The sequence below is a fragment of the Phalacrocorax carbo genome, chromosome 6, assembly GCF_963921805.1.
Source record: "Phalacrocorax carbo chromosome 6, bPhaCar2.1, whole genome shotgun sequence".
NCBI classification, from domain to species: Eukaryota; Metazoa; Chordata; class Aves; order Suliformes; family Phalacrocoracidae; genus Phalacrocorax; species Phalacrocorax carbo.
This window is the reverse complement of record NC_087518.1, coordinates 16,982,361-17,185,516: the sequence shown is the minus strand read 5'-3', so window position 1 is coordinate 17,185,516 and position 203,156 is coordinate 16,982,361. Positions and strand designations below refer to the sequence as shown.

Genomic DNA, 203,156 nt, shown 5'->3' with positions numbered 1-203,156 from the left:
ATGGAGCACCAGTGCTCAGCCCGCACCCTTTGCAGCTTCTCAGACAACTCCTCAGGTCCCTGTTTCTTTTCAAGGAATGGGACCAAGCACAGTACCTGAGAGGAGCAAGCAGTCTTCCCCATGTCCTGCTCCTCCTTCAAGAGAGACATGCTAGAAGGGCCCAGACATAATTCCCATCCTCCTTTTCTTCTGCCTGTATAAAAGCAACCTTCACACCTCTCTCTTTACACCAAGCTTTCTCCAGCCTCTTCAACCCTCTTAGCAAAGTTTGCTCTCTGCTGGTACACCCCACAACCCACTCACCCAAGCCACCTTCAGATGCATCATTAAGAAGTAGTGGAGTTTGCTGCCATCTCTCCGGCTGTGGTTCCACATCTGTTTCCCATACATCCCAACCCCCTTTGTCAGGGCTGTTTGCAGAGGCAGTTCCAGGCACTGCTTTTCACTGATGTGAAGCCAAAGAGCTCGTTTATGAACAGCAGTTTGAAATACCGTTTTACTTGCCTTTCTCCAGCAGCTTCCTAGGGAGGATCTTGAGGCTTTCTGTAAACTGGTATTAGTTAAACCTCAGAGGCACTCCTTGTATTTGGTGTTACAGCTTTGTTGCAGCTGGAAGAAAATATTTCAGCTTGGTTATGTGTCTTGCCAGGAGCTGTACAGTGAATCACTGGCAATAAGAGGAACAGAACTCAGAAGCCCTTTAACTACCAGATCTGGCCATCAGACACTTCTCTTTCCTCCAGCCTTGGAGTTATTTAACTCATTACACTTTTAATACTTAACACATATGCTTTCCCATTACAAGAGCAAACACTAAAATTTGGGTCTCATTTAACAGCTTTATGCCTTCACTCTGAAACAGTATGTCAAGAAAAGCTGAGGCAGAAGGATGTCAAATGTGCTCTCTGGCAGGCTCCCCAGTTGTCCTCACCTGCTCAGCATGGCTCAGCCGCATTGCACTCCCATCGCTGGCCTCCTGAAGCACAGGGTTAGTGTCACTGGTAGGGTTAGGGTGCCAGGAGTAGGAGGTTCTCTGGAAATTGTCCTCAAAGGCTACACAGGACAGCACAGGTTTACCCCTGTGCATAACGCTTCCACTTTCTCATCACCCACCATTGGCACCATAAACTTTTAATACTTGATACTATGGAGCTTCTTGTACTGATCGATTCATTTTCTAAAATATTATTAATTTGTTGAAAAGAAACTGTTGTTGATGAGAAAACCTTGACTGGAGACTAGGAAGGGCTCACACATGCAAACACACACGTCCTGGCATCCTGCAAGAGCCACATGTGTGAAAGGCACACAGTGTGAGGAGCCCAGTGGCACTTCAGCTCTTCACCTTTTGGTGCCTCTGCTAACGCAGAAGAGGAGATACACTGAAGGATTAACTATCGATCCATTGTTTTGCCCTCAGATTTAAATTAATTTCCCACTGGATTCTTCCATGTTTCTATCTCGTGACAGGAATTCAAAATTCACAGTGTTACAGAGTAAGAAAAGGTGTTTATGTCTTTTCAGACAAACAGAAAAATGTTTAGAAATATGCAAATTAGTCTTGTAGTTAACGGTCTATTTAGGCCACAAATGCTAAATAGCAAACTATTTTCCTCCTGGATCTATTAGCAAAAATGGTCTTGTAATTAAATGCAAAATTTTTAAGTTATGGAACGAACTTTTCAGACATACACATAACCTCCCCTACCTCCTGCCTTCTGAACCAGAAGGGTTGAGTTTAGATTCTCATCTTGTGTTTGGATCGCAACCCTGAACCATACAAACCTGGATGGGATAGGATCCACTTGCTAAATCAAAACTTAAGCCACAGAACAGAGTGCAGTGACAAGCAAAACAGTAATGCCTGCAAGGTGTCCTGAGCAGCAAAGACTTACAGAGGCAAGACAAGGAGGAATTCCCAGTTTGGAGACCAGTCCTTTCTAGTCTGATGCATGGTATCCTATGATTTCTCAATAAATTTACTACGTGCTACCTTTAAGATAACCAGGCTCCTTGCTCCTGTAAATAGCTTTTCCAAACTCCTCCTTTGGAGAGATGGGGGTCAGTAGAAGTTTCCCAAATTACTTTTATTTAGAATTAGCGTGTACCTCTCTTCTCTTGTGTGTATAATGACTTCAGTCTCTGGTGAGTTTTATTACTTTAGGGGGAAAACATCTCATTACAGCTTTCATTTTGCTGGGATAAATAAATGTTTTGAATCTCTGTTCTTACAAATCACTCTCCATTCCCCTTTTCTACACCTATTCCATTTTGACTTAATATTTTAGAATAGGAATACATAGAATTAAATTACTCTGACTATTTTGCCAGGCCCTTTGTCTTAGCCTTAGCCCTGACTTCTGCCATGGGGAATTTCTATGGATACTACAAGCAAACTTTCACAAAGTTATGGAAGAAAAACTTTTGTAGGTTGTAGCCTATGAGCTCTTCCTTTTGCTGTCGAAGCACTGAACAGCAGAATAGAATTCTGCACCTCTGATTATCAGCTATTTAGTGAGATACTAAGGTAGCTTTTATTTAACAAATTGTGATGGAGCTTTCATTTCTTCCTTTCAAATGTCAGATCCCCTCTGGTAGCTACTGTGAATGATAAGCAGTCATCCAGACTCCCCTCCCCAGGGCCAGCAATTGCATTTGTATATCACTTTGATTTTCTGTGAATAAAAGATCACTTATGAGTCTGGAGGGATGCATTATTCTTCTTTCAACTCCCCTAACAATAATTTTAAACTGTTTATAGCTCAGTTGTTTGGAACTAGGATGTGCAACTTTGACTCATGACCAAACAGGTCTGGTCAAATTCCTCCTGTGATGCTGGGCAGGGGCCAGTGCTCAGAAGGGATCTCTTCTCTGCAGCCATGTTCTCTTCTCCTCAAATCAGTAGCAATGCTTCTCACAGAGGTTTGTGTTCAATCCAGAGGGGAGTATCTCCCTCTACCTGCACTGTGAATATTTGTACCTCCTACTGCAGTGTATCACACACACATGAAGAATGGGGCTATACACATCTTTTCCTGGTGAAAAATGTATTTTATAGGGACATTTGCATTGAAACATTAATTTCTCCTTCTGTGGCATGCCTTCAATTTTCATTGTCTTAGCGGCTACTGTGTACTTCCCTCTTCATCCTGATGACGATCTTATATTATCTTTGAGCTACAGAAGAATACACATCTACAAACCAGGCTTTTCTTTTTTTAACCTCCTCTCTTGTATGTGAAGTCTAGATTAAATTTAGATTTTTTTTCTTGCTGAAAACATGAGATGTTTTACCCAGAGTGTTCTTCCATTTTCCATCCAGACAGAAACAAGAAGGAAAGCACGAACACACTATGCTCCCTCTCTCCGGGTTTACAAACTGCTTGCAAAAAGTGCTTGGTTTAATGCGGTCTTGTCAACAAGCTTATTTTCTACAGCACGTGACACTTTAGACTGTCATCCAGGATTTTTAATGAGGGATCCCCTAACAGGCTTCAGGGATTTCAACAGGATTTTAAGAGCCTTACACAACTGCACACTAACCAGAGAAGAGCTGACGTTCCATGAAGCAAAGCAGCCTAGCGGTAATGACACCAACATAGCTTTCATGTCAGTGGTTCTCCTTTAGTTTTACTAAAGAGTGACTGCAGAAAGAACAACAAACATTAACATTTGTCCCAACCTTAACTGCTAGCTTCAAAAACAGAAAATGAATTTCTTGTAGCCATCTTTTACTCCTGTTTTTAATGCACACATATAAATAGTGCTTTTAAAAACCCCTCCAGCAGCTGCGTAAATAATTACGTTACAATGACAACTCCAAATTTAAAGTTGAAAGGCATTTTTGTTTTACGATTTTCATCTCCTTCCTGGCAAAAAACTGTCTTCAAAAACCGCTTCATGAGCCTCCAACTAAGGAACCTCTGCAGGGACCTGCTGTAAATCTGAGGAGGGAGCTCTTCCCAAAGGACTTTCAGAAGCCCTGATTATTTATACTTTCATATTTCCCTTTCTTTTCTGACTACCTCATGTTGTAGTGGACACACCATTCATAATAAAAGCTATTAAACACAGGTGATTTCTGACATTATTCCACCTAAGCATGACCCCCCTTCCGTCCTCTAAGTGTCACTGCCTACCAGTGCACTATCATTCACCACAAGTACACTTCTCCCTGGTAACTGAGTTGCAGAAGTGGTGGAAACATTTCCCACTGTGCTCAAAACCTCCAAATTTTAAGCTCAGTCTGGTTCCTCTCAACTTATAACTAGGTCAGGCCAGGCCATCTGCAAGCAAAGCAGGGTGCACCGCTCCCATTGCAGTGATGGCTTTGGTTCAAACTGGACCATGTTTAAGCCCACCACTGAAACTCTGCTAGACAAGCATGTTTACGAGTGCCTCCACAGGAGAGCTTGCCTCAGCTGACCTCATCTGTTCAGGCGGCCTGAACTGGCTTCTGTGGCTGCTCTCCTCCTTCTTCAAGCTGACTAGACAGCTTGAACTGCTACCACTGACATAGGCTTAACTTTGCAGTAACAGAGCAAAGAAGTGCAAATCCTATCCTCAGGGATGCCAAGTATGCCATAGCGAGAAGGGAAACCATTTAAAGGGAGGTCCAGGAATATTTTTAATCCTATAGTTTATTCAGCTATAATGCCCAATGTGATCTGCATTTGAATTTTAAGTGCAGAACCCCACCACCAGCATGGGGGAGACAGAAGAGAGTGTCACAACAAAGCATTACAATGTTCTTGTCTTTTTATTGCACTTTTTATTTCAGCTGAGGAAGAGAGGATAACGTGAGAAACCCATGCACAGAACCAGAACAGCAATGACCACTAGAAATTTCATTGTCCTCCTCTGCACAGTACAGCTTCACCCTCCTTACTCCCTTGGCTTGGTCAGGCTCAATCTCAGTGCCTTCAATCCCAGTGGGTAAAAGCACACACACACAATTTCTCTGGCTTGCTCTTAAGCAACAGCTTTTTGATGGGGACTCTGAGCCCCTCCAGACACAGATGATGTTGGTCCCAACTCCGCTTTAGGTAACACATTGTCAGTGGGTTGAGGGAGGTTACCCTTCCTTCCCCTTGACTCAGCACTGGTGAGGCCACACCTGGAGTGCTGGGTCTAGTTCTGGGCTCCCCAATACAAGAGAGACATGGACATACTGGAGAGAGTCCAGTGAAGGGCTGCTAAGGTCATTAAGGGGCTGGAGCATCTCTCCTATGAGGAGAGGCTGAGAGAGCTGGAACTGTTCAGACTGGAGAAAGCTAAGAGAGATCATACCGATGTATATAAATATGTGAAGGGAGGGTGCAAAGAGGACGGAGACAGGTTCTTTTCAGTGGTATCCAGTGATGGGACAAGGAGCACTGGGCATAAACTGAAACACAGGAGGTTCCCTCTGAACATCAAGAAACACTTTTACTGTGATGGTGACCAAGCATGGGCACAGGTTGCCCAGGGAGGTTGTGGAGTCTTCATCCTTGAGGATATTCAAAAGCTATCTGGACACAGTCCTGGAAAATTAGCTCTGGGTGACCCTGCTGGAGCGGGGATGTTGGACCAGATGACCTCCAGAGGTCCTTCCCACCTTGACCAGTCTGTAATTCTGAACTGGAGACCTCCATGCAAGATACCTGCACCCTTCAGGGATAAGACCAGTAACAACAGCAAGACTTGAACAAGCTACTTCCCATCTAGCTGCATGAGCTGGGACTGGCATCAACTCAATGAGCTTTAAGTAGACCATGTATGTGGGTTATGGTGCAGCTGCATTGGTTCCAGTTCAGTCACAAAGGCCCCTCCAGGCCAAAGTTGTCTGTCAGCACCTATTCCTATTTGAGGCTAAGGTAAACCATGCCTCAGTTTCATCTCTGCCTTTCCAGGAATCTAAGCAACTAACTCAGGCACAGATATCTAAGGGAAATTGAGATAATTCCACCCATTTTGGTGACTGCTGGAAAAAAATCTACCTAGGGTGCAAATCACATCAGCTCAGAATTGCTGAGCTTTGTTGCAGTCACCATAGACAAAGCTAGAAAAGGGTGAGGACCAAGATGCAGCCCAGAGGAAGGAGCAAGGACCAATGGTAGACAAATGTGTCACAGGTTGTCACAATTGTTTTGTGACACTTGAGTGCAAAAAAGCCTGAGCATAAGGGACCAATTGAGGAGAAAGCTTGTAAAGCAGTAAAGCACATTTTCTGCTTTTTTGACCAGGCTACTTTTCAGAAACTGCTGCTCTCATTTGTGTAGTCAGATATTGAGGTGAATCTCCAAATAACAAAATGGTATTTTGGCTAAACATTGCATATTTTGTCTTGACTTTTGCAAGTCAATCAATTTCCCAAGATTTTAGAAGTTTATGAGGCAGTTCTGAGATTTAACTGGTCCTTGCTGCCATTTAGGGGTCAGTCTAGCCCTCTGAAGTTTTGAGAGCAGGAGGGTCTTTAGCCCTGGGATATGGCCTTACTAAGCATACTGAAATGATTGAGGTACACAGCGATAGCAGTTAACTCAGAGCCATTTGTCACACACGACAATCCAGTTTGCTCCCCCTTGCCCCGAGCACATCCCCTATGTTTTTCTCTGTTTACTCCAGTACCAGCAACAGTCCTATTTTCATGAAGAAATGCAACACTGTACAGAGGCTGGGGAGGATCAGTGACACACATCCCACAGGGAGTTGTGCCAAAACTCAGAAGCCTAAAAGCAATCCTTTTTCCCATTTAAATATGAGAGGGGAAGTCTTATGCCTCTGCAGTATTTGCTCCTGCACCTTTTGCCTCTTGTCCAAAAAAAACCAAAGGAGAACATAAAAGGAGTGCATTAAATCCATCACTGGGAAAAGATATTTTTTCCAGATAGATGCAGCCCCTTCCTAAGTTACTGAAGCTAAAATATTCTTAAAAAAAAAAACAAAACCTCAGCATGAAATGGGGAGATTAAGTCCCAAATTTACTCCTTGATTTTTCTTAGGGAGGTTTTTGTGCAGCTCTGTGTTAGTCTGAGCTGAGTTGTCTGGAACAAGGGGTCCTCTTGGCCCAATTTTAAACTTTTCTCAAACTGGAGAGCCTAGAAAGACTCTTTGTATGATCCCCATGTTTTGATATGAACAATTTTAGATTAAAACTTCCAGAAACTGCCATTCTGAATTGCAAAAGCTTTGAATTCACAAGTGTTTCAGCGTGTCAGTGACAGTTCTCTGGCAAATTTGAGTGTTATTTTCCTGGAATAAGTGATCAAGTGAGCTGATGTGAGTCAGTCACTGCTGTACAAGACACACAAGATTTACCAGCTCAGAACCATTAGCACTAAGCTGGTACTGGTGCATGGACTGAGGTGGAGGAAAGGCTGCTGATTTCTAGCACCAGTACCTTGGGGAAAGATGAACAGGATTTGGAGGACTGACTGGAGCTGAAAAGAGACTCTGCTTCATATAGCATTTGGTGTTACCTCCTTGTTTAGCCTTAGCCGAGTAACAATCCATCTTTCCTGGGCACAAAGCAACACACCAAAATTAGGACCACAACAAAGGCAGTGTGTGCTCCTAAATCATCAGTTCAGGGTCTCACTACAATTTAAAATGAAGTCATCTGACATAAGGATTACCTCCACAGCTACAGAAAAAAAGCACAATATCCTGGGTCGGAAGACAGGCTGCCTTGACTTTCAATCTTTGTCACCTAACTGCTGTCAGAAGACAAGCATGGTGGAAAACAGTCCACAAACATGTAACATGGCCACCACTTTTTCTTACTTCGTTTTTCCAATGGCTAATGAATGAATGGATATGACTTGCAAGAATTGGGTCTGAGCCATATTTCTGAAGGCAGAAAGACTGCATAAAGACAGCTCTAGTATGAAGTAGAAAAAGACCTTTGTGGCAAATTGAATTTAGCAACGTCATCAGGAGCTTCTGACTCAGAGCCCCATTCTGCCCAGCTGTGCACTCAAACCACCACCACCCCACATACCTGCCAAACCAGCACGATTCAGCCCACTTGGAGCTCTGCCACGAGCAGCTAGACAGAAGAGGACTGATGCAGCCATAAAGCAACATCTAATGAAGAAATTCTTTCTATTTCAAGGTTGTAATTAAGCCATACTTTGTCACACTGCTACTGGCTGAGGCAGGAAGACTACTGATGAGTTGTACCAGGAGAAACAGCAGATGAGATCAGCTTGTTATTCCACTTCAGACCAGTCCACAGTGGCTTGAGTCAACCTCAGACCAGTTTAATATAGCTTTTTCCTTGCCTGTTTCTGCTGCCTGACAGGCGTCCCAGATAAAAAGGCTGCTTGCATTGCTTGGATACAGGAGGGGGCTCTGTCTCTAGTCGTTAGGAGGAAGGTGCTGCACAGGCTGCAGTTTTCCAGGCACTTTGGTGCAATTGGGGGAACATTGCTACAGAAACAAAAAGTGGAAGACTCCCCTCCAAGCATTCTACCTTCAGCTTCTCAGGCCTGCTGCTGCCACTGTCCCTACAGACTAGTTATTATGGTTTTCATTGTACAGGGACACAAAATACCTCATACATGCGCTTAAAGCAAAAGATGTAAGCACTTTCAGGTTAGCATCCACCTCCTGCAAGTCAGGCTCAACATCTTCCCTCGGTGGGCCACGCAGACAACTTAACCAGCTCCCAGGCGGGCATCTCTGCTTGCTGAGCCGTTCAATGGTGAGCTGACAGCTCCCTCCTCTGTCAAAAAGCACTAAAAGCAGCCTACAGATCTGTCCTAGTGTCACTTGGAGCAGGGGACTTGAATAACAGGATATTAGGAATTTTCTCTCATTTTTTTGCATGTTAGATATGGGGAGTCTTGGAGGACTATTTCCTGGTGGTACAGGACCCCCTCAGTCAAATGCACTGAGTGTTTCTAAAGCTTCAGTTCTCATCCTGCCCTGCTACAGCTGATTTTGGTGACCCTTACAGCCAGCAGCACAGCATAGCCAAGATTTCCTTCCCCTTCCAGCTGTACAAGCAGATGGCAGGTGTCCTGTTCCAGTCCTTCTGCAATTTGGCTTCTCCAGAGTGTAGCAGCAGGCAGGGAGCAGAGCAGAGGCACTGTCCTGCTCAGGCAAGACTAGTAGGTCTCTGGCAGGTCTGTCTTTGCTGCTCAGCTACAGCATTTTTCATGCTGAGGGGGTATCTGTTAGCCCTTCCCTTCTGCATGTAAGAAAAATAGTGGATTTACTGAGCATTTAATGGCAGGCTGAAATCACATGTGAAAATTTAGTCCTGGTAGGATGTCATACCTGATGCATTCCCTTTGCTGACAAGCCAGCCTGGGATACAAGCAGAGCTTAGCACACACTGTATATTTGTGCCTCGTGCGGCCTTTAAACCTAAGGGCTTTTTTGCTGGTTCTTGAAGTACATCAAAACTGGGGGATGGGGGAGCACTTAACAGAAAAACAGGTTTTGAAAATGTAACATGGTGGGGAAATTTATTTCAGGATCAAGTTGCATCAATACATTCTTCAATTTACTCCCTAAAACTAAGAAGGAAGACTGGTTTTATTTCACTTTCTCACAGTATAATTCACTACAGCTCTTCCAAATATTTCTAAATTCAGAAAACAGGAAAAAACAAGATTATCTTAAACTGCACAAAAAGTGTTCATATTTAAATGCCTTACTGTACAATTGAAATATTCTGTTCTCTTTCTGCTCTACATTCTAATGTTTTACAAAGCATTAAAATTTCTGTATTGTTTAGTAGGATCCAGCAATAACTCTACATCTCTGAATTTTGTCTGTTCTGCTCCATTTAAAAACTCAAAATTCTGGATAAATTTGGTCTTTGAGCATAAACTGAACTTCACTGGTCTTTCTTGCTGCCTGCTAGTCAAACTGTAGATTCTTCTGATAGGGTTTTTAATTAAGTCTCTCCGCATATACCACAAGATAAACTTACTCACTTTCATTGCATTTTCTTGCCATAGCAGCTACTGTGCACTTAAAGCAAGCAGAATGCCATGTACAAGTTTAAAGCAGAGGTGCTATGTTGGTGTGAAAGAAGATTAATTGTGAACTGAAATTCAAAGCAGCTTTCAACTGAGGTACAAATTAAAAGAATTGTGCAGAAAAACATTACTTGCAACAAAAAGAAAATGATTGTGAAATACAGGAAAGGTTTTCAGCACTGCATGAGGAGCTGCTTGTGCCCTGCTTGTGGGAGAGAGGAAGGTGGGTCACACTAGGATTAAGGGATAAGCTTGTGAAAGTCACTGCTGTCCAGGGCTGTCAAGCCCAAGAGCCAGCCAGGGTCTCTAAGAGGTACAGATTTCTGGATACGCATTCCTGGGTAGGGATGTGGGACAAACTTTCAGTTCAGGTAATAAACGACCTTCACGTGAGGGACCAGGAGGATCCCATACTTTGACAGGGAATACAGAACACAAAGGATTCTGGTCACTTCACTGTAGGATTTTAAAGAGTGCTTGCTGCATCTGGGGAGGCAGGGAATAAGCTTTAAGACCCAAGTTGTTCTTGGAAGGCTTGTGTTCCTCTGAATCACAATGGTTTCTGTACCAGGGTTTGTCTCGGTGGGAATAAAGAGCTGCTTTCTCCTCCAGCAGTCCTGCAACAGAGCTCACCACTCCCTGGCCTGGGAAGCCTGACCAATGCCACCTAGGAGGTGCCTATGCCACAAGCAAACCTGTGCCAGTGTCATATGCTTCAACTGCATTGATCTGGGGCTTGTAGGCTTCATTCCTCCAACTGTGGCTAAGAGCCTGTGTTTGACTAGCAGCCAGCAAATTTTCAGTTTCTGCTCCCCCTCTGCAGATCAGAGGCTTTGGATTTCCATCTCCCTGAGGAAGGGTAGTTCCCTATTCTATGAAAATCCTGTCCAGAGCACTGGAGTTCTCCCCCTCATTAGGGCTATCCTGACAGCAATACTGATCAACACAGCACCCATGAGTCCACCTGCAAGCTGACACCTGTGGAGAGACACAAGCGAGTTAACTGTTACAGAAACAGGGAAGGAGAATGCTAAAGGATGGGCTTGTGAGGAGGCCACTTCCTTTAGGACTGCAGACAGGTGACTTGGCCTTCAGACTTCTTTACCTGTAAGACAGATCAAAACCTAACTTCATTGAGGCCTGCACCTGGCCTAAATGCTGTGTAGACTCAGGAGAGGAAGAATAATGTCCTAAATGGAAGAAATAGATCTCTTTTTGGTTTGGATTCTGCTGCTTTCACATTTTTTCTATACTGGCACCACTGGGAGAGTTCCCATTTGCTTAATTAGGCCACATATGAGGAACCCAGAAGGACAATTGACATGTTTGGAGTGGCTTGACCTGCTAATTTTCATCCTTTGAGTCTCAGCAGCCTGGGTTCAGACAAAAGTTCTTGACTTTAAGAGGAGATAGATATCCAAATCAGCTTGGAAAGGTAAGTTCTTGGGGATTATTTTTTTTTTAAACCCACATTCCCACCACCATGCAAATAATTTTTACTGGGGTAGATGGATGCTTCACACCGCTCAGCTTACAGTTCTAATGCAAAGATAATACTGACATACCATCATATTATGTTGGTAAGCATGTATGGAAACTGGGAATGGTATCTAGAAAAAAATACACAAAAGCAAGTTATGATACAAATAACTAACAGAAAACATTTGAGCCAGGTAAGTTATGGAAGGACTTTTCCTAAATAATGTCATGCTGTGGTATTAAAAGTAAGGTCTCATAGTTTCCTGGCACAGAAACTACATTTACTCTTCAATCAAGTGTATAGCCTGACTAAAAATATAACCCATGTTACATTCCCTAAGGAAGAAAAAAAAAAACCTTATCAGCTACTGCTTCCTATTATTTCCTCTCAGTTTTTGTTGTTGTTTTTTCTGATAGCTGTAAATACACTTGAAAGACTGCCTGACTTAAGTGGAATTGATTGCAAAGGGTATCTCTGCAATAGGAATACCTGCAAAAGATATTCTGGGATGTTTCAGCTCTTCCTGGCTATCAGTTAAGAAACCTTTTTTCCCTGTATGGACTCTTGGCAAAAATAAATTGGGGAGAAAAAGACATTTATGACCAAAGTAATTGTTTCAGAATACACTAACTCATAAAAGAAGTCTCCACATGTCATATGAGAAGAGCTGTACTTCTCTACTACCTTCTCATCCTTGAAGTGGACACCTACAGGGTCCTGGCTATAACATGACAGTCAGGATGAAGACTTTGCTTCAAACCATGACACACAAAAGATAAAGCTAGGAGAACATGGCAAGTTAGCACTACGGACACCTTCAAAAGGTGTGGTTTACAGACAGAGTTAGGCTGAGGATCCTCATAGCTGGTAGTAGAGCTTGTGGGCTACCATACTTATTAAAATCAAAGCTCTTAATCCATTAAAAGCTATCTATTTACCAAATTAGAAAAAAGCTGCTCCTGAGGCACTTTGATTAACTTGATGCCCACTTGAACAATGCTCACCTAAGAACAGAACCTGGGGCCATAGACACATCCAAATCCAAACAGCTTTCTTCCTTGGGCAAGGAGACACTGCTCTAGGAAAAGGAGCACACACATACTGTGATCAAAACACCTAACCACATTTTGTAAACAAAGGCCAAACTTCCCAACGGACCATGAAAAAAAGTAGTAGGCCACAAAGATCTCTATCAGACAGTAAGAAAAAAAAAAAAGGTTATGAAAAGAACCTATGGCCTAGGAATAACTGATTTGTGGATAGGACCCCACCAAGCTGGTGTCCAAACCACATAGGTAATTTCACTACTGACTTCGGACAAATGAACTTGTGTCTCAGTGTTCCTATAATGTCAAAGGTGGAGGCACACCCATCACCCCACAGGACAAACTATCACAGGGCCTCACAACCATGCACGCTGTCAACTATCCATCAACAATCAGTACCAAGCTGTATGCATTAAAACCATTTATCATTTTGGATCAAATGTTTGCTTGATTAAATCAGCTTTTTCGAAATGCTTTGCAGAGCAAGCTAGACCCAGAGACATGCTTACTGACAGGGGTTAAGCAGCTCCTTCCTCTACTGTCACCAGAGAGTAGTCCATAAAAAGGTCAGTCTAAAGTTAGCTAGCAATGCAACCGCTGTCAAAGGAGGGAATGAGGATGGGAAGAGGCACCTATTAACAGGATCACATACCAGGATTGGCACCGCACCCAGTTTCCCTTAGGGGAACCCAGATTAAATAGGCTATCCCCAAATACCAGCTAAAAGCTATGTACCTGTTGCACAAGGGAACCTCAAGAGATGCACAGAGGCTGACTGTCATAACCCACTCTGTACACACAAACTCCCCTTTTCAGGGAATCAATGCCTGAGTCCCCTGAAGGCCTGCTCCACCTGTTAAACCTTCTCAGGTGGGCAAGGAGAGGAACAAGACAACAGATGCAGTATCCTTCCTCCAGGACACAAAGGAGGCACTGCATCAACCATGGGGGCTCTGCATCCCAAGATGAGGGCCATCCTTTCCATCAGGCATACTGGAGGCATACTCAGAGGATCCTGGTAGTGAGACATGACAGAGTCCAACACTTCTAGCTCTCTCCTGCACTGCCTGCCAGCTCCTTATCTTCCCCCAGCCCCAACAGTTCTGCTCAGGTTTTGTTTATAGCAGAGCTTACCTGCCTGGAAAAAAAAAAAAACCAACCCAGCGAACCGACTCCCAGCCCAAACAGGCTCATCTGAAAGGCCTGAAGGGAAACGGGGCACCCTGATGCAACAACTCCCCATCACAGCCACCTTTCCCCAAGCCCAGCGAGACCCGGGTACCCTGGGGCCGTATGGGGAGCCCTACCCAGCAGCGAGGCTTCCAACACCGGTGCCTGCCCCGGAGAGGAAGCACTGCCTGGGCCAAAGCCAGCCCCACAGCTCACCCGGCTGGAAGACGAGGAGAGGCGGGCGCACGGACGCCTTTTCCCCCACTACTGCTCCGCCAGGCGGCGAGGAAAGCCCTCGACCCTCAGCGGGGCAGGCGCTCCCAGTGGCGGGGCACAACCACCCCCACACCGCCCATATGCAACAGCCCAACCCACGCGGCGTAAATAGCACTCGGGCTTTTATAGCGCCCCTTCCCGGCAGCCCCCGCGCCCAGCCACGCCGATTGGCTGCGGGGCGCGCGGGCGCGCGCGGGCGCGGGCGCGCGGGGTGGGCGGGGCTGGGTGGAGGGAGCGCAGCGCCGCGTCGCGCCGGGCCGGTGAGCGCGCACGCCCCCGCCCCGCCCGTTTCCGTTCGCCGCTGCTCGAGCTTGGGCCTGTGGAGCAGGAAGCGGCGGGAGCCAGACCCAGCGCAGGCCGCAGGTACCGGGGGGGCTCCCCGCTGCCGGGGGGGGGGGAGGAGGGCGACTCGCCGGCTTCCCCCCCCCCTTACCCCGCTTTACGGCGCCAACACCGCCGGGTGGGGCCCGCCCGCCCCCGCCGGGAGCCTGCGGGCGGGGGCGACCGGGCCCGGGCGAGCCTCTTGTCGCCGCGTCCAGGTGGCATCGCGGGTACAAAAGGGGAGGGGGCGTGTGGTGGCCTGCCCCCCCCCCCCCGAGAGCCCCCAAGTTTCCGGGGCCGGTAACGGGGCCTTTTCCGGGCGGCGAGTGCGGGGGAGGGGCGGGCTGGGGCGCGGCCCCGGGGGCTGCCCCACTGGAGCCGCCCGTCCCCCGGCGCTTGGGCCGCGGCGGGGACCCCGCTCCCGCCAGCTCCGTCGTGGGCGGCGCGGGAGCGGCTCAGCGGGGTGTGACACGAGTGGGCACCGGGCTGTGGGGGTGACCCGGGTGACTGGCAGCTTGTTGTGGTGACGTCACCTGGGCGCGCGGGAGGCGCCGGAGCGTGGAGCCGGGCGGCGGGGGGTGAGCCGCGCCGCGCCCCCCCCCCCCCCCCCCCACGCGTGGGCCCGGGCCGGCTCCCCGGGGTGAGCCGGGCCAGGGGCGTCAGCCCCCGTGGAAACGCTTCCCGGTGTGCGTTAGCGTTTGCACTTTTAGCTGGGGGAGAAATCGCCTCTCGGAGCGCAGCTGCAAACTTCTAATTTGGGTTTTTGTTGCCGTGGCCGAGGCCGGTGCAGCCTCCGCAGGCCAGGGGCGGGCGGGCGAGCGCGTAGCAAAGAGTTCGAGTTTGGTTTAAAACGCGCTCTTAGTGCGATCGGCTTTGTGTGGCCCAATAGCCTTACCTTAGACTGAAAACTATGCGCTACCTAAACCTTCTTTGCCAGGAAACCCATTCCTTCAGGGCTGAGAGGAGCTTCAGTTGTCTTTGGGTCTACAAAAAAAAAAAAAACCAAACAAAAACCCACCTTATATTAGGGGTTTACAGAGTTAAAGTTATTACAGAGACTCAGGGCAGTGTATTGTGCCCAGTCAAATGATGCCTTAACTACTCGATGTCCCTTTAAGTCCATCTCTGAGAGGTGTCTGGAAGGGTGGTTTGTTTGTTTTTAGTTGCTGCCTCATATCCAGCTTTTGTTTCTCTCCCAGTATAGTTCACCTGTTTGCTGCAGCGAACCTTTCATGAGCAGTGGTTCCCACCCGCTCTTTCTGTCTGTGGTGCAGGATTTGGAAAAAACTAAGTCCTAGGACCTACCTAGGGAATGTTAGGTTTGTTGTTGCTTTTGGTTTTTTTTCTCCCAGAGTATAGCCTAGGTAACAATTCTGCTGTCTGTGTCATTTTAAAATAGTGCACTTCTAAAAGCAAACTTTTATAACCCTCCTTCTATCTCAGAAATCTCAGAAATTAGTTTTGCTTGTCCTAAATGTTGTTTTGTGACTCAACATATTAGACTTTCCCATGGCTTCGTTTTGGGATTTTTCTTCTCCTTTTTTTTTTTTTTTTTAGTAGGGAAATATGAAGTTTCTCCCTTCCTGAAAAGATTGTTTGTGAAAATATTTACTTTCTGTTGAAGGCTTTTCTAATGCAACTGTGTGCCCTCCTCCTCCTGCCCCATTCTGGCCTTACCCAGGTCTCTAGCCACACAGCACTAGCATTTCTGTTTCAAAGATGCAGACTAATTCTGGCTCTGATTTGGACCAACATTGCATGTTTATAAAAAGAAAAATTGCCATTAGCCTTATTTCATTTTAATTAGTTCACTGGAATGCTTAACAGCGTATTCAGCATAATGCTTGACATTAATTTTAATGGGATATTTATATCATTTAACACTATAATATGTGCTTGGATTTTTTTAATCATTTCTTGAGACATAAATGCACCTTCACACAAGGGGCAAAAGAAATTCAGTCAGAGAGCTAAGCTGAGCAGCTCTTGCGTTATCCCTCCTAGTTCACCAAACTCACGCTCTGGCCGAGTGCCACAGCAATTGAGCGCCAGAGGCAGGGAGTTCTCTAAGCCAGGAATTGACAGTAAAAACATCCTAAATGATCTTAACTGCCACCAGGATGTAGGACTAGTGATGACTCTTCAGATAAGCAAATTCCAAATAAAACTGACTTGATAGTTTGGAGGGGATTAGAAGTACCATAATCTTTCTTAATTTGTTTAATGGTAACTCTTGTTTTTCCTACTTCTTAGGCTTTGTCTGTATTTTCTCAATGTATTTACATTGCCCTGAACCCTGTTGGCTTGTCTTTACACTGTTCCTGTGGTCCACTCAGCCCTAGGAATTTCTGGCCTTGACTGCTACCTTCTCAGTAGCCTATTGTATCTCCTCATTTGGTCTCTCTGTAGTGTTTTATTCCCTGCTGCTGTGGTATCATTAAGTTCTTTCCAAGTCTCCACTCAGACACTGTCTTTTACTTTTTATACTGACTCTAATCTGGCTCATGTGTTATTCCACATCCATTTAAACCGCTCTTTTGTCTTATGACTTGTCTTCAAATGCAGTTCAGCTCAAGTGGAGGAAAAGTTTAATCAGTGAGTTTGAGGAAGTTAGCATGTTGATAAAGGCTAGCCAGCATGCCCTTTAAATCTTAAATTGATCCGTGATGAGTCTGTCCTAGTAAACAAGTAAGGGTGAAACCCCATAATACAGAAGTGTTATAATAGAGTGCTGTGCAAAATAAATGCACCTAATGGCAGCTTACCTTCTTTCCCAGGGTACAGCTGACAATGCAAATGCACACCCCTGAATGCACTGTGAAAATCTTCTGCTCCTTGCGTTCTGGTGTGATTCCTCGCCTGTGACACTGGACACTATAAATAGCTAGGTAGCTAAGTAGAAAATAGTAGTTGCTTATTACTCTTGGGATTGTCTCAAAAATAAGCACAAATAACCCCAAAGACTGTCTCCAGTACACCAGTTAAGTTAGCGTTGCTTTAAGCCATTTTGCACCGCTGTTAGGTGGCCGTGTGATTTCTGGCCCTGATATGATCTCTCTCCTCACCTCATTCTGAACTGTGAAAAAAAGCTACCAAAAGCATAATTGGAGTCAGTAGAACAGCTCTGGTGTGTCCACCCTCTCTTCTGTCCTTTTTCTATCACCGTGTTTTCACCTGAGAAGGGCATTTGAGACAGTAAAAGGACTAGGATATCCTTAGACCACCTTTTGAGATGTTTGCCATCCACTGTTGCATACACACAACTAACAGCCAGTCCCTCCTAAGTGAATCATCTAATTAAACTAATTGGAACAAGGTTCACTGTCTTTCTCTGACCAGCCTTTGTGACCAAGGTCCCTAGTAGAAGGAACAGATAGTCACTAGTATACAGAGTAAAATGAGGCATTACACCCACAATGAATAGGAGGTACTTCTTTCCTCAAGCTGTGGCAGTTTTGGGTTTCTTGTTTGCTTTTTTTATTGTTTTTAATAAGAAATAGGGTTGAGTTCAGTCTCTTTGCTCAGTTAATTAGAGTGCTTTGCAACAGTAAATAGTTCTGTCTCACCTGATTATGTACTGACTGATGGAACTGTCACATTTGGAGCAGATCTGTCCTGTGGATGTGTACAAAGTGATTCCTCCTCCTCATCTTCGCAGTTTTAAGGAAGGTTGTCTTTGCATGTGTCAGTGGTTTGAAAGAACTAGCAGCTCTCCAAGTACCAGTTATCTCTGTTTGCATTCTTTGTTAATGTTTAATTTTTATTCTGTTTTGCGCCTGGAGGCTCTTGGTTCTTCACCTTCTAGCTGCTCTGTTGAAATTGCGTGAGATGAGAAGGCCGTCTTACGGTAGGATCTTGACGGGGTACTGACAAAGTGAATTGGCTCATTTTTGAACCTCAGTCTGAAAGCTGTTTGGAAAGGCTGGGCTCCATGTAAACCACAGCAGAACTAGGCTTCTGCACTTGAAAATGTTGTTGGGAAGATTTTAAATTATACTGTGGAATGTTGACAAATGAGAATAAGCATGCAGTTTGGATAAAGAAAGTATTAAAAATAAGAATATAGCCTTCAGAAAGTTCAAGTCATGAAGTTAACCTGAAAAGTAATAAGAATGTGAACTCTGGCAAGTAAAATGAAAAATACAAGGACCTGCCAGAAAGTCTGTGAGCAACATCATACCAATAGCAAAAAAAAAAATTTATTTTCCAAGTACATCGGTAGTGAGAAAGTTGCTGGAGTCTGGAGGGCCAATAGATGATGATGAAGTGAAAGAAATACTGTGGAGGACTCCAAAGAGGTTCCTATGCCAGAAGTTCGCTTTTTGGGGAACAGGATGCATTGGAAGATCTGTCTCTGCTTGAAGTGTCAGCAAGTAAGTTTTTAGCGCAAAATGGTATAGTCACAAAATGTCAAGACCAGATGGTGCTTGTCCAGAGGTTCCAAAGGAAACTCAGAGGTGAAATGACCAAATTATTAATTATGCTATGTAACTTCTCACTTAATACCTTGAGACAGAGAAGTAAAGATGGCTTTCAAGGTAGGAGTTCTTAAATATAGGTCAGCAGGATATCACAGAGTTCAATGCCTTTTTGAAAAATAAACAGATGGACTAACAACTTATGGTTGGAGAAAGTCAACATGGCTTTTGCAAAGGAAACAGTGCTGCTTAAATCTACTGGAGTTTTTGAATTACTTGACAAGCACAGAGAAGGGAAGCTTGGGACAAGAATATAATAGGGATCTGTGCTGCACCTGTACTGTTCAGCATGCTCATAAATGATCTGGTGAGAAAGGTGTTGAGTAGTAAGGGAAGAAAAGACAAGAGCTGACTAGCAAGAATGGCAGCTCAGCCTTCTGACACTGAATTACAGGCAGTAAAATGTCAAATGATATTTGTTCCCCAGATAAATAAAAAGTTGGAGGGTGGGGGGGAAATCTTGGTTTGTTTATGCGCTGATGGGGAGAAAGTTAATTATTGGCACTTAGGAGGAAGAGCTTGTCATAATTCTCTGAAAATGCGAGTTTAATGTTCCACAGTGATCATCTGAGCACGTGTGAGGGGCTTTGGGGAAAGAAATAAATAAGAAAACAGAGGATAGCATCGTGGCTCTCAGTTCTTAGCACACTGATTACTGTGGTTTTGTGTGAAGAAAGATGGACTTTGAGATGCAGTGCAACTGGAAAAGCAAAGAAAAAGCTGAGAAGAATGATCAGGCATAAGGAATGGATTCCATACAAGTGATGCTTAGAAAGATTTAAACCCTTCAGCTTGACAAAGACCTGACTAAGGATATTCTGGTCTGGATCAAAACTGATGGTGCCTTTCCCACAGTCTCTACTGAGACTGCAGAATGCAGCTCCACAAAGTGCTTTAAATGACAACTGCTTATGTGGCTTCAGAATCAAACAGATGAAATCACAGAAGAAAATGCTAGCAAATGGGCTGTTGGGCACAAAGGTTAAAAAAACCTTAAGAGTACACCCAAGCTGGAAAGTGAGAAAATACACTTGCAGAGGTATCAATGTGTTTGTTCCTTCTTTTACTCTTACTCCTGTGAGGTACCTGCGTGTGTCAGGTAGGGTGCTGGACTTGATGGATGTTTGATCTGAACCAGTGCAATCTCAACAGATGTCTTACGGTGGGAGAAGGAGGAACACAGGTGAGAGTGTCAGCTATAGGTACAAAAAGATGGTTGTCTGGAAGAGTTGGTATTAGTTTCTCTTGTCCATATGTGCTTCTGTTGCCAGCATCAGGGCAGCGCTGGGTGCATAGAGACAGTGATCTCACCCAAGCAGAACCTGCTTTGTTCAGCATGTGGGTACCCCGCATCATCTTTGACATGCTGGAGGTGCTTGGGCAGAGAGGATACCGAGGAAAAAGTCACAAATGCAAAGGATTTTGCAGGTTGTGCATGAATGGAGATCCACAGATCTACTATAATTACATCAATATTAGCTCTAATCTCATTCTGCACGAAGTAATCTTGGGACTCAGTATTGCATAACAGAAGTGCTCTTGTAAGTCATCGTGCCTACAGATAACGAAGATGTAGTCAGTAGGGGCAAAGTAACAAGAATGTTAGGTGAGGGTGGAAGGAGAGCAATGGCAGCCTCAGGTCCTGAGGACAGAATGCTGCTTTCTGCCTCCATAGTCCCAGCTTTGCCTTCAGACTTAGAAAGGGACTTACTGTGGTAGAGCAAGACGGGAGAAATGCTGAAATTAGTCGTCTTTCCTGGGTTCTGAAATGATGTTAATTTACTAACTATATAGAAACAGGTTGGTGAACAGCATAGGGGTGAACTCTGCAGATAGTAAGGAACAAAGAAAACTTGTAGTAGACCAGGAGGACCTTGGCTAAGCTTGGTGTTTGCAAAACAGGATGCATCATGACAATGTCAAGATGGAGAGTTTTGCTTGCATGTATTGCTGGTTTAGTTTCTAAAAATTTTGGCTTAAACAGGCTTAAAAAAGATGTTTCAGGAACCTTCTTTTGTGATATTTTTCCCTAATCAAGTGTTGAAAGCGAATTAAATAACCTGACTTGGAAAGGAAATGAAGGCATCTGTTTTGTTTGCACTTAAAAAACAGTGCAAGAAGGCCCTACAGATGAAATAGGAGAAAAGTAGAAACTGAAAGTAGAAAATACAGAACAGAAGCTCAAAAGCATGAAAAGTAACAGGGAGAAAAAGGGAGCTCAAAAAGAAACCTATGACTAAGAACTTATAGATGTAAAAAGTTGAAATGTGGTAGAAACAACGAAGCCTCGCGATACGCCCTGCTGGGAGGCCTGCCTGCCTTTGCTTTGGACCTGGATCATCCCATGTGCCCTTGTCCTTGTTTTAAAGACTGAACACTCAGGCCCCAGCTATTCTCACTGCTGCTTAGGATCTTAGGGGAGTGTCTGTAGTAGTTTTCTTTCTTGGTTGCCTCTCTTCCAGACTGTCCTTTTTCCAGTTCTGCCATAGTTGTTTTTCATATGGACGCTGTTCTATAGTTTAATCATCCATGTTGCCCTGCTCTGAGTCATTTCCAGTTCCTTTGTAGCCTTTTGACATAGGAAGGATCACAGCTGCACACAGAGTCAAAAGATGCAGGCATACTTGTGGATTCTCGCATCAGCTTAATGATTTCTGTTTTGTTCATTTTTTCCTAGTTCATAATACTGGAATTTAAAAACTTTTTTTAGTTCTTCAGAGTGTTGAGATTGTATTTTAAAGGAATTAACTATACAACCCTAAAATATTGCCCTTGAGTAGCAGTGATCAACTCCCAGTCCATCATCTCGTATAGGAAGTTGGGTCTGGTTTTTACCTTGTGTATCACTTCACATTTATCTGTTTCAAATTTTATTCTTAGGCACAGACTCTGTTAAGGTTCTGAAATTCATCACAGTAAGCCCTTGCCTTTATTACCTGAACGTCTTGGCATCATCAGTAAATTTTGTTGTACTGCTATTTTCCCTTGCTTTTCCAGGTCACTAAGGAATGTTGAGCTGTGCAGGTTCCAGTGGTGGTCCTCTGTGGCAGCTGAGCATTTCTTTGTCTGGTTTCCTATCTTTTACCAGTTATTTATCTGTACACAGGGAACTTCCCTGTAGTCAGGTATTTTGATTATCTCTTTAAATAAAGCAAAAAAAAAAAAGTTTAATAATGTTATTGCACACCTAATCTGACCAGACTTGGTAACTGACACCTCTGTTTTGATACATGTCTCAGCTCTGAAGATCTCTGGCCTGAGGATGGAGGGGGTTTATATGATTTCCCCCCCCCCCCCGCCCCAGAAAGCTCTTTATGTACTGCAGCAGTTTGAGTTGGAAAGAATGCTAATATGCAGTAATAATACAGAAATGTAGGACAACCTTAATGATTATAATCCCATCAGACTAAGACATCAATCCCAGGTACAATAATGGAATAAGTAACACAGCATTCAGGAAATAATTAAGGCAATGTCACTCAACCTGGACTGGGGGATATAGAAACAATTAGTGTTAATTGTTTCAGTTTAGTTCTTAAGTACAGGTGTTCGTCTTAGCCTTCGTTTAGCACTTGGCAGTAATTGCATGTCGTTTTCAGTGAGAAACTAAGCCAGTACAAAATCAATATGGTTCATATTACATTTAGTAGAAAGAGGACAGCTTTAAAAGGCAAGTGGAGACTCAAGTGAATCTGTGTCTAGTGAGAACATGAAGGAGTTAGCTCTTGGGCTGTATTTCTTACCAATCCCCAGGAAGAAACAAAATACCAGTATGAAGAAATTTACAGAGGCCAAATAAATGAGGAAGTGACAAATAAAATGTCATCACTAATGCAGAAAATGTAACTGCTGGAGCAAGAAGCATGATAGCGGATTCTCTTTTATCACCTATTTTAAAGTCAAGATAGTCCATACTTGAGTTAATGCAAGGAGTGTACCAGGGAATGACCAAACTGCAGCTTGTTTGCACTTGAAATGCAGCTCAGGGTGTGGTTCTCTGATAGGCTGTGAGTGGATATAGCAGCATCCCTTCTCAGAACAGGGGTGTCCCTCTGGGCTTCAGCTCCTGGGGCCTGTGTTGCAGCAGCCCTGGTGCCTTTGGGGCTGTGGTGGACGATGTGGGATGGGAAGGTACGCAGTGCTGTGCTGCTGGGTTTCCAAGGGCCCTCCTGGCTGAAGCGCTTCCCAGTGACACCTCTACCACTTTGTTACGCCTTATGCTAGGAGCAGCTAGCTGATAGATCAGCCAGTCGCTACTGTCAAAGGTGTAAAGGTATTTTAAAAAGAGAAAAAACCCACAACAACAAAAGAACTACAACCCACAAAAAAAAACCACCTCTGTGCTACAATGCTTCAGTCTGGAAGGTCTGTTACATGAGCAGCAGGAACAGTGTGAGTGAAGTAAACTCTTTGCTCTCTTTCCATTTAGGAGTTAGGAGGCAGTAAAAGAAACTAATAGGGACAATCTTGAATTTGAAGGAAGTGGCTTTACACACAATGTGTAGTTAAGCTGTGGGAGCTCCCTCTAACAGGATGTGAGTGCTGGAAGTTTCCATGGGTTCAAAGGGAATCTGGACAAGCTCATGGAAGCAAAATCTCTTTGAGGTTACCAAATTCATGGGAACCACATCTGACCCCAGAAGCTCCTGAACTGAAATGGTTGGAGGCTGGAGAGCATGGAGGAGGAAGCTGCTTTTTCATTTTTCCTCATCTGCTTTTCTGTAGGAATCCACTCCTAAGCTGGTCCTGAATGCCAGGTGCTGAGGTGGAGAGACTGAAGTCCTAAGCCAATGTACCCATTTTTATACGTGCGTAGAGCTCTTGTGAAGGATGGTCTGTGAGTCTCTAGATGTAAGAAATATAAGTTCAGCTGCAGGGACAAGTTGGTCTGGTCAGTGTCTGTGCTGGAGCTGCTTGCAGGGCACAGTGCTGGGTCACACAGGGTGTTTTGACAAAAGATAGTTTGTGTGTTTCTGGGAGCGTTTGATTATGCTGAGGCATCGTCCCTGTAAAGCACTGGTGGGTGGACTGTACAGGAGGGAGGGCAAAGCAAAATGTTTTCTCTTTACTCTGGTGGTTAGAAATCAAGAAAATTTATGAGAATCAAAAGCAGTTTTCTTCTCTGAGAGTCAGGGTATGTTGTCATGCAAGATTTGTCCTGAAGAGGAAAGCAAGGGCAAAGGCTGTAACTTGATAGGATGAATCCAGCTTTGAGACTTCACATGATATCTCAGATTGGATGTACTATGTCCACATGACACACAACATGGATCTCGTACTGACTGCCGATTCAGGTGTCCTCAAAAACTTTGTGCTGGCAGGCTTTGTGCTGGGTGAATTATCTCCTGCCCCATTGCAGCCATTGCAGAGGCAGCATAAACAACACACTCTGTGTTTAACTGAAAAGCATTGTATGCCCATGCCTATTAAATGCCAATTTTGTACTTTTGGATAACTCTTAATGACTGTATAAAATTCAGCAGTCATTGAGGGTTCACTGGGGCTGGCGCTGAACCAATGTTATTAAGATCTAATGCAGTTAAGCTGACTCTCCTCCCAGTTCTGGTGATGTGGTACAAAGAGGCTTGAGCTAGTTATTTGTGGAGTTAGCTGAGATCTGGTGAGGTTTATTAGCTGGGGTTGTAGCACAGCTATACTGCTCCCAATTTAACGCTGGCTCTGGAAGTATGCAGCTATGTTTGCAAAGCACTTTTCTCAATCTAGTAAAACTTGCCAGACTTGAGCATGGTTAACACACGGTCTGAATAAACTGCTAGCAGAAAGCTGAACACTCTGCTTACCCTGTCTGAGGACCTTCTTGAAGGACCTATGTCCAGTATTTTAATTCTGTTGGATATTACACTGACCTTCTGTGTAATTTTTTTCAATTGTACTTCAATCTTAAAATAGAAAATCTCTGTTTCACTGTGGATTATATTTAATATACAACTTCAGTAGCTTGCCCTGTGCTTTGCCAGCTTGGGGATTTTTTTCAAGCCTTAAATTTCATATGTAGCCAAAAAAAACCAACCACAAAACAAAACCAAACCAGCAGATATCTTTTTCTTACCAACTGCTCCCACATAGCTCTGTAGTTGGAAATAGGTCTGTTTTGCAGTACTGTCAAACTGCTTTATGTGCTGGATGCAGTAAGGAATATAAATAGTTGTTTCCCAAAGGCCTTGTTAGCAGTGCTTTAAATAATGTGGCTTATCAGTTTATGAATGCAAGTGTCCACAGGCAAATTTGCACAGAATTAAGTAAATTTCAATTATTGATATAAGCTGTGTTGACTGTGTCCTTTATAGTGGTGACTGCATTAATTTTTTTAGTGTTTGTATTCCAATGGCTTGTAACTGAACTGTATTTCTACCCCAGTAGTACTTGATCTCAAGTTGTACATGGTACCAAATAAGCTTGAATTGCTCCAAGTGTGGAGTTTGTCTGGCTTTACTTTCAGTGCAGCTGTACAGATGAGTTCTATTCTAGATGTCTTCAGAGATAAAGACAAATAAGTGGTCACCTGCAGCATGTTTTGGTATATGTAGTTCTTCCAGGATCTTTTAGGAATCCAGTAGGAGAAGCGTGTGTTGTATTTAACTCCTTTACGTGATTTAATCACCTTTTTCTTTTTTCTTTTTTTTCTGACTCTTATTGCAGTCCCAAGGCTGTTTGCTATCCATTTTGCAACTTCTGTAAGAAGTGAATTGGGGTCATAGTTTCCTTTACCTCACAACTACTGCTATTTAAGAGCGTAGCCCATCCTGTATGGGTTATGTGGGGGAAAAAAAGCATGATAGAACCCATAGGGTTATGTATGCTCAAATGAGCTGATTTAAGGTAGCATGAATAGCATTTCAGCAGCAAACTACAATGTTTCTGACATTTGTTTATACATATTTTCACTGATGAAAAGCGCAGTGGAGAAAAAAGATTACAAAATGTATAGTTGCTGACATTTTCCATTGGGACTTCAACAGAGGAGAAGATTGAGACGCTTGCCTCCTGTTGGCAGTTAAACAGCTGGGAGATGTGGGAATCCTGCATTCTGCTCCAGAGGAGGGTGGATATGAGCAGTTACATCCTTCTGACATACTCCTCCTGGCCCGTTTGCCTGACCCCTCCCCATTCTCTGCTCATGGTCTTCAGACCGTTTCCCCCACCCAAATCCTCTGTATTCAGTCTCGGTTTCTTCACTGTATACAGCTGCCCTAAAATCAGACCTGTTTCCTTTTGGGCTCATCTGCTTTCTGCTCCAAACTGTTTCAGTAGTTCTCAGTTTTGATGCCAGATCTTGCTAAACAGCCAGAAGAAAACTGTGGGAAAAGCCTGCTCATCCATGTCGTCTCCACTGCAGTCTTTGGGGAAACTCATTCCTCCTCCCCCTCAAACCTGAACAAAAGTAAGTATATTTTAAGAGCAAATTCAGGGCCTGGCACAGAGGCAGTTCTCCCCTGTGGTAGGTAGAGGGCAGGGCTTGACTGGTTGGGATGGGGGAGATTGGAGTAGGGCTTCATGTTTTTGTCCCTCATCCTTGCTCTTGTTCCTCCTTCTGGCCCAGGGCAGGGCTGACTGAACTGGGCAGGGGGAAATGAAGCGAGAAGAGTGCCAGGCTGTAATTCGCTCAATAGCAAACTGTTTAAGTGCTGAGTATGGAGGAGTTGGCAGCAAAGCAGTCTTTACAAGACTTCAAAACCATCACTTTCCAACATTTTGGTTTTAAGGACTTCAGCAAGGTTAGGTGGGAAAGAATTTAAAGGATATTTCCCCCTCAGCATCAGAATGGTCCTGCTGAACTGTTTCTGCTGAGTTCTTGCTAACACATGCAGTAATCCAGATATTTTTTTACAAAACTGTGCATTATGCAAGGAATCTTCCCATATGGCACAGGGGCAATATGAAGTTGGTAGTAGTTGATTGGTAACTGAAATTAACTCTAGTTGGGATACCTATGTGATGGTAAAGGGCTGTTTCTTCTACCTTATTACTTTCTCCAGAATGAGATCCAGAGTGAGACAGGCAAACCTGGTGTGTTTGTTACTGGCTTATCCAACTTCACAACGTCAACAGCGTGTCTAGAATCCTCACTCATGCTGTGTGACCTTGGAATTTGCAGGAGAGGAGGCACTGGAAATGTTGTTCCTTGGAAAACTAAATAGCGTGCTGAAGAGAAGCAGCAAATTCCACTGCAGTAAACAATACTTAGAGGGGGGAGTACATTTAAAACATGGGAAAAATATTTTCCCCATTTCTCATTCTTCTGGAGTATTTGCTAGGTTCTCTTTAACAAGCAGGGCTTTATGCTGCAGGAGTCTTGGAGCGTCACTGTGCTTAGAAATAGCAGCCTCATGTAACAAAGATATTAGTGTGGCAACTCTCAGCAAACAGGAGCTCCTTGTGTTGTAACCTCCTGTGATGTTAGTGGGATTGAGTAAATGTTGTCTAAAGCTCTTGTAATACCTGTGAAAGGCACTGGCCTAGGTTGAGGAAATGTTATAATTGAATCTCTTCCATTCAGATGAGTCACCTGAGTCATGTTGTGAGAGTTTTCACTTTGAATCTAGCAGACTAGCTGGTTTTAAAAATCCTATAAATGTGAAGGTGGGAGGAGCGGTTCATTTAAGAGTAGGAAAAACTGCAGATCTGTCTCTTGCTGCAGAAGATGGCACAGATTCCCCTAGAAGATCACTGCAGCCATTCTGTTATACTAATTGGGATAGAATATTTCTTGCTCAGTGTTCTGTGTGCATCATCAATGATGCTGTTCCAGCAGCTTTCTTGATTTATTGGCCTCTCCCTGCCCTATGCATTGCATAACAGGATGCATGTGTAGTACTTGTGTTCAGTTACAGTGATGTTGTGGTAGCCTGGGTTTGGCCTATTTGTAATATCCTCTTAGGTAGTTCATATAGGTTTTTCTACCTCTAAATGTAGACACATAGTCACTGGTGACAGGCTGCAAATGCTACCTTGTATGTAACACAAGTACCATATGTCTTAAATGAAACTTTTTAGGCTATTAAAGTGCTTTTTGATTCGTGTCAAAACATATTGCTGGCCAAATTTGTTGTATTTCCAGGCTTTAGAATACTTGATTAAGAAAAGCAGAGCATGTCAAAATGCAGCAGAAGGACCTGACTGCTGTGAATGCTGTTAAGCGTTATCCTTGCGATAGCCAATACTAAGATGTAGCTCCATTCTAAGCAAACAGGTTTTTTTCTCTATTGTACGACGGAGATGTTGCCAAACCTGAAAAATCCCTTATAGCTACCCACTGGATAGGAATGTATTTATTTTAACTAAAAACAATTAGCTAAAATATGTTGATCTGTACACTGAATCCTCTAAATTAGGAGGTTGTTATTGTAAAGATGCTTAATGCATGGATTACGGGATGCTGAAAGATAAGGTGGTTGAGGCTTTTTGTAAGCATCTTGGCAGGAGGCCACAGAAGTTGGTGGTGAGGGAATTTTCATTACCTAGATGTTTGATGTACTAGAGCGAAGGAACTATTCAGCAGGTTTGAGATGTCCTGGTGGCTGTCTGGCATATAAAAGATTGAGCAGGGAAGAGTCTCATGGGGTGGATCCTAAGCAGTGGGAAGGATGTGGTTGAGCATAGAAGGTCATCAGGGGCATATTGATTGACAGAGTGGTCTTCCACCTTGGGTCCAAATAATGTCAACAGGTCTCAGGAAAGATTCAGGCAGGGAGAGTTTCATGATAGACTTTTCTCAGGAGAGAGATATTGAGATCAAATAAAACCCCTGAAATAATTTTTTAATATATTTTATATATTTATATATTATATTTTCTATATTTTATATAAAATTTTTAAGCTTTTTTTTTTTTAGGGAAAGGTTTATAGAAAGCACTACATTAAATTATGTTGGGTATTTTTGGTTTTGTTGGTTTTTGTAAGGAACTGAAGTTTTCTTTTAGACCTTAGGCATAAGTATGTAGAAGGCCAAAGCATAAAATGAGATTCAACTGGCAAGAAACACTTAAAAAATCTAGAGTGATGGAAGCATTTAGAGGAAGATAAAGGAAGAGTTGATCTGATAGTCCACAGAAAAAGACGGTTATCAGTAGGTGATGCCAAAAAGGTCACCTACCCTAGGTGCTATTGCAGGTAACACAAGTGATTGAGGGCCAGAGCCCTAGCTGCTAGCACAGAAGGCATAAAGAAGGAGGGAGGATACTGAGGAAGGACAGGTTATCCCATTCCATCATCCACCTACTTTGTCTCCAGTGTGGTTTCATCAATGACCTAGATAATTATCTGGGAGTCATGATTGTTAAACTTGCATCTGAGAAAGGGTATGATTAAGCTGGAGGACGGAACTAGAACTTGGAGTTAGAATAAAACATCAGTCAGGTGAAGGATAAATAAAAGCATGGTAGTAGAACACTCAGCTGTGTGAATAGAGAGGAACTTGCTATGTAGCAGGCCTAATGAAAAAGATCTGGGAGTTATCATGAATTAAAAGCTTAATTTATCAGAATTGTTGTCTTCTGGGAAGACAGAAAAAAAAAAAAAAAAGATACACACTTCCAGTATGGTGTTTAAGCAGCAGTATATCCTGGAAGATCAAGAAAATAATCCTTCAGCTCTAGTAAACCCCTAGGTAAAATACTGGATTCAGCTTTTGGGCTCTCTGGTTTGGTAAGTTTGTGCCAATTGGACTGTGCCCAGAAGGGAGCAACAGGAAAGTCTAAGAAATATGATTTACAGAGAGGGCTTGAATAAACTGGAATTGTTTTGCCTGAAGAGAAGACTAAATGAAGGCATGTGTTCTCAGCTGCACTAGGGAAATAATCTATTCTCCTATGCCCATAACAAATAGGATAAGTGGGCTTACATCAAAGAAGGTTGAGGATACACATTGGGGGAAATTTTCTCATAGTAAATGTTGTGGAGCACAGGATAGATGGCTTCAAAGGTTTTGTAGGACTCAGTATTACAGTATTTAGGGGCAGATTAGACAAAGCTGACAGTAGGTAGAACTTGTAAGTAGTTGATCTTGACTTGGTACAGAGGAGAGATGATTTCCAGTTCTGTAAAAAACAGGTATTACCATTGCTAGAAAGTATTCAAAACCATCTAAAACCACGGAAAGAAAATCTTTTTAAAGCTTGGATCATTTTAAACCTTTCACAAATATAAAAATAACCCCAAATCCCTAAGTTAAATAACTTGAATGTGTGTACTTATATATTCACAAGGTGAAAGAAGCCCATTTTAAAGATAGATTTGGATTGCTTGAGCAGTTTTGTCTGACAAAGCTGTGCTCTACAAGTCGTTAAGCCCTTGCTGCTTGATGGGCTGAAATGGTCCTTTTCTGTTTGCACCTGGAGCAGAAGTACAGGATCTCTAATATCCACTGCTGCTTCACCACCTAATAGTACTAAAGGTTGCTTTTAGAGGGTTAGTTTTATCTTTTTACTTAATTTTGTATGGCAAGAGAAGAGGTGGAAAGGAGAAAACACTTTTGCTATGTCTTTTAATTCTCTTCTGTACTTCTTTGAGCCTCTCTCCCCTCACCAGCAGCCCTAGTCATCCTCATAGAGCTTTGTACTGGGATTGTCATGGGAAAAGTTAACTTAAAGGTGCTCCCTCAGTGGTATTTTGGTCATGCAATGGTAGGTGTTATGATGGTGCTGTTTTTTGCTCTGTTTCCAGGAAGCTTCATAGGATGACTAAGTGGCTTCCCCTGGAGTGCCTTCATTTTATGGAGAAGAAAGTAGTAATGGGTCTATCCTCATTTCAGTCCCTTGTAGCCAGGTCCCTCCCTAAATCTCTGGCTTGTTCCTGCAATGGTCACAAATAAATGCCTAGGGAAAAGAAAGAAGACAGCAGACACATGTAAAGTCCTTCCCAAAGTACTCTCAGCCTGAGAGTACTTTGGGGATTTTCTAAGGCAGATACATTTTCTGCATTCTTTAACTCACACAGGAAGCTTCTTCCACATACTTACCTGGTGTTCTTTAGGCACATATAAATTTCATGTGTCCACAACATCGTCTTGTTGGAGTTCCCCAGGCCCATTGCCTTCTGGTGGGCTTGAACACTTTTCTACTATCTGTGTATCACCTCCCTCACGTTTGTTTGTGGGAAGTGGTGATGAGCAATCAATCCCTATCCATAGTATTTGGGCTACTTGTGACTGTGTAGAAATTTGCCAGATCCAGCACAATCATCTCCTTCAGTCCCACCCCAACTCTAGGCTTTCACTAAACCCGATCAAGCTTTCATAATGTCTTTCAGGCCAAAGTTGCATGTGATCAATCCACGGATTTGTACAGTGGTTGTATCATTGTTGTGTTCCCTTCCTAGCCGTTTCTGCTATTTCATTTTGTTCTTTTTGACTGCTACCAAGCTCATGTTTCAAGGAGCTTGATACTTGACCCAAGATCTTGCTCATGTAGTGTAACCATCAGCTTAGAGCCCCATTTGAAGTTCAGAAAAATTTTCTCCTAGTATGCATTATTAGATATATATTTACAGTGAACTGTCTGGAATAACTTCACATGATTAACAAACTGTCAGCTCACTGTTCACACTGGTTTCTGCGTTGCCAGTATCAATACATTGAACAGCAAAGACCTGTGTGGAGCACCACAGGGCTGTCTCCCTCTGCGTACCCACTTCACTTAATGTAAGCTGATAGCAGGCAAAATAACTTGATAACAGTGATGTCCAGGAAAGCTGGATGGAGGAAAGGGGAGTGGGATGTGTACTTCCAAAATCCTTTGCAGTGTGGTGATTTTAATTTGAAGAACAGGCTGGTTACCTTAAGATCCTTCTGTTGGTGCTCTAATGTGGCCTCAGTCCAGCTGACTTCCACACGGCTTCTGGCACTTTGTAGTTAACACGGATCAGTGTGATAATAAAACACTACTGCCCTCGAATTGAAGCACTGCTTATTCAATCACCTAAAAGACACTTCTCAGCAGGCGCTCTAGGGCAGTGCTGCTTGCTCACGCGCTATCTCTGGACATTCCTATCTCAACCTCTAGAATAAGTAAAGAAATGCGAAACCAGGCTGGTCTCCTCTCCTTTCTACTATTTTTGCATCCAGTGGCTCACTAGCATGTTGACAAGTCCTGGGGAATGCTTTTCTCAAAATGATAGGAATTTGAACTCATGTGATTCCAAATACTTGTCTGTGTCTCTAGCAGACATTTAGGCCTAATTTAAAAGTTCTTATTAATTGGAAACTTAGTGCTTGTTAATTATTAGCATCTTGGTTAAAAGCTGCAGCAGAAGAATTAATAAGTGGTTGTTTTGTTTTCAGCTATGGCAGCCATTCGAAAAAAGCTGGTTATAGTGGGTGATGGTGCCTGTGGAAAGACCTGCCTGCTGATTGTATTTAGCAAAGACCAGTTCCCTGAAGTGTATGTTCCCACCGTCTTTGAAAATTATGTAGCAGATATTGAAGTGGATGGAAAGCAGGTATGTGTACACTTCTGTAACAGTCAAAGTGAACTTGCATTTATTCAGAATAGCATGGAGATCTATACGTTTCTTTAATAAGTGATTAGTACACGCGCTTAGTGCTTATGTTGTAAATGTATTTTTAAATACTAAGCATGTCCCCGTGGAAAAAATATTGGCCTTGCTAGAACCTGCTTATACCTAATGTCTGTTTAACAAGCTATTTTTGAATGTTATACTAATGGAGATTCTAAAAAACATACGGTTATTCAAAGTAAAACGTTGCAGTTGGTGGGAAGGAATGGAGCGATTCAAAGATGTGCCTACATGCCAAGGACACTGGGCTTCTAGACTTTGGAATTGCATAATGGAGCCCCTGTTTTGACAAGGACCTTGTGTTGTGATTAAAACAGTCTAGTTCCTGGAGAGAATCTTTTTTCATGCTCACTCCTGACAATGTGCAGGATCCTCTTCAGAAGAGATGACTGACAAGCTTCAAAGGGATTTGATTTTTGTAGTGTACATCAGCATCATCTGTCTTACTTGTCTGAAGGAACACACTTGTTAGCAGCCAAGCATATCCACAGCTCACTAAACTTCATTTTTAGTTTGTACTTCAGTAAATTAGTAATTAAAATATTCCATTTTAGTTTTAAATATTTTGAAAATCAGTTTTTAATCTGTGTGACCTCAGAGTTCTTTTGTTTGCCAAACAAGCAAACATGCCAGACACCTGCTCCAAGAGGCATTTTTCAGAAGGCTGCTGTCTGAGTGCCGGATAGGTTGCCTTCTGCATTTATGTCATGCACAGTAACGACACAGAGCTGACCTCAGTGCCAAGGGTCCTCACATCAAGCATGATTTTGATGCTGACAGTGCTGAGCTTCCGTGTCACATCCCTTGCAGCGGCATGTGCCTTTGCTCCGGGTTCAGGTACAGCCAGAACATCTTTCAGTCAATTCTAGTTCAGATGCAGTGACAGATTGATTGAAACTGCTCAGTTTTGATCCTGATTTGAGCAAGAACTTTTTGAGCTATATTTGGGATTTATTTTAAGTTTGATTTCCTGCTGTTACAGGCATGGATTATTTGTGGATTTAGTCATGATAGTTCATGCTACTTGAGTCTAAAAAGAGCTTTTCTCTCCCATAATATGAGTGGGTAAAAAAAATTATTCCTTTAGACTAGTATTAGGACATGTTTTCCCCCCCAGGTGTCAGTTTCTGCAGTTTCTATATTGTACCTTAGACTCTAAGGACTACCGTTTAAAATATGTATGATATCAATTTCTCTCTTATCACCTAGTCAAACTTCCTCATTCCCTCTGCCTGAATCTCTGCATCTCTACATTGCTTGAAGAGAGAGTTGTGCCCTATCAGCTGCATGCAGTCAGTATCTAAATAAAAATTGCATGAACAGTTTGAGCAGTGCATTTTCTGTTATGGAAATGTCAGCTGAATTTTTTGTAACTAGATGAGCACTTTGTCTTCTGAAAACTTTTGTAATAAAGTTTGTAGGAGATCCGTGCTTAGGACTGTTCTGTTTGACGGCTGCTTACACCTGTCTTCCTAGAAAAGCACTACCAGAAATGTTCAGAAGCCATGTGAAGATAAAACAGCGATGCGTTTTTTTAGGTAGAGCAAAGGAGCTGATTTCAGTGTCATGTGAGGAAGCCCTCAACAGACAAGTCTCCAAAAAAATATGAACATTTGCCACAAAATTCACATTTGCAAATGCAGAGGTGGCTCTGAGAGGAGTATTTCTGACTGAAATACAGAAGAATTTTTTTTGCATGTGCATGTAACTGTATTTGTATCTTCACAATTTAACCAGACAGTTGTATTGCATGTTCCATCTCACATCTGGGTTCCAGTTCTGCCCATCTATCTTTGTCTGAACTGATGTGGACTGTAATTTTTGAATGTAAGAGTGTAAATAAGAAGAAACCCACTCTGTTGCCAAGGCAGATGCATCAGAGAATCTCAAGCAAGACTACACCTTAAGACTTTGGTTCTAGATTTTAAATTTCCTAATTTAAACATTGGCTATTCCTTCTACAGTTTTAAACAATCCTTGGGGATGTTCTCCCCTAGCTCCACCATAAGTGGAAATGCTGAGAATATCAGCTACTTTACTCAGTTCTTAGTAACAAGAAGCTTTAAGCATCAGTCAGCTTTATTTCAAAACAAATTACAAGCGTAAATTTCTGATGCGATGGAGTTTTAATGAATGCGTGCACAAGTACAATCTTGACATTTCTTCATCACTACAGGTTCTAGCTGTAAATGAATTGAAAATGTGAATAATCCTAAAAGCATATACTTGGTCCACTTTCACTGCAAACTGATATTTCTGGAATGCTTATCAGATAGATTCCCAGCCCTTTGGAGCCAATTCCCTTCAATTATTCTGTCTTGCTTTTCTGCTGGTAGCTTTTATGTCTTTTCAGAGAATTGACACTGGTCATGGATATATCGAAAAGTATCATAAGATGCAATAAATCAAATTTTGGAGTTATGGAACATGAAATTTTTAATAGTTCTCCTGTCAAAGTGGTTTGTCTTGTAGTCTCGTCCTTTTGAGTGGTGTTAATGGAAATATTTTTCCATCTGTCTTGGGTTACTAGCTTCTGAATCAAAACTTCCTTGGTGACCTGGATAATTGCCTTGATCTTTCTTCTGCAGGTTGAGTTGGCTTTGTGGGATACAGCAGGACAAGAAGACTATGATCGACTTAGACCGCTTTCTTATCCAGATACTGATGTTATACTTATGTGTTTTTCAATTGATAGTCCTGATAGTTTAGGTAAGTAGATTGCTAACTGAATCAAAACTATGTCTCTGTGTTGCTGTATTCCCCTTGGAAATTGTGCTGTAAAATACATTTTCATGTGCTGTTATGACTGAGGGAATTCCTAGTTTCAAAATTCATACTGGTTTAAATTTATAGTTTTCAGACATTAAGACGTTAAAGATACGTGTATTCTTGAACAATGCTGAGTGGCATTTTGTAAGCTTAAGCAGCATGCTGTGTTTACCCAGGACTCTGCTGCATAATTTGAGCAACGCTTAGCAGGGAGGCAGCTCCCTGTCCTAGATCAGCACCCCCAACCCAGCAACATTGTCTGGTGGGCCAGGGCAGTGTGCTGGTGTGCTCGTCCCTTGGGAGGTGCCGCCTTGGTGGCCCCAAGCAAGCAGGAAGACTGTAGCTGCACTCTGGTTTTTATTTCTCCTTGAAAATCGCAGGTTCTTATACACTCAAGACCACACTATATCCAGGAAAATAGAGTAACTTTCTTTCTATGTAAATGGGAAAGCTAGTTTTCACTAGCTTTTTCACCCCTTCCACCGCCCTCACCCCCTCCTTTTATTCAAGAGAGATCAGTTTGACACACTCTGAGTTATTAATCCCAAATAGCCTGGGATTTTTTGCTTTCTACTTGGTGGGTAAAAACATGAGCTAGAACGACACTGGAGGGCGGCTTGCACTGAAAGGGGGTGGCTCACTGGTGGAAATGATCAGAGGCTGGAGATTTATACTCTCCTAGCCTGCTTTCCAGTGACTGACATCTACTTGTGATGGAGAAAAGAGCTGCCTGATTTATTATTTCTGAGCCCCAAAAACATACGTTTCAAAAATCTGTGTATTAGATGAGCACCTCTTCTATGTGGTGCCCACACAGAAAATGAACTGGCTGAAATCTTCACTGATTGATTTATAAATATGATGCGTAGATATCAATGTTTTTGATCTTACAGAGATGCTTTTGGAGAGGGTAAGGAGCAGGAGATAGAGATACTCTTATTTCTGAAACTCAACATCTCTAGAACTTTGATTTCTGTCCCTTTAAAATGGTAATTACTGCATCCATCCAGTGTAGTCTCCTAAACAAATACATTGTGGTTGCATTTTCTTAAACAAGCCAATTCCTGTTAAAATTCCCTCATCTACTTCTCACCAGTGGGATTTGTTCACTAGTGGCTGTTTGTGAGGTTTCCTATTGCAATGCAGATAACATTGAGGTAGATCTTTAGGCACGTTGATTCTGTGAGTGCGTGACCAGCTGTACTCTGACAAGGACCTTCTGTACAGTGACCAATTGATACTTGCTTATAACTGGACAACATAATGTCCATGCATTGGGCAGCTCCTAGCCAAGAAGAGTGAGAGATCCCTCTGCTTTGTCTGTTAATGACAGATGTCAAATTATTTTAACCAGTGCTCATAAATGGGATACCAGGTATCTCTTAAAAGCATTAAACCACTGAATCATGTGGAGCTTTCTGCTGCCAGGGTGATCACAATCACTGCAAACTGTCCTTAGGCTTTTTTACTACACCTCTGATCTATCTTAAGGATGAACATGGCCTCCCAGAGTTGTGTTTTAGGAAAAACAAGAATGAGACAAAAAGGATCCAGGAAGCACAGAAATGCAGTTAATGGAAGGATTAGTCCTGAATGGAGCTGCCACAATGGTTGAAAAATACCATTCGTGTCACAGTTCACAGGTTTGAGTAAATGAGCAAACAAAATATTCCTTAAGATCATAGCATCATAAAATGGTTTAGGTTGGAAGGGACCTTTAGAGGTCATCTAGTCCAACCCCTCTACAGTGAGCAGGGACATCTTTAACTAGATCAGGTTGCTCAGAGCCCCATCCAACCTGACCTTAGATGTTTCTAGGGATGGAGCATCTACCACCTCTCTGGGCAACCTGTTCCAGTGTTTCACCACCCTCACAGTAAAAAATTTTACAGAGGCATTACAGTCTGACTGGGGTAATGCTTGATAGCTGCTCAGTCTCATTTCTTGCCTTGCCTCCAAAGGGGAGCAGCCATTGAACAGACAGTTGAGTGTGAAAGTGTCTTTTCAGAAAACTCAATGCCAGCTTGATATCTGGGAAATCCTAATCTTTCTTCATCACTTCCACCTGATCCTGGGTTCAGAGACATCTTTGTTTTGGAGAGAGACAAAGACAATGAATTTGAGGTTTAGTTGGCAGTGGTACTGTGCTCATACCTGGTGTGGCTGTGAACAGCTACGTACAAGATTTGAGCTGTGCTCACTTCTGCTGCGCATGCTGCTCCCCTGGCAGCTGTAGAGCTAACTGACCCCACCTTCCTAGAAGCAAGATGGGTTACTGAACGCTGGAGGCAGGGGGAAAGGGTCTGATCTTGGCCATTTTTTCCTTACTCTCCTCCCTTCCAGCTCACCAGTGTCAGGGCGCCTACGTCCCTGGGAGCAGTGAGCTGCCAGATGGCTCTTCAGGTCTGCAGCATCTAGAGGCTGGCACCCCCTGAGCACTCCAGGTGCAGCTACAGAATTGCTGTTTTGGTCATAGTGCAGAAACTGGCTTCAAAATGCTTGTCTGAGTTGTTCTTCCAAGCAAGGAAACAATGCCATTATAGTTAATGTCTCTTCAAAAGCTGAATGTAATTTTGTGAAGATTAAAAGGGGTTATATAGCCTGCAGGTACATACACTGGTGAATCTCAGATGTCTGAAAGCTTCTGAAAGCAAAGCTGAATGTTTTGGGCTGTACAATACTTCCTGCTGTATAGAATTTACCAAGGTTTTGCTTTCAGAAGCCAAGTCTTTCACTTGTAGCTCCATATTAAAAAAAAAAAAAAAAGTAATGTAGGGAAGTTATGTTAGGAGGAAAAAGTTTCTTGTATATGAGCACAAATTCATTTGCTGCAGACAGGGAGAAATGGCAAGCCTGCAAATAACTTACACAAAGTCTTTGTTTCTGTGCATCTGTAATTAGTGCATAGAACAATATTTCTGCTGCAGTTAATGGGGGAGTTCGGAATGGTCGTCTGATGTTGCTTTTTAAAAGGAAGAAGTGATGTAAAAACTTATGCTTCAGGGTTGCACCCATCTTTAGGTAAATAAAAAGTTTCTCTTGAAGCAAAATATTCCATAACCCTCTACTTCAGAATTCTGCATGCTGTTCTTTGAAGTACTTTATGCTAACCCTTATTAAGTAGCTACTGAGAGATGTAGGAGGGCCAAGACTTTAGGTGTCCTTCGGCTTTAAAATTGCCATAGACAGGCTTGTCTTTTTTGGTAATATCAGAACAGGTCTATTTGTTTCCCAAATTAAGAGTAGAAAAAAGGGCATCAGTGTGGATTAGCAGGCTAAAACCGCTCAGGCAGCAGGTAAAAGATTTAAAATAAAAAGCTTCCCAGAAGTGGGTTTTAGTACAGCCATACTACTTTTTTTTTTTCCTCGCATCTCTCCCAGAAAACATCCCAGAGAAGTGGACCCCAGAGGTGAAGCATTTCTGCCCCAACGTGCCTATCATCTTGGTAGGAAACAAGAAGGACCTGAGGAATGATGAGCACACAAGACGAGAGCTGGCCAAAATGAAGCAGGCAGGTTCCTTTCTGATAGTCTTAGAGTAAATGAACAAAGTGTGTAGTGGTTGTACCAGAGCATTCAACGGGCATCTGCAGCTTGCTGACAGCTTCCTACGGGCTGCATAATGAACGCTTATCCATGACAGAAACCAGAAAGTATATGTTGCCTTGAATTAGGTGTTTCTTTTTTCATATTTGGAGATTTAATTTTTTTAGAAAAAGGCGTTCTCAACAATGAAAATGGCTATATTGGGTTACTAACAGTCAGCTGCTCTCCATGCTGGAGAGCTGGATCCCTGAGGCAGAAAGGAATTAATTGGGAGACATTGACACGTCAAGTGCATGCACTCTCAAGTTGTTCTTTATTTTGTATGTTCAGGAAGTGCCTATCACTAGGTTTCATTTCCAGATCATGTCTGAAACCCTGAGTTTGGGTGTGGGACTGCAGATATTCTGTTCTGTCCTGGAATTTTTGCTCCTGTTGCATAATATTTATTTTTATACGAAGACTGAGGCGTTAAATTTGGGACTTGTTCAAAGGGCTTTTGTTACAATTGTGGCAAGGAGTTGTGTAAACGTTTCCTCTGAAATAAGCAAGCTTTTGCTTAAGTTTCAAAGGGATTTGCAGCCTTCAAGGTCAGAGGTGTCAGAAAACTGATTGTGTCTTCAAGTGTTGGTGCTGTATGGAAACGTACACCCTGTGTAATCCAGACTGAGGTGCATGCTGCACCTTGAGAAAATAAGAAAATTTTATTTTAAATCTGCCTTTATTTGAAGGATGGCTGTCGGGAGCAGTTAATTATTAATTAACCAATTAATTATGTGCATTTAATACAGAAATTTCTTTGCCTTTGTTGGGAAGCTGGGTAGGAAAGGGAAGATGGACGCGCATTGGTGTGGCCTTGGATTGTTCTCACCTGTTGCTTCTGTGCTGTTACAGGAGCCTGTCAAACCTGAAGAAGGAAGGGATATGGCAAATCGCATTGGTGCATTTGGGTATATGGAGTGTTCGGCAAAGACCAAAGACGGTGTGAGGGAGGTTTTTGAAATGGCCACTAGAGCTGCTTTGCAAGCCCGGCGTGGCAAGAAAAAGTCTGGGTGCCTTCTCTTATAAAGTGTGGCCAGAGGAAGATGGCCAAAGCAGCACCCTGCACTTGAGTAATTTTGAAGTGCTGTTTATTAATCTTAGTATATGATTACTGGCCTTTTTCATTATCTATAATTTACTTAAAGATTTAAAAATTGAGTCATCTTGCTACCAGTATTTAGAAGCCAACCATGATTTTTATAACAATCTGCATCAAATTCATCTGTGCACCCAAGGTTAACCTCAACATTCCTCTAATAAACCTTTTCTGCACTCACAGGATATGCCAGGCGCTAATTGAAGACAATTCTCTATATATCTTCTTTCTTCTCTCTAGAAAGAGAAAAAGCTGTCAACACGGAGGATTGCTCTGTAACTACTTTATAACTAACGTCCTATTCTAACTGAGTACAACAGTTACATGGCTGTATGTGGAATCAAGTGTGGCTTCAGTGCTATCACATTTAAGAAGATCTGATTTTCATGGCTCAGTGCTGTAAAATGTTACTTTGAAAATGTGATCACTCTGAAATGACCAAGTCCCATTCAGCTAAGGAAAAGTGAGGGTTCTGTGGTTTCATGTTAGTTACCTTTTAGTTACTGTGTAATTAGTGCCAGTTTAAATGTATGTTACCAAAAATAAATCTATTTACCCCAGCTTAGATGTAGTATTTTTTGTATAATTGGATTTCCTAATACTGTTACTTGTAACCTCTGCATTAAGGTGTACTGGGTTTTTTTAAGAAACTGTATTTGACAATAAAGTCCGATGGAAAGCAGCTGATCCTCTTCCCCTGTTCATTTGTAAGACTCTGACCCATTTGGATGATTTGAGTGGTCTGCACACCCAGGAGGAGTTTTTTCCATGACGTGCTGTAGGGATGAGAAAAGACAGCCTGCTCACACTCAAAGCTTCTGAACTGTTCAGTTGCCTTAAGTTCATTGCTGGACCCAGTTTCAAAACAAACAAAAAAAAAAACCACCACCCAAACAAAACAACTTTCTGTGTAAGTTTGGTTACCATGTAGTGATCAGACTCCTAACCTGTGAACTTCTTGCTGTTCTGCAGCCAACTAAACTCTTTCTGTATTTTCATTTTTCCAACAAGTAATAGAATAAAGGCAGTTTTCTAAGCTCCCTGTATCCTGGTGTCTGTATTCCTCACTGGGTTTTTTGGCCGAGCGTCTGACAGCCTGAACCAGAAATGCCATTTTTTATATAGCTGTGATAGGCTTTGCTGAGAAGTTGCAAGTGCTATAATACTTACTTCTGTTTCCCAGCAAGTGACACCCATCTGCTGCTTGCAGCAGTTTCTGAACACTGCAGCAGAGCAGAGGTGGAATCCCTCACCCTACCTGGCCCCTGTGGTGAGTGGCAAAGCTTCCCAGGAGCTTCTTTTGATACTCAAACCAGATGAGAGTACGCTGGTCGAGGTGAATTTGTCTGTCTTGATCAGGGAATAGACGAGCAGGAGGGGAGCATAGGAAGAAGGGAGGAGAAGATGGCAGCATTGCTGTAGAAGCATGCGATGGTCCCGCAGCATGCTACTCTCTGCTGTCGTATACCCAATGCGCTGTGCTGGTGTGAGAAGTTGCCTGTGGCAATGCTTGCCGTGCCGTTTACGTGGGGGGTGTCTTCAAGCACTGTAACAAGGGATGGGCTCAAGCTGTGGGCCATTGTGCTGCACCCACGCTGGAGAGCAGGTTGTGCTTCTCCTGGGTGAGAAGAGCAACGTGCATCCCTGTGTTTGCACTGGTATTTACAGCAGCTGCTGTGGAGCCAAGAGGCTCTGCCACAGGGCTGGGCAGGAGGGAGGGAGTCCAGTTGCTGATGACAATCCATGTCAGTGAGCACCTAGCTGCACCCAAGTTATGTCCTACAAAATGCCAATGTCACTTTTTATTTTTCTGTTTTGGACAATGTTCCTGATTCCTTTTCCTGCAAAAAAAGGAAAAATGGACCTGGCCTGAGGCCATGGGAGTGCCCTATACCTCTGGTCCTTGTCTTCCTTCTGCAGCCACAGGCACCCCAGCATGAAGTGTCTGGCCAGCCCAGGCCACGGCCCCACCCTCCCCTCTCCTCCTTCCTCTCCTGGCTGCCTGCTGTCCACCCGCACAGGGTGACAGGGTTGAACAAAGCAGGAAGTTCCCAGCTGTGAGGCTGCCTGTGAGGATTTCATTCTCTGCCATGTTAATAAGCTTGCTCATTACTCTGTAGTTCCCTTTTGGGGGGGCTTTTGTTGTTGGGTGGATTGAGGGGGGTGGTTGCAGTGGAGAAAAACGGGTTTTTCAGTCTTGCAGAGATGCTGGGTTGCAGTTCTCTCTGGCCACAGTCACAGAGCAGCTCTTCTACCACAGGGGTTTTGAGTAAGGTCATGTTCTTCAGACCCAGCTTGTGGGTTGTCTATCTACTGATGCACTTCCACCCAGAAGTGATCGTTATCCCACTTTTAATCTCAGCTCTTGTTAACTAACCTACAGCACCACCTCCCCACCTCCTCTGGCTTGTCCACCCGCTGGCATTAGGTTTCCAGGCCTGGCCTGCCTTTCTCCAAATTCAGACACATTGGTAAGTCAGTGTCTCCCATTTATGACCAGAAGCTCCAGCTCCCTCTCCTTGTTTGTTGCACCACTGGTGTCAGAGTGGAAGCCTACTTAAGAGCACTTAGTTATGAAATTATCAGTCCTTCTCAGCCTTCCTCCTTTCAAGGGCCTGCAGCTTGGGCCCTTTGTGTTCCAGTTGTATCTGTCACCTCTGGAGGACACCTGTGTTCTGGATGAAACTGAGGACACAGCCAGACCAGACCTGAGAAAAGAGATCTCAGCACTCATGGAGAGTGATCCAGCCAGGCAAGGAGCTGTGAAAGGGGCAGGTGAAAAGCTAGGAGCAGAGTGCCAGCCACCTGGCCGGGGGAGGGAGCCTGGTACAAGCAGCAGGCGAAAAGGTGTGTTTTGAGACCTTTGCGATTACTGACCACTGTTGCTGTTAAACAGCAAATCGTCTGACCTCATAGGATAACCGTCCCTTGTCACACATCTGAAAAGGTGTCCCTTGAGCCCATCTTGTCCCTTGGGAGTTCCTGGCACTCCTCTGGATCCAAGTTGAGCTGGCTCTGCAGAACGCATCCAGGCACAAGGCACAGCTCCAAGCCAACAAGGAAGTTGAACTCACGCGGTTTCCTTAAAACTCGCTCATCAAGGAAGGGAAAGCCCTAACCCGCTCTTGCCTGAAAAGGGCAGGGCCCCAGAAGTAAACTCCCAACTTCAGATGAAATCCCCAGGTCCAGCCAGAGGATTGAAGGTGCCAGCCTGAGCAAGCATCTAAAGCAGCAGCAGGGAGATGCCTTTGTGGCACTGCTCTAGAGGTCACCCCTGAAGAGAAATACCTCTTCTTCAAAGCACTGTGGCTCGCTGTGCCCAAAAGGTGCGTGAGGAGTCTGCATGGACTGTAACCATCAATTTACTCAAGAGCAAACATGGGTCACATGCCTCATCCTGTCAATCATTTCCCGGCTGCTCTGATCTCAGGACATTTGTTGTGGCTCCTGCTACCAGTGCCACAGCACACTGCAAAAACGGCAAGATAATCAGGCAAGTCCCCAAAACTCACCGCAGCCAGGAACCATTCCAGTTCCCTGTTGGGGGGGCAGGTGCCAAAGCAAAACCCCTGGATCCTGTGGCCACCTGGGAAGCTGGACCAGAGGTGCAGCATTATAGGGTGGCTGGCTAGTGACAGCTGGCGTTTGTGATGAGTCCCCAATACCACGCATGAGTGAGAACAGACTGCAGTAGAGAGGGCCCTGAGCACATCCCCCTGCGTCCTGGGGCCCCTGCTGCCTTGGCTGGGGGCCAGGGCTGATAAGCAGCTGTCTGACCTTGGGGTTGCTGCAAACCGAGCTCACTTGGCACAAACGCTGGCAGGAGCCTCACCAGGGGCTCCCTGCTTCCCTGTGGGAGCTGTGCTGAAGCTGAGGCCCTTGCTCTTGGTCTCTGCCAAGGTGTGCTGCCCTACCGTCCCTGTTGGTGCCACCTGTGGACATCACCTCAAGGCCTGACCCTGGACCTGCCTCCTCACAGCATGCTCTGGAGGAGGAGGATGTTTTAGCACAAAGACCCGTGGAGGAGCAGCTGGGCCACGCTGTCTGGCATGGGTACAGGCAGCAAGCAGCATAGTTCACTTAGGGCTGCCTTGAATCCATGAGAAAAAGAGCAGTCACTACTGCGTGATTTAAAACTACTTAAAAAGAGACCAAAGCAGTAAGGCAAGAAATGGAAAAGCCAGGGATGGGGAAAAGCAACCACTGAAGTAACTGGAGGCTTTGCCAACCTCAAAGAGGTGGAAAAATTATAAAAGGAGACTAAAGAAGGGAGTTTGTGACCCCTCCTGGACCACAGCATTTTGGGTTCACAGTACCTCTTGTTTCTCCTCCTGGGGCACAAACTGGAGGCAGCATTTCTCCTGCAAAAGCTGCTCTCATTGGCAGCAGTGTCCTAGAAGGAAGCCGCAGCCCCTGGTGCCACAGCCCTGGTGCCATCTCCCTTCTCAGGGGGCCTTGTTATCACAGAGGTTTTAGCTCCAGGGACCACTTTGTGTTTTGCTGATTTTCCACATGATTTCTGAGAGTTGGTGACACTTCCCCGTGTCTTAACCGTGGATGCACGCACCGCCCGAGTCTAAGCTATTAACTGATGAGAAAACCGCTAAGCTTTGCTGTGAAGACGGTAAAAAGTCAGGGAGGCAGCTGAGCACGGCAGTGCCCGTGCCGTTGCCCCACGCCGCCCCTACAGCCCCTCCCTGCCCCCGGGGGAGGCTCCGCGTCCCGCCGAGCCCCGCACGGGAGGGATGGGGGTGCCGGGAGGGCTCCGCCGCCCCTGGGGAAGCAGGGGGCAGAGGTGAGGGAGCGGCGGGGAAGTGAAAGCGGCGGGAGGAGAGGAGGGGCGGGGCGGGGCGGCGGGGCCCGCCCGGCATTGCTGAACATGGCGGCGGCGGGAGCGGCGGGGCTGGCGGGGATGTCGGCGCGGCCCCTGGGCGCGGCGGAGCCGCTGTCGCTGGGTTCGCTGCGGGGGAAGGTGCTGCTGGTGGTCAACGTGGCGTCGCTCTGAGGCACAACCACCCGCGACTTCCAGCAGCTCAACGAGCTGCAGCGGCGCTACGGCCCCCGGGGGCTGCGGGTCCTTGGCTTCCCCTGCAATCAGTTCGGGCACCAGGTAGGGCGGGCGGCGGGCCAGGGCCGAGCCCAGCCGAGCCGCGTCGGGGGGCCCGGGGCGGGGAGCGGGGACGAGCCGCCGGTGCCGGCTGGGCTCTCACGGGCTTTGCTCGGGGCGGTCGTGTTTTTCTTTCCCCAGGAAAATGCCACAAACGAGGAGATCCTGCTTTCGCTGGAGCACGTTCGTCCTGGCAACGGGTACAAGCCCGATTTCATCATGTTCGAGAAGTGCGAGGTGAACGGGAAGAACGCGCACCCCCTTTTCACCTTCCTGAAAGAGGCGCTGCCTTTCCCGCACGACGACCCCTCCTCGCTCATGACCAACCCACAGTACATCATCTGGTCCCCCGTCTGCCGCAACGACATCTCCTGGAACTTTGAGAAGTTCCTCATTGACCCCGACGGTGTGCCCTTCAAACGCTACAGCCGGCATTTTGAAACCATCAGGATCCAGGATGATATTGAATTGCTTCTGCAGAAGATTCCCAAGAATGTTCTCGAATAAAGCAGAGTGCCGCAGTGTTCACTGCCCAGCCCCCTCACTTCCTGCCCTGCTTGCTGTGCTCCTGCTTGTTTTTCTTGCAGGGTGCTGCTGCTCTGGCAGAAATCCCAATGTCTCATGCAGGTTTTACTTATGATGGTGCATCTTCCAAATTCCTGAAGTGTACTTGATGTTCAAAAGTTGCATGTGAATGTTTGGGAGACTATGCTGGGGAAAGCAGCCGTGAGCCTCAGTAGCTTACTGTGATTCTCTGAATAAAAAAAAAAAAAGTGTGCTTTCTTTAAAACTGTGGCTTGATAAATCTGGGTGAGCTGGGTGAAACATGGCAGGCATGTTACTCATTCAGCAGTTCATGTGGGTGCTTGCAGCAGCTGACTCAAACCACTTGAGCATGATGGTGCAGCCAAGCTGAAATCTGAATGCAAACCTAGGGCAGCATGATGGGCAAACAGTGTTTGCCAGCTCTGCAAACTGTGAATCAGTGCTGCGTCCTACCCCGTGTGTAGCGAGCTGGGCAGAGCGGGAGGACAGCACAGAAATACCTTGCCAAACTGCTTACTGGACCTCACTTGAGGCTCGCCTGCAGAGGAAAGACATGGTGGCACACAGCCAGGGTGTGATTTTACACTGGCTGACAAACTCTCAGCTTGGCTAACAGCAAAAGGATGTGACAAGCTAATAAGTGTTCTGGCAGGTAGATGAGCGATGCTGCAGCCTGTGCTGCTGCGGCTGTGCTGGCAGAGGGCTTGGGGAAGAAAAGTCTGTGGGCCAAGGCTCATCTTGTTTTCTGGCCTCTGTCAGCATATGCCCAGGGGAGACCTAGAACAGGAGCAGCACCCACCGTCACTCCCCTTGTCCCAGAGCTGCTGCCCTCTCACTGGCTCAGCTGTCTCCTGGCACTGTCCCATTTTGCATCAGTGGTAGCCCAACATGGATCTCTAAATACTCGCTCAGTCCTATGTGAAGCCCTTTTCACCTTCATGCATCCCCAATGCCTTGCAAGCCACACAAAGAACCAGTTCTGCCATGTTCCCAGTGCAGAGTACCAGCTTATTCAACTGCTTCTCCCACAGAAACTGTGCCTCGCCTCAGTGTCCTTGTCACCCTTTGGGCACAGGAATCACATATGACAAAGTGTGGGTGTGCCAGGGTTCATGCAATATTGTCTTCTTTTTACTCCTACCCTAACACTTTTTTGACTCCTGCTAACCAGAGATTTGAGGGGTTTGGGTTTTTCTTCCTGTTGGTAGCTTCTCGCCTCACCAACTAGCTGATTGCTTTGTTACTCAAGGACCCTTCTGGGCTGACTCTTGAGACGCTGGGGCAAAACCTGCAGCCGGCTCCACCCTGCTTGCTGCTACCCCTGAGTCATCAAGCTTTGAACTCAGCTTGCACAATCCTCACTGGGCTAATTCTTAACTTCCAACACAGCTTTGTGGGAAAAACAGGATGTTTTCAGTAGCTATTTCAGCTTTGGAGGAGAAGCTGCTTGATCTGGGGAATTATTTTTTCAGTTACATCTACTTCCCTCATTAAGGCAGGATGTTGAAATATGTGGAGAGTACAGGGGATCACAGGCAGCAGGAACTCGTTGCATTCAAATGTCTTTCTCAATACGAGCTGTGGCCCTTCCTCAATCCTGACCCACCACAATTGAGCCATTTGAGTAGGACCTCCTTTGCTTTGCCTGTTCCTTATCAGCCTGTGGCCCCTGCTGAGCCCCACAGCTGTGGGGGAGCAGACCTCAACACTTGCTGCTGTTCCAGCGGCAGCCCTGCCAAAAAGGGTCTCTCGCTGAGCCTGTCTGTCAGAAAGGCATGTTACACCGTGCTTATTCAGTGCTAATGGCCAAGGGATTTATTTACCTTCCGGCTGCTGGGGCTGTGCTAACAGAAAAACAAAACAGCAGCTCCAGAACAGATAGAGCCATGCCAGCAGAAGTACAGTGACACGATTCCAGGATGAAAATTAGCCATGCCAGCAGGAAAACGAATGATCCCAGTGTAAGCACACCAGCAGGAACTCTGCAGCATAGATAAAAGCCTGCCAGCCTTGTTATTCACTGTCTCGTTTCAGCATTCTCCAGAGTAGGTGACTCCTGGGGTAAAACAGGCTGCGGTGGCAAGGGCAGCCTGCAGGCTGGAAACCTTGGAACACCCGCAAAAGAGCACAGCTCCCACACAGGCTCTTGCACCTAAATGTTATTTGGTGGTGTGACTGGAGGGGAAGAAGACGTTGCACTACTGGTAGCAGCTCTATGCTGAAGGTAGACCTCAGAATCACAGGTGATTCCTCAGGGGTTATAAAGTAGCCCAGTTCTATTTCTGTAATTCCAGAGAGAAACAGACTGACTCAATAGGAAACCTTAAAATAAATACTACTACTTTAGCACAGTTAGATGCTTCTCATGTCTGTCACATCTACACACCTACACTCTACTTTTTTCTACTTCTAGTTTTATTCCAAACATCTAATCCCTCTGTTAGCATCCACCCTGCTTGTCCATTCTTCTATGTATCAGACTCCCATTTATCCCCTGCTTTCTAGAGAATGTTTGCCTCCCTCCCTTAGCTGCTTATAGTTGCCATCAACTTCTTATATCTTTAAACAAGTTCAGATATTTGAAGCTGTCAGGAGTGTTAACTAGCTGCAAGGAAAGTTATCCTTCCTGCCCTATCTCCCTCTCCTGGGTTGCCTGGTGTTCTGCCCACCAAACCCTAGCACATCTCCTGAAATCATGGCTGATGAGATGTGGCATTTGTAAGTGACTACTCAAGAGAAACACCATCAAGAGGAGCCCAAGACCTTTCTTACTCAGCCTGTTAAATGTTCTTTCAGCTATTTAAAATCCCTTTCTCCTCCTGCTGAGCTTTGTTGTACCTGCTAACTTTGAAGATAGCTTTCAGTCACCAGTTTTGATCATTGCCATTGTAAGACAGGTAGGAAACACTTGCCTCCAACCGGGGGGGCACTTGAAAAGGCTTTGCTCCTGTCAGTGCCACTCTTGCAGTAAGCAGCCATCAGGTTCAGCCGGAGACAAGGGCAGGAAGCCGAATGGCTGAAAGGAAAGCACTTGAAGAGACAGGAGAACACAGACACCCCTCTCTATGGCAGAACTGTAATAATGTCATTTCCTAGTGCTGAATCAGAAAGCTTTGAATGAGACTGTTTTAATTGTTTACTGCACTTTCTATCCGGAGTAGGTAATTCATTAGCAGAGTGAGGTCAGCCACATAAGCATTATCTCAGAATAGCTGACTCATTTTAAAAACACACCCAGTCTTGCCATAACAGGGTATATTAGCTTCTTGAAGCCCAAAGGGGCCCTGCCCTTTGAGAGAAACAGGACTACATAACAGGACACAACACTTGCTGGAAGGAGAAAATGATAATCTTTTTCAGCAATAACTGGATGGACTTGCTCTGCTTTCAAAAAAAATAACATGCATTTTACCCAGGAATGCTGCTGCATTCCCAGGCTTGGTGGGCAAGAGGTAGAGTCCCCCTGCCCACCATGCCCTGGACACTGGCGACCAGAAGCGTGAGATAAATGGATTTCTTTGGTGCACCAGTCTAATGCAGGGTTTTAAGTCTCTGAATCTTTCCCAATTTTCCCACTTCTCAAGCACAGGCTCCCTCAACAGCACAGGATGTGCTACTTGGGAGATAAATGCCCAGGTCGCTTCTTGAAAGGTTTTTTCCAGAGACACTTTCAGACTCCTGAGCACTCCCCAGCTAATTACTCAGGCCCTTTTATTTCTGTAGTGGTGAGGAGTCTCGTCCCCAGCCATTGCCCCGACCAGAGGGCTCCATGGTGTCAGTTATGGCAGGAAATGGAGAATGTAACACCCAAACCATGCAGCCCACACCGAGCATTTCCACTTTGGGAGCAGCTACCCAGGGGGACCCTCGCGGCAGCGAAGCCACCTCGGGGACGAGGCCCTCTCCCGCCTCCCCCCCAGCCGCGCGTTCCCGCACTCCCTCACACCCCCATCGCCAGGGGACGCGACCTCAAGATAACTACGGCCGCCAATGGCGCCCGGCCCGACCCCGCCCACGGTCCCGCCCACCCGTCAGCGGGCGCGCGGGCTGGGCGGGGCTGGCCCAGGAGGCCCACCCAGCGCGCATGCGTACGGGAGTAGACATCCGACGGCGGCGGGGCTCACTCACCGACATGGCGGCGGCCGGCAGCGACGGGATGCGGCCGGACACGGCGGTGCAGCGGACCGAGCTGAAGCTGCTGCTGGACACGGCCCTGAGGCCCGGGGAGTCCTGGTGAGCGCGGCGGCCGGCCCTCTCCTCCCTCCCCTTCCCTTTCCCTTTCGGGCGGCGGGGCCTGTGGTAGCGGGCCGGGCCGGGCCGCGCCGCGCCGCCGCTGAGGGGGCCCCGCCTTGCAGGTACCTGGTGGGCATGCGCTGGTTCAGGCAGTGGAAGAAGTACGTGGGTTTCGACAGCTGGGACATGCTCGGCGAGGGTGATCCCGGCCTCTTCCCCGGGCCCATCAACAACTCGAGTCTCTTCAGCGGTGAGTGCTGGCCGGCCGCGCTGGGGGGCGGGGACCCGGTGTTCGGGCCGCAGCCCGGGCTGTGGTGAGTAACCGCCCTGTGCCGTCGTCTCGTCGTGCGGCGTTTGCTTTTGAAGCCCTATGTTGCGGGAGGATGCAAGAAGCCGTCCTGACCCTGTAAGCGAGGAGGCTGGCATGGGGTCTCCCCACCCGTGGGAGCGTTGGTATTTCTTCGGGTCGTGGTAGTATGTGTGTGGTTCTTGAGAAGAAAGGGTTCTGCTTGATGCCGTGCTTTCTTACATCTGTCTCCCTTTTAGATCCAGAAACTCAGAGTTTAAAAGAATACCTCATTGATGAGCTAGATTATGTATTGGTTCCCACCGAAGCCTGGAAAAAACTAGTAGCATGGTATGGCTGCATAGATGGACGGCAGCTTATTGAGAGAAAAGTAAGTATGGGTGAACCAAGTTCTCTTCAGCCAGCTTCTGTTATCTGACCTCTGCCAAACTTAGATTGTCTTTATTTTGCTAGACGTGCGTTAAAAAAGGATCCTCAGCAGCTCTATGGAGATAATAACATGAGGTCTTTTTGCCTTGTTGTGTGAAAGAATGACCTTCCAATGTTACAGTTAAAATGCCTGAATTTTCACTGATTCTCAGTTGATGGGTTAAATGGGGTGAGAACCATGGACCTTGTTCTGGTTAACTTTTTACGTTATGATTGTTTGGACCGGTGCAGTGCTTTTATGTTGCATGGAATAGTTTGTGCTTTGTCAAAAAAAAAAAAAAATGCAAGTTGTTAGTCAAGCTTATCAATCTTCTGGGACAGAGTGAGGCATTAGAATAAATTGTCATCTTAGTAGCGATAGCTTAGGGGCTTCCATTGGAGCTTAAGGTGGGTCTTGTTTTCTCTTACAAAATTCTGTGATTCTGAAGTCATGAGAAGAGAACTATTAATGGTTTTTCTTCTGTAAGTCTTATTTTTGTTGGGCAAATGCAGTCATGAATGCATTCAGAGTATGTAATCTGTTCTGGAAGCTGAAATTCCCAAGTTGCTGTCTTGGAAATCTATGAGACATTTGTTTATGAGCAAAAGGGGTTTTGTTTTTATTTTTGTCTTAGGCTTTTGCACTGACTAAATTGAGCAGTGCCAGTCTGTGGGGTTCATAAAGACTAATTACTACACCAAGTGAGTAGCATAGATATGGTGCACAGAATTAATATTGTTTAAGTAGCATTATGTTACAGTAATGGTTGCTTCAAGGTATGCAGGACCCAGGAAAGTGTGGCACTGGAATGGTAAAAGGAAGTAAGATCCCTCTCTTGCAGGCCCACTCATGTTGATCAGTGGTGCTGGAACATTGTCATCCATCGTGGGCTAGAAATTATATGTAATGAGAAATTCTGACACCTTCAGAAAGTGTAAATATTCCCAGCTTCACTCTGCTGACTAGACAGAACTGCTGTGCAAATCAGAAGTGGGGGAAGTGGAAAAGAATTACAGTATATAATGGAGATGTGGTTTTAGTTAAACCCATGATTTCTTGACAAATAGAAAATTGATATGCAGAAGAAAAACTAGAACTATTACTGATCAGTGCCCCTCTGAGTAAGGAAGCATTTGTTCATGAACTGGCTAACTGGTTTCACAAAGCTGGGCATGTTATTTGATGCTGCCTTTTCGGAAAAATTTGGAAGTTGGACAAGAAGCATGGAAGCTCTTGGGGAAGCACTTGGGTGAGAGGCTTAACTGTATGAGCCGCCTTTTCATGGGTTATTGGATGCCACAGTTGAACACTGTATCTAGTGAGGGCTAGAGCTCAGAGCTACTGCTGTTTTATGGGCAGAAGATGCTGAGTTACTGTGATTCGGTTATAAGTACATTTTTAAAGTTTTGAATTGCTATGAGAGTTTCAGTCTCTGTTTAACGTTAACCTGGTAACTGAAGTGGATTTCTAAACTAAAAAAATGTTAAAATATAGCAGAATAGTAGGTTTGTGGGACGTTACAGCCTCATATGAAAAATATAAAGTGAAATGGGAGTGGGACATGCAAGCTGCAGCACTGCACCTGAGCAGAATGTGGTCAGCATCTGGTTACAGTATTCTCTAGATAGCACTGGAAGTAAAGCACTTAAACTTGTGGTCCTTGAATGCTTTAATCCTTCTCCTAAAGCTGGATCAACTGTAATTTGTACATAAAAATATCCATAAACGTAAGATTTGGCAAGTAGTTTTCAGGCCTCTGTAATTTTACAAGCTGGTACTTCTTCTATCCCTATGTGCCTGATGATCAGAGACAAGTACAGGAGGGTTAGGTTAGACTTATTTCTGGATCAGGTTTCTTTTGACAATATCAAACTGTATTTTTGGGCAGTCTTCTGTAGAGTCCCACTGCAAAATGTATTAATGTGCAAAGCATAGAACAGTGTACTTCATCAGTCGTTGAATATGTGTTTTGCTCGGACTGCTGTCCAGTGGGATGACCTGAGTTCTGCTTTGGCAGAGAGCAAGCTACCTGATCAGACACTCTTTAAAAGATATCTGCAGGTGATTAGAGACTCTTCTTGCCATTCATCCGTCCTAACAGACATGGTGATCTGGTCAGAAACTTCTTGGAAAGAGTTCTTCCATTTCTGAATATGGTTCTTATTTAACTTGTTTCTGACTAGAATCCCAGGGAACAGGCAGTCCCGTTCAGTGAAATTCCTTCTGAAAAAAGAGATGGAGAACTTGTGAACTGGTTCCTCTGCATTCTTTAAAAAAAAAAACAAACTCAGGAAGTCTAATTTGCCTGTCAAGAAGCTGTTTAAACAGGGAGTTTTACTTTCTTTCTGTTGTAACAGCAAAATACTGAAGATCTTTCAAAATGTATTTATTTACCTTTAAAGCACCTTGCATACCTAATACAACCACATGAAAACTCACAAGAGGAAAGCATAATTTAGCCAAATTCTCACAATAAGTCTTTGTCTTAATTCTTTGTTTCTTTCCAAAGCTGGGTAAAGTTTTTTCTGTAAAATGATACAGATGTAGATTATAGCAAGTCTGGTGTCACACAAATATAATAGAATATTTTAATTGTAAGGGAACTACAACAATCAGCTAGTCCAACTGACTGACCACTTCAGGTCAGGTTGATCAAAAGTTAAAGCAAATTAAGAGCCTTGTCAAATGCCTCTTACAACACTGTTACTCTTAAAAATTATACCTGGTGGTTCAGTGAAATATGATAAATACGATACCAATTTCATAGGCTTTATAGCTGCAAATAACTGTAGAGTGGGGTGTTTGGTGTGTTGCCCTGAAACACCACCACCCCACCCCCGTTAAATCACAGTTGTCTCATAACTGGCCTCTGAAATGTGCTTTTTCATTTTGGCCTAATGTGTGTTATCATCTGTAGGTGAAAAGTGGTGTCTAGTCTTACAGAATACCTTTCTAAAAATCTGCTCAGAGTTAGTGGGATGGGTAGATTTACCTACTGGAGTATTCTCTCAAATGCAAACTTGATTGGCAAATGACTCTGAAATAAAGCAATGTCATCAAAAGGAATTCTGACATATTTGTTTTTGCAAGGAGAGTAATGAGGCAGATTCTGTTTACCATGCATAAAATAATTAATTTATAAAAGTTATTAATTTATAAAATTAATGCTTTGTCCTGTTTTCTTCCAATAGAAAGGATTTTGCTCCAGTGTTCCTGGCTTGTTTGGTGTGTGTGTGCTTGTTGTTGGTTTTTTTATGTAAACCTTAGCCAAAGACTAGAAGCAAAAGATAATTTTTTTCTAGAATGCTTTGTGTGATCAAATATTTTTTTTGTGGTTAATTAGCTGCAATATCAGTTCATCTGTGATGATGGAACTTTGGAACTTTGGAACTTTGGACCTTTGCACTGTGGAAGGAAAGCACTAGGATTTCCTGTGTTTAAAACCAAAACAAAAACCCCAAAACAAGGTGACAAATGTTGTGACTGAATCAGGACTTGAGAGCAAGTCAGTGTTCAGTTGATGACTTGCAAGTCAAGTCTCCTAAAGACTTAAAATATTTAGGCAAGTGTACCTTAGAGAGTAACTTTGTGCTATTTTATCACATCTGCCTTCTGTTTGCAGGTAGTGGAATATGGTCTGTTTGTGAAGTACTGTAAGGTTGAAGTTTATCTTCTTGAGCTGAAGCTGTGTGAAAGCAGCAATCCTGACCATGTAATTAGCTGCCACTTTAGCAGAGCAGATACTGTTGGTAAGTAGTTCTGACACATGAAACTGCTCTGGTGCTACCTCAAGAGATATTTTCTGCCCTCCAGAACAAGAATGTTGATAAACTGGAGCAAATCTAGGGGATATCAACAGGACAGTCGGGGTTGGAGTGTGTGATGTGTGAGAAGGCTGAGGGAGCTGTGTTTAGCCTGGAGAAGAGAGGGCTTTGGGGGTACCTCCTAGCACCAGTGAGGAGGTAACTGAGAATGTGCAGTCAGGCTGTTTGCTGAGTCACAAAGCAAAAAAACAACAGACAATAGTCATAAATTGAAACAGGACAGTTTCCAGCTGAACATAATGAAAACGTTTTCCCTGTTAGGACAGTTAGCTATTTGAACAGGGCCCAGAGGGGCGGGGGAATCTCCTTCCTTGCAAGTTTTGAACACCTGACAGGGTAAGCCCCAAGCAGCCTCATCTGAATTCAGTGTTGACCCAGTTTTGAGTGGTTTGACTAGGAACCTCCCGAGTTTCTTCCAGCCACAGTGATTCTGTGTGCAACACAGGGCATTGTGGTTAAGAGCTTTCATGACCATGTTGCTTACTAACTCATGTCCTCAAGAAACATCCAGGTCACTCAAGTAAAGCAGTTCTCTCTGGTTCTCTTACAATTCCTCCTTCCTAGTATGTGAATATTTTAGACATCTTCTTAATGGCTCTTCCTACACTTCTGTTCTTCCTGAAATCTGGCCCATTTATCTTTCTCTCTCTCTGTATCATCACTATGTTTTCCCATGTGAAAATGCTGAATGTCAGCTGTCGTATGTGTCCATAAAGATGTGGGGTTTTTTCCAGTTTGCTAATGTATGGCCTGACAATAGCAACTGAACACACTTCCTTTTTGAACCTGTGTTTTCAAATGATGGTTGTTTCACAGAAATTGGCCTTTGGGCAGAAACTTCTCAGTGTGTTCTGAACATTATTGGTTTGAGGGCTTGACAGACAAGTACATGACTGGAAACAGAAGTTTTTCATGCTTTCAGACTAAATATTAGACAAGCTATATGAATAATTATAAATTCCATGATACATTTTCTACTTAAAGGATATTGAAGGATCAATGATGTACCTCCTTGCTGAATGCCTGATCTGTCAGTTTTGGGTTGGGTTTTTTTTTTCAAAAGCACTTGTTTTAGGAATTATGGTGGTTTTTTCCTCCTGAACAGCTACCGTCGAGAAGGAAATGAGAAAACTATTTAATATCCCAGCTGAGAAAGAAACTAGGTTATGGAACAGGTATATGAGTAACGCTTATGAGCAGCTCAGCGAGCTCGATACCACCGTGCAAGATGTAGGGCTCTACCAGGGTCAGGTAAGGGGCATAAGTTGTTTTTGTTGTTTTTTCTTCTTCTAGATTCTCATGTACTGATTTCTCTGATATATATTTTTTTTTCCCTTGCTTCAGTGTACTTTGAGCAAACATTGAAAATGTGATTTGTTAATGATTTTGCAAAATGTGTAGCAGACTTGCAGTTACCTTTCTTTATTACCTGAACTCTCTTTCAGGTTGTCCTAATAGAAGTGAAAAATGAAGATGGCTCATGGCCTGGACAGCATTTCGTGCCAAAGTAAGCAAGCATGTTCTAAAGGTTTCTTCTGGTTTAACCAGCTTGTTTGCTAGGCTTTAGTGACCACATGTTCTCTGTGGAAGTGTAGCTATTGGGCTATTGGGGATTTCTTTGTTTTAGGTATTTTGAAGGAAAGGAAATCTTGAATATAAATCTTGAATATAAATATTCTTCAGTGGTTTTGCTGATGGCTTCTTTTCTTAGCAACAGTCTTCTGTTTTGAGGCCCATTTCAAATAGGCTGCGTAAGGATTAAAAAGCTTAGGTTTCTATAGTGCTTAGGAGAAGAAAGTGCTATTTACGTTGAGCTACTCTATTTGAAAAGCTACCTCTGCAGACTGTACAGTGTGTGTGAATCTGTCTTCTACCACAGCAGAACAAAAATGATCTTGGAGTATATTTCCAAAGCTGGCAGTCATGAATGCTCAGAGTTCTGGTGGTTCCCCCTTAAAAAGAGTATAGAAATAGCTGAACAACCCCCCTGCTGCCAAAGGTGCTTATAGAAGCCTGTAAATATTGACACAGATAGTCTCTTGCTACTATCTAATTTAGAGTAGATATGAGTAAGAGGGGGACTTGATTAAATATTGTATGTGTAGAGTGAATGGTGTAGAATGGAAGTTGCTTGCAATGATAAGGAACTGCTTATATGAATTCATACTACAGAAAGCAAAATTCTCTGATTTCACTAGTCTGGCCTACTTGCTTGCCTGTGGGTCGGCCATCAGACTTGATACTGTTAAAGACAATGTTTTTTGTTAATATGGTTAACTTACAGAACTTGCTGCCAAGTGATCTCATTTGAGATCAAGGTATTACTAGTGTTGAACTTGAAGAATGGATCGAATAGGTCAGTGAAACCTGTTTTAAAACAATTCCCTACTTCTGAGATTCAATACTGGGTAAACGGATCAGGAGAATGTCCACAGGATTACAATTAACTTCCTGAAAGAGTACCATGTGAAAGGCATCAAAACATTCATACCATGTACGTAATTGAGTACTGGTTGTCAGTTAGTGTTAGAGAGGCAGCTGTGCAAGACCAGATCATAACTTTTTGTTTCCATGTGAAGCAAAGCTAAAAAGCCACCCTGTAGCATTCCTAGGCCTCAGTCTTTTTCTTTTTTCAGCAGCTAGTCTGGTATGTAGAGACTTCTAGTTAACCTCTAGTGATAATTCAGTGAAAATGGCTATCAGTGTGCAGATTAGTATTTTCTAATGACATAGAAATATTTGCTTATTATAATGTAAAACTTGTGAAATTGTTTGACTTGATGTTGATAATGGTGGCTGAAAGGATTGTATTAAGTCATACATGTAGGATTATCTGTTCCTTTGTACTTTGTCTTGCCTATTTCGTTGCCCTTATCTCCATTAGCTAAGAAACTAAGCATGTGTATCCCACATAATGTCTTCCTTATACAGTTGGGTGCATTGGTTCAGCAAGTTCTGCTCTCTGGCTCTTGTGCCATTACTTAGTCTTGTAGGTTAAATGCATAATAACGGTTTCTTCAAAAACACTGTTTGGGAAGACAGGGGGGGAAAGAAGCAGCTGGACTGCCTCTCCTCTTCCGGAGTGACATTGGTGTCTGCTGATCAGCACACAAACTGCTGATCAAATGATGGGGACCTTTTTAAGTGGCCAGGGCAAAGGCCTGCCACTCAGGAAAGCAGAGTATACTTTAACATCTTTGGGTTATAATGAGCCCTGCTGGACTAACATTATGCCTTCCTACACCAAAGGTGGCTCTGTTGTGTAAGACAGGTTGGATAGAAAGATTGGACTTTGAACTTCTCTCTGTGTTTGACATGGAAGGAGGAAAAAGTTTTCTTTCACAGATGATAACAAAAGATGATGATGAGCAGTATTTTCCTGTTACATTCAGTGATATTTTTCTATGCCTTTTTGTCTTTAAGCTGCTAATAATATACAGGAGTTGCCTTGATAAACCCAAAACTGCATGAGTTGTACTGTTGAAAATATGAGGAAGGCTGTACTGGATCTGGACCAGGTCTGTCCAGTAACCTGTCTCTTTGTGGGCAGTAGCAGATGCATGTAGGAGTAAAAAGTTCCCTCCCTGTAAGCAGAAGGCATAATTAGCAATGTATCTGTTGTGGTATACTGCTGTCTTCTGGTAGCCCACATTTCAGACTCTTCCCAAGATGGCTGAGTCGCTGATGGTCTGATGGGACTTTTTGTCTACTTTTTGGTCCTTCTGTTGCATGTCATCATTCCCTGTCAAATATGAATGGGCTGGTGGCATCTAGAGTGGATCATTTGTATATGTTAAGTTTTTTCTGCTGCTCTTTCAAGGGTTATTTCACAAAGGTTTTTAACCTATTTTTAAGTGATTTATATTTTAAAAAGTAGTATCAAAGTGTGTGTTTTCTTTTGGTTACCTAATATATCCTCAGTAAGGTAAATTCAACTTCTCTTACTTGATTCGTTGGTGTTGTTCCATATTAATGCATTTATAATTGCTCTGTGCTTTTCTTCCACATCACTCATAATCAGTTCTGAAGTTTACTTGGCTTTCTTCCCTTTTTTAGCATATCTTCATATAAATGCATAAATACTTAATACTCTAAATTAATTTGATGTTTGAATATTCTCCAGCTATTTTTCATGTTTTATTGAGAATCCTTACTTTTTTCAAGGCATTCGTTTCTTAAGAGTAGTTTCATATTTCATTTACTCTTGAATACAGTCTAAATTACACTTCCCTATGAAGTTGAAATCTAACAAAGCACAGCGCAAAGATTTCTTACAAACATGAGGTTGAGTCTTTTATGTAAGTTAATCTTGGAGCAGCAAAGGATTTCCCCCCCACCCCCCGTGGAGAGCAGGAATTCAATAAATAAATTCTATAAAAAGCTTTGTTAATTACAAAATTAGCTGCTTTTTTAAACCATGTTCTCTCATTTGAGATGCCAGATATCTCAGCAGACAAACCTCAAGGGAAAGCGTATTCTGTGACTTAGAGTGTGTTCTGAGTTGATCTTTTAAAACTTATTTGTTTTCTTTTGTTCTGGAAACATTAGATGTCTGTACTGCAATGAAATGTTGCCAGCATTTTAACTGTTTCTGTGAGCTGGTGGGAGACTCACTAACCTGGACTGTAGGGTTCAAATCTTGTTACTGGACTGGGACATGGTTTGTCTTTCCATGGGTATGTGTGCACTTATACACATTGCATTACATTAATATTATTTGTTTAAGACTCCAGACTAGCCAGTATAGTACAAACTCATGGGACTGTTTATAGATATAAAATCTGTTGATGATGGTGAGCAAATGAACCAGACAGAACTGGTGAGGGTGGAAGGAGAAGAGAGGAGGAGTAGCTGGAGAGATGGTGCAAAGTTCTCAACCCAGAAGAGTATATGAGTGTCTTATCCTATGCACTGATGAAGTGTTCAGTATAAGTTACACTGTGTTAATATTACAGAAAGTAATTCTGTAGTAAAGGAAGTTCTTGCCTGTAGGACACAATTCATGCTGTTTAGAAGCCAAAGCCAATACCAGAAGCGAGTTGGAAGCTGCATTAACAGCACGGCACCCTGAAAACTTGTTCTGCTCTTTTGTGAGGCTAAGCAAGTATGTAATGTTGATAGGCTGTTATGCTTTCTAAATAAACGTACATTTTGAAGTTCTGAAGAATCAGGAGTCCTTCTGGCTGCATGTAGTGTAAGCAGGAAGTCCAAATGCTCTGTGCTGAAGTGTGGTTTGGAAGAGAGTTGAGTAATTCCAAGTTTTAGTCCTATCTTAGGCAAACATTTTGCTCCAATACTCTGTTTCTCAGCTGGAGAAAATACTGTTTAGCCAAGACCTTGGGTAGCTTTATACTTGGAGATCTTTCTTTGGGCCGCATCACCTTATGCGAAAGCTTATGAGAAAGTTTGACTGTAGTGAGTTTTGAGGGCATAAACCAAACGAGATTTAGAGCATTCTGATGTCAGTAGAGGAATGGTGAGCATCTGCATTGATGCCTGTGTACCAGAAGAGGCCTTGGAAAGCTGGGAGTTTGTGTCACTGACTACTCGCAGAATACATGTGTGCAAAGTGACTGTGCGTGGGTTCCCTGTCATAAGGATTTTTTCCCACCATTTGCTGCTTGTCAGACACACTAGGTCCCTCCGGGGTGTTGTGGTTTAGCCGCAGCCAGCGCAACTAAGTACCACACAGCAGCTCGCTCACTCCCCCCTGGTGGGATGGGGGAGAGAATCAGAAGGGTAAAAGTGAGAAAACTCGTGGGTTGAGGTAAAGAAAGTTTAATAGGTAAAGCAAAACAGTAACAGTAGTAGTAATAATAACAATAGTAATATAATGAAAATGAAAAACAAAAGCTGTGTGCAAGCAAAGCAACACAAGGAATTCATTTACTCCTTCTCATGGGCAGGCAGGTATTCAGCCATCCCCAGGAAAGCAGGACTCCATCGTGTCTAACGGTTACTTGGGAAGACAAACACCATCACTCCAAATGTCCCCCCTTTTGTTCTTCCTCCAGCTTTGTATGCTGAGCATGATGTCATGTGGTATGGGCTATCCCTTTGGTCAGTTTGGATCAGCTGCTTTGGCTTTGCCCTCTCCCCTCCTGGCTTCTTGTGCAGAGCATGGGAAGCTGAAAGTCTTTGACTAGTATAGGCACTGGTTAGGGACACTTAGCTGCTACTTAATGATGAGTACTGTGTACAGTTCTGGTCCCTGCTGTACAAAAAGGATGTGGACAGGCTGGAAGGGGTCCAGAGAAGGGCCACCAAGATGATCAAAGGATTTGGAAGCCTGCCATATGAGGATAGGCTGGGAGAACTGGGTTTGTTCAGCCTTGAGAAAAGGAGGCTCAGAGGGGATCTCATCATTGTGTACCAGTACTTAAGGGGTAGTTAAAAAGAAGATGGAGACTCCCTTTTTACAAGGAGTCACATGCAGAGGACAAGGGGGATGGACACAAATTGCTCTTGGGGAGATTCCGATTGGATACCAGAGGGAAATTTTTCACACTGAGGACAGTCAACCATTGGAATAATCTCCCCAGGGAAGTGGTTGACTTGGCCACATTGGACGCCTTCAAGAGTCATCTGGACAGGGTGCTGGGCCACCTTGTTTAGACTCTGCTCTTCCCTGTAAGGTTGGACTAGGTGATCCCTGAGGTCCCTTCCAACCTGTGATTCTGTGACTAAAACATCAATGTGCCAACAGCACTATTCTCATACCAAATCTAAAACACAGCACTATACCAGCTACAGTGAAGAAAATTAACTCTATCCCATCCAAAATGTTTGGCAGCCTTCTGCGTATTTCCCTAGCCAGTTACTGGGGAAGTATTTCCCCAGGGTCAGTTTGCGCGGCAGTTCACGTAGGCAGGGCGTGCAGGCGGGGCACAGTCCCCTTCCTGGCTCTTTAAGCTCTAACAAGTAACTTGGCTAGTGGTCATTATCCCACCCCCACCCCGGAGAGGTTGTAGCTACAGTCTCCACTCGTCTGAGGACCACTGCCAGAAGGAATGTGGCGACTCAGATTGAGCCCCCACATAAGCATGCAGCTGTCCAGGTCTCCATCTCTGGCACTTGTACCGGAGGGCAGCAGAGACAACAGCTGCTTGCGGTGTGACCAGGTGGGTGATCTGCTCTGCCTGGTGGCAGAGCTGAAGGAGGAAGTGGAAAGGTTAAGGAGTGTCAGGGAGTGTGAGAGGGAGATAGATTGGTGGAGCTGCACCCTATCATCTCTGGGGCCAAGGCAGCGGATGGAGACTCAAAAACAAGCTCCACAAGAAGCAGAGAATCCCCTACCCTCTTGCCACCTAGCAGAAGGAGGGAACCTAAGAGATGGATGGAAATGGAAAAGGTTCCTGCTCGGGGCGGCAGGCGAATCCTCTCCTGGCCTCCTTCACCTTCCCAGCTGCCCTTACACAACAGGTAGGGGGCTCTGGAACTCAAGGACCAGCCAAATGAGGATGTAGGCAGAGGTCCATCCAGGGGGTTGCCTAGGGAGAGTCGGTCAGCCCCATGCATTATGACCGTCTCTGTTAAGAAGAAAAGGAGGGTAATTGTTGTAGGCAGTTCCCTTCTGAGGGGGACAGATGGCCCAATATGCTGACCAGACCCATCTAACAGGGAAGTCTGCTGACTCCCTGGGGCTCGAGTCAGAGATGTTACTAGGAAACTCCCTGATCTGGTATTGCCCTCTGATTACTGCCTGCTGTTGATTGTGCAGGTGGGCAGTGATGAGGTTGTGGAGAGAAGCCTAAGAGCAAGCAAAAGGGACTTCAGGGCACTGGGGTGACTGGTCGAAGGACTGGGAGCACAGGTAGTGTTTTCCTCAGTCCTGTCAGTGGCAGGGAAGACAAATACTGAAAGGAACAGGAAAACTCATCTGATTAACACATGGCTCAGAGGCTAGTGCCATTGGTGGAATTTTGGGTTTTTTGATCACTGGGAAGTTTACATGGTACTGGGCCTGCTGGTGGCAGATGGAGTTCACCTGTCTCAAAGGGGGAAAGGGATTCACGAACATGAGTTGGCAGGGCTCATCGAGAGGGCTTTAAACTAGGTTTGAAAGGGGAAGGGGGTGTAGCCAGACCCACTAGAGAGGAGCCTAGGTGTGGTGTGACAGGGTTGGGGGTGAAACCGATAGCCCAGCTCATTTGCATCTACACCAGTGCACGCAGCGTGGGCAGCAAACAGGAAAAGCTGGAAGCCATTGTGCAGCGGGATAGCTATGACTTAGTCACCATCATGAAGACATGGTGGGATGACTCTTACAACTAGAGCGCTGGAGTGGATGGCTATAAGCTCTTCAGAAGTAGTAGGCAAGGAAAGAGAGGTGGTGGGGTGGCCCTATATGTTAAGGAGTGCTTTGATTGCATAGAGCTTGGTGATTGTGATGATAAGGTCAAGTGCTTATGGGTAAGGATGAGGGGGAAGGCCAACAAGGCAGATACCCTGCTGGGGGTCTGTTATACACCACCCAACCAGGATGAAGAGGTAGATGAAGTGTTCTGCAAGCAGCTGGCAGAAATATTGCAATTGGTTGCCCTTGTTCTAGTGGGGGACTTCAGTTTAGCAGATGTCTGCTGGAAATATAACACAGCAGAGAGAAAACAGTCTAGGAGGTTCCTGGAATGTGTGGAAGATAACTCCCTGACGCAGCTGGTAAGTGAGCCTACCAGGGGAGGTGCCTTGCTTGACCTGCTGTTCACAAACAGAAGAGGTCTGGTGGAAGATGTGGTGGTCGGAGGCTGTCTTGGGCTTAGCGACCATGATATGATTGAATTCTCAATTCTTGGTGAATTAAGAAGGGGGGTCAGCAGAACCACTACCATGAGCTTCCGGAGGGCAGACTTTGGCCTATTCAGGGCACTGGTTGGGAGAGTCCCTTGGGAAGAAGTCCTGAAGGGCAAAGGGGTCCAGGAAGGCTGGGCTTTCTTCAGGAAGGAATTCTTGAAGGCGCAGGAGCAGGCTGTCCCCAGGTGCCACAGGATGAACTGGCAGGGAAGGTGACCGACCTGGCTGAACAGAGAGCTTTTGCTGGTGCTCAGGAAAAAAAATGAGAGTCTACTACTTTTCGAAGAAGGGCCAGGCAATTAAAGAAGGGTCCAGAGATGTCGTTAGGTCATGCAGAGAGAAAATTAGAGAAGCAAAAGCCCAGCTAGAACTTAATCTGACTATTGCTGTAAGGGATAACAAAAAAATCTTTTTACAAATACATTAACAGGAAAAACAGAACCAAAGAGAATATCCATCCTCTATTGGACATGGAGGGGAACAGTGCCACCAAGGATGAGGAAAAGGCTGAGGTGCTAAATGCCTTCTTTGCATCAGCCTTTAACCGTCAGACCAGTTATCCCCAGGGTATTCAGCCCCCTGGGCTGGAAGGCAGGGACAGGGAGCAGAACAAATCCCCCATAATCCAGGAGGAAGGACTTTATGACCTGCTGCGCCACCAGGACACTCACAAGTCTATGGGGCCAGATGGGATCCACCCGAGGATACTGAGGGAGCTGGCAGAGGAGCTTGCCCAGCCACTGTCCATCATTTATCAGCAGTCCTGGTCAACTGGGGAGGTCCCAGATGACTAGAAACTAGTGAATGTGATGCCCCTCTACAAGAAGGGCCAGAAGGAGGACTCGGGGAACTACAGGGCCTGTCAGCCTGACCTCGGGGAATATTACGGAGTGACGCATCTTGAGTGAGCTTGCTAGGCAAGTGCAGGACAACCAGGGGATCAGGCCCAGCCAGCATGAAAGGCAGATCCTGCCTGACCAACCTGATCTCCTTCTGTAACCAGGAGACCTGCCTAGTGGATGAGGGAAAGGCTGTGGATGTTGTCTATGTGGACTTCAATAAGGTCTCTGACACTGTCTGCCACAGCATTCTCCTGGAGAAGCTGGCTGCTCACGGCTTGGACAGGTGTGCTCTCCACTGGGTGAAAAACTGGCAGGATGACTGACCCCAGAGAGTTGTGGTGAACGGAGCTAAATCCAGTTGGCAGCCAGTCACGAGCAGGGTTCCCCAGGGCTCAGTGTTGGGGCCAGTCTTGTTTAATATCTTCACCGATGATCTGGATGAGGGGATCGAGTGCACGCTCGTAAGTTTGTAGATGACACCAAGCTAGGTGGAAGTGTCGATCTGCTGGAGGACAGGAAGGCCCTACAGAGGGACCTGGACAGGCTGGATTGTTCGGCCGGAGCCAACGCTATTAGATTCAACAAGACTAAGTGCCGGGTCCTGCGCTTGGGTCACAACAACCCCGTGCAATGCTACAGGCTTGGGCAGGAGTGGCTGGAGAGCTGCCTGGAGGAAAAGGATCTGGGGGTGTTGGTTGACGGCTGGCTGAACATGAGCCGGCAGTGTGCCCAGGTGGCCAAGAAGGCCAATGGCATCCTGGCTTGTATCAGGAATAGTGTGGCCAGCAGGAGCAGGGAAGTGATTATGCGCCCCTGTACTTGGCACTGGTGAGGCTGCAGCTCGAGTACTGCGTTCAGGTTTGGGCCCCTCACTACAAGAAAGACATTGAGTTGCTGGAGCGTGTCCAAAGAAGGGCAACGAAGCCAGTGAAGGGTCCGGAGAACAAGTCTTATGAGGAGAGGTTTAGGGAGCTGGGGTTGTTTAGCCTGGAGAAGAGGAGGCTGAGGGGAGACCTTATTGCTTTCTACAGCTCCCTGAAAGGAGGTTGTAGTGAGGTGGGTGTTGGTCTCTTCTCCCAGGTTACTAGCGATAGAATGAGAGGAAACAGCTTTAAGCTGCATCAGGGGATGTTTAGATTGGATATTGGGAAAAAATTTCTTTACTTGAAAGAGTGGTCAGGCATTGGAACAGGCTGCCCAGAGAGATGGTGGAGTCGCCATCCCTGAAGGTATTTAAAAGATGTGTAGACATGGCACTTCAGGGCATGGTTTAGGAGTCATTGTAGTGTTGGGCTGACGGTTGGACTTGAAGATCCTAGAGGTTGTTTCCAACCTTAATGATTCTATGGTCAAGCTGGCTGATGTTTTATGAGAAAAAAATGAATTATCTTAAACTCCACAGTGGTCCTTGTGTGGTATATTCAGAGTATGCCTGGCCACTGCTGCTTGTTAGTTTGCTGCTGCCTAAGGAGCAAAATACTTTCTTGTAGTTTGAAACTTTAGTAGCTTTACTACTAGATAAGGTTTCAGAAGAGGAAATGGATTATACTTATTCTAGGAATTTAAGAATTGGAGGCATACTTTGTTTCTGAAGGGACATAATATTGATGACTCTGTGGAACTTAGTCCTTTGTAATTGTTACTTACAAGACTCCCAAACTAAAATCCTGAGCTAGCAGAGTACCAGCTCAGTCCTAGCATCTCATTTTCTTACCATAAATGAACAGGGCACAATTGTGTCAGATCCATAAAATTAGCACCTTTTTCATCAGGTATTGCATTTGAAAATAGGAGTGGAGTTATATTTAGCATGTGCCTGGTAGCTGTCTGCCTCCCTTTGCAATATGCAACAGAAAAATGTCTTTTGTTTCTTTGGTTGCTGCTAGAATTTTCTTGCTGTTTCCCCTTCCTGCTCTTCTGTTTACTGATGGCCCTGTATACTCGGTGGACTTCCCCCCCCCCCCCCCCCCCCCCCCGAGAGTCTTCTCAGTAAAAATGTTGAGGAGTTGTTGTTTAGTTCACCTGTCTTGTAATACATGGCTTTTCTCAACTACTCTGTCCTGATTTAGACATCTGTTCCACCTGATACAACATTCAGTGATACTACATGCCAGAAACTACTGTACAATTTTAAGACCTTGGTGGTTATTTGTATTGTAGGTCCATAATACCATAATTAAATGCCCTTTCATATTTAAAACTGATTTCCTTCCCACAGTTCCTTGTGTGCTGATGACTTTAGAGGACCCCTTCAGCAACTGGGCTAAATATTTTGTGGGCAGATCTTTATTACATGATTTTCAAGTGCTTGAGTTTGCAGCAGATGCCATGCTTTCAGAGTAGCATTGAGTACATAAGATAAGGAGGCTTTTGCATGTAAGAACTTTCTAAATAAAAAACCCATTATGGCCTCTGCTTTGACAATTAAATATAAGTTCTAGCTTTTCCTGCTTTGACAAAAACTTTTTGTCACAATATTTCAAATTTTTTAAAAATCTATATTAGTACCTTAAAGAAAGAGGACTAATTCTACCTATGCTCTGAAGGTAGCCTCAGCTGAATTGAAATACTTTTCCTATCTCTGTCTTCCAACCACTTGAAAGCTTTTTACAATATTTTTTTCAAGCTGTTCAACTTGGCAGTTTTTCTTCTTATCAACCATGTGGCCTCACAGTTTCTGTACTAGATTAATCTAACTTTGTCCTCTTTATGCTGCTAGTCTCTAGATTTTTCCTCATTTGCCATTTGTGTGGATTTTTAAAATGTTGCGTGGCAAGATGTGGGATGTCTGTCTTTAATTGGCAGATTGGGGACAATGTGCATCAGTATCGTGATGCATGAGGTTTTGTATGTGGGGATGAAGAACATGAGCCCAAAATACGTGCTGGACTCTCTGGAAATGTGATTCCAGTCCTAGCTCGGTCTCCTGAATGTAAGCTCCTGTAGCAGCCTCAAGGCAAGACCAAACAAATAAATAACCTCAGTGGTTCAGAAGGGAAATGCTGAGTGTGCATCAGAAGACTTTTTTTGATAACAGACACCCTGATAAAACTGCAAGTGCAATGATCGTGACCTGTGAGGTTGTCAATAGGTTTGGGAAGTAGACTAATGAGAAGTTTTGTAAGGAGCCAAGTAATTTGTTGAAGAACTAGCAAATAATTTTTGTGCTAGAAGACTTAGAAGTTAAAGTATCATATCAGTGAGAAATCTAAAAGTTGATTTTAACACTTAAAAACTTCTGTGGGGTATGAGAAATGGAAGTTGAAGAAGTAACTCTAAAGGCAGCAGATGGAGATGAGCACAAGACAATGTCCACATGATGAAGCCAGATACTTAAATGAAAGGCAAGTTTCTTCTGACTGTAAGGGTTATTGATCATTGGAACAGTTTATCTGTTGTCTGCTGGATTGGCTGTTGCCTGCCACTGTGAAACCATAATGGTAGATTTCTCTAGAAGAGGTGGTTTAGCTCAGACAGGAGTTACTTCGAGAGACTCGAATTGTGCCTAAGCAGGACTGATTCAGCAGTTGTACTTACACAGTCTCATCCTCAAACCTGTGAAGTTATTTTTTCAAATCCCTGAGCTGTTGCATGGTTAGATAAAGTCTGTGCTATAGTTTACTCCTGTATAAACTTTGTTGATAAAATATAACTGAATGTGTTTATCCCTGCCAAAAACTGCAGTGGTGATCAAAGGGAAGCTGCAGGAGCTTGGCACCTTCCAGTCCAGTGACTGTTGTGCCTGCTAAGAGCAAACTGAGAGTAGTTTCAGTGGTAACCCACTGAGTAGCCCAGAACATTTTGGAAGGTTCTAAGTCATGAACTTCAAAGAAGAAACAGTGTTTATCTCTTACTTCAGAGCAAGGTGTTGGCGCCTCCATTTCCAAGGGAGCAAAGTCACATACTGTGAGAGACGGCAGTGGAGAGGGCAGGTGGCTTTGACTCGTCAAAGTCTGCTTTTTCCACAGAAACCGTTTTTGGGACATTGGGGATAAATGCTTAGCGTCCAGGACTTCTGTTGTCACCTCTGTGTGTAAATGAGGCAGTCTTCTTGAGAGCCTACAGTATTGTGGGGTCATTAATGGCTTCCTGGGCTTAAAGTGGGAAGCCTTCAGAGAAAAGCATTGTTTGTGACTGTCTTGCAAAATGAGGGGGAGCAGCTGTTCTTAATCTTTCTTCAGTTATTACATATAGATTAATATCTTGTAAAATGTAAGAGTGCCTAGAATTTTTATCTTCCCAAGTGCATTTGATTTCTGACGTTTTTTTTTTTTCCACTTGGAAAGCTGTTGGCCTCTATTTTGTTTTAATTCTTAATTGATCATTCCCAATTTTCTAACAGGAATTCACTTAAGATCCTTGATGACTTTGTAGGTAAAGTTTTCCCCACTCTGTGACTTGTCTCTGGTCTTTGCTTTTTGATCCTCTTTTCTTCTTCCATAGTTCTTAGCTTTTTTTTGTGTGCATAGGATGCTATTGAAGTACTTCTTGGAACTTCTCGGTTCCCATCTTGATTCTTGATTACGCACTGCCTTTGTGCTTCTATTGGGAATCTTTAAATCCCTTAAATGGTCGTCCTCCTTTTCTCCCTGTTAGATTTTCTCCGTATGATTTTCTGAGCGTCTTATTCTGTTCTTTCACGAGGGTCAAACATGTCAAGCAGAGGTGCTACATTTCAAGTCTAGCATTTTCTGGATTGCCCTTTTTTGCTTCTAGATAATTCACTTCAAACTTTTTAAAATGTGTTCTTAATGGTTTTACAGGCTACTGTTAGCTTAATTATTTTATTCTTGACCCTTGAAACTCCCACATGTAGAACGTAAGTCTGGTAATTGTTGTTTTAGTCTAGACCCTCTTGTTCTCTCATTGATCTTATCTTTGTGTCCAGGCAGTCTTCAGAAGTTCCACCTCCAGCATGTAATGACCAGAAGGTTGTGTATTGTCCCAGAAATGGTTGTCTTAGTTATTTTGGTATATCTGCTCGTTCTTGCTAGTATATTTTCCAGTATACTTTTTGTTTGCACTGGCTGGTGTTCTTGTAGTGGTTTTTTTAGCATGCTTCAGGTTTAGAGTGTGTTTGGGGTTTGCATTTTCATCTGGAAGCTCCTGTCCTAACTTGTTTTCTTCTTTATTTATTTTACTATTATATTTTCAAACTGGCTGTCCAGCTGTTCTGCCTCGTCTTGGCCATTATGGCTTGTTCTTTGTCTTCTAGTTTTTGCTCCCCAGAGGTTTGCCAAGGCTATTTTCTTGGTAGCATCTGAGCTATCAATATGCATTTTTAGTTTGTATCATTTCAGAATCAGGGCCATGATAAAAGTGATACAAAAACAAGCTAAAGCTTGAGAGCGCTGTCCTCTGCTGGCACTCTGCTGTGCTTTTGGTGTATAAGCCACTGTTGTGTGGCTGTTGGTGTCTTGCACCTTTTTGCATTCAGTTTTGCTTGTTTATTCAGGCAAAGATGGAGAGAACAGACCTTTTCCCAGTTAGCTCTGGCTACAGAGAAATTAACTGGTATCAAAATAGTTTCTTTAAGCTTATTCGTGTAATAAAATCTTGTGGTTTTGCTTTCTTTATGGAGCCAAAGCTCTTTGACAAAACATGGTTGAATTTTAGTGCCTTGTCGGCCTTTTGTAACATTGCGTTCTGCTGTTTTTTCCTGGATCAGGAGAATAGTAGTGTGGAATAGCCTGGGATTCACAACTGGATAGACTTGAGGCTTATGAACTCTTTTCGTACATTTCAATATCTCCAGTCTCAAAATGCTGGGGACTGCCATGCGCACTGCATCTACATAGGAGTGAGCCTTGCCTCTAAGCAATGTAATTGTATAAACTAGTCTCAGTAACAAACTTTGTGCCCACCCTCGTTATTTTCTTACTAATTAACATTCTGTTTGAATGGATGATTTGGGTTTCAAGTAGGGAAGGACTGACTGTCACTTGATATGGGGCAAGTGTTTTGTGGTTTTAAGATTCGGATTTTTTTCTTGCTTGTTTCAAGGTGGTTTACTCAAAGCTTGCTTCCTTGTCATTTATGCCATCCAAATTGCCTACCTATTTCAGTCTGGGACCTAGATTTTGCTTTAAGCAAGAATTGGTACTCCTGCTTCTGATATTTCTGTCTGAGGTTTCTGTTCCAGACAAGTGTTTGGAAGTGTGATTGCACAGATCAAAACAGTAAATTCTGTGTGTGGGAACTAACTGTAATGTGGCAAGTCCTTGGAGTTTTGCGGGAGGTTGGGCTGGGGGTGAAAAAAGTAGTAGCACTGTTTCTACTTCTTTTTCCTTTCTCCCAGATCAAGCACTGCAACTAGCAGAAACTTTACTACCTCTTCAAAATCATCAGCAAGTTCTTATTCCTCAGTGTCTGCCACTTCTGTCATTACTAATGGGGATAGCAGTAACTCCTATGGACTGAACAGCTCCCACCTGGGCAGGGGGTAAGAGCGGGAATGTTCTTTTTGTTTCTTCATCCTTCATGTGAATGAATACTCCTATGCATCCTTGCCTGTATAGAAAAGGAGTGTGGTGGTGCCCTGTGAGGAGTTGTGCAGCTCTTGTGTACCTGTTTGGTTTTGAAACTTTGCTTTTGAAACCACTGTGTTCTGCTGTTCCTTGCTCACTTGCAAAAGTAGCGCATGTTGAGAGCTTACTAACTACTAGGGCATTGCCTGATTTTGAGGGGATTGGGGGTATGAAGGAAGGGATTATACTCTTTTCTTCATCTGCCAGTGTGGTAGAAGCCTTACCAGGTAGAGATCATAATTTTCTTATTAGCTTTTACAATATATCATATAGACTTACATAGACTCTTGTTGCATTGGGATAGTGTGCTGTGTACTTGTAGACAGAGGAAATTGTTATGAGCCATAAATTAATAATAGACTGTATAACGATTAACGTTTCCAAAGTTAGCACATACTTCATATTCCTTGTATTCAGTATTAGCCACTCTGAAGCAGCAGAAACATGTAGGCTGGTTAAACAATTTCATAAACAGTCTTTTGACTTGTATTTGATGTGACTCTTAAACAGTATTGAGAATCAATAAACTCATTGTGGAGTTCACTGTGTTGTCTTCGTTCCAGAGGTTCTGGATTTGTCTGTAACTCTTACAACTGCAGGGAGAGTGCTCCCCTGTCACAACCTGGACTCTGTGGACTTAGTAACCTTGGAAATACCTGCTTCATGAATTCTGCATTACAGGTAAGAAATGGGATAAGCCCTCTTCAGAATTAAATAATCCATAGTCTCTGCAAGACAGCTCTTTTAAAATCTGTGGAAAGAAAAGCATGTTTTAATGTGATTCAGTGAGGAGACTGCACCTGGAATGAAAACAAACAAACCAACCAACCCCAACCAAATCGAAAAAAAACAGTTTGTATTTAGTTTGGCATATGTGTAGCATCTGTTGTGGTTTTAGCTGGTATAGAGTTAATTTTCTTCACTGTAGCTGGTATAGTGCTGTGCTTTGTACTTAGTATGAAATAATGTTGATAACACACAGATGGTTTAGTTGTTGCTGGGTAGTGCTTACACTAGTCAAGGACTTTTCTAGCTTCTTATGCTCTGCCAGGTGCACAAGAAGCCAGGAGGGGAGGGGGCACAGCCAAGAGAGTGGATTCAAACTGGACAAAGGGATGTTCCTTATCATGTAATGTCATGCCCAGTATGTTGACTGTGAGGAGCTGGCCAGGGGAGGCAGGCAGCAATTGCAGCTTGGGGACTGGCATTGTCGGTCAGTGGGTGGTGAGCGGTTGTATTGCTTGTGTTTTTTCCCCCTTTTCCCTCTTTTCCTTTTTTTATTACTTCATCATCGTAGTAATAATAATAATAATCATCATCATCACTACTATTTTATTTTAATTATTAAACTGTTCTTATCTCAACCCACAAGTTTTCTTGCTTTTGCTCTTCTGATTCTCTCCCCTATCCCACAGGGGTGGGGGGAGTGAGCGAGTGGTTGTGTGGTGTTTAGTTGCTGACTGGGGCTGAACCACGACAGTCCTTTTTGGTGCCCAAAGCAGGGCACAAAGGGTTTGGCATAATAACAGTTGCTGGTCACAGCATAGACTCTAGTCTCAATATTAGTTTATCCAACCTGCACCATGCTCTTGTATTTGCTGTGTCTGTTAAAGATTGGTGTTGGTTTTTGTGTTCTGCTGTGCACTGCAGTGATAGTGATGTTTTGCCTGGGAGAGTTGTTTTTAAAACACTAGCCTTGAGATTTATTTGGTATTTGAACTTTATATTGAAGCCGTTACTGTATGTCAGGTACCACCTCATGGATACAATTAGCAGTTATACCTCCTCCTCCTCTGAGAGTTTTTTTAAGGAGGAAATACAGAATGGCACTTTAGCTGCTGTCTTCTATAGCACCTCCTCCCTCACTACAACTTTTCAGTATCTTGAACATCCTTGGGTAGTTAAGATACATCTATTGGTATTTCTTTGGCAGATTGTTTCAATGTTGTCTATGGTTAATAAGCAATGTAAGAATATCATCCAGAGATCTGCCCCAAGGCTCGATAGTTCAGTTTTAAATACACTTCTGAAGGAGAACTAAGGAGCTGTGGACTAGTGAGTCTTATGCCTTAAGCTAGATAAACCAGTGGAAACTGCTCTGGAGGGGAGACATACTTGTGGGCAAGTACATTGTATAGGAGAGAAGTCAGTGTGGCATCTGCAAAGAGAAACCACATGAGCTGCTAGTCTTTTGAATGCTTATTTGGTGGTGTTTCTTGTTTATTTCAAACATGCTCTTGAGCTGCAGTGGTTATAGTATCCCACCCTCCCATTAGATTTGTTTTTTCCCCATAATATGTACTCAAATTCAGTCTCATCAGTTTTTTTAAGAGCTTAATATATGTTCTGATGTGAAAGCTGCGTTTGTTATTTCATTGTCATGCAAGTTTATCGTCCTGTGAGGTAAATTAATTTTCTTAATGCTTTTTCAGTGTCTGAGCAATACCCCTCCTCTGACTGACTATTTCCTGGAAGATAAATATGAAGCTGAAATAAATCAGAGCAATCCACTGGGGATGAGAGGAGAAATTGCAGAAGCCTATGCAGACCTCATTAAACAGATTTGGTCTGGGAGACAGTCTCACGTGGCCCCACGTATGTTTAAAGTAAGTACTCCATGTTCTTGTAGCATAGCTCTTTGACAGAAGAAACAGTGAAAGCCAATGTGCTGTCCACATATTTTGGTGTTATGAAAGCAGTAATGACAGAATTGTTTCAGTGCTGTTTCACATTTTATGTAAGTGCTTTGCAGGGTGCATGGAGGAACTTGCCAGTGAGTAGTGACATACCCTGGAATTGGTTCCTGCTCTTTAATGTTAAATGCCTTACTTAGTAAATGACTTTCCAGTGTGAGAGCTGTTTACAGATGCATCAAAATGATATTTGGTACAAACCTAGGCAAAGTAATATGAATTAGCAGCTCTGAACCTTAGTCAGTGAGAAAAGGTGTGCAAGTTATAAATTTAAAAAATTAAATTTTAAAGTGGAGAGCAAAATGCATCCCTTGTTTATAACATTATTTATTGTTTTAATGTTCCCAGTGCTTCAGTGTAAAGAGCTGCTTTCAGCTGAAATACTGCCATGTAGCAGTTGTCTGTGAACCCCTAGAAAAATTGTAACTATGTCTTTTGTTTTAAATCTAATGCAAAGATGCTCCAGTGCAGAACAAGGTAATTAAGAGTTTACTTTTGTAGTGCAATCTCAGAACTCTGAGGAAGAATAACATCCCAAATGCATGAAATAACAGTGACCTGATATTAATGTAAATGTGCATCATTTTGCTGTTCAGGTTTTGCATGGTATGGTCTTGGAGTTGAGAGTATATGCTTTCGAGACCTGGCCTACAGAAATCTGTCCTCTGTAGGGTCATGGGTAGTTACGAATTAACAAGATGTTTAATTTCTGTTGCTTGGAGTTGCCAGCACATCATTCACCACTATTAAAGCTGTTCTGTAAACTTCTGTTCAGAATATGTGAATCTGGAGTGGACATCAATTAAAATGTCTTAATGTAGACTGTTCTTGTTTAAGACTGGAATAGGAATTAGTCTTTATTTCCTAGTACAGTATTACTTGTGATTTTTCTAACAATTGTTGCTGATTTAGTGACAGTGTTAACTGTCTTTATAATACAAACAGCCCTTCAGTTTAGGCTCCCTTGCAGTTGTCACCCTGAGTGGTTAAAATGTACTAAGCATAATTCTGCAAGTCTGTTGGACTCTTTGTGTTTATGAGAAAACTAGTGATGGTCACTAGGACTTGACCACTCCTTCAGCTAATTGTTGGTTTTCTTGTGCAACCCCTTCCTGTTGTTGTTTTAGAAGCAGGAGCTCTAAATGGCAGTGTTACGAGATAACACTTACGAAATAAGAGGCTGGATTTAGGCGTACTGTTTCTGCATTTCACTAACTCAGGCCGTTATGTTTCTTAGCTTTGTGTCACATTTTTAGAATAGCTAGAGATTACTGTGGTGAGGATTTCAGTCTTACTTTTAAACCAATTTTTTTAGTTCGTAATATCTTCTGCAAGCATTTTCAGTCTTGCAGTCCACCTGCTTCAAGATGCTACCTTATAGCAAGTCTGCCATGTGGGAACTGTAGGTTTCTGAAAGAGAAATTAAACTGCAAATTGTATTGGGCAGATAAGTTTTGTGTACTGGTAATTTGCAGGTTCCTACATTAATATTGATAACTTAAATTTCTAGTGTCACAGCACTAAATGCATTCTTACCTCTCAACACTAGGGGGGAAAAAAATGAAAATACTTGGGGAAAATTATTCTGGTACTCTTGCTGTGTTAGCATCCAGTCCACTGTGGTCTGCTGCTAACATACGGTAGCATGGAGTTGATCTCTGCAAAAGCCAGTGTGAGCGTTTTTATTCCTGTCTTTTACATGTAGGTAATGCTCACCCTTTCTGAATGTTGCCTTTGTGTTTCAGACACAGGTTGGCCGATTTGCTCCCCAGTTTTCAGGATACCAGCAGCAAGATTCCCAGGAGCTCTTGGCTTTTCTTCTAGATGGCTTGCATGAGGATTTGAACAGAGTGAAGAAGAAGCCCTACTTGGAGCTCAAGGATGCCAATGGCAGACCTGATTCGGTACGGTGCCCTTTACTTGAGGATACGGCAGGTGGTGCTTCTGAGGGGGTCTGGGTTTTGTGACACTTCCTGGCCTCCTTGCTCACAGGTTGCACAAACATCCTCCTTACAAAGCAGTGTACCTGGGTAGGGAGAACCCTGTCATGCTTTATGGCCCAGCTCACTGGGCCTTGTGGCACATAGCTGTTGCTCTGCCTTACAGCAGAATGCTTGTTCTTGTACTGGTGTGCAGGAAGATGTGCTTATTGCCAAATACTGATGTGGTTCTGCAGTGGAAAGGAAGGAAGTTGATCTTGTGATATAACAGCTACCTAAAAGTAGGCTGTAGTTACTGCCATAACCTTTCCTCCTGGTTGCTCAGGCCCATCTTCCTCTTGCTAGTAGCTGCTGCTCTGTCTACCATCAGTTTGAGGAGAGTGCTGATTTTGCAGGCCATTGTACTTACATGTGGACTTGGGTGGGACTGGGAGCATTCTCACATGGAGGTGCCAGGGGTGCCACTCAAATAAGGGTCTGAACGCGTGCACTGGGCATGGGGTTGTAAGCAGCCATTTTTGGTGTCCTTCTAGTAGTCAGCAGTGTCAAATGAAATGAGCTTTTAGACCAGACTTCTCATGTGTATTCCCTCATGGCATCTAGACGAATGTAATCCATGCACCAAATTTTAAACCAGGCTGAATAGGGTGCTTGAAAGCACTGGCCAAGACAAGGAGAGAACCAGGGTTTAAGTGACTTGGTACAACCACGGATCTTGATGAATTCTTGGTGTTTGGTGAACTACCTGCATCTCCTTAAGAGGATTGACTTGATTTTCCTCCTTTCTGGTACTATGGAAATTGGTACACTGATTAAAGCAACTTTACTTTTTATTTAATTTAAATTTGAATTTAAACACCCTTGGGGCTCCAGTTATTCACTCTACCTAAATAGAGAAAACTAATTCTCTTAAGCCATTTTGCTGACAGAGGCCAGAAAAGCCTCTTCTGTTCATTTTTCTTCCTGCGTTTTCTCTGTCCTCTGTTTCTCTAGTCAACACTGATACGTAAGCACCTTGCAAACACTTTGTTCCCGTGAAGCTGGCGAACACCATGCTCACATTAAAATGAGACATGTAATAGTGAAACATCTTTCCCTAAATGAACTCATGTTCTCCTGATCAGGCTTTTACTACTTGTCATAGTACAAACAGCTGCCACATGCTGGCAAATGCAGATCCCAGAGTAAATATGTTGGGCAGAAAAATGTTTTAGGAGCCTCTAAAAGATAGATACAATAATTATTTTTGTTTTTCATCTTAACTGGCAATAACCTCATGTCTTTTACCTTTTCTTGCATAATACAGTGTATATGACAACACCACAAGAAGTAGTGTATTTAATCTTTTTTTTTTTCCTCTCCAAGGATTGCTGTTAATTGTGGGGTGCAAAGGATGACCAGCATCCTTTTATGTACTTCCCTTTCCCTGATGTAGGAGATGCACACGTTTCTGCCTTGCATCCATATCGCTGTGGTTTGTTAAAGGATAAATAGACCAGACGTGGGTATCACTAAGTTTGCTTTATTCACAACTCAGAGCTGGGCCATCATCTCAGTGAGTGGCAATCATCCAAAAAAATCATACAGCTTATATACCATTTATGTCCCATTACTTCATCTATTACTTGAAGTCCGACATCTTTGCAAACTTTCATCTGGCATTCTAGTTCTTGAAACTCATCAATTATTAAAGTCTATAATATTCCTGGACTCAGCTGAATTCCTCTTCTCTGGTTCCAATTCCTGTTTCAGTTTCAGGTTCATCTTGTCTCTGGGTCGCTATCTTCACAATCGCTCCTTTCTGCTAATCCCATCCTATACAATATTGAGAAAAACTTCAAGGTGTACTATTATAGGCTCAACTAAATTTAAACAATTCTAAGACATTAGTTTCTTTGTATTTTAATATACACCTGTTTCCAGTTGATCAATTATCTTTTGTTGAAACTGTCTGCACTGATTAGCTTTGACTGGGTTTTAGACCAGCCTCGGGTGGGTCTTTACAGGGGAGAAGGCTGAGAACAATCCTCTAGGCCTTGTGAGCAGCGTTGCTGTTGCATAAATCATATTCATATATATGATCCCAAATCTAATTTAGTTCAGTATTATAAAAATCTCTTACAATCCCCTCCTTTTGTTTTTATTGCATACCTGCAATTAATGATTACTGATGATTAATATGTTCATAGACAGCCTCTCATAATTTTGTCAACAAACCAGTAAAATAGGTAGTACATCATTTTAATAATATGATCCCACACACTAATTCAAAAATAATCACAATAATAATCACAATACACTTCAACCATGCAGACAGATCAGGGAACCAGGAGGTTAACCATGAAAAAGTCTCTGAAAAACCCTAAGATGTATCATCTATTTGTTGCATAGTAGAACTTCCCAAAGTTTAGGAACATCACTCAGTAGTTCTCCAGAATGATCTACATACATACAACGACTAACATTCAATATTGTACAAACCCCTCCTTGTGAAGCTAGAATTACATCTAATACCATACAATTTTGGAGGGTTATTTTTGAGAGCTCAGTTATTTCTGTTTGTAAAGTTGTGAGTCTGTGTGCTGTGTAATTCGCTAATTTTTCAGTTTCTCCAGAAGCATTTAGGATAGCTTTTTCCAGTTCACTTACTCCTAATCCAGGTATAAGTGATCTCACAAAGGAAAAACTTCGAGGGTCGATCAATTAAGAGGTTGTTTGTTCGTTTGGTACGTGTTAAAAAGGTTTGGTGCCAGATTGGAGCTTTTATCGTTTTGGGAAAAAGTTAGTTCTAAATCAGTAGATAACAATCCCAGGGTACATATACCGCCCCATCGTGGTTGTAAGGTTTTATATGACTTTTTTCCACAAAGCCAAAATATTCCCAATTTAGGTCCAGTCCAACTGAGGTCTAATTGAGACTGCATTGTTGTTGTTCCATTACACTTTGTCCAATTTCCTACAAAAGTATGATTTCTGCAAAATTCTCAGTTCTTTTCAACCAAAGGGTAACATATTTGCACACATTGAACATAAGAATAATAATCCAATTTAGGTAGATATATATCCCATATTTGTTCTTCGTATCCCTCAGAAAAAGTTGTATTATCCCAAAATATTTTCCAATCTGAAGTTTTTGGAATTGGAATCCCAATTAATCTAAATCCTGGCTTTACTGATTTTTGGAGGGTTTACACAGATCTGACACTCGGTCAAATTAAGATTTCCTGGAAAGGACTTCATTAAAGATACATGAGTGTTTACTGCCCATGGATTTTTCTTATCAATGTTTTTGATACTTCTAGTCTTCCTTGGCTTTATTAGATCTGCATATTTAGGCATATATTTATAGGTGTTTGATGTCCCAAGACCATAGAATTTTGTACCCCATTGCCAAGGCCTGTATTTCCAAATTTGGTAAGTAACTGTAAAAACTGGATTGGATGGGTATAAATCAAAACAACATCATTCTTTTCCATAATTAAGTCTGCCATGGGCTTTGTTACCAAATCTCCACAAGTGATGATTTAAACGCTGTGTTCCCCTTCCAGTCAGTGATTCCCTGATGTGTATATGGTATGAATAAGGGTTCCGGACTTTCCATTTTGAATATCCTCCAAGGTATCCCCAAACATCATCACGAATAAAACTGACAGTAACACAAAATTTAACAACAGCTGAAAGGTTAGAAGAGTGATTCAATTTGATTTCAATAGCTTTAGAAACTACAACACTCTGATTGGGTCTGATAACCAAACCTTTTGTGAAGTTCGTGACAAGTATGATTACTAGATTTTATCACAGTGGTATTTGTCACTGAGTCTTTGTATTGTCAGATAAATTTTTACCACAAGGTGTCGGTCTGGGACAATTGAAAACAAATAAAGATCCAGTTACTAATATAATTCTTCATTCTGTTGTGGTGTCTTTGCATACATAGGAATGATGAATTCAGGTCTCTTTCTCCTGTACCTTAACAGCATAAAAAGAAGTTAATAGTACTACATAAGGTCCTTCCCATTTAGGCTCACACCTGTTTTTCCTTTTAAAATTCTTAACATAAAGTTTATCTCCTGGTTGTATATTACATACCTGTATCTCAGGAGTTACTCCCTGGTACCAATAAGCATGAATTCTCATGAAAAGAGTTAGGCAAATACAATAAATATTGTTATCTGTTCATCTCCATTCAATAAACTTGTCTTTGCTGGAACATATGTTACTGGAACAGCTAGAATTCTCCCAAACAAAACCTCTGAAGGTGAAACTCCTGTAGGTTGTCTAGGAGTATTTCTGATGTCCCAAAGTACTAAATTTAGTGCTTCTGGCCACTTTAATCCTGTATGTTTACAAACTTTCACTAACTTTTCCTTAATTGTCCTATTCATCCTTTCTACCTGACCTGAGGCTTATGGATGATACAGTGTAGGTAGTTGTATTGGAATTCCTAAAAAATGGTATATCTGCATTAGAATTGCAGCTGTAGAATATGCTCGTCTATCAGAATTATTTCTCTATCAATTATTTTGGGGTACCCCATATCTAGGAATAATTTCTTTTAAAAGAGCTTTAACAACCACTTTTGAGTCATTTTTCCAAGCGGGAAAGGCTTCAACCCACCCAGATAATTGATCAACAGTAACAAGCATATATGCGAGTCCTGTAGTTTTGGGCACCTCTGCATAATCAATTCGAAGTTTTTGAAAAGGATACATTGATGGAGGCCGCTTTCCCAAAGGTGCATATTCTTAAACAACCGGCAGCCCTCACAGATTCGTTTAGCTACTGCATAAATTCCAGGAGCTGCCCATAGTCTCTGAATCTTTAATGCAATACTTTCAGGGCCCCCATATGTCTTTTCATTATGCCAATGCGTAATCAGTAACATACCTTTTAGGGGAGTAATGGTTTTTCTCCTAAAATCCACTGCCTTCCATCAACTGCGCTCTGAGTTTCTTCCCCAACTGTTTTTCTTACTCCAGGAGTTCTTCATACAGCTTTTCTATCTCAGGTAACTCATTGTTTCATTCATCTTTTGGAGTTAAAGCCATAATAAAGATAACTTGTCGAGTGGCAGCCTTTGCTGCCTGGTCAGCAGAGCATTTCCTTTTGATATTTCGTCTTGCTTATTAGTATGACCTTTTATGTATACAATGGCTAATTCAGAAGACAATTGTATCGCTTCCAGTAGGTCTTTTATGTTTTCCGTGCGCAGTGGTTTTACCTGAGGAAGTGAGGAATCCCCATTCCTTCCATGGCATACCTGTAGCATGACAAAGGTTAGCATGCAGTCCGATGGCGTATTGTGCTGCCTCAGAGCACATATTTCTCCTCCTTGGGCGGTCCTGCCAATAACACCCTTTTTTCTGTGGTAACAGCATATCTGGTACACCTCTGTCCATCTTCATAATACGATGATCCATCTGTGAAAAGGTTCAAGTCCAGATTATCTAACGGTTGATCAGTTAAGTTGTCTCGCAGCTTGCTGGTGGCATTTATCACTTGCACACAGACGTGGTGATCTCTTTCACCATCTGTGGGTAGTGGCATTAAGATAGCAGGTTTCAAAGTATTACATCTTTCTAGTTTTAAATTGTCAGCAAGTAAGTATCAGTTCATATTTATGTGCTCTTTGAGGAGAGAGTGCTTTCTCTGCATATTGTTTTAGGAGAATTTCCACTTCATGCGTCACACATACTGTAAGGGGATATCCCAAAACTATGGTTCGAGTCTTTTCTACTAACTCAGCAGCAGCTGCTATACCCCGGATGCAGAATGGGATTCCTTTAATTACTGCATTTAGGGTGCAAGAATAATACGCTACAGGTCTTTCATGAGGACCTAAAGTTTGAGTTAAAATTCCCTTTGCTGTTCCCTTCTTTTCAGTACAGTAAAATTTAAAAGGTTTTGTATAATCTGGAATCCCTAAAGCTGGGGCTTTTAATAGAGCTTCCTTCAGGATTCGAAATGCTTTCTCCCTCTCAGGGCTCCATTATACTGGGTCTGTTTCCTGGTTTTTTGTTGCTTTGTGAGGTGGCTTAGCGACTTCACTAAACCCAGGGATCCACGGTCTGCAGAATCCAACCTGACCTAAAAATCCCCTTAACTGTTTCTTAGTTACAGGTCTGGGTATTTCCTGTACTGTCTTTATTCTTTCAGGGTCTATCTCCCTCTCTCCTCGTTTAAGAATAAACCCAAGATATTTTACTTGTTGCTGATAGAGTTATAACTTGGATGGAGATGCACGATGACCTTTTTTGCCAGCTGTATGCACAGATATTCAGTGACCCACATACATTCATCTTTAGTACGACTTGCCATTAGTAAATCATTGACGTATTGAATCAAGACAGTCCGTCCTACAAATTCCAAATCCTTTAAATCATTTTTCAAAATTTGGGAAAAAATAGTGGGTGAGGTAGTAAATCCTTGGGGCAATCAGGTCCAAGTTAATTGTTTCTGTGAGGGTGGCAGAGCAGTGGAACAAGCTGCCCAGGGAGGTTGTGGAGTCCCCTTCCCTGGAGACATTCAAAACCTGCCTGAATGTGGTCCTGTGCCCCTTGCTCTAGGTGTCCCTGCTCAAGCAGGGGAGTTGGATGAGATGATCTCCAGGGGTCCCTTCCAACCCCTACCATTCTGTCATTCTGTTTCCTTTGCCATGTAAAAGCAAATATCAACTGACTCCTTTCAGCAATAGGTATGCTAAAAAATGCACCAGTTAAATCTGAAACAGTATAATATTGTGCCCATACTGGTATTTGAGTAAGAATTAGATTCAGGTCAGGAACCACAGGATGTGGTGAAATCATTTGCTTGTTTACAGCTTGTAAATCCTGAACGAATCTATATTCTGGTTCCAATTCCTGTTTCAGTTTCAGGTTCGTCTTGTCTCTGGGTCGCTATCTTCACAATCGCTCCTTTCTGCTAATCCCATCCTATACAATATTGAGAAAAACTTCAAGGTGTACTATTATAGGCTCAACTAAATTTAAACAATTCTAAGACATTAGTTTCTTTGTATTTTAATATACACCTGTTTCCAGTTGATCAATTATCTTTTGTTGAAACTGTCTGCACTGATTAGCTTTGACTGGGTTTTAGACCAGCCTCGGGTGGGTCTTTACAGGGGAGAAGGCTGAGAACAATCCTCTAGGCCTTGTGAGCAGCGTTGCTGTTGCATAAATCATATTCATATATATGATCCCAAATCTAATTTAGTTCAGTATTATAAAAATCTCTTACATGGTTGTTGGAGCTAATGACTTTGTTCCCATCTCAGCATCCTGGTTAGTCACAGTAGCGTTGCAGTGTGTGTGTATATATGGCACTTATTTTACTTTAGAGATATATATATAAAATATGCAGTATTTTACTATAAACTGTCTCATGCAAAGAATAGCCTCTGGTTGCATTGAATAGACAAATGCCAGTTACTGGATGCCCTTAGGTAAGGCGTTTATAAGTTGTCCTGTGAAAGTCTTCAACAGATTGTAATTTGTCTCCTTTTATACTTTTTCTGAGGCATGGATCATCATTTTCCATGAACAAAAAACCTCAACCTCTTTTTTGGAGAAGCTGTAACTGCACTTATCTTTCAAAAGCAGGGTGCAGCAAGGTCAATTCCTCATAGAGGAGAGTGGAATGTAGCCTGTAACCCTGTTACTGTTCCCTCGGCTCCATTCATGCTTCTGGCATTGTGTGTACCAGGGAATACCTGACCAAGTCACTTGGCTAAAGTAGATGTATTACGTTTGACTTGATGCAAGGCCTTAGTTTACCTGAGAAGAAATCCCAGTGTGTTAGGCTGGACACACTGGTAGACACCACCACCACCCCCCCCCCCCCGTGAAATTTACCCATCAGTATCAATTTTCTGAGATTTCTTTGATCCCTACGCTTGCCATGCTATGGAAGTGTTGGTGAGAAATAACTTTTAATATTTTTTTCTTTTTATAGGAGGTGGCAAAAGAGGCCTGGGAGAATCATAGGCTGAGGAATGATTCTATCATTGTGGATATTTTTCATGGTCTTTTCAAATCTACCCTTGTTTGTCCCAAATGCTCCAAAGTTTCTGTGACCTTTGATCCCTTCTGTTACTTAACGCTTCCACTGCCCTTGAGGAGAGATCGTCTCATGGAAGTTACCCTGGTGTATGCAGACCCACGGCGTAGACCTGTCCAGGTGAGGCATGTTGAAGACACAGATTTCTTTTAAGTCATCTGAGTCTTTCTCTTAGGTTTTAAAGTTGAGAATTTTCAAGTGATATAAAGGATGCTGATTTCCACCTTTGAGTGAAGTAGGGTGGGTTTTTTAAATGTAAAAGCTGGGAACTGAACACATGAAATCAGGTGGCTTTGTAAAATCTTGGTTTGTGAGACTAGGGTCATTGGTCAGCTGGAAGTGGCTTACCTGTTCCTGTGATAAGATTATCTGTGTGATGTACTGCTCCCTGAAAGCAGTAAAGTGTTTGCATTGTCATGTTTACCTTGTGTTACCTTGGAAAACGCAAAGGTGAAACTTATCTAAATGGGTAAGGCCTCTGAATTTCAAACAGAAATGAAAAACAATTTTTGCAAAACTGAAAAATTATTTGATTGCTTTTAAAGCCTGCTCGATTCTAAGATAGTCTGATTTTTTAACCTCCCCCCTCCCCCTTTATTTTCAGGTGGGCCTGTGGGTGGGCACACACATACCTAAAGTAATCTTGTGCTTGCCGCGCACGTCAAGAGAAGCACAAGGTCTGGGAGGCCCAGGCAGAGTGATTAGATGCCCTGATGCAGTTTTGGAGGCACTGAATGGCAATATTTGCGTGTGCTGTGGATGATAACTGCAGATGATAAAACTTGTGCTTTGCATGTATGCTGTTAGTTTGAGGGGTGTGGTAGGTACAGTGGAGAAGGATTTATGCTGAATTGACAATAAATTTTCATTCTGCTTTTTGTACAACTGTGAAATCAAGGACAGCTACACTTGTCACCAAGACTTTATAAAGGGCAAGAACAGAGAAGGGATTCATTGAGAAAACAAGCATGATTACCAATAGCACAGAGACTGAAAGGATAAATTATTCTACTTTAAGGAATAAAGATTAACAGAACTTCGGCTACCTGGAGCTATTTTAGATGAGTTGGACACTTGCATGTTCTACATCCCACCTTCGGTCTCCATGTGAGCAATTCTTTGCGTTTTGTGACCTCCCAGTTGGGAAGCCAGATGTATACACCACTACTCCCCTCTGGTGTGTGACATAAGGAGGAATTGTGTCTCTGCCATGTGGGTTGTGCTAAGAGAAAGTGCATTGAAAGCCTCTGATGGCCATGGTGGAATATGCAGGCGGATAGTATAACTGAGAAGATAGTGGTGAATATTGATACATAACTCCTTTTAGTCAATGCAAGTATGTTCCACATAATTCTCTCTTGAGTGTGTGCCTATCTATAACTTACAGTGCCTTTGAATCCTTTTTTAAAACATACAGTACTGATTCCTTGATGGAGGAAGGATGCTAGGTTAAACCAAACTGTAAATGTTTGTGTTCTAGTGCACCAGTATTCTTGCATCCATGCACATTCCTGGTTGCAGAAGGTCACTTAGCTGTGTTAAAAGCTCACAAGTCTGTCTTCAGGGAAGTGTTCAGAGCACTGGAAGTGGAACCAATGGATTATCATATGTTTAGCATCTGTGTTAGATCATTCCCACTGACTTACAACGTATTTCTTCTTAGGAATATGAAAGGTTTCTTGACTGTGCCCCTCATACATTAAGCTACAAGAAGTGATGCATTGACCCAGGCCAGCAGCCAAGCACCCCCACAGCCTCTTGCTCACTGACCCCAGCCCTCTTCCCTGCAGGAATGAGGAGAGACTAGAAAGAACAAAAGCAAGAGAACGTGTGGGTTGAGATAAAGATGGTTTAATAGGTGAAGGAAGAGTGTGGAGGTGGGGACAATGACACAAATGATGCAAAGGAAATCACTTGCCACTTCCCATGAGCAGAATATGCCCAGCCAGTGTCTGAGCAGTAACCTTGGAAGCAAAAAAACACCCTGTCTTTCTCTACCACATTTTTTATTGCTGAGCATTACATAATATAGTATGGAGTAGCCCTTTTGGGAGTTCAGAACAGCTGTCCTGGGCTGTGTTCCCTTCCAACTTCTTGCCCACCTCCAGCCTACATGCTGATGGGGCATAGTGGGGACAGAGAGAAAGCCTTGATGCTGCACAAGCCCTGCTCAGCAACTACTAAAACATCAATGTGATATCAACACTGTTTTAGCCACAAATCCAAAACATGGCACCATACGTACAGGGTGATATAAGGAAAGTAACTCCCTCCCAGCCAGCCCCAGTGCCATATAATACATGGTGTGTCCTATTCTGGGTGAGCTCTGGGGATTTGTTTCAGTCTGAGGGCATGTCCAGAACAGAACTCTTAAAAAAGTAAACTACAGCCTGTATCAATGACATTGCCCATCAAATGAAGGTTTAAGTGGTCTGATCTGCTCAGGAGGGTCCATCCTCATATGCAGTCCACACATGCATTTGCCTTCCTCTCTGTCAAGACTTCTGACTTGACCTCCAGAGGCACTGGGGGGAATGGCTCTAGGATGTTTTTAATCACATAAAGAAACACCAATTTTATGTTCTGAGCAAGCTGCTGTGTCTGGTGACTTTTTTTTTTGGTGGGTTTTGCTGCTCCTGAGCCTGATCAAAGTAAAAGGCTAACTGTTTAAGGCTGTCTCATTCCCTAAAAATCCCTGCTTTGTAAGGTAGAGCTGAGATCCAGATGACTTTGAAATGTGTGGCTATGACCTTCAGCAGAACTCCTATAAATTAAAGGTTTTCTTTCTATTTTCTTGCTCTCTGCCTTGCATGCATTTATTTTGCCTGGTGTAAGCATGATGTATCTTTGTTTCTAGTACCGGGTTGTGGTGCCGATGATGGGGGCCATCTTGGATCTGTGTGAATCGCTCTTCAAACTCTCTGGTGTTCGTGCAGAAAACGTAAGGATAAATGCAGCACAGTAATTTTGAGAAATGTTTGTTGTTCTTCAAGCATTTTGGTGGCTTAGCTTTTAGATGGGTGATAAGCTGAACTTAATGGAATTGAGACAAATGCCTAACAAGTTTGAATGCTGTTCTTTGACTGTAAAATAAAAAGATGCATGGAACAATCTGTCTTCATTCTAATACTTCTGTTGCAGTAGAGAGGTTTAAGAGCAGGGGCAGAAAGCTAGCCCCCACCCCCAACATTTCAGATAGTGTAGTTTCTTAGTGCTGAGAGATGTTCAATGTCTTGTTTTGGGTCCACCTCTTCTTGGGCATGCTTTTAATAACAAAGGGATCAGGTGAGCTTTTCCAGAGGGAATGGTTTTGTAGTTGGTGGGGTATTTTCAGGATGCCAGTGTAGCACTTCAATTTATTTCAGTTAATTATAGATGTGAGTGATCCATGCCTGAAGTCCTAGCCTGTTGCCACTTTGATGCTGGGATCTGTGCTGCTGTTTCCACCAGGCTGACCTACAGCTGTTGGAATTGCATCTCCTTAGTACCTCTGTAAAATCAGTCTGTTACTTGCTTTGTTTTCCTGATCCATCTTAACAAATGCAGCTGATTAGCTGCTGGATGCTGTTATAGAAAACTGCTGAAAATTCTGATAAAGAATAGGAGTAAACTGTTACTTGAATATAAAGTTAGTTTGCCTAAATTAATGTAAGCTTTTATTATAATCTCTTTGCAAATATCACTTGCTGTTCTAGATGGTGGTGACAGAAGTGTATAATCATCGATTCCACAAAATCTTCCAAATGGATGAAGGTTTAAATCATATCATGCCAAAAGACGACATCTTTGTGTGAGTAAAGTGGGAAGATGCCATGATGTGAAGAATACCACAAAACATTTGCTTTGGTTTCAGGATATAAACCCCAAATTTTTAATTCCCCCCCACCCCCCCAAAAAAACCTTAAGCCTTCCTGTCGACCTTTTGCATGATTTAGCAGTAATGCAGCTCTTCTCCTAGCAGTAGATTAGCATGTGCAGGGTTTAGTAGGTGTTTTCCTAATACAAAGGAAGTAATAATGAACTTTTTGTTTGGTCTGTGTTCTGCAGTTTAGAACTTTCTATAAGCCTATTTCAGATATGATAATCTATGTCTGGATTACAATTACACTTTCACTGGCATTTTTAGGCAGGTTCAAGCATACTGTTCTTATGCTCCAAATCATCCAAAAGCCTTGGAGCCGTTATTAGGATAGCATGAAGTCTAAGCTGTTGCACACTGCCTCTCCTAACACCCAACATAGTTGTTATAGCACCCAGCTAACCATGACTGGAGGTTCTTGATAGACTCTTGACTGGTGCTTACACTATTTGTGTCTTAACTATGGTTGTAAGGATCTTCAGTGAAGCTGAAGATTTGGTTGTGCTTGATGTTTTATGTATGTGTGGTGGATGAGATGTCTCCACTCATCTGTGAAATCTGGTGAGGAGAGCAAAAGTAGTGTTCCTTTATTGCAGCTGGCAAATGAAAAATATTGTGCATGAAGTGCAAAATGGACTTTGAGGCTTGCAACTGAACCTGGGGCTTGTGAAGTCAAATGCAGCCCTTCATCACAAGTCGAGTCTTCCTCATGTGAGAATGTTCCAGTGCAAGGATGTTGCTTCCATAAAATTATTGTGCCAGTGTGAAGTCCTGCACTAACATACTCTGGTGCAGTATGAACATCCCACTGAGTGGGATGCTGTGACATACTGTTTGGTGCTATTCTGTCATGTTGTCTGTCGTGACCTCATTGCTGAGATGTCATGTCTGAGTTTTTCTGAAAGTTCTTGTCCTGTTGTTTTCTTCAGTTGCAGCTAAAGGTGTGGCCAGTTAGGATGCCTGGGAAGGACATTTGGCTTCTGTGAAATCTGTTTTCTGAGGGTATTGTAAAGGGTTAGATTGTAAGTGAATCTGTCTCCAAAACTAGTAAAACGTTCAAAAAACAAGTAGTGTGATATTACAACAGTAATTACAAAAATACCCCACTTGCCTTCAGAAATAACATGTTGCATATCCCTCCAGAACTGTGTGTGAATTAGCTCTGCTCTGGGCTGCGAGGAAGCATTAGCTAGCTGAACTGCAGCTCCACGTGTTTTTTCCTTTGCAGTCACACTTTCTTTTACGCGCAGGTGCAACTGTAAATGAGATGATGCTGTGAGTCATACTCATAGTGAGTGAACTGACCTGGGTTAAAAATAACCCTCCAAGGAAGAGGACAGGTAGCAGGAGGAAGTTTTGCTACTCCTGTTTCTCCATGTAAATTCTCGAAGATGTTTTCAGCACTGTGGGGCAAGAGCAAGCAGCCAGGCACGAGGGCAAGAATTAGGAGAAAGTTGCTCATAGGAACTCCCTTTAATGGGTGATGCTGCCAGAAAAAAGATATGTAAAGTAATATTCTAACCTACAGCTGAAAACCAGCCATTCTTCTATGGAAATGAAGTCTTGTCTCAAAAACACAACAGAGAAACAGTTGTTCATACAGAGCAAAACTTTTTATTTAAACGGAAATGCATAATTACTTCTATCATGGACAATCTGTTTATGTTATAAAAAGTCTGCTCTTAGGTGTTCTAAGATTTAATTAAATCATTCAAGAAATGGTAATAGTAGTGTGAAGGTTCTTAAATTCCACTCTGTTTCTGTCTGCTAAGGTCTTGTATTTACTGAAGCTAGTGAGATAGGAGGGATTAACAGTACATCAGTTCTGTGTTAAGACAGGTACAAAGGGCACTGGCGTAAACTTTGAAAATTGTCACTGAAAGAAATTGGTTGGATTTAAGACTAGCTGTGCTAGGCTTTTGGTTCACTGGGCTCTTGCAAAATGATGACATTAACGATATGCTGAAGGCTTTTTTTTTTTGTTGTGTTTTGTTTTGTTTTTTTACTCCATGTGTTGTGTGTTTCTAGTATGCTTTTAAGAAATCATGATTTTCTTTAGTTTTTCCTTGCAGGAAGTGTTTTTTGTTTTTCTTTGCATTTAGCCCGTGATCTGAGGAGTTCTTGAGATCTCTGTGATTTAAAACTCTTCAGTAAGTTGAAACTGTCATGTGTAAGTTTTCAGGCTTTCTAAATCTTAATGTTTAAGACTGTGAGAATTATCTGAGTTGCTTTTGGAGGGGTAATATTGTCTGTTTGGACTTGGTACATAATTGCTAAAAAAGTGCATAACTTCCAAAGTAATGTGAATATTTTTGTCCTGCAGGCTTAAAAACTTGTTTTCTACTGGGGAATGTACTTGTAGCCATAGAGGTGCATCTCTGCCTTCTGCTTTTTGCAGAAATAATGATTTTATACCTGCTGGAGAGGACTCCTGCACAGAACCCCACCCCGGCACCTGTAGCTGTCGCACTGGCCCTTGTACATTTTCCTTCAGTGCTGGGACCTTTCTTGGGTTGCCTGCTTGCTCTTTTTGATGAGAAGCAGATGCTGCTCTGACTTGCACCTACCACTGCTACCCATCTTGGGCTGGACCCAGGCACTGCAGTGCACGCTCTCTTTGTGAGACTCTTCTCCAAAACCAGAGCAGGAACAGCCCAATTCACTCCTGTGTTCTCTGGTTAACTTGTTCCTTCTAGCCTAACTGGTTTTGTGTTCTTAAAATTTCCTGCTCTTGTTTCTTTTTGTTTTTTTCATGAAAACATAGCTTATGCTTATCCTAAGTGCTTGGTGAGTAACACTCGGCATTTGTTACTGCACCTTAGCTGGGTTGATGTAATTGTGGAACTAGATGATAACCTGGGTCAGGATACAGGGCAGTGTTAAAATAGCCGTTCTCTTGTCCAGCATGGAGTGCTGTGTTGCTCTGTACACAGCTGTGCTGGTGTATGCGTGGAAGTGGCTCAAGAATGGGGCAGGGGCAGATTAAACAGAAACTTCTCAAGTGCTCCTCAAGCTGTTACTTTTCTGACAGAAGTTGTCATCAGTAGTGTGTCAGATCAGGGCTTGCTGTCTTCCTGAAGATGCTGTGAGATGCGTGGCTGGAGAATGTGGCAACCTGGTGGTCATATGTTCAGATTGCTGCTGCTACCACCAGTAACTTCAGGAGTTTCTGTTACCCCAGCAACATATGTCTTAGATTGCAGGCAAATATCTCGCTGTTTATTAAATGTAGGAATAAAAAAATATCTCTTGCAGTATTTCTCCAGGTCTGCTTTGCTGACAATGGTAGCCAGACCTGGTTCTGCCTATGACAATAATATCCCTGTTGGTTTGACAGACGTCTGAATTTAGAGTATTGTGCACTAGCCAGCTAGCAACTCATGTCTCAATTCAAAATTCAAGGAAGATTCTAATATTGTGGAAGATCTGTGCCCAGCAGGGATGTGATTAAAAAAAAAAAAGCCAGTACTTTTGTACTGTTGTCTTGCTTTTGACACCAATGTCTGTTAAGTCTCAACTTTCAGTTTAGACCTCTGTATTGGTTGGTTACTGAGAAGAATATAAATTTCCGTGAAATGCTACAGTTGTAAATGACGCTGTCACTGAGCAGGAGCTCACACAACACGTTGCAGTAGGAGTAGCGTAGCTGGAATGTGCTTTATTGGTTTTCTTATATTTGCTTGACAGGGGACACAGTCTGCAGGTGCAGATATTGTAGTCCAGATGGTACTGTTGATGAATATTTGTGAGATGGGGTGGTATGTATAGAATGGGTTGTACTGAATATTGAGCTTGCAACTTTTTAAGGTGATTTCAGTGGTTGGAAAAGCTGGATTTTTTCCTGTTTTCACTGTAGGAGTATGAGGGAAGACCTCTTCAGCTTTCTGTGGTTCTTACAGGGTATCTTGGACATCTTGAGACATACCTTGTGAATTTTCATGTGCCCCCGGAGGGAGATGCTGAATTTGGGGGTGGGGAGGGGGGCGAGAATCAGACTCCATTTGGAATTTAAGCTGAATGGACAGTAATTCAGGGTGGGGGTGGGGAATCTGCCTGGATGGCTAAGGTATATTTTCTCCTTCAGCTGTGCAGTTTCTGGCTCATCAATTCTTGTGGTGTATTACCTTACGTGTTGTGCTCTCTGACAGTAAAAGAAATGTTTTTCTTTGTTTCTATATATTCTAAAATGCTAATGTTACTGGGCTTCTTGATACTTAAGTGCCTTTAACTCTCAGATGCATCCCAAAATGAATCTGGATCCTTTTATGCAGAGGATAAAACTATACATCTTCTCCAGGTCACCTGAAAGGGGAGGAGAATTTGGGGCTAGAATTCTCCAAGCCCGTTCTTTCACGAGGCTTTGCACTCATCTCTTTCTCATCAAGACAGGCTTGGAAACATAGTGTGGTCCTGGTGCAAGATGTGTTACTATTTAGCATCAGAGAAGAGGTGAGATGCTTGCAGAAATAATGGAGTTTGATGTAAGGCTGGAAGGAGGGTCACTGGCATGATGTATAGGGGCAGTGCAGCCAAAGAATGGTGGGATTAGCCTGCTTCTCACAGCACTGTAAATGTTTCTCTTGAGGCATGTTGTTTCTGTTAAAGGACAGGGAGATCTGTGGCAAATGATCAGAAAGCCACTTATGTAAAGGTGGTCTGCAAATCAATTTGACGACGTTAGTTCAGTGGTTGTACTGAATGCTCTCATTCTCCAGGCTAAGCAGAGAACAGCATTCAGCATGTAACCGAAATGCTTGCTATTTCTTTTTCTTAGGTTCTGTGAAGTCCAGCCCCACTAGGAACTCCGGCTCCCGCTCCAACGTAACACCCACGCATGCACCATGCTGGTGATATTACATCACCCAGGGATCCTGCTGGAGCTTGGAGCCGGCCTACAAGGGGTCAGGTAAGTACCACTTGAAAACAAAATCAATGGCCCATTTCAAGGGTATCACTCTTAATGTTTCTTCTTAGTTCTTAAGGCCTAAGAAGAAAAATATTTAGATGAATAAACTAGATACCCCTGTTCTCTTAGCCTGGCTAATGGGGCATATAATATAATATGTATTGTTTACATTGATAAAAGTTTCACAAATTGATTTGCAGGTCACCTTTAACCTATAAAAGTGTGCATATTTGAATAAGATGGATTTAGTTTGCCATATGTACCATGTTTTCTGCTGTCTCTTACAACATGCTGTGTATTATGTTTAGATGAGTTCATGGTCTTGAAAAACCATGATGGCTGCAGAAGTGTCAGGTTTGTTGATGTCACTGAGGCTACAACAATTATTGAACTGAGTTAGTTAGGTCAGCAAACCACCTAGTCTAGCAGTTTTATATGAAATGTTTTAGATGCGCGAGATCTTGTAGCAGACTGATCTAGAACTTAGTTCTCACTTGCTGAAATTTGTGTTTTCTTCTTTGAAATGAGGGTTTGTGTCCTTTCCAAAATGAGCTTGTGTTTTTTAAGCTTTGTAAAAATCTTGCTGGTTGAATTCCCTCATCCTTTTTTGTCTTGCTCTTCTATTAAGACTGGCAAAATCCCCCGACCAACTTCTACAGGGCAAGCTACCGTTTTCTGAAAAAGTTACATTTGCAGTTATTTATCTCCTGGTTTACTTGTTTGTATGTGTTCTGGTATTGTGAAAGAAAGTAAACAGATTAGGAGTATTTCCAGTTTGTAGAAGAGACTAGAATATGTGCAGCATTTTCACCCAGGTTTTTTCCAGTCCTCTGTTCATTCTTATTGTCAACTTTTGAACCAACTGTAATTTCACAGCAGCATCTCTGGGTTGGTGTGCAGTAGTAATCCAGTTCAGACGGATCTGTTCGTCAGCTTCTGCAGTGGCATTTTTTTTCTACCCTTCTCCGTTCTTTTACAAAATATACTACTTTTCTTATTTGTTGCTATAGGTTGACTTGTGATCCACATAGTGTTTTCCAGCTGGAATTAATATCATAGATCCCAGCACTTGGGAGGGAATGTTTCAATAACATACAACATATATATTAGCCTGGTGTTTAGCTCAGAGTATTTTTTGCTTTCAGTGCCCTTTCACATAGCTCTGCTTTGTCTTTCTGTAGCTTTTCATGCTCCTGTGCACATGCTTAGCTTAAGTTTGCAAGGGAACAAAAGTTACCTACTTCATTGCTCACTGCCTCCTTTCTGAATTATAACCACAGACCTAAAGCCTTTGTAATGCTGATGAAGCCTGGTCAAGTCCTACACTCCTGCTTAGCAGTTTTCAAACACTTTTCAGAGTTGTCATGAATTATAAAGCAACCAGCCAATATCCAGCAGTGTGGTAGCAGCTGAGCTAATGACCCTGACTTCTAAAACCATACTGTGTAGTCTGGTGTAGCATCATCTTTATGTTCTAGTATTTCAATTAAGTTGTAAGATACAGAATTATAGTCTATTGTCCAGTAATTCCTAGTATCAGCTCTATAGCTTTCCTTAAATTATGGATAAAGTATTTTATCTTAGATTTTTTTTTAAGAAGGGGTGGCTGTTGCTCAAGAGATTCAGAAAATGGCAGATACTGATTCCAATATGTCTGCATCTAATACTAGTATGTAAAAGTTGTGCTGAGGTGGAGTGGGTAGAGGGGCACTTGAGTAACCAAATTTGTTATGTTTCAGTGAGAAGTGTGTCAGATGCTCTTTTGCAGAGTGTTATAGGGGTACAGCGTGCTGGCTGTTTGTGATGGATGACACCTGCATATGGGTAATACTTAGCTTTTTCTTTCTGTCCCATCTGTTCCGTCGCATGGGCAGGACTTCATTCAGGTTCATGAGGGGTGATATAAATGGGGGCTGCATTAATTGCTGCTTGCAGAGCACAGTGTAGGTGGTGTGAGAGGCAGTCACAAGAATGTCAGGGAACATGTGCCTGTCGTGTACTGATTGCTTTATAGGGGTCCAGCTTAAGGGTCTCATAAGACCTGGAGTTAATCATAGATGATATTCTGGGACTGAGTGTGGTCTTTTTTGATTTAAACAGTGCAAGTAAAATAATACACCTCTTTGTGGTACTGTGTCTTAGGAAACTTTAGAAGGTGCAAATTGTATCCAGTGCTGGTGACCAGTTGAATAGCATTGACAGCATAGAAAACCTCAACAGCCATTTGCATTGGACTTGGTGGGCTGGGTGGTACCCTCTGGAAGGATATTTTTCTTCATGTACTCTACTGACTCAGCGCAGGCCCCAGGCTGTGATCCCGTTTTATTTAAGTAGGATGGAGAACTCTTCTCCTCCCTGCTCTACGAGGGCATTTTGAACACAGGAATAAAAAAATGTTTCTTGGCTCTTGAGAGAAGGGAAGTGGCCTGTGTAATGTAAAAGACCTGTTAAGAGTTGGTACATTCAGATATGTGATTGTGGTCTTGGTCATTATGCATAGTGACATCTTTCATGAAATCTTTCTTTCTTTTTCAGTTTTAAGATAAGTCTGGGACAGGTGACTCACCAAATTAAAGAGCGGTGTGACTTGGCATTCTTGAAAATTAATATTTTGTAATGAATAGTCCTGAAGCGAACAACGTGAATAGTGTTGGACCACATGGTTTCTTTTGACTCTGACATCTGCAAATACCTTATTTGCTCTTTTGCCCAGTAGCATGAGCTGTGTCTGTCTCCTCACTCTTCTCCAGAGCTGTTTGTTTTCTTCCAGAATGTTTTTCTTGTGTGTTTACTGTCCTTGGATTTTTCTGTGAAGCAGATGTTTCCAAACTCTTGGTTTTCTGAAACATTGGCTGCTCAGTGATGTAAGCTCAGGCCATTAACTGTACAAGAGGCTGGGAGAATGCAAGACCCAAGGTATCAAGCGGGTTTCTTTCTTTAGAGGTATCGAACACTGAGGGATTTCAAAGTGCATTTTGTATTTTTCACTGGCCCTGTGACCTGGTTGAAGCAACATGTAGTTGTCAGGGTAATGTCTTGAGAGGTGAGTGTCAGTAGGGATGTGAATTAGGAATAAAGACAGAGGGAAGGTGGCATTCGAGTCGGTGGTAGGTATGTATCCTGTGCCATTGTGAGCCATGGGAAGCATTCAGGAAACTGCTCTGTAGCATGAAGTCAGAGTACAACCCATTTTGTCCTCAGGAGGACCTGGTGGAGAGACTTGTTGGACTGAGTTCATATTGGTTCTGCCTGCTGCCCTGCTTGGCAGTGTAAATAACCTGTGGAAATACCTGTCTTTTGAACAGATATGAAGTTTGCAAGCCAGATGAGGATGGCTCGGAGTATGTTACTCTCTCTGTTTACTTTCGGGAAAAGACAATGAGGCAATCCAGCAGTGCTTCAGGGACCGTACTCTTTGGTCAGCCACTATTAATATCTGTGCCAAAACACAAGCTCACTGTCGATCACCTGTACAGTGTGGTTTTGGAGCAGATCAGGTAAGTCATGTATGTACCCTTGAATCTTATGCAAAGTTCCAGTGGTCGCCTATTCAATTACACTGTAATAGGATTACTGCATCCTTGTTAACGGGAAGAATTTTCCTTGATTTGTGTGTGGTGTATAAACCAGGATTCGCATTGCATTAGCATCTGGAGGCCCCAGGGACATTTCAAGGTCCTGTTTTTTGGGGCTGTGTAAAAGCAGGCTGTAAGATGATGCTGGTGGTGGTTACAAGGGAAGCTATCCAGCTTATCCACTTGGTGCTGCAAAACAGGTCAGGAGCAGAACTTGGGCCATGTTTTCAGGGCTCTCAGATGGGGCCACTGTAACTTATTTTTGCCTCTTCCGTCTACTGCCAGTAAAACTTGGAACAAGCAGTGAGAACAGAGACTTACTGAATTGTTGTTTGACTCATTCTGAGAGCTCTTGGCCTGTAAATGGTGCGGTGCAGGATGGGTTCTGGTTTGCTGAGGAGGACTGGATGGCAAGAACTGATGATGGAGAGGGGTGCTGTTGTTGTGATGTACAGCTCTGGTATGATTGTGTGATAAACATACTCCCTCTCTTTAGCCGCTATGTGAAACTCCCTTTGGCGGAAGAATACTCTACACCCTGCCCAGACAAAGGAACCTGCAATGGCTCCAATGGTGTGGTTGAAGGTAAAGTCCTTTCAAAACTGACTGGCAGCTTTTCAGCACGTAAAGCTTTTTAGTAGTATTTGGTTTGTGCTGTGCGTATTTGGCTTAAGCTCTAGCAGATTGTTTTCTGACAATGATTAAACCACGCTATTGCGTAGGACTTCTGCATGGTATAGTGAGAATTCTTGTAGACCATTTTCCTTCCAAGGGAGATCGGATGTGTGTAAGCTGCAGCGGCAGAACAAGGTGTGGTGTGCACTCATCTTGACCAATGCTAGGAAAGTCTTTGCTTCCCTGCTAGGTGTTGGGGTGCCTCCATCCAGAAGCAACTCCTTTCCTAATATGCCCTCTGGTGATGAAAACTGGCCTGTTAAGTTACAAAGACAAGTTTGGGAGAAATAAAGTGGAAATGGTATTTTCTATTCATGGACCTAGGCTCACAAGGTCTTGTTCCTAGGTTAGATGCTTACAAGGAAGCTTTGAACACTGGTGACAAATGCGTGTTTTCCTTTCCTCTTTGAAATGATTGACTTGTGCTGCTGTGAGAGTAAAAACTGGAACAAGTTAAATGGGAAATTTTACATGGTGGGGAAAATCTGCCCATTTTTCCCAAAGGATGGAGATAACTTTCCTGGAGACGTACATGTTCCCTTCTGTAAAGACACCCAACTGCAACCTTTCTGATTCTCTCTTGGGATGTTCATTAGGGTGTGCTGTCAGAAGGTGTGATTGTTAACCTATTGTGAACTGAGCACTGTCCATCAGGCAGAGACGTTTAATGCTTTCTTCGCCTCAGTCTTCAACACTGATGGTGGGCTTAGGGACCCCCAGAGCCCTGGACTAGTGAACCATGACTGTTGGAATGATAAACTCCTAATAAACCCTGAACTTGTGCAGGACTTGCTGCTTCAGCAAGATCCCTGTAAGTCAATGGGGCCTGATGGGATTCATCTGAGGGTACTTAAAGAGCCAGCTGATGTCACAGCGAGACCGCTCTTAATGATTTTTCAATACTCTTGGGAATCTGGAGAGGTCCCAGTCGACTGGAAGCTGGCAGATGTTATCCCAACCTTCAAGAAGGGCAACAGGGATAACCCTGGTAAGTACAGGCCTGTCAGTCTCACTTCTGTGCCTGGTAAAATTATGGAGAAGATTATTCTGGGAGTTATTGAAAAACACCTGAAAGACAATGCAGTCATTGGTCCTAGCCAACATGGGTTCATGTGGGGAAGGTCCTGCCTAACAAATTTGATTTCCTTCTATGACAAGGTCACCTGCCTAGTTGACCAAGGAAAGCCAGTTGATGTGATCTTTTTGGATTTCAGTAAAGCTTTTGATACTGTCTCTCACAGTATCTTCTGGGACAAAATGCCCAGCACACAGCTGAATAAACACATAATGCAGTGGATGAGCAATTGGCTGATGGGTCAGGCTCAAAGGGTTATAGTAAACGGGGTTACATTGGGATAGCAGCCAGTCACTAGTGGGATTCCACAGGGATTCATCTTGGGGCCAGTACTCTTTAATCTCTTTGTTAATGACTTGGATGCAGGACTTGGAAGAATACTGATTAAGTTTGCCAATGACAAAAAAACTGGGAGGAACTGTTGACACTCTTGAGGGCAGAGAGGCCCTGCGGAGGGATCTGGACAGACTGGAGAGCTGAGCAATCACAAACTGTATGAAGTTTAACAAGGGCAAGTGCTGGATTTTACACCTGGGGCACGGCAACCCTGGATGTTCAGACAGACTGGGGAACAAGAAGCTTGAGAGCAGCTCTGCAGAGAGGGACCTGGGGGTTCTCGTCGATGGCAGGCTGGACATGAGCCAACAGTGTGCCCTGGCAGCCAAGAGGGCCAACCCTGTCCTGGGGTGCATCGAGCACTGTATTGCAGCCGGTCAAGGGAGGTGATTGTCCCACTGTACTCTGCACTGCTGAGGCCTCACCTTGAGTACTGTGTGCAGTTTTGGGTGACACAGTACATTAAGGGTATAAAGCTACTAGAGAGTGTCCGGAAGAGAGCTATGAAGTTGGTGAAGGGTTTAGAGGAGAAACTGTATGAGAAGCAGCTAAGGTCACTTGGTTTGTTCAGCCTGGAGAAGAGGAGACTGAGGGGAGACCTCATCACGGTCTACAGCTTCCTCACAAGGGGAGGAGGGGCAGGCACTGATCTCTTCTCTCTGGTGACCAATGGCAGGACCCGAGGGAGTGGCAGGAAGATGTGCCAGGGAAGGTTTAGGTTGGATATCAGGAAAAGGTTCTTCACCCAGATGGTGGTGGAGCACTGGAACAGGCTCCCCGCGGAGGTAGTCACGGTGCTGCGCCTGACAATATTCAAGAAGCACTTGGACAATGCCCTCAGAGATATGGTGTGAATTTGGGGTTGTCCTGTGCAGGAACAGGAGTTGGATTCGGTGATCCTTGTGGGTCCCTTCCAAGTCAGGACATTCTATGATTCTATGTCTGATACTAGGATATAAAACCCAGCACACTGCCTGGCATCTGCTAAAGGGAAAAATAGAACTTCAGATGCAGTGGTTTAGCAAGCACAGATTCTTTTTCTGCGTGTGTCTTTCACTTTCTGATTAATCAATGTGTGTCATAACAGGCTCATGCAAACAGCGTTTAACGTGAGGTGTCAGTCTAAACTTTCACAGAAGCTCTTTAATATTATGCTTGTAATTTTGCCAGGTGACATTGAAGAGATGGAGCATCAAGATGGTGGACAGGAAGGCAAGGAAAAGCTGGAAGAAGTTAATCCCTGCCACTCTGAGGGTTGTATGCAGATTGAGTCAGCAAGAGACCTGCAGCCTTGCAAGAAGCAGCATTTCACTTTTAGCCTCGTGAATGCCTCTGGGACCTCTGAGATAAACTCCATTGTAGAAGGAAAAATCCTAAAACTGAGTGGTAATTATTGCCTTGCTATCTTTTTTTCTTCCTTCTCCTTACACCTTTGCAATAAATGTTTCTTCTTTCTTGTAGCTTTTTCTGCACTTGCTATTGACTGGGATTTTGATATGCGGAGGCTACTTTTTGATGAACAGGAGGCACAGGTTGTAGTATGCTTTTTTCATAAATGATCTATATGTAAACTTGCATGGTACTTAAAAAGATTACAATAAATGGGGAAATGTACATGTAGCTCCCTTCCTAAAAATTGGAGTCACCAGCATGAGATGTGTTTACTTAAAATCTTTTAGTGATAAGGTCTATAGATCTATAATTGCTGATCTGTTTCCAGTGTGTTCTGAAAAGTAGATGTTTTAATTTCGAAGCTAAGTGGTCTAGTTCATAGTCCACTCAACAAACAAAATAAATGAAATTAAAAAAAAAACCCCAGACTCAGTAGAAACCTGAAACCAAATTCATAGAGCTAGTAGAAAGATCGGTGTTTTCTGTGAGAGTTCTGCTGGATCGTGTTTTGTAACAGAATAACCTGTTGTTACTCTTTTTCGCAAAAAACCCCAAACCCACCAACTTTCAAGTAAGGACATATATTTTCTCTTATGGACTGTTTGTAACACATGAAAAGAGTGGCTGGAAGCTTGAGGTGATTGGGGGTGGTGGCTTGGGGGGCAGAAATAGGCAGCATGGTGAAGGTGAGCATGTTCCTTCTCATGATGTCAAGGATTAAAGACTACGTGGAACTGAATGGAGCATACACCTCTTTCACTAGGCATTTGAAAAACATGAAAGTATGTTACAGCCACAGAAGAAGAAGGCTGTGGTAGCCCTCAGAGACTGCATAGAGCTCTTCACTACTATGGAAACGCTTGGTGAACATGACCCATGGTAAGAGCATCTGTCTAACTGCCATGTTTATTGTAAAATGCCATAACTATTTGAGTTCACATTATTTGTCATGGGATTCTGATAATTTCCCAGATCTGTCCTTTTGTCTTCATCTGTGAGAAGTCTTACCAGTTCTGTGTTGTCATTGACTCAATAGGCTGCAGATGTGGGATAATAAAAAGTATTTGTTACCTGCCTTTATTTAAAAAAAAAAAAAAAAGTGGCAGTGGGCATGTAGCTTCCAAAGATCAGGCTATTTTTAATTCCTCAGCATACATCTGTCTTCCAGACAGTGTCAGAGGAAGCAGTTGTGGTAATAAAGAGTGAAAGCATGTGGCTACCTTAGCATTTAATCCTGTATTATTTCTAGCTTGAACACATCCTGCCCCATTCCTAACTCTACCAAAAATCCCTAGTCCAGAGGGGCTAGGTACATCTGTGTAAGAAAATAACTTAGAGTGCAGTAGGTGATTGTTTATTATTAACTTCCAGTTACATGCTATAGATGTGTTTACAACTGTTAGCTGTTTGAGCTGCATCAGGAGATAATAAAGAAGTAATGGGACCTTTAAACCTTTTTTTAATTTACCAAAGAAAAATTAATCTTTGAACAATGTTCAGTTAACACACTTGCCATAGAACATTTGCCCTATAAAGTGAAAGCAAGTTGCAGTTTGGAAACGTCCGAGGAAGTGTGTACACCTGCATGTTCCTCAGCCAAAATGCCTTCTATAAGGCAGGGACTGTACTGTGCTATTGAGGCATCTTTTAGTGGAAGGCCAGAAGCTTTTTTTTAAACGTAGTCATTCATTTCCTTGTTTGTTACTCCTTCCTCAGGTACTGCCCTAACTGTAAGAAACATCAGCAGGCCACAAAGAAGTTCGACCTGTGGTCTTTGCCCAGGATTTTGGTAGTGCATTTAAAACGCTTCTCATACAGCAGATACTGGAGGGATAAACTTGACACTGTTGTGGAATTCCCTATCAGGTAGGATTCTTCTCTCAAGCTAGGAAGAGCTTGAAGAAGCTGGTAAAGAGAAACCTAGTTCTGATGTTAGTGTTGGGTGGGCTTGTTATTAAAGCTGTAACCAGAACAGCTCCGTCTTCCAGGTTTGAACTGCAAGACAACAGGCATGAGCTGAGTTTGGGGGGGGCGCGCTTGTTTGTGTGTTTTTTTGTGCATTGTTTTTTCGTGTGTTTGTTTTTGTGTTTTGTTTGTTTTGGGTGGTGGTGGTTGGTATTTTTGTTTGCTTGGGCTGGGGTTTTATTTGTTTTGTGTTTTTTTTTTTAATCAGTTCTACACATCTCAAAGAACACTAGTTACTTAGCAGGTACTGTTTCTTCTGAAATTAAGGTAAAACCATGTGATTCTGCCGAACCAAGAGAAGTTCTACAGACAATTTAGTGAATTTGTTGGGCAGAGCTGCACTTGCAGTACTGAGGATCTTGTACAGATGTACAGATGCCTGCTTCATCCCCCTGCTTCTGCTTGTCAGCATCCTGCTGCAGGATGAAGTGTATTCCTTACTACCGATATCTCACTTTTCATGCCTACACATGGACACTCTGACCTGTCTTTTATCCAGCACCTCCCTCTAAATCTTTTGGCAGTGCTTGATGTGTTTACCAGGACCTGTCCTGTGTGGGAGGAGTAACACATCTGGTCTTTACATTAATAACATTTTGCTGTTGAGTAGCACTTCTCCACTGGTACTGCCTGCCTGCAGAGCTTCACTGGTGGCATGCATCACCTTCTAGAAAGTGCTGATTACTGGTGTACTGATACTTTTGGATTTCCTTTCAGGGGTTTAAACATGTCTGAATTTGTCTGTGACCCAGGAGCAGGCTCATATGTGTATGACCTCATCGCAGTTTCCAATCACTATGGAGCCATGGGAGTAGGCCACTGTGAGTAACTGCTTCTCTGTCATTTGTACACAAGAAAACATAGGCAGAGGGGTCATGGGAGGGCTGTGTGTGTTGTAGATGTGAAGCAGCCATCACCAAGGGTACCTAGTCCAAAACTTACCTGTGTTCTGTATGCAGGTGAGTATCGTATTGGAAGGTAATGTCCTTCCTATTAGGATTCGCATAGCAGCCGCCTGAGGTCTGACTCTGATGCCTATGGGACCTTGGTTAGTAGTCACTGGAGTGTGTTGTGGTGTTCCACAATTTATGAGTGGAGTCAAGATTTTTCAATGCCGAACATGAAATTGTGGAAAGAAGCTTCTTACTGGAGAGCACTGGGGAGGGTCTTCAGTGTAAGCTGTCAGTTCAGCCTCAAGACTCAGCTTCTTGTCCTGCAGCATGCCAGAGGGCAGCTGCTTGTCCAGTGTGGGTGCAGTATCACAGCTGCAGAGCAGAGATTGCCAGCAGTTGAGCCAGCCAAGCCAGGAGCTTGCCAAGCTCCCTCGGTGGTGAGACAAGGTCTGATGAGCAGCAGTCTCCCATAGGCCAGGAAGACAGAGCAGAGGGTATACCTTATCATGAAGCTGGATCTGACACATTTCTGCATTTCCTATCCTGAATTCTGTTTGCTGCAACAGCGATTTAAAGCACTTCTTAATTTTCCTTTGTTCCAGACTTTTTCTAAAGCCACAAAAAAAGTCTAGTTCTTGGGTTGCAGAGCTGGCACTAGCTTGCAGTAGAATGTCTCCACCTTTGTGCTGACAAGGGCTCACATAGCAGGGAAAAATGTCATGCCACCAGGAGAAGAAAGCCCTTTGTTATATATGACAAGTCTGATACATGACAAGTTTGTGTTTTCTGTCACTGGTTTCGTTGCAGCATAGATGAAATGCATCTGTAGGTGGAGATCCCTGTATCGGGTATCCATGCAGATCCATGCTGTAGGTGGCACTTCTAGAACCACCCACTTGCGCTTTACTACAAGAGGATGATGAACTCCCATTTGGCAGTACTATATGCTTACCTCAGAGGGTGTGTCGCTGTAGGACAGCATTAGCTGAAGGGGGATGTTTTGAGATTGGAGATTTTAGTCACAGAAGTCTTGGTTGGAAGAGACTTTGCAGGACTTGAGTCCAGCTTCCTTCTTGAGGGAGGACTCTTGCAAGCACTAGATTGGATCAATCAACAACAGAAAACTTCTCTTTCATGTGAAAAATGTGAACATGCAGAGTCTTAAACTATGTGTTTGGGAAAGCTCTGGCTCAAGGGAGTGAACAAAACACTATAACTTTTTTTCCTAAGTTTCTTTGCCCCGTATCTCAGCTTTTGGGTAAGTCTGGTATGCAGGACATAGTTCTAGATAGCATGTTCTGGAAGATGTGTGTGTTGGTGAACTAGGTTTGGAGTAGTTAGCTCCTGGCCTCCCATGCACACTCAATTTCCATCTTGAGTGTCACTGGTGCAGCACAGCTGGTGTGGTGTTGCCTATTGGTCTTCCTTGGAGTACTAAGCTGCGTTTTATTTTCTCTTGACAGACACTGCCTATGCAAAGAACAAAGTGAATGGCAAGTGGTACTACTTTGATGACAGCAGTGTATCTGTGGCTTCAGAAGACCAGATAGTGGTGAGTATTTGGCCTGAGGCTAATCTGAGTTTGTGCTGAAAATGTGGTACCCTGCTTTGGGCGTTACGTTTCCAGCTGAGCTACGTGGATTGTTTCAGATGTTTTTCTTCTTTGTTTGTAGACAAAAGCTGCATATGTGCTGTTTTATCAGCGCCGAAACAGTGAGGAACATACTGCCCCGTCTCCTCCCCAAGAAGAGTGTGACGGCATGGATACCAACTAAACATCACCTCCAGCACTCAGCCACCATGTTAGCGGTCACTCTTCTAAAGCCATGCCTGAGATGTCTGAAAATTTTTCTTCCTTCTGTAGAAGTCAAGCAGAAAATCTAGCACTGAGATATTTGGTGCTGGGGGTTGCAGACTAGCGCTGGAGAGCCAGGAATAGGTGCTGACACTTGGGTATTTAGAGGCCAAAAATAATATATATTGGAGTTTCAATAAAGTTCTTTTTAAAATCTGGCTGAGCTGTGTGGGTAGAGGCAGGGGTCGGGGCTGAGCTGGGCTGGGACTGTGGGTCTTGGCCTGAGGGTTTTAGCTGGAGTCAGGAGCCTTAGCTGGAGGCCAGGTCACAGCTGAGTCTTGTGGGGCCCTTGGAGGAGTCCGGTGGGTGTGATTCTGAATCACTGTGGGGGCTTCCTGCCAGCTCTCTGGTGTTGCTGTTGGGTCCTGTCTGTGTCAAGGAGGCTTGCTGAACTCTTTCTGAAAGCTCAGTTCAAACCTTTGTACATCTGGCCTGACTGTTGCAGTCTCTGCCATCGTACCTTGGTCCCCTTGCTAAGCAGCAATGGTTTCTCTTTCTTATGTCCTTTCACCAATGCATTTGGGGCTCTTCTGGGTGGTTTTGACTCTGCTTTTTTTTCATGTGAACATTGAATCCTGTAATATAGGGTTTGCTTCACCAGAAGCAAATCATACCTTCTTATGGTTGAGGAGTGGCTGAGGGAGCTGGGGTTGTTTAGCCTGGAGAAGAGGAGGCTGAGGGGAGACCTTTTCGCTCTCTGCAACTACCTGAAAGGAGGTTGTAGCAAGGCGGGGGTCAGTCTCTTCTCCCTAGTAACAAGCAATAGGACGAGAGGAAATGGCCTCAAGCTGCGCCAGGGGAAGTTTAAGTTGGATATTAGAAAAAACTTCTTCACCAGAAGGGTTGTCAGGCGTTGGAACAGGCTGCCCAGGGAGGTGGTGGAGTCTCCAACCCTGGAGGTATTTAAAAGAAGGGTAGGCGTGCTGCTTGCGGATATGGTTTAGTGGTGGACTTGGCAGTGACAGGTTAGCGGTTGGACTCAATGAGCTTAAGGGTCTTTTCCAGCCTTAACGATTCTATGACTCTATGGTATGGCAGATGTGCAGGCTGATCCACACAGTGATGGTGGGATACAGCTGTTCTGGCTCTGGCTCCCATTCTTCCGCAGGCAAAATGTCATCTGTAAGGTTGGTGGTTTCTTGTTCTCTCCATTCATCTGCTACACCCCTCACTTCCAGGCTGCACTTTTCTGCCTCCGCTGTTTCTCCTGTCGTTTGTGCAGTGGCAGCATTTTTATCCTTTTCTGTTCATTTATGTGGCTCCTTGGAGCTTTTTCTCCAGCAAAGCTCAGCACTGTGTCCTGAGAGCTGCCATGTGTAAGCATGACAGCGCAATGCAATGGATTGTGTGAGTTTTCAGACTTTTCTTTTGAAACTTTTGGGGGTTTTTGACTGTTCTTTCAGCCTTTCTCCTCCTCCCTTGAGTGCTGCCCTTTAGATCCCTCACTCCATCATCTACAAGGCTGCAGGTGTGATGGTCCTGTCCAAGGTCTCTGTTTGCCTTAGCTGTTCAGGAGCTTTGCTCCATCCTTTTGGCACAACAGGCAAATGCACTTCCCTCTGTGCTCTTTTACCCTCTGTGTTACTTGTAGGACTCAAATCCTGCTTTCTTCTTGAATGGGGACTCCTGTGAGCACTAGGTCAGGTCAGTCCTCTGTGGAGAACTGGTCTTCTGTGTGAAAAATAGGAAAAGTCTAGAGCCCTAATCTGTGTTTTTTAGGGAAAGGTCCAGCTCAAGGTGGTGAACCAAACAGGAGAGTTTTTATCCTTGGAGCCAAGTGTGTTGGCAGAACAAAAGGCTAAGACAGGCTACTGCCCTGCTTCTTTTCACCCTGAAATGCATGCTTGCAGCCACTCAGTCCTCTGTGCACAGTCCCTGTGGCATCATTGCTGACCATAACCACCTCTGATGGTCAGTGTAATGGCGGTCAACCATTAACTCCAAAAATACCAGCTCAGCTCCCTTTCTGCAGTTCTTGGCAACAAGCCCTGTAGGAGATTGTTGTGTGCCTGTCATCCCTGCAGCTCTGCTCTGCCGCAGCTGAGCAAAAGCCCAGCCAGCTCCTTGCTGTCTTCTGCCCTGAGCAATGGGAAGGGAGGGCAACACCGTGCAGCCCTGTGGCCAGGGCACTGGCAGGTAAGAGAGGAGGGGTGGCTGCCTCTAACTGGCATGCCAGTGTTGTGATAATCCTCTGTGGAATTTTGCTTTTTAAAGCATTAAAATTTCAATTTTGAGATCAGAATTGCTTAATTGCTTCTGCTGTTCTGGTTTCGGGGTTGTTTGAGATTTTTACAACTCTTAATACTATATTTCTGGTTTTTTCCTCATTACTGAGGGAGCATCCAAAAAGCAATTTTTAAGCTGTAGCACTGCACTGAATTACTCTGATCAGCATTTTTTTTGTTTGTTTGTTTTACCCTGAAAGAAAATCATGGGCATTCCAAAATGGGGAAGAGAGGAGAGGCAGGGGAGTAGATGACCTTTTTAAAAGAAAAATCAATCTGAAACAGCCTTTATTCTCCTCCTTGCCTCCCTACCTGTGCTGAAACTGAGAAGCACATCAGTTGGGCTAAATCGATGCTCAAATGCTGAACAGACTCTGTTGTACTGCAGGAAAAGGGGCCTAGCTCTTACTTTCTCTGCCTCTGAGCTGATGGGCTTTGGCTGCTCTGTGTGTGCTGTAATACCAGATCTGTTTTTCAGACTAGCACTTTGTAAGTGGCTGGCTCTATTGTACAAAAATGAAAATTAAAGAGTGGTTTGCACTGAAACTGAACTGTGTTGTTATTTTCAGCTTTCATTATGTGACCTGAGAGTGCTGGTTGTGAGGATGTCCTGGGGTGCTCCAGGAGCTCTTTTGGCTGGGGGAGGGCTAATCCTGTGGAGCTCAAACCTTCCCTGCTCTGCCAGTGGGGAGCTGGGAGACAAGCAGACGCTGCCTGCACCGCTTTACATCTGAGAGGTCGTGCTTGCTCCAGGGCTGCCTTTTCTTGCCTGTGGTGCTGGGTTGCTGATATCTGGTGCTGTAGCAAAGCCTGTCCTTGCCTTTCTGTGGCACTGGGCAGCCTCAGCTGCAGCTTCCTCATCATTCGTCTGTGGATGTCAGGATGGCAGGGAGTCCTGGCCTGCCTTATGTCTGTTTTCTCCAGGGTATCAGGGCTGCTTGTGGCTGTATCGCTGAAATTGTTGTCCTGTAGTTTCTCCTCCTCAAGGCAACCTGAGCACACGTATGAGAGCAGGCTGGAAAAGACCGAGGAAGTTAAATGCATCAGGCTTGTGTGCATTTAGCATTGGTGTGCATGCAGGGAATCTGGGGGATTGTCAAAAGTTTGCAGGTCAAGGCGGGCTGTGAAGCCTCAGTAAGAAGGTTTGAAGTCTTCATGTCACAGTTACAGTGTGCTAGTGGAGGAGCTTGGTCTTAGCTGGAGCCTCAGAGAGGGTTAGATGATCCTTCATGTAGACTGGGAGATGGTGAGTTCCAAAGTGCTTCAGGAGACCCATCACAGGAAGAAGGCAAAACAAAGTGGCCGCTTTCAAATGCAGAGGCATTTGGGTATCCTGTGTCAGTGTACAGGCTCACAGGAATGGCTTCTACAAGAGCACCAAGGGCATGAAGTGAAATTAAATTCCCTGTTGCAAAAGGGAGGGGAAAAATAACCCCCACACACAGGTTGTGTTGTCAGTGAAGCACTGTTAGTAGCACTCAGGAAAGAGGTCTCAGGCAGAAAAGAAAAGAACATCTCTGAGCTAAGGCTCCTGTTCATAGAGAAGATGATTTTGGTAAGACCAGAAAACTGGCTGTGTCTCAGTTCTGGCTCAGCACCTGCTTTGAAGAGGGTGTGCAATTGCATCCTGAAAAAAAGGGCTCAGAATAAAAGGGGGTGGGTGGGAACCAGCCACAGAGTATGGAAGATCATCTGTTTAAGCAGCATTTCCCCATGTTAGGACTCTTGGGAAAGAGAGACCTGAGGAGCTCCTGCAGAAGGGCAAGCGAGGAACAGTTGCTCCCTGTTCTCTACAGTGCAAGATGGTCAGGCAGGGGGCTTAAAACAAGGTATTTATTTTCCCCACCTGGCACAGTAACTGAAGAGGAATTACAGGGAACAGCCAGGCACTCTTGCTGGGTGTACACCCTGCTGCCTGTGTGGCAGGCAGGAGGGGTGCTGCAGGCAGTCTGAGGTGCTTACAGATGGACTGGGGAAGGATTAAATTAACGGGCAAATAGACTCTGTATTTGCTACCTCTGCAAGAAATGCCATCTCTGGCTCTCCGCTGCCCAAAGACCTCTGAGGAGCTGCTCTGCCCAGGAACAAAAGCAGCAACGAGGGCGCCAGAAGCTGCCCCCATGAGCACCGGTGTGTTCACCAGTGGGTTGGCCAGGGCAGAAGAAAGCAGGTGGGGTTTTGCAGCCTTGGCTACGAGAGGAAGGTGAGCTGTCCTGTGCTTTGCCGTGGGCAAGGGATGAGTGCTTTTTTTTTTCTGAGAAAGCTTCAAATGCCTATTACAGTAACAGGAAAAAGATTATAAAGAGGAAGGATAACCATGGCTTCTGAAGACGCATTAGATAATTTGTCACAGTCAGTTTTGAATTGCTAACATGATGATGTCTTAATTGTGCAAAAGCAAAGGGTAACTAGCTCTGTATTTGTTTAAAAGGATTAAAATCAGAAACACAGACACTACTTGTACTTTTTCAGTCTCATGAATTTTTAAGTTCCTTACCTCAAGCAAGCTTGCTTTTTGTGTACTAGAACTAGAAATTTTAAGTCTTTTCTCCAGCATACATTGCCCAGGAAGAGAAACAGAACTCCAGCTAGAAACCCACGCAGAGAGCCTTTGGCTCAAATATGGCATACTCGGTCCTGGGGTTCCAATCAAAGTTAGGTAACTGCAGCTCTGAAGATAGTGTTTTTCTTTTATTCTCAGCCTTGCTAAAATACATTATATGGTTTTAAGTAACAGATTTCTTTTCAAATTACTTTTACAAGAAGAGACAAAAGCATATTCTCAAATTCAGAAGATGGAGGTCTGAAGTTCTTCCTTAAACATGCCTTCAAAATGGAGGTCTTTTGCCATGAGCTCTTCTTCTACATCTTCTAGGGCCCATTGATGATCAGTCAATTCTAAAGCTTCCCATTCCGTCTGCATTGATAAACAGAGGTAGAGAAAGGAAAGCAATTAAAAGTAGTTCAACAAGAACTATGCAAAGCAGTGCTTACCTTAAAAACTGCAGCAAAACCCAAGTTCTGTTAAAAACCTGGCAATCCTGTCAACTCTCTGAAATCTGTGTTTTATGCCTAATTGAGTATTAGACAGCTGGTCAATGCAAGGACATTACAGAAATCAGAAAAACTACATGACCTACTTTTTGAAAACCCTCTAACCTTCTGGAATAGTAATTTCTTCTAAACCAGCTGTCTCTAGAAACAAAGCTGATACTGTTTGGGGTGGAGGTGGGGGAGTCCAAGTGCTTCATGGTTACTTAATCCTTCAGTTCCAGAGACACTTGATAAAAACAGCTACAGGCCAAAAATTTTGCAACTGATCACAGAACTGATGTGCCTCATTAGACTGTTCTCCAACCAACAAGCTCCCTGGCGCTGCAGTGTTTATTCATTCATTAGCCAGATGTTCATAGCAGCCCAAGAACAGAATTTCATTCTGAATATGAGAATGATCTCCACTACTCATTTTCCATCACCTACGAACACAAGTGTCTCCTCCTCTTAGTCCATTAAGTGTTGCTCCAGTACGTATTGTGAAATAAGCTGCATACAGCCTGCAGAATCACATCATGCAGTGCCCATCAAGAGATCTGTATTTCTTGGCCAGAACACTTCTCCTGCAATATGGCCTTTGTGTCTTTGTTCCTGCTGGGGACCGCATAGCGTGTTTAGGTTCCTGCAGGTCTGAACGGCAAAATTGCTCTGGATAGCCAGTACTGGAAAGGAAGCGGAGGGAATGAGCCAGGAGAGTGCATGGTACTGGCTGGAATTGCACCCCAGTGCTGATGGTTTGCGACAGAGCAATCAAAGCTCCAGCAGAGCTGCGAACTGCAGCCACCCTCTTCCCTGGATGAGCCTCTGGCTGGGTTATGTGGGGTTTTTAGCCAGGAAGGTTACTGATACAAGAAACTGTAGGAACAGACCATTCTGACTTCCCAGGCAGCAGCTTGTATGTGGGTAAATCTCTACTATAGCACATGAGAACAGAAACCAGGACCTTCCCTTCATGCATAAACAAGGGTTTTGAAGGGCAGAGGCAGTCTAATAGGCAAGTGCCTACAGAGACTGCTCGGGAGAACTTCAAGACAGTCAAATCCTGACAGATTTTCTGTTGAGCTACCTTGTTCACTTGATTTTTCTTACCCAAGTTCCATCACATGCCTGCCAGATTTGTGCTCAGTTGCACTATCAACACAATTTTTTGGGAGCCAGCTTCTGCTTTGGAACTAGATCTCAAAGGAAAGAAAAAAAATCTTCCTCTGCAAAAGCAGAAAATAGCACATGAATTCAGCTTTTATATCACGAATGACTAACTAATCAATCAGGTTTACTTCAGTGGATTAGGGCTCCGCCAGACCCAGGGCACCTTCCATACCCTTCATGAGTTGTCAGCTCTAATTTTAGGAACACGAATCCAGAGCAATTCCCTTATTTGACATGGGAAGAGGCCAAGTTACATATAGCCTCCAATCCTGTAAGTTCATAGCAAACAGGTGTGCAGGTGGGAATACTGTACCTTAAATGCTTTGTTAGTATCTGCTGGCATGGCCATTGCTGCCCCTGTCATTTGTTCTTGCATCACCCTAGACTGATCTGCAGCTACGAAAGAGAAATGAGAGGTTGATTTTTACTTGTCATTTAATCAGCATTTCCTGGAGCACAGTGCCACCAAGCTGGTTTCGAGCTATAGACTAGAAAGTTGCAGAAATGCTCAGCGTGCAATACTAATGTGCCAGAAAGAGTTCTCACAAAACATCTTGTTCCCACCCCCTATGTCTTAGCTAAATTTACATAAAATACGCAGATAAATTGAGGAAAATACAGTCTTCTACATTCCCAACACCCCAAAACCAGTATCTGTCCTGCCCTGCATCTAACATTAAGAAATCTGTGCAGCTTTCCTTTAAAATTGATACTTGCTAGAAGTAAAAGCAAGCCTCTGAGCAGGACTTCTGCATCCCAGTTTGATGGGGTTAATTACCATGGACATATGTTGAGCCATTAGCCAATGGCTGGTGCAGAAGATTTGAGTACTCGCTGCAGGTGGTGTCAAACATGGCCAGTGCAGAGTAACCTCACAGAAGCGAGGGGGGGTTTTGAGAGCTTTTTGGCTGGAAGTTTAGAAATCCTTCCCCAGCCTCCCCCAGATGTCATCCCATGGAAGGAGAAGCCAGCTCGTTCACAGAAATGACAATGTCTTACCATTATCTTGGCCCAGGATGAGAGTATAAATGCTTCTGAGTCCAAACACATTCAAGAAGTACCAGGAAGCAGAGCTCACCCTGATAAATCAGAACAAGCATGTTTGATTTCAGTTCAAAGCTGGCTTGTGACCTCATTTCAGAAGCATGCACAGACCACTCAAGGGTTATTAACACATTCAAAATTTTCCAAGTGAATATTCAACCTTGCTTGCTGAGGACTCAGGCTTACCAGGACGCGTCTAAAGTGAGCAGTTCAATTCCCTGCTGCAACATTGGTTTAAAACGCAGCGTCAGAGGAAATGGGACCTTTGCTGCAAGATAAAAAAAAAAAAAGCCCAGTTTCACAAAGTGACACTACATAATTGCAAAGCAAATGGCAAAGTGAGTATAGTTCTTTTATTAAATCTAATGTAGCCTGAATGCAAAGTATACAGTAACATGTTAACATGTACTTTTGGAAAAGCTGTAGTTCTTTATTTTAATATGAGAAGACTTTGGCAAACTTATTCAAACAGCCGAACCATCACAGGTATTGTTTCAGTGACTGTTAAGGGGAATGTCTTTTATTAAAGAAACAGTCATCACATAAACAGCAAGAAAAAAACCCAAAGGACTGAAAATTTCAGGAAGTATTTTTGATGCAATTTTGACCCCACACTGCACAGTAACCAACTCCCTGGACAAGTTCAGAGGAAAATCCACTGTGTCAATTTGAAGTTTAGGCAGTTTTAATAAATTTAAATATTGGGTGTGCTGCTACAATTGTTCCCAAATATATGAGCTATTTTCTCTGTCACCATGGCTGGTACTCTGAAAACACTTTTCCTTCCTTTGCTGTGGGGCAAGCAAATGAATGCAGTTCATGGAGCGAACAGCAGCAGTGCCACAAGCCAAGTTCACACTGCATCCAGATAGAGAAGCAAATCTCTGATGCAGCCCAGACCCTTAAGGTCATCACCAGAACCACAGCCAGACCCATGAGCCATGTTATTCCAGACACTTACTTGTGACAAATCCCGAAAACGTCATGTTGATCCAACCACCAATGAGGATCATAGGCAGAACATTGGTTACGTTCCCTTTCATCATATCTGTCAACATGGTAGGATCTGCAAATCACAGATTTAATGTAAAGCAGCAGTGTATCATAATAAAGGGAAAAACACTACTTCACCAATGTCAGCTATTTTAATTAAGAAACTACATGAGAGATAACAGTCCTATCCCACTATCCATCCCATATCTGTTATTTTCCACTCTTGTAAAATACTTTGCGAAATGAGATGAGCCGCCAGTGTGGCAGTGGCTGCTGCTGCTGAAAGGGTGTTGTGTTCCCTGCTGTGTCTGACCCCAGCTGCTTTGTCTGTGTTTGACTCCATCACTTGCTCCAGATCGTTAAACATGCTTGACTCCTCTGCGAGCTGATTTAGCTAGAAAAGGGACAACGACCTATCCAGCTAATTTGCTTGCTGAGGTCTTTGGCCACATTGATAAGTTAAATCAGTTTAGAGAAGGTCCTGCAGGAGGACACGGGTGAGAGCAGGACTTCCCGCTTCTGGCAACACTGAGGTGGTCGTGGTCTTGTGAGATGCTGCAAGCAGCTGGAGGCTGAAGTCAAGCAAAATGAAGTAACCTAGCATGTTGCTAACAAAAAGAGGGATCTCACTCCTCCCCAATGCCCAGCTGCACAGTCCCACACCCTCCCTCATATTCACTGAGCTCTTTGCAAAGGTGATTCACCTTCCTACCTTGGCAGAAAATTATAGTTTTTCTGCCCAGCTATATTTATGGTACCTTAACATACCTGTCATTGGTGAAGGAGGCACTACCTTTCTTTTCGTTTTCTTAAAAAAACCATCCTCTGGGTTATTAAAAAAATATTTCCGGGTCAGGAAAGACTGAAAACAAAAAGAGCCAATGCCAACACCATAAGAAATGAAAGGACAGAAGTATTATTTCTTGCTCAGACATGCAGACATCTTATGAGCTCTTTCATAACACATCCTTCTTTCTTGGAGAGGTACTTAACTGCCCTTATGCTCTTAAGCTCCTCACTTTTCTGCTTGCCTGGGTCCACAGTACCAGCTCTCTGGCTTTCTAAAATTCTTAAAATAATTCTAAGAATTCTCTGAAGAAGAACCCACATTAATTAAAGAGCTTTTAACGCTCTGTGTGAAGTTCTCACTGGCTCAGTACTGATACCAGAACATCGGATGTTTTAATTCCCCCCAGCTGACTTCCAGATTTTACAATATATTTAGCTGCAACTGAGCCAATATGAGTGACCGATTTTTAGTGCAGCAAACATTACAGCCAGCATTGTATGACTACCTCATTATCCCAAGCCATTATTAAATCCCTGTGTATTTGTAGGCAGGTATTAAGAATGACAGTCTGGACGCAGACTTTATTTTAGTATGCATTTAAAACACCAAGAAGGGGAAGCTAACGTTAATGTCAGGGAAAAGACAGGTACAGCAGTCCCGTTCCAGGTTTCCTAAGCATCTGCTGCTGACTGTGCTTCTGGACACTACTCTGGGCTAGGGGAGACCAGCCAGGCTGCCTGATGTCCTGAGGCACTTGTACAGAGGCTGCTGGGCACCTGGGCGCACCTCTAACCACGGTGCTCTGCTTGCACAACCGCTCCCTTTGCACTTGGTTCCGAGTTATGCTCTTTGTCCACCACAAAGCCATTCATGCAGCTCCGTACCTGTTTTGGAATGTATTTTCCATTTTCCCGAAGGACTCTGCTCCGAATCAGGACTTGGCTGGAAAAGACACACATCGCGTTAGTGGCAGGGCTGCAGGTGGGAGCGGGAGCCCAGTGGGGACAAGGGGGGACCCGGGGAGAGGCAGACGTGAGGCAGCGACGGGAAGGGTGGTGGTGGTGTGGGCGGTATCCTGAGCAGAGGGGGGGTCGCGGGAGGGGAGAGTGTCTCTGAGGGGGATCCCGGGCCGGGGGGAGGGGTCCCGAACCGAGATGGGGGATCACGGGAAGGGGCTTCTGAGGGGGGTTCCCGAGCGGAGGGGGCTCGGGGTGGGGGAGGGGGGTGGCCGAGGGGGTGTCCCTGGGGCAGCCCTGACCTGTCAGACACCTGCTCCTGCGTAAGCCTCTTGTCGCTCTGGAGGAGGATGGAGACGTAGTGCCGGATCATGCCCACGAAGAAGGTGATGAAGACGATGGGCAGCACCACCCACAGCCGGATGTTGGAGTCCAGCAGCAGCTCGGGCTCGCTCATGGCGGCGCTACCGCCACCGGGCCCGCTACCGGGCCGTCGCAGCCCCCGGCTCTGCTTCCGCTTCCGTGACCAGCGCTTCCGCCGGCGGCGGAGGCGGAAGGACGTCACGGCGCGCCGGTGGCGGGAAGCTCGAGCGCGGAGGGAGCGGCGGCTCTGTCGCGTCCCGGGGTGGAGGCTGCGTCCCGGGGTCAGCGCCCGGCACCGGCCCCAGCCCCAGCCCCAGTGAGGGGCGTCGGGACCCCGCCGGCCTCCCCCAGCTTGAGGGATCGTCCGGCTGGAGGTGACGGAACGGTGACGTCCCCCGCGAGCGCTCAGGTGAGGTAAGCGGGCCGCCACCGGCGGTTCCAGCGCCTGGAAGCAGGTGTGACAAGGAGAGGGCTGCCCGGAGGCGAGCGCTCCTCCGGGGCCTGTCCGCCTGCTCTCGGGTCCAGGGGAGCTGCTGAAGGATCATAGCGCTTTTTTTTTTTAAATTGTTCCACTCCGATACTTTATGCCACTTACTTCAGTATCCTCTGCCGAGTCGTTGAAATATAGCGTGAGACGATCGAGCATGTTTTAAAAATAATTTTTAAGTTTTAAAGGTGAGCCAGGGTTTGCTTTTCCCTTTTCAGTCGCTGCCGCCCTCCAAGCGGGGACGAGTCGGGCGGAGGTTTGCGCCGACAGCTCCTTCGGCAATTGCGCTGGGTTGGGCACACGAACGGGGCCGGCTAACGTGGTTGGGCTCATGAATGCCACACCGCCAATCCTTTGTAGCTTCCTCTGGGCGTGGGGAGAGGAGCGCAAGCGGACACCATCTCAGACCTCTGAGTTACTCACTTTAACTTGCTAATTAATTTACCTGGCCTCTGAAAGAAAAGCTAAGCCTTGTTCTATGAGAAACTGAATTTTAGAAAAAGTGATGTATTGCGCTAGTTAAATATGACAAGCTCAAAAATCTCAACCCGTTCAGCAAAAAAAATACGGTGTGATACTGGTTAACCAGGCAATCTGCTTTTCTTCAGGTGATTTCAGTTTCTGGAGCATTTCCCTTTACTATTCACTAACATATTTTAGATTTGCTTAAGAAAACCTGCTTTAAAATCATATCTCCTTTGCTTACTTGTCTTCTTACTGCATTTTTATAGGCAACAACGAAAGTTTTGTTACCATGGTTTCAAAAAGGAAATTGTCAAAAACTGATACCTCTGGAGAGGGCTGCAAGACCGACTTGCTGAGTAGGTGCCCAGGTACGATCTTACAGGGAACGGAAGCCATTGGTAGAGGCACTGGCTCCCGGGCAGGGAGAAGGCAAAAATGGCAGTTTTCATAATGCTATGAGCAAGTTGTTAATGACACTGTTGATCTTTAAACACTTGTTTTAATAAATGACAATAAACCAGCAATGCTAAAAGCCGTACTGTCTCTTTTCTCAGTCCCTCTGTTCTTATACCTTTGATCAGTGTATATCATCTTGAGCTTCACTGCCTTCAGAGTCTGCAGATTAATTGTGTCTGATCAAAACTGACATCTATAAATTAAGCCACGATAACCTCTCTACAGAGGTGGAGGGAAGATAGTTCTTTTTTTGCTTTAGCAGATGCGTGGATACCTAAGAGACAGGCCTGGTGAGAGAACCTATATTAAATTTGTGCTTTTCAGTCCAGAGGAAAGTGTGTACTCTAGTGTTGCTCATAATCTGTTAGTGGGCACGTCTCCCATGGGAGCAAGCCACCGAAGGTGTATTTTAACTGTCTTTGGTTGTGGATCACTAAAAGGGGTGAGTAAGAAATCCTCCTTTCTGGTGTCATGCTGCAGAGGCAGCTGCTTTGTAGGATCTGTGCATTGGCATCTGAGTCTGACTGCTATCGGATAGCAGTGCAGTTTGTTGGTCTGGTCCCACAAGTCTATTCCTGCGTTCCTCTAATTTCTTACTAGAAGGTTAATTCTGAATTAGTTGTTTCTGTGAATGATCCTTGCTGTTTTTATTGCAGAGTATATTTGATGTACTATGTCTTGTTTTCTTAGAAACAAAGAAGTCACGGATTTCTGATAAGGAAAAGACCGCTGCCTGTGCTGGAGTGGAGAATGAGGGAATCTTTGAAGAGCTCCTTAGAACATCAGGAATTATACTGAAAGCTGGGGAGGGACAGAATGAAATAGGTATGGGTTTAACACTTGTTCTCTCTGCTTGTGTCTGAAAACCCGCAAAGGGGACTGATACAATGTAAAGATTCATTTTACTTGCAGAGCAAAAATGCCTGAGCCAGCTTGTTCCAAAGTTCAAGCAAACCTTCACCTGGCTTTTTATTTGTTATGTATCTCTTGAATCACACAGGTCCTGCTGACTTCAATGCGTCACCTAAGCTCATTATACCAGTTTTTTGGGTGTATACATGCTAAGTCAAAAGACTTCTGAAAGTTTGTCAGAGGTATATGGAATAAGATTAGGCTGCATCTGTGATTACAGTATTGAGTTACAGAGGCAGGAGCTCTGAAACAGGAAAACAAAGATGTCATGTTGCCTTTTAGCTCAGACAAGGCCTTCAGGAATTCATGTGTTAAACCTTAATGCTATTAGTTACTCCCAGCCCAGACTGGAGAAGGCACAAGTGGTGACACTACTCGGACTTTTGCTAACTGGACTTCTCAATAGAGCAAACACAGAAGTATTGGTGGATGGGCTTGAGAGCTTGTACTTAGTGTAGCTGCTGTTATGATGTTGTATGGATTAAATATGTCTGGTTCTTTATTTTCTTTTTAAACTTTCTCCTTAGCTGTAGATCAAATGGCTTTCCAGAAGAAGCTCTGCCTGGCCCTGGAGAAGCACCCTACTTACCCAGGTGTAAGTAACAGACTATGCTTTGGCAGGAGCCAGCTTTAAAAATGTTTGCTGTGTAGCAAAAGATGCAAATGCAGCTGCCTGTCCCTGCTAGTCCCATACAAAAGTATGCAACACAGTAACTTATCTTGGATTTCTGTGGTCCAGACTCTCTAATTCTCTCAATGTTGCCATCCCAGCCTTTTGGTCCCGTTGTTCTTTTGCTCTATCTGTCTCTTCTCGGCTGTTATGTCTGAATAGTCAGACATACTGATGACCACCGTGTGCCTCAGTTAAACCAGCCTTGGTGTGCACGCTCCAAGTTTGGTTTGGCATAATTCCAAGCAAAAGTTATGCACTTCCACCACCATGCCCTGTCAAAGTAATTAATTGGCAATATTATTCAATAGACAAAGACTCTTAAGGGAGAAAAATAATTTGCTTAACTTCCTAGCGGAAGCTGTGTTTGGTTTTGTGTTGGCTGGGAGCTGGCAGCAGTAAAACTGCCACAATGTGGTGCTCTGCTCCAGTCAACAAGCCCAGTGTGAAAGTCATGAGGTCAGTGATCTGAATCTGGCAAATATTTTTTGGGTGCAGTTCTTGACACATTAAATGTTGCTGTTTCAACTGGACAGGAAGAAAGGCAATGCCCTTTTAAAGTAAAACGTGAGACTGTTGCTTTTGAGTTATTCTATAGAATTGGAACTGGTTTAGACTAAAGTTCATTTGTTATCCAGCTTCTTTTCCATCTCAATTTCTGTCTGTCCACAGTTCCCTGTCTAGCTCTTCCCTGTTCTCATCATCGGCTCATAAAGAGCATCCTAAAAGACAGCAGTTGATTGGGGTGCCTTTTCAGGAAGTGGGTAACTTCTCTCTATTTTGCAGGTAGTGAAGCAATTTATCTGTGGCTTGGAATCTCATATCAAGGACAGAAACCAGTTCAAGAACTGCCTCTTGCCATGCACTCCCATACGGACTGAGGGGTCGAGGTCAGAGAAAATGTATTTTGTCTTTCCCTTTAGTCAGAGCCGGTCTCTAGCTAAATGCCATGTAACATTGAGCAGAGTGGAGGGAAAGGCCACAGCTCCAGCTAATACACAACAAAACTTGTTTGTTATGCAAAAATGGCTAGTGTAATACATTGCTATTTGATAGCAGTAAGTTTAAAGTGCTAAGTTACAGAATTTACTAGGTGTGGCATGTGTTGCGGTCCATGGCATTTTATGGCAAGAACCAAGTACTGGGCCAAAAAGGTTTGACAGAGCTGGTGAAGGTCAACTGTTTTTTGACAATTTTTCCAGGAGATAGAGCTTAACCACAGAGACTTTTGCACAGCTCACACTAGTCTTGTAGAGGGTAAGCTCGTTCAGAACCAAAATGCTGTTTTAAATTTTTTTGTGTGTGTATGTGGTTACTGTATGTTACCATGAGTTGTTTTAAGTGTGTTTTTTAAAAAAACCCAAACAATAATGGGAAGAGTTACAGCCTGTTCTCCTAATGTGTTTTTATTACAACTGTAGTGAAATCTTTCATCTTGCAGGACTCTGGTGCACTCATATTGTGAAAGCCTCATTAAACTGCTTCTTGGAATTAAGATCTTACAGGTATGGTCACCTTAGTTTGCACTTTGCAGTGGTGTTGACTTATTTAGGGATCCTTTTTCTTACATAAGTAGAGGATTAATGTAGCTGGTTGAGAGGTAGATGAGGCTGCATCTGGAATAGTGTCCAATATCTTGTTTCTTTAGGGACACAAAGATGCTCAGGGCCTGGAGGACATAGCGTACAAGAAGAGACAGAGGGAACTGGGTTTGTTCAGTCTTGAGAAAAGAAGATTAAGGGAGATCTTGTGGTCTTCAAATGTCTAGTTGCATGGTGTAGAGAGAACAGATCCAGACTCTTCTTGAAGGTGAACATGGGCAGGATGAGAGATGATGGCTCAGGTCAACCATGGGAAATTCTGATAGGGTATAACCACTCCCCGTGTGAAGAATGTTTTCCTTAAATGCTACAACACGTAGGCTAGAGAGGCGATGGAATTCCATGATTTGAGGAATTTGAACCTTGGAGGTGTTTAAAAACAGGCAAGTTGCTGAGCAACCTGCTGCCAAGTTCATTGAGTTGTGTACAAGTTGCATCAAGTTGTACATGGAGTTGAAGATGACAGATATCTCATCAAGGCTTGGGGAACCTTAGAGCAGCTGAGGATTTAAATCCTCTTATAATTAAAATGTTTTAGAAGTTCTTGTCTTAAATTCATTTTTAGAATTGCATTTAGGCCAGGGTTAAAGGGGGGAAGAATTAGACCTGCAAAGGGAACGGCAAGAGCACATAGGCTCTGTTTTCAAACTTATCTAAAGTCAATGCTGTACGTTCCTATGTGTGGAAAGCAACTCAGCTGGGTTTGACCCAGAGGAATTGTACGTCCTGCCCATAAACTCTGCTTCTATTAGATTAAGTGGAATGTTTATTCCACTCTCAGCATTTGTGGTTTTCAGCTTGCAGGCTGTATGCCTTCTTTCTGGCATTAGGGAACAGATTTCCTAAACAGGAAATATTTCTGTCATTTTCAGTCTTTTATTCTCTGTGCATATTTAATCTTTTGTGAAAGACCAGTTTTGGTGGCAATGCCACAGCACAAGCAGTAAATCATCATCCTAACACTGTCTTTTTGCCTTTCTTCTAGCCTGCTGTAATAACACTGTTGTTGGAAAAGATCCCTGAATTCTTTTTTGACATGTGAGTATAGACTGTCTTTTCTCTGCCTTGAAATGAAATTTCTTCTTTTGGAAAATCACCAGCTATTTGACTTTAACTATTTCTTCAAATTTACCTGAATGGATGTTTGCACTGATGTTTTTTTTCTTCATACGTGTGTAAAATTATCTGTGAGGTACCACGACTTTAAACTTGTGGGTGCATAAAGCAGAAGACAAATTTATGGAACATGAAATACAAACATACCTCATGATTTATTATGTTTTTTGTAGCTACTGGCACAAGCTTTGGAATTATTTCAGCAGAGGGACTACGGAGTGTCTCATTATTTAAATAAAGATGAAGGTGTCTGGCAGAGTTTTAGGAGGCTGCTAGATGCAAACAGACCTCCTTTTAAAAATATGGACTGTGTTCAGACAAGCTAAACAGAAAAAGCATCTGTTGGTTTTTGAATGTAGAACAACACAGCAGAGTGAGATAGCTTGAGGTGCAACAGAGGCAAGACTTGAATGCTTAAGCTGTTTTTCCAGTGCCCTGGATGCTTGTTACAGAGTTAGTAGGGCAGGTCAAGGGATAGAAAGCAGCTGAGGCTCTTCCTGATACAGTATTTTTTTAAGCGCTGAGTATCAAGCAGGAAATAAGTTATGCACAGAGGCTGATTCTGAGAAGTTGTCTCAGACTGAAATCTTGTTAGAGAAGGGTTTAACACAGTCAGTCGCAAGGACTGAATTGTTTTCACCCAAGAATTCTAAAGGATCTTTGATGTAAAAGTGATAAGCTGTTAATTGTGCTGTGAACCCTTTAGTAAGTCTTAAAAATGGATATTGTTAACACTTGTCTCCTATCAAACTGTAAGAATAGTGAAGTTTTTTCTATGTATTAATGACCAGTTAAAAATGGGGGGGGAATGAAGAAATAAGTTGTCCATTTTGCATTAGGAGGAGGATGGTCCCATGGAGATCTGGGTTGTTCAGCCTGTTTGTAAATGAAAAAGGAAGTGAAAAGTGAGGTAACAATTTCTGGTTACAATTTCCAGGATAACCTAATCTAAAACTAATTGTGTAGAACAAAAGAGTTTTTAGTGGACTTTCTACTGGTTTTTGTTTGGTTTAATTATGGGACAAGAAACAACATTCATTATAGCTAGTCTGTAACCACACCTGTACTGATGGGCCAAATTCTCCCAGACCTGACATAGAAGCATAGACCTATCAGACCTCTGCAGGGTTAATCCGAGTCGATGTCTGCACAGGGGACATTCAATGTATTGACATACTGTAGGTAGGGTAGGGAGAACTTGGTTTATCCATGCGATTTGGGAACAGCCAATTTATTAATACATATATGCTCACAGACCAGTGTGACCAGAAGTTGCAGAAGAGGGAGGGCATCTTAGTACAGCTGCATAAACCTTGTTTTGTTAAAGAGTCAGACTAAAAATAATCCTGATTTTATAAATACAATTACAAACTTGGTGTTTTCACTGAGGATAGGTATCTTGTATGGGTGCTTCTTTTTGTTTCTTATTTTTAGTATTAGTTCCATGCTTAGCAGTAGTCAAAGCAGCAAACAGAATATTAGGGAAGGAATTGGGAAGAAAACGGAAAACATCATGTCACTGTAAATGCATGGTACAATCACATTTTGAATGTTGCATGCGCTTCTGGTCAGGCTGTTGCAAAAATAGCTGAACAGTTTCTATGTAAGTAGGCAAAAATATTCTAAATAAAATAGAATTCTGCCTGCCTTCAAAGGAGATGACTGGCAGAGAGATGACAGATGTCTGTAAAAGCAAGAAAGATTTAGAAAAGGTAATTGAGGAAGGTTTAACCACTGCTTCTAACTATTCAAGGCAGTAAACAAAAAAAGCAGAAGTACTTTTTCAGATTATGCATAATTACCCTGTTGAATTCAGTATTGTAGAGTGCAGAGGAGAGAAGTTATACGGAGTTGTGGATTTTTTTTCTTTTTTGTAAGGCTTAGGGAAATTAATGGAGGATAAACGTATTGCTGGATAGCAGACATGATGGACTGGGTACTAGCTTCTGCCTTGGAAATTTGCTAAACTGCTTATTGTTGGAGGCTGAGTGGAAGCTCTGAAAAGATCGCTCTGTGAATGCCGTTACCCAAAACTTATCCAAAAGCATCTAATACTATAGTTGGGATGGGGATACTGGGCTTAGAGGAGACTTAGCCTAAGTTAGTATAGCCACTCTTACTCCAGCACAGGAGATCTGAAGTAAGGTCATATTGTACATTTTGATTTTGTGCCATAACTTAGGATGTTGTTGTTGGTAGTGTACTGAAAGAGGCTGGCAGTATCCCTGTTTTGTGTATATAGCAAGTAAGAAGTAGGGTTCTTCCTAGACGGTGCTGAAATCTGTCGGGGTATTAATGATATTTTCATAATATGATTTTGATGGTTAATTTGAATTGCATCTCATGGTCTTGCTGACCAGCAGCAAAGCTTTTGAGTGCCTCTGTAGGTCTGACTAACCTGTGTTTCATTTTTCTGCTGTTCTAGTGTGGGAACCTTTGGAACAAATTTTCCCCGGCTCATCATCAATCAGTTTAAATGGCTTGACAAGGTTCTTGACAGCCAGGTGGGTGCTGATGGTGCATTCACGTATATGGTTTTTTCAGTCAACTTTGGAATGCCTCTCAGGTGGGATGAGATCAATTATTGTGCTAATGAGAACAGATGTTGTTTTCATATTTACATGCTGAAGGAGAGATTTAGTTCTTTCTGTTTTCTTATGATTGCCTTCAGTGACTTTTAAAAATCCCCTTTTATTATTTTTACTTTTCCCTTGCTCTAAGTCTCCTTTTTCATAAATCTGTATCTGTATGTATGTATCCACATGGGTGACCCCATTTTAAAGCTGTTGCTGGCGGGAAGTTACGATCCTCTCTTGTTTAATTTTAGCAGGAGATATGGGATACTTGCAAGCATCTAGGGATGAATTCTCTGCTTCTGCTTTGGTGGTTCTTTTCCTTCTTTCCCTAAGTCAATCAGTCTCTGTGGGTTACTTTGTACTGGAGGGCTGTTACTAGAGAGTCCCAGAAATGACTGAATCGAGAAGTCATACACTGAGAAGCTTGCTGTTGGGTTTCTCAGTTTCCTTTGCTCACCAAGATAGTTATATCCGTAAAATACCATTGTTCCATAAAAGTCTATGCTATGATTCACGACTTCAATAGGACAATGAGTTAAGGTACAGTTGGCCTAAATCCAGACAAATGACTTCCTGAGTGACCTTACATGCATAACGTTGCTGTGCTAATGACCCACTTGCTCACAGTGAGACTCATGCATTTTACAAGTGTTCCCCTTTTCTACAGGATCTTGTCAAGAAATTAATGCAGATGGTTGGTGTCTCTCCTGTACCAATCCAGCATGATATTATCACCAGTTTACCTGAGATCCTGGAGGATTCCCAGCAAAGTGAGGTTGCCAGAGAGCTCAGGTACTGATGATTCTGGTTGGTTCGTTTGTTTTTCTTCTTTTTTTTCCTTCTTTTTTCATTGTTTTGTTTGTTTCTTTCTTTTCCTCCTTGTGCTGCTTAACAGAAAAAGACATCACATGTTAATACAGGTTGCACCAGGACTGACTAAAGTAGTAGGACAGCAGTCCGTTTCTGATAACATTAACATTCAGGGACAGCTAACACTGGCTTAGGACATTTCATTTGTGCTGTTATGCTCTTAGAGAGATCATCTGAATGCTCCAAAAGTCCTTTTATCCAAAAAATCACTGAACTCTTGACTGTATAGACACGTAGAATCCAGTTAAATACTCATTACTTTTGCTGGATCAGTCTGTGATCAGACACTTGGATATTACTATAGACAGCTTTTCGTTTGGTTTGGATTCTGCCACATTTAAGGGTCAACATTGTTGTTATTAATTTAAAAAACCCACAACACAATAAATCTCTGCATGAAGCAGAACTTTCTGGCTATATTATATAAGTCTCAAGCATTTACTGACCCAAAAAACAGGGGGACCTAATGCCAATAATGTCTCCCAGACAGCGCTACCATAAGCTAGCCTTTACATCTGTCTTTTTTAATAGTGTATTCGTTTACACAATCTTTTTTTTTTCAGTAGTCTTAGCCTATATTTAATTATACACATCAGTGTTTCTAATTCATATCATTACATAGATCACTTACATTTATGCTGGTGTTAATTATCTTTTCAACCCTGTGGTCATTATTTCAGCCTACACCTGCAAGCGGGGTACATCCTGTTCCTTGTACCCTCTCAAAAGTAGTTGTAGCTTTGAGTTTCCATTCTCAGTTTACTGTTTCAGCTTCTAGATTAAAAAGCTCCACACAATTAAATTTTTTATGCCAAACTCCTCAGACTTCTGTTTTCTCTACTTGTAGTTTTTCAAAGCCGAGAATTTAAACAGTATCAGCAAAGCTTATTTATTTCCATATTCTTAATAGCCTCTACCCATTTCCATTGTGGAAAAGTACTCATTGCTTGTCGTAATGAATTAGGGAGCATAAAAAGAGTTACCAGGAAGCTGAAAATGATGTGTTTTTCAACTAACACAATTCAAGTAGAACTTTTTGCTAGAGGAAGTTTATAAGAAACTTAGATGGCAGCCAAGAAAGATCAGTCGAATTTCAGGAAAGGGAAGTCCATGAGGCTGTTAAACGCAGCTGCAGTCCCTTAGTCAAGAAGGTGCCAAACCACAGCTTGCTGGAAGCCAGACCAGTTTATGTAGGATGCATTTGTAAATAGTTGTCCAATTCTCAGTCTGTTTGTTCCCTATTGACCAGTGCTGGGAAAATGACACTGAATTAAATGAATATCTGGTTAGTCCATTATGCCTTTCATTACATGTTTGCAACGCTTAGAGCAAATTCTGTGACATGAGACAGAATCATAGAATCATTAAGGTTGGAAAAGACCTCTGAGATCATCAAGTCCAGCCATCAGCCCAACACCACCCCATGCCTTCTAATCCATGTCCCTAATACCTGGGTTTGGTAGCAATCTCAGTTACACTTTGCTGATGGTCTGTCCATGGGACAGAAGTTGGAAGGTGGAAGGTATCAGGCCCAAGTGATGTGTATGGTGAAATCATATACCAGCAATCTCACTCATTTTTTCTATTTATAGTGAACCCAGGACCTTCCAGTTTTCAAGTTCTTGCTTGAGGCTTGTACAAGGTCTTTGCCCATGCTCCCTGTTTTTACAGAATTTGAAAAAAGTAGATTCTTCATATATGCTTCTAATCAGCAGCCACAGAATCACAATTCGGCATGTTCAGAGAGGAGTGATAATTTAGGGAACAAGTTTTCCATTATGCCAGTAGCATATGTTGTCATCAGCTTCAGAGACTTTTTTGCAGTGATGATGAAAACTACTGGAATAATGCAATTTACTAAAGATCCATTTATGGCTCTATTAAGAGGATAATTTGTTTTCTTTTCCTTGTGTATCAGCTGCTTACTAAAACAGGGTAGACGGCTAACAGTTCCAATCCTAGATGCCCTTTCTCGTCTGGATCTTGATGCAGGCCTTCTGGCTGAGGTAAGAGCTTTTACTGAGCAGTTGAGCAGAACCCAGCCTCTGCTTAGCAACACAAGAGCTAGAACTGTTTGGTCATTCAAAGTATTTTGCTAAATCTGACTCCTATAGGCCTTCAAAAGTCCTGAGCTCGCTGAAACTGGAAAGGAGTCAGAGAAGCTAAAACTGTTTTTGGAAACATTCATGAGGGGTTCGGTGAGGAGCAGAGAGAAGTTTTCTGGCTGTTACAGTATGCATTCAGAAATTTCAAACACATCTGTTTTAGCAAATGCAAAACCACTTTGTCCTGCTGCAGTAAATTTTTACTGCCTATCTTACCATCACCTGATTCTCATAATTTTTTTTTTTTTTTTTTTGAAATACAGTGAGCAGACTAGACTGCTATTTTCTAAGTAAAGGCAGACTGGTGATTAAATAATTGCGTGATTGTAGATTTTCTCTGCAGAATGCTAATAAAGGAGAAGAGGTGATGTGCCTTCTGTCTTCTGGACATGCTGGATTGTTGCACTTCTTGCAGTTAGGCTTCTTTATGAATAGAATAATGTTGGCTCATTTGAGTGCATTAAATACTATTTTACGTAGTCCTGAAAGGCTAGTGCTGCATAACACCAATTCTATGCTTTTTCCTTGTGAAAACCACTTAAAAAATGATGGAGCCAAGCTCTTCTTGGCAGTGCAGAGTGAAATGATATGGGGCAATGGCCACAAAGTACAGCCTAGGAGGTTCAGGCTGGACACTTGGAAAAATGAGTTAGGGACTGCAGCACTGACATAAATTACCAAAGAAGTGGCAGGGGTTAGCAAAGCCAAGGCCAGTCTGATCTAGCACTAACAGTATTCCTGCTCTAAGCAGAAGGCTGGACTACAGGGCTCCAAAGATTCCTTCCCACTAACGTAACTATGTTTCTGTGAACCACAGTCTTACAGCTTTCTTCTCAGGTGCGGCAGTCTGCCATGACCATTGTGCCTTCTGTAAAACTGGAAGATTTGCCTGTAGTAGTAAAATTCATCCTCCATAATGTCAAGGCAGCAGATGCAGTAGAGGTACAGCATTTTCTCTATACTAAAGGCCAATAAATTGTGTAATCCCGCGTGTGTTTTAACAGAGAGCGGTTGCTTCATGCGCAGAAGTTCATGCTTTAATGTTTTCAAGTAAAATTTTTAATATTGCCAAGGGCCATTTAGAAACTATATCTGTCCTTTGACATGGATTTGGTTATGCTTTCAGGCATGAGAATTGAAACCTCCTCCTTTCTGCTGGCTATTGCAGATTTTTCTCATTTGTTCTTAGATTTTATTTTTCAGTGTAAACTTCTTAACTGAAAGCAGTCAAATTGTCTTGAGTTAAACTCTTAGACTGAAAAACTGTGGCTAGGTGGCAACTTTAAGCCTTTGAATTTTATCTTAAGAATTTTGCATTGTACAGACCTTCTAATAGTTTTAAATTCCAGAAGTATCCAACAGACCTGGGACTGCAACTTGGTAATTCTCTTCTTTTCTCCATTGAGTTCTGTGCTAAATCACATAGGGAAGTAGCCCGACAAGGGTAGTTCTCCTGTTGGAGGACTATTTTCATTTTAAGATGTAAGCTTCCTCAGTTTTTCAAGTTGCTTTATCTAAGGAAACATACTCAGAATATTTTTAAAATGAACCGGATGTGTTTTGTCAAGCCAGCTTTGCTGAACTATTGAACATGCTTTTTTCATACTTGGAAAAAAAAAGCAGAAAGCCTCAGCTTAAGCCAGATGTGGATTGTGATCTACCCAAATCTTTCAGGGACACCACTGTGAAAACAGCACTTGTATAACATGCAACCTAGTCTGTGCTGATCCATTATAAATTCACAGCAGTTAAATTGGTAAATCGCAGGCCCCAGATTTCCTCTGTCATATGTCTTGCTCTGCTGCTAAACAGGATGAAACTAGTTCACAGCAACACAGAGCAGATACAGGTAGGAATTTCATGGAGTAACTCTTCTGCTTTCTGCATGCATGTGCATGACAGTGAAGAGCAAAGTGGGTGGTTCACTTTCTAAGTATAAAAAAAAGTTTGAGCATGGCTAAATGCTCATAAGTCTTGACAAATGCATGAGTTTTTGATTTGAGATTTTAAGGTTATTCTGTGAGATTGTGTTTTCTTTTCCTCAGCCTTTTCTTTCCTCATATGTTACAGTGATCTGCACTGGGATTTGTGTTTTACAGGTGATTTCTGATCTTCGTAAGAGCTTGGACCTGTCATCATGTGTTCTGCCCCTGCAAATCCTAGGTTCCCAGAAGAAGCTTAAAAGCCAAGTCCAGGCCAGGTACTTGAATTGATTTACATGATTCTCCAAGGGTAAGAAGGGATGAGAACTTTGGCTCTTTATCTGGTGTCTCTGGCATACATGGTTACATACATGAGCCTAATTTATCCCAAGTAAAGGTGCTGACATCTTTATTCTTTCCTGCTCCGTGCTAATATAACACATTTGTCAGTCCTTGTGGAGTCAGCTTCCCCTGTCATGCGTGTAGCTCCTTTTGAGCCATCTGCATCCATGTCTGCATGACGGGTATGCAACTCCATTTATAATAATGTTGCTGCTAGTTCCTCTGTTTTAAGTTCCATCCAGTATGTCTTTGGTTGATTCTGCCACCTCTGCTTCTACCCTTTTCTGAAACACTCTTCCAAAACTCCCTATCCTTGCCAGCATATTCCCTCTAGAGAATGCCTGCTTTAAGTAACTGTTGTGACTGCTAGGATGCCTTGTTCCTTTTACTGCAATATTTACAATGACTGAGTCTCCTTTCTGATCATTTACAGTTCTTCCATGAGCCAAGTAACCACCAGCCAAAACTGTGTGAAGCTGCTTTTTGATGTGATCAAGTTGGCTGTGAGATTTCAGAAAGATGTCTCTGAAGCTTGGATTAAGGTAAGATGCTTCAGTCTCTTTGTTGCCTTATTTAATTGGACTCCTAGGTTGAGCCTGAGCCTTTCTTGTAATCAAATGTGATATCAAAAGACAAATGTTAGCTCTTCATTTTGCTGGTACAGATTTCATTCTGTGTTCCAAATCAGCAGTGCTTTTTCAGGAGTCTGCTTTCTTCATCAGTTAACTGATTTCGCAGTGCTTGCAAGATGGCCACAGGGCTCCACTGTACAGACCCCAGATCTTGAAATGTGGGATAAACCTGGTTCTGCATGTTTACGAGAGAGTTTTGGAAAAAATAATCTTAGGGGTTTTTTTCTGTCTGCAAGAGAGCAAAAATGTATACCTGTATGTTGAAACTAAGCTGTGTGGAGCCTTAAGGTGCTTGAAAATGTCCAGCAAGAAATCCATATTGGCTGGTATTGGGCTAAATTTAATTTTAAATTGCATTTCAGTGTAAACCATAGTACTGTTTCTTGTTCTCGGCCTTTCATTGCTCAGTACCTTAGTTCCTTTTTTAAGCCTGATGTTATCTGAGAACGTCCTCATTCAAGCTGTATTTTCATGCTGGTTTTTTGAGTGCCTTCTGGATTCTTTGCTGTTGGCAAGATCCAGTTTGCTGGCTTTGATAGCTGTCCTGTTGTAGAGGAGAGACATCTGTGAGCAGTATTTCTTTTAGTGTCTGCCTTTTTTGATTTGATTTTGGAATATGGTATCATACTCTAACATGACAGCTTTCTTGGCTTGTTTGTTGTTTTGTTTTTTTTTTTTTCTCTAAGGCTATTGAGAACAGCACATCTGCACCTGACCATAAGGTAATACCTCTGATTCTGCACTTGTCTCTGGGAGTGTCCTTTTCTGCTAGTGTTTTCAAGGGCTTTCTCTGTGGTTATAGATTAAAAGATTTTTCTAGTTGGAGCAGAAACTGCCAGTGATGCTGCATGGGTGGTTCTTTTTGTATTTGAATAGTATAGCAGCTATCCATTTTCTTTGTAACTCTTAGTTCATCCCTTTTAAATGTCAAGGGACAGAGTTACCCTGCTTGAATTCTGTCCCATTGGACTGATGAGGTTTTTCTACAGTTGTGGCTGTCTGGGCTTTTTGAGCTCTTGAACTTCATCTCAGTTTTGACTTCAAAGTGTGTAGGTGTCTGGACTGTTTACTATCTTTTCAGCATAATGTTTGGTGGTTATTTCCTCAAAAAGGTTCTGGATCTGATAGTTCTGCTGCTAATCCATTCTACAAACACCAAGAACAGGAAGCAAATTGAGAAAGTATTGAGGAGCAAAATCCGACTAGGCTGCATGCCAGAACAGCTGATGCAGAATGCCTTCCAAAATCATTCAATGGTCAGTGCTGATTCTGCTAAGGACTACCTCCTCTCTTCTATCTCTCAAAGATCTTGTCAGATATGTAGTCCTGCGCTGCATTATTTATACTGTTCCTGTTATGTATATTTACTTCGGTTTTTTAATTTTTGGTCCCAATCAGTCTCTCAAGGCACATGGCCTCTATTGTAACTGTCATGTGGTTTTTTTAAGAGATGAGCTTTCCTGGGAATTGGATGGGCCTTTTATTTTGGTGCAAAACCTCCTAGCCCAAGATCTCTACTGTGTGTCCCAGATGTGCTGTTGTCTCCCACAGTATTTTTAGAAGTTCATATGTTTACATGCACCGCTTTTCAAGTGTAATGGTTTCTAGGTCTAAATATGTGTGTATATATATGGGGCATATGTTTGTAATGTAAGGTAAATTACCATTTACTAAGAGAAAACTGTAATGTATAATGACAAATGACATGGTGCTGCTTGTTGGAGGTAGAGGTCAGGTGAGAAACACAGAGTTATGAACTTAAAATTAATTAATTGAACTATAATAATGCCTTCAGTAGGCATGTTTTATTCTGAATATAAGTGGGTTTAATTCAGTTTTAGTTTAACTCCCTTCCAGAATAAGTTAAGATAAAGTAAATTAGGCCACTTTACATCTGAATAAGAGCTTGTTGTTCAAAGGAGCTCTGTGTGACTAAGCTAACTTCACACGTTATCTTAGATTTTTCTGAGTATCTTCAGGTAGCGGAGTTGTTCTGTTAAAGTACGGCCAAGAGTGTGTCTATCCTGAGGCTTTTATTTAGTGGTACTTGCTGTAATGTGACTTCCCTGGTGTCACCCATAAGGGATATGCTGCTGTGAGCTCTGCAGCTTTGCAGGTTGGCTTCTTAATCAATCTATAAATCCTTTGTGTGGAGAAGGTTGGAAAAACCCCTTCTGGTGTGCCTTATCTGCTCATGTTGCCTGTTTGTGTGAGAGAGGACAGTCAGAGAAGGCAGGAAAACACCTATTAAACTAGGCAAAGCATTTGGGATAAGCTGTAGCTCTCCCTTTATTTATGCAGCTGAGTGTGTTTAAAATGAGCAGCAATAATCTCCTCTTTCATGATGTCTGTATTTCAGGTTATCAAAGACTTCTTCACTTCAATCCTAGCACTTGCTCAGATGTTTCTGCACTCTGCGCACCCAGCCGTAGTCTCCTTTGGCAGCTGCATGTACAAACAAGCTTTTGCAGCCTTTGACTCTTACTGCCAGCAGGTATGGCATGATGGATGGCATCTGTTTTATTTGTGTTTGTGCTTTGTTCTACAATGTATGTCATGATCCTTTAGGGGGAGAGGATTTAAGGCTGTTGGAAGCCTTTGGAGAGAGGACTATGCTGTAGAGTAGGCCAAGCGGAAGAGTCACAGTAAGTGACTCGAGCACAGAGACTGCTAGGAGGAGCAGGGAGCAAACAGGCAGACCTCAGAAGTGACAGAATGAAAAATACTTCTGGAGCAGAGGGGACTGTGCTGGGTTTGCTGCAATTCAGAAAGCAAGCAAGTGGACTGAGATCTAGCCAGGAAGTCAGGACTGGCTGCCAGGGACACGGAGGAGATTTGTTCATACATCCATATTCCTGTTCTTTCTTACCTAGTCACTTTGAGCATCCTCTGTTTTCAAAAACCATTGTTATAATTTGTATTGAAACTTTTTTCCCTTTCCTTGGATAACTTACTGCGATGAAAAAGTTTACACAGATTTCCCTCAGAACTCTGACCAACTTGGACTCCATCTGCATACTCTGAAATAATCATAGGCTAGACTTTAAGCTCTGAGTATGAGTTCCTACAGTTTCATGCTGATGTCAGAAAATTTCGGGATAGAATACAGCTCTGCACAACTTTTTTAATGTATTTGCACTTTCTTGGGCACAGTATATTTATAATTAAGACTGTTTCCAGTGTTGTACCTGTATGACTTATTGCAGCAAACTTAACAAACAGACAAACAAAAAAGCAACTGGGGGAAAGCCTGAGATGTGAAGGCATACAATGTCATCTGCAACAAGATAATGAGTCTAGTAATATTTTGAGATGTTAAGAATTTCAAAAGAAATATCATCATATGTGATGGTAGCAAAGAGCAGAAGCTGCAGCAGTGTTAGCAAGCAGGCAGGAAAAATTTGGTAAAGAGCTGCTTTATGGAATCGTGAGATCTTTTAGAACTTAATAAAATTCAGGCTCAAGGAGAAAGATATCCACAATATTCAGGAATTAAAGGGCAAACTGAGTAGGGACTTAAAATAATATCGTTGAATTTCAGGATGATTATCTGTACTTCATCAACGTATTCCATAGGAGCAGAACACGGCAGGTATTTTTCTGTTCACATTTCACTATGGTTTCTCTGGGGGCTTTTTCCTCAGGAGGTTGTGACTGCTTTGGTGACTCACATCTGCAGTGGAAGTGAGACAGAATTGGACATTTCTCTGGATGTGCTCACTGATTTGGTGACCTTGCACACATCCCTTCTGATGCGCTATGCCACCTTTGTGAAGGTATGAATATTTCTTGGGGGCATACTGCATTTCAGGACCCTTATACCCCTTTGCCCCAGATCCAGAATAGGTTAATAGTTTTCAGAAATATAGGTAATGGAACAACTCGTACCTGTAAAGCTATCTTTCTTGAGAAATGCAGTGGTCAAAAGTGAAAAGGTATCTGCTATGAAGGGGTAATCTGTAAGACTCTATGGGGTTTTCACAGGGGAAATTGAGACAGACAAAGAAAAAAGTTACCCTTCCCTGTAACTAGAGAATGCTTACATTGCAGGTGTGGAATGACACCCATGGGGGAAGGAAAATGCTGACATTATTAACATCACCTATTTCAAATACTTGGTAAAAACCTGCCCGCTTTGTGGACTGCCTGTTCTACCACACTGGAAGTATTTGAATCCTAAACCAAAACTCCTGGCAGGGATGGGAAAAGACTTACGTCTTAAAATTTAAAAGAAGAAAGTACTCAATGGGGAGAAAATGGGTTCTTAACTCCTAAAAGTGACAAGCAGGGTCAGGCCTGCCCAGTTGGCTGTTTCCAAAAGTAGTAAAAGTGGAGATTAAGGGAAGAGCAAAACAGCAAGGCAAGCATGTAGCAATACTTTTCTTGAACGCTGCCCCATCTGTGGTGACTTGTAGCTTATGGACATCCTGTATTTAAGAGCCCTTGATGAGTATGGATATGTGTATTCCCTGCACCCCTCTCACTTTTTTGATGCCCACTTGGTGTTGGTGGACTCCACAGTTTAAGTACACACTGTGGGAAAGCTATATACTTTTTTCTGTTTAGCTGGTTGATTGTCAAATTTAAATTACTTGCTTAAATATACTAAAAAGGCGTTAAGATCTGTCATAAGAATTTGCAATGCAATCTGTCACATATTCAGTGGGTATAACAGGAAGAAACGGGACTCCCTTGCCTCCTGGCACAGGGAGGATGTGATGAGGACTCAGGGTTGAAAGTAGCCCTTGAAAGAGACACCCTAAAGCTCCTGCTCATAATTGAATGTGTTGTCAAAAGTGCAATGAGGAGTACTTGCCCACTGCAGTCTGCTGAGAGCTGTTGACCTTCCTCCTGACCTTGTTTGCATGTTCTTGTGCTGGTAGATCATTTACAGATTATGGTTAATATGGACCAATCTTTGGTACTTTACCAAAGCTTGTATGTGAAACACATTAGTCAATGCTCTGGCCAGACGTCAAGGTCTGGCATTGTACCATGGTTGGCATGCTTCTCAGAGGTGGTTGAGACCCTAGCCAGTTATCTGTAAAAAGATCTGTAGAGCTGCAGAAGCCTGGCATGTTTGACACTAAGCTGAAGCCTCTCCAGTACAGAGAGAACATACAGATTACAGATCTTAGCACAAATCATCTCCCCAAAGAGCTATTTTTTAATATTAAAACTGGGTGAATTTTCTTGAGGAATGTGAAAGTGCTGATCTAATGTCACTCAACACCTTGTTTCAAATCCTGCTCGAGGTTGTCAAGTAGTAGGAGAAAAATAATGGCAGCAAAGTGCTGTGTCAGTGGCAGGAAAGCTAGTGTGGCTCTGGGAAGCAGTTGGACTGTTTTTTCACTGAAGCAGTGGAAGAAGAAATATCCTGAGAATGCCAGACAGCACAGAAAATTCCACCCCTAAATTGTTAACAACTCGACTGTTACAGGGCTTGTAACAGAAACGTTACCAAAACCCCCGTAATGTTCATTTTGTCAAATACTTTGAATGCTGTGACCAAACCTGTGATAGAAGATAAGTAGCTGTCACTAACGGTATTGAAGCACTCACAAAATCCTTATGGTAGCCAGGTTGTTCTTCCCATTCAGCCTCTGATAAAATGAATTGCAGTAACTGAGGCCAGAGCAATAGTTCTGCATTTATGTTTCTTTAATTTGAATGCAGCTTTTTCCTGTCTGCTTTTTCCTGTACAAAAAAGGTAGATTTAATTGGCTTCCCTGCAGTTGACAATTGGTATATTACTGGGAACATGGAAAGGGATCCTTGATATATCTGAGCTAGTTTATGGCTTCTCTCTTACAGACCATTTTAGACTCTACACAGAAACTGAATCCATGCCAGATCCGGAAGCTTTTTTACATACTCAGCACATTAGCATTCAGCCAGAGGCAAGAAGGAAGCTATATTCAGGTAAGGAGAGACAATAGAAAGGAGTTCAGGCTGTACCTCGGTCCTTTTTGCTAAGTTAACTTCCAGAGGTTTTGTTGTGCAAATAGTGGCCTCATCTATGAACAGTGATTGATTGTCAGGATGTTCTTCAGCTTAAAATTCTCTTCTCCCCAGCTGGCTGCAAGCCAGCTTGTGGCTCCAGACTTTCCTACTCTGTATAGCAAGGACTCATCACAGTGACTGCATATCTTGCATCTTTCCCAGAAAGGTCCTCTTCTTTTGCACATCTAAGAAAGGTAGAGTTCATAGAAACATTGGTGGAAGGGGACTGATGGCAGTATCTAACCTAACTTCCCAGTCAAAGTGGGATTGTCACCAACATGGTATTGGGTTGGCTGTAGCTTTGTCTAGCTGAGCCTTAAAGACTTGCAAAAGTGTAAATTCAGCTGCTACCAGGACACCCTCCTGGTGTGGCTACGCTTTTTTAGCCTCTGGTCAGCTGTTCCATTGTTATCTCTCAAGATGACGGCTTTCTTGATTAGCATCCCTCTGCCAGCAGTGCAGGTGCAGCTTGGATTCCCATGGCTGATTTGCTACACACTCTTCTGTGCTTTACCTTCAGTCTTTTTCAGTATTAGACTTCTTATCCAGAAGACTGGTCTCCCAACTTTCCTGAATCATCACACTTCTATGACTGAGCATGCTTCGTGCTTTCAGTGTTAGGGGACCTCTTAGTCTATCATTAGTGGCCCAGACTTTAAGAAGTCTTCAAAGCTGCGCCTGTTTTGGGAAAGTGCAGCCGATCCGCTGCTTGCACAGCTGTTGACATAGAGCACGCTGCATTGAGACTTGCTGTGGGCTTAAGGAGCTGCTGTAGGGAAGCCTTTACAATTGTGGAGGGCATGTTTGCCACACCCAGGGGACAAGGGAGACAGCATGAAGAATGTCTTAATCCCAGGTGTCTGGTAAGCTGTTACCTGCAGCTCTCTTTGGACCTTCACTAAAAAGCTGCTTCACCCCTCAGCCTTCTCAAGTTGACAGTGTTTTGGAAGGCAGCTCTGAAGCTGCTGTTTGTGTGTGAACAACTCCAAGACCATTTGCTATTTTTTAATGTATTCTTCTATTAATTTTAGCTGAAACCTGTACCAACTACATATTCTGTGTAGCAATTAGAGCAAAGTCAAAGCAAGTAGCTTTTAGTGCTGTTTGCAGCCTTACCTAGACTTGTGACCAGTATTTTCATAATAAAGGAAATAACAGAACGTATGTTGCTTTTGCAAAGCTGTACTGCCAATTAATAGGCCCCCTGCAGCCTTTGGAGATGACATTAAATGAAGATGCCAATAGAATTGTGAGTGATGCACACAAGTACCTTGGTGGTAACATGGCCTGTGTCTTTCTTTTTAGGATGATATGCACATGGTGATCAGGAAATGGCTCTCCAGCACAGTTCCCAACCACAAACAAATGGGGATTATTGGTGCTGTTTCCATGATAGGCAGTGTGGCATTAAAAAGGTGAGAGAGAATGTGGCAAAGATGAATTTAACATGTTTTCAGTTCAGACCAAACCTGGAGTGGGACAAAGGAAGGAGGGCATTGCCTTCTACCTCATGCACATCTTGGTCAAATCCAGAAACTTAAACTCTTCTCTGCAGATTGTAGTGTTTGGTGTTACAACCTGTTCAATACTTCTCTCCTGCTAATCTCAAAGGCATCCTGAATTTCTTGTTAATGCCTATTCGTGGATACCTTGACTAGCACCAACAGGACCTATTGCTTGGGAAAAGATTTGAACACTGTGGTGGGCTAACTGCAGATCAGCTTCTGACGCTAAGGATGAATAACCCAGCATGCTCCATGTTTGAATACAGGGAAATCTAACAGTCCTCCTTCTTGCTTCTCTTTTACTGATGTGCTGGGCATTGGCATGACAATTTCCAAAGTATTATATAATTTATGAACAGCATTCATAAACCAGTCAAATTCCTGATAAGAGCTGTGACAAAGATTAAAGCACCTGGAAAATAAGAATTTTACTAGTTTGGGAAGCATTACATAGCTTGCTGATTTTGCACTTCTTAATAAAATGCTTTTGCTATTTATTAGGTAAAGAGAAAAGCCAATCTTAGCTCTAGGCCCTGTGTCAGTGGACTTCATTATGAGGATGACTAGAAGGCTTTAGGTTTCAACAGGTTAGAAGAAGCATATAATTGAAGAAGGCATTGAATCTTATCCCAAGGCTCCGAAACAGCAGCAGGTCTTTTCCTGATAATGTTCTAAAGAGCGTCTTTTTAATGCATAATTCCCCAGTTTCTGGAGAGAGAACCTGGTGTGTGTGATGGGTTTTGCTGTCTCTTAAGTGTTGTGCAACAAAAGGAGTATTATCAATTGCTTTCAGAAATGAAGGAGATGGTAGTTTGTTGGAGAGACCAGAGCTGAACAGCGAACGTGATGGGCAGGTGAGTGTCAAGAATGGGTACATACTGGGGCAGTGTGGGAGAGAGGGAGAGTGTGGTCAACAGGAATTGTGACTGGAATCACAGTCTTGGATGAAGTAGTATGTGTGTAGCTTTGCTAGGCCTGGGATTCTTGTACAATGACTGCAGAATCCAGAATCTATTAAAATGGTTTAGGAGAAACAAAGATCTGTATTAAGAGAGCAGCTGCTGGTCTTGCCTATTTTTAGTCCAGGACAAGCAGTGCTGCAGCCATCTAGTGAAAGTCTTCTATCCAGACGTTATTTCAAACACAAAAGAAACAGGACAATCTGCTTCAGTGAGCCAAAGGCAACCTTCACCTTTCTCTCAGCTTGGCAGCAGTGCCTTTCAGGCCATCTAGAGAAAGCACTTCTGCTGTACAGGGTTGGCCTAGCCTTGGCCTTTTTTCTTAATGCCTTTTGAAGAACCTTCTTCTAGGCTGGCACTCTAGGTAAGGGTGGTCCTGGGCAGACTCTTTAGTGTTATTTCATAGTGGAGCTGGGCCAGGACCTTAAAAGACCCATGTTCCTTCTTAATACTGGGTCTTTGCAAGACCAGTCACCATGGGCTGTTACCCTGGAGATAAAGCTTTGGATATGCCTCAAAGTAAATTAACGTAAAAGGGACTCCAGGTAAAAGCTTGAGTTGGATCCATTTACCGTACCCGTTTCTGCAGACTTCTCTCTCCTTTTAGCTTTCTACCTTGCTGGACCTCGTGGGCTTCTGCTGTGAGCAAACACCAGAGGTCTTAGCTCTGTACTATGACGAACTCGCCAATTTGATCGAGAAACAGAAGGGGAATTTGGACTTGCAGCTCCTGGTATGTTGAAGAGTAGTTTGAACTTAATCGCTTAAATGTATTCTTCAGAAATATGATGTTTTTCAGGCGTTGGCAGGACAGTCGTCTTGAGGATTTCACTCCAGTCTGAGAACTCTTTTTTGTTCTAGGCATGCTTAAGGTCCTGTAAGAGATTGAGCAGATACAAAAATCCTCTTTCAGCACTCTCAGCTTTTTTGATTGTGGCAGATACCTCATTGTGCTTTAACAGCTTCCTTTATGTGAACTTCTACATGATGACAGGGAAGCCTTTTAAAGGAATTTAAATGACATTTCAGAGCATGCTTTTAAGTTTCAGATTCTACTTTTATCTATAAATGAACTTTAAACTTAGTCTGATCAGAAGCCAATTTCATTACTATTAAGGCTATCTGCCTAAGACTTGGAAGAACCACAGTCATTTATGGTAATAAATAAATGAATACTATTTATGGTAATAGGAGAGGTTTGTGAAGGCCACTGGACAGCTCGCTCTTCTTGCTGGGGACTCTTTGCATGTGCGCTATGCTTGCCAGGAGGGTAGCAAGCTATCTTGGGGCCCAGGAGAAGACTGAAGGTTGCTGTAGAATTGAGCACTTTTTGTGGCACAAGTGCTCTTTGCACCCGCTCGTTATGGAGTGGAGGAACTGCATGTTAGAACAAGGGAAGGTGACCAGGGAGCTGTGAAAATGATGGCAGTCACTCTAAACAGCTCTGTGCCTAGGGCTAGAAATGCCAGTCTCCTGAGGTCCAGCTGAGTGCTCCAAGGAGGAAAAGCAAAGGAAGGAGGGTTTCTCCTTTTTCCTTGTTTCCTTGCAAGACTGAAATGTAAAAGCAAGCTAAGCTTCTTCTCAAAACTTTTGTGCAGACTTTTTTGGGTCTTTTCATTGTCTTTTTGTCCAGACTCTGTCACATCTATTACTTTACTTCTCCCTTAATTGTTTCTAACAATGTAAGCATGTGAAGTATGTGGGATGCATTGGGTGAAATAAACTTTGGCAACACTTTATAGCTATTTCGTTCTGATGATCGATCAGTTCTTAGGACAGAGAACTTCCCATGGCTGCCTTCCTTTTCCAGCTAGCTTCTCTGACTCTCTGCAGCACCGCAGAACTTGTAGACAAGCCAGTGTCCAAAGAGCAGGGAAGAAATCGGTTGTGCATGTTTAGCAATGTATCCTGGCTTCTTCTCTAAAGGCAGGCCTTGGCTCTCCTTGCAGGCAGTGGCTAAATTACTGTGACTGTTCCAGGATAGTTTTGCTTGGCCTTATCTTCTGTATTTTTCACTGCTGTTGTTGTTTTCTTCACTGAGCCCCTTTGCTGAGCAGGTTTTTTTCTTTTCTTTATAGGAGGAGTTTGGGAAGAGTTTGGTAGAGGACTTTCCCAGTGACTTTGTGGTGGATCTCAACCCCACAGTGGATGGGTATGCTAATTGCAGGCTAAGTATTTGTAATGTTTCTGTCACTGAGAGCTGAGTTTGCCAACTAGAGCTTGTCTGTTTTTCCTTGCAGTTCTTTCTTTTTCCCAGTGAAGTCCTTGTATAATCTGGATGAAGATGAAAGTCAGGGAGCAATTGCTATTAACCTCTTGCCATTGGTGTCACAGAGTGAGCTTGGCAGGGTCACTGATGGAATGAGTAACCAAAGTAAAAGGTACTTTGACACTTAACTGTGGGATGACTGCACGGATATACCAGAAGTATATCTGACCCCATTTTTTGTCCATTACAACAGTTTTTCTGTCCTTAAGTGCTCTTCCAGAAAACTGGTGATCACCAATTTTTAATATTTTTTTTTAACCATATGGTGTATTTCTTCTGCTCTGTGTCACTGGAACTTGGAAGAAGCAAAATAGAAGGTATAGGCAAGGTGGCATGGGGAGGACATAGGACATAATGGAAAAGTGATAGGCATTCTGGAGGTATATAAAACATAGGACCAGCTCAATTATTTTTTTTTTTGGTCCCTAGGGTAGTGTCACCAATATGTCTGTCTCCCTCTTTCCGATTACTGAGGCTCTACACTGGAGAGCAAAACAGTGGAAGCCTGGAGGAGATCGATGCCTTATTAGGTATGGGAAATGTACCTTTTAGAGAGTGAGTGTGTCTGACTTGTTCCTGCCCCAGATTGGCAAAGACTTCCTGTAGTTGTAGGAAGGATTGTGCAGTTTGTAAAGGAGGATGAGATGCTCTGTTGCCCACTAAGTGGGCACTTCATCTGGGGATAGAGTGGCTGACGAGGCTTACTCCAGATAGTCATTGGAATTGATACAGGCTTTGGTAAGAGACTTTATCCATACAAAGACCAAAGGATGGGTAGCAAACCCAGTCCAACATGTTTCTTCCTGCTCTGTCCCAGGTTGCCCCCTGTACCTGACTGACCTGGAGGTTGAAGGGAAGCTGGACTCTCTATCCAAGCAGGAACGGGAATTTCTGTGCTCACTCCTGTTTTATGCTCTCAACTGGTTTCGTGAGGTGAGTAGAGCCTTGTCTGCATGCTCTGGATATCACTGAGGAGTAGCACTTACAAACACCACCCCTAGGCTTCAGAGGTGCAATTATTTTTGAAGAAGAGTCTCTGCTCTTGGAAACCTTCTCCAGCAAGGTCCTGGTGATCTCTCCGTGTTCTCTTCATTATCATGTATCCTTCATCCTGCTGCTAGCAACAACTGGACAGAGGCACTAAGGACTGGCTTGCTGATGTGAATTTTACACCTGCTATTCAGCTACAGTCTGTACAGTCTGGCACATTTTGGTGTATGAAAATTGGTTTTGCTGTTGCAGGGAGGATGCTGTAAACCTCAAATATATGTCTATAAACTATGAGGTAATATATGTCTCAACTGTGAAGGAAACATCAGAAAAAAAGGTCAGTCTCATGATGCTGGAGACCAGAGGTGTCGCCAGCTGGTCAAGGGCACTGGTTGTTGCCTTCTGCTTGGCATGTGTGAGGCCCTGCCTGCAGTACTGCGACAAGTCTGGGACTCTTACTGTCATTCTGGAGTGAGTCCAGCAGAGGCCAGCAGGCTGATGAAGGGCTGGAGCACGTGGCGTATGAGAGGAGGCTGGGAGAGCAGAGGTTGATCAGCCTGGAGATGGGAAGCCAGAGGGGAAAGCATGTTGTGGCCTTTTACTCTGGTCTTCTGTTACCTAACAGAAAGGTTGTGCTCCACTTCCGGAGAAGCTGTGCTTTTCTTGGATGTGCTTGGTGCTCTACTAGAAAAGGCTTTAAGCAACCTGTTTAGTTAACACTGTTTTGAGCAGCGTGTTGGACTAGAGGCTTCCACAGTTCCCTGGCAAATTCAGTTGATTTTGTGTGCTTCATTGTATACCTCTGTATGCTTACAGGAGGGTGAAATGCAGTGCCTTCAAGCAGATTTGGACTATGTATTTGCTAACATTGATGGTCAGTGGGAATGTTCCCTGCTGGGGTTATTCTGATAAGATGAGCTATGTCAGAGTTGGTGCAGTTCTACATCCCTATTCCTACCTGTTCCTGCTCTTCTCCCAGGACTGCCTCTTTCCTGTCAGACCTGGGAAGGGACAAGGGGTCTCCAGAGCCACAAGCAGCACAGAAACCTGGCAAGGTGCTGTCTGCTAATTCCTCTTCTTCAGTTAATACTAGACCTGTAGGTGTTGCTTTATTGCTTTTTGTAGATTACACCAATTGTGTCCATGTTCTACTAGGCTTTTGAAGAGCTTTGTCAGCAAAGCTGACAGCAAAACCGCTACCCCGAACTTTAGAAGAGCAGACCTTGGATTGTTACGAGTCTGGTTAAGAGAGTCCCTTGGGAGGCAGTCCTGAAGGGCAAAGGAGTCCAGGAGGCTGGATGTTATTAAAAAAGGAAGTCTCAAAGGCGCAGGAGCAGGCCGTCCCCATGTGCCGTAAGTTGAGCAGGCGGGGGAGAAGACCACCTTGGCTGAATAGTGACCTTTGGCTTAACTCAAGAAAAAAAGGAGAGCTTACTGCCTTTGGAAGAAGGGGCAGGTGACTCAGGAGGACTACAAGGATGTTGTGAGGTTATGCAGGGAAAAGATTAGAAAGGGGAAGGCCCAGCTGGAACTTAAACTGGCCGCCACTGTTAAAGATAACAAAAAGTGTTTTTATAAATACGTCAGTGACAAAAGGAGGGCCGGGAAGAATCTCCCTCCTTTGTTGGATGCGGAAGGTAACCTTGCCACAAAAGATGAGGAGAAGGCTGAGGTACTTAATGCTTTCTTTGCCTCAGTCTTTAACAGTCAGACTGGTCATCCTCGGGGTTGTCAGGCCCCTGTGCTGGGAGATGGAGATAGTATGCAGAATGAAGTCCCAGTTGTTGAAGAGGTGGCAGTCACCGACCTGCTCCTCCACCTGGATGTTCACAAGTCCATGGGGCCGGATGGGATCCACCCGAGGATACTGAGGGAGCTGGCAGAGGAGCTCGCCAAGCCACTGCCCATCATTTATCAGCAGTCCTGGTCAACTGGGGAGGTCCCAGATAACTAGAAACTAGCGAATGTGACGCCCCTCTACAAGAAGGGTTGGAAGGAGGATACGGGGAACTACAGGCCTGTCAGCCTGACCTCGGTGCCGGGAAAGGTCATGGAGCAGATCATCTTGAATGCCATTATGTGGCACACGTGGGACAACCAGGGGATCGGGCTTAGCCAGCATGGGTTTATGAAAGGGAGGTCCTGCCTCACTAACCTGGTCTCCTTCTATGATAAAGTGACCCGCTTAGTGGATGAGGGGAAGGCTGTGGACATTGTCTACTTGGACTTTAGTAAGGCCTTTGACACTGTCTCCCACAGCATTCTCCTGGAGAAGCTGGCTGCTCACGGCTTGGACAAGTGCACTCTGCACTGGGTTAAAAACTAGCTGGACGGCCGAGCCCAGGGAGTGGTGGTGAATGGAGTCAAATCCAGTTGGCAGCCAGTCACGAGTGGTGTTCCCCAGGGCTCAGTGTTGGAGCCGGTCCTGTTCAATATCTTCACTGATGATCTGGATGAGGGGATTGAGTGCACCCTCAGTAAATTTGCAGATGACAACAAGCTGGGTGGAAGTGTCAATCTGCTGGAGGGCAGGAAGGCCCTACAGAGGGACCTGGACAGGCTGGATTGTTGGGCCGGAGCCAACGCTATTAGATTCAACAAGACTAAGTGCTGGGTCCTGCACTTGTGTCACAACAACCCCATGAGATGCTACAGGCCTGGAGACGAGTGGCTGGAGAGCTGCCTGGAGGAAATGATCTGGGGGTGTTGGTTGCTGGCCACCTGAACATAAGCCAGCAGTGTGCCCAGGTGGCCAAGAAGGCCAATAGCATCCTGGCTTGTATCAGGAATAGTGTGGCCAGCAGGAGCAGGGAAGTGATTGTGCCCTTGTACTTGGCACTGGTGAGGCCGCAGCTCGAGTACTGCGTTCAGGTTTGGGCCCCTCACTACAAGAAGGACATTGAGTTGCTGGAGCGTGTCCAGAGAAGGGCAACAAAGTTGGTGAAGGGTCTAGAGAACAAGTCTTATGAGGAGCAGCTGAGGGAGCTGGGGTTGTTTAGCCTGGAGAAGAGGAGGCTGAGGGGAGACCTTATTGCTCTCTATAACTACCTGAAAGGAGGTTGTAGCGAGGCGGGGGTTGGACTCTTCTCCCTAGTAACAAGCGATATGATGAGAGGAAATGGCCTCAAGCTGCACCAGGGGAAGTTTAGGTTGGATATTAGGAAAAACTTCTTCACCAGAAGGGTTGTCAAACATTGGAACAGGCTGCCCAGGGAGGTGGTTGAGTCTCCATCCCTGGAGGCATTTAAAAGAAGAGTAGGCGTGCTGCTTGAGGATATGGTTTAGTGGTGGACTTGGCAGTGACAGGTTAGCGGTTGGACTCAATGATCATAGAGGGTCTTTTCCAGCCTTAACGATTCTATGATTCTATGATTTATTCATGCAGTCTGGATGTCATCACACAGGCCACTTGTGCTGTGTTGTGTGCTTATTCAGGACTTAAGGATGTTATTCAGAAAAGAAAAAATAGTAAAAGTGGGTACAACTGTCCCTAAGTCAGTGAGTTTGGTTTGTATTTTTAGGTTGTAAATGCCTTCTGCGAGCAACAGGACACTGAGATGAAGGGGAAAGTTTTAACTCGATTACAGAACATCACAGAACTGCAGACTGTGCTGGGAAAATGCTTGGCAGGTGAGTATGAAACATTGGTATGTTCTGGGCCTGTACCAGCTTTAAAGTAGAACGTATTGCCTTAAATATCAATGGAGAAATTATATGGTAACACGTTTTTAGAATGGCTTGAGAGTTCATGCATGGGCAGCTATTTTTTTTCAATTTGTCTGAGTCCAAACTACCCTTCTCAATCACCACCTCAGTGACATCTCTTTGACTCTTCCCAGGCAGACCTGGCAGAATCTGCCTGAATATGGTGGACACTGGAGTAAACCAACCCCTATCCCAAAGAAACAGTGTATTTCTCCAGTATTCAGGTTGTAACAATCTGTTAAGGGATGTTATAAGCATCTGCTGCCTCCATCTGCTCTGGGCCCATGAATTCCTCCTGCCTGACTGCTGGAGCCCAGCATGGACACCCTGGGGTCTCTGTCCCAGGCCAACAGACACAGCTACTTGGACTGCCACAGACAAGGTGCTGCCTTCAACAGCACCTATGTATAGGGCTCGCATAAAACATAAGTAGAGATAGCCAAGCCCCCATCCTGCTCCTCAGCTGGGTAAGACTGAAGTTCACTAGTGAAGGCACACAAACAACATGCTATAGAGTCACAAGCACACGAATGTTTGCAGATCTCACAAGTACTGGCACAGCCCCTCTGTTAGCCCACTAGCCTGGCCAAATCCCAGGCCCTGTACTCACTGGCTGTTCTGGCTTGCCACTTGCTCGCAGTCACACACACTCAACGCACTCAGCTCCAGACACAGCCTGTGTGACCTGTAGAGACGCTCCCAAGAACTATGGCACCTTTTAGCTACTGACACAAAGACCCTCGCTCATTCCAGCTGCTGACATCATGGGCCCAGGGTGGTCCAACTCTAGTTGCTGGCCTAGTATTTACTCACACAGGTGTCACCAGTTGTTGGCATTTAGTCCTTGTGGCACATGTGCACATGTACACACACACAGATGATAGTGAGATTACACTGAAATATAGTTAAGAAAGTACTTAAGAAGATAGGACAGACTGCAGTGATCAGGCACAGGGTTCCGTCAGACGAGTGTACTGACTGGACAGTTCTACTGACCAGCAGTGCTGTACTCATGGTCAGTTCCTTTTACGCTGTTCCTGCCCATTCCCCTCTTTATTCCTTCCCACCCCACCTCCCTGCACATTCCTTCATTAATTTGCATAGTTCTACCCTTCCCCCCCATGAGAATATCCCAAATCCTCAAATTCCTCTTTTTCCTCCCATCTTATCAGTTACAAAGTCCAGGTGTCCATTCCCAAAGCTGTGCCTGGAGTTTCTTAATGGCCATCAATTACAAACTGGAGACTTCTGCTCTTTGGCATCGTCTCCATTATCCCTTGTCTACCAGGTTTGTGTCTGTCTGTCTGTTCTTGTTCATGGCTTCCCCCTTTACTTATTATCTCCTTTTATATTGAAAAGGTCTTTGATAAGATAAACATAATGAAGAATACACTGTCACTTTCCACATACCCTTACACAAGCTATCCATTAAGAGCTGTGCTTGTAAACCAACAGACCCAACTTTATCCGAAATGAAGGGGAGCCTCAACACCGTTCTACTGCTCTGAGAGCACTACAGGGCCAGCACAGAAAGGGCTCAGACATGCCAGAACAGCCTGTTAAGCTTCATCAGTGTGGACAGATGTCCAAGGACAGCTAGCACTTGTTATGCTCCCTGGCTGGAGGAATGCAAAGAGCTGTAATTCCAGCGCAGTATGGACATAAAATAAGGCTAATTGGAGCTAAATGTGCCTAAGCATAAGAGCAGAGAAATGTTCACCAGGACAATAAAATGTATGGTACTTCCTGTAGATATGTATCTTGCCTGTATTTTGTCATTCAGGAGCTGAACTAACCCAATATCTACATTTTGGCTCTTTCAGCAACTCCTGGCTATGTCCCGCCACCAGCTACTTTTGATTCTGAAGCCCTGGAGGCCGTACCATCCATTAACGCTGCTGGTCCAGTGAGAAAAAGGAACGGTAAAGAAAGTTTAAAACATTTAAGCAAACAGATGTGATGTGGGGTTTGACTGGCATATTGCACTGCAGCCATTGCACGTGTGTGTGCATAAAGCACAGAAATCCTGGCAAGGTCTATCTAGCTTGAGATCTTACCTGATCAACTCCTCTTCCAGCTGAAGTAGAGATGTAAAAATATCCTACTCCAAACAGGTGTTGGAAAGTCTGTCTCCTTGGGAAAGCTGATGCTTAGCATTTAACAGTGAAAATCCAGGGCTTTCATTGACTGTTTTTACCTGCCAAAGTATTTTCTGCAGCAGTAAGTTGTTCTGCCTTTGATGGGTTCATGCAATTGTCTGGTACTGAAGCTGTGGCTTGAGCTGCCTTGCAAATCCCTGACCTTTAGGTTGTACCTAACCGATCTCTCAGGAGCTTTGTCATGGCTCTACTGCACAAGGAAATGCTTCTTTCATCCTTCCCCATTGCTAGCTTCCACAGAGAGGAAACAGAACTTGCCTTTCAGTTTTTCAGGCTGAAGTAGATTTGCTTTGTTCTTTCTCTCTCTAGTTCTATTTCTCGTTTAGATTAACATTTCCTGGGAACATGTCTGCCTTTGAGTCAAGCTGGACAAAAATTCACATTCCATTCAATGAGAACAACTGGAGGAGCCCACAGATTAGACAGCCTTTTTCTCTTGTGCCAAACCCATTCTGCAGGGATGGGACCTGTCACGTTAAGAGTGATTAAGGCAGAAGGAAAGTTATGACTATGTTCTGCAGACAAGAGGAAGACCCATCACTTTAGATACTTGATTTTGAAGGAGCAGAAGTAAGTGCTTAGACTAATAAGCCCAGCTCAGATCAGGAGATGTCTTAGCTTAGCTTGCCTTGCCTTAAAAAAAAAAAAATCAGAGTGTTGTGACCATGGGTCACAGCCTTGAGAACATATAGATTTGACATCAACCTTGCTCCTCCTTCACGGGTGCAGCATCTTGCTGTAGCTGAGCTAAATTAAATAGTTTATTGCCAACAAACAGGGCAAGGCTTCACTCTCCCCCTTAGCTGCCTGATTTCTTGCCCTGTGTTATTACATGGTAGCTGTTTTGGCTAGTTACTTCTTGCTAGGTTAGTTTTTTGCTATTTTAACAATCTCTGCTTAACCAGGGATCAGGCTTCCTGAATCAGTGTAAGGCAAGTGTCAGGTGTGTGTGGCTGGGAATAGGAGAAAGAGGTAGGAGGAGGAGCAGGACTACTCCATAGCCATTAGATCAGCTCAAGCACTGCCATAAAGTATAGCCCAAGACTATTACTCAGAGGAAAGAGAACAGGGAGCTCCTTAGGAGAGACATATCAAATTCACTTTCCAGTCTGATTCAGAGGGTTTATTTATTATGACCTTCTCCTGTCTGACTGTGCTCTTCCAAAGATAATGCAATAAAAGATGCAGTTTCATTGATACTGCTTCACTTCATCTATGGCCTGGCCCCCAGAAAGGATCACAGAGATACAAAAGCAGAAGTCTCTGCTCATCAGCATAGCAGTTATAAAAGGCAGATGAAAGTGTATGCCAGACTTTGTACTTGTTGAGGGTTTCCCTGAGCATTCCCTTCTCCAGGTTGCTTATGAAGTTGAATAAAACTTACTCCTGAAGGACTCAATGGCTGATTCCATCTCTAAAGTGCATATTAAGTACTACCCTATGCTGCTTCTCCTCTAACAAGTCCAAGAAAGCACTGTTCCAGCTCAGTTCCTTAATAGTTTCTGGTGTAAAACCTTGTCAAAGTCTTTTTGGAAATCTAAATCTCTTCTGGCTGATGGGTGCCTTTTATCCACAGGATACCAACACCCTGGCAGGCTAGTGAGGCAAGGTTTTCCTTTGCAGAAGCCCTGCTGACTTTTCCCCAACAGACCATATATCCATGTGCTCAGTGATCTTATTTTTATTGTAGACAGCTCTGCCATTTTCCCAGTGATGGAGGATAGAGTCACCCGTCTTTAATTTTCTAGATTCTTGTTAGTTCCCTTTCTATTAAGAGGAATTATGTTCACAAGCCTCTGGTATTGTGGCCAGCAGTTCTGAAATGTTGCATTTGAACTCCTTTGGGGACTTGCGTGAATGTCACCTGGCCCTGGTGAATTACCGGCTGTCTGTTTGGCCTAATACATCCTATGCAATTACTTGAAATCAGTGTAGTTTCTTTGATCTCTCTGCTACATAGTGCATCAGGTATGAGAATTTCCCTACCATTGTCCACAACAAAGACCATTGCAAGGAATTAATTTACTCTGCTGTTGGCTTGGCAGGCCTGCAAGTCCCTTCTGTAGTTGTGTCTTACCTTCCTTTTCCAGGTCCTCTTCCTTTCTCAATACTACATCTGCAGAAGAAACATTAAATTTTGGTTCAAGCATTTTTTAAGATGATGTCCCACTCATTTCTGCAATCACTTCATGATGTTTAAACTACAGTAATAACAGTGAGACTTGCTTTAATTTCTTACTGTGATTTTATAAAAGAGAAGCTGGTTGTGGAGGATCCCCAAATGCATTGGACTCTCTTTTGGACTGTGATCCTGGCTATGGATGACACATAACCTGTACATGCTCCATGCTTTCTTAGAGCTGATTGAAGTACAACCTGTGCTATTTCCCTGGCTGCAAGTGCTGTCTAGTGCAGAGTGCAGTGTAGCCTTTGTTTCTGAAGTTGTTTCTTTCTTTCAGGAAGGAAAAAAAAAACTGATGGCAGCAAAGCTGGCGCTGCAGATCGTTCTCAAGCAGATGACAGTTCTGGAGGAAACCAGCCTGATACCGAGCTCTCCGAGCTGGAGAAGGTAGGTGTATACCCCTGGGAACTTGCAAGAAAGACAGACTAGGGAAGATGACATAGAAACACAAACAAAAGCTTAGAGAGAGGGGATGTTAATTTCAAAATTAATCACAGTCAATTGGTTCAGTTCTGCTTTCTGACACCTTCCTCCCATCTGAATTTTGACAATTGTCTGCTGCAGAGGCCAGCCACTCTCCAGCAGGCAGCGTGGTTCAGGGCAGTGCAAATCTGCAGGACTATCAGTAATACTATTAGTTACTCTCTGATTAAGACTATGGAGTGTTTCTATTTTAAGCCAGCGTCCCATCTCTCAAATTACGGCAATAACCTGCCATTCCTAGACTCGGGTCAGAAATTGTGAGATGAATCTGGAAAATACAGACCCTGGTAAGGACCGTATCTCCCACTGATTCTAGTTTGCTTGTCATGGGTGCTCATTCTGCAGATTTTCCTTGGGGTATTTAATCAATGTATTTGGGAGAAGGCATCTTTAAAATTATCCATTTTCATCACACATTAAGAACTATTTCCCAAGTCTATCAACTAATGAATTATTGGATTTTATTTCTTGTTCTTTTGAATAAGCTCTTACCATATTGTCATCATGTCTGGAATGCAAGATCTGTGCTGGCTGAAAGAGAGAAGCCAAGGGAGTGTGCCCAGCTTTGGCCTCAGCATCCTGGGGTGTGGGATCTCATAAGCCTCCCACAAGGCCCCACTTCTACCACTACTACTAATAAATGTTATTCAGAGTCTATCTTATCAATATCAGCCAGGCAAATACGCTTCTACTTCCCTGCTATTGTACAGATATGATAACTGAGTCAGATATGATAACAAAGTCACTTAAGTTACAGAGAATAAGAAAAGTCTCAAATAGTTTTGGGAAGGAACGTATCTAATCTTTCTTGCTTAACTAGAGTACTGGTCCCAGACTACTCTTTAGATGCCATGCCCTGCCCAGGACAACAGAATACAGAAATCCTGTTGTGAGCCACATGTAACATACATTGGCTCCCATGATAGGGTTGTGTGGACTGAATCTCTTAGAACTTACAGATTGTCAACCAGAGGCAACAGAGAATCCCATAGTTTACCATCCTAGTATTTATCAAAGATAAAAATGTTAGCCTTCATCTCTTGTAGTGCTTATGGTGCAAGTCAAGATGGGTTTCACAATGGCCACTGATTCACAGAAATGAGGTAGCAAAGATTATTCCAGTTTCCTAAGTATTTTTTTTCCTAGAAAACCTTTAGTAACTTCTGTAGTCCAAAATGCAAATGCTTCTGGTTCTGTGCTTGTCTCTCTACTAGCTATCGTTAATTCTTCTTAGTCTTTTTCAACCTGGTACAAACTATATAAGTCTGTGTGAAAGAAATAGTTTTATTTGAGCTAGAATGTCTTATCATCTTGCAGGTTGCAACCTTAATTCTGCCATTTACTTTTCAGACTGCTGCTGAGAGAGAGGCAGGAAATCCTATGGCACAGCTGCAGAGCTATCGCCTGTACTTCCGGGAGTTAGACCTTGAAGTGTTCACTGTACTCCACTGTGGGCTGCTGACAAAGTCTGTCTTGGACACAGAGATGCATACAGAGGTGAATGGAGCAGCATAAAAGCATGATAAGGCTTTGTGTAGCTGCCTCTCTCAGAGGCCTTGGCCCTTTCCAATCCTTTAAAATGGACACTAGATTGATGTTAAGATGTGTTGGTCCAGGGCTGTAGCTAGGTAGCAGGAGAGAATTTGCCCCCAGAGAAACCAAAGTACTTCAAGACACTGAGATAAGGACTTTCCTGAGAACAGCAGACATGCAGTGTAGCAATGTTAAAACCAAAGTAATGTTGCAGAAAAGGAAAAAAGATATAGTATAGCATGTATAGACCTACTGGGAAAAAGGGGGCTTTAATACTGAACACCGCTAAGGTGTAGGATGTTAAATACACTAAGAAGTGGCTTGCCTATTAAAAAGAACCTATGACATTTAAGTAAAGTCCATGTTGCAGAAAGGTTAGTGTCTCAAGGCATCAGCAGACTGGAAACTTAGCACAAATGTTAGACTGGAGTCATGGATGTGCCCTCAGTGGGAAGGGTCCCGTTTATCATCTGGGAGCTTATATAAAACTCAGTTACTAGGGATGTGGAAAGTATAGAGTCATAGAATCATTAAGGTTGAAAAAGACCCTCTAAGATCATTGAGTCCAACCGCTAACCTGTCACTGCCAAGTCCACCACTAAACCATATCCTCAAGCAGCACGCCTACTCTTCTTTTAAATGCCTCCAGGGATGGAGACTCAACCACCTCCCTGGGCAGCCTGTTCCAATGTTTGACAACCCTTCTGGTGAAGAAGTTTTTCCTAATATCCAACCTAAACTTCCCCTGGTGCAGCTTGAGGCCATTTCCTCTCATCATATCGCTTGTTACTAGGGAGAAGAGTCCAACCCCCGCCTCGCTACAACCTCCTTTCAGGTAGTTATAGAGAGCAATAAGGTCTCCCCTCAGCCTCCTCTTCTCCAGGCTAAACAACCCCAGCTCCCTCAGCTGCTCCTCATAAGACTTGTTCTCTAGACCCTTCACCAACTTTGTTGCCCTTCTCTGGACACGCTCCAGCAACTCAATGTCCTTCTTGTAGTGAGGGGCCCAAACCTGAACGCAGTACTCGAGCTGCGGCCTCACCAGTGCCAAGTACAAGGGCACAATCACTTCCCTGCTCCTGCTGGCCACACTATTCCTGATACAAGCCAGGATGCTATTGGCCTTCTTGGCCACCTGGGCACACTGCTGGCTCATGTTCAGCCGGCCGTCAACCAACACCCCCAGATCATTTCCTCCAGGCAGCTCTCCAGCCACTCGTCCCCAGGCCTGTAGCATCTCATGGGGTTGTTGTGACACAAGTGCAGGACCCAGCACTTAGTCTTGTTGAATCTAATAGCGTTGGCTCCGGCCCAACAATCCAGCCTGTCCAGGTCCCTCTGTAGGGCCTTCCTGCCCTCCAGCAGATTGACACTTCCACCCAGCTTGTTGTCATCTGCAAATTTACTGAGGGTGCACTCAATCCCCTCATCCAGATCATCAGTGAAGATATTGAACAGGACCGGCTCCAACACTGAGCCCTGGGGAACACCACTCGTGACTGGCTGCCAACTGGATTTGACTCCATTCACCACCACTCCCTGGGCTCGGCCGTCCAGCTAGTTTTTAACCCAGTGCAGAGTGCACTTGTCCAAGCCGTGAGCAGCCAGCTTCTCCAGGAGAATGCTGTGGGAGACAGTGTCAAAGGCCTTACTAAAGTCCAAGTAGACAATGTCCACAGCCTTCCCCTCATCCACTAAGCGGGTCACTTTATCATAGAAGGAGACCAGGTTAGTGAGGCAGGACCTCCCTTTCATAAACCCATGCTGGCTAAGCCCGATCCCCTGGTTGTCCCACGTGTGCCACATAATGGCATTCAAGATGATCTGCTCCATGACCTTTCCCGGCACCGAGGTCAGGCTGACAGGCCTGTAGTTCCCCGTATCCTCCTTCCAACCCTTCTTGTAGAGGGGCGTCACATTCGCTAGTTTCTAGTTATCTGGGACCTCCCCAGTTGACCAGGACTGCTGATAAATGATGGACAGTGGCTTGGCGAGCTCCTCTGCCAGCTCCCTCAGTATCCTCGGGTGGATCCCATCCGGCCCCATGGACTTGTGAACATCCAGGTGGAGGAGCAGGTCGGTGACTGCCACCTCTTCAACAACTGGGACTTCATTCTGCATACTATCTCCATCTCCCAGCACAGGGGCCTGACAACCCCGAGGATGACCAGTCTGACTGTTAAAGACTGAGGCAAAGAAAGCATTAAGTACCTCAGCCTTCTCCTCATCTTTTGTGGCAAGGTTACCTTCCGCATCCAACAAAGGAGGGAGATTCTTCCCGGCCCTCCTTTTGTCACTGACGTATTTATAAAAACACTTTTTGTTATCTTTAACAGTGGCGGCCAGTTTAAGTTCCAGCTGGGCCTTCCCCTTTCTAATCTTTTCCCTGCATAACCTCACAACATCCTTGTAGTCCTCCTGAGTCACCTGCCCCTTCTTCCAAAGGCAGTAAGCTCTCCTTTTTTTCTTGAGTTAAGCAGAAGTGCTTAATTCTGTTACCCTCTTTATAGGCAGGCTGAGTCCATCTGGAGTCTAATTTTGTTAAGTTATAGTAAGATTTGTAAAATGTGAAAAGGCCATGACAGGCTGAAGGACAGCCTGGCATGCTCCAAGGACAGCTGTGTCTGTGCATGCAGGTCACAGGCCAACTTGAAGACTGTTTAACTAGTCTCTTGGGCTATGTGATGTTGTTTCAAATTACTTCTTGACTATTACTCAGTTGGTGAATTTTGTGACTCTTTGGGCTTAAACCTCTTTTTATCCTTAGGAGCTTATTTTCAATGTCAACATATATAAATCAGTTCTCTTTCAGCTGAGGCAATATCAGTAACACCTAACTGCTATGTCCAAAGGACCAAATTTGCTTAACACTTTGAGTAACCAGAAACAATGCCCCATAACACCTTACCATATGCCAAATAGGTCCCTGTTGTGGTTAACTAAGACAGGAGTCATAACTGGCAACGAAGGGCATGAACTTGAGCTTCACAGCACTACAATTATGTCTGGCTCCTGGGACTGACAGTTCTTGTAATTGCAGACTCGTGAAGTTGTGCAGCTGGGGCCTGCTGAACTTTGCTTCCTTCTGGATGACCTGTGCTGGAAGCTGGAACATGTGCTGACCCCGGGCTCCACAAGGAGAGTGCCCTTTCCAAAGGCAAGTACAGCAGCAGCTGCTGGGGCTAGATCTGGGCGGAAGCAGAGCACGTCAGTGGCCTTAAGGCCTTTCCCAAGAGAAATGTTGTTCAGAATTATTTTTACCTAACAGTTAAATGGAAGTCCTGATGCCCAACTGTGTGTCAGAGCAGCACTTGCACTTTCAAAAGAGACTTCTGTACCACCTCCCTTGCTGAAGTGTTTGCAGCATCTGATTCTCTGGATGTCTCAGGAAAGGGCGTATAACTGAAGGAAAGCCTTGCAGACTCAAGACTCTGGTGACCCTTTTCCGAGCTCTCCTTGGGGAAACCGGCTCTGCTGTTCAAGCAGCAGCAGCCAGATAGCTGCCAGATCCAGCAGAAGCTGCTGGATCCGTGTTTCTGCTTTTTGCCACGGTCTTTAGTACACCCAGAGTGCACAAGTGACTCCTTGCATTCCTGGCAGATGCCTTCAGGAGGAAAGTAAACATGTGTGGCCCATTGCATTAAACTATGGGAAATTCACTACAACCTGATGGACTCAATCATATTCAGTGTTCTTTCTCCTTTTCCTCCTGTCTTAATTCCCACATGCAGAGACTGACTTCTCTTAGTGTTTGAGTAAAATGTAAAAGAGCTACATGTCACATCAGTTTTACTCTTTTCATCAAATGTTATTAATTTGTCTGAGTTGGTGTGGCTTGTTCAGCAGAAGGCAACTTTCTTACTCTGTGACCCTCCTGACAGAGTGCATGACCTCGGGCATTGCACTGCTCAGAAGTAGCCTGAGAAGCAGCGCTTGATGTGAAGTTATTCTCAAATAAGGCTCATGAAGTAACTTTAATTTTTTGCTGCAGGAAAGGGGCCACAAGTATATCGGCTTTTCCCACCTGTGTCAAAGATCCCCCAAGGAAGTTGCTATGTGTGTAGTCAAGCTACTAAAGCCACTGTGTAATCACATAGAGAACATGCACAACTACTTCCAGGTCAGTGGGCAGCAATTTTGACTCAAAAAAACTGTCAAGTTTTGTCACCTCTCAAGGTATTTTTGGTTTTGTTTGTGCGAGAAAGAGAGTAGTTTTGTTTTCTTCAGGTTTTTTAAACATGGAATTTATGGAAATGGATTCTTGAGCCATTATCTTTCCTCGGAATAGCATTTAATGAATTATTTGTTCTGTATTAAAGGCAGTAGTTATACAAAATCGGGGTGTGGAGGATGACCCGGAATTGAACATCCAGGAGCATCAACTGATGTCCTCTTGTTACCAACAGCTGTTACTAACTTTTCACTCCCTGTTTGCTTGGTGAGTTCAAACAAAAGAGAATATAGTCATCTAAATGACCATAGCCTGCTTATTGCTGCTTCTTCTTGTACCTTTTCTTTAAAGTGTTTGTACCCAGCAAATGGCCTGTCAGCCATGCAGAACACCACACTGCAGTGGCTGGAAACTTTTAAGTACTTTATATTTATGTCAAGCTTCATTGCCTGATCCTGTGCTGAACTAAAACTGCAGGTGATTAACAGAGAATGCACGATGAGGCACTGAACCGGCTAGAATTCAATGTGGTTTTGGATCAAGACCAGCCTAAGTGGCACAAGAGCACACCTAGTCGTGCAACTCTCATTCTGCTTAGGGATCTTGGAATGCCTTCCTCAGTAAGTCCCCTCATCCTTTGCTAAATTGCCACCACCTGAATCGTGGGCAATGAAAGAATGTCTTTTGCCAATGGGAAAGGATGAATGTGTACTTCACTGATGAAAAGCCTGTGCTGCTGATGCACTTGAACTGGATTAATAAATGCCAAACTCAACAATGCATGAGAGCCTGGATTTGACCTCTTCGTCAGCTAATAAAATCCAGGATAGCATCACAGAAGTTTTTTCTGAACCCTAGTTTAGATCTGTGTGCAGAAAGTGTTTTACCTTTTTACTTACAAAAAACCAGTAGTAATTATGTTAAAAGTGTACGAGGTCTGAGGTCCGCTTCTCGGCCACTACTGGAGCTGTAGGGATCCAGATCCACTCCTGGCTATTCCTGGATTGGTCATTTTCTCATTAGCCAGTATGAATGTTGGTTGTTCCTGAGTGTACCCTTCTTGTAAACCAAAGAAACTGACACACTTTGTAACCACAGGCAGCAAAGTGTGGATAGAGAGTAGTATAATTCTGTTTTGCTGTAGGTCAGGCAGCCATATACTGGGGATAGCTGTCCAGTCACTTAGGTCCAACAACCAAATTACAACTGCTTTTATGTACATTTAATCAAACCCTCTTATATTACGAATTGTTAATTAACTTGTGTGTTAAAGGTGCACCTAAGCATTACTGTTATCAAGTGTAAGTGTTCAGTAAGTGTATCTAGAACATGGAGGCATCAGAGCCTTTCCAGAATGCGTATCCTCACTGAATGATTTCACAGCCACTGGTGGTTCAAAGAATTAATGATGATCTCTACACTTTTCCTCCCTATCAGGCTCCTACCTGTTGTTCAAGAGGTGACCAGCCACTCTCACTGCATTTGGACAGCAACTGTCATTAGACATCCTCTTTTTTTTCAGGACTGCATAGCATTGTTTTAGTATATATGGACCTCAACTTATGTGAAATGGCCTGTCCTCTCCTAGCCAGGTCTGCAGTCTAACTGAAAAGTTAGTATTGTGTGTGCACAAGGTTTTCCGTTCCCTGGAAAAGATAAAGTGTGCATGAACTAAGTTTTTCGGTTTTTTGTGTCCCCTTATAACTTTTATATAGCAGGGTTCTTCTTGCATATCCAGCTTCTTTATTTTTCTTGTTGCAAAAATATGCCCAGACATGCTTTTGCATCTGATACCTCTCTTCCTGCTAGTCTTATGGATTATTTTGGGTTTTTTCTTCCTCCTCAGGAATGGTTTTTCTCACCTTGAAAATACTGACTTGCTAAGGTCAGCTCTCCAGGTGCTCGCAGACAGGCTAAAGCCAGGAGAGACAGAGTTTCTTCTTCTTGAGGAGCTGATAAGGTAGAATCAGTATTTCTGAAAGGGGTGAATTCAAGCAGTTTTCCATATTTTGTGTGGGCATTGTGGATAAATGGGTGTTTGGGAGCCCTCACAGAGACCATACTACCTTCAGAGAGCTTTGTATTTAATTGAATGGCAGTGCAGTCAAACCTTGTTAAAAGGAGCTACTGGATTATAAAATATGCATTAATCTATGGATCTCGTTCATTTGTATGCTATTTGAGACTGATTAGTAGGATTCACAGAAATAAAGAGTATGTTCTGGATAGCTAAAATGCCTACAGGAACACTAGGCATAAAGATGTTGCTAGATTTAGAGTGACTGGGGCTTGAGAGGAGTTTCTCAGTGACTGAATTTTTATCTAACAGTGGTTGACTATCCCTTCTTCAGAAGGGCACTGCCAGAGACAAAATACTGGGAGACAAAATAGGGAGACCTTGGATCTGAGACGGTTTAATACTTCCTTTTTATTTATGTGTTTCTGGGAGATTACCCTATCTGCACTGGTTTTACCTTTTCCTTTTCCTGTTATCCCCAGTGAGAGTTTTCACTACCTACTGAATTTCCATCAGAGTGTTCCTAGCTTCCAGTGTGCGTTCATGCTCACTCAGCTCCTGATTGCCATTGCTGAGAAACCAATGGCTGGCTGGAAGAAAGAGAAAATGGGTAATGTGTGAAGAACCTCTAATCTCAGATTAGTTTTCATGCTGTCCTTTGTCTATAAATCTTGGATTCTATCTCTGTGGTGCATCTTTTGAGGGAGAGATTTCCCATTGATATCCTAGTAATCTCACTGGGGCAACAGTCCCAGCTGTTAATAAAAGGAACAGTAAATATATTAACCTCCTTGGTATTTGTTTTGCTGTGCCTCAGTCACAGCAGACTTCAACTCTCTTAGCTGGTGTTTTTAAAAATCAGAGCCTCACAGCTTTGAACAGTGCTAAGAAAAAGCCTGCTGTTCAATTTTGGTACCAGTTTAATCACTGATTATGGAGGTGGTCATAGACTTAATCTAGTGTAGCTTCCTGGTGTAAGTACAGATGTTGTGACAGATCATTTCCAAAAAATTACAGAAGTGAACTGCAAATACAGCTGTTACTTCAGGGCAGAGAGAGGAAAACCTGTATTTTCTTAACCCTATGCAACAAACATTTTCAATTAAGAGAGCTCTTCTCATGGGTTTGGACCTGTTCTGTAAGAGGAGCAGCATTCAAGCAGACAAGGCGTAGACATGTTTGCAAGTAATATACAAGAAAAGTAGTTAGTCTCCACTTTGTCACACACTGAAACAAAGACGCCAGATAGTCACCTCTCTCAGCCATACCTTGTCATGGTAACACGCCTCTAGAATTTGTCCTTCTCAGATCCCCATAGCCACTCAGAATTTTAAGTTCCCTACTTTGAGATTATTTCATTATTTTAAACAGTGTCACACTGGGAGAACTTCCCACTGAGTGTGCCAGGCAATAATCAATTTTAACTAATAATTTCCAGGTTTTAAACATTTCTGCAAGAGACAAGCAGGTTTGTTAGCAGTTTTGATTTAAGAAGCCTGTAAACTTTAAACTTGCCTGTTCACATTTATTATTATAGTGCTGTGGCCAAAAAGTCAAGTCACTTGTTATTGGAATTCTGTTTCTAGAAATGGATGCCCTAAGGGTTGCATAATGCCTAATTAAAACCAAACAGTTGGTACACTGTAGAAGCTACCAAACAAATAAGGCTTAACGTAAGTTTGTCAGGGAGAAATGGCCAGAGATGGATCATGGTTCTGATGTGAACAGGTATTCCAGACCAGGAACACGCTGGATGTGCGTATATTTTCTTACCATGATAAATGTCTTGTGGCCTTACTACTTTTTTTAGGGGAAATGCATTCTGACTTACCAAAGTTTGGGTATGTTGAGGGGTAGCGATATTGTGGTCTTTCAAAAAGTCATTTGGTCGCTTTATATGGAACAAGGAGATTGTCTTGGATTCTTCCTTCAGTAAGTTATTCCTTATCTTTTACAGCTTCCCTAGCAAAGCAGTTCCTCTGCCAGTCATGGGTGAAGCCGAGTGGAGACCGAGAGAGGGGCAGCCAGTTCAACAGTGCGCTGCATACTCTGATCTGGTAAGGCTCAAGCCATTGTCTCAAGCGTGCCAAGACGACTCTTTTTCCAATAATCACTGTTGATGCAGAGGAATGATCCTGCTCAATCATAACCCTCATACTTACACAGTTTGGCCTTAATCTACAGCACTGAAAGACAGTGAGTGATAAGAAGAATCCTGTTAGCCATTGGCCATAGAAGCATGGTTGGACCTCGTGTTTGCTAGACTGTAGCTTGCCAGAATACACCAAGACTTCTATACATGTGTGCGTGCATACATACACCTATAAGTGTGGATCTGGATCAAAGCATCTGCTTTTATTTTCACTAAACTGAAAGCAAATCAGCTCTCACTAAAGTCAAGGAAAGCAGGACTGAGTATTAGGTGAAATGCAATTGCAGAATCACAGCATGGTTGAGGTTGGAAGGGACCTTTGGAGGTTACCTTGTTCCAACCCCCCAGTTCCAGCATGGTGACCTTGAGCAGGCTGCCCAGGACCATGCTGGGCACAACCCTCTCAGCTTGGCTGTTCAGCCAGTTTTCAGTCCACCTGTCTGCTCATCGAGCCCATACTTCAACAGCTGCTCTATGAGGATCTTCCAGGAAATAGTGTTGAAAGCCTTACAAGTCAAGGTAGACAATATCCACTACTCTCCCCTCATCTACAAACCAGTCATTTCATCAAAGGTTACCAGGCTGGTCAGACATGACTTCCCCTTGGTGAACCCACGCTGTCTGCTCCCAACACCTTCTCATTCTTCAGGTGCCTGGAAATGGTTTCCAGGATAGTTGTTCCACCAGCTTCCCACGGATCAAGGTGTGGCTGACTGGCCTGTAGTTCCCTGGGTCCTTCCTCCTGGCCTTCTTGAAGATAAGAGAGACGTTTGCTTTCCTCTAGCCTTCAGGCACCTCTCCCAGTCACCGTGATCATTCAAAGATAATTGAGCAGTAGCCTCACAACGACATCAGCCACTTCCCTCAGCACTCTGGGCCTATGGACTTGTGTATGTCTAGTTTGCTTAGCTATTTCCTAATCTGACCCTCTTCCACAAAGTCTTCCTTGCTCCATCCTTAACCCCGCTCTGAGGCATGGCATTTCTTGAGGCCATTTTTGCTAGTAAAGGCTGAGGTGATGAAGGCATTCAGTCCCTTAACATGTATCTCAGCCTTTTCCATGCCCTGTGTCATCAGGCCCCTGCCCCATTCAGTGGTGGACCCACATTTTCCCTAGCCTTCCGTTTGCAACTTATGTACTTAGAGCAGCCTTTATTGCCCTTGGCACCCCTTGCCACATTCAACAGTTTCAACCCCAGGAGGGCTTTGGCTTTCCTAACCACACCTCTGCATGCCTGGACAGTGTCTCTATCTTCCTTTCAGGTTACCTGTCTCTGCTGGACCTTCTGTATACTCCCTTTTTGTGTTTGAGTTTTGTCAGGAGCTCCTTGTTCATCCATGGAGGCTTCCTGGCATTTTTGTTTGACTTTCTGCTCTTTGGGATGCACTGTTCTTGAGCTTCGAGGAAGTGATACTTGAATTCCAACCAGCTTTCTTGGACCCTTTCTTCCCTCTAGGCCCCTGTCGCATAGCAAGAAGATCCATGAAGAAGCCAAAGTCTGACCTCCTTAAGTCCAGGGTTATGATCTTGCTGTTTGCCCTGCTCTCTCCTCTCAGGATCCTGAACTCCACTATCTCATCGTCCCTGCAGCCAAGGCTGCCTTCGACCTTCCCATCGCCAAAGAGCCTTTCCTTGTTTTTAAGTGTGAGGTCCAGCAAAGCATCTCTCCTCATCAGCTCCTCTGTCACTTGTGTCAGGAAGTTGTCATCGATGCTCTCCAGGAACCTCCTGGATTGCTTATCTTATGGCCTGCTGTGTTGTCCTTCCAGCAGGCATCATGATGGTTAGTGTCCCATGAGGACCAGGGCTTGCAGACATGTCTAGTTGTCTGTAGAAGGCTTCATTTACTTGTTGTTCCTGATCCAGGTGGCCTATAGCAGACACCCACCACAATGTCACCCATTTTGGCTGGCTCTTTCATCCTTACCTGTAAGGCCTCATCTGACTCATCACCCAACCTCAGGCAGAGCTCCAGGCATTCCAGCCATTCTCTTACATAAAGAGCAACTTGATCTCCTCTTCCTGGTCTGTCCTTCCTAAATACAAGAATAAGGAAATATTAAATCAAGGTTTTTTTCAGATCATGGTAGTTTTTAATAACATTACTGTGATAGTTCTAAGTATTGCTTTGGATTTCCTACATATGATTGCCTTTGGCATGAGAATGAGCTTGACAATTTTAGGCCACGTTGCAGGCAGGGCAGTGATCAGGAATGTGCTGTGTTACTCTGCATAATATTTTCTGATTAACTAAGCTGGGTTTTGATTTAGTGTCTACCTGGAGCACACAGATGACATCTTGAAAGCTATAGAAGAAATCTCCAGTGTTGGTGTTCCTGAATTGATCAAATCTGCCAAAGATGGATGTTCTTCTACTTATCCTACACTAAGCAGGTAATTATATCAATAGAGTCTTTCAATTTCATGAGATCCACAATCGCAATTTCTCCTTTTTAATATTTAATTTTCTTATTTTGCCGTCTATTATGGTTTCATGTTAGTACTGCTGTGCACTACTCTGGGCATTTGTAAACATTCTTTGGGCAGTACACAACAAGTTAGTACATGGTTAGCTTTATGTCAAGGTGGATTGGCCTTGTGCATTAACACAACATTGAGATTATTATTTGCGAGCCACTTCAATTGGAGAATGAACTACTGTCTGTTGTCAGGTATGTCATAGAATCATAGAATGGTTTAGGTTGGAAGGGACCTTTAGAGGTCATCTAGTCCAACCCCCCTGCAGTGAGCAGGGACATCTTCAGCTACATCAGGTTGCTCAGAGCCCTGTCCAACCTGACCTTGGATGATTCCAGGGATGGGGCATCCACAGCCTCTGTGGGCAACCTGTTCCAGTGTTTCACCACCCTCATAGTAAAAAATTTTTTCCTTATATCCAGTCTAAATCTACCCTCCTTTAGTTTAAAACCATTACCCCTTGTCCTGTCACAACAGGCCTTGCTAAAGAGGGTGCTCCTATCCTTCCTATAGTCCCCCTTTAAGTACTGGAAGGCCACAATGTCACCTCTTTCTGTGCTACTGTGGTGGTATAAAGCACTCCAAAAGTCAGCCTCAGAGACCTGGGGTGGCTGTAGGCAATCCTGGGACTGGTATGCAGTGTGAAAAAGCACACTCGGTGTTTCTGCTCCTAGCACGGGAATTTGGAATCATGGATTCAGGGTGTTTCTGCTCCTACCACAGGAATCTGGAAGCACAGTTTATGCAGGGATGGTCAAAGTTCCTGCACTTTGGAACTACCAAAATCATCTTATACTGAGAGCTTCAAACCTTTCACTGTGCACTCCCAGAGCTACAAAGAGGAGGGTGGTGTCTACATATGGCTCAAACTGGGGAAGTAGTCGTGACTTCCCAGGATTCTCCATCTGTCTGGGTGATGGGGCTGGGCTAGACATGCTGATGAGTCCTAGGGTCAATCTCCTGTGATTTCGTATGAGAAGGATGCCCAGTTGGGTAACCTTCATGTTTTCTACATTGCTGGACAAGAAGCCCGTCCAGATGCTCAGAGCTGGAGTTTTGCTCTCACTTTCTCCACAGGCAGACATTCCCGGTTTTCTTCAGAGTAATGATGGCTCAGCTAGAGAGTTCAGTGAAAAACATCCCAGCTGGGAAACCATCAGACTCAAGTGAGGTAGGAAAATAAATGCACTGGACTCTCTGAGGGGAAGAAGACATGAGTTAAACTGTACACTACAATAAAGATATATAAATTGGAAAGGAATCTACTTCTGAAGTTTGTCTAGGAAATGCAGTCCGACAGCTTAATTCATCAGCCAAAACTTATATACAGGGTAACATATAAGTAGCATCCTTTTTTTCTTGTTTGTGCCATGTCAAAAATCCAGTAAATCCAGCAGAAGCTATAGCCAGAAAACAGGTAGTAATCAGCAAAATACTAAGCTGTGCAGTTGGTCTGCACACCTGTGCGGGAGCACAAAATTATTTTGCAAGCAAGAGGTGCTCTGAGAGCAAGGTCTTGTGTTAACTCTTGACATTTTAAGCCATATAGGCACTGATCAGGCTGGAATTGCCATTAAGTGGTTTTGCTGTGATAAATCTGCTTGTGGTGAAGCTTTGTTCCTCTGTCTTGAACAACAACAATGCTTTGGGTACAGCAAATACTGAGAGAGCATCCAGCAAGGTGAGAGGAAATACACCATCTTGGGTTATTGTTCCCTTGCATCCTGTTAGGTGCAACTGGAGAAGCTGCTGCGGTGGAACATTGCTGTGCGGAATTTCCATATCCTTGTTAACTTGGTCAAGGTGAGGTTCTGGTTGTTTTTCTGGCTTTCCCTTCAGATTCCCAGCAAAGCCCAGTGTACCCACGTTCATGAGCACAAGGGAAAAATATGAAGTATAACTGACTAGTGAAACAACCTGGAGGTGGTAAGTAAAGCCAGTTATAATCTGTGTGGAGGGGTTTCCATTTAGCTTTCACATCAATATTGCTTAAGTCTTAGAGCCTGCACATTTTACTACCATAGCTCTCACACAAATAAGTCTTGACAAAGACAGGAATGTAAGGAAGTGCAGAAAAAGGACAACACCCTAATTCCCTAGTACAGTGTTTTGTGTCTGACGGAGTCCGCTGCCAGCTCTGGAAGAGGCAGATGGGAGAAGCCCTTCAGGTAGATCTGGAATAACATCTGACAGAAGGAAGCATCCTGCTGATGTACTCAGCTGAAGGCAGGCTAATACTCTGAACAGGAAGCTTGGATTCCTGTCTGTGACCTGCATTCAGTGCTTATCTGATAGCCCTCAGCTTCACTTACTGATCTTCCTTTGAATCCTGCTGACAATTCCTGTTGTGATGAACTTTAGAGGCCAGCCCCACTGGATTAAATATTCCCTTCCACCAGTTTTGGAGTTGGTACGTTCAGCATCACCGAGTGTGATGATGCTTTGGGCAGAAGGCAACAGGTACAGCTGCACTTTTCTCCTTGCTTAGGTTGATGATTTCTATTTGCTTTTATCGTATCTGAAGTGATGATTGGCACGTCCAGCTTTTTCAATTTCAGCTTATGAGCTCTGGTGAATTGAGCTGGATTCTTCTACACAGCAGCATTCACTGGAGCCCCACCTGCGCTCCAGATGCCTTTTGAGAGCATAAAGGTAGATCTGGACCAGCTGGTTCCGTTTTGTAATCCATAGCAGCACCAGGGTACCTTTGCAGCTCTCACTCACATCTGTGTGCTATGCCAGTTAAAACCTTCACTAATTAGTACTATGCAAATGTATACCAGAAAAAAAGCCTTCAAGAGAGTTGAGACCATCTATTCCATTTCTTTGTTTGCTGTTGGACCACAGCTGTGTGTGACCTGCGCAGTAACACCTGGTGCCTTGCCAGCTGGCACTGTTAATGTAATAGCTTCATTATTTCCTCCAAAGTACATTATTTTGCACATCTCAGTTTTGCTTCATTTTGCCCATCAGATGGATTTGGGTCTCTTGGGTCCCAGACTGTTAAGAACTTCAGGCTCCTTGAGATAATTTTGTACCATCTGCAATAGATGCACCTTAGATGACCAAATACCCATCCTGCCAAGTACTTCTGCCTGGCAGCCATTACATTTCACATGCTTATATTGTGTTCCCTGTTGAAAACTGGGAATGGATGTTGCCTTAGAAGAAGTTTCACACTTTAATGAAGGGTATGTAATGAAGGGCTATTTTTTTAATTGGGCTGCTATGCTTACATTGTTTCCTGTAGAATCGTGAACTGATCTGGCTCTCTTTTCCTCTCACCCATGTAGGTATTTGACAGCAGGCCTGTACTCAGCATCTGCCTCAAGGTAAGAGTTCAAAATAACTGAAGAGAGCAGTTTATGTACCAGCCTTCTTGAATCATTGCCTCCAGTGGAATAGAGTGGTTACTGAATTCCCTGGAAGAAGTAGATACTGTTTCTTATACCTTTAACTGTCTTCCACTAATCCTCATTGTATGGCTTGACCACAATGAACATACTGCAATTAGCATTGCTGACTTTAGACCCTTTCTCATGGTACTCCAAATGAGAGGAGGCATCACAGTGCACAGGTCTCCCTTGAAGCCCAGAAATATCATGCGTCCTTCTGCCATTCTCCCTTTTCTGGCTATAGGACTCATATATATGTATAGTGATTCTAACATTTTGTGTTTAGTTCAGTTTTATTCCCAATTTGCTAATGAATAAAACCAGGGATATGTACAATGATGAGACCATGTCCTTCTAGCCCCTCTTTGCAGTGATTAAAGTGGGACCCTTTACTGATACTGTATATTCCAGTACAGCACATGAATATAGTCTTTTACTAAGCGCGAGCAGTCTCTGGGGTAGCTTGAAAGAATGTATCATTATCTTATCTGACTTTGTGATGGTTCTTTTAAAAGGAATTTAAATTTTCCTTCTGATATATTTATCATTCTTTTATAGTATGGCCGTCTCTTTGTAGAAGCGTTTCTGAAGCTTGCCATGCCTCTCCTGGACTACAGCTTTAAAAAGCACAGGGTAAGTCTTTTGGAGACACAACTGTCTGGAACCAGCTGGGACGCATGAATGATGCATGTTGGCATGACACTTGTGACACTTCATGACAAACACGTCTAATGTCTCCAGCTGTGCTCTGCCCTGTTTACTTGCCTGTCCAGTGCACTCTCAGCAAACAGATCACTGTTTTCCAACTTGCCATCACTCTTCTGGGGGGGTGGCTTCACTGTTAGCAAAGGAAGCCCTTTCAACCTCCATCTCCTTCAAAAATTATTACCACAGAGGTGTCACTCACAGCATAGGAAGCTCACATGAGCAGTCAGGTTGGTGAGAGCTTGCGGTCCAGATGGACAGTGACATCAGTGTCTTTGCAGTAATTCTTGGAGCTCTGAGCAGAACAACATGCATGAGTGCAGATGGACAGGCCAACCTTGCTGCACTACAGGACAAGCAAGAACAGTTCACTTATTCCCCCTGCTTTGTTGCAAGGCAATCCAGCTTTGCCACTGAGACTCACTCTTTGGCTTAGTCTTCACAACTTGTCTCTTGAATAGGTAATTCCTTTCTATTCCAAATGTAAGATATGTTCTCATGGATGTTTGAGGGAATGAGGTTATCTAAACAGGTATCTAGTTGTTGCCACTGGACAATAGAAAGTGCCACATAATTTGCTCAACATAGAGGATTGACATCCAGAGTTCCTGCTGCATGCATTTCAAATACCACAATCTAGCTGTATGTTTTATACTTTTCCTCTGGTTCCCCTATTTCAGAAGGTTGTACACAAGGCAAGATGTGACGTTGTCTTGATTTTTAATTGCCCCACTTACACTGATAGGCGTTCATTCCAAACTCTGATTCAAAATCAGTTTCTGTTCAAAGTGCTTGGCCTTATGACATGTGGTTGTACTTTTATTACCAATTACTTGACTTAGATGCACAGTGCAAGTCTCCTATGGCTTAATCCTGTTCATCTGATGTTTCCTGCATATGTGCATCATATCTCTATCCCATAACCCTTTGAAAGGATTGCTAGGACTAATATTGTTTCACCATTCTTGTTTCTCTTCTGGAGAAATCCTTTTAGAATGATTTGCTGGTCTACTTATTTATTGCAGGATGATGTGCAGAGTTTGCTGAAAACCTTGCAGCTGAGTACCAGACAACTTCACCACATGTGTGGCCATTCCAAGGTAAGATAAGTTCTAACTGCAGCACAAACTCCTGTCCTAAGAATTATTTATTTCCCTTCCACTGCTTTTCCAGGACATAGGCAGGTTCTGCTTTTAGGCTTCTAGCAGTGTTTGTACAATCAAAAACTCTGAGAGGAGGAGAAAAAGCCTTAGTTAATGGCCCAAAAGTTGAAGTATTTGATCTGGAAGTGCCTGACTTGGATGTCAGATCAGGTTAGCATATTCTTTTTTTACGACAGAAGTTCTTGACATCTTTGGTTGTTGGCATCTGTGAGAGGGTGTTTCTGAGGACTCAAGCTAAGATCTTAGAGACCTTGCGTAAAGTGTAGATGCCAGATTGATAATGTGGGAGAGAAGCTCTGGAAAAGATCAACAGCCTTGTGAGTCAGAAGAATCAGCAACAGGAGGTGGACAAGGGGAAAATCTTACTCCAAGTCCTCTTGAGGTGCCTTTTTGGCATTGTTACGTTGATGCTAGGGAAGAGGGCAAAGGGAGGGGAAGAAGGTGGTAATGCACAACCAGTCTGCCCATCTCTCTGTAGGAGTCTTGAGCAGGAAGGAAGAAGAGGGTTAGCACCCTGCTTAGAGTGTGGAGAGCTAGTGCTTGTCGCAAGAGAGAATCATGTGGGAGAAGGCAGTTAGAAAGAACTTCGTGTGTGCTGCTTTGTTCCTGTTTAGACTCCTAAGAGGTTCAAGAACACATGTCTGAAAAGGGAGCTTTGACAAAGTAGTTGAAGGGAGAAACCCAGCTATTAGCACATTGCTCCCCAAGCTAGACTTGTTACCGATTTTGTCCAGAGCTGGCATCAGGAGCATAGAAGTCTAGCTGGACAACAGAACATGCCATTGCAGCTGTCAGTGTAGGGGAGAACTGGAAGCTGGCACAAACCCTGGAGATGCTAAAAAGTCCTTCTCATGTTTAAAAGTGAAATCCTTATGCCTGCTATACAGTCACAGGATAACATCATTGCAGCTTGCAATGTTTGTCTTTGCACTTGACTAACATTTTCAAGTGCTGTGTCCCATGGTCCCTGTTAGCATTAAAACTGCAATTAGTGGACACCTGTGTTTTACCACTGCTCTTGTATCTGTTGCAATCTGATGAGGTCTCTGTGCCAAATAATTTTTGCAAGAGTGAGAAGGCAGCAGTTGAATGTAGGCAAATAAATGCATGCGATGAATGTTCCATACCTGTTTGAAGAGTTGACACTAACATTTGTTAAACCAGTCTTGATTCCACTTACATACAAAACTAGAAAACTAGGTGCTCACTGACATACCATGCAGTGTTACCTAAGGTTTGCCACTCTCTCTCAGTATGAGTGTCTTTACAGAGCATCACACACAGACAGTAGCAATCAGCTTTACCTATCATTTCTTAAGTATTTGTCATTTGCCCTTTCACATCAAGCCTCTCTTCTGTTTGCATATCTAATGCTGGACATAAAGAGAGTTTCTGGAGACACATTTTTGCAAATGCCATGGTACTTTGTTGAGCCTCCAAACTGCCTGCAGGCAGTTGGGCAGGTTCCAAGACCCAGAGAGCACTGTGATTGTTGACTGTGTCCTTAGTGAATTTTTCCCTGATTTGGTTCTGATTAGTGCTGATGATTGCTAGGTCCTGCCTGTTACACAGGCTAGAGAACAGCTTGCTGTTGATATTCAGTTACCCGTTCCCTGCCTGCAGAACACAAAGCAAAGCAGTGCCCCTCTTCCCAGGCATGTTGAACTCTTCCAAGAAATGAAGCTGATCTGATTTCAGAGTAGGCAATGAGAGCATCCTAATGCAAGATGGTTACAAAGTATTCTCATGAAAGAGGAAAATACTTATGCACAAGATAATTGTTTATGGCTCTTGGCATGTTTTCTGGTTTAGCAATGCCTCTACTCTGTACTGCACATCAAGCCTAGCAGGAAGAGGTGCTCACTCGGAGCTAAATCGCACACAATACCTGGCATAGCTGCCCTTCCTCAGCTGGTTTTTGCTTACAGCAACTCCATCTGTTCCCTCCTCTCCTAGTTTTCCAAAAGCCAGTGCTTCTTTGGTCTTGCCAAGCTGGCTTTGGAGTTTATAGCGCGCACACATTCCATGTAGGTAGTGTAAAGGAATTGCATGAGACACTGAGCAAGAAAAGATTGTAATTGCAGTGGCTTATTCAACACCTTCCTCTGTGCTTGGGATTCAGCAATTTCCTGACATGAAACTCCCCGCAGCATTAGTTTGCAGCTTGTGGCAGTCAGCAGGCAGCTATCTCCCTTCCTAGGTAGGTAGTTTTGGAGTCCAGCCACTTGTAGCATTGTATTTTGCTTTGGGCTGGAATGGTGCAATGTCCATTACTGACCTCCGTAGATAACTGCTATTTCACCAGCAACAGTTTGTCCATGAGTCAGACTTACCCAAACGTTATCAGTTGCACACACCACCAGCACCAGCAGTAATGCAGCTTCCAGACATTCATCTGCAGGCTGTGGCTGCCGTGAACAAGATGGCAGCTGTGTGAGATGTGTGTGTGAAGAGCTGTGCGTTGTTCTGGGAGAACAGAGCAAGTGACACCAGTCCATTACTGAGATGATGGAACAAAGGAAAATCAGATTCTCAAAATAATTTCCCAAGGGTCAGCAGAATTCATCTGACTTCTGTAGAGTAGCTACTAGCCTCTCTGTTAAGTTTGTGAGAAAAGCTGAGTCTCCTATTTTTATCCAGAGTGGATAAGGCTGTTTGGATTGTTGCAAGGGATAATTTTGCTGCCTTAGACAAAATGCTTATCTGAGTTTTAGTTTTTAACAAAAGCTATAAAAGAATTTGGCCAAGAAATGGCAAGCTTTGTGGGAATGATGTCGCATCCCTCCAACCTGGTAACGTACAGCTTTTAAAATAGCCAGAATACTTAGGCGAGAATCAATCGTAGTCATGTTTTGCTGTTTCATGTTTAGATTCGCCAAGACCTTGGACTGACCAACCACGTGCCTTTGTTGAAGAAGTCACTGGAACAATTTGTATACCGAGTGAAGGCAATGCTGGCATTCAACCACTGCCAGGAGGCATTCTGGGTGGGCATCCTTAAAAATCGGGATCTTCAGGTGAGAATCACTATCCTGCCTGGGGCGATTAAAGCCTGGGAAGGGACAATGCTTGTCTTGCCCAGAAAACTGTACCTCTGCCCTTGTGTGTGGGTAGAGCTAAAAGGCCTAATTCAGCATGACCGTATTACAGTCATGTCTAGTGCAGCAGAAAGAAGCATTTTATTTCAAGGTTAAGGGCCTGCATCTCTGGGGGCTTCCTTGCAGCGAGTCCATCACACCCAAGTGGTCAGTTTTTACTGTTTGTAATAGATGGGTGGGGGGGATCCTTCCTCCACTTGGCAGCAAGAACTACCTGCAAAGAAGGGAAGAGGTAAAGGTGACTTGAACAGGTCTTCACACGCCTGCTTTCATGTGGCTTTAATGGAAGCAAATTCTGGCCATTTTTCTCATCTTTCACGATAGAAGCAGGGCAGTCGAAACAAAACCTGCTTGTTACTGAAAACCCATTTATTTAAGATGGTAACAAAATGCCGCTTTCTTCCGTTCCATCCTGGCAGGCCTTGGCTGCTTCACTCAGCACAGGCCTCTCTGCATTCAATTTAGGGAGAAGAAATTTTGTCTCAAGCCTCTGAAGGGAGGGACTCCGATGAGGACTCCGCGGAAAGCCCCGCTGAGGTACTTCTCCACAGGCGATGCAGCTTCCAGTGTCTTGGCTGAAGCTGTGGTTGTAATGCAAACAAGGCGGGGGGGGGGGGGGGGAGTACGGGACACGACATGACAGAACACAGCTGCGCCTCTGATGGTGTGTCGTGTGTGTGTGTCCCCTCCCCCGCAGGAGCCCAGCGGGAGCGGCACGGAGGCCAGCGACGAAGACGGGGCGGCCGGGCCGGGCGCCCCGTCTCCGACGGGACCCTGAGAGGCCTGGTGGCGGCGGGGACGCGCAGGCGCGGGGGGGGGGGGGGGAGGGGGGCGCGGCCCGCGCAGCCGCATTACGCGGCGGGGCGGTGGCGGGGCGGCCATGTCGGTGCAGGAGGACCCGGTGCAGCGGGAGATTCACCAGGACTGGGCCAACCGGGAGTACATCGAGGTGATCACCAGCTCCATCAAGAAGATTGCGGACTTCCTCAACTCCTTCGGTGAGGGCGGCGGCGGCGGCGGGGCGGGGTGGGGTGGGGTGGCAGCGGGCCGGGACGCACGCCCGCGGTCTCTCACTGCCGCGTTCCCGCAGACATGTCGTGCCGGTCCCGGCTGGCCACCCTGAACGAGAAGCTGACGGCGCTGGAGCGGAGGATCGAGTACATCGAGGCGCGGGTGAGCGGCGGGGCGGGGGACTTGGGTCGGGGCCGGGGCCGGGGCCGGGGCTGTTCCGGGCTGAGGCGTTTCCTCTTCCCGGCAGGTCACCAAGGGCGAGACGCTGACCTAGGCCTGGGGCGGCCCCGGGCCCCCCCCGACCCCCGCCGGAGCACCATGGCCCCACAGCCTGCTCGGGGCCCGCCGCCGCCACCGCCACCTCTGCTTGTGTTGCCAATAAACAGCTGTGCTCCTGCCCTGCCTGCTCTCTGCCTGCCTGCCTGGGGCCGGGCCGCCGGGTGCCCGCCTCCCTGACACCGTCTTGGATGTCCAGAGCCTGCCATTCCACCTGCTGGGTCCAGGCCCACCTTCCTCCCCTTGCATGGGGGCTCGACGGGAGGGGACATGCTCGGGGGGCTGCAGGCCTGACTGCTGTCAGTTCTGGGAGGCACCTGACCAATGTGGCTCAACCTTTGAGGTGCTTTGTGTTCCTGCTGGGGTCACAGTGGAAAAATCTGGTGATTCTGATGGTTTGGAGGGTCTCTCAACCTCTCCGTGTGCACGCTGTCAGGGCTAGGTGGGGGGCGGTAGGCTCACCTGTCATGGTGCACATGCCACAGGAGAGTGCCCTTTGCTGGCATCTAAGAAGAGGTGTTTACCCTTCTCTCTAGGGACATAGGTGACAAGGAGGAGGAAATCTCTTCCCACCACCCCTCTATTTATTTCAGTTTTTCAGTGGATGCCTAGAGCTGCAGACTCATTGCTCATATTTAGCATTCGTTGGGGAGTCCATGGAGTTGGTGTCAGTAAAAGTCTTCCTGTTTCCCAGCAGGCTTTAAATGTCTTGGTATGTTATTCTCCAGCTGGAAGCTATCTTTTTCATTATGGCAATGTGATGTCTGCAGTGTTTACTGGGCACCTGGGTAACTTAATGTTCTTTATATTTTTGAGCTCGGCAGGTCTGACATCAGCTCACCAAGATCACAGTTTTGTTCTCCCTAGGAAGCTCTGTGTTTCCATTCATTGAATAAGTGCTCCTCCAGCCTTTTCCTCAGCTCATCTAGCCAGTTAAGCTTTACTTTCAGGTTGGGCTGTGCATCTGGGAGGCTTGGCCACTTCTGGTGCATAGTCCCTCCATAGCTTACTGTCCAGTGGAGCAGCCACAGATCATTGTGCTTTCGCTCAGCAGCGATAGCAAATGATGAGATATGGTGCTGTCATACAAGATTGGTAGGTAGAGGGAAAGCAGCTGTCTCTTTCCTAAGAGGCTCTGTGGCCCAAGCACATCAAAAGTGTGCCCATGGCCCATGCACTGCTTCTGGATGTGCTGAAGTGGAGTTGTGAGATCCCCATGTCCTTGGATGTAGCTCAGTACTTGTCTGGACAAGGCCCTGGACAGCTGGATCTGACTTTGAAGTTAGCCCTGCTTTGAATGTGTGTGGGCGGGGCGGGGGGAGCTAGAGACCACCAGATGTCCCTGCCTAAATTATCCTAAGATTCTTGACCTGAAGACTGAATGGGAGCCAGAGGGTACCACAGATGTCTCTTGGACTGGGGCTATACCGGGCTGACATCTTCGCTTGAGATCCACTGCTTGTTTCTCTTCCCAGCTACTGTGTGGTGTGTCTCTCGGATCCTTTACTGGTTTTCTGACAGGCTCCTGTAATGGTTCTCCCTTTTCCCTCTGACCCCAGGGTTTCTCACAGGAGTAGGTGTGTGTGTCACACAAGGAGTCGGTGTGGCCAAAGCAGTTTTGCTGTAGGGATCTGCCCTCCAGAGAGTCCTGCTCCTCCCAGGACACCTGCTCACACAGAGCTTAAGCACTGTGGGATTGGCCTGTCTGGTTCATCTCCCAGGAGGGGTGCTGGGCAGCTCACTGCAGTACAGGGTGCTGCCCTTTTTCCCTTTCAGGGATACTTGGTAGTTCCCGAGGGCTCTGCAAGACCAGGCTTTCTGGTTTGGGTGCTGCTTATTCCAGGCCATCCCTGGGAGTTAGAGAAGCTGCCTGGTCCTCAGGCAGATACAGCTGCTTCCAGCAGCTGCTGCAGGGTGCAGCCCTGTAGTACATGGAGTTTTGATATACTTGAAGCATTCAGATCATTTTAAAGGCTGGGGAATTCTGCTTGCCTTTTTTTCTTGTACTGTGTCTTTTTTGGGATATGATGCCCCAGAAACCCACATTAAACTTTTCCTGAGTGGAGTTGTATATTCTAAATCGGGAAATTGATTTACATGGTGTGGTAGTGGTGCTGTTCTCCCCACCACACATGTAACATACCAGGAGATGACAGTGTGTTCTGTGTCCTCAAAGTGTGCTTTGCTCTTGCCCTGAGAGAGCTGGCTGCTCGGGTGTTCTTGCAGCTCTAGTTATTGGTAGCTGAGACATTTTGGTGGTCTGAGACCTTTTCCCAGAGCCTGTACTGGAAAGCAAGCACTTCTGAAGCCTTCTGTGAAGGTGCCAGAACGGAGCGGTTTCATTAGAGCCTGAGCTACATCTGTACCTTGAGAAAGGTTTGCACCCTCAAGTGGTGAACAGTGGGCTTTTAGTGCTTGCTGCCTGCTGGACAGGCAGCCAGACCTCATGGAGAGATTGGAGCAATCCTGCGGTCCTCACTTGAATTAATGGTTCCAAGGTTAGGGAATGAGTGGTAGTACTGAATGTCAAAATTCTCGGGCAGGAGAAGAGGTGATACTCTCTTGGCATTGCCATTTTTCTAGTGTCAGCAGAAGGAGGAGATAAAGCTTGAATTCAAACTTTGCATATCCCATAAAGGTTGTAGTGTTTGATCCAAAGAGCATATTTTAAGATGTATAGATTGGACCAGACTTCTCAAATATTCTACCTTTGAGTAAATAACCTTTGGGCTCTGTAGGTACCTACTGCTAGTAAAGCCTTGATTTTAGAAAATGGCTGATAATAATGCAGTGACCTGTGGTGATCTCAAGAGGGGAACATGTTAGGACACAGCTGAGTTGTTGAGAGAGAGCAGTGCTTTGTCCCTAATAGCTTTGCAAAGCTGGACTTCTCTTTAAAGATCCCAGAAGATAGTGTCTGCTTGCATTTTGGTGCCAAGGCACTGACAGCAGTGGAAGTCGCCCCAGGCAGATGTCTCTGAAAGACGACTGGCCCTGCCTGCCTGTGATTGCCTGCTGATCATGCCAGGTCAGTGAGCTGGGGAAGTCACAGGGGTATGGAAGGTCTCCAGATTCACTGACATTTTTTGTGTCCAGTTTCCAAAAAGCTGCTAGCAGTATTGCTCTGAACTCTGCAAAGCGTCGGGACCTGGGACTCTGTCCTAGTGCACATAAAAGCTTTAGGGCACATACACCATCAGCTTACCTTTCCCCTCACGGTCCCTCTCCGCGTGCAGTCTGATACATCCTGTGCACTTCATATCACAGGTGAGTGAAGCCAGTAGTTGGCAGAACCCTCTTTTGGGGAAGGGGAGGATTCTCATGGGTACATCCTGGAGCAAAACTTTGGGAATAATATCCTGGGGAAACACTGGATAGATCAAACTTGGAGTCCTGCCAAGAGCTCACCTTGACTTACTGGTGTTCACAGGAGATCAGCTTGCTGATCTCAGGTTGCTGACTGCTAACCTGCGCATGAAAAGGCTGAGGCCAGAAACATCACGCCAAGGGAGCTGCAACAATGGAGAGCACCTCCAGTCTTGGGTGGTTGGGCTGCTTGCTTCTTGCAGGCCCTGAAATCCCTTGGCTGTGGATTCCTGTTCTGGAGAACTGTGAGCTCCTTGCTGCCCTTGCAAGAGTGCCTGGAAACAGGGCAGATCTGTGGCCTGTGTCCCAGCCCTTGGATGGAGGCTGCCCAGCGGGACATGCTCCCCTCCCTGAGAGGGCAGCTCCCTGAGCTGTGCTGCAGCAGCTCTCCATAAGTGTGCTGAGTGCTGTCTCCACACAGCCTCATCCTGGCTGTGAGGTCACAGAGCCCCACGGTGCTGTGCCAGCCATATGAACCAATGCCTCAGCCTCTGGCCCTGACTACTGTAGCAGTGGCAACAGGATGGTGCAAGTGTTGTGGGGCCATGGCCCCTGCCTGCCACCTAATCCTTATCCTCTTCCTGGCAGCCCTGCACGCCAGGGCTGCCCAGGCTGCTCTGTGGCGAGCACGGGGAGCAGGTAAACGGGAGATGCTGACACAGCCTTTCATAGGCCAGTGGGCTCTTCTCCCCAGGAAGCATGGATGATGTTTTTTTTCCCCTCCAGTGATTTAGTGTGGGCTTCCTCTGTGTGTGTGAGAGCTCTTGGTAAGAAAGCTCTGAGGGGCTGTATGTTGGTCTATCCACTCCTCAAGGGGTGTTGCACATGGCCTGGGAAGAGTATTTGGAAAGCTGCCAGGAGCCAGCCAAGAGGTCACCAGGCCCCCCTGCAGCTTTGGCAAGCTCTGCCTACATCTGGCTTCCATGTCTTTACCTGACCCCCTTCCAGTGCCCACAGTTCACGAAGGCAGCAGTGGATCCCAACATGCAATGGAAATGTTTCTCATCTGTGCTTGCTTCTAGATGAGGGTGGTGGTGATGGTTATTCAGCTTCTTAGCTGGGTGTTGGTTGGGAGCCCTTGGGGCATCCTGGAGGTGAGTTCTCAGTGTCCCTTTCCTTGAAGGAATAAACACTGACAATATGGCAAGAGCTTATTCATGTGCCATTTTCCTTAAGATCCTCTGAAAGTCAATGGCTTCCTGAATTCTTGGCCTGTCTTCAACCCTGAGCGCAATCCTAGAGGTAAGTCAGTGGGAGAAAGGAGCATTTACTTTTTAATCTTTCCATGTGACATGCAAGTTGGTCCTTCCGTAGCCAATGCACAGACATGGAAAAGCGCAGAGACGTAACAGGTCAGGCTTAGTGATGTGCCCTGGGGCACTTTGCCTTGTGAAGCTGTCTTTGCCTGCCCCTTGGAGCCTGAGGTGCTTCTGGTGCAGGTGCCACGACAGTGGGCTTGTTGGGGTTGAGTTTTTAGAGCTGGTGTGAGCTCCAGAGAGTCCTTTCTCCTGGCAGCTCCGTACATGGTTTGTTTTGTCCCAGCATGGTGGCAGTGCAGGCATGCGGTGACTCTGCACCATGCTCCTGAGTGGAAGGGAGAGATGAGCACCGTGGAGTGATCCCCTCTCTGAATTGCATTCTCTGCCATTCCAATCTGAAGAAGTATCTTGAACTGTGTCACAGGAGCTGTTGCGTCCTGCACTTGTTTGCAGCTGTGCCCATAGGTGAAGGTGACCCAGCTGGGTTCCAGGAGCAAGGCTCTGGGAGATGGTGTGGGTATGTCATGGCTTTTTCCTCCGTTTGAGAGCTGCCAGCTCAAAGCCCAAAGGTCAGCCAGCCAGGCGCCTCCACAGGTGTGAGGATGGAGACCTGCAGGCATGTGCCCTCTCCCTGTGTGATCCCCTTACCGCTTCCAGCATTCGGTTCTGCTGATGTAAATCACAATAGGTGACAGAAGCTTCTCTGGATGATTAGTTAGATATGTGCCTGTAGGGAGGACTTTTCCAGCTCCTCAGCTGGATGCTGCACTACAGCCCAGCTGGCAGTGCAAGGGTGACTAGTCTGTCTTTACTGACCTCACATGCTAAGCACAGGTTTTCCATAATTCATGTGAAATTGAACCAAATACATTCTGCTAAGGCCCTCCAAGAGCAAAGTGTCAAGCTGAAGGAGGAAAAAAGTGCCCAGAGCCATCCAAAGTCTTAAGGCAAATGCCTCCTCCAGGAGGAACTGGAGAGAGGACATGGTGGGTTTATTTCACTCTGCCTTAGCTGTGAGCCTTGGCAGCTGGAGGTTTTAGATACATGTCTGGACACGCTGTGGGCTGAGCAGCAGGAAGGGATCAATCAGAGCCTTGCAGCAGTGACACCAGGTTTCACACCTTGCCAGCAGGTGCCAGCAAGCCACAGAGATGATGCAGAGCCTCTGCTGCCAGTTGTGGGTCAAGCCAAGTGCCAGGGGCAGCTGCTGTCCCAGTTTTACCATTACAGCTCAGAGCTGGTTTGTGCTGACATCAGTAGGCAGATTTGAGGGCCTGGTGTGTGCTGCACTTGTGCTCAGCTCACGCACAGCACTGCTTGTCCACTGGGCCGGTTCCAGGTGGGAGTGAGATCCCAAGCAATGCTCTTTGCCCGTTCCTAGTGCTGGTAGTTGTGTGGAGATGCTGATGCAGCTGGCTTTTTGGTTGTGCTCAATTTCCCGTCTGCAGACCAATAGCTGGGATGGGACAAATATGACCATTGCTGGGGCTTATGGGGAAGGGCATGAGGGCCTTGTGGAGGAGCCCTGTGCAGAAGGGCCTTGCTGCAGCTTCTTCCCGCCCTCTTTGAAAGAAGGCATTTAGCATCACCTTACAGTTTGCTAAAAATGTACTACATACAAGGTGAACCAGAAGATCACACACAATTTCCTGGTGTCCCAGCAGGTCAGGCCTGGCAGCTGTTTGGATTAGCAACAGGGTGCAGCCCTAAAAACCCAGGCACTGTTTTTAAAATTTATCAATGGCTTTGAGAAATTGCCTCCTGAAGATGCCATCTCCCTCCCTGACGGGTAACGGTTCCATCTGATCCAGCTGTCCCTTTTTCTTTCTCAAGAGGCAGACCAAGAGGCTGTGCAGAATGATGTGTTTGCAGGAGGAAGCAGCGGCTTACTGCCAGTCCATCCTGAAGAAACGGAGGCAATGCAAGCCATCGGCACAAGAGGTAATTGCTGTCCCATGGTCAACCAGTGTAATCCACCAGGATTGCTGTATGTCAAGTAGGCTCTTCCCCCAGTGCCCTCTCCTGCACGTCACGTCAGCAGCCAAAGCTGAAAGTTTTTTGGGTCTGAGGCTTCTGGACCACATTCTGCAGATGGTGGGAAATGTGACTCCTGCATGAATGTACCTCCCACTGTAGCTGCACCCCAGAGCTTGCCATGAGTCCCTAGAGGCCCAAGGCACAAAAGCGGCATAGAGTGGGATCCCTCCCATGGGCTGAGGTCCAGAGCGGTGCCCTGACTCCCAGATGGGGCATGGGCTTAGAGGGAACCTCCCTGTTCTCCTGTACCCTCTGTGCCTGAGCCATGCTGAGGCTTTACCTATCATCTACTTTTTGGTAGTGCTGTCAAAGCCTGGAGGACACCGCCACGGCAGCATATATGAATTTTTTCAAACGGACTCAGGTACTGAGCAGTCTCGCTGGGGTCCCTAAGTGGGAGTCATGTCCTGAAACCTAGGAGTGTCTGCAAGCAGTGCCCACGCTGGAGAAAAGGCAGAAGGGGAAAGTAAGGCTCAAGTGCCTCTTGAGAAGGCCTGACAATCTCCTCAGGGTATGGGAGCTGGCCTGGGGGGAGAGTGAGTTGGGGCTGGCACTCCCAGCTGCAGGGATGGTTTTTGTCCGTGTCCCTTGAAGGAGCAGCTAGTCAAGCAGCTGCACTCCCCCTCGTGTTCTCCTGGCCTTCTGAGTCTTGTTCAGTGGGACAATCTGCCCCAAAGGGTGGGAGCATGCCTGCAGGCACCAGCACTGGGGGGAAACAAGAGAATGCCCTGGCTATATCAAAGGTGCGGCAGGCATACCAGTGGTGCACAGGACAGACTAATGTCCTGAATTGCTCCCCCAGATGCAGCTGGTGAGAGAACCACAACTGTTTCCAGTCCCCAGAAGACTGCAGGCATTTTCTGGACCCGAGATACACCAAAGCACCGCACTGTAGCAACTGTGGTTTCCCTGCTGCTTGCAATACTGTTGTGCCGTGTCATGCTCTGTTGGCAGAGGAAGTGGAATCAGGGAGTCATTGATTCCACACACACGCACTGCTTCTCATAGCCACAAAGCATTCCTAGTCAGGCTGCTGTGGAGTGGTGAGTTAGTGTTTGGCAAAAAAAACTGCTCACGTTTCTGCTGCTGTCAGATGCCTCAATTGGCCTCTTAATTCCTGGTCTGCCTTCTTGGGAGCCCACTCTGACTGGAGCCAGTGTTAGCTCAAACTGACTCTGCCTGGACAAGAGCAGCCCCCAGGAGTGCCAGGCATAGGCAAAGCAAGGTCAGGAGGAGAAAGAGTGAGGGATGAGATTGCGCTAGAAGGTGAGATGTGCACTAGTGTCCGCTCCTGACCAGTGAACCTGCCTGAGGGAATCCACCTGCTTGCTGAGGCCATGAGGTGCAGGTATCCACATCAGCCAAGGTGTGCTGGCAGCTCAGCCCATGCTGGTGATCCTGGCCACCTCTGGGCCATGCTGTGGAGGAGTCCCTGTGTCCCATCTACAACTGAGGGCCTCAGCAGCCTCCTCTCTACACAGACATGCCTCTACAGCTTCAGAAGCCAAGCTGGAAACCAGCAGCTGCCCTCGTGCACGGACAGCCTGAGCAGCTGCCCCAGCACCCCTGAGAGCTGGACCTAATGCCAGCAGCCACCGCTCCTGTCTGGAAAACCAGTGTGCCCACACTCCCCATGGCCCCATTGCCCTGCTAGCCCATCCCCAGAAGCCTTGCTGCAGTGGGACCAGCTCAGGGCCCTTCAGCTCCAGCCCCACCAAAACAGCCCTCCTGCCCTCCAAGCCCACTGGCCAGCATAGTGGTTTGGGGTTGTGCTGACAGAACCCTGACCAACAGCTTCGGGGATCAGCCATTTCTCTCCAAATAAATGGGGACAGAGCTGTTGCACAAGTGTCCGGGTGGTACCAACAGCAAACCCTGCAAGGCACAGGCACCAGCACCAGCTCCACGCCCGGGCACAGCCATGGATGCCCGCAATGTTGGCTGGACAGGGCCAGGCATGGGGCTCCTCCAACCAGCGGCAGGGCCCTGAGGGGCTGGGGCAGCCCATGGCCATGGCCAGCAATAGGCAGTGACACCAACCTGGCCAGTGCGTGGTGCGGGAGGCAGTGACAGGAGCCCAAGCTGGCCAGTTGCATGGACTGGTGAGGGAACATTTATTGCAATGGAATCATCTGGCTGCAGGCCTCCTCCAGTGGGATACCCAGGAAAAGAGGGAAGCCATCAAGAAGCATTTCCACATCTGGGTGTTGAGCATCCTGCTAAGATGCTCCCTGAACAAGACTTTTGCTGCCATGGGAGTAACAAAGTGGTGACCACCCGACTGCTTGAACAGCATGTTGAAAGCCTGGCTGAAGCATTTGTAAGAGTTCAGCTGTGCTAAGGCTGTGGCCACTGTTCACAGGACAGGGAAGCAAAATACACATCTACAAACTGGCCATTCATTAATACAAATAAGGCAGTTTGTGGGGGTACAACGGTAAGCACATGGCTTTTTAGGCCAAAGGGCAAAGGCAGTTACTATTGCCAACAAGGTGGAGAAGTGTTGAGGGGGAGAGGGTTTTAATGCTTCTCCACAGGAAGTGTGGATGATGGTTTTTCCCTCCAGTGCTTTAGTGTGGGCTTCCTCTGTATGTGTGGGCACTCTCCTGGTAAGAAAGCCCTGTGGGGGCCATATGTTGGTCCATCTGCTCTTCGAGGGGTGTTGCACATGGCCTGGGAAGGGTATTTGGAGAGCTGCCAGGAGCCAGCCAAGAGGTCACCAGGCTCCTCTGCTGCTCACAAAATTGATGCTGTAGATCACAGGGGCACGGGGAGAGCACACAGGGGAATTATCCCATGTTTGCCTTTCTCTTACGTGCCACACTGGGCTTCACCCACAGGCAAGGGATGCTGGGCTAGACTGACCATTGGTTTGATGCAAGCCTTCTGTTGAGAGAGCAGCAGGACTGGAGTCTTTTTTTCTCCCTCATCTGTCAGGGACTCATTGATAACATTCAGGTGACCTAACTTTAGACGCCTGAGCTACTTGGCTGGCATGCCTGCACAAACTCTGGTAGGCTTTTACTGCAAGACAGTGGTCTCCCCCAAAGACATACAAAAAATGATCATAAGGTTTGCACCCTAGGAGGGCCTCAGTAAACTCAAAGGAGGGCTGAAGCAACCATGCTGAATGTAGATATCTGCCTTGTTAGGTGTAAAATTGCTGTAATCCTGGACTTTGTATAATTAATTCTTGGCTTCTGTTTCTCTAGGAATTAAAAAGGAAATGCAAATAAAAGGAAATAAATGCATCCACACAGTGCAAGCTCTCGTCAAGACTAAAACACCCGAACAGCCTCCATTGCTTCATTAAGCATGTGGAACAGCACTTCTCTAGTTATGGGATGTCACTGAGCCAACAGCTGCCAAATCAGACCTCTAAAGTGTTTCCCCACTTGAAACGTAGAAGCAGCGGGTTGTCAGTGGGAAGCCTCACAATCCAGGCTGAGCCGACACACAGCGAGGCAGCTGGCTAGTGCCTTGCTGCCTGGTAGTTCAGGTTTCCTTAGCTCCCATCTTTTGTTTGCTAAAGCTCAGCTACCACTATAATATGAAAAGATTTAAAAAATATTCCACACCAGTGCATGCCAGGCATTTCACAGCCAGCCCAGAAGCACTGTACCAGCTCTACATTTAGTGATGACTGCAGGAACTGGATTGGAAGAGCTCAGCTCTCCTACTCTACCCAACCTACATTATTACCACCCATCTCAGCTAGGAGACACTCTTAAGGAGTGGATCACAGTGTCTGGATGCCCATGCCTCTGTGGGAAGGAGGATTACACACTGGCTGTCTTTGAGTGCTGAGCATGACTTTGAACAGTGTTTAATTAGACCACTGTTGGGGAAAACAAAGAGATCAACAGGCCATGAATCTGCTTTGCTATAGCAGTTACTCCTTTCCTGTATGATCACACACAAATCCTACCCTGTCTCCTGATCTAGAACCCCAACCAAACCCCAGGCTCCAAAACCACAGGCCATTTTTATCTTAGAGACTGGTCAGGGAAAGAAATACCTCATATGACCAAGTGGGAGACCCAGGTCCACATTCCCACCTTTCTAAACCTGACTGGTTTGCATTTCAGACAAATGCTTCAAGTATAGGATAAGCAGAATCTCAAACCTAATAGCAACTGCCTTAGTCAGCTGGAGATTGTGGAGGGCTGTGCAGCTGGAGGTGCTGTGACATTCAGATTAGCACCGCCACCTTCACATTTCTGGCCTTTAAGAGAGACTACCATTTAAGCTGCTGTGCTTCTGTGCTAAGAAACTAAGCATATTCCCACAAGAAGTCTGAGCTGTGAAACATTTTTGCTTTGTAGGTCGGTAGTCTGAACTAGCCTTTGGTTCTGCTTTAATCCCACTGTGTAGAGAAAGCCAGAAAAGCCAGAGCTTCTCAGTTTATAGCACAGCAGCAAAAAAAAAAACTGTGATGGCTGGGAAGCGCTTGTTCTGGCAGGCTGCAGCTGTAGCCCCTGCGGCAGGCTGGGACACCCTGTGCCTGCAAAGGCTGGAGGAGCTGAGCATCGGCAGAGCCAAGTAAAACTAAAAAAAAAAAAAACAAAAAAAAAACCTGAAGAGGGATATGGAGGGTAGGGTGGGAGCAAGGCTGCTGGCAAGGGCCTCCGGCACCCTGTCCCCATGGCTAGGCACAAGGCCACACGATGGCAGCCTTTCTGCACAAATGTTTCAGCACACACGGAAGGAGTTCAGCAATCCTGATGGGCTAGTGGCTTTTTCGCTAACTTCTGACCCCAAAAGAGGGTGGATTTTGAAATGTTGATCACTCATAGAGGGAGAAAAGGAATACCTTCTGGGGAGTTGCAGAAACGCGGAGCATTTGTCTTTGACAAACTGGGAGCTGTGTTTGCAAGAGTAGCTACAGCCACCTTCTGGGTGGTGCAAAATATTAAGGATGGTGTCCATATGCCTGTGACACACCTAAGCAATGCTCAGTGCGGGGCAACCGAGCTGCTGGTGGCTCAAGAGCTGCTCCACACGGTTCTAGACCAGCTGTAGCAAAATCTTGTGCTCAATTATTTCAAGGTCGGTTTGTATTTGGCTTGCCAGAAAAGGCACAGGACAGCTGCTTAATGTCTTAACACCCGGCCAAAAAAAAAAAACAAAAAATGTGAGAGTCAAGAATCTGCACAGTAGCCTGCTATTAGCAATATTGCCATTGGCAATAAGGAGAAACAAAGAAGAACATTTCCTTGGAGTCTGCCAATAGGGTCTGCAACACATGGACAAGATTTCACCTTGTGCATCTTCAGCCTATATCGCCACCATCTTAGTAGTGATAAGAAACCAGAGATTTTTGGTGTAAATAATGCTGTTTTACTGTAAGAATATAGCTATAGCATCCTGATCTACTTTCTACAACACATCATATTAGAAAGCTTCTAATGAATTTGAAGAAAATAGAATTTTCACTAGAAGTAAAAGTTTAAGGAAACAATAAGGAAAAACAGACATAGAGGTGAGCATAGTGTTCTGCTTGGTTCTTGTTGGTGTTTAGGAGAGGTGCTAAAAGATCTGTATAGAACAAAAAACTCCTGTTTCCAGATAAAAATTAGTTAGGCCTAATTCTTAAATTTAACACTCTAGCAAAAATTTTACTGTGTTAGTTTGAAATATTAATATAATTAGTTATTATGGCAAGCAATTCCACAGAAGGGTACAGAATGAGAAAAAATCTCTGGCCTCCAAAAGGTCTCAGTAAAGTACAACATGATCCACTCTTCCATATGATTCTGCAAAAACTTGCATGGTTAAACCTCAGAATTCTTCTCAGCTCAGCCAAAGGCAAGCAGCTGCTTCCTCATGATCTCCCAGCGTAAGACTGTGTTATTAGTTCAGTGATAGCTTGGAAGGTTAGAGTGGGTTGTACTTATTACCTGCTGCTTTTCTCTTCACTCTCTCGCAAAGGTGTTGAGAGTTTAAAAACAGAAAGGTATCTGTAAACTAGCTCTAGCCTGCAAACTGCAGCTGGCATTGAAGCATAATCAGATACGCCAATCCCTCAGTTACATGTACTTCGCAGTCTCACAACAATTGTTTGTTTAAGAAGACTTTATTTAAAGAAAAACATAGCAACGAAGTAAATGCACAGACGGGACTAATTTTACCCTTTGGATAAAAGTTAGGGTAGGGCAACAGGTATCATGGGAGTGTTTTAATCCGTCAGAAATGTGAATGACTAAATGGGTAATTACTACTCTGAATATGTACCGTCACTGTGCCCCTCCTGCACTCACTTAAGAGTATTTCTACATTTCTCATGCAACCTGCCTGTGTGACAAATCCATGCACACATACTGTACCCAATTAGTGTCAAGCATAAGGGCTCCTCAGCCTGTGTCTTCTGTCTCTAAACCCCGCCTGGAAGCTATTTGCCCAGCATACAAAAAGTAAATCACCATTCTCCTAGTTCTCTCAGAGGACAGTTCCCAAATAGGGACAAAATAAACACATGTAATACATGATAAAGCATTCTAATTAATTAGATAATATTCTCCCAGCAGAAGTAGATGCAGAATATTATCTGCTTTAAGTATTAAACATTACATGTAATTAAATATGTCAGGGTAGGTGAGACAAGGCACTTGAATAGGCACTTGTGGAAAACTAATGAAACAGCCTGCTTAAAAAACCCCAAACAACAACAAAACAACTGGAAATGAAAAATATCAATGCATACCTCCTACTGGAAGGATAAATTACTTTCTTTATCTGTGTCCCTGTCTCTCCAGAAGCATCAGTACCTGAAGAGGAGAGGAGAGCAGGGCAGGGACACACAACCTGCTCTGCACACCTACTCCTCAGACACCAACTGCACCAGGGTACAGTTGCTGCACCGTTAGCTTAATTTGACAACTTAACATGACCACACCTTGTATAATCAATAGACACACTGTGCTCTTGGAATGTCCCTAGTAATCTCCTGTGACACCAACTATTGCTCTTCACACACATATTCAATTGACCAAACATCATACTTGGACAGAGGCAATACTTGCTAAGAAAAAAGGAACTCTTACACCAGGATGTAACACAAATCCTACTGAAATGAAGCCAAACCCAGAACCATATTTTAGTCTAGCATCTGAAAAGTTGGTTTACCTATGGACAGGCCTAGAAGGAGCTTAGGAGGCCACAGGAGCTACAGTGCTTCTTTAGGTAAGAATATTAGAGGCCAAAGGCAAAAGACTGGCCTAAAAAGGGCTTAATTAATTAGTTAATTACCCAGGAGCAACTCTAGTGGGAAACACCAAGGTGAAAATGCCTGTTTCAGTGTAGCTGGTGTATAGTAGGTACTGAGCCTCTAGGCTGAGCTTCCTTTTTCTGCTTTCATGCACAGAAGCCTCCCCCTTCTCCTCCACTCTCTTGTCTGCTAACAGCAGGCTACTGTGCAGATTCTTGACTCTCACAAGTTTTTTTTATTTTGGCCAGGTGTTAAGACATTAAGCAGAAGTGTCGAAGGCTGGCTGGGTCAGAAACCATTGTCTGCTAGTGAAGGAGCCGCTCCCCTAAGCATAAAACAACTCTGGCGTGGCTTCAGTTTAATGTTGTGCTGAAGAAGTTACACGCATCAGAAATGGAAGAGAAGGCCTCAGAGGAGAGCGCCAATGGGCGTACTGCAGGTGTAGGACAAAGAAAGAGGGATATTTTCTTTCAAGTTATTCTAACAGAGGCAGTGAGGACTTCAAGGAAACCATTTGTATCTCTTCCTCCTGCCAGTAAACAGAGCATTAAACCTGTAATCAAAGCAAATTGGTACCCTGAGTGGCCAAGAATGGGTAACTCCTGGCCTACACAGCACAAGAGAGCCAGACCACATGGGTGCTGCACAGCCAGGCAGTGAGGACAGGAAAGCAGTCACTAGCACGTGGGAAATTGTCTGCAGACAACTCAAGGATCTGAAAGACCTTTGTTTTTTTAAGACTGCCCATCCTGATCTCTAACATTTGCTATTATCAGAACTCAGGAGGCCATTAATAGAGTTACTGAGAGCAAAACAGATTGCTGTGAAAGGGCAAAGAGAAACCCCCCTGTTTACCACTGTTACTCTAGGCTAATCAGATACTGGATCCACCTTGGGCTGCTCCCTGTTGCTTTCTAAGAGCAAGCAGGTAATGCATCGGGAATGACATTTAACCATATAACAGATGGAGGATATGCACCCACTCACTTATTATATGCCTTGCTGGAAAAGCACACCTAATTTGACAAAAATCTAACTTCCAGCTATGAAATCCAGAGAACTTTTGTACCTGGCAAAGGTTTGGGTGGAAATCTATTGTGGGGTGCGTGATGAGACCTGAGAGACCCCTGGTACTAATGAAAGCAAATGCTAGGCTGGGGAGCTTAGCTTAAGACATACAAATATTTTTTTTGGCAAAAACTGACTTAGGTATTGGAATTCCTGCCTGACTCTAAGCAGATAGAATTAAGCATGCCCGAAGGCTGAGGGTTGGCCCAAGCAGGGTAAACTACCTGGGAGTAAACGGCCAGCACTGTTCCTCACAGTCTGGCTGGCTCCTGGCAATCAGTACAGGCTGCTTCACCTCATTCACACCCAAAGCACCTGCAAACACAGGAGATCGTCCTGTCTTTTCAAGCTTATCACCTGATCTGGGTGATGTAAAGTCCTTTTCCTGGGAGGGGTAGCTGTGTGTCTTACCTAGGCAGGGGACCTCAGTGACTTTGAGCAGCGCAAACAACAGAGGAAGATTTTTTGAACGTGGCTCAGTCTGTTGTGCCTTGGTGAGCACATCCTTAACGTAGACGTGGATCTGGCTTTGTTTTCAGCACGGTCTCTGGCTGCTGGAGACAGACGTGATGGATGCTTCCCTTCCTTGTCAGCAGCCTGACTGCTCCATTACTGGGCGCCGCAGCCCTGGGAAACAGAGACATGGGCAGCATGTCTGCCTCAGGGATGATGGTCGGGGCCACTCCTGGGCCCCCAGCGCAGGAGACCGGACCTGACCCCCGTGCTGGCAATCTGTTCCTGATGAGAGTGTGGTACAAAACCCACCCTTTTTTTTTTTTTTTCTGGCTTGTGTTAGAAGGCACCTTTAGAGGTCATCTAATCCAACCCTCCTTGCGATGAGCAGGGACGTCATGGAAGATGGTGTCCTGCTGGCTTTGGAAGGGGGTCACCCCTGGGTGTCTGAGACAGACTGGGAGGCCGCCCAGCACCTCTCCCCCACTCTGGCAGCGTTGGCTCTTGGCTGCCTTCCTCAGACCTCGGGGACACGGAAAACACCCAGCTCCTCCCGCCACACCTGGAGCACAACCAGCAGTGGCTGGAGGACGACGTGGAGCCGCCGCCTCTTGGGCTGTGAGTCAGGGTAGGCCACGTGAGGCCCAGCGCCAGCCCCGACGCCTACCCTCCCGCCCGCACGCCCTGCCCCGGGATCCCGGCCCTCCGCACAGCCCTGCAGGTAAGTGCCAGGGAGGGGTTCAGGAGCTTCTTCTGACTGACACTGAGGGTGTTTGGGGTTGTGTCCTGGCTCTCGGTACGCGGCTGGGTTGTTGATTACTCCCTGAGGCACCACGACACTGAGGGGTCGTAGTGCTGTGGGGGCAAAGGCACAGGACTTCCCTGTAACCTCTGTGTCTTCCTGACTGGACCGCCACGTCTTTTCAATTTTTTTTTCCATAAAGTCCTCGTGGCAACCCCCCATTTTATGTGTGGAGGAGGATTTGTTTGCCTTAACTTTACTTAGACTAGGAACATGAGCTCTTCTGGCATCTGATGAGTTCACTTTCTTCCCTTCAGAGCTTTCCAACGACCACAGAAAGGAGCACACGGCGCGTAAGGAGAAATACAAACGAGGTAATTTCAAATGGTATATGTAAATGTGTATGGGAGCACTGCCATTATTTTCCCAGTGTGGCTGGAAAACAGGCAGCAAACTGCCCCAGGTTTGTGGGTGTAGGGCTGACAGCAGCACAGCCACCATGTCCGGGCTCGCTGTGAGAACTGGGAAAGGAAGGGAGCGCTGGTGCTGCGGCAGGGGGTTGGCAGGCTGCGCCTGCTTCTTGCTCACCCCCATGGGGAAGGTCCCACTGAGCCTGAGGAGCTGCCCTCCCCAGGGTGACACGCACTCGCTGGGTCTCCTCTCCACCTGCCTGTGTTCAAGGATACTGTAAAGAGTGAAAAGTCTTCGAGTTTTGCTACTTCTCTGACACATTTCAACTATATTTGACAACAGGAAGGCAAGCAGACAAATAGAAGAATTATCTCACGGTGGCATTGCCGAGGAGACTAGAATAGGAATGGTTTCAAACTGAGCTGGCGTGGATCAGTTTTTGTTGTCTCGCTGGAAGAAACTACCAGCTTTCATCACGACCACAGCCCTCCAGGACATCTGCCTGTGGAACCAAGAGCTAGGACCAACCTAAGACTTGCAGGTGTGTTTTATGAAGTTTGGTTTGGTTTGAGAGAAGGCCAGGGAGGGACTTAACATTTATGTTTAAAATAAAATTTAGCAAGACTTGGTGTCAGCATATAATTTAAAATGAAAGGTAAAAGTTTAGTTTCAAAGAGAAAAGGTTTAGGATTGTCTGGTTTTTGTCTTGAAGTCAAAACAACCTTATTTTGAACAATTTCACTCATATTTCAGCAGCTAAGCAAAAGGTTGTAATGTATGGCAGTTATTAGCCTCACTTCTAAACAACTAGGAGAAGTCTGACTCTGCACACAAATTTCATTCTAACATGTTAAAAAGACCTCACTGCAATTAAGTTCTGATTTACTGTGGGGAAAGCAAGATGAGGTCTGTTGTTCATGTCATTCTCCAATGAGCTCACGGCCAGGTTGAAATGCCAGTATAATATCATCCTTCTCTCATTATGAGGTATAATCAACTAAATCACTTTTAAAATATACAATAATTAAATGTGTACACTTATCCTTTGTTTAGATCTGATTTTCTTTCCAGAAGAGCCACAGGGGAATTAATTGCCCATAGTCTAACAGAAATTAGGTACCCATCTTCCTTAGTTATGTAAAGCTTGGTGACTGACTGGGCTTAGCTCTGCTGGAGGCACAGAAAGGGAGATGGGAGCAGATGCTGGCTTCTCCTGGATCCTCTTATGGCATCCAGGTCTTATCAGAGTGGGATGCACAAGTGCATTAAGCAGACAGGCTTCTGTTGGTGTTACAGCTGAGCAGTCTGGTCATTTGGGCCAGCAAATGAACAGTTTTCAGGTAAATCAGTCTGATAGCAAATGAGGTTGACAGCATCTCCTCTGCCTTCAGTGTTGTATCCGCTCCTTCTTTGCGTGTGGTGCAACAGATCTGCCAGTGCCTACCTGCTCCCTTTGTCTTTAGGATGATGCAAAGCTGGCATAAGGCAGCTGCTGCGACGTTGCAGGCAGAGCAACATGCCTCGAATGGTGAGCCCCAAAGATAAAATTCCTGAATTTCACTCAACAGTAAAATCTGTGGATATTTATAAATATTTTTATGAAATGGAATTCATCAGCCAGAAAATAAATGTTTACATTTAAGGTAATTTTGTTCCTTTAGTCCTGGTATTTTAACTGCAGTCCACAGAGAGGTCTAAAGGGTTTAACTTACAGAAGCAAACACTGTTGCAAGGTTTAAGCTGAGTTAATAGCAGGGAGGAAGATACTGAAAAAGGCTGAAAACCATAGGTAGAGATACATAACTGCACAGAAATGACGTTCTTTATTGTGTGGCCGTTCTTTATTGTGCAGCTGAGAACGAGTTCATCCAGGGTGTGGTACGCTGGGTTCCTGTATTTCAACATCAGCTCTTGCTTACCTGGGCAGGGGGACAGATGCATTTCCTGCATTCCCTATCGGGTGCTCACAGTCTCACATTGTCGGCAACTGTCACACAGTGCTGCTGCCACAGCTACAGCAGTGCTGTGCACCTGAAAGTCAGGCAAGGTGTGTGTGGGAGGTAAAAACTTTTGTTAGACTGATTGATAGAGTTCAAAGCTTGTTTGTCCAAAAGCTTGCCAGTTTCCAGGTATATCAGGTGGTTAAATAAAAGGTATTATCTGCCATCATAGATGTCTTGCATGGACTTATCATTGGGAATAACTTCAAAGTGTTCTTAAAATACTGAATTACTTTTTTCTCACAATACACCTAGGAGGTAGGTAAGCAGTTTTCTGGGCTTAGCCTTTAAAAATGAAGAGGTTAAGCAATTTTCCCAGAGTGAAACAACAAACCAGTGGCTAAAAAGTTTCAAACTAAGGACCTCATCACTTGAAGAACACTTGCCGCCTAAGAATGGAGAAAGCCCCCAGAATCACCAACATATCAGAAAAAGTGGGACTTCAACCCTGGTTCCAAAGGAGGGATGCCTTTTGCAGCTACTTTGGAGTCTGTTTGTGTCTCTGTCTGAGAACTGAGACACTCAGAAGTTGTTCTGTTTCCAGAATGAATATGTATTTGCTTGTGTGTTACACTGTCCTTCTGAAGATAATAACTGGACCTGTTTTGGATTTTTGTATTAGAATATTTTTCTGATTGATACAATAGTCTCTATGGAACTGAAACTGCCTGTAGCAAAAGGAACAGTAGTCCATCTGGAAAATTTAAAGGAAACAGTTTTCAAACTGCTTGATGGAAAGTGTTTTATTGAATGGATCCAAAAGTAATATTGTAAGAAAACCTGTGGGTGTATGTTTTCCTATTGCGCCCTGCAATAGTATAGTGGGGGAGCCTGAAGTACAGTTTCAAAAATCTTCTTTTGTATCTCTTAATACAATAGAAATGATGCATGAGGGGAGATGCAGTCAGTGCAGGATGCCTGGACCACAGTAGGTGGGGGCAACTGTTCAGAGCCACAGCCACCACAAAAATGCTTCATCAGAATAAAAACAGCCTCAGAACAAAATTTCTGGGGTGAGTTTAGCAAAAACAAAAGGAAACACTGGATTTCAGGGATGTCAGAATGTTTTGTTTCTGTGGCAAATACCAGTAAGAATTCTGGGATCAACACTCAAAAATTTTTAATTCATAAAGTTAGCGGAAATTTCCTTTTCATGACAACTTGGGAAGAACAGATGTTGAAGTCTTGAAGTCTTCTGTGAGGCAAGGACTCCAAATATTGCGGGGCTCTCCTATGAACTACTACTTTTCTCCCTGATTGGTACATTTTAAGTATAAGGATGTCAAAGGTATAGAATAATCGTTCTGTTTTGTGAATGGAACAGGGCCTATTAAGTTACTCACATCTGTGGTAAATGGTTAATTAGACATCTTGGTAGTTGTAAAAAACCAACAATGTGAATGATCAAGTCGAACTTCTTTTCATTTTACTCAGACTTCTGTTCGTTCTTAATAACCAAAGGCCAGCCCAGCAAGATGCACTCAGAGGAGTCACAAATGAGTCCCAGGAAGGTAAATGAATCATGATGTGAAACTGCCATTGCAACAGAGAAGTGATTTCAAAACTAAAGTGCCTAGAGATAGACGCTGTGTTTGCAGAAAATCAAATGTAAGGCAGAAAAAGAGGGTCAGACTGATGCATTTCTAAATATGCTGCTTCTCCCCTTTCAAACAGGCACAGAAATGGAGAATTTAAATGTCCCATTCCCAGATCTTACTGAAGAAGATCAAGGTAAGGGTAGCACACAAAGATCAAAGGTTTGGATCATTCACACTACACAATAGCATTTGCTAGGGTGGTCATGAGTCAATGAAACTTGTTTTCTCTGAAAACATGCTCTGTCCATCTCCTTGCTTGCAAAAGAGAGACCAGTGGTTAGTTCCCAGCTCTTCCACAGGGTTCTCATCAGGCCTTGGCCATGTGCTTGTGGGAAGTTAGATGCACGAAGGAGATTTTGCTGTGCGTTAAATGCCTAATGAGCTATCTCAATACCTTGGTATCCAGCCCTTTGTGTCTTTGTGCCTCTCTGTAAAATAGCATGGTCAAGCACCCGTTGAATAGCTAGGAATACTTCCCCTGCTTCTTTAACTGAGACAGGAGCATCACAGCCACATGAGTGATTTGTATGGACTATTAACGTTTTTCTACTGATTTCTGGCAGACTGAACTGCTTTATACAATACAGCGCTAGTCTCTCTCCTATACGCTAACATGCTGCAGAGTCCAATGTCTGTCACCACGCCTTCACCGAGCACCACAGGAACACTACCATGCAACCCACCTCTACTGCCTGCATAGTGATATGCTCATTTTTCTTCTCAGATATTTTCCAGAGGGTTTTTACTGCTGATGCCAGTTACTTGGAGAATCATGAGGAAATGAACCAGTCCTTCTGGGAATCACTTGTAAAATGTTTAGCCGCCACTGACCCACCTATCCTGAACACTGAAGAAAAGAACAATGTAAGTTAATACAGAAACGTGCAAGACATTGTAAGACATTGTTATACAGGTACTTTTATACTTCTGTGATATATTTCGGGGCGAGAAAACATACAGTCCAATTATCTGATATCTAAAACGTGCTAAATGCTGTAAAAGGGCACTTAGATAAATGAGACTCAAGCTGCTGCTTTTTACTTCATTGTTCTCCATGTGAAAAATAACTGGCTTTGTATAAATTCTGCAGGATCACTTCAGCTCACTGTTTTCTAGGCAGTGACATTTTGCTGTAAGGTACTGCAGAGATTCCATGTCCATTTCAGACCCTATAACTATATATCTCCAGCTCTTTAAATAGTTAACTATTACACACCATGTTTCTTTCCCAGTTGACAGTTCTGCTCTGAGTTGCTGAATGGAGTTCACATTCTCTTCCCATCTTTGGCATTACTCTTTGTCCCTCCCTTCCCCCTTGTACAGTAGGGGCAAGGGATTACATTTCCCACAGATTGGGTGAGATACTTTCATTTGTATAATGGGATATGTATCTATAGGCTACATTTTATTGGAAGGATTATTTGCTATTTAATTACCTTTATTTCAGCTCCTCAACAGCTGCAGCGTCCTGCCTGGAGGCTGTGCAGCCTGCCTGAAAGCCATAGAGAAGAAAGGAGTCAGAGCAATGGCTGTTCTCTACCTCTTGCTGAAGGCAACCAACCCATCTGGGTATAGGCAGCTTCCGAGCTCCAAGGGAAAGGGTGAGTCCTACCTGGCTGCTCGTCAGCTATTTTGTTAAAACCACTGCAGTGCCAGTGGGACATGACACTGGTTTGAAAACTCTTGATATATGCTTGGAAGTGATTATTAGTGAACAACTAAAATGTCTAGAAATACTGCTTAGAAAAGTCAGTTAGGTATGGTGATAGTGGGGGCCAAAGATAACATTTTACTTTAGTATGACTTGGCTTCTTCTGGGGCAAAAAACTTGTGTGTTTAGGGAGAAAGGATGTCCTGGGATGGTGATGCCAAAGAAAATTCTCTGACTTAAAGTGGTGCCTAGTTTTTCCTGTCTAGCTGGGTTCATGACACCCAGGACACTTTTGCATGGACTGTTGACCTCTCTGAGCTCTCACAGTTGTAAGAAATCTGAGCTGAGCCACTGAAAATATTTTTGCAAATGACCCTAGCAGCACATGTAGTAGTGACTAGGAGTGGATAGAGGATGCCGCTCAGGGTGCTGAACCTGGCAAAAAGCTACAAATAGACTCCACTGTACTTCTCATTTGCCTGGTTGTGCAGTAAGAAACTAAGCGCAGTTCCACAGGGTCTATAGAGTCGTTAATTGTCTTTAATAGATCACAGACCTGCACTCACTTAACGTGACCCTGAATTTAACTGGAGACCCTCAAGGAGATCCTGTTTCTGCTTGATCAAACATGTTCACGAAGGGGAAGGACCTCCCAGCTCTGCGAGGAGCGCAGCTCTGGTCACCTGTCAGAGTAGGAAGGTTTGTCACAGCAGGCACCCCCTTCCTGCTCTTGTATAGTGAGCAGCATCAAGCAGCCAGGGGGAATCATGTCTAGCTGCATGTATTCAAATATTACAACTAATAATGAAGAGACGCACAGACTCGCCAGCCCTCAGCACATATCTGAATCTGAGTCACCTGCAACTCCAGCCACACAAGGCAGGAGCCTGGCCCAGGAGGCAGATTCTCGCAGTATTCTCCTCCAATGTGGTTTGGCCCAGCTGGCTTTGAGGGCTTTGCTTTTGTGCCACAAGAGGGTGCTGGCATTGTGGCACAAACACGGGAACCCAGCAGAAATCACAGGGCTGAAGGGAGAAGCAGCCCAGGGAAGGGTGAGCAACTATTCTCCAGCTAAAGCATCTTTCAGCTGCAGCTGATGCTTCAGGGAGTGGGAATTTTCACAGGGGTAGCATTATGTGTAATTAAAGGCCAGAATATGAAACTTTAGGCATCTACCACAACCATTTAAGAAAGTCTAAACAGTGATATATATGACGCTTTCATTTGTAATGCTTTGTACTACTCCTTGTGTGCAAAAACCACACCTGAAATAAGACTAAGGGTCTGATTTCCTGGCAGATAACCCTTAATAAAACACTGAAATCTGTCACTGTAAAAGAGAGAAGATGCAAATAGTTGTTTTTAGTATTTTTTCTTTTTATATGTAAAACAGATGAAAAATTGAAACTCCTGAAGAGATTGGAAAGGAATCTCATGCTCTCACAAGGGGAAAAAGAGGCTGAAAACTCACCCCATGAGTCCATGGATGAAGATACACAAGGTAAAGAGGATTTATTTTATCTTTCGGTGATACATAATTTAGTCTGATTTTTGGTTCACAAGAGATTCACATAGGAAACTTGTAGCAATTCTGCAGAACTCTAAAAAAGTAAGACACTGTGCAAAAGAGAGAATACAGGAAATAATCACTACCTCTAGATTCATTATCAGTGAAATAGTGGCAGCCTCCTGCTGTTGTGAAAGTTGGAGGTTTCAGAAATGTAGAAATTTGCTGCAAGATTTCTTCCCAAATAAAAGATCATAACTTCTATGATCTTCAGTGCATTTATTGTCTAACTGAAGCCTGCGCTATAGCAGGAGGCAAAGAATAGTCAATGTACTGTAGTAGCTGGCAATGCAGCTAACATTTCTTACTGGCAAGCATCAGTAGTGTATCAAAAGTCACTTTGGCTGCCACTAGATCATTTCATTCATGGAAAATGAAAGAGACGAAGAAGTGACAGGCAACATGGAAGTGATAATGCTGATACTGGCTTATTCTGATGCAGAAAACCACTAGCTGATTAAGATCAAATGAGTTGCACGTAGAAATAAATTTTTCAAACTAATTAGCAGTGCTGATGTTTCCCAGTACACCCCTTCATACAAATTATTCCAACCACAGATTTTGTTTTTCTCCTGTTCAGCCAGCTTTGAAGAGCTGTGAGGCAAAAGCAGCTAATAATGATTCTTGCATTTCAAAGCCTTGATTTTTACCTACATATCCCACAGCCATTATTATATTATGAGCAAACATTTACATTGCTGTTGTTTCTGATACTGCTGCCACATGTTTCTCTAATCCAATTGAAAAAACCACTTTCTCTATCCAGAAAGTGATGGGGAAGACTTAGGAAGAGAGAAGACTGAAGGCCAGTTGCTTGGAGGTAGGACAAAGTGAGAACAGTGTTGGTTTTTACTAGAGATAACCAATATAAACCAAAAAAAGGAAAATTTCTAGCACTGTTTGGTTTGACTTTTGAACAAAGGTATATTAACATGTACAAACATAGGAAAATGACCAGTCAGAATTTGGCTGTAGGAAAGGCATTTCCTACAAGATGAAGCTCAAGGAATACTAACACTCAGCCATGCCCTGTGCTTAGAGTTGAACTAGGAGAATAGCAAAATCTACTGTTGTGGGAGAAGTCCTGCTGCCTGGGCCTGCACAGTTGCCATTGAAATGCAGCAAAAGAGTTTTGAAAATATCTATCACAGCCACTACTTACAGGGTCTGCAGTCAGCTGTCAGTGCTGACTGGAGACTGTCAGTGAGGACCATACCTTGGATCTCATTCCCAAGGCTTTTCATAGAATCATAGAATCGTTAAGGTTGGAAAAGAACTCTCTAAGATCATCGAGTCCAAGCGCTAACCTGTCACTGCCAAGTCCACCACTAAACCACATCCTCAAGCAGCACGCCTACCCTTCTTTTAAATACCTCCAGGGTTGGAGACTCCACCACCTCCCTGGGCAGCCTGTTCCAACACCTGACAACCCTTCTGGTGAAAAAGTTTTTTCTAATATCCAACCTAAACTTCCCCTGGTGCAGCTTGAGGCCATTTCCTCTCGTCCTATCGCTTGTTACTAGGGAGAAGAGTCCAACCCCGCCTCGCTACAACCTCCTTTCAGGTAGTTATAGAGAGCAATAAGGTCTCCCCTCAGCCTCCTCTTCTCCAGGCTAAACAACCCCAGCTCCCTCAGCCGCTCCTCATAAGACTTGTTCTCCAGACCCTTCACCAACTTCGTTGCCCTTCTCTGGACACGCTCCAGCAACTCAATGTCCTTCTCGTAGTGAGGGGCCCGAACCTGAACACAGTACTCGAGCTGCGGCCTCACCAGTGCCAAGTACAAGGGCACAATCACTTCCCTGCTCCTGCCTGAGCACACTATTCCTGATACAAGCCAGGGTGCCATTGGCCTTCTTGGCTGCCTGGGCACACTGCTGGCTCATGTTCAGCCAGCCGGCAACCAACACCCCCAGATCCTTTTCCTCCAGGCAGCTCTCCAGCCACTCCCCCCCAGGCCTATAGCGTTGCACGGGGTTGCTGTGACCCAAGCGCAGGACCCGGCACTTAGTCTTGTTGAATCTAATAGCGTTGGCTCCGGCCCAACAATCCAGCCTGTCCAGGTCCCTCTGTAGGGCCTTCCTGTCCTCCAGCAGATCGACACTTCCACCCAGCTTGGTGTCACCTGCAAACTTACTTTTTCCAAAGGAAAAATGGAAAACAACTACAATGCAGATGAAGAAAACATGCTGTGTCAACACACAGAAATAGCTATCAGCTTCTGGTATAGAACCATGGATGTAAAAAGTTACGGCTTTAATCATTTAATTAATGTCTTGAATTGATTGCAGCCCAGATTTAAGAGCAGCTTATTTAAATTGACATTGTGAGATCTAATTTATCTTAAAGGAGTCTAATTCTGCCTGAGCCCAGATATTGTGAGAGATGGAATACAGGGGGGTTACTAATCCATTTGTGTTTCCCACTTTCAAACTGCATAACCTACAACAGAGCTGCCCTCTCTAATGAGCAGGAGTTGCTATCTACCTAATCTCTTCTACACAGCCACACTCATTTCAATAGTTGCATGCGCTAGGACTAGCAGCAAGATATGTGGACTCACTATGGATATTAATCTACATAATCTTTGCATAATGTTTTAGGCATACCAGCAGAGGTTGTTCCCTACAGAGATTCAGGTAAGCAGTCCCAGATAACCTCGTCCTGCTGGAAGGAAGACTGTAGCTGCAGTTTCTTCTTTCTGACATGCTTATATATTAAAAAATACCTCCCCCCGGCTGTGAATACATTGGTTTCCAGTTAGCCTGGTGTTGGATCTGGGCATGGTGCAGACGTTTTGCTGCAAGCTTGTCAGAATAGCTGGCTGATAGCAGGCAATTTGTACAAGGCATTCTAGCAGATTAACTAATTTTTTGTAGGCCCGCCAGGTTCTCACAAGATCAGTTTGCAGCAGTGGTCATCCTGTTAGGGGAAAACCCAGCAATTCTATTAGGCAACTAGGTCCTTCCCAAAAAAGCCAGGCAGTTTTCAGGATTACCTGCAGGCCCCCATCTCCTGCTGAACAGGGATGCAAGATTGGGAGGGAGCTGGAAACTGGTTTCTGCAAAACAGTGATACTCAGCTCTGAATGCCTTCCTCACTTAGCTTGGAGCATTCCCTAGCAGAAGATGCTAGGCGAAAGCCAAATGACAAGCAACAGAGAATACTAGCTGAGGGGCTTGAACAGCCAGCCAGTCTAAAGGCAAATTTCCTTTTATCAGGGACTGCTGAGCAGCAGCAGAACAGACGTAAAAAGCCCATGGCAGGAAATTTTCAATGGCTTGATTGCACTGCTGACCTCAGCCCACCACTCCCAGGCCAAGGCCACATTCATTAGTTCTGAGAGGCAGCCAGCCCAACAGAGTGGCCTTTTTGAAAGGACACCTGCTCAAACACTTTTCAGTGGAGTGGGAAATAGTTGCTGTGACTTGGACTGTTTCATCTGAGGACAGAGTTGGGAAGAAGAGTTGGGATGTTGCAGCATAATCCCTCAGGGCGGTTTATGATTTGCCTATCCCCAAGGAGCTACATAAAATAGGAGGGTACAGGAATACATTGTAATACAAAATTCTGCTCCCATTGCCAGGTCTGGAAAGAGGATTACAGTACTTTTCCAGTTGGTGTTTGGCCTCTCCAACTCTTGCCATGGCCTTTGTTGCTTCGGTTCTAGATTACTTCAATATATGGAAAATATTTAGCTAGTGCAGGATACCATGCCTGCTGTATGGGACAGGTTCAGGGGATACACATGTGCAGCACTGCCATCCCAGCCCTGCTGTGTTCTAACTTCAGTTCTAGCAACTGAACACAGGGGCCATCAATCTTCTACTGTCCAGCTATTTCAAAGAACCCGGGATCACCATGAATAGTCAGTTTTATTGTTATCTGTTCCTAGGCTCTTTCCCTTCCTTTTCTGGCACTTTCACATACTGTTTTGTCTACACTGAATCACCAAATAGGTGAATATTCACTGTGCTTGCTAGTGCTGATAATGGCAGGAAACAATATATTTGTATTTTTACCATGAGAAATAATAAAACTACGTTGCTTTTCAGAGATTGCCAGAAGAGAAGATTCAATTGCAGATGGTAAATAGAAACAAGCAAACAAGTTTTTCTTATGGCTGCTGTCTCTCAGGACTGAGTTTTGTTTAGTGATGTTAGCTATACCAGCTCCTTGATACCTAGATATTTCCTAATCAAAAAGTAGAAGTTTAAGAATAGTTATTAAAATGCCCTGTAATATTTAATAGAAGAAATACTGTGCAAGTCATACCATGATACAAAGTTACAGTGGGACTGTTGCATTTAGGAGGCAGAGTAGTACAGACCAGACACCGGCCAAGCATGAATTGATGTTCTGATAAATTCTGTGTCTATAGATCATTCATAAAACTGCACAGAACAACATTTGTGAGTCAGAACAGTGCAATGTTATGTTAACATTAATAATAAAATAATTGAGTTTGTCCCCAAACCAGAACTTGATCAATCCAGAATTCTGAAAGAATCAACAAATCAAAAATGCAACTCCATTATCAGGTGACCCAGAACAGAATTTTTTGGTAAAGTTTAGTTGCTTCATGGTTCAAAAGCACAATAGCAAAAGGCTGAAACTCATTTTGAGTACATTTGCAGTTTTCTCCTGTTACCTCTTTAGAGAAAATTAAGTTCACTGCCAGGCAGCGGTTGCCTGGATGCACAGCCCAATGCAAGTGAAATCAGCATCTAAAGCTTGTGATGAATCAACTCCCAAAGGCTTATATGCAGCAGGCTGCCTAGGGGTCTTCTCAAGCAATCAACAAACAAAAAAAGGAGAAAAAAAAAACCTTCCGCTTTGAACATGTCATTGGAAATCTGGTAAAATATCCAGCTTTCTGACAATACAGTCAGAGAAAGAACAGAATTTGGCAACTCTGCTTACAACTAGCGGAGAGAAAAATGCTCTATTTAAATCTCTAAAATATCTAGTTTGTTCTTACATTGTTCTTTCTATGTAGTGGTATAGCTAGCTATAGGAGACTAGTTGTCAGCTACAATTCTTCATTTGGGGGGTGCAGAAATAATACTTCAACATCAGGCTTAAGTAGATGGATGGTACTCATACACTTAGTAATGAAGGTGATTATATTATTGTAGCGCTGACTGTGCAAAGCACCCAAGAATCAAACTGAAGCTCCCTTGTGCTACTGCTTTACGCCCCCACTGTAATTCTGAGACTACTGATTGTCCCAGACTAGATAGAGAAGACTCAGAGTGCTTTAAAACAATTCTATATTGTTAATGCTTTTGTGTTTTGTGTTTTTTTTTTTTTTTTTTAAAATAACAATCTCTCTGTAGGATGATTTTAAAATTGCTAATTTGATCTTTCTGAAAGGCTCCTTCTGAAAAGGTCTTTTTCGGTGATTTGAAAATTGCTAATTTTATCTCACAGATCTTTCCTTTGAACAAGCAGTTTTACATATATTCTGCTCTGAGAATCAATTTCAGACACAAAACGGGAAATAAACTTAGAAGTCCTTAATTTCAGAGCTCCGTGGCAATAAAAGACATTTGTTTTTTCTAGCATATGAGGATGAGAACACTTACCCCCCTCAGTGGACAGTACGGTGGATGGGCATACGGAAGGATGGTAATGTAAATTTTGAGGTTTTTTTAAAATTTAAATTATGTCAACCCTGTTGAACCTTGGTCCACGAATAAAATCTCTGGTTTGAAAAAAACTTTTTTTTTCTTTCTTCTGACATGGGTACTTTGTTGGAGTGCATCAAGGCTTCTCATAACAACTTGCATGCGTGTACGTTTTTGCATTTGAGTCTAGTGTATGAGACGTCTCATGGAAGTAGACTTCATTTGCTGAGCGATACACTCTACCTAAGGTGTATTCATAAAGCCCATGCTTGCAGTTGTGACCTAATTTTCCTTCTCTATTTCAGATGAATTTTTTCACTTTGTCATTCTTTGCTTTGCAATTGGAGCTTTACTAATTTGCTACTACTACTACAAAGGTAAGGCAAGTCTTCAAAAGAAGGATAAATTCTTGCATGCTAGAAAAATGAACTAAGCCAAACATTTATTTTGTTGCCTTAGATTGGACTATTTCTCTTGGAATTGGTTTAATCACCTTTGCTTCCCTGGAAACCACTGGGATATACTTTGGTTTAGGTAAGTGTATCTACAGCAGCCAGCTCTATATCAACAGTAAGGATACAAGGTCATGCAGTCATCCAACTACACAAGTCTATAAACCTGCTAGTGCTGAGATTCCATAAATCATCACATAACTATCCCAAAACATCTCATTCACAATTACAGTGTGGCTGGAGACAAACGTGCCTTAGTGATGCTGAAGGGAGAGGTTGACTCATTTTTTGTTCTCGGTGATCACAAGACCCTGAGTCACCTCTTTCTGCAGCAATGGCTGAATGCTACATTGCCATGACAATGTATAATTTTAGCAACAAGGCAGTCTTCCCGGATACACTTTATGATGTGCTGTTCACTCAGGCTGCCATTCGTTCCCCTGGGACTGAAGCAGCTGAACACCCTGAGGAAGAGCTCTCAGCAGAACCTGGATAGCAGCAGCTACTGAAAATGATACTAAAAAAATGGGCATTCTTGGCAATCCCTAGGGATGTCATAGGAAAGGTGCAACTAGCAGCAAGTTCTAGCCTCCCAACTGAGATCAGAAGTCTCCCTTGTAATCCGGTGCTAATATTTTCAGTAGGTTGTGGATGGTTCTCTCAGGAATCAGCTTTGTCGCTACTTTGTTATTTATGATATCACTGAAGCACTTGTTTGAACAGTAATCTTGGGTTCATTAATGTTGCAAGTGTCAGTGTTTGGTTTTGGGGATTTTTCTTTTATGTTGCTAACTAGCTCATCTTAAAAAAAAAAAATGTTTTTTTTCACAATTAGTGTATCGAATTCGGAGTGTACTCAACAGTTTGGTTCCTCTGATTGACAAATTCAGGCCAACAGGTAATAGTGATCTACTGACTGCATGCATGTTCCCTAGACCTTCCTGGGTACTTCACTTTGGTTAAGTCTTAAGTCTAACTTCTCTAAATTACAATTTCCCATCTTTTTTTTTTAATTGAAGAAAGAAACAAACATTTTACTACAGTTCATTACAGCTGCTTGGGTTTGAAAATGAATTATTCTTGACTCTCTCCATGTGGCAGAGCATTTTCACATTTTTAATACTCTGCCCTGTATGGGGTATTAACTATCTCCTGACAATGTTTGACTAAGAATTCTACAGCTCAATTTGACAGTTGGTCTTTTCCAACCTTACTGATTCTATCATTAAACATTCAGGGAGTGGGGGTAGGTTTCTGTTGTTGGGTCTTCAAAGACAGTCCAGGCTCATGTTTATCCGTGTTCGTGAACACAAAATATAAAGAATGCTGAAACACTGAGTAGATTCATGACAATTTGAACACAATACTTCTGACAGTTGTCATCTTCATTGTGCAGGTATGAGGAAAGCTGCCTAGGAGGAGTATTTCAGGAGAGTTCCACAAAACCCTGCTGTCTGAATTTCTAGTATTAAAAGAACTGCTTTATGAAACAAACATAAAAACTTAACAGCTAGTGTGAAATATTGAAATGTTAAACCATAGAAAGACGTAATTCCCTCCCCTCAAAAATAAAGCTGAAACTGTGTTATGGGGTCCCATTCTTTCTTCTGAAGTGACTCATGGCTCAGCAAAGCCCATAAGACAGCCTAGATGTAGGTTTATATTTAAATCCATTAAATATAAACACATGCTCCTTCCCTCCCCCATGCAACCATGTTAGTCTGCCTGTGGTGTATCAAAATCAACAAAATGACCAATATTATCCTCAGCTGGTTCTGGATTAGGCTCTGGATGTTTCAGTAGGAATCCTGGCAGCCACAAAGTCACCTCCTCTTCACCCCTTGTGATGCCGCGCACCAGGCAAACACTGGCTGCTTGCTTACACAGTTGAGCCCCAACAGTGCAATAGCACTGAAGCAGATGAATTAATTGTGGCAGAACTCAATATAGTGCGCGTATAATGATTTCACCCAGTGAAAGCTGGGTGAGATTTTACATGCAGTGACATAATGGTGCAGTAATGAGATTATTTTTCCCCTAGAAGGAGAGATGAAATTTGCCACTGTTAATAAAGTGCTTTATTTGACTCATCCCCCAATATTTTTCTTTCTTTGAGTAAAATAAAGTGCAACTGTGACATTCCTTTCATTTTATAGGGACATGTTACACATTTTGTATGTAGGGCTATCACAATCATCGGCAGACTGTGAAAGATACATTTAAATTTTTAGTAAAAACATAAGGTCTTGATACCCAGAAGGATGAAAGCAACAAATCAGACAGAATGAGCCATAAAACATGAAATTGTAAGGAAATGTAGATCTAAAAGCCATTAGCCCAAAGAGGCAGAGTTTTAGAGAAGCAATTTCAAGACTTTCTCAGAAAATTAAAACACTTACTTTTTAGTTGTACTTAATTTTAAGCACCAGCGTCGATTGTTCTTGGGTGTTGCAGTTCCATTTGCACATCCGGAAATATCAGCAATTGTATGCAGGCCTGTATCAACATGGCACAGCAGTTACCTAGTGTGTCAAGGGTTAAATTAAGCAAATAAGGGTGAATACAAGTTATTTTGTAATATATTCTCATTTACATTTACTATTTACATGCCTTTCCAGAAATAGTCTGTCATACCAGAATGCTGTATATTTTGTGTTGTTAGTCTGCAAATAAGGTCTTGCTCAGACCACCAGCGTAGTGTTGTTAATGTCAAATGGCATTTGGGTGAACCAAAAACTATGCACAGTCACCCTGCTCTGATGAAAATTGCCTCTTGAGTTTCCTCCCCTATATGACATCTTTCTGTAAGGTAGTTTGTGGAATAGTCAGGATGAGAAACATTCTAATACTACATATGTTTTCAAATTTGGTACTTTGCAGTCAACAAATTTTTTTTTTAAACAGAAGCTGCTTAAGGTAAAATAAGCAAAACATTTTAAAATCACCCAGCAGAACCCATCATGTGAGATAAGCAGCTGATCCAATGTAGAGCACCTCACATGAGAAGAGTTAAATTCCATAGAAAAATGCAACTTACATGTTCAGCCACAACCTCTCGTGTATCTGGGAATTTCCTGCTGCCCTTTCAGATCCTCCTTCTTGAGTCCATCTCGGCATTTTAAACATTTCCCCCTCTCACCCAAGGGCAATGCTCTCATTCTGGTCTCACGCATCACCCTTGCTGCAGCACTCGCCAA

At 44.0% G+C, this 203,156-nt stretch overlaps 7 protein-coding genes across 24 annotated transcripts; 6 read left to right on the top strand and 1 right to left on the bottom strand.

Moving 5' to 3' along the window:
• Positions 1-14,150: 14,150 nt before the first annotated feature.
• On the top strand, positions 14,151-40,774 carry RHOA (ras homolog family member A). Its single transcript, XM_064453920.1, has 5 exons — positions 14,151-14,309; positions 32,043-32,200; positions 34,867-34,987; positions 38,429-38,559; positions 39,485-40,774. Exons 2-5 carry the CDS (start codon positions 32,045-32,047, stop codon positions 39,656-39,658), a joined length of 582 nt encoding a protein of 193 aa, XP_064309990.1. The 5' UTR covers positions 14,151-14,309; positions 32,043-32,044; the 3' UTR covers positions 39,659-40,774.
• A 3,804-nt stretch (positions 40,775-44,578) lies between these two features.
• Positions 44,579-45,625, top strand: GPX1 (glutathione peroxidase 1). Its single transcript, XM_064453921.1, has 2 exons — positions 44,579-44,838; positions 44,977-45,625. Exons 1-2 carry the CDS (start codon positions 44,608-44,610, stop codon positions 45,340-45,342), a joined length of 597 nt encoding a protein of 198 aa, XP_064309991.1. The 5' UTR covers positions 44,579-44,607; the 3' UTR covers positions 45,343-45,625.
• Positions 45,626-49,402: 3,777 nt separating this feature from the next.
• USP4 (ubiquitin specific peptidase 4) lies at positions 49,403-103,693 on the top strand. 5 transcript variants are annotated; one of them, XM_064453901.1, is made up of 22 exons: positions 49,442-49,614; positions 49,737-49,864; positions 50,161-50,291; positions 53,953-54,079; positions 55,260-55,405; positions 55,600-55,661; positions 70,085-70,228; positions 70,877-70,994; positions 72,746-72,919; positions 74,752-74,910; positions 82,900-83,124; positions 85,862-85,945; positions 86,700-86,794; positions 95,075-95,266; positions 95,841-95,929; positions 98,601-98,816; positions 98,892-98,962; positions 99,586-99,701; positions 100,539-100,688; positions 101,505-101,608; positions 103,144-103,232; positions 103,354-103,693. In XM_064453901.1, the coding sequence occupies exons 1-22, from the start codon at positions 49,466-49,468 to the stop codon at positions 103,453-103,455; spliced, it is 2,871 nt and encodes a 956-aa protein (XP_064309971.1). In that variant the 5' UTR covers positions 49,442-49,465; the 3' UTR covers positions 103,456-103,693. The 5 variants fall into 5 exon arrangements, 4 of the variants coding, with proteins under 4 accessions (XP_064309974.1, XP_064309973.1, XP_064309971.1 ...); XM_064453902.1 differs by lacking the exon at positions 70,085-70,228 and having other exon boundaries at positions 49,448-49,614; XR_010373328.1 differs by lacking the exons at positions 95,841-95,929; positions 98,601-98,816; positions 98,892-98,962; ... (3 more) ...; positions 103,144-103,232; positions 103,354-103,693 and adding an exon at positions 91,638-91,769 and having other exon boundaries at positions 49,406-49,614; positions 95,075-95,212.
• A 4,739-nt stretch (positions 103,694-108,432) lies between these two features.
• On the bottom strand, positions 108,433-114,277 carry EMC3 (ER membrane protein complex subunit 3). The gene is made up of 8 exons (XM_064453918.1): positions 114,049-114,277; positions 113,675-113,732; positions 112,769-112,862; positions 111,969-112,073; positions 111,194-111,275; positions 110,963-111,042; positions 110,277-110,359; positions 108,433-108,677 (listed from the first exon to the last, which is right to left on the bottom strand). The coding sequence occupies exons 1-8, from the start codon at positions 114,201-114,203 to the stop codon at positions 108,549-108,551; spliced, it is 786 nt and encodes a 261-aa protein (XP_064309988.1). The 5' UTR covers positions 114,204-114,277; the 3' UTR covers positions 108,433-108,548.
• A 19-nt stretch (positions 114,278-114,296) lies between these two features.
• Positions 114,297-170,078, top strand: FANCD2 (FA complementation group D2). 5 transcript variants are annotated; one of them, XM_064453898.1, is made up of 44 exons: positions 114,298-114,518; positions 115,328-115,429; positions 116,208-116,342; positions 116,957-117,024; positions 117,886-117,989; positions 118,541-118,604; positions 119,686-119,738; positions 122,242-122,320; positions 123,060-123,184; positions 125,181-125,268; positions 126,205-126,309; positions 127,467-127,567; positions 128,065-128,173; positions 128,950-128,985; positions 129,376-129,519; positions 130,623-130,757; positions 131,908-132,039; positions 134,078-134,185; positions 135,572-135,681; positions 136,565-136,625; positions 137,338-137,463; positions 138,809-138,882; positions 138,971-139,111; positions 139,429-139,529; positions 139,817-139,932; positions 143,511-143,619; positions 145,518-145,616; positions 148,313-148,422; positions 149,869-150,015; positions 153,092-153,208; positions 154,043-154,171; positions 154,371-154,489; positions 156,069-156,182; positions 156,722-156,849; positions 158,197-158,296; positions 160,664-160,786; positions 161,948-162,041; positions 162,602-162,673; positions 164,164-164,202; positions 164,824-164,898; positions 165,996-166,070; positions 169,004-169,150; positions 169,697-169,768; positions 169,929-170,078. In XM_064453898.1, the coding sequence occupies exons 2-44, from the start codon at positions 115,351-115,353 to the stop codon at positions 170,007-170,009; spliced, it is 4,344 nt and encodes a 1,447-aa protein (XP_064309968.1). In that variant the 5' UTR covers positions 114,298-114,518; positions 115,328-115,350; the 3' UTR covers positions 170,010-170,078. The 5 variants fall into 5 exon arrangements, with proteins under 5 accessions (XP_064309969.1, XP_064309968.1, XP_064309966.1 ...); XM_064453896.1 differs by having other exon boundaries at positions 126,193-126,309; XM_064453897.1 differs by having other exon boundaries at positions 114,298-114,523; positions 126,193-126,309.
• On the top strand, positions 170,069-172,583 carry BRK1 (BRICK1 subunit of SCAR/WAVE actin nucleating complex). The gene is made up of 3 exons (XM_064453919.1): positions 170,069-170,229; positions 170,322-170,404; positions 170,490-172,583. Exons 1-3 carry the CDS (start codon positions 170,112-170,114, stop codon positions 170,514-170,516), a joined length of 228 nt encoding a protein of 75 aa, XP_064309989.1. The 5' UTR covers positions 170,069-170,111; the 3' UTR covers positions 170,517-172,583.
• On the top strand, positions 170,771-202,055 carry TMEM40 (transmembrane protein 40). 10 transcript variants are annotated; one of them, XM_064453909.1, is made up of 20 exons: positions 172,705-174,978; positions 175,061-175,126; positions 175,568-175,660; positions 176,977-177,084; positions 177,983-186,629; positions 186,968-187,024; positions 187,404-187,602; positions 188,914-189,108; positions 190,736-190,792; positions 191,384-191,523; positions 192,107-192,260; positions 193,704-193,811; positions 194,644-194,697; positions 196,481-196,516; positions 197,933-197,965; positions 199,443-199,508; positions 199,813-199,884; positions 199,967-200,041; positions 200,795-200,857; positions 201,356-202,055. In XM_064453909.1, exons 8-20 carry the CDS (start codon positions 188,997-188,999, stop codon positions 201,373-201,375), a joined length of 990 nt encoding a protein of 329 aa, XP_064309979.1. In that variant the 5' UTR covers positions 172,705-174,978; positions 175,061-175,126; positions 175,568-175,660; positions 176,977-177,084; positions 177,983-186,629; positions 186,968-187,024; positions 187,404-187,602; positions 188,914-188,996; the 3' UTR covers positions 201,376-202,055. The 10 variants fall into 10 exon arrangements, with proteins under 10 accessions (XP_064309983.1, XP_064309982.1, XP_064309979.1 ...); XM_064453910.1 differs by lacking the exon at positions 175,568-175,660; XM_064453911.1 differs by having other exon boundaries at positions 172,705-175,126; positions 180,393-186,629.
• The last annotated feature ends 1,101 nt before the right edge of the window (positions 202,056-203,156 follow it).

Coding starts and splice junctions, on each gene's coding strand:
- RHOA (XM_064453920.1), top strand. CDS start 32,045: ATGGCAGCCATTCGAAAAAAGCTGGTTATAGTGGGTGATGGTGCCTGT. Junction 32,201..34,866: donor TTGAAGTGGATGGAAAGCAG/GTATGTGTACAC, acceptor TTTCTTCTGCAG/GTTGAGTTGGCTTTGTGGGA. Junction 34,988..38,428: donor TGATAGTCCTGATAGTTTAG/GTAAGTAGATTG, acceptor CATCTCTCCCAG/AAAACATCCCAGAGAAGTGG.
- USP4 (XM_064453901.1), top strand. CDS start 49,466: ATGCGTACGGGAGTAGACATCCGACGGCGGCGGGGCTCACTCACCGAC. Junction 95,267..95,840: donor GTGGTTTTGGAGCAGATCAG/GTAAGTCATGTA, acceptor CCCTCTCTTTAG/CCGCTATGTGAAACTCCCTT. Junction 99,702..100,538: donor CTTGGTGAACATGACCCATG/GTAAGAGCATCT, acceptor CTCCTTCCTCAG/GTACTGCCCTAACTGTAAGA.
- EMC3 (XM_064453918.1), bottom strand. CDS start 114,203: ATGAGCGAGCCCGAGCTGCTGCTGGACTCCAACATCCGGCTGTGGGTG. Junction 112,074..112,768: donor GCCTCCTTCACCAATGACAG/GTATGTTAAGGT, acceptor TGTGATTTGCAG/ATCCTACCATGTTGACAGAT. Junction 110,360..110,962: donor CATCCTGGGCCAAGATAATG/GTAAGACATTGT, acceptor TCTCTTTCGTAG/CTGCAGATCAGTCTAGGGTG.
- FANCD2 (XM_064453896.1), top strand. CDS start 115,351: ATGGTTTCAAAAAGGAAATTGTCAAAAACTGATACCTCTGGAGAGGGC. Junction 117,990..118,540: donor ATACGGACTGAGGGGTCGAG/GTCAGAGAAAAT, acceptor TTCATCTTGCAG/GACTCTGGTGCACTCATATT. Junction 153,209..154,042: donor GGAGAGTGCCCTTTCCAAAG/GCAAGTACAGCA, acceptor TTTTTGCTGCAG/GAAAGGGGCCACAAGTATAT.
- BRK1 (XM_064453919.1), top strand. CDS start 170,112: ATGTCGGTGCAGGAGGACCCGGTGCAGCGGGAGATTCACCAGGACTGG. Junction 170,230..170,321: donor GGACTTCCTCAACTCCTTCG/GTGAGGGCGGCG, acceptor GCGTTCCCGCAG/ACATGTCGTGCCGGTCCCGG. Junction 170,405..170,489: donor TCGAGTACATCGAGGCGCGG/GTGAGCGGCGGG, acceptor TCTTCCCGGCAG/GTCACCAAGGGCGAGACGCT.
- TMEM40 (XM_064453913.1), top strand. CDS start 188,997: ATGCATTTCCTGCATTCCCTATCGGGTGCTCACAGTCTCACATTGTCG. Junction 194,698..196,480: donor TGAAGGCCAGTTGCTTGGAG/GTAGGACAAAGT, acceptor ATAATGTTTTAG/GCATACCAGCAGAGGTTGTT. Junction 199,509..199,812: donor GATGGGCATACGGAAGGATG/GTAATGTAAATT, acceptor TCTCTATTTCAG/ATGAATTTTTTCACTTTGTC.